The sequence below is a fragment of the Eptesicus fuscus genome, chromosome 11 (genome assembly GCF_027574615.1).
Source record: "Eptesicus fuscus isolate TK198812 chromosome 11, DD_ASM_mEF_20220401, whole genome shotgun sequence".
Taxonomy (NCBI): Eukaryota; Metazoa; Chordata; class Mammalia; order Chiroptera; family Vespertilionidae; genus Eptesicus; species Eptesicus fuscus.
In genome coordinates, this window is record NC_072483.1 from 60324262 (window position 1) to 60611383 (window position 287122).

Consider the following 287122-nt stretch of genomic DNA (forward strand, 5'->3'; position numbering starts at 1 on the left):
GATATTTTGTGGAAGAGCTACACTCAAGGGGCCAAAGAGCCGCATGTGGCTTGCGAGCTGCGGTTTGCCAACCACTGGTCTATCCCATGTATTGCCTATCCCAGTGGTCGGCAAACCGCAGCTCGCAAGCCATATGCGGCTCTTTGGCCCCTTGAGTGTGGCTCTTCCAAAAATACCATGGCCTGGGCAAGTCTATTTTGAAGAAGTGGTGTTAGAAGAAGTTTAAGTTTAAAAAATTTGGCTCTCAAAAGAAATTTCAATTGTTGTACTGTTGATATTTGGCTCTGTTGACTAATGAGTTTGCCGACCACTGGCCTATCCCATACAGAATTCCCACCCAAACATTGTTGAAAAGGAAACATGGGGTTGACGGAGTGTGCAAAGCAGAAGTTAGAAGAGAGACACGAGGGCAGTGACGGATGGGGATAGGTCAAGTCCAGGTAACTTGATGTCTTCCTGTGGCACAACCCAGGGCAGCATGTCCTCCCTGGGAAAGGAGTGGCTTCAACAAGACTCAAAGGAGAAGGGGGCCCCACAGTGCCCAAGCGCAGGCACAGAGCTTCCCAGAGAGTGTCAGAAGTGGCTGTGGCGACAAGGTCCTACTCAGCAGATTAATCGCTGTGTGGGACACAGTGGGCATCAGATGCATCAGTTTTGTAACTTAGAATGTCCAAATACTTGTGTAGGGTTATGCATACAGCTGGCACAGTGGCAGATAAAATGACAGTCACCAACGCAGCCCCATCCTCAGGAGCAGGAATTCTCAGCTCAGGTATCTGCGAATCCTCCGAAGTTCCTTATAAAATGTATGAATGGGCTTGAGGAGCTCGCAGAGCTTTCATCAGGCTTTGAAGGAAGTAGCTGACTCAAAAACATTTATTGAAAGTTAAGGAACACTGCTGTGGCGGCCAGGAGACTGTGGGGTGAGCAGATGGCCACGGTCATCACAATGATTGCACATAGCCAACGCATCATTGCAAATGACTTTCCCAGGCTTCATCCCTCCAAACCACAGATGCTCTTTGCATACATTATCTCATGCATCTTCCTAACAAGTGTTTATGATTAGCCCTGTCCCAGAGGAGTCAATAACAGCCCCAATGCCATGACATTGGCAACTGATAGAGCTGGGATTCACGTCCATGCCTGCCTCCCTCCAGAGCAATTTGCTGAAGTCCTCTTCAGATGACTTCTCACCAGTCTGGCCACTGCTGAGGCACCCCAGCCTGCCCTGTGTACTTCATTTAGAGACGAAAATGGACCACAGTCAGAGAAGAGTGGCTACAACAGTGTTAGAACTCTCAGCCTTATCCCGGCAGAGACCAGCCTATGCCCTTCCAGAGTCTCCCTCCTCACAACTTCAGCCAGCACCACTCCCTGCAGCCCATTCTGCCAGCTGGTCGGTCCTCTGCCCACCTGGCTCCAGGGCGGGGTGCTGCTGCCACCCTGCCCTGTCCAGCTCAGGCTCCAGCTCCTCCTGTGGCCACATCACCACCTTTACCCACCTCTGGACACTGGGTCCCCAACATGGGCCTGCTTCAGAGTGCCTTGGTACTAGATTCTTTTCACCACCTTTACCCACCTCTGCCCGTGCCCAAGACACCTGCCTGGCCTTTGCTCCTGTCTGCTGGCTCACTTCCAGGAGGCCTGCACCGTCTGCCTTCTGGCCTGGATTCCCACCTGGGTCCAGAGCCCTGCTATTACCTGCTCCCTCTCCGGCGCCGACTCCACCAGACCACCCCGCCCTCTGGACAGGGCATGCTTCTTCCAGATGGAATTCCTCCCAGAGCCTCCGCTGGCTCTGCTGGTTCCAACAGCACCTGCAGCTCTGTCTCAGTACACAATGTCCTAAGGGCTATGAAGTGAGCTCCTCTCACAAAATGCATCATGCTAGCAATCAAGAAACGAATGCCAAAGCCATGGAGTGCATCGTTTTTTAAAGTTTATTCTAAAAGCCTTTTATGATATCCCCATGTGGTTATGACTTCTCCATCCTGCAGAGGAGAGACTAGGGCATCCTTGCTATCCAGGGACTGCCCAGCAGGTCCAGAGTGCCTCATGAACATTAATGAAGGTATGTAAATGAGCACCACTCTTACTGAGGTGCCCGATAGGAATACAATTAATAACGACTGGAAAGAATCTATTTATTTGAAATTGTTCTAGCAAAATGCTGTATTCAACTTTCATTTGACTGCATTTTCTTGAAATTGGTCATTTTCCATGGCTTCTCTCTGGAGGGAAGTTAGGAATATTTTCCAGTATTTAATAAGGAATCATCCCCTTCTTAAGAACATCCTGGGTTTTGAAATCTGGTGCCTCGCCTCAGTTGAGCAGATGGGATTTTCCATTAGATCATCTTGGAGGAAATGTGGACTCTGTGTGTCTGTAATCAGCCCTGAAATCCTGCCTCCTGATTACACTGCTATGCGGTTCATTCGTTAGCAAACTCATTTACAGCACGTACGATGTTCCGGACACGTTTCTAACACTCCAGATATTAGCTTATGTGAGGGATGTTTGCCCAAGACACCCGAGGTGCAGAAATCTACCCGGGTCAGAGTCAACTCTGGGAAGCTGGGGGTCCATATGCAATTTAAAATTTCCTCGAAGTAAAAAAAAAAAAAAATTAAATGCTATGCTAACTCCAGCTAAAATAAGATGTGTACAATAACGTGGTAACTAGAAGGTAATAGAGGAGGATTGAGAACAAGAGAAAGGAGTACAGACACCGAGAGTGGTCACTGAGAAACGCAGCTCCAGAAAGCACTGCAGATGGGTCAAGAGAAGGACTCCCTAAGATGACCCTGGTGGGTGCTTCTGAGTGAGACCATGGAGGTGGCCCGGAGGAGAGGGCCATTGTGCCAAGCGCTCATGGCAACAAACAGGCTGCTTACAGACCATGTCCTGTACACCCAAGAATCTTCTCCAAACGTATCGAAAAGGCTTCCTGGAGGTGTCTTTTAAATGCAGGATTTCCTGAGGCTGATAGAGTTTGTGGAGAAAGAATGAACCATGATATGGATGATTTAACCATCACACACACTTATGCACACACACACACACACACACACACACACACACACACACACACCAAAAAAATACAATACAATGGTAAACTAATCAAGAATTGAAAATAGTTTTCCCCACCGTAGTGCAAAGGGTCTGCTACCTAGTAGACATTACTGAGAGCTGAGCCAGCAAGGTACCTCCAGCAAATGCTGGAAAGGGACCCCCAGCCTGTTTCTTGGGGCTCCTCTCCATAAAGCTCAGGCAGGGGGGCAAAGCACTTATTCGGTAGCTGAGTGGAAGGAACATAAAGAATCATAATACCAGTCTGGCCCAGGCTCTGAGCCAGATGGGTTGTCTCACTCATCTTCTTGCCTTCCCCATGGAGACAGGACAGTGAGCATTAGTGTCCTGTGGCTGCTGTAACAAAGTACCACAAATCAGGTGGATCAAAACAACAGTGATTGTGTTCTCTCCCAGTTCTGGAGGCCAGAAGCCCAAAATCAAGGTGTGGCAGGGCCATGCTATCACTAGAGGCTCTAAGGAGGGCCTGCCTGTGTCTTCCCGGCTTCTGGAGGCTGGAGGCAGCCTGTGGCTTGTAGCTGAATCCCTCCAGTCTCTACCTCGGTCTCCCTATTGCCTTCTCTCTCTGTGTCCCCTCCTCTTTTATAAGGACACTAGTCATTGGATTTAGGGCCCATCCTAATTCAATATAATCTCTTCTCAAGATCCTCAACTAGTTACACTGAAAAGACTCAACTTCCAGATCAGGCCACACTCACAGATATGGGGTTTGGGGTATGGAAATATTTGGGAGGGTCACTGTTCAGTGACTGGTAAGGGACCCAGCTGGCAAGAAGCAGAGCACAGAGCTGTGGTGTGAGTGGGAATGTGTGTTCTAGAGAGAGAGAGATGGACAGCTGAGATTTCTGATGATACCACAGAGCAAAGCTGAGCACCCGAAATGGCGTGGGTTCCCACCTCCTAGAACCAGTGTGCTCGAGTGACCCTGTCTCTCCATAGAACACAGGGCGCCATCTGCAGTGTGACCTCCAGCAGGGAGCCGCCCACCCGGCAGGGTCTGTGACACTGACACCAGCAACAGTGACCACAGAACAGAAAGGTGTGGCTCTAACAACACACACACTGCCTTTCATCCCGGAGTAAGCAAGAACACCTCCCGTGTGATGAACAAAGACGTGCGGGCAAGGGCCTCACCTGGCCCTCACAAGGCGGCCCTAATTGATGAGGACCGATCATAAATCCTCATTTAACATGAATCGTTGATCAGTGTTTGGGGAATATGTCAGCTGTCACCAGCGCCCGGGGCTCCACTCCGCTGCCTCTAGTGAGTTGAGCCTGATGCTTGGAGAAGAGGCCCACCAACCAGCCTCTGGAAAAATTACAGAAACCTGGGAAGAGACGCCTGAGATCTCCAGACCACTGATCCAAGACCAGAGGAATTACAGCAGGAAATGTGACGAGAGCAGGACAGGTACCTCAGAGCCATTTAGAAGGAGAGGGAAGGGGGAGAGATGAGAAATTCGGAAAGTTAATTAACCTGCCAAGCTTATAACCCTTCACCTACATTTAGGGCTGAGAAGAGAATGCTAGAGAAACAAAGAAGAGCCATTTCTGGGGTGCAAACAGCACGAAGAAGCCATCCCTCCAATCCTAACACCGACATGAGTATGCAAGGCCAGAGACATCAGAGCGGAAAGCCACCCTACTCCTCAGCCCAGACTGCCGTTAGACGTTGGTGCTCCTGATCAGCTCCCCTCTTGCACCCCCACCCAAAGCCAAGTTCCCTCCTGACTTCACTCAACATCAGCCGAGGTCTTCACTTCTTCTGCAACCAGCAGGAGGTCACCGAGTGTGTTGGTGCGGATCTTCGCATGGTGCGGGGTTAGAGACGACCGGGCTGAGTGGTGTCCAACAGATCTTAGGGTTCTTTTAAAGTGGTGCAGCTTCTTCTGCAAAGACGCCCAAGCGTGAAAGAGCAAAGAGCCCAGAAAGTGGTTTCAAAGGACTGGAGTCAGCTCCGGTCCTATGAGATGAATGCTTCAGTGGCAAAGCCATGGTGACGGCACGGATTGAACTCTGGTGTTGCTGGTGTGCTTGCATCTTCGTAGAGCTTGTTAGTTCCCCACCACTGATGCCCCGTGCATCTTGTTCCTAACCATTTCTTATGCTCATGCTGCAGGACCCGCTTTCTGGGCCTAAACCTCCCCCTTCCCCGCCACCATGCACAGACCAGTGACCCACAGGCACACACGCCTAGCTCCTTCCACTCGCCAAACATAGTCGTTCCCTCTGGCTCCTCGCACCTGGAAACCTGCTCTTCACCTATAGGTCCTGGCGGGGATATTGCCCCGCTACCTGTCCAGCCCGAAGGAGGGAGAGTGTCACCTCCCCTCAGGTCTCAGGCTGACCCCCAACCTCTACATCATTCCACTTGTCTTCTAATTTCTTAAATCATCCACTCCTTTTCTCCCAGCTGCTCCATCCTCACTGACATCCTCCCCTTCCTCTCTTGTGCAGACTTTCACTGTAAGCTCCTGCCTGCTCTCCCACCACCCACTTTCCATCAAATCCCTCCTCCACATGGTACCTTCACATGACTCACTGGTCTTCTCCAGTCCTATCTCCAGACTGTGTCTCAGAAATGCAAAACCACCACAGATCCCACCCACCCTGCAGCCTGGGGGCTCCACACCTGTTCATCTGCTGATTGCCCACCTGCACTGCTCACCACCTGCCTGACCAACTTCTATTCATCCTTCAAAACCCTCTCAGGCATCTTACCTATAAAGCCTTCTCTAAAGGCTCCCACCCCATAAGATCAGCTCATTTATGCCCCCCTTGACCCTACCTGCCCCTCTCAGCCACTGGGCACCTCCCAGGCCCACGGGGCATCCTTATTTGTAATTCCCTTTGTATGCCTCCATCCATCCTACACCAGGCCGGGGCTCCTTGGGAGACACCTGTCCACACAGCCTGCCAGTCTGTTCGGCACAGAGTTATGGGGTCAAAATCCTCCACCTCTCCTCAGGGACACATCATGTTAAGAGCATGCACCTTCAAGAGGATGTGATGAGAAGGGCACTTTAGCTCCGTGGGGTCCCCCCACACCCTACAGCCCAGCCTCACCATAAGAACAACAGCAGAAACCCCAAATTGAAGGACATGCTTCAAAACCTCTGACAGGACTCCTGGAAGCCCCTCCAAAGGCAAACGTGAACAGCGAAACAAGAGCTCCCACAGTCAATCTGAGCCCATCTCATGGCTAAGGTTAGATTTCTGCACTGCCGGGGGTCCTGTGGTGAGGACTCGCTGACCGGTGTTGGAGATGAAGTACAGTCACCACCTGTGTCCCCCTCCTGCCCACCTGCCCAGGCACAATGTCTGATTTTAATAGAGAGCCTCCGAAAGTTGCTCACCCCCCCCCCCCCTAAAACTACCCAGCACTCCTCTCTGCCCTTGGAAAGGAACCCTGAGTGCTCACCTGGTCTACAACACCCTGCAAGCTGGCCCTGCCCATCTCCAACTGTCTTTTGCTCTTCCCTGTTCTCACAGACCCTTTACCCCAAAACTCTACCTCTGTTGCTTACCCATCCCCCACCCCCACACACCGGCTCCTTCTGCCCCATCAAGTCCCTCTCACGGTCCCTCCTCAGAGCCACTGCCTGGCCACCAGGGGTAGCAGGTGCCCTCAGTGTGGATTCTGTCGCAGCCCTGACCACAATCACTTGCAATTTTTCACTCTGACCGCCTCCTGACCTGTGAGCCTGTGGGAGTGGGATCACACATGCGCCGTGCACAGCAGTAGGTCCGGGCTCAGGACCACGCACTGGACAGATGAAAGTGGCACAGGCGGAGTAACAATCAGGGAAGAACTGGGCAGACTGGTGCCTGAGAGACAGGATCTGAAGCAGAACTTTCAGAAAGTGCTAGACGTCCCTGGAAACTGCAGATAAAGGCCCCACGTCATCGGGCCGCAGGATTAAATGAGATAGTGTGTCTGAAGGGCCAAGCGCGGTGTCTGGCACGGAGCAGATGCTCATTATCCCCTGGTGTTTCATAGATATGGTTAAGCCAACAATGCAGGCTGTTTAAACCCATTCCCAAACCAACTCACGGCTGTCACTCCTCCATACGTGCAAAAACATGGCCCGTTTTATCTCGGCCATAAGTCATACAGAACAGCCCGTTTACAAAAATGTTAACTTTTTACCTTTCCCACGTATCCTGAGTTCCAAAAAGATTATAAGAATGTGCTTTGAAGCAAAATTCCCTTTGGGGGCGGTAAAGCATAAAAGGTGAATTTTAAAACTCCTCTCAGAGGTAAAGGACCCCTAATTCAGTGCGTTTGCCTGTATAAGCTGTGATCAAGAGAAAACTCCAAAAACAAGAAGAATTTGAACAGAAAACTACAGGGAGAAAATCAGTCAATGGCACTCAGCCCTCAGTTCAGTCTTTGCTTATAAATTTCCCCTGCCCACTCTTTAAAAAGAAAAAAACCCTTTTCTTAGTGACAATTGCGACACTTAGCAAACAAAGAAATAAAATAATGGGAAAAGCGTAATTTATTGTGGTCAAGACCAATGTCTGTCAATGAAAACAATACACAAAAAGGGGAAGAGAGACAAAACCCTCGAGACAATGGGGTGCAGGGAGGGCTTGAATGGGGACGCAGCCTGTCCAGTAAAGCAAGTGGAGTCACACAGCTATTTGCCCCCAAAAGGAGCACATAACAGTGGTGAGAACGTGGCCCACTGGAGAGCAGTGTCACGGCTGATGTTGGGGTGCTGGGGAGTCCTTGATGGATCGTTGCCATGTCAAGGGCCATTGTGCACAGAATAAAGGGACATCTGGTGGACTCCCTCTGCCTCCCGGTAACACGCCCACAGGCTCCTGTCCACAGAGGCCCTCTGAGGCAGCTGGTCCACCGCCCTGGCTGGCCACTTTCTCTGTAAGGCCTGAGCTGTGTTCCCTGAGCGGAGTCAGGGTGCAGACTGCGGGAACAGAAGAAATATTGGGGTCCTTGCTCCTAACCCTTCAGGCTGCTGGTGAACACTGGGAGCTCCTCACTGAAGCCTGGGACACACCAGGCTGCCTGACCTCTGACCTCAGAGGTTCAAAGACTCGTTCCCCCCGCCCAGCGACGCTGGCTAGGAAAGTACCTAAGATAATGCTATCTCCAGACAACCCACCCCAGATCTCAGCAAAACAGCCTCTCTGTGTTGGCCTCTGAGTCACCAGAAAATGCACCCCGGCTAGGCTGAGGTCCATCAGGGGTGGGGGAACCCAGCAGGCTGGACTCAGGGGTGGGCAGGCAGGTCACTGCTAGGCATGGGCTGCAGCCACTCCCCTGGGTGGTTAGGGCAGGTTGTAAGTCAGGCAGGCTCAGCAGAGCAGGCCACAGCTCCAGCCAAAAGCACCCAACTTCTGCTAGGCTGAGTGTTGTGGGGTGAATGGTGGCTCCCCCAAAAGGTGTGTCCACAACCTGGAACCTGGGAATGGGACCTGATTTGGAAAGTCCTTGGGAGATAATCAAGTTAGATCACACTGAATTATCTGGGTGGGCCCTAAGTCCAATGACAAGTGTCCTTGCAAGAGGGAAGGCACAGGGGAAGGAGGCAAAGGCCGTGTGGAGACAGAGGAGAGACTGGAGTGATGTGGCCACAAGCCAAGAGACACCTGGAGCCACCAGATGCCAGAGGAAGTGAGGAACAGGATCTCCCCTAGGACCTCAGGAGGGAGCACAGCCCTGCTGAGACCTGGGTTTCCGACTTCTGGCCTCCAGAAGTGTGAGAGAACACGTTTCTGTTGTTTTAAGCTGCCCCATTTGTGGAATTTATTGTGGCCTTCCCCAGGAAATAACACACTCAGTTTCTTTAAGTCAAACCAGACTCAAAAAAGGTATCAATTGCTGGGAGTTGGTGCACTTGGCACCCAGCCCCTCCACAGCAGCCGCCGGGGACCCTCTCCTAGAGCTGAGCGAGCTTGTGCACAGGCCAGGGAAGGACACACTGGCCTCTACAGAGATCAGAGTGAGACAGAGGCAGAGGCAGGTGAGATATCCAAATGCCATCTCCCCGCCCCACCCACCCAAGTCTGTCAGCATCCACAGGTCGGAAAGGGAAAGAGGGTAAGGAGGGGGACCCAGGAGGAGGACCTCAGGATCTGATCTTATCTGGAAATAGGTCTTTCCAGCTGTAATTAGTTAAATTAAGATGCGGTCATATCAGGTTATGGTGGGGACAGACACACAGGGAGAGGCCCCACAACCACGGAGACAGAGATTGAGGTTATGCAGGCTCCCCCTCCTGAACCTGGCATCGGGGATGCGACCAGCTCCAACCTTGTGCAGCCCTGCCCCCACCCCACACAGGGATGGGGAAGATCCGCCATGCACGTGGACAGGTGCACGCCTGCCTGAAGGAGGTGCAGCTGTGGGGGTGTGGAAGCCACACCAGGAAGGAGCAGAGGCCACGGCAGTTCTGAACGTCCCTGCCACCCCTCCCAGCATCGTGATATGGTCCTTGGGCAGCTCCCCCAGGTCCCTTGGCACCCCCAGGTCCCACTGAACCCCCCAGCTGTCATAGAAATGGGGAAGCCCAATGGAGATGAAGACAGTGTGTCCAGGGACAGACTTGTGCACAGCAGATGGGAAAGAACATAAAAACCAGTGAGGAAAGTTCACACCAAGTGGTCCAATCTTCTTGCAAATGTGACACCCCATGGAGGGCCATCCTAAGATCCAAGGCGTTGGTGAATCCCAGGGTCAGGTTCCAACCAGTCTACACAGGAGGAGTTTGCCACCCATTCGCTGGAGTGCCCACCCGACCTCAGAGCAGGAGCTGGTGGCCGAGGGCTGGCTTGGCTGGCAGCTGAACTGACCTCCGGGGCTATGGCCCCTGCTGGGCATAGCTCCCGCCCAGCTCACCAGGCAGTGACCTGCAGGGACAGGCTTGCTCCTGGGAAACATGGGGACAGGGAGACACTTACCGGCCTCTCTCCTGGGCCTCTGCTGGGTTGATTAACCAGCTAGATGGCTTCTTTTCTGTGACTTCAGACTGAACATCAGGGAGAAAACCCACAGCAGGGCATTTGGGGATTCCATTATACCTGGTCACAAGATGGGGCCAGCTTCACACCAGGTTCTCCTGAGTCCTGTTATATCAGTCAGTCATGTGACACATATTCATCAGAGGCCGACGTGAGCCAGGCACAGCTTTCCATGGGGGATCCACAGTGTGCGGAGGACGCCTTGTGAGGGGACGGCACTGAGGACACAGACACGAGGTCACAGGCATGAGGTCACATGGAGGTGAGGAGGCGCGGCAGGGGCGGGGCATCCAGGCCGGCCTTCAACGCTCTGTCAGCCACACTGAGGGTCTCAAACACTTGTTAAGCTGTAGGAAACCTTTCTTTGACCCCAAAAAGCCAACATCAAATTGCAATAAATAAAGCTGAGCCAAGGACGGGTCTCTGGTTGAGTTGGGAAAAGGGAGGGTCCGCTCAGTGGCCTGTCCTTGTACCCCAGCCCATCCCTCCCCCTGCCCTTGAGGCCCATTGTGAAACATGGGAGATCCATGGGCCCCTGAGGGAAATCAGTCTGCTGGCCGGGACCCTGGGCCCAAGGACATCAGGACACTTGCCTCTGATGGGCCGTCATGCCTCCATGGCCCGCCCTGAGATCAGCTGCCCACGGAGAGCCCAGCCAAGCTGAGTTGGAGGCTGGCGGTGCCCAGGACCTGCCACCTTGCAGCTTCCGCCTTTGGGAGCCGGCCAGGTTCCCTAAATGACCCCTAGGGGCTGCCCCCCATTTCCGCCCACTCTGAGGTGCTTTCCTTTTGAAAGGGAGGCGCTGGGAACCTGGCACCTCGAAGGCGCTCTCCTGGAAACCGATGACGGAGACAAATGGCCCTCTTGTCTCAAAGGCTCAGCCGTCCCCAGCGGCGAGCACCCAGGCCATGGCACATTAGTGGGGTCCTGAGAAAAGGGGGCTGCTGGGGCCCCCCTCCACCAGGCCTTTATTCACCCGTCCACGCTCTGTCCTCTGAGGAGACGGATCCAGTCAAATGCCAACGAGGTGGTTTCTGAGCGGTGGACAGGGTTCCCTCGGGACTCAAGAGAAGTCTTTGATTCAGTGTGTGCTGGGGCTGAGCGTGGGGTGGAATGCTGCAATGAGGGGTGCCAGCTAGGGGGCCCCAGGAACTCACAGTTCCCCCCTAGACCTGCCGTCTCCAGGGAGAGGCCCACCCGCGCCAAGGCTCCTCCACCTGCTCCTCTAATCCTCGCGCTGGCTTCGCTGCTTCCTTCCCGCTCTCCTCCCTCCGAGTTTTATTATGGCCGCCAGCTCCCTTCCTGACGGCTCTCAGTACTCACTCCAGAATGCCGAGGAATTGGATTAAAAAGCTGGAAATTATTAAAGGGAAATCAGCGTCAGGAAGCCTGTCTGCGATCGGTTCCCTGATTATTAACAAATGGTCAGGATGCTGTTGACAGCCCCAGTCACAGACTCAGCAACACAGAGGGAAGGTGTCTGTCCCGCTGCCAGCACAGTGGACGCCTGTACTGGGCCCCGCCCGCCTGGACAGCCTCGTCCCCACCTGAAGGACACAGGTGTCCCTTCTTGCTGTGCTCCCCCCTCACTCACTGCCCCTCATCTGGACCCCTAGCTCTTCGAGCCACACCCCTGATCCTGACCACTGGGACTCTGCGTGGCACAGCTCTGGGCCCGCCTCACATCCGGTGTGAGTGGCCCCTGGTGTGGCACCTCTTGGTTCCCTGATTATGCACTGGCCTCCCTCAACGCCCCAACCCCTCCACCTGGGCTCCTTAAGCATAGGAATACCTACCTGTGCGTGGCACACAGCGGGCTTGTCTTGGACCGCTGCCCCACCCAACGTTTCTAGTGAGGAACTCCTCATCACTATGTTCCCCCACCCCAGGCTGCCTTCCCTGGGGCCCTAGGACCTCCCTGCAGACAAGGGGTGATGGCTGTCTTAGCTTTGCACCCTGGGAGCTGCACCGACCTCTGACGCCGATCCTGGAATGTCCCCGTGACATCCTGGGAGGCATCACAAGCTTCGGAGTCCCACTCCGGACATCAGCACCATAAATCCACCATGCCCCTCCCACCTCCTGAACACAAGAAGGCCAGTCACTGGAATAGGGCAGGACACTGTTAGCGCAGGAACCTGTCCGAGGCCAAAACCATCCAGAGACATTCAGAGTAAAGCTGGAGAGCACGCCCAGCTTCTATTTCCAGCAGGCGCACCTGCCGCTGGTCGGAAAGGCTCAACCTGAGAGACGAGAAGCTGACCAGCTCCCCTTGTCCGCACGCCTCCTCCTTCCCCAAACATCTCCCATCTCCCAGGAAGGTTTCTGGGTCCTGAATGCCCCATTCCTCCCCAGAACCTGCTCCCATCTGCACCAATCAGAGGGACAGCGGGCTGTGAAGTGAAGTGGTGAATCCCTAAAATGGAGAACAGGGCCCATGCTCAGGTGCCAGGAAGGTCCTCGTGGGTCAGGAACCTCTGTGGGTCAGGGCTCATCTGTGGAGGTTTGGAATAACTGAGTCTCAGAGCTAGTTGCTGACCACTTTACGTATAAAATTCCTCCACACTACCCTCTTAGGTGCCTCTGTTGTGGGACCTCATCACCACTGATTCACATTAGGTGCTGTGACCTCTGGCTCCTTGCCAGAGACCTCTGGTCTGGAAGCACATAGAATCTGTCCGGCCCATGTCCCACATGTACCACTGCCAGTCAGTCCTCATTCCCTGACCAACGCTGCCCGTCAGCGTGTCCCCACTCCTCTCCAAGTCCAGCCTGGGACCCCGGGCCACACTGCTAACGTGATCTGACCAGGGCACAGCTCCAAGGAACCAGAACCTTCCCTAGCCTTGATGTGATGGGCTATTTCCGCCTCAGAGCCCCAGGCGTCCGTGCAAACACCAGTGTCCTGACTCACTTTGTATTCACAGCCGCTGACTGTCGCAGGTCATTTCCAGATGATCTGTTGCTTAACCAATCCCTTCCCAACTGTCATTCACCATTGGGCTTCTCTGTACCTTAGTGCAAGACTTTAAAATAACCACTGTCATCTGTCTATAAAGATATTTGAGCTGAAACCGGTTTGGCTCAGTGGATAGAGCATCGGCCTGCGGACTCAAGGGTCCCGGGTTCGATTCCGGTCAAGGGCAGGTACCTTGGTTGCGGGTGCATCCCCAGTGGGGGGTGTGCAAGAGGCAGCTGATCGATGTTTCTCTCTCATCGATGTTTCTAACTCTCTATCCTTCTCTCTTCCTCTCTGTAAAAAATCAATAAAATATATTTTTAAAAAACAAAACAAAACAAAAAAAAACGTGATATACTTTAAAAAAAAAATATTTGAGTGTCTTATAATAAACAGACATAGGAGAAACAACACACAGTACAGGCAAAATGGAGAAGCTGCAAGTTTATCGAAGGAAGGCAGAGCTCATTCCTCCAGGCCCCTGAGATATGGTGGTGGTTCTGTTTGAACAAGCTTTGCACAGAGCTTCCTGGAAGACAATGCAAAAAGGGAAACATGATGGATTTCCCCTGACGGGTGAAAGGAAGCACACCGGGCCTTGAGTCAAGACCAACGTTTTCCCGGCAGCAATTCAAACAGGAATGTGTGTCGGTGTTTTCTCATGTAAGTGCCATAAGATAGCACAATAGGAAACACTGGCCACAGCGGAGCTCTTCAGGTTGTCATGACCAGGCATGGAGAGAAGCCGTCTGGCACTCACTCTGGGAGGCAGAGGCAGCCACGTCTCAACCACATAGAATCTGTCCGGCCCACGTCCACATGTACCACTGCCAGTCAGTCCTCATTCCCTGACCAACGCTGCCCGTCAGCGTGTCCCCACTCCTCTCCAAGTCCAGCCTTGGACCCAGGGCCACACTGCTAACATGATCTGACCAGGGCACACCTTCGGTTCGGCACACGATCCAGCCCATGGGGTCTTTTTGGATCCGAAGTTGGTTCTGGCAAAGTACTTGTCACACACAGCCATGGAACGTTTAACTCACGGGTCACCCAACTTTGCACCCAGGGACTGATGCCAGGGTGGAGCAGAGGGGAATAAGGCGGGTTCAGAAGGCATCAGCCTGCATGACTTGGAGCAGAAGGCGTGGGCTCTGCGTCCAGATAGAGCAGTCTCACACTGACCAGCATGTCTGCAGTCAAGAATAAAGCAGGCCCAGGTGGGAACCAGGGAGAAGGAGGGGCCACGGGGGGCCAGGAACAGAGGCCACGGCACAGGCGACCCCTCCACCCTCAGCGCCGCGCAGTGGCTGAGCGCACGACAGGCTGAGCTCCCAGCAGCCTGGGCACTCGGCTGAGGCCTCAGGGCCCCGACCCAAGGCTGCCCTCGGATCTTCTTAGATCCTTGAAGGTTATCCTTTTTAATTCTTTCTTTCTAACTTTCACTCGGCCTCAATAAGGGTGAGGCGAGAGGCCCTTCGCCCAAGGCCTCTCTTGTCCAGGTGGCCCCTGGACAGCCCTCCCACCCCCCACCGCCCAGGATAAAGCTCCCAGTAGCTTCAGGGGTGACTCCCTGGAGATGAACGGCCCTTCTAGACAAATGATGGCCCCGCTAGGACAGGGGTGCCTCCCCCACCCTGAGCCCTTTGGACTCTAAGCAGGAACCTGCTTTCTGCCGAGGAGCTCAGGGACAGCAGGCGCCCCTGCGAGCCCCCTGGCGTGCTGCTGGCAGCTCCCACCAGTCCCTGTCCTCCAGTCTTCTCCATGTCTGAGCACCTACTGGGTGCTGGGTATCAGAGTCCCCTGAGGCTGCACACGTGGCGGGAAGAGCACGGGTTCTGATCTGGGCTCCCATCGCACGTGCCCCCTTTCCCACCTGTGCCCTGTGCCCACCCCCAGCCCCTCTACACTCCGCTCACGTTTGCAGGATGGGGTGTTGTGCTTCCCCCTCACGGCCGCTGTGTGGTGAGGTCCCACTGGGACTGTCCTGCCACAATCCTATCATGCCTTCGATGCCGGAGGTGGCAGCTAGCGTTTCAGTTATGAATATAAATCGGGCTGCTCCCAGAGGAGGAACACCCCACTCACTAATCTCTTCCACATGTGGGTTATGGGGGTCACAATTCAGCCCAGAGCACACCCCTATGAATGAGGGCCTCAGAGGTCATCCTCTCCCTCCGTGCCCTCTGCTTGGCAATGGTCCCCGCAGTACTGCGGGGCAACCGGACACACCCCCTGTCCTCCCAGCCTCCAGCCTCTCACTGTCACCCACCTGTCACCCTGCCCCACCCATGCTGCTCTTTGTTCAAATATCCTTGCTGTCATCCTGTGACTTGCAGGGGGAAAAAAGAGTTGTAGCTCTTCACCACCTGCCTCCCTTCCCCTCCCCCCCACCACACACACACCTCTCTGCCCAGCCCACCAGGGCCCCTGAACTGACAGCTGAACAAACCTTCAGGCTGGGCTGGGCTGCTGTCTCCCTCCCACGGGCCCGGTGCTCCACTCACCCCTTCACCTGGGAAACCAAACTGCTCAGCCTCCATCAAGCTGCCCCCGACGCCCACCCGTGGGAGGCTTCCTGGGTTGACGTGTGCCCATCCGAGCGCTGTGTGCAGACCTTATCAATCTCACAGAGCCCGGGGAAGGCTGCTTGCATGCTTGTCACCCACCAACTCCAGCTGATAGAGTCCGGGCCCTCCTCATCTTTGAATTCACAGTGCCTGGCACACAGCAGACACCCCAGGAACTGGATACATGCATGAATGATCCATTCAGTGAACGAACTTCCAGCCCGGGGTCTCTTCTGCTTAGAGGAAATGGTCTTACAGAGATCTCATATTGCACTAACTTGCAGGCTCTGAAAAATAAATAACTTTCTCAGAATTCTAAGAAATCTGATATCGAAGTGCTTAACAGGAGGCCGGCGTGGGCATGTGCCTGACCAGGCAGAAAAACTCACGGAGCTCTGGGGCCTGTAGCACCCGGGGGTCTGTGCACCCTGCAAAGCCCTGGACACCCCTGAGGAAGCCAGCACCCTCACTCTTCCCGGCCCGCCCCAGCAGCAATTTAGGAAAATGCCGAACATTTCACTCCACGTCTGTTTTGCAAGCAGAGATAATGAAATGTGAAGGGCCTGCAGCTCCTGTGAATAAACAGTGAGGAAGTTGTGCTCTGTCCACTGGGCAGAGCAGGTAGGAAAGATGGCCAGCAACAGAGCTCACCCCGAGTTTCCAGGCCTGCCCTTGGCCTTGGGTCACAGCTGGAAAGCGGAGGCATTTTTTGGTTCCGCCTCAGTAACAGGAAAGACTTCTGAATAATAGCGCTTTGCTTGTTGGCATGGGTTCTGTTCCTTGGCTTATAGAAATGGCTGCTCGGTGCTTTTAAGTCTCCCATCTTCTCCTTCAGAAAGTGGGACAAAACCCAAAGCCTCAGATCTCGCAGCGTTCTCACTTCTGCCTGCCAAACCCCGATCAGTATGCTGGTCCACGTGCCTTCACCTTTTCTCTGGGTTCAATGCAACCTTACACAAAGCTCCCCCTCTGACCGAGGCTGGAGCCTCGGAAACAGAGCAGGTGGCGGGCCGGCCTGCGGGGCCAGTCTCATTTCTGGCATAGGTCACGCCCAGCCCGGATCTCAGCTTCCCACGGGGATTTACCGAGCCCGGACTTGAGAAGATGCTGACCCAGGACTACCAGCATCATCCTTTCCCCAGTCGGTAGCGACACCCTCATTCATTCATTCATCCAATAAATCCTTATGGAGCCTCCACCATATGCCAGGCACGGAGGACACTACAGAAGCCTGAGCTTCCTCCACCCTGGCCACCACCTTCTCCTTCCAACATCCCCACCCTCCCAGGCTGCTGGTCACCAGATGGTCATAGATCCTCTGAACTTGATGACTTGTTTCTTCTCCCTCTTTCTCTACCTCCACTTTCCTCCCTTCCCCAAACATGTGTTGCCTCCAATATAATGTACCACCACCCCCGGTCCCTGTGACCTGAGAATGTTTTCTTATAGCAAAAGGGACTTTGCAAATGGGATTAAGACAGAGAAATTGAAGGAGGGAGATCGGAGCACAGAAGAGAGAATGCGATGTCTGGGAGGGAGGCAGAGGTCGGAGTGATGTGCTTTGAAGATGGAGGAAGGGGCCACAAGCCAAGGAATGTGGGCACCTCTAGATGCTGAAAAGGCTGGGAAACAGGTGATCTAAAGCTTCCACAAAGAACCAGCTCTGCCCCCCTGGACTTCAGCCAGGGAAACTGAGTTTGACCTCCAGAACTTTAAAAGAAAAATGTGTTTTAATCCATTAAGTTTGTAGGGACTTGTTACAGGGGCCATGGAAAACTGTACGTGCCTCTTCCCACTCGAGGGGAAGAAGCACGTACAGTTTGGCGCTGTAGTATCCAGGCCTGGAGGGAACATCCCAGACCATCTAATATTTCTCGGGATTTGCGATGGTCACCAATTCACTAACTGGGCAAATATATGGAGCCTGTCTGAGTCAGGCGTGGTGCTCCTATTAGGAACAGAGAGGACACAAACAGCTCGGGTGCCTCCCTGCCAGAGGCTGCGTGCACACATCCAGCGACAGGGAGCTCACTCTCTTCCGAGGATGCCCCCTCTATCCTGGGACAGCTCTTGCTGTTAGACAGTTCTTTCTTTGAATAACTCAGGGTGCCTTGGAAATTACTTCTTCCAAATAGTTCTCAGAAAGTGAGCTGCCCAGAGATGAACGAGATAACCAGGTCTTTTTCTGCATCTTCGTCCCCCATTCTACACATTTGTGAATGTAGCCTGCAGCTGAATAAGTCACCTTTAAGTCCATTACATCACCTTCCAGGATCCTGGTCTCTTATCTGCATCATTCAGACACCTTTTCCTTGTACCTATGCCATGGGTATTTTTGACATCAAGTCAATTTTGCTTATGAAATTCCATTTTTTGCATGTCACCTCATATCCCCCTGACTATGTCATCCAGCACACTCATAGACTTCCCAGCTTTATGTCAGCAGAAGAGTCTTTCTTCCATTGTTTCGTGGAAGTAAAAACCTCAACCACATCTCTATGCAGATCCCTCTGAGCGCACGTCTCCTTATGCCCAAGCCTGCCCAGCTACGGGCCCCTGGACACACATTCGAACATCTGGCAATCCAGCGCCTGCCACCACCCTCATCATCTGTGTTCTCGAGGCAGCGCCAGCTCATTGCCAAGCAAGAAGTGGTTAACACATCCCCTCACCCTGGTCTTCCTGCAGACCCAGACCTCAGGCCTCTGCTGTGTGCATTCCATGAGCTTTACGGTACCAGGCAAAACCCTCCCAGAGGGATTCCACGGACGAGGCAAGGAGGCAAAGAGCATGCTAATCAGGACGCCGGCCCGCAGCAAAGATCAGAGAAGCCTCCCTTATCAGTCTGGGAACTGCAGCTGCCGCCTAACACCCACACTAATCCAGCGACAGAGAACAGATCTCGGTAATGAGGGCACGCCATGGATTAGAGACAAAGAGCAGGGTAACTGGGGAGCTAAGTTTGGGGGGGATTGAAAGAGGGCACTCAAAATGGAAGAGGGGGTGGCTTGTACTCACAAGCCCTCTGAGCATCCTTCCCAACCCCCCAGTGAGGCTCGCTCTCGAGCTTTGTGCTGTGCAGCACTTTGCTCACACCCCGGCCCCAGCACAGGAATAAAGAGATGAACACAAACTTCGTGTGAAAAATAGGGGAAGTTCCCCGTCATCCCCACCACAATCCTCCCACTGCTCAGAAATAACCATCAATAATAATTTGTGGTTTATTTTTCCAGCCTTTTGCTGAGCTGGACGCACATAAAGCTATTGACACATGGGAGTGCATTAGAAACCTATATTTGGGGTTTTTTTCTTTGCACACGTGCATCTCCCAGAGGATGCGCTGTTTTGCAGTTTGGTTTATCCCGTCAACAGCAGGGCTTGGGTTTCCTGTTGCCTCTGATGTAAACTAACTTCACTCTTTTTCATGGCAGCTGGGCACTTCGCTGTGGAGACACACATGTTTGTGCCACTGTCCCTTTCCTGGTGAATGTCGCGGTTGTTTCCACCTATTTATCATACTAACGGTGCGTCCCTGAATCTTTGTTAACCAGCCTCTTCTGTCATCGCTTGTGGAGGCTGGTCTCCACTCCTTTCCCTGATTCAAATCCCAACCTTCACCCATGAGCAGCTCAGGGACCTGCGTGCCATTCCCTGAACAGGGCTGAGGCTCCCCCGCCTTGACGTGGCCCCAGTGGCCCCATAGGATACGCTCTGCATGGCCCTTCAGTCACTCACCAGACCTCCCCCTCCCTCTACCGAAGCCTTCCTGCATCTTCCCGGGCGGAGTGTGCAGCTCACTGCCTTGAGAGCCCTCCTCATGTTGTCACCCTCATTCTGCATCCCAGCCCCTGGCATGTGCCAGAATATAGTGCAAATCCAATAAACAGTTGTTGACTGGGTGCAAGAACAAAAGGCATTCATGCAAAATGTGGCAAATGCAGGTGCCTCTTGTGGTTCACGCCCACCCACAGGTAGCACCCGACTCACTGCAATAGACCTCGAGGCCGACGTGTTTGCGTTTCCTGAGTCATTATCGGCCACCCCTGGATGCCAAGCATCCATCTGTCTATATGCCATCCAGGTGAAGCTCTCGGTGGTGAGGGAGGAAGAAAAGAGACTGCCCTGTGCCAGGCACCAGGCAGAGCCTTCAGGGCATTAGCTCACGCATCCTCCATCAGGAATTACCTGAGGTCCTGAACTGCCATGTGTGCCTGCACTGGGTTGAATAGCATCCCTCAAAGTTTGAGTCCACCTAGAACCTGTGAATGTGACCTTATCTGGAAATAGTCTTTGCCAATGTGATCAAGTTAAGTTTAGGTCATACTGCATTAGGGTGGGTCCTAAGCCCAATATGGTCAATGTTATGGATTGAATGATTGTGTCCCCCCAAATTCACATATTGAAACCGTAATACCAATGAGATAATGTTTGGAGGTAGGGCCTTTGGGAGGTAAATAGGTCATAAGGATGGAGCCCTCATGAATTTTATTAGTGCCCTTGTAAGAAGAGCTAGAGAGAGAGCTACGGAGCCCTTTCTGCCCCGTGAGGATAAAATGAGAAGTAGGCAGTCTGCAACTTGACCGCAGAGGGACCTGATCTCAGACTTCCAGCCTCCAGACAGTGAGAAATAAATTCCTTCTGTGTGAAAGCACCCAGCCTACTGTGCTCTGTTATAGCAGCTCATGCTAGGACAGCCGGTGTCCTTACAAGAAGAGAAGAGACACACGCATGGGAGAGGCCATGTATCCAGAGGCAGAGGTTGGAGTGCAGCCTCAGGTCAAGGACACCAGGGTTGCCAGATACCCCCTAAAGAGGCCAGGAAGGATCCCTTACTGGTCACAGAGGGCACGTGGCTTGTGACACTGTAGCAGACAATTAGAAGGGCATGAGCAGAGCAGGAACGATGGACCAGGTGCAGAAGGTCACCAGGGAGGGAAGCCCCAGGTGCCTAGCAAGGGGCAAAACTACAGGCCCTTGCACAACCACTCCCTTAAGTATTCACCCCTGCAGATACCATCTAGGCCTCAGCTGTGTTTCAGCTCCAGGCCCAGAAAAGCAGCAAAACCAGGTGGCTGACTGGGGACCATCTGTGATGACTAATGACCCTCACCCCTGGGGCTGACCAATCAGTGGAGACCATGACCCTGAGGAGACACACAGGAAAGCTGATGAATATTCTGTTGAGACCCTCCCCTGAGGCCTCAGGTAAAAGCCCTCAGCCTGGAGGACCCAGCTCCTCTAGTGCGCCCCAGTGCTTTTCCCCACCCCCTTCTTTTCTGGGGCTCTCTCTTTCTCTCTCCTCCCCTCTTTCTTCTCTCAAGGCATATGTACCCCCCTCTCCCGTCTTCCTCTCCCTCTTTCTCCCCCTCCCTCCCTCCCCTAAGCTCCAAGGGCTCTTCTTTTGCTGTAACTTGTTTCCTGAGCCCATTTCTTCTACGGCTCACTTCTTCCACCTCTGTGACTTTCTAAATAAACTTTCTCTTCAAGTTTGAGTCTTGGCTCTGAATTCTCTCAGCCAGAACGCAGGGACTGGGCTGCTGCACCAAGGCTAACACCTGGCGCCTTGCTCCTCTGCTAACAGCACCTGGATTCCAGACGCCCAGCCTCCAGAGCTGTGAGATCCTTCATTTTGTTCGAAGTCACCCAGTGTGGAGCACTTGATCATAGCCGTCTTAGGACAAGAAATCGCCCTCCTTCCTTCCTTCCCTCCTTAGGAAGTGAAGTAAGTGAGCCCAGTTACACACAATCCTCCTCTCCCGAGGCCGACAGTGCACACCTCGGAGAGGCCATGGGACCAGAGCCAGCTCCGAGCCCAGGGCCCAGCGCACGGTGAGCACCGGCTCCCTGGATCAGAGGCTGTCTCTTTCCTTCCGCAGGCTCTCTCCCCACCGAACAGGCTGGCTTTTATTTGTTGTGCAGGTCACTCTCGCTTGGACACAGGGATGTTTGCAGGTGACGGCAGACCTTACTGTGCTCAGCCCCACCCTGGGCCCACCCAGGCCTCCACCAGCCGGGAGGGGGAGGGGGAGCGGAAAGAGCAACAAAGGCTGCTGAGCAGGGTGCATGGGAGAGGGGCCCTCATCACGGTCCCAGCAGAGTTCACTTACAAACCACAAGTTCAGGGATAAAATGATTAAGGATTTCAAGGTGCAGGCCCTTCTGAGCACAGGCCCTGTGATGACGGCCACACCCAGGAGGCCAGTCCTGATCAGAACAACCCAAGGCCACTGGGAAAACGAACATAAGCATTTATTGAGTCTGCTGTGCACCAGGCTCCGCAACTTAAAAACCTCGCATCCCGTTTCCACAGGCCCTGGAATAGGCAAATGGTGTGATGATTTTTTTTTTTAATTTAAATTCTTTATTGTTGATGATGATTTTTTTCCCCAGGTGAGGAAAGAAACGGACACTCGCAGGGACGAAGGAAGGGGAGCCCATGTCTGACTCCGAGGTGCTCTTGCTGGGCAATCCTGGCAGAGTCTTTCTTCAACGTTGGACTCTCCCCCCCACCAGCCAGCCCACTCAGCAGACAGAGAAGAAAGTGGCCTATTTCCAGAGAAGGTTTGGGGCAATTTACACAAAGATGCAATAAATCCAAAAACTACTGAAGCATGAACAAAAACACAAGAGTCAAAGAGTAAGGTGGGGAGGCAAATATTTTTACCAGAAACACTCCGCTGAGATAAACGGCCTCCACACAACTCGCTCCAAGCGTTCTGGCAGCTGCAACAGAGGACGGGATAATTGCACAGCCCCGGTTCTCAAATAAGAGAGAGAAAACATTCTCCGTAAGACGGAGAGCTGCGGAGAGAACGTGCTGCCTGCGTCTTCGTGGGGTACGCACAGCACAGCGTGACGGACTTTTAGAATTTGGGGATCACAGTTTTACAAAACACAGGTGCTCGGAAGCTGGCCATTTCGTGAAATGACGCTTCACCAGGTACATGAAAACCACGGGTGTCCCGTGCAGGTGGTCGTGGGGTAGAGGAAAGGACACTCAGTGGGGCTCAATTTCAACCAGCCCAGGTGCTCACACCTGAAGCCCTGGGAACCTAGGTGAGCTTTGGGAAGGGAGTCGCCACTGCCCCCGACCCCTCATGTTCCGGGGTGTTCCCCAGGGTCAGTAGAAAGGACACCCAGACGCAGGAGCCTGCTAACTGAGGCGGTGTGCTGAGGGACGCCGCCCTGTGGACTGTAAGGGCCCCTCCTCCCCTCTGCTCTGGAAGGCACACCTGCGCACATTACCTCCCTACACGAAAATCTCTAAGTAAAACAAATGGTTTTAACAACGTAATCAAAATAATCTTCTCTTCTTCAAAAGGATGATGTTTTTGTTTTAGTTGAGATAAGAGTAAGTTGCTAACAGCATTGCTTTTTTTTTTGCCATGCAAAACATGACCTTGGCAAAGGCCTACCTTGGCGAGACTCCTGGAGAAAAACAACCCGGCAGATGGTGCGCTGGACTCAGCTCCAGGCTGGAGAGGTGGACCAGTGGCCGCAGTCAGGCTGGGAGACCTGGTGGGTGTCAAGTGGCCGCTGCCTGGCTTGAAGAGCTCCCGAGGCCGGCGGGGCGGAGCTTGAGACACCTGATGAGGCAGCACCTGCAGCCAGGCCAGCGGCTCCTCCCAGCCCACAGGGACCAGCTGCACCTGCAGGGCAGCCCGCCCTCCTCATCTGTAGACGCTGGTGATAATGGTGAGAAGGACTCAATGAACAAACCCTAGTAGCCAGCCCAGGGCTGGAAACAAGTCCTCCAGGCATCACTTCCCTCCTCCACCCCCTGCTCACCCACATACTCACACCCCACAATACAGACAGAGTGCTGGGTCCCTTGGGTGAAGACAATGTGGCAATAAAAAGCTGTTCGGGGGACAGTCCAGAGTCACCTGACTCCTTCACAGGAACCTCTGTGCTCCCTGCAGGACGGAGCCACTGTCCTCCCGGGCCTTCATAACCTTTGCTCAAGCAGGGACCATGACTATGGGGCTTGCCGGTTTTCCTCAAGTCCCACTGTTCTGTGGGTGCTGGTAAAGACAGCACAGAGGGGCTCACCTACTGGAGCTGCAAAGGGTGCCAGTGAGCAAGGGCTGGTGAGGCTTCCCAGGAGGGCAAGGCTGCCCTGGGCCAGACCAGCATGGACAGGCAGCTCAGGTTCAATGTCCAGAGCATCCTTCCAGGGAGGATGGCAGCACTAGAAGCTGCCCCTTGGGAGAGCAGAGTCCAGCTGGTGCCCCCTGCTCCGCAGCACAGATGGAAGGGCAGCCTGGAGCTTCAGGCACAGCTGTTCTGTGGCATGGGGGGTGGGAGCAGCTGTGGTCACGAGGCCAGTCTCCTAAGCCAGGAGCTGGGAGCAGAGCGATCAGAGAGCAGGGAGTGAGCAAGCAGAAGCCGGCCAGCCATCTTATGTCACACTGAGGTCAGGTAGGAGATGCAGGGTGATTGACAGGGAGGCTTCAGGCCACCCTAGGACCCTGGGTGTGAGCCACAGCGAGGCCCAGCACTAGCCCTCCCTTAAGGGGAAGTGGAGGCCGCAATTCCGGTGTGTTTTCAATCTGTGTGACTGATCCCTGAGCCTGGGGACCTCAGGGGATGCCAACGAGATCTGGGTGTTTCCAGGAGTCACACAAAGCTTAGCTCAGACGTCCCCTTGCTGCTCAGCCCCTGGCAGGAAGGCGGCTTCAGAAAGGTGGCAGGTGAGCAGTCCCTTGGCATCTGTGCACAAGGCCATTCATAAACCAACCATTATTCCCAAACTATTCTTCTGGAGGCTACAAAAGGAGACAAACTTTAGTAAATAAAGATCAATCACTTCTTTGCATGCCATGAGTAGACTGCTCACTGCATCTCCTTCGGGTGCTTCGGCGCAAAAGTCCTGGGAACCCTGCGCCAGTGTAGTTGCTGGGGATAATGGAGGTAGGTGACATACAGCCCTGCCCTCAGGGAGCATGCGGTCTAATCCAGAAGGGGGACCACGGCAAGTGCTCACCATGGTCAGATACACGATTAAGGAGCAATGAACTTTAACCCCATAATTTCCAAGACCTGACTCTAAATGCTCAGCAGGCAATGTCTGCATTGTCTGGTCCCCAGCCCCCAACCCCCATTTGACCCAACAGGAGAGCCCCAATTTCCAGCTTCTTTAGTGCTGGTCCCCTAGAGTCAAGGTGGCAAGTGAGTGTCCCCCTTGGAGCCAACCCCAGCTGACTGAGAGTGGCTTCTGTGAACACTGCGTTAAAAGGACTTTGAGCCACGCCAGCCAGACTCAGTGTAGGAGAACCAGGATGATGAGTCATGCCTGCCCCTGATATCCAAGGGTGCCCCCAACACGCATCCCTGATATTTCTGTTCAACTGGTATTGTCCCCCCAGCCTGACCCAACTTCTTAAGAGCTCCTCTAACTCAATGTCACAGTGCCCGTCCATCATCACTTCCCAGTGCAGCCTCCGCCCCTCCTGACTCACCCACCGTCTGAGCGTGCAGTAGGAGGCATGCCTGGCCCCGGGGCACAGCCCGCCTGAGATTGTTAGCAAAATAAATTTGGACCTAATTAGTTCACTCAAACCATCCACCAAGGAGCAAGCTCGAAGGTTGGGACTGATTAATAATTGTTACTGAAGCCAGAGGTAATTAGTTATATAATTTTGGGCACTTGACCTGTAATTCCACTGAGCTTACATCACAAGACCAGAGCATGAGCATGGCTTGCTTTCAAAGGGCTAAAGGAATAACTAAACTTTCATGTTCTCTGCACTTGCATTTGAGCCAAGTCCAGGGCCAAAGGCTCATAATCAACTTGACATTGTTTTAATAAAACGGTTGTGGAGCCAAAACACATGAGGATTTCTTTATTGACACACCCCGATGCCCACTCCAGGATAGAAAGCCCCCACTCTGGGTGGTACACCGTGCCCTGCTGGTCCCCTGACCTCCTCCCAGTGAGTCACTGGCAGCAGCTGTCCCTGTCCCTCTCTGTGCAAAGCATGGCTTCCTCCTCGTCTCTACTGTCACGACGGACACACCATGAGCTTTGTCTGCCATGGGCTTTTGCAGCTGCTGGTAGCTTTCGTCATGGTGACCTGAGAAAGCCTCGTGACCCGTATTCCTAATTCTACCCCTTTAAGACCACAGGGGGTCAGTAGGCTCCACTTGTGTACCTTTGGGCATGTTTTGTTTGTAAGAATGTGAAATCTGGGCCTGGGCACTAATTTCTAAGCTAAGTGTACATATACAGTGTAAGGTTAACCCTCAAATTCCTGAACAGCCCTGCAGGCATCACTCTCCCCTTTCCTAAAGGAAGCCTCATGGTGCTTGGGGTGCACTTGGTGCATCATGGTGGGGGAGCAGCTCTCCTGTTCTTTTGTGATATTGCGCATATTAGTACTAAGAGTATATGAAGTCAGTCTTTGTCTCCATCAGACACGCACAAACTCCCTCTTTTTAATCCATCCCAGATCACGTTGAAAGGAAAGCCCATTCTGCTGTGCCCTGAGGAATCAGGCCTCAGGCCCGAGCAGACCCGCACTCCAGCACCAGCAGCACCCAGGCGTGTTACATGCGAGGTCCCAGGAGCACAGTCTGGAAGGTGGCCGGAAGCCTGAGAGGTGACAAGCCCTCCTCACCTGTGGGAATCCGATGAGTTAGGGCCATCATCATGGGTACTGGGCACAAAGGAGCCAAGAGCGCCTTCTCCCATATCTCCCAACTCCAGCCCATGGCCTGGAGCGTAGGTCTTTCCCACCTGCCTCAGGGCTCGTCTCTCATTTGGTGATGTCTCACCTGAAAACTTACAGGAGTTTTATTTTGAAAATCTAGGCCTACACAAGTAAACGGAGACAATGTTGATTTAGTTATTTATCTTTTTATTTATTTCCCATGTCAAATCCAAAGTTGGTTTTGGATATACAATAGCTTGATTTTTTTTTTTTAAATACAGGACACAGGGTGAGGGGTCCATTGACCCACAGACGGCACCTGGGGCCAACATAGGATCATGTTACAGGTGAACCGTGCCCACTCCTTCCACATGCATATGCAGAGGTGCTCACCCCCAGCACCTCAGGATGGAACCATATTTGGAGATAGAGTCTTTGAAGAGGTGATTCAGTTAAAATAAAGCCATTTGAGTGGAATCCAACCTGACCAGGGTCCTTATGAGAGGGGAATGTGTACAGGCATAGGGACACCAGGTGGGCATGGCACAGTGTGAGGACACAGTGGGAAATCAAGGAGAGCAGCCTCAGCAGAGCCAGCCCTGCCAACACCGTGATTGGACTTCCAGCCTCCAGAGCTGTGAGGAGATGAATGTTTATTGTTTAAGGCCCTAGCCTGTAGTACTGTTCTATGGTGGCCCGAGCAGGGTAACCAAGGAATTCTGAAGGAACATGGGATAAAGTGGGGAGGAAAGAAATGATAATCAAAGCGATGGAGAAGGACAGAGGAGAGCTACAAAGCATAAGGCAGCCTGCAGGGAAGCACCGTGTCGAGTAGACGCACCCAGGGAGGCAGCATTCAGTGTGGCCATTCACCAGCGAAAAGCCACAGGACAAAGTGGACTGTGTGGCTGGACAGAGCCGATGCGAGGCAGCTCACACAGCAAGAGGAAAGAGCCTTTGGGGGGCTGGGGTAAGGGAAAAGTAAGAGGGGCAGCCGTGTGAAAAAGACTGTGCATCAGGGAAGAGTTTTAGATGTCGTTTTGTTTTGTTTTGTTTTTGATAGAGTGTCTATTGAAGAGTTTAGAGAGAAGCCCAAGGCAGTGTCTGTGGACGAGGGGATGCAGCGCACAGCTGAAAGGTGGGGCATCCTGCAAGGTCCAGCAGAAAACGCACGCTCAGTGGGGATGGTGGAGGCCACATGCAGGGAACTAACAGGGGTGCTGAGACTCGGAGGACAAAGTCATTAACATCCAGACCTGAACAGAAGAGAGAAAGAACAGTGATGCCCAGGACAGGCAACAATGGGAACCGTGGAAGGGAAGGTGCCCAACAGGAATTGTGCCTGAGGGGCCACGTGCTGCTGAGAATGTGTCATTGCAGGAGGGATGGAAAGTCAGGTCTGATGCCTCTATCCTCCCAGGGATCCAACAAGAAGGCAGCGACAGGGACAGGCCTAGGGGTCATGCCCAGGGGCACAGAGCAGAGGGAATCACGAATTTGGAGGATGTTCTGGGTGAATTGCATCTTCTCCAAAAAGGTATGTTGAGGCCCTAGTCCTAGAACCTCAGAATGTGACCTTTGAGCAGGATGGTTGCAGTATTGAGTGCAGGTGAGGTCGTGCTGGAGCGGAGTGAGCCCTGTCCATGTGACAGGAGTCCTTATAAGACAGCTGTGTGAAGCCAGACATGGGGAGAGCGCCGTGTCAAGGAGGACAGGGAAGCAGCTGCCGGCCAGAATGCCTGGGTTTGAGTCCAAGGACTGAAGCCTAGAGAAAAGCATGGGACCGATTCTCCCCGGAGCTTCCAGGGAGAGTGTGGCCCTGCAGGCTCCTTGATTTCAGACCTTCAGCCTCAGAACTTTGAGATGATAAACGTCTGTGGATGTGCAGTACCAGTGTGTGCTGCTCTGTTGTGGCCGCCTAGGAAACCAATCCAGGGTCCACGGACTAACCCCACATCTAGAAAGAAGAGCAACCAAGACCCCGAGTGGCTGCAGGGTCAGGAGCCAGAGGAGAGGAGTAAGGCTTCCAGGGTGTGTGGTGTGGATGCTGGGAAGAAAATGAAGGTTGTGACCTCCTTCCACCCGATTTCTCCAGGTGTGACAGGCAAGGACCTCTGCCTCGAGTCAGCGGTAGGAGCTGGAGGAGGAGTTTCCGGAGCCAGAGGAGAGCCGGGCACATCGGCAGGAAAGGGAGAGGAAGGGTTCTGAAGCAGAACGTGGTTGCCAAGTGCCTGGAGACCCGCCGAGATGGAAAGCCGTGTGCTTGGTGGCCCCAGTCTATGTGGTCCTATGGCTTCTCCAGCAGCAAGCAGCCTGGTGTGGGACGGGATGGGGCTGTTTGTCAGGTCCCGGGCTGGGGAGAGTCCGTGTGGATGCTGTGAGCAGTGCTGCCCATTGGACCCTCTGCAGTGAAGAACCTACCCCGTCCTGTGGGAAAGCCACCAGCTCCTCGTGGCTGCTGAACACTTCAGATGAGGTGCCACTGACAAGCTGAATTTTATTTTTATTTTTTTTCCATTTAAATTCAAGTAACCGCAGGTGCTTTTGGCTACCCTATTGATCTACCTTGCAGTGCAGATGATGAGGGATGGCGAGGCCAGAGGGAACCAAGGTGCACCCGGAGAGCTGGCCATGAGGTCGGAGACCAAGCTGGAGGCTCACCCGGGCAAAGAAGCGGTCAAAATCACTAGACTCTCTCTCCACTCCACTCCACTTCTCCCGGGGGAAATTGGCCCCTGGCCAGAGATGGATGGGCAGCGCCTGGATGTACTTCTAGGTACAAGTTGTGCAAAGTTGTGACCCCTGGCAGTTCCCTAACATTTGACAGAGGTCACCGTGCCCTTCGAGTACCTTGTGCTCCTGTCGTGTGCACGCAGCCTGCTGGAATCTTTAAAGCGTCCCAGACGTGCTGAAGAGAAGCACGAGAGAAGTTGCAGGCGTGGCGTCTTCATGGCGCGTTATCTCATCATCAGGCCCTGATCCCAACGTTTTAAAGAAATGCCTCCAGGGGCAGACGATGCCTGTTGATTAATTAAATTCTATAACCAGCCATTTGCCGTCTCCTGGGCCTTATTAAGCCACAGATATTCCATAAAGGAGCCCCTGAAGGAGTTGCCGTGTCTGGAGACAGATCTTTAACCACCCTCGCTTCGTCTGCTAAATTTCTTGCTGGTTTTCTTGATGACAAATGCATTTTTGGAAACTTGGTTTCCCTCCATGCCCGTGCTCACCCCCCGCTCCCCCACCCCCAATACATTCTTCAGATCTTTAGATGGGGTAGCTATTCCCTCCATGCATATGACAGAAAATGAAGCTGGAAGTAGTAGTCTCCAGGCTGACAGAGGCCCAGCCCCGACCTCTGAACTCTCCATTCAACCCTCGGCCACTATGCAATGTTGCCCCCTAAACACCGCTGACCCAGAGCAAAGTAAAATCATCTAAACGCCCCCTTCTTCTCCAAGGTCTGGAAAATGTTCGCCATGGTGAATGTTTAGATCAAGAGGAAAAAGGAATTGTCTCAAAAAGAGGCACACAGAAGAACTATAAGTGTAGAAGGAAAATGGTGTGGGAAAGATACCCACCTGAAAGGACTGGTGGGTGGTGGTGTGAGACAGCAGGCAGCTCGGCCAGGGCCCAAGCATCAGGGCTCACACACAAGGGTCTGCTTCCCAGACAGCGGGGACCAGGCATCACCAAGCTCCAGTTATAAGGAGGAGACCGGCTGTGGCTCTTCGAATGCTCAAGCTCACAGGCTTAATGAAAACCTACCTTACACAGCATGTCTCCTGGACTGAGAAGAGCTAATGCTCACCCTACATCCAGGCCGGCCGAGGTCTCTGCTGGTGGCAGCTCCCCATCTCCAGTCTCCATCCCAGGCAGATGTGGCACGGGAGAGAAGGGTCTTTGTGGTCTGTGCATTTTTCATACCTAATTCCTAGTGCTCTCAGGGTTTTTCCATCTATTCACACCTAATTGGTGAAAGAGTCATTCAGGGAACTCTTATTAAATACTGTCATCTCTGAAAGGAGTGCTTATATTAATGTAATAGTTTGGATGTGTCATTTGGGGTTTTGAAAAACAACTTTTTTTTGTTTTTCAAAATCTGTGAAGTTACCTCTTGAAGTTTGGGTGTTATGTTAGTAAAATGAGTGTCCCCAGGCAACATTTTCGGAGGGAACAGGCCTGTCAGGGAACACGGGTGACCGAAACAGCAATATTTCTCTCTAGCCAAACAGCCCGTGGGGTTTCTCTTACTATAGCAACACCCAACGCCCGCCTCTGGCTCCCGCTGGTAAAAATCAATTCTCGCGCCCACGTGGAGGGCAAGGCTGATTAATGGAGTCATCGGAGACCGAGTGTTTGGTCGCACAGCCAAAGTCTTTCAAGAGTTGCAGAGCTAGACAAAAGTAAGTACCTCTAGGTTGTGAGTTTTGTTCTCCGTAGGAAAAGGAAACCTTTCCAAATAATGTTTCATGTTGACCTCTTCTGAGAGTGAATGCCAGGTGCTGAGGTGGAGGTGGGGGCAGGGAGGTCAGTCCGAGGTTGGTTGGAAGCCTCCCCATCACCCCCCTGGAGCCACGTCCCTGTCATGAGGCTGCCGGGACGAGGGCAGGCACGGAGGGCAGGCATGGCATTGACAGCCAGCGTTGGCGTGCTGACTGGGGTTCCTTACAGGTCTGTCCAGGGCTTGGCCCCCAGCAGCTGCTGCTCCCCGCAGACGCACTGCAGGTAATTACAGAGGAGTCTGCTCCCCGGGCTGTCGCTGGTGAGTCCTGGCTCGATTTCTGTTGTTTTGTTTTCATTAAGGAACCCACAGATAGTTGCTCTCCAAACCCGCCTGCCCTGAGGGTCCATGTGGTGAGTCCTGGCCGCATTTATGAGTTTCATGTAAGCACATAAATCAATCAGCTGGGGCTGAGTGAGTGAAGTCTCCATGTTCCCTCTAGGGAGTGGATCTCGTTCATTCCCTCCGTCACTGAGCAAGTATGTATGGCTCCTCCTGTGTTCTGGGCACTGTGTGAGGATCCGAACACCCTGGGACAGAAGGATGGTCTCCTGTTAATGGTTCCACTACCCTACTCCTTTCAGGTGAAATACACAGTCGTGGTTGGAGAACACACAAGTGAAGCAAACCCAAACCCATTCTCATGGTAGGTGCTCCCAGGTGGACGTGGCTCCTAATCTTTGCGGTCCCTTCTCTGCCACCCCTGAGATTACAACACAAGCAGGGGAGCGTCGAGGGGCTGGGTGCTCAGGGACAGTGTGGATAGCTGCCCCAATGGAGCTTGCTCAGTAAATTCTGATTAAGGTGCCAAGAAGAATTCCACCTCTTCCAGGAAGCCCTCTGGGCCCTTAAGACAAGCTGGAGCCCCAAACCTTTGCCTCGGTGATGGTCCACAAATCCATTGGCCTTAGGGAATGCTGCCTGGTCATTCCTTACTCAGGCCCTGGCTCAGACAGAGGGTTACGTGAATTGACTCATCATAGGTGGGGCCAAATATTTGTTTTTTTGTCTTCCCCACCGTTACCAAGTTTTAGAAATATGTAAATTCCTCAAATATTATGCATGCAACCACAGGGTGGGGTTTTAGAAATTAACCTCAGAGGGCTATAGACATGGAAAGGACATTTGCATTTGCAATGTTAAGAATGAACAACCCCCGTAAATCCGTATAAGAAGAGTGATGACATGGAAGGAATTTTTTTAAGAGAACAAGAAGACTGCAGAGCAATGGGCGGCATCCAAGTGAGTTACATCTGCCAAGCTCGCCATCAGGGAAACTGAACTAATCCATCGCTTCATCTGATAACCATCCTCAGAGCCCCTCCTGCGTGCGGGGTCCTCTGTGGATGCAGGGCTTTGCTGGCTTTGTCCAAGCCTGCTGTCACACATCCTCTCAATTGTCCCTTCACTATAAGGTCAAACATTGGAGCAAGATTGGAAAAGAAGGCAGACAGGTGACGGGGAGGGGAGCCAGCGTGGACAGGCAGGTGTTGTCCCTGTCCGGCTGTGTGGGCGGGATTGTCACAGAACTGTCACGATGAACGCTGACCACATACTTTGAGATGGATACTAGTAGGCAGTCCGTGTTCTAGGGGAGAGAATCCGGGCTAAGAGGCCTAGTCCAGAGGGTGAATTCGAATCTAGGTGTGTCTGATTCCTCGGCCCCGTGCCATCTCTGAACCTGAGTGTGCTGGAAAAAGAAAGCAGTGAGCACGTGGCAGGCAGAGGAAGCCAGCTTTGGGGGACGGGCAGTTCCTGCTCCCTGAGCCAGACTGTGAGCTTGGGAGACACCCCAGGGAAATTCAGAATGAAGGTCTGACTCACTGAGACCCTGGCTTCACAGATCTGAGTTGGCAGGATCAGTGAGCCGGGTCCAGGGGTAGCATATAGCACACCCTGCAGCCGGGACATTCAGAGAGACAGGACCCAAGGTGATGTGGCACACACTTCGTCTGGCCCAAAGCCAGACCCGACCCTAGTGGTCTTTATCTCCCCAGCCTCCTCCGCCAATTTCTTGGAGCTGAATTAAAATCAAAGTGCGTCCACCTGTCGGCATGTTCCCCAACTGAGGGAAGTGTCACCAGAAAGAGCCTGGACACCCCCAATCGCTCATCAAGTCGAGGAGCCTCGGCCAGGCCTGCCAAGCACCGCCCCAGGCCCTGGAGCCACAGAGGTGTGGAGGCGGCTCTCCTGGAACAGGATTGAATAAGATGCCAACCACAGAGAGACATAAAAGCAAACACTCTGTTTGCTGAGCACTCAAGTCTATGGGCGTTTTCTAGATCAAGTCACCAAAAGTAGGCCCCGCACGTAAGCGGATGGCCATTACAGAGATGACCCTGGGTTAGAGCGAAGCCGTGCTTTGTAATTAGACATGCAGCAGAAGCTTGGCCTCCTCTCCATAAAAGAGCCGCGAGACATAACACGGCCTCCAATTGGCCTCCCCTAAAAACCATATCCACTTTCAGGCACTCACACCGAAAACAAGCCCCATGTTGTGGGATTCCCAGCCTTCGAAGGGCACTGTCTCCTCACAGCAGTGGCCCAGCCTGAGAGTCCACTTTCTCTCTCTGCATGCGGCGATCAATATTTTTACGTAGTTTCGGGAAAAAGAAAGAATTGTCCATTTCACAACGGTAAATTAATCTTAGGAGAGCGTATCTAGCTAACAGAAAGGAAGGAGGAGAAATGAACCTCGAAGTCAACATTGGTGTCCTTTGCTAGGTTTTGAAGCCACCTCTGCATCTGCTCTTCCCTTTGGGTGGGACCCCACAGGCCTGATTTTCTGTTTTCAGATAATACTCCTGGCCTGCAATCTTGTTTGGCCTTTGTGTAACCTGTGGGTTTGGTAAATTCTGTAAAATAAACCTATATTCCATCAGGTGTTTCTGTTCTTGAAACCAAAGACTCGAGGTCTTATGCTCAAATCCACAGCTCTAAAAAGAGAGAAGAAATGATAAAATTCTTTTGTACATTGGGTTTGGATTTCTGGCAGGGCTAGGCTTGCTCTGGACAGCTGACTGCCTGTCTGAGCATGCCCACTGGCTCCCTGATATCGGCTGCCCAGACTGATTTCTTTCTGGGGGCATGTCCAGGGGGGTGGCCTCAGGGCTAAGTGGTCTTAGATTCAAATTCAGGCCTCATCCCCTTATTTTCCACGTGCCAGCCCTTTTATGCATGAGACAGAAGTGATAAAAACACCGCCCTCCGGAGCCCAGGGCAGGATTAAAGAGACGGTATTTGTGAGAGGCGCAGCACAGCCCTGAGCACCTGGGCTGGTGTTTCCCCCTCTCACTCGCTGCCGGGGGCTCAGACCTCAGGTCACAGTCGGGCTCTGCTTGCGGACCTGGTGGCCACCCAAACCATGGTCTTCAGAGGCTGTGTGTGGCAATCACAGCTGGAGCTGCCAACATGCCCACAGCTCAGGCCCCACTGCAAGGACCTCCTGCTTTCACACACCAAGAACACAGGAGCTTTCTCGCGCTCTGTTTTTCATTGGGTGGCCTGCTTTACAAGTTACAAGTCAAAGCACATGGAGATATTTCTTCTTCCTTCGCACACAGAAAAGAAAATCCTCATACTATTCAGTATGTTTGTTTTCAGGTCTCTAAGCGGAAAAGCTTTTGACATCATGGGAAGACCACGTCCAAGGGCACCTCCTGCCAGATGAGCATCTGTGGGCTCCAGTCCCCGATCTGGTACCATTTCTGAATGCACCTACGTTCCTTCTAAAGGCAGCATAAAGTAGTGTGTGAGCTTGGGCTTAGAGGTAAAAGCTCTGGCTCTTGTTCATTTATTTATTCGACAGCTCCGTGCAGAGCCAGGCACCGTGCTGGGCACCGGGGTGCAGAGACATGTTGGTCCCTGGTTCAGGGCTCACGTCTATTTGGGGGACAGGAGGTGAAGGGAGTCAGGGCACAGCACTACGAAAGCCCAGAGGGACAAATAACATCTGCTGACTGTCCCCACCCTACCAGGAGTGCATCCACGTATCCGGCATTTTGCTGTACAGCTTGTACCCTCTCTGGGATATAATTCTCCAAACAAGTCCGTGCGGCAGATACCAGCAGTATTCCCACAGTGTAGTCGTGGGAACCAAAGCGCTGAGATCTTATATAACTTTCCCCAAATCACCCTGAGATCGATGGAGAGTAAAAGCCAGACTAGAACCCAAACCATAAGGTTTTTGGTACTTTGTTTGCGTGCTTCTTCTCACCTACGACCTCCGAGTTGCCAACCACACCCCCTTCTCGGTTGTCTGCTATTTAAAACCCCTGAGGCACAGTGAAAGCAGGTGGGAGGTAAAAATGATTTTTATATGCGAAGTATTGTGAGTAACCCCCTGAGTTTTCTCTACAAGGAAGTACTCGGTGAGCTGAGCAAGGTTTGGATGCATTTTAACAACCCCGAAACTTAATTTGAAGATGAGATAAGGTCAGTCAGTTATGAAACATAATTTATTCACCTGCTTTTCGGATTCCTCTGTGCAGCCAAGCTTAACCCCATGGCAGTCACAGGAAGCCTGCCCAGCCTGGCTCCCACCCACAGGGTGGTCTAGACGGGTTTGTGCCACCTTTGGCCTCTCTCTTCCATTCGCCTTGGGGATGCTCAGACTTAAAAGGCCACCAAAAAAAAAAAAAAAATGCTTCTGTGGGCACGTCAGTCCACATTCAAACCCGAGGGATAATCAGAATCACCTGAGAAGTTTTTAGAAGTATGGGTCATGGAGTCCACCCTAGAGCTCCAAAACCAAGACATGCACAGGTGGACCCCAGGAATGTGTGTATCAACCTCCCCCTTCATACCATTCCCCCTCTCCCCACCCCCCCACCACCGAATGCCTCCTCATGGCCAGGCTTGGAAACCCTGCCCTGTTCAGTGTTAGTCCTGCAGGCTGAACCAGCTCAGCAGGCCAGAAATTCATGTTCTAGAAAAAAAGGGCTCCGCAGACAGCAAAGCTAAAGGGCATCTCTGCCCAGCACGCTGGGGCCTCAGATGCACTCTATGCCGTGAAGCTCCCAGGAGGTGAGGCAGCTGGTCTCACACCTGTGACTCAGAGGCCCTTTCTCAGGAGCACACTGGGGCAATGGCTGGATGGGCCCCAGAGACATGGAGAGATGCTGCCAGGATACAGAGGGCAGGCTTCCCTCCATCCTCCATCCTCCATCCTAGTGCAGGTATTTGGGTGCCTGCAGCTCAGAGCTTAACTCGGCCAAAATCCATCTCCCCGGCACTCTTGGGCCAACCTCAGCCAAGACACTGCCCTCGTTATGTCTTTTCTTCCCCAGAAAGCAAGTGCTGCACCCGCAGCCCCAGAGTTGAACACCTCACAACCCCACAGAACTCTGTAACCTTCAAGCAGCCAGCTGGGGCTCCTAGGTTTGGTCATCCCGAGGGTGAGGATGAGGCCGTTCAGCTCATGGTTTGTTTTACCCAACACAGACTCAAACCATTGACAAATGTGCAGGGTCTGCACAGTGAGTTGAGCAGAAAGCCCAAAATGATGACTTAAGTCAGCCCCGGGGCAGGCGAGCAGTGACCACACCTAATTACTCACTGACCACTGGGGCCTGCCCTGTGGATTCCTTCTCCCTGAGTCACCCACCCTCCCGGGTGTGTCTCCTTCCCCAGCGTGTGGCCAGCGGGCAGCCTGGAGAGCAGGGGCCTTCTGTCTGCGCCGCTGCTTTCTGTCCCCATCAAGCAGGACATGAGCCCTGAGTGCTGATGAAGAGGCATTGTGGGCCACAGGATTCTACATGGGCAGCATGGGAGATAACGTGGACCTTTACGCACGCCGGTGACAAGTACTGGAATCTATTAAAAAGAAAAAATACCAAGCGTAAAGCAGTGGGAGTGATGGGTGGGAGTCGAGAACGTCCCTATGAGACTGTCAAGTTCAAGGAAAGGGCTGAGTCCAGCCAGGAACAAGGAGCCCACCAGTGGTTATGTAGAGAGAAAGCAGTGCGGGGCCTCGGTAAGAGGTGCTGACATGCCATCGGGGACAATGCGGGGGCCCAGGGACCAGCACCAGGGAGGGAGCAGCCACCTCCATGGCCTGTGGGACTCGGAAGAGGGTGGCTGACCTGAGGCCAGAGACCAAGGCTACCTGGTAGGACAGGCTCTATGGCCAGGCACCACCAGTGGGAAGAAGGATCTTAGACCCCATAGCCCAGCCCTACTTCACAGTCAGGGCCACCCTCCCCCTCCAGATAGAAAACTAAGCGTGACCTGTGGGGAAATGGAAGCAGAGGCTCATGGGTGCTGGGCTCCCTCTGCCACCCCTGGCAGGGACTGGCTTGAGTTTGCATGGAGTAGACGATGAAAGACTCCTGCGTGTGGAGGGAGGAGAGAATGAGATGGAAGCACAGGGTCATGGCCGGCTGGGTGAGACTGGAGAGCCCAGCATTCACATGCGGTCTCTCCTGTTACCGAGCAGAATGAGCCCATCCACCCGGCGCTGCAGAGCCAAATACCTGACACCGAGAGCCGCAGCGGAGAAACCTTGTCCGTTTTATTGTGAAAGCCACCAACTAGGAGAGTGGAAGCTGATGCGCCAAAGCCCGAGCTCCGATGGCGCGTAGGGGACGGATTCTGTGGGCAAAGGCACCAGGCTCCAGGGTGAGGGGTCCAGGGGGTGCTGGGAGCTGATCGTGGGAGGTGAGGAGGTGATGAGTCATTTCTTCAGGTCTGAGGACACTCTGAGGTCTGCTCCCGGGTCCCTCTGTCTGGTTTTGTGGGAAAGTAACCAGAGGGTCGTTCCACCTGAGGGCTCAGGAGCTGGAACGGAACTCAGGTGAAGAGGTGATCCTTAGCCTGCGGAGGGCCTGACCTGGGACCTTAGTCAGGTCTGGTGCTGTCTTCTGCTGCCTCCGTGGTTGCTGGGTATCCCGGGAAAGGCTAGGTCTCTGAGGGGTAGAGAGAGTTATGATTTCTAGAGCTAGAATTTAAAGCTAAATTTAATCAAAGTCTTAAGGTCCCTCAGTTTCTCTCTACCACCTCTGTGAACCGCTGCACACACCGCCAGGTCAGCCCCCAGCGGGCGCCATGGAGCAGAACAAGGAGAGGTGGTCAGAACTGCCCAGTCCTTTTGGGAACACAGGTCCAGCAGAACCTTCTACGGCCTGTGAGAGCGGAGTGCCGATGCCCCACTGTCTCCCTGTCCATCCCCACGTGCTTGCCCTCAAGCCTCATAGCTGCCCTCAGGGTAGAGGTCACCATTATGACTTTGGATTCCCACCTAGAATTAAGCTCCCATCACACAATGATTAATGACCTCATTATTCATTAATAGACACCTCTCAGGTGCCTCCACGTTTCCTTAAAGCGTTCACTTATGAGAGATGGCAATCCAGAAGCTGTCCAGAGGTGTCACCCACACCCTGTCCCCTGGGCCTGCCCTCAGGCCAGATAGACACCTTCTTTGTAAGCCTCCCCTGACCCCTCCTGCCTCTCTGCTCTGGACATTTCCAGTAAAAGCCAGAGAGATGCTTCTCGCCATGCTGCCCGGTAACAATTTCCCTACGTCTCACTGTCCATCTCCCCTCTAGGCTGGGAGCCATCTCTGACGTTTTAGAGAGACAAGTGCAGTGCCTAGCACACAGTGGGTGCTCAATACAGCTTGTCCACTCCGTGACCGAATGAACAAAGGCCTGGATGGGTGAATAAATGAGCGGGTACGCGTGCGGAAAAAACACAGAGAAAGACCTTCATCGGCTGCACAGCTGGGCAACTGACGATTTTTCATCGACACTTCAGGCCCCACAGAAAATTCAAATGCTCTTTACTGCACCGCACAAAACATAGTCTGCACTCTTCACACCGGCCCTCCTATTGGCCACAGCTCTGCAAAAGGAATGAAAAGCTCAGCCTCGAACGCTTGCCTGTGAAAGGCTAACAGGAAGCACATCCAGCGGGTGCAGCGCAGCCCCGGGCCCTTTCACACAGGCCCGGCCACCACCACCACGCTCGCGGCTCGCCCCGTGACATGTTGCCGTGCCAACATACATTCGGAGTCATCCAAGCAGATTTAATGCCATCGCCACCATGACGCGCTCTGGCTGAAAGGGAAGATTCCGACCTACCTAGGGAATTATTTTAATCAGTTTAGTTCCAGAAATCACTATGGAAATTCAGATTTTTCCCATTCTGCTGCTTCTGAGCATTACATTGTGACAAATGGTTGATGAAGCCGCCGCTTCCCCCACCCCCAACCCTGAGAAATGACATGATTGGCAGCCGTTCTGAATCCCACATGGAAAGGTCTAAGGTTATAAGCATATGAAAAGCCAACAAAAAGGAAGCTTTTGAAAATAAGAAAAACACCAAAATTACCCATCACTCTCCACATACCATACAGATAACCAGGCCTCTTTCATGAGGACAAGTGCTCCCTCCACGGCCAAGTATCTCAGTCCCTGGGAAGCAGGACCTGAGCATCTAGATGGAGATCATGTATGCAGTGACCCACAGCAACACACAGGTGAGTATAACCCATTGGTGGACTTCAGACAAGCCTGAACACACGAGGTGTGATGTATGCTGATGCTACACCCTCCCACACGGCGTGTCAGTTAAGCACTGGGCAGGATGGAGTGAAACATGCAAAAGCTTGGGAAGTTCTCAGGGACTTCAGTGTGGCCCGCCTGCCGCGGGTTTCTAAGCACTCACTCATCCCTTTATCCGTTCATTCAACAGTATTTATTGGCATACACGCTCCCCTTGACCTCTGCAGCCGCCTTTCCATGGAGGTGGGGAAGTCATTGTGAGGGTGAGCAAACTGAAGTTCACAGCGAAACACTGCCCACGTCGTGGAGCTATTGAGAAGCAGAATTGAAGCGGTCACCCGGGCGTCTGGTACAGCCCAGCCATGAACCATGATACTCTTGCTGGGGACTTTTAAAGGGAAGATGGTAATCATTAAATCGAAAGTTCAAACCACACTTAAAGTTTCACTAACGCTTAATCTGCACGTACCTTTTTCATGAGCACGTCTTTTATGTAAACTGTTGATGAACCAAACAAATTCTTGTCATTGAAATGTTCAGGCATAACGGAAATATTGGCGTAGCTCTCATTCATATACCCATGAGGAGGTGAGGGGAAAAAACTGTGAGACTGAGGCTCTAGGGACCCCGGGATATACCCGTAGCCCTGAGATTGTCGAAGTTCCTGCACAGAGCACATCCCAGAGGTGATGAATACCATCCAGAATTCTGTCTAAATGGTTGGCTTTATCCTAGAACTGGGTCTCCCAACCTCAACTCTGGTGACCTTTGGGGCTAAGGAAGGCTTTGTTGTGGGCCCGTCCTGTGCAGCGTGTCCAGCAGTAGCCCTGGCCTCTCCTCACTAGATGCCAACAGCACCCCACCCTGAGTGGAGACAACCACAAATGTCCCCAGACATTCCCAGGTGTCCCCTGGGGGACAGTCGCCCCCGTTGAGAACCACTGTCTGAGGCCGATGTTTCTTACTCTTCTAGTCGCTTCCCACAGGCAGATGGCCGTCACTTTATTTCTCTGAAATGCACTGTTTTTTGCAAAGCAAATGCATTCTGTGCTGAGAGACTGCGGACGGACGGGTGCAGCCTGAGTAGGCAGTGGTGTGCCCCAGGCACCCTGATGGGCGGCCTACAGGGACTGTGAGATTTGATCATCACTGTGACCATAGGAAGCAGGTACTAGCACATCTGGCTTCATAAACAAGGAAACTGAGGTTTCACAAAGTTCCCCAGGACTTTCATAGTGACGACTCTTTGGACCACACACTCAGCTGCCCACACTTTGGCAGCGGCCCCGGATTCTAGGAGATGGACCTCAACATTGTGACCCAGTCACTGGCTAGGACCGTCCTGGACGTAACCATGGACATCATGTCCTGAACACGTGTATTAGTCACATGGAGGGTAATGAATCCGCATGTGTCTGTGTGAGAGTGCAGAAGTGTGTTAGGTAAGTAGACTCTGCTGGCACTGTGTGAAGTTGGGCCTTCATCAGCCACCCAGAAGGAGAAAGCAAAACAGCCCTGCTAATGCAAACTGACTGCAATGAGTCCATTTCCTCTCATGCCTTACCCAACCCAGTAACTGCATGTCAGAGGTTGCTGGAATGAAGACCTGGGATCCTAGCGGGCCCTGCATGTGCGTGTGCCATCCAGGTTGTGGAGGAGCCTCCTCGGGAGTCCAGGGCTGGGGGCAGGGTGGGAAGTATTCCATAAATCTGGATAGGGCCTTTCTAGCTCTTAACCATCGCCTCGGAGAACTGAAATCTCAGCACCTGTGTCCACCCAGAGACATCGCTGAGCTAGGAGCAAAGCCCATACCTCCAGGAGGGAGCTGTGGGGATCTCCGTGCACCCAGCAGCCACCCCCTCACCCCATTCAGTGCGCATTCCCAGTTCCTGGTCCCAGGCCACCTCTATGTGGGCAGAGAGCTGCTCTCTGTGCAAATCAGTCCCGTCACCCTGGACGTAATGAGGGAGCATTAGCAAGCCAGGCCTTCTCGGAGCTCCTGCCCAGATGGACCTGCGGCCGATGTCTGCCACTGCTGTGGCCTGTGTCTAGTTGGTGAGGGCTCAGCCAAATCGGCCGTTCTGTGAGTGCTCTTTCTAACTAGCAATGTAGGTTGGTTTGGTAACTCACTCATTGCATGTCCTCAAGAACAAGGTCATTGATGGGCTAGTCTTTAAATGAAGAGATTTTCCTGAACAGAGGAAGAAAAATAAGGCTTTAAGTCACAGAACCCTAGCAAGGAAGATTCAAGGGCCATGATGTGTATCCCTGGGGACCCGTGAGTCCTGGGCCCTGAACCCTTCGGGCCAAGAGCAGTCGGGAACTTTCTGGTACCAACTTTGTCTGGACAGCCATGCCTCCCAGCCACCTCCCCTCCTTCAAACATTTTATGTGAAATTTAAATAAACTTTAAAAAAAAACCTCAATGCATTCAAATGTTTTTTTTCTATATACCATTTGATCCAAGTCGGCATCATTTGGTGTTTTGCCTTTATGGTAGTACTCTTTTTTAAAAACATATTCAGTATATGTTGACCTGTATATGCTGTGTGTATTTGTATGTTATCATACATGCCACCTAAATGCCAAACATGCTTTTAAAACTGAGACTCAGATGCCTTTTTAGGAAAAACAAAACGATCTTTATTTTTAAAACAATAACTTACAGGTTGAGCAAACTCTCTGACCTACGCCGTTTGCTTTATGCACCGCGTTGCAGCCTGGGACAGTTTTGCTTTTTTTTGTTTGTTTGTTTTTCAATATAAGTTTACAGATACTATTCACGTCAGAAACTGCATTACAGGGCAGTTCTCGTCGCACACCCCATGCCAGTACAAAGCGCCACCCAGATAGAAAACTGTCGTAAATAAAACATTTCCGCCGAGGCTGGCATAGATGTATATATTTATATACTTATATATAATCTCACAACAGCTAACAGTCAACGTCATCCTTAGTCAAAACCGAAGTCAAGCTAATCGTAAAACTACAACACGATTACATGTCAGCGTTATACTTCCCATACAGCATTTAAAATATTTAGACTTTCTGATACATTTATAAGGTATGCCAAGAGTGAGAAAATAAAAGTCTTAGCATTTAAATACAAATCACCATAGAAAACCTTCAGGAAACGCAGAGTCCTATTGTACACAAGTGCAGGCAGGGCCCTCCGTCCACCAGCTTTGACAAGTGGCATCGGCTGGTGGCACAGCCCTGTGTGACACACTATCAGGGTCACAGCCACGCGACGGCCACGCAGGCATGAGAGAGACGGGGAGGAAGCACAGTGGCACGCCTCCGCCTCCGCACACTGCTCCGGTCTCAAGCCCCCGGGCAGCCTGGAGCCCTGCTGAAAGCAAGCACACGCGTCCGGAGACTGGGCCTCACTTGGTGTTTTGCTCCAAAGCGGAGTACTCTGCTTCCGACACCCGGGAGGCGTCGATGAGCTTGGTGAGGCCCGTTTTGGCCGAGTACTTGAAGATGAAGGCCTTCATCAGCTCGTACCTGTAGTTGCGGTTGATGAAGCTGTAGAGCACGGGGTTGACACAGCAGTGCACCAGGGACAGGCACTGCGTGACGTGCAGGGCCGAGAAGAGGAAGTTCTCCAGCTGGCAGGTGAAGGGGATGTAGTGCAGGATGGAGACGACGTCCAGGAGCACCACGACGTGGTAGGGCAGCCAGCACACCAGGAAGACCACCACGTAGGAGAAGATGATCTTCCGGCTGCTGTGCGTCTCCTGGTCGCCGGAGGCCGAGAGGGCTCGGGCCAGCAAGAAGTAGAAGACGGCGATGATGCAGAAAGGAATGACAAAGCCCAAGACCACAGACATCAGCTCCATGCTGATCAGCCACTCCTTGACGCTGTGCTCGGGGTAGAAGGACCGGCAGTAGGTCTCGTTGTTGGATGCGGACGTGACAGTCTTCAGGTAGTAGGTGTCGGGCAGGGACACGCAGAAGGCCAGCAGCCACACCAGGACGCAGACGACACGGCGAACCACCTTCTTCCTGTGGCTCGAGGTGTTGGTGAAGTAGGTGATGGACAGGTAGCGGTCCACGCTCATGCAGGTGAGGAAGAAGATGCTGCCAAAGAGGTTGATGGAGAAGATGAGGTGAGAGACCTTACAGGTGAGCTCACCCATGGGCCACTGGTTATGCTGCACAAGGCTGACCACCCAGACCGGGATGGTGACCACCACCCACAGGTCGGCGATGGCCAGGTTTAAGATGTAGCAGTGCGTGTCGTAGCCGGTGGTCTTGGCCTGGATGTTCACCCAGACCACCACGGAGTTGGCGATCATGCCGATCACAAAGATGAAGATGTAGATGAAGGACAGCGTGTAGAGCAGAACGCTCTTGTTGGCCATGTTGGGGCATGTCATGGTGTCGACCACGATGCAGTCGCTACTGTTGCACGGCCAGCTGATGTCAGAGAAGTTCCCTGGTTCCGAGTAGTCAAACAGATGCAAATCCATGGTGTCGAGGGCAGCGATCAAGTGGCCTGCACAAAAACATCAAACCAAAAAGATGGATGAGAAAAATCGCTTTGTTAGGAAACATTCAAGTTTCAGTCAAAATGCTTTTTCAGCACCCCAAACACTCAACTGTTTCACTTCAGTTCTGTAGAATTTTTGCAAAGAAAACAACCATAGCAGAACCCCGCAAAACAAAATCAAACACACCCAGAATCTAAAGCCACATGGTGCTCAAAGACACAGTGCTTGCTTTCTCTATCTTTCCATGGCTGTGTTTGCAAGACATCGCCAGCCTGGCTATGCCCAGGGTGTGAAATCAGCACAATCCAGGGGCCAGAGAACTGTCAGGCAGCTGATGCGGATGGCCGGCTAGCTCTCAGTGGACAGTGAGGCGTTTCCCCTACACCCCCCAAAAATGGCAGAATTGATCTGTTCCTTACCAGTGTCCTGCGCTGGTATCTCAATGAAATTGATTCAGATTCTCTTCCAAATTTGCATTAAAACTGGGACTAGTGCTTTTTAACCCCTCTGCAAAATCAGCACATAAACCCAGGTCTTCTGCCGCCCCCATTGCAGACGCGTAGACCACTGGAAACGCGGTCAGCATGCAGAGCACCCTGCAGCTTGACCGAGCTCCAGGCCCACAGACTCTGGTTTTGCTGTGTGATTCCCAACCCAGGGCGCCCAAGCAGCTGCCTCAAGCGCTGGGCCAGCGCCTGGCTTCCCATCTTTTATCTGCCCAATTGCTTCAAGAACAATGTGTGCCAAGACCCGAAGCACAAAAATCACGGCCGGCTGCCTTCCTGGAGAAGCCGACAAGTTTCTCAACTGTCTTTCCCGCTGACCTGACGTGAGGCCAACTCTGAATTGTCCCCATTTAGCAGCCACGGAGATCCAGCCCAAGATACCACTGTGCTTGGCAATGATTTCTCCACGAATTCACCAGCTATGGGAGCCGCCAGGGCCTGTCTTCTACCGCTGCCCTGTCCACCCCAGGGCCCTGAAATCCTCCCATGGCACGGCTCTGGGTCCGAGTGACTCTGAGAGGAGACGTAAAATGAAAATAAGCACAGGCCCTGGTGAGGGTTGGGTGCTGGTGCTTCCTTCTCACCTGTCCCAGGTAATAACTGACCAAGTCAAGTTTATTTGCCAAGTTAATGTCAAGTGGACTCCAGGTCACACATGAGAACTCTCCAGGGAGGGAGGTCAATGGTCCGTCCGTGGGTCAGTGCCCAGGTGGCCACGCTAACGGTGTGAAGAGATAGCTGGGAAAAGCTCCCCCTGAGAGCAGATGGGATTCTGGCTCCTCACTAGTTAATATTAACTTGAGACAAGTTAACCTGTTTTCCCGCTACTTCTCAGGACACCAGTGCCTCAGAACCAAAGACCCTAATGCAGAATCTAACACATAGCACTTGCTCACTGAAACTTCACCCCGCCCTCCCCCTCCCTTTAGTGAAAAGCATACCCTTGCTTAATTCTTGCTGCATATTTGAAGCTGACTCTTCCAGGCAGTCGGTTCACCTTCGGGATAAATGGACAGAGTCCCCAAGAAATGACTTCCTGCTGCCTCCCCGGACCAGCTGGCTTCTCAGCCTCAAAACCCAGGGCAGGCAACCTACCCTTGAATCCCAGTCACCAGAGGCTGCCTGAAGGCTTCTGGGGGTTCTCCCCTATTGGGCTGTAAGAGGCAAATTGGTTCCCCTCCAGGTGACCTACCCAGGCCTCAGTGTCCCACTGCTGATGAAGAAGCTCAGATAGAGGACAAGCCACAGCCCTGCAGCTAGACAGAGGTGGGTCGGGTCCTGGGACCGGAAAGCCACTCGGCTGGTGCCTGGCTGGGGAAAGCCACTCCGCCCGCATTGGCACAGCCTACAAGGCCTCGGCCACAGCCATAAATCCTGGGGTTTGGGCCGATCACAGGGGCCTTTGTTAGCCTGAGCGGATGCCAAGTTCCCCCATGTCTTTCTTCGCCCAAGGAGACACCCAGCTCGCTCAGGCATGGACAGACAGACCTACTCAGGGGCAGGGGTACAAAATCAAGGGACACCTGCCTCTTGTGTGTGGTCCCCAGGAAATTAGCAGGCAAATGTGTCCTTCTGGGCCCCTCGTCCCCTGCACCACTCGCTGCTGCCAGCCTTCACATCCCCAGAGCCTTGCCTGGTGGGGCAGGGTTTCCTGCCTCTGCCGGCTGGGCAGTGAAAGGCTGATGCAGTGACCATGGTCACTCATGACCAGGCACACCTCCCCGTAGCCGTCCTCTCCCGGGTGGCACAGTGAGGATCGTCCAGCAGTGGGTGGACTGTGAAGGTCAGCTGCCCTGCTGATCATTGATCACTGATGACTGATTATTGATCACCAATCAGCCCAGGAGGTGAAGCCAGAGGCCCACGTGCCTTCTTCTGGGAACCACCGTGCCCCCACCTCCGCTGCAGAAGGCTCTGGTGATCAGAGTAGGAAGCGAAACACAGAGAAAGGAGGTGGGAAACAGCTCAGCCATCGAATCCCGCACAGATTCAAATGGGAAACCAGGAGGGGAAATGCCACCCAATCGCTTAGCCTTTTGCCATCTCGGTATTTTTCATGCATTAAGTTTGGGGAACCAGCGGTGTTTCCAGAGAAAAGACTATGATTTGGTCCCGTTATGTGGTGTGCACTCTGCAGCAAAAGCCCGGCTGCTGAGCGTGTGTCTGAGAGGCCTGGGGTGGGCAGAGCAGGCTCATTTCATGCCATTACACTGACGGTGTGGACCCCACCAGAGAACAGAATCTGCCTAAACCATCGGCTTAAGTTTTAACAAGGGAGGCTCTCAGAGCCTAATATGAACAAAGGCATGAAACGCAGATGATGAACTGTCTACCCAGATGCCTGTTTTAGGCCTGGCCAATAAGTGCCCAGCAAAGTCTGAGGGTGGAGGAAGGGAGAGAATCTACAGAACCCCCTGTGGCCACATGAGCTCCCTGACCACCTGCACGGGCATCCCCTCCAGCCATAGCAGGGGGGCCCTTGTCCAGGACACAGAGCTGAGAGTGCACACGTGTGAGCTCCTCTGCACTGGCCGGTGCAGCTGGTCTGCTTTGCTAGGAGGCAGTGGCGGGGCTGGTAACCACCAGGACATGGAGGTGACGCCCTCACCAGCCTCGAAATAAACCAGCCATTCTTGGGGCTGAAGTTTAGGAGCAACTTCATGGTATTAGTCAAAGCTACCCATTGCCTGCCACCCTGTGGCTCTGAGCCCTCACCAGAGAGGGGCCAGGGCATGAGCCCCACTGCAGACACTTAGGTTGTCAGGCGTCTGCATAAAGAGTTCCTGAAAGGGGGAAGAAAATGGGCATAGAATACAAGATGTTTCCAGTTCCATGACTTCACAGTGCACACATTCCTCCTCTCGAAAGATTCGCATGTTCCCAAGTGTACACGCAAAAATGTTTATTGACGTGCAGATTACATGCTAGTAAAATCTGAAGACAAAAATGCCAATCAATAGAGAAATGGTTCAATAAATCCGGCGTATCCACTGTGGAATATAATTTAGCTGTGAAAACAAAGAGGAGACCGACTCTTATGAATGTGGAAAGTTATTATACTGTTCAGATCTGCACACATACACAGAGCATGATCTCTTTCGTGTAAAAAGGGGCAAACATTATGTGTATTTTTATATTTAAATGTCTGTGCTTAAAGGCACAAGAACAATCACATTATGTATAAAACTTTGGGCCAGGAGGGTGGGGCAAGAGGACAAAGCGGGAATTGCACTTTTGACACTATAAACCTCTGTATTATTTGAAATCTGACATTAAGAATTATGTAAATTTTAATTAAAAATTATGCATTGGAAGTTACAAAACAGTCACGAGGATATAAAGTACAGCACAGGGAATATAGTCAATAATATTGTAATAACTGTGGATGGTGCCAGGTGGTTACTAGACTTATCGGGGGGATCACTTCATATGTTATATAAATGTCTAACCACCATGCTGTACACCTGGAACTCATATAATATTGGATGTCAACTGTAATTGAAAAATAAAATAATTATGTAAATTTTAATAGAGGCAGGAATGCTTCAGAAAACAATAAAGGTTCACATTGCACGTTTCTGGACCACAGACACCCAAGTGAGAACAGAAAGCAGTAAGGTCGCCGTCCCTTCGCTCTTTCCTGACACTTCCTATGTTTATCTCACGAGTCTCCTAGAGTCCATGGAGTCCCCTGCACTTGGACGTATGGCGCGTCTGCCCCGAGGGACAGTGGCTCGTCCTGGGCCTGCAGAGGGCCAGCGTCTGCCGCCCTCCCTGTCTGGGGTCTGCAAGGGCCTTGTCTACTACTGACGTCCCACATGGTGGAAGGGCTCCTCTCTGTCCCACAGGGACGTCCCTGGGGACGTGCCTCTCACTTCTCAGGCTCATTATTCTCCCACCAAGTATCCTTGGCAACCAGTGAGCAGCAGCCAGTGGCCTGAGGTATTCAGCTGCATCCAAATGCTTTGCCTAAGCTCACCCGGGGGGCTGGGGGCAAGCCAGAATCAGAGGCCTCCAAGCTTAGCATCCCCACGGGGTGGCGATTTGTCCTGCAGTAAACTGTCCCTTCTCTGGCCAACAGTCACTCCCTCCAGGATGGACTGCCAAGTGTTCAGGTGTCTGGCTAGTGTTCACCTAAATCACCTTCAATATGTTTGCAATTTCCCATCATAGACCAAAAGACCCTTCCCGACTAACCCCTCAGCCCCTCCCATCCCAAATAACATGCCCCCTGCTTCTCCGGCCTTCTCCCACCCAGGCCGGCATCTCCATGCTGCGTCCTGGCCTGGTTTATATTTCTCCTGCCATGACATCATTCATCCTCAGACACACCTGCAAAGTTGCCTGGCCCAAAGTAGATGTTCAATGAATCAATAGTCAATGAATCAGTAGTTCATCAAGCCCCACTGAGACCAGAGATCTGAGGCCATCACTGGAGATGGGCATCCAGAAGCGATTGTTCTGAAATCCCCACTGAGCGGAGATACCATCTCCCCTTTTCATGCCCCCAAATGTCTGTGGAGCCTGCTCTGTGGGGGCTGTACTCTGGGGTACAGTGAGCCAGCATGGTCACCGCCCTGCCCCCAAGAGCTCACCAGCTCACCGAGGGGGTCAGGAAGCAGAGGTGGGGGCCGCCCTGGGGCAGGAGGTGAGGGATTTCCACTCACGTGGCCTGTGGGGCCTTCAAGGAGAAAGGAGAGGGTCAGCGAACCTGGCTGAATAGCTGGAGGCAAGAATCTGGACTTGGTGGGGGGGAGGGGTCAGGCTAGGCCTGTCCCTGCAGAAGACACAACCGTTTTGAGCAAGCGAGTGGCTTTGGTGCAGAGAAGGCTCCTGAGGATGGAGGTGACACAAATTGAGTAGGCTTGTGGAGGCAGGGTGCAGAGCAGGCTGGAGGCAGGACACCTCGGGGAGGAAGGCACTCCCAGTCTCCAGTGGGGCAAGTAAGATAAGGCAGGCCAGGCAGAGCCTCCGGCACCTCTCAGTCACAAGGGGCCCCTGGCCCTCTGGCCCTTTCAGGACCTCTGCCTATGGGGACCTTCTTTAACAGCTTTCTGCGGTTTGGGACTGTGTCCTCCCAAACTGAAGTTTGGGGAGCAACTCAGTGCTGTCCCCAGACGAGATCACCTGGAGACTGAGGCAGGGCAGGAGAAGGGGCCAGCTACCTCTCTCCCAACTCCTCCAGGGACTTTATCCGGGGGAGCCATGCTCGGGCCTGCTGTAAAAGCCCACCCCTCTAAACGGGGCTAGATGAGGAGGATCCACTGGAGTATTGGGGGATAAAATGAACCCCACATCCAGAAACCCGATCTGGCCTGTTGTGCTCAGCTGCCCAACAGGGAAGTGGAGTTGCACCGAGCAGGGCAGATCCAGTGGTCCCACGTCACAAAGGCTGCCGCCTGGGTTGGCCGAGTGTAACCAGAGCCCTAATTCCCACCCAGCTTAGGACTAGGTCTGGGCAGTAGGAGGTCAGCCAGGCTGAGCCACTCACGGCGCCCAGCACACACAATGGGGCTCCCAGGAGAATGCTACACAATCTTAGACTCTTCTATTCAAACCGAGAAAGATCCCCACAAAAGGTCCCCACGCTGCCTGCTGCCCCTTAGCCAATAGCAGGCCAAGGCCACCTGAGAGTCACAGCCTCTCCACCCTTTGGGCACTTGGAAAACACAGGGCAGCTTCCAAACCTACTCCTGGCTCAGCAAAATTTTGGCTACAAAATTATGCAATTCCCCCATCACTTTAATAACGAAGCAATAATGGGCTTCCCCCCTTCCCACACACACACACACACATACTCCCAATTCTAAATTAGTAGATTCTTACATAAAAAAGCATTAATACCCCTGCAGAGAGCATTCGGGTAGTCCAGATTAGAGAGCCATCCCTGTTTCTTTTTTCTTCCTTTTTTTTTTTTTTGCTTGTCATTATTTTAATAGTGAATGTGTGTCCTGGAGCTATAATTTTCTGGAGTTTAAGTACAGTTTCTAAATTGTACCTGCCCACTTGGAAGGCATTCTAGTACCATTTTTGTTCCCAAGAGTAAAATTAAGTTTCTCAGTGGCCTAGTTTAGAAGTGCAAATACTTTTCAGCTCCCAATCCCGCTCATGTTCTGCAAAATCACCGGGGAAAATCTCGTCCTGACATCTTTAAGGTTGTTTTTCTTCCCATCGGTTCCTCTCAGGGTTTAGAGTGACTCTCAGCCTCAGGTTTGAGAAACTGCCACCAACTTCCCTGGTGTGGCCTGGAAAACAGGAACCTCCATAACTACAATAATCACACAAAAAGCCACTGTTCCTGCGTAAATAGTTTTTTTTGTTTGGTGTTTTTTTTTTTCTCTCCCTTCAATTCAGAAAGTCTATACTTGGCCTGTTCTGGGCCTGACTAGAAACCATAATACCTTCTCCATTCTCTCAGGACTTGCTGTTAACAGGGCATGACCTCACCTCCAGAGTCCCAACACCCTTTAAAGCACAGGCATGCTGCCTCGGCTATACTTTCCAGAACTTTCTTTAAACGGTGATTGTGATGCGCTGCCCTTTAAAAGAAATCACACGGGCAGCAGCAAAATAGGCACTTTCCAATTTTCTTTTGCCTTTCCACCTGCATTTTTTTTTCTCAGATTTTCTTTTGCTTTTCCACTCCCCACCCCTCCCACCCCCAGGAGGTTGTGGCCCCAAGCTTAGCAGTTGTGTGTACACTGGGGTGTTTATGGCAGAGACAGGGGAAAAAGAGTAAATTGTTTCCAAGCGAGAGCTCCCGTGTGCAACTCTGCCTCAGAGAAGGCTGTGCATCGGGGAACTCGTGCTGGTGGAAGGAAGGCAGAAGGCGGCGCTTTATCCATTTAAAATCTACAGACAGTTCAGCACAGACACCAGCAGCCTCCACTTTCTTTTCTAAGCAAGCCTGTTTGATCTGGCATTTTCCTGGCATAAATAAAGGCACACAAAGGCAGCATCTGCGTTTAAAAAGAGGAGGGAACGTTATCACATTGAGACTTTGCAGGGTGACGTTTCAGGGGGTGTCCCTGCCCCAAATGCCTTCAAAAGGCTGTACACCCTTTGGGGGGTGACTTCCACTTCTGGAAAATGTAATTATTCTGTTGTGAGCCAATGAATCACCAGAAAGAAGAAGGAAAGGAAAGAAAGGAAGAGAAGGAAAGGAAAGGACAAGGGAGACAGTCAGTCTGACTTTTACAACTTCTCATTCCGCCTGGAAATTACAAGTCATAGTTAACCACCCGTCTGTGCCCTCACTCCAAAGTTCTTACTCTCAGATACCCCCTCAATAGTTGAGCAGACTAACAAAACTGAGCAAAGTATTTAAGTATACTTTTACCTGAAGAGTATACTTAAATGACAAAATCCTAGACTTGTGACTCTTTTCCCCAACTGAAGCTGGGAGAACAAGAAATGTTCAGACTAGATGAGCGAGGATGCCGTTAGGAGGCCAGAGGCAGAGCCGTGTTTCACATTCAGCCGCAGAGCTCCCTGGCTCCCGGGACCCGGGGATCCCCCACGGCACCGAATGCAGATGCACTCGGGACCATCCGAGACTCTCAGCAGTTTTCTGCTCCGCTTAAGGATGCCTCTGCATAAAGTGCACATCTTTCTGGAGTTGCGCATGGACTGCCGATTCTGTGTAGCAGTTGATATACCAGAAGGGAAGCAGGGTGCCAGGCTGACCCTTGCGCCAACTTTGAGAAGCAGAATGAACAGTCTGCAATCTCCCCAAGTCCCCAGCGTACTGGAGCTCAAGTCCCCACAGCAGCAAATAAACACCAGATTCCCAAACCCCACCAACGCACGAAAGTTCCTTCCACAAGTGACCTAAGAAAACTGCCTTTTTTACTCTCCGCAGGGAGAGGTGCCCCCCGCCCTCCCCGCGGTAGCAGGCACACTGAGCGGCAAGCAGCCGGGCTCTCAGAAGGCAGACCTGCAGGATCGCAAGCACCCATCACAGCCCCGAGGAAGAAGCTTCTGACAAACCACTCAGCTTAAGAGCAGAAACCCTGCCCGCCGCCTCCCCTCCTTCCCACCAGGGCTGAAGAGGGAGCAGTTTCCTTACCTCTGCTGTCTCTCACTTAGGGCTGGCTTTCCTGGCTCCTATCCTGGCTCCTACGCTCCCTGCCTGCCTTCGGGGCTGAGCAGTTTGGAGGAACTGTGAGCTCCAGGGCTGCAGACTCGCATTATATACACTGCAGGAAGGCGCCTCTAGATGGCAGCTTTGTAACCCACATCTTCCTCCCTCCCTCCCCCGTGCCACCGCCACCCCCACCCCCCATCACAAATGCAGACACACATGCATGCACGCACGCACACACACACCCCTCTTTGTAAACCCGGGTCTGCTGCTTCCAGCAAAGCTCCTCCACACCAGCGCACTCTTGGAAAACCCCCACCTTCCTTCATTTGCAAAGTGTAATGAAGCCACCAGGTCCAGACCCCATGGGGGGAAATGTGTCAGCAGAAAAAAAAAGAACCGCAATTCAGAAACCGTAGTGCTTTGTGAAATTATCAAATATTTATCTGGTCTCAGGTATATCTTTAGCATTCCCATTAACACCGGGAGCTCTCTGTGAATGCCTCTCAGCTCTGGGGAAGACTTTGTTCCCAGACAAATGCTCTGAACTTCTGAACCTGGGTGTTGACTTATTCAGCCTGGGTTTTCTTTGTTAATTCCTTCAAAACAGAAGTCACAGTTTTTGTAGGAGCAATCAATTGGTATCATATATAGCCCCAAAAGCGAGGGGAAAGAACCTCTAGAATAGATTTCAATCGATTTTTTTTTATTTTTTTTATTTATCTTTTTTTTTTTTTAATTACTTTAGGCCTCAATGCCTTGAAAACCTAAGCAAAATGGTATTCTGAAGCTCCTACACAGTACCAGGCATACATTAAGGGCAGAAAAAAATGTCTTTTTGATGATGTCTTTTCCTGAGTTAAGTTTAACCAACACTTTATTACTATTATTATTATTATTAAAATCTACTTCTTATCTAGAAGTGTGTGGCTAAAGTTCTGTCCGTGGGGGAATTAAACCTAAAAATGGGTTCCACAGAGCACTCACCTCTCATGCCCTATTTAGAAAAAGAACCACAAAGCAACGACCTCAACTTTCACTTTTAAAACCATGCATGTGCAAGTGTTTGCTTTTTTTGGGTTTCTGCTTGGAATGGGGTTCTCTGAGAGCAGCCGCGCCACGTGTGTCACTTGCCTATTTCCACTTTTCCCCACCGGAGCTAAAACTTTAGATTCTTTTTATACTTTTACTAAAAATCCGAGCAGACAGCCAGCGTCGGGGCTCGGGGGGTGGGAGGAAAACCGAGGAGGTCAAACTCCCCTGCGGCTGGAGGCCTCCGTGTGGAGAAAGCTCTTAGCAAAAGCAATATTTTGTTTAGAGAAACCTTCAGAGAGCTGAAGGCACACCTGCTCTCCGGAGGCTCTCGGAGGGGGTCCTCCCAGGAGCCTCCCTGCCGGATCCAGCGGCACCAGAGGGTCCCCCTCCACGCTCCCAGGGAAAGCTGCTGTCCACACACGTGGCGCGGCTGCCTCCGCACACCCCGCATGCAGGGGAGGCGGTAAGAATGCTCGTTCGTCACTTTTTTGGTCCTGTTTTCCTCGCGGGGACCCTGCCTGGGTACCCACACCCCCACGCCGTCAAGCAGAGGGCTCCTCTGTGACACTGACCACAGGCTTGCCTGTCTATGTCGGTGAACTTGGCAATCTGTTCCTGGACTGAAATACAGGATGGGTTTGAATCTGCTCGAATCAAGGGTGCTCTCTTGAAAAGGAACCAAGCCTTGAGAGAAACCTGCGACAGGATGCGGTTGCTAACCGTGGAGGAAGGAAAATGCAAAGTAGCTGTAAAAAAAGAACCCAGTTCAGTCCCTACTCTGCGGGGCGGCGGGGCGGCGGGGCGGCGGGGCGGCGGGGCGGTGGGGCCCAGGCAGCAGCTGGACTTGGATCTGGGACTCGCAACAGAGGGAGGAGCCACTGCGCGCCAGGCGCCCTGGGAGGGGGCCCGCACCCTCTCGCGTCTGCGTTGCCTGAGTGTCCCTACCCCCACCCGTCCCGGAACCGGGTCCCCGGGGCAAATGTGAGGGTAAGTAAGCGGTGCTTTCTAAGGGAACAAGATTGCATCACCCCAGAACCTGAAATGCCTCCTGGACAGTTGGGAAGTCTCCCCCCCCCCCCCGCCCCCTGCTTTTGGAAGGCTCACATTTGTAAGGGAGGGTCGCACTTAGCTTAGGAGGAGTGAGTTTGGTTACCCTAATAGGAAACTCTGAGGAGGCAGGAGGGCGGCTGACCCGGCTGACTCAGAAGTCGGTTTCCTTGCCAGTTGCTAGCGCTGCACTTGGTGTGAGAGGTGTGAGAGAGGGGAGGGGTTCCAGCCTGGCTCCCAGGCCATCCTGGCTCTGTAATCTGCACCTGGGATTTGAGGCTCCAGGAGCAGGCGCGCCCCACCCCACTCCCATCAGATTTGCGTGCAGGTGTGGCAGCCTGACTCAGCCTCCTGCCCCAAACCTGCCTCACTTTAACAGCTCTGGGACCCTGGAGGGCCAGGCGGGGGCGGGGGCGCCTAGAGAGCAGTTAGGAGTCAGCGTGGATACTGGTGACTGCAGATGTGACCCAGACACTCAGCTGCAGGCTGGCTTGGGGACTGAAGATGGACTTTGCCCAGGAACAACCTCAGAATATCACACAAGTCTGGCGGACCCCTGGAGCCCCGCCCCTGGCAAGAAGTGTCCGAATTAGAGGCTGGGCCTAGTGGGAGTCCTCTCAGCTAGGACCCCACCTCCCTCTGAATGACAGCCACCACGCGGCTGCTTCCGGGGAGGGACCCAGGAGTAGACACAGATTCCCAAGAGCTTGGGCTCTGTCCAGACAGGGATGCCTTGGAACCCCAACTTCCACACCATGTCTCCAAAGCAATTTAGCCTTTTTAAATATTAGGTCCTTTTTTAAATATATAAATATATATAATAGAACCTTCTATTCTTGCCAGGTGCTTCTCAGAATTAAATAAAAGGGTTCCCCTTAGAGGCATCTGGCAGGTCCCGGCAAAGCCCTGCCCCTGGCCCCAGCCAAATCCCAGTGACACAGAGCATTTTTTTTCAGGATTACAAAAGATACATAACTCAGGGCTTGTGACCTTTGATGGACACTGATAAAGCTTGAAAGGTTTCATCATCAAAGCTAAATGTGAGCGTTAACTCGGCCGGTCTCTCCGCTAAGTGTTTTGCCTACGTTCTTTCATGGAATCTTCACAGCAACGGTAGAAGGCGCACTAGTCTTCCCCACATCACATTTGTAACTGAGGAAATAAGGCCCCGAGGGAGTGGGCAACCTGCCCAAGGGTAATGCTGGTGGAGAGGAGGAAGGCACACCCGGGTGTGCCCGACTTGGCAGCATATGCTGTTATACAAAGAGATAGCAAGTCATGTAACGGCACCTGTGTGCCACCAATAAGATCTAACAGATGTGGACATTTTGCCTGAAGAAATAAAAATAGTACAGAGATGGTGTAGATGCCCCCGTGTATCCCACTCTATCCCATTTCTCTCCCCTCAGAGGTAACTGTAAGTTGGTGGATAGCCTTTCTCAGATCTACATAGGCAGACATTTTTAAGAGAGACATGCTCTTAAAAGAAAAGCCAGTGTAACAACATATCAGGCTGTCTTAGGATGGGTTCCCTAAAAGCACACCCTTGGATGAGAATTCAGGGGCAACAGATTCATGAAGGCATTGCTCCCAGAAGAAACGTGCAATGAATGGGGGAAAGACAGCCAGTGGTACAATTCTGGCTAACCCTCTGCTGCAGCCTGACCCTTCTTGACTTTCTGAAGCCTAAACACACCCTGAATCTGCCCCAACTCTAGGCACGGGAGCTGGATCCTTCAACCACTGCACCAGGGCTGCTGGACAGGTGGGGAAGGGGCATGTAAACCCCAGATACTTCCTGTTGCCAACCAGAGTGGGTGGAGGTGCTCCTAATCCCAGGCCAGTCTCTCGAACTCATTCCTGTCACAAGTCTGGGCAGTAAACCCACATTAAATGTGGGGGAGGGACACAGAAATATGAGGGGTCAGGGGATCTGAAAACAGCAAGACACTGATTAGGCATCCATGGCATCCTATCTAATAAAAGGGCAATATGCAAATTAACCATCACTCCGTCACAAAGATGACGGCACCCATAGCCACAAGATGGCGGCGCCCAGTCCTCTCAGCCCCGCTGGAGTCCCCCAGTCCCGGGGGGGGGGGGGGGCGGGGGGGGCGGCCACTGAGAGCAGGCAGTGTGAGCAGCCTGGTGGAATGCTTGCTTCGTCACCCAGCAATGAGGCAAGCATTCCGCGCCCGGTCGCGGATGGGCCGCTGGGATGCGGAGAACCTCTGGGCAGCGGGCACGGAGCAGCCAGGCCCTGAAGAGAGCTACTGGTGCACAGATTCGTGTGCAGGGCTACTAGTCTATTATAATAGTTTTGGTCCAAATAAGATAATGCATACTCTCTTAGTAATATTCAGAGCAACTTGTTTCTACCTCAGGACCTTTGCACCTAACACTTCCTCTTCCTGGAATACTTTTCCCAATGATTGTTATATGGCTACTCCTTCTCTTATTCTGATGTATGATTTAATGTAATTTCTTTAGAAAGACCTTATTTCACCGCTCTAGCCAAAGTATCCCCCATCCCAGTTACACCCTTGTTATCCGATATTCTTCATAGCACTGATCACCATCCAAAGTCACCCATTGATTGTTCGTCTTCTCCCCACTCAAGTATAAGTCCTCGAGGGCAAGAATGTTGTTAATTTGCTCAATGCCGTGCCCTATTGTGACACACGGTGTTTGGCACATAGTGGATTCTCATCAATGTTAACTGAATGAATAAACTCAGACGAACCTCATGTTTGAATCCGGTGTTTGCCCTCTTCATATTTCTCTCACCTTCTGCCTCATAGAACTGGGGGGTGGAAGGGACTTAGGAAAGGGCCAATGTTAAATGTTTTAGGAAAATGGAAAACCGTACGCCTTAAAAGTGGGCAAAGGGCTTGAATAGGTATTTCATACAAAGGGCTATCCAGATGGTCAATAAACATGAAAAGTGGACGACTTCCTTAGTCATTGGAAAAATAAAATTAGAATCACAATGCCCTACCGCTGGACACCCACCAGAAAGGCTAAAGTGAAAATCCCTGCCTATGTGGATGTGAGAAAGGCCATCCACCAACTTGAAGACAATGGTTACTAGAACCTCTGAGGAGAGAGATAGAAATGGGATACAGTGGGATACACGGGGGCATCTACACCATCTCTGTACTATTTTTATGTCTTCAGGCAAAATGTCCACATCTGTTAGATCTTATTGGTGGCACACAGGTAGACTTTACATGACTTGCTCTTCTCTATGTTTGAAATTTTTCATTTTAGCCTTTACACTTAAGAAGAGGAAAATAAACTTGAATAGAGAGTTCTGGGTGAAGCGTTGCTTTCTCTACTTTCACTCCATTGTCAAGTTTGACACAGAAAAGGATGTTTTCTGATCTCTGAGCGGGTCCAGGAAACCTCTCCCACAAGAGCGTATCAAAGCATGGAAGCCTAATGGGATACCAAGGACATTGGGTCAAACCGCAGCCTCATTTTTCTGAAACTTTGACAACGTTCTATGGTATTGTCGTTTCACACTCCTCCAGCTTCAATTTATAGATTTTAGCTTCAAAACCTAACACCGATTCAGTTGAAAAAGATCTAAACCTGAAGACAAAGAAGAAACATTTGAGTATATCTTATACAATTATTTCAGTGGATATGGATTTCAAGATTACAAATTTTATATATGCCAATAGTTAGACATTTTAATTTCCACCTAAGCTCGTAAAGACCTCTAAAAAAGCCTAAAAATGTGAGTTCAAATTAGACACCCTTTCTTCCTTCTCTCCTTCCTTCCTTCCTTTTTTCCTGTTCAGAAAGAAAAAGGAAGAAATGGGGCAGACCAAGATCTCACTTTCAAAATCATACACTTTTCTTAAAAATCATTAACAACATATTTCCAGAGTTTCTACTTAAAGTTATATTCGCTTCTACAGAAAGCCTGTCCCAAAGAAGCGAGCCAATGATGCTCTTGCCTCATTTTTCCTTTAAAGTTAGGATGTTCTTATTGGTAATTGCCAGAAATCCAACTTGAACTAGTTCAAGCAAAAAGGAGAGGTTTATTGGCTCAACTAGCCCAACCGAGGCAAAGAGGGCACGGAGCTGGCCTCAGGGTTGGCAGGAACCAGGGACTCTGACGGCATCAGGACTTTCTCTTGGTTTCCATCTCCACCTCTCTTCCTGGATGTGTTCTCTCTGGCTGGAATCAGGATGGAAGACAGCTCCTTGGACTCATCACCAAGGTTGATGAATAGAGACTTCTCTTTCCTAGCACCAGTTTGAAAAGTCCCATTTCTGACATAGATCAGGAGTGACTCCTTAGGTCAACCACTGTGGCCAACAAGGCAGGGGAAGTTAGGCGTGACCAGCTCCTGCTCCACTGTGAACACTTGGGACAGGTTTGGAGAGAGACCTAGGCCTACGGAGGTGCACTCATGCCCATGCTTGGTAGAGTGAAAGGCTTCTGAATTGCCAGGGAGGTCATAAGGATGTGTCGTTTACAAGAGGCAGAAGAGGCGGGGGAGAAGCAAAGCAGAAGGACCCAGTTCATGTATGTGAAGAACTGTCAGGTGAGAGACGTAGATAAGTATGCCCAGAAAAAGAACCAGTGGTGGAAGCTGCCTCCATGTGCGGAGGAACCGTCTCAGACTGTACTTAGCTCCCTTGCCACAGATGTCTCATAGCCTGGAAACCACTTGATGGAATGTGAGGATCTGGGATTCAATAGGACCTTTAGATCCCTTCCAAACTTCCAAACTTGACATTCACATTCTGTAATCCTCATGTATGCATTGCCTCTCAGCCACTAATTCACACTTTTTGCCTGTTCTGTAAAAATGGACATGAGCCCTTTAAATACGTTTACTTTACCAATTAGCATTTGTCAGTGGAGGGGATCAGAGAGACATGGCAGGAGAAACTTCCCAGTCCCCTCAGCTCATGGTACCCAGCAGCAGCCAACCACTTACCCCAGCACCCCTGGGTGGGATTTTTGTACAAAACCTTGGTGCCCTCTGAGAGACATTTCCCCATGAACAGCTTTCCCTGGTACCCTAAGGACCGAGTTCTGGTAAGACCTGAGTGTGTCACCATGGCAACATCTCTGCCACGGAAAGCCCCGGCTGTGTCCTCCTTGGTGAAGTCTGTGTCTCAGCCCTGGGGTCTTGGCTGCTCCTTGTGTCTGCCAATCCTGTCTTCTTTAGATTCTCTTTACTTCTTACTCACCATCCCTCCTTCTCCAACCCTCTGTTACAGTTAATAATCCTTTACATGAAGCCTTCCCTGTTCAAGTTATTGTGCGGTTTCTCTCTCTGGTCTGGACCCTGACCAATACCCCCACCTTGTTCCTCATGAAACTTCTGCTCCCTCCCGTTCAGAACCCACCACTCCCTCATGGGGGCAGAGGCCTTGTGCGATTTTTAACAGTGGAGAATTATAACCCATCCCACATTCTTGGACATTGTTTCTGTAAATGTTGACTCTGACTAATATGTAGCTTATAGATAAACAGCATCCTATATAATAAAAGCCTAATATGCTAAGTGCCCAGTCAGTCAGTTTGGCCATTCTACTAATCAAAGCATAATACACTAGTGCTATGCTAAGGCCACTCAACCACTTGCTATGACGTGCACTGACCACCAGGGGGCAGACATTCCAATCTGTAGGTTAGCTTGCTGCTGGAGTCTGGCCAATTGGGACTGAGCAAGAAGGGCTGGACACGCCCTGGAGCCCTCCCGTGGTCCCTCTCCAGCTGGCCAACCTCCCGCGTCCCTCCCTCGTACCAATCGTGCGTGCACCGGTGGGGTCCCTTGGCCTGGCCTGCACCCTCTCACAGTCCGGGACCCCTTGGGGAATATCAGAGAGCTGGTTTCAGCCCAATTCTGCAGTTCAGGGCGAGAGACCCCACTGGTGCACAAAATTGTGTACTGGGCCTCTAGTGTTCATATAAGAATCTTAGGCACAAACCTCCCCTGTGCCGGGCTGGCCACAGAAGGACTCTCGACCACATCCAAAGAACAAGGACTTGCCAGCTTGTCACTAGATGCTTCTCTATCTGAGCTTTAACTAAACCTGGGATTCTGGGCCAAACTGCAGCTCATTTTCCAGCCCAGCCAGTCTCCTTGACCATGGCTCTCAGGAATCTGTTTTCTCGATGTTCTGGCTTTCTTTATTGGCCGCTCTATGCCTGGGTCTTTTCTGCCTCCTTTAAAGGACTGTAAACATAAAGATGCCCTGTCACCAGTGCTGTCTTTAGGTGGGAGACGTATGGGTGCTGAGACCTATGGTTCTCTACTTCAGGCCCACACTCTGCCCTCCTCCACCTGTCCTCTGCCCCGAGGCGGACCCAGTGGGCGGGTCCATGGGCTCCTGGGCACTCTGGCTTCTGTGGGATTCGGCAGCAGACAGAAGGAGGGAAATATTACCCTGCTGTTCAATCTCATCCAGGCAACTGGTGACACCAGAGCCACTGGCACCAGGCAACTCTGTCTTCTCCATGATGTGGGGCTGACTCAGTTCAGGTGGTCCCCTTTAAGAAAACAATACAACATTATAAAGAGAAAACATCTGTGCCACTCGAAACCCCCAAGCATGTGCCAAAGAGGAACTTGAAATCAGAACAGGAAGAGAAAGGTATTTACCTGGTGTGTCACTTCCTCGATGTTTCAAACAATTGTCTGTCACCCTCTCTGCCAGGTTCCCCACACGCATGCCTTGTACATGTGCCCTTTGTGGACAAGCTCCCTTCTACTCTATTTTTCCAAATAAAATTACCCCCTCCCACGCACCCCCCAAAGAAGATGTTTGGGGTCACTGCAGCCTTTCACAGTCGGCAGGATGCACACGATGGAATGGGGAGGACAGGACCCGGAGGAAACGGCGAAACCTCCCAGGTGGTTTTCCAAGGAGCTATGTTCCCTTGGCCTGATTTTACTAATTTCTCTCCTCTGCTCACCCTGCAAATTAGAAACACGTTGAATGAACTACATACAGATCAAGGACAGGTAGGTGGAAACAGATCCACCCTCTCTCCCCAGCATTTGTCCCCTCCTGTCGCCCTCGCCCACCTTCAGGACACATTCACAAATCCCTGTCCAAAGCCGCCCACTAGGAAGGTCTCCCTTCCTTCTCCCACCGCTTTCCACATGTTTCCATTGTGAAATAGCATCACCATTTTGCTTTGGAGAGTCCCCTGGGCTGCCCAGCGGAGATGTACATCCTGTGAGTCAGGGTATGGGACCGGAAACAGCAGAAAGTCCCACCAGGGGAAGAAACCGAGGTTAGGGGATCGAAGGGAAAGTTTGATCATGAGGAGCAAAGGCCAGAGTCCAGATACTGGCCCCCGAGTCCCAAGGCAGGTGGGACAGAAGCTGGGCCTCGGAGCCCCAGCCGGGGCTCTGCCGGGACAGGTCCAGGCTGGCAGGTCCTGGTGGCAAGAACCGGAGCACCAAGGGCACGGGATCCAGGCAGACCGAGGGCTGGGAGGGCTGGGCTAAAATGTAAATCAAGGCAGTCACAGGAACAGTGAGAGAAACATTATTTCAAACAGCCCAAGACGCTTCTGTTGTTTGCAAATACTCCATTTGCCACTTCGAAGCCGTCCTTCTGAGGATTAACTGGTGGGGGCGGAGAACAGGAGACAGTTCCCACACAACCTGTTTGGACGGTGAGGTCCATTAGTACGTGGATCCCCAGGCACCTGGATCCCGTTCTCCCACAGTGACGGTGGCCTCTGGGAGATGGGTGGCAGGAGGGCCCCCGCATGTCAGGGCCTCAGAGGTCCACAGGAAGTGCTTCCTGCGTTCCTCCCATTCCTCCCAGGGGCCGGGTGCACACTTTCCTTCGTGGGCCACACGGCTGGTCTTGGCGACAGACACTTTCAGCTCAGAGTCGCCGCTGGGGCCCCTGGGTGTCCGAGCAAGGACTTCCCTGGCTGGCAGGAGGGGCGCTGGGCTGCGGAGCATGAGGGCTCAGCCTCCTGGGGCCTGGGAAGGAGCCTGAGTGCTGGGAGGGCGAAGGAGAAGTGGGAGCGGGTCACACAGCCCCTCCTCGGGGTCCCCGGGCCCCTGCGGGACTGGCCCTCAGGCGGATGTGAGACGCTGAGGTGGGCAGTGCCCTGTGGATGGAGGCCGGAGGACAGGTGCATCTACGGTGCAGAGGTGGGCAGCGAACCAAGGTGGAGACTCCCACGGGGGAAAGACACCGTCTCTGAGATGAGAACTTGACACAAGGTGAAGGCTTAGCCATGAGACACCCGGAGCAGGGCCCAGGCTTGCAGCCACGGCCGTCAGTGCAGCGGCCCAGGGAGCAGCCAGGTGCGGATGGACGTGACAAGCCGAGTGGTTTTATTGACAAGAAAGGAAATGACAGCAGCAACAAGTAAATACCTACGGAGTGTCTGCTCTTTGCCGACGCTGCGTTTATCTCTTTGAACCCTAGTGACAGCCCTGCAGGGAGGATCACGGACATTACTTTACCTGTCACAGCGGAGGGAGCTGAGGCTCCCAGAGGACCCTGACTGCCACAGCCTGGCCCAGCTGCTGGGTGTCCCTCCGTCTCTGGCCTGGTTAGGGACTGGTCACTTGTTTTAGGAGCAGCCGCCTTGCCTGGAGCCAGTCTGGGCGCACCTCGCCTGAAACAAAGCAAAGCCCCAAACGGCAGAACTTGTCCCAAGAGGCGATGCCATCAGTCAGCACGCGCTGACTGCCCGGTGACAGGAGGAATGTTGACACGCCCGTCCTGACTGCACGGCTGGAAGCCGAGACCTTGTCTTTAACCCGATGCTGTGGGTCAGCACGCTGGCCCGGCAGACGTGTGGGCAGCGGGGTGCCTGCCTGACCCCAGCATCTCCTGCCGGGACCTCATCTGGCAAAGCAGGGCTCGGCGTTCCAGGCCCACGGGACCCTGGTGTGGGCACGGGAAAGGCATGACTGACCTCTCCCCTGCAGCCCCATGGAGTGCACACACCGGCCAGGACAGCCACCCCTCTCGTGAGCACAGGCACGGGACAGGACGGGCACCGAGGAGGAACCACACCGCTGAGCTTCGGCTGCCTGCTGGAGAGCTGGCGCCTTGATTGTCCACTTTCAAGGTACACTTGTCAGAAGGCCAGCGGGCGTCCCTGGTGGCCAGTCCTTGCCAGCCATCACACCACGCACGGTCACGTCGGGAACATGGAGAGGCAGAAACTTCCTCGGCTGCATGGAAAGAAGTGATGATGTGCAATCACTATGAACCCGTCCGTGCTCTGGAAATGAGTGGGATGGTTCATGGATCACCAGCACTTGTCTTCTACCAAACACAGGACATGACGACCAACCTCTGGCAGCAGCGACGACCCGCCCTGCTTCTTATGCTCACGCTCAGAAATCAGCCACGGAGGAGGATGCCCCATGATGGACATCTTCACCCCACCATTAGTTACAAATGAAATCACTCAAACCTCCCGCAACGTGCCTCCCGAGTCATCCAGACCCACCTGTTGGTCAAAACACCTGGTGGGGAGGAGCCTTCGGGAGGAAGGGACCCTGCAGCTGTGTGTGGGGACCCCGAGGAGGAAAGCCTGCTGTCACTGAGGAAGCACAGGGTCCCTGCAGTCACCCTCCTGGCAGAGGCCACGCGGACAGATGGCACGCTCCAAAGGTGACTGAGCACGGACTCCTAAGGGGTATGGGCTGGCATGCAGATACCACCAAGGACTGTGAAGCATTCTGGGACCAGCAGAGGCGAAAGCACCCCTTCCTGCACCCCTCAGGACTGAAAGGTGGGGACCGGGGCAGGGAGAGTGGAGCTGGAGCCCGCAGAGCTGGAATTGGAGGAGAAGGCTGCTCTGTGGCAGGTGTGGGCTCAGACAAACCTCCCCCTGACAGGGAGAGAGCAGGGGCAGAAATACCACAACCCGAGAAAGCATTGCAGCTCATTTTTATTAGAAAAGAAAAGAGCTTATCTGGCGTTAGATGACGGAATCAGAGCTGCCAAGGGTTCTCGGTGACTCACCAAAGCAGCCTCAGATTTCCCCCCAAAGTTGAAGTGAAGGAATGAAGGTCCTTTGTTTCATTAAACAGCTCTAATTTTTTACCTAAGATGCTCCAGTTAAAGTTTTAAGAATAGCACGAGTGTGTGGGCCCTTATTGTTCATTGCCTTTAGGAAATATACTCCAAGAAAGTCGCCATCAATCCAGAATTGCAAACCCAGGGCAGTCCTTTGTTAAGAATGAATGCAAAATAAAAGCCTTTTATGACCTACAACCACAGGGTTCACCTGTTCATGTGGACAGTTCAGGTCTCTAGTAAATTTGCAGAGTTCTGCCACCATCACCAAAATCTAACCTCAGAACATTTTCATCACCCCAAGGCTGCATTTCATTTTTAAAATTATTTTCAATGACATTTCCCAAAGAGCATTTTGACAATAAAGTATTATGCATTTCTACAGTAAAAAATAAATCTTGAAACTGAATTTTAAAAAGCAACAAACCTTCCTTAAAGGAACTTCTTTAAAGGTTCTATTTCTGGAAGAAGTTTTTAAAATGAAGAAATAAAAAAGATTTGATATGCAAAAAAAAAAAAAAAAAAAAAGCATGAGCAATTAAATAACGAACTTGTGGCCAAATCTAAACCAGTTCTGATCATATATTTGTGGGGCTTGGTCTTTATGTTTTGTTTTGCAGATAATTGGGGACAAATTGTGTCTCTTTGGAGCATCTCTTAGGACTTAAACTTTAGTAACTGTGTCTACATTTTTATAGCATATGATTTGAATTATGTTAAAAAGGAAAAATAGGTATAATATTTTAAACAGTCATTATCTGTGTGAGATGCTCTGGACAACTTTTATTTTCTTAGTACTGTGCTATGCTTTCTGCATTTCTAGACTCATCATTGCTGAAGTCTGAAAGAATGAGAAGACATGTCCGCCGTCACTCAGGAGGGTGGCCAGGCTGGCAGCCTGAGCGCCCTCCCGAAGGTCAAGGGACAGCTCGTCCTTGCACTCCATAGCAAACCTCAGAGGACACTCGTGCTCCCTTAAATCTAACTCTCACTGTAACCCCCGAGAACTGACAACACGTGTTATCAAATCTGCAGAGAAACAGTAGCTGTGTATTACCATAACATGGAATAGCCCCACCCTTGCACAGAGAAAGACCGGGAAGACTGCACTGGCCGATGAAGCCCAGTGGCCTCAGTGGGTGACCGGAGAGGCCAGCCTGCCAGAATGAGCCAGAAAGAGGCCCGTTTCTCTTGTGGGCATGCCAGTCATCAATGTCACCATTTTATCTCCGACTCGGTAAGAAGCAATCTTCAGCCCGGCAATGGTGGCTCAGTGATTGAGCATCGCCCTATGAACCAGGAGGTCACGGCTCGATTCCGGTTGATTCCCAGTCAGGGCACATGCCGGGGTTTCAGGCTCGATCCCCATAGGAGGCATGCAGGTGGCAGCCAATCAATGATTCTCTCTCATCATTGATGTTTCTCTCTCTCTCTCTCTCTCCCTCTCCTCTCTGAAATCAATTTTAAAAAATATTTTTTTAAAAAAGAAGAAGAAGCAATCTTCATATCAGAAATCCAGCAAACTCAGCCAGGTATCTAGTTTCTCATGAGACCAAGAAAAATCCACACGTGGCACTAGAGCACTTGGTGCTTCACAATCCACAAGGCACCGTGGCGTGCTTTCCCCGATCACACATGGAATGAATCTCTGAAAAGGAAGCAAAACTCCTGTGGTCAAAATGCGGCTCCCTGCTTTGTAGCGAGGCTGAAAAAGACCTGAGAGCAGCTGTTTCGTAATAACTTCATTTCCTTTCTCACGTGCAGGCACTTGGGGGTTTTCAGTTCTCATCTCACCGTGAGCATTAAGTCTGTGAAGTTCAACAAGGATAGACTACACCATGCAAATAATTTAATAAACAAACACGACTCCTCTTTCTAGTAATATAAGAGTATTTGGCTTGGAAAACCCAATGAACTCCCCCCATAGCAGCTATAAAGGATTCCCAGGGGTCTTATCTTACACCCCCCCAAGAGAAGAAACCCGTATTACATGCCATGAAATCCCCCTGTTTTATAACCAAGTTGTAAAGCAGAGCATTAAAAAGCTGTTGTACTGAGACTGAGGTCCAACCAGAATTCCCCATCCCCTGCTCGCTGCTGAAGACAAACGTCTCGATGAGGGGAAGCGAGGGGCCACCAGGCCCAGCTGAACTTCCTGACCTTGGCTGGTTGGAACTGCACTCAAGAGAAAGTGATTGTGTCGGCCTGCCAGCTTCTCTTTCTGACGATTTGCCTGCACTCCTGCCTTCCTGGAATCCTGATATTTTGTCCATCCTCGCTGCCATATGGTGAACGAACTCCTGAAGGATTGATTATATGCCTGTGGCACCCTGGCTCCGTGATCAGAGGGGTAAGATGTGTAAAGTAGCCACTTGCCCTCTTTAAGCACAGCATTGAGGGCAGGATCCGGGGACCTGCAGGCGGGTGCACAAATGCTAAGGAAACATCAGGTGGGCGCGCTGAGTGTTGGTGTGACCTGAGGCGGTGAACACAGCAGGAAGCATGGACGTATTCTTAGGCAGGGTGGCAAGAGGAGGGGCCGTGGGTACCCAGCAGTGTGGGCCTGTCAGAGCTGTGAGTGATACCATCAGCCACAGATTCCCAATTCTTGGGGTGCCAGAGCCCCTGAAGGTCAGTGTGTCTATCTTCTGCCTTTCAGAAGCCTTAAAGTAGAAGCCCTCTCAACCTCACTTAAGCGTCCATAAAAGAAGAATGAGTAGAAAGAACAGGGTGTCCCATGAAACCCAGAGGAAGCAAAGACTGGCATCCTGAGGGACTGCGGTGAACAAGGAACGCCAGCCCCCTGAGATGCCAGGCTTCTCGGGGATCACGTCTCCCCCCCCACCCTCTGTTCCACCCTGCTCTGCTTTTCCACCACTCTCTGTAGCCACCTTTGTCATCTTCGGGGTGAACATCAGTGGCCCCGTTCCCGTCACTATTCTGGTCACTTTCAACCAATAAACATTCCCAGGCCAGTCGGTAATTAAAATGTTGGTGTAAGCCTAATGACTTAATCAGGATAGGCGATTTCACTTCAAAGCACTCCTCCTCGCCAGCCCATGCCTACTACAACCTGGGCACCCACTTGGAGGGAGGGGCGTCATCTCTGGTCCTGCACCAGGTAGACTTAGCCACCCAGGCCCTGGGGAGGGGTTGGAATGCACAGCACATCCATAACTCCCCTCTGCAGCCTCTCTTCTGTAGCCCCATGCGGGGGCTGAGACAGGAGTAATGAAACAGCTGTGTCTTCACCACCTTTGGCACAGCGGCCTCCGTGTCCACTTTGGACTGTGACATCCATTTGTTGGGGTCTCAGTTGGAACTGAAACAACATGCTTCTGCTTTCATACCCCGTTTAAACCATTCCCGAGTGTCCACAACACAGCAGCCCGGTCCCTGGCGCCTGCCACTGCTCCAGCTCTGCCCCCTGGGAGCCCCCAAGGGCATGAGACTCTTCCTCCCGCCGTCTGAGTAGCCTCCCTCTCCTATCCGCAAAGGCGGCTCCCACTCAGAGTTTTACACTCCAAATAGCACCTCCTCCAGGAAGACTCCCTGATTTCTTTCTAGATTGAGTAAAGCACTTATCAGACAGTTCTGTAATCATTTATTCTCTCTGTCTCCCACAATCGATGTGTACCCCTAGAGGGCAAGAACTATATTCTCTGTAACGGTGTTTCAGACCTGCATGTTGTAGGCTTTGGACAAATAGTCCCTAGTGGATAACTAAATGTCCCCCAAAGGGAACAGAAACCATGGCAGGGAGTACTAGAATCGTAGCATGCTCCGAGCATATACAAGACACCCCCACTCGCAGGGGGAAATTCCCCACTGGATTCTCCTGCAAGGAGGGGTGTCCCGGATCAATACTGCTTTCCTGTAAGGTTTACACTGTGGATAAGAAATGTCACAGACCTTTTCGCTTACATGCAAACTTAATTCCAACTGAAATGCAACTCTTCTTGCAATACCACAATGCTGCTCCGAACAAAATCCGTACCACTCCTCCCTAACCCGAAACACATGTAAACGGGATTACAAACTTCTTGCTGCCAATTTGCTCTGATGGCATAAAAGACCCAAAAGATGGTCCAAAGGCTCCGGAGCAATTATTGAACCACAGCTAGTGGGGAACTGTTCCAGCACTTCGAGGCGGTGTGCCTCTGCACAATCAGTGCCGGGATTTTGAAAAAGGGACCCTTGTCTTTGGCAAGGGCTGGAGCAAACCAGTGGCACGCAGGCCGACACCAGTGAGGGTGCACAGCCCCAGGGTGGCTCTAAGGCTGTTCTGGGGCTACATCCATCATGGCCTGTCTGGGCCTCCTTCGCCCCGAGCTAGGGTTGTCAGGTTCACAGGACAAAAATACAGGACATTCAGTTAAGTTTCAGATAAACCACAGGGAAATTTTTCATGTCCCATACAATATTTGAGTCATGCATGGCACATGCATGCATGGAGCATACTTATATACCAGAAGGTATTCGTTGTTCATTTGACATGGAAATTTCACTCGGCACCCTGTATTTCCTCTGGCAGCCCCACGCCGTGGTTTCCTGTCACCTCTGAGAGAAGGACGTCTATGGACCGAGCGGTGCACTAGGCCTGGTCTTAACCCACAGCCATTTCCCAGAGAAGAGACAGTGAGGACTGCCCCTCCCAACACCGCTCCCCCCCCACACACACACCCCCGCCCCGCTTCAATGCTCGGTTCCAGTGTTCCCCTTGATTTCTCAAAGCGGGGAGGGTGCAGGTCTTGCTGTTCTTCTAAGTTGGGGGAGAAAGTAACCCCATGGAAGGCCCTTGGCTTCCCCTAGGACCCTGGAAGGAGCCAGTCCCTGGCTTAAATGGATCCTTTTGACCACATGGTCATTATTTCCAATTGGGAAAATATGTCATTACTATGTTGCCGTTTCATTCCGGTCATTTGTGTCTGCTTTTCTGTCAGGGGGACATGGAAAGCTCTATTACTGTGCAGACACGCTCAGTCACAGCTCATCAAGGTGAGGATTACAGCCACACCGGCTGTTAGCAGGTGTGCCGGCCCCACTGTGAGCCCCATGCAAGGAAAGGGGAGTGGGGTCTGCTTGTGTTGCTTTTCACACTAGTAACAAAAAGGGCCTTTTCATCAGAACCTGTTAAGAGTTGTCTGGGGAATTATTTTTAAAAGAAGCATTTTTTATTTATTTATTTTTAGAATACCTGCTTTGAACATAAATATTTTCTTAATAGGTTTTTCCTAGCCTGACAATGGAAAGAGGTATAATTTGCAAGTGCTGATTTCCTAAAAGAGGCACATTCACTTGCTTGAAAGAGCATGAATGTGTGTCAGTGAAAGAAAGTAAATTTGATAAGGAAATTATACCTTTTGGGGAAAGTGCAGGGAGCAATGGAGGAGGAGGAGGAAACAGTTCGATCATTAAATTACTCTCCATTTCCCTCCCTATAGCTCTCCATGGAAAATAACTACCCCTGGCTCATAAATACTAGTAGCAAAGAGACAAAAACGTAAAAATTAAAAGCAGACCATATTTAAAAAAAAAAAAAAAAAAAGAACAAAACTCGAGGAGTCAAGCCATTCTGAAGGACTGGTGAGCTGGGCCTCGCTGCTTCCTGAGCAGCCACAGGGGCCCTGCCCTGGTGTGTTGACCTGGGATGGCCCAGCCGAAGTGGTTGGAAAACGTTTGGGTCATGGATCATTAAGACTCTGATACAAATTATGAGCCTGTTCCCAGAAAAGACTCACACCTTCACAGGCCATCTCAGGAGGTTCAGACCCTGCCCCCTACCCCCCAGACCTATTCATGGAGCCCAGGCTAAGACTCCTTGCTGGAAGCAAAACCAAAGTCTTTAAGGTGCCTGCTTCCTGGTGGCTGAGTGCACTTACAAATGAGGCCGGCTGCCGCGGGTTGGCCTTCCATCCTCCATTTTCCCAACCGTAGCCAGTAGTATGGGTATCCCACTTCTAGTGTTTCTAGAATCTGGTCATGCTCACCAGCTGACACCACGCTTTACCCCAGGGCCCTGGGGAGCGTTTGGAGCAGGATGGCTAAGCTTCTCTGAGGTCGAGAGACAGGCGGGGAGGAGGCCCGCTGCACCCCTTCCCGCTGACCCAGGAGAGGGCCCTGGTCTCTGAGTTTCTGTCTCCCCATCTGTACACAGGGAAAATGAACGGTACCACCGCGGGGCTGCAGTGAGACCCTCTGATGTTGTGTGTGTAAAAGCGCCTGACACGCAGCAGGCGTGCAGTGCAGAGCGCCATCTCTTCTAGGTCTCACTTCCCACGCCTCGTCACTGCTTTCTGGGATCGCCTGTCAAGCAACCTACTGGCACGAATTCCCTGTCTCAGGATCTACCTCGGGAACCCAGTCTGGGGACAGAGCACAAGGAGAACATTCGCTGAAATGGACGCTAGGCCACAATTCTTGAGTGGCAAAGGTAGAAGTGATAAAACAAGGCAGGCCGGCTCAGGTGCCGACTCAGGTGCCGCCCCAGGTGCTGGCAGCAGAAGACGAGCGGAAGGATAAATGTCCAAAAGGACACCAGACATTGGCTTGCAGACCAGCAGGCCAAATACAGGGACCGCATCACCTGGTGTGAGACCCCTTCACTGGAGTTGCCTCATGGCACCATCTACCTTGTGGAGCCCTACCTGTTGACACAGGTGCAGCCACCTGCTCAGCTTTGATGCAGCGCCTGGGGCCCTCGGCCTGGGAAGGTGCTGATTGGTGACAGTGAGAAAGACACTCGTCAACAGACCCTCAGAAGATGACTTTCCATGAGATCAAGGTAGTGTTTACCTTGACGTCTCCTTTCCATTCATATTTAGGACTTAAGCTCCTTTGGTCGGAAGAATGGAGTCCTAGCTGGCACAGTCCTTGTCCATAGATGGTATCTGGGCGTCTGGACAGAGCTTTGAAGGGTTTAGGAAGGGGCAGGGGGAGGAGGGAAGAAGAGCTCTCAACTTCAAAGAAGGGAGACAGTGACTGTGACGAGGCTCAGTAAGAGGCTGGATGTGATTTGGGAGTGCTGACAGGTGACTTCTGACCTCCGCCTGGGGCAGCAGCTGGCCCTGCCCACGGTTAACCCTCCTCAGGCAGCCGGGGCTGGGACACAGGTTCCTGCCTGGAGCGGATACATCAAATGGTGCAAGGAAGGCTTTTTTTCTCCCGGTCCTATTATCTTTAAAAATGTACCTACATGGGTAAAGAATGCACATGAGTGACTACAAAGGTTTCAGGTGCCACTATCTATGCCTAAGGGTGTTCAATTTACTCTCACACAAAGTGGACAAACTGGTCACTAACCCTTGTCTCCCCTTCCACAGGGGATCCCGCGCCCTTTACAGTTCTCCCTGAATCGCCGGATAGTTGTCCCGTCTTTTAAATGGAGTTCCCACGGCCCCTTTCTGCTGATGTGCCCACACCCACATCATCCTCAGGCCTGCGCCAGGGCTGGTTCCAGGAAGACTGGCCAGATTTCACTCGCTCTCCTCTCTTCTATGGGGAGGCTTGGGGACGGCATGGTACCTAGGAACCTGGTCAGCTCTGAGCTTCTCATTGACTTTTGTACTTTCCCTTGAAATCCTGATAGAAATATCTTCATGTTGCCAATAATCTGCGAAACTGACTGTGTGGTGGCTGCGTTAGGGCCGACAGAGCATGTTTCTGGCTGTCTCCTGACCCTGGATGTTGCTTCATTACAGAAAATAATTGGAAGATGGAATCCGTCCTCTTAGGAAATTCCCAAGAATAAGAAAACACATCCTAATAGCCTAAATCACTTCCTGTAGGAGATGGAGCATCTAATTATGTCCTTCGATTACTCATGGGAGTGAACATTTTTCCACCTATTTACTAATTGCATGTACTCCTGTGAAAATGTTTATTCATCATTCTGCCCAGTTATTCGCCGACTATGTGATGTGTTTCTTATCCATGTGTGTGGATGTCAATGGACTATGGATATGTTCTGTCATTTTTCGTGTCATCCATCCTTCCCCTAGTGTGAGCTGGGATTACTAGGCCTGCCAGGCTCTCGCCTTTCAGCTCCAAGGGATTCATCTTCCTGCTGTGTGTTGCTTAAGAGCAGCCTATGAAGGCCCGAAGCAAGTCAAACCCATCATTTCTCAATTGAGTTCAAATGTCCTTGTCCATAGAATAGAGAAATTTGGGAGATAAAGGCTCCTGAAACTGTCTGTATCACCATCTTCTCAGATGCCCATTTGGGAACTTTCTAAATAATATCAATACTCTTTTATAGCCTTGTTTATATTTACTAATTATATTTCCTTTTAGCAAAGAAAAAAACAAAAAACACATGCACACACCCATAATCCACCCATTTTTCAGGTGTGGGTTCAATTTAATATTCAGCATTGAGGATCAGTAATTATTCTATATACTAGTAGAAATCCTATACTGTGAAGATTATATTAGAAAAACAAATGCGCTGAGGCTTTTAAATAAAACTCGTGGCAATCTATATATGAAATTTGGTGTGAAAAATAATGTCACCTTGTTGAAAAATGATTAGGAATTGGAACTTCACGCATAATAATCTCCCTTTTGTCCAGCCTCGTGTTTTTCTTCAGTGAATAATATACTCCCATGTGAGCTGTATTTTATCTAGGATGTGTTTAGTACTTGTGAAAAGCAGAAGATTGAGAGGCCAAGGTGAAGATTTGAAGTCTGATCAAAGAGGAGTGAGTGGAGGACAGAACAGGCCTGCAGAGGGAATGGCCCCACACACAGTGAGCTGGGGCGGGAGGGCAGCTTTGTTCCCAAGGTTTTTCTGGAACTTTGGCCCTTCTGAGGTCTAGGTAACCTGGGATTCTGGGTATATCCTGGAGTCTTCTTAAGAAATCCAGCTGAAACCGGTTTGGCTCAGTGGATAAGAGCGTTGGCCTGCGAACTGAAGGATCCCAGGTTCAATTCCGCTCAAGGGCATGTAACTTGGTTGCGGGCACATCCCCTGTCGGGGGTGTGCAGGAGGCGGCTGATCAATGTTTCTCTCTCATCGATGTTTCTAGCTCTCTATCCCTCTCCCTTCCTCTCTGTAAAAAATTAATAAAATATATATATATTTTTAAAAAGAAATCCATCTTTTGGGTAAATTAGTTTGCAGGCAATTCTTTTCCTCTTACCTCGTGGTTTTAGTGGGAACGTGCTATATGACTTTCTTTCTTGTCACGTAAGGCACTAGAGTATGAAAGTCTCAGGGTAGGTCCTAGCCCTCTGACCTTGAGAACATTATATGACCTTTATTTACACAATGATAATTTTTTTAAAAAGCTTCCCTCATTGGTGTGAGGACTATATGGGCTATATATGAAAAGTTCTTATCTATACTAATAAAAGCCAAGGTGGCCTTCGTGCCCTCACACCCTCGCATGATGCCCTCATGTCATCACAAGATGGCCACCCCCACATCGTCACAAGATGGCCACCACAAGATGGCCTGCAGGGGAGGGCAGTTGGGGGTGACCAGGCATCAATCAGGCCAGCAGGGGAGCAGTTAGGGGGCGATCAGGCCAGCAGGCAGGTGAGCTGTTAGGAGCCAGCAATCCCGGATTGTGAGAGGGATGTCTGAGGGGTCCCAGATTAGAGAGGGTGCAGGCTGGGCTGAGGGACACCCCTTCTTCCAGGCCCCCCCCCCCCCATGCATGAATTTCATGCACTGGGCCTCTAGTAAAGTATAAAATGCTATATAAACCATTTGATATTATTTTGTCCTGAAAACAGCCCTGAGTGTTTTGTAAGGAAAATACTCCCCACCCAGCTATTTTCTGGACGAGGTCTCGGGCACAGAGGCGAGGCCCATCCCTGGTGGGGTCCAGAGAGCAATGTAGGCAGTGAGCATGGCTGAAGGAATCTGGGGCTTTCTTTCTGGAGAAAACACAAAGAAGAGTCAGTAAGTTATAGGTGGGGTGCCCGAGGCCCCCATCAGATCGCTATAAGCTGAGGTTGAGACCCAGGGCATTTCAAAAACATTCCAGTGGACAACCTGTCCAGGGGTTCCCACTGTGTGCATTTAGTGCATTTATTGACAAGGTTTGAGAGTGCCATCTTGTTCTTTGATTTCTATTTCCTCTATTTGGGGGGCTGAAGGCCAGGAGCAGACAAAGCATGGAGCTGCCACCTGCAGGAGGCCCGTCTCAACATGGGTCAGTGTGAAGGTTGGACACACCCTCAGATTTGTATGTTTCAAAGTAAAGACAGAAGGCCAGCCTTTCCTCCCTTTCCCACTCCAGCTAAGTTCATTGGCTAAAGTGAAAGGGGTCTTCTTCACTGTAGTAAAAGAATGGTTTTCGTTGAATTGGTGCTGTCAGTTCTAGTTTTCCGCTTGTGTGGAAAAACGTTATTTGGGCAAATTCTTTGAACTCATTTCATCAAACTAAATATTCCTAGAAATTCCACAAAATGAATTATTTCCTCTTTATAAACTGGAAGGAAGCCGGCGTCCTCACCACAGATCAGATGCTGTACTGAAAACACCATGCCTCTTAGGCTTGGAATGAAGCCAACACCAAGGGTTTAAAGCTGAAGCCCAGCTTTTGCTTGTGTATTTTAGGTTGTTGGTGCCCTTTTGCTCAGTTTGTTGCTGTGCGGTCACCACACTAACGTGTGTTAGGGACACGAGGCACGTGTGCATCGGCGGTGCGGGGGAGGCACAGGTAGAAAGTGAGGCTTTCTCCTTCCTTCCAGTGAGTCAGCTCAATAAGAGATTAGAACCTTCTCCAAAAGTGCAGCAATAACGTTCAATAACACATGTTCATTTGTCCGACTTGCCCATCAGTCAGCATTGCTTTCGGTCATTAATAACATAAGTGGTCAGTGCACTTCCCGGGGCCCAGGAAAAATACTCGAGGGGTCAGACCTTCTGATCACATGGGGCAAGAGCTGTTCGTTTATAGACCGACTAAATACATAAAGTAATCCAGAGGAAAATGCTACAGGTCTATCACTCTGTAATTATTTACTTTGGCGGATCGTGGTCTGCTTGAGCTGGGCCAGAAGAGCCTTCTACACCGGGCCACCAGGCAGGGACTGAGACTGGCCTTGGAGAATGAGATGCTGGAGCGCAATAGAGAACAAAGTCTGATTGAGTTTGCGGAGACAGTGTTAACCCCCAGGCTTCCAGGTTTAGAAGCCAATAAACATCCCTTTTCTCTAAGCCAATCTGAGGTGGTTTCTCTGCCATTTACAACCTAATAAAATAAACAACAGCCCCGCAGGAGGTAAGAGGAGGGAGAGATTGCCCTGGGGAGCTGCTAGGAGAGACTGTGGCAAAGGTGGGCTCTTCTGGTCTTTGAAGGTCACAGAAGAACGAGGGACGTGGACAGAGAGGTGTGCATCGGGAGAGGGAGCTCTCTTGGCTGCAAAACCAGAGGGACCGTGTATGACCCTGGTCTGTAATGTGTCCGTTAGTAAAAGCTCTCCGCTTGGTGAAGAAGAAACGGAACTATAATTTGGCTCTCTAGGAAGAAGACTTAGAGACTGAGCAAGAAAATGTGGCCCGTGCTGGTGCCTGTTTTGGTTAAGCTTTCACGGAGGAGATAAGAAACAGCCCAGGGCTGAGAACGCGTGGTATACATTTACTCCTAAGCAGGGCATCAAAACCCAACCAAGTGGGAACTTCTCTGAGCTGAGAGATGGTTGAAGGCTGTTATTGAAAGAATGCCTGGTGTGTTTACATTTCAGTGCAAGGTAGCCCTCTCTGAGCCTGGAGACTGAGAAAGCGATCAATAATGCCCCTTAACTTGCTACAGGTTCACACCAGGTCACCGTGTCACCAATAACTCCCTCATCGGGAGGATTTATGGTGCCCGCCACTGCCATTTGTTTTATGCCAAGAGCAATAAGCCTCCCTGCAGCCTTTGCTCTGCTGATGGTATCTTCACCCCACACTCCGTGATGCGGTCAGAAGACACTGCACGGCTAGGTCTACCTGCAAACCAGCTTCCCCTCCCCCGTTTGAGGTCAGAAACTCCGGGTGGTGCAGGCCACCCTGGAGGCCACTGAGAACTGTCCGCTTGTGTTCAGTTGCTTTTTCATACAGCAAAGCAAACGTAGTTCAAAATGGTCTCTGTGCCAGTATGAAAGCCTCATATTAATGGCTATTCGGAGGGTATTGCTTTGTTTTAACACAGAAGCACTTTTAGAGGCAGAGACCTCGGGGAGGAGCCCACTCGGATGCCCTTTTTCCTGGTTGACCGCAGACACTCAATCAACACCTGATAAAGGGACCGGCCAAATCTGCTCCCAGGACCCTCCAGGACAGCGGCGGCCCCTCCGCTGAGTGGAGACTGCACTCGGCCCTGTCATGTGTTGCATTGATGCCGGAATTATGTTCACTTTTGGATGACACTGAAGTGGACGCAAACCTGATTGAGGTGCTCGCTCTGAATTGGTGGGGAAGGGATGTAAAGAACAAGAGAAGCTGCAGGGTAAGTGGAATGCGTCAGGTTCCTTTAGGAAGCAAAGGTGCATCGGGAGTGGAAAAGGGGAGGGGCTCACTTGTGGGTGGGGAAGAGGACGCATGTGATGTGGGGCATTTTACAGCCCTTGCGGACACAACACACACACAGACACACAGACACACAGGCACACAATCATACACAGACACACGCAGATACACAGATACACAATCACATAGGCACACACAGATACATAAACAGACACACAATCACACAGAGGCACATACACAGGGACACACAGACACACACAGACACACACTAAGGGACACACAGGCACACTCGCAGGTGCATTCTCCAATTTTCTTCCATTGCAGAGCAGGCTCATTTTGCAGGAGCTTTTCGCATGCATGACCCAGTCAGTCTTGCAACAACCCACACAGGACATAGGTTGGGTACAGTTCTCCACTTTACAGAGTCTGGACTTTGAGACCTTTCTCCCCAATAATGTCCATCCATTATTTTCTTTATTAGCCAAAGTGGTTTCTTTAAACCACCTGATTTGATAGCCTGTGGCAGGAAGACTTCTAAGAAGGCCCCCAAGACTCCGACGCCTTGATGGGTGGGCCCGTATAAACCCCTCTCCTTGAGTGTGGACAGATGGACAGTGCCTGGGATGCGTCAGTGGCTCCTTTGATCAGGTTTCACTCTGTAAGGCTCCATCGTCATGCCCATAGAGAGAGGCACTCCAGCTGGTGTGACAGGGCCACGGGGCTGAGACCTCAGGGCAGCTGCCAGGCGTTGCAGGGAACTGAATGCTATCACCAACATGGATGAGCGTGCAAAGGACCCCGAGCCCCGCAAGGGGACCCAGAGCCCACCCAGCAAGGGGACCACAAACCCCGCAAGGGGACCCAGAGCCCAGCGAGGGGACCCCAAGCCCAGGAAGGGGATCCAGAGCCCAGCAAGGGGACCCAGAGCCCAGCAAGGGACCCAGAGCCCAGGAAGGGGACCCCGATCCCAGCAAGGGGACCCAGAGCCCAGCAAGGGGACCCAGAGCCCAGCAAGGGACCCAGAGCCCAGCAAGAGGACCCAGAGCCCAGCAAGGGGACCCCGATCCCAGCAAGGGGACCCAGAGCCCAGCAAGGGGACCCAGAGCCCAGCAAGGGACCCAGAGCCCACCCAGCAAGGGGACTCCGATCCCAGCAAGAGCCACAGCCCAGCCCACCTCAGCCTTGCGAGACCCTGAGCAGAGAGCCCAGGTAAGCCAGTCTCTGACCCTCTGGCTGAAATGCTAACTGGGTGGTGTTTGAAGGCACTGAGTTTGTGACAATTGGTTGCACACAATAGAAAATGAATACAGAGGACATCTTCTCTATGATTTTGATCCACTTCTCTTTTTTCTTCGTATCTAATCATTTGTTTTCAATCCTCCAGGTCAAATCTAGGCATTTCTTGAAATGTGTGCTCATGTCTAGTTTCCTTGTGCAGCAGTTTGGGGTCAAAATATCTAAACTTTCATCCTTAGGCTCCCTACAGAAGGCTGTCCTTCCTGAGACTCTGGGGGTGGAGCCACCATCCACATTCCTCTAAAAAGGCACCAGGATGAATGAGAGGAAACGCAAGAGCCTCAGAGGCCTGAATCCGGCTGGGACAACAGGAGGCTGGGGCAGGCCAGCAGGGGCCCTGTCTACTGCTGTTATCTCCATGTTGCCAATACAAATCGAGAGACCCACATTTCCCCAGCAGTCAGCAGGGCGTTGAATGTCTTCAGACTCTGAGAGAAGCCTGGTTTCCTCACAGTCAGGCCCAGCACACAGGCCCTGTCCCCAGGAGTCAGTCTAGGACAAGCATTGGCCAAATCAAATCCTTGAGGTTCATCTGTGGGAAAATGCAAGGATCTCTGATGAGGATAAAATTCTGTTTTCCACAGACAAGAAGTCAAGTGGGCTTGCCTCTATTTCTGCTTGTGTCAAGGCCTGGATGGATTGGCCAGGCTCCCCTTCCTTTGTGTGTGTGTGTGATTTGGAAGCTGTTATCACTATTCAGTAGTACAATGAGTGCAGAATTTGGGCAAAAGGCAAATGGGGAAAACAATGCTAGAGCTTAAAAAAGAAATAATTGCAAGTGTCTGATCTGGCTACGGAGTATGGCATGGCAAAATCAACGATTAGCACAATTTTAAAAGCATGAAGAGGCTATCAAGAGTGCTGATGTTACTAAGGGTGTTGCTAAGGGTACATTTCATTTCCTTTTTGTTAAATTTTCATTACATAGCATGACCTTTTTGTTTTTAAAGTGTTTATTTATAGCTTAAACAGTACATTAGACATGTACTGTATGTAAGAAAAGTCCAAACAGGGAATTATTTAGGGGTCTGTAATAGATTAATTCAATTTACATTGTTTCTAATGGGGATACTAGTAAATAATTTGGTTTCCAAACACATCGCTTCTCAAACAGCCTTCAGAACACATTAAGTTCCAGAACCGAGGTTCCACTTAGCTGCTGAAGTTGAACATATGCTCACCCTCTGACCCAGCAAGGGGCGTGCATGCATAGGAAAGTGCGTACGAGATCGATCGCAGCCACATTGCTCATGACAGCCCCAGCCTGGGAGCAGCCACCCCTCAGCTGCAGAAAGGACAAGTGAACGGTGGTCTCTGAAGACCAGGGAAGACTGCCCAGCAATGAGAACAAATGTCACCTACAAGCAACAGCACCGATGAGTCTCACGCCCGTGAGCTGGCCGCAGCTAATCCGAAAAGAATACACAGTGTAGTTCCTTTCCCATAGAGTACATAGAAGGTCTTCCTTCCTGGGGGAAAAATCATCTTTGGTGTCAGGCAGGCATGATTGCCTTGGGGAAGGAGACACAGGATGAGACTTGGAAGGCGCAGGAGAGCTTCTGGGATTCTGCTGCTCTTCTGCGTCTTGATCCATGTACTTATCCCACAGGTGTTTGCAATAGGACAGTGATGGGCAACCTTTTGAGCGTGGGGTGTCAAACTTCGCCAAAAAACTGAGCATAACTCGGGTAGTGTGTCACTTTGAGGAAAAAACTAACTCCAAGACTCTAGTCGCAAATGTTTCATCCTCAGGAGCAGCAAACGTTTCATCCTCGGCATGCAGCCGCGTGTCATCAGAAATGGCTACGCGTGTCAGTGCTGACACGCGTGTCATAGGTTCGCCATCACTGCAATAGGAGAACCTTCATTGAGCTGGATGCTTAAGAGTTGCACACTTTTCTGCACTTATATGTTAATTAAAAGTATTTTAAAAGTTGACACTCATTTTTTTATCTGCATTTTCTATACTAGGACAACTAAAACGTCTGAAACAATGTTTAATGCATAAAAATGATGAGTAAACAACTCCATGGGGATGCATGAGGCAGGCACATGCCCTCAATGACCTAATACTAAGGCTCTCCCAGCACCCACAGGCCGCACTGGCCATCTGAGCAGTAAGAAGCCGTGGGAAAGTCTGCCAATGACCACTGTCCCGTCATCTGCTATGAGGGCCTCGGGTATGCTAGCCCTGCTACAGGGCAACACCACTTCTCAGAGGTACTGCACTTCTAGGGAGAGAGTAAGCAGAGGAGGACACGCACAGAGAAAACTGACAGAGGAAGCCGTGTGCACGTGAAAATTCTTACTGACCTTCTGCCTGCTTTTTTAAAAATAAAGATTATATTTCTGTTATACCTGGCAGCGACCTATGGTAAATTAATAGATTCAGTAGATATTTTCTCTGCTGTTAAAGTGCATTTTACTGATATACTCAGGGCCATAAGCAATTCAAGTCTCTAAGTAAGTCTCATGAATGTATCACTTTTGTTTCATGAACAATGCAGCTGTTATCAGCATTCTGCCCCTTGAATCAAGGACTATTGTTTTATTATAAGCACTGTGAAAACAGCAAAAGGGGCGGGAAGTGGTACGACAAAACAACACAGAACAGAAATTGGACGGACACGTCAGTTATTCAGAAATATTATCAAAATATAGGAGACACTCATTCTCGGTGGGTTGAAGACTGAATTGATCAATGGCTGGTGGAAGCTGTGTTCATTCTGAAAGACAGCAGGTGTTAAAACAATGAGAAGTGACCTTCTTTGCACCTGGCTTACAAAAGCTGCCTCTGTGTTTGTGGAAAAAGGCAGGATAATAATAATCATCGAAAACATCCTGCCTCTGGCCAGTTCCTTTTTATTTTTTTTCTCACACTGGGCAGTTTTATTTATAGATAATAAGGCCGCTTCTAAGAAACACACACACACACACACACACACACACACACACAACACACGCTCATTTCCCAGTGGAAGTGATGTTTATTTGACGTAAAATAGCTTTGGGGTTTGTATCATCTGTTTTCTTTGGAATTCCATCCAGAATGTGATGTACAGCTTGCTCATATCCCTTTTAATTCAGTTGACTAGCATTTTCTCAATGAACTCTGTCAAATATTTCCCGGCCCAAGTCCCCTTTGCTGCTATTGTGATGGACTGGAGGGAAGCCAAGCTGGACAGCCATACTCCGCCAGGCAGGCAGCTATCAGCTGTTGGAGCCCTTGTTGCTAAGCCGGTATCTGTGTTGTGAGCGCCCAGCTGCACATCCTGCGAGGAGCAGATCTTGGACACCTGGGGTATCTCCCAAGATTTCTCTGAACCCCCAAACGAGGAACCCTGCTAACTGAGATGTGAATTTTGAGCAGACCCCTAGGCAACCTGAGCAGCTTAGGGGACCAGCTGCCACACAATAGCATGTGGGCTTTAATCTGTGCCAAGAGCTCTGCATACATTATTCATCCAGTCCTTGTGTCAATCCGTCGAGGTGAGTGGAACTATCACAAACTGTAACCTGTCCTGGACATTGAGGGGTTGGTTAGAAAGACTGTGACTGTTATGTCTTTGAACACCAAAGATCTACCGTTGTTCACTTTAACCTTTTGCACTCAGATGTCGAGATTAAAATTACTCTTTGAATGTATCAATAATTTGAAATATAAAAAAATCCAAATAAATAAGTTTGTATGAAAAGAAACTCCAGTTTTTTATTCTACTGCCGCGCTTTGTAAAACCTGGGTATTTAAAAAATTAAATCCCGAGTAGAATAAAGGAATCGAGAAAAAAGCAAGCGAGTGCAAAGGGTTAATAATGCTGAGTTAATAAAACCCAGGCTTTATTTATTTCCAGTTACGTGTGGAAATGTAAGCAGCAGTATCTCACCCATCTGCTTTTGTACAGACATTCACCAGACCTAAAAGGCGGGGTGCTACAGCAGAGAGCTTCACATCTGGCATTTTAAAGTACACCTCTTATGTAGAGTGGTAGTTTTATCCTTAGAAGCCCAGAAAAATGCTTCTCACGTGTGAGTTCAGAGGAGAGGGCCTTCAAATTCTATTTGAACTGCACACCTTTTCCCTTTGATAGAGCCTGCCTTCGCTATCCACGGTGCCCCAGGCCTACCGGAGGATGGAGGAGGAACTGGATCAAAGTCCGTGCCACGTCCTTTTCAGCGTGCCTTGAAGTCCCACGAAACCTCAATGGGATCACGGCAGTCACTTCTCAGAGTCCAGAACTCACGCTCGTCAATGACCTTACCACAACCTCGTTACAGGCTAGGTAAACTCATCTTTGGAAGACTCCGCTCCTTACTGCGTTCCGGGAGGAATACGAGAAAACCATCAACAGCGCTCAAGCACTGAGTTTCCAGTAAAACAGTTCAGAAACTAAATCTCCCGAATACTACATACACAGGGTCATACCCTCCAGGGTTCTAGTAGATGGCAACTTAAAAACCAGCCAAGGAGCCACCCGACACTTTGAATGACAAGCAGGTGTTCTCATTGTGTAGAGATGGACTTAGGTGCAGACATGTCACTGGAGCGGCTTCTAGTCACACTGTTAGGAAATGCACTGGTTGTCTGACAGTTCCAATCATCTGAAAGTCCATCCCTCCTAATAAAGTATCCAGTTGTTTCCCAATGAACGATGGGCTTATAATTTGCCTGATTATGATGTAAACTAGTGCAGGGCGGCACCCAGCATCCTAAGACAGCTCCAAAAGATGGAAAGACCGTCAAGATTGATGATGTCACTAAGCCACTGAAATAATCAGTTGTGAAACAGCCTCACCTCTATTCTTGCTGTTACGAGAGATTATAAAACTTCCTTTTGTCTAAGCCCTTGGACACTGGGTGGTCTATTCCTTGCATTTGAAAACATGTTGATGTATCCATGAGTATTATATTTCCTGGGGGGTTTTGTACTCTACACTTGTTTGCTTGTTTTGTACTCTAACCTTTCATCTCACTTCTTAGACTCGTGTCTTCTTGTCATCAGAATTATGGGTGAGAATTCTCGGTATTTTGTCTACTTGGTTTCTTTCCCCAGGAGGGATATTCCGGAAGGGGGTGGGGTGGGGGTGAGATGAATGTCATTCTGTAATGCAGTGCCATTTCTGAAGGCGATGGCATGAAGTTGTACTGAATTTTTTCGTTAGGTCGCTCCTTTATTTTCCGCTGGATTTTACTTTTCTAGCCATTGCATTACTAACTGTGGGAGAGGGGCTCTGTCATCCCGATTCCGTCATTTCTACGTGGATGTTCTCACCACGCTCGTTTGGCTGCATGTGTTCTGAATGTATTCCTGTACGAATTGCAGAGTGTAAAATTTGCAAATAAACCTCTAGCTACTAAAACAGAAGAAGAGCAAAGAAAGCATTCGGAGCGACTTGCTAATAACGAACACCCACGTAGCTTTTCACATTTACAGCGCACCTGCGCCTTCATTTTCATTAAGCCCCTTTTCGTTCAGAAGGGCAGCGTCCGCATTTGTCCCGTATCCCCAACCAAGTCTGCTCTTGGCTCAGAGCAGATGCCCAGTAACGATCTGAACGAATGAATGTTACTCTACGGGTGGAAAGACTGAGGCAGCAATCATTCGAGGCCTTGTCCAGGGCTACATATCTTAAAGTAGATGAAAACGGGATGACGAGCGAGTGGATGGGACCGCGGCAGGCTTGGATAAATCTCGCTGGGCGGGTCCTTCCGCCGGTCGGCTCCTCCCTCGGGCTCCTGCGAGGCTTCCACAGCTAATCCGCTGGCTCCAGCTGGGACTGCCTCAGCGTCCTTCGGCGCGGTTGCCACGGAAACAGCAGAGGGCGGCGCAGGCGCATAGCGCGCAGGGGGGGGCGGAAGCGCCAGGCCTAAGAGGAATGGCACTGCGCAGGCGTAGCTTCTCCGTTGCTAGGTTCTGCCTCTTGTCCAGACCGGTGGTCACAGTATAAAGTTCCAGTGGCTCTGGGTCGCAGCGGGATCCATCCAATTCCCCTCTCTGTGGTTGAGCATCCCTGGCTGTCACCTTTCCTTGCCCGAAGTGCGAGGAGATTCCCAGGTCCCGGCCCCTCTCTCCGGAAGGACCACCCCCTGAGCGCCTCGGGTCCACACCCCTTCAGCCAGGCCGGCCTTTAGGAGGGCGCCTGAAGAGTTTCCCAGCGGGCGAGGGAAAGAGGGAAAGGAGCCAGCCATGTCGAGCGCGTAAGTAATGGGCTGCTGGGCCGTAGCCATGGGGTGGGGGGGGGGCTTCTCCAAACCAGAAGGTGGCTTGCTCTGCTTCTTTGCTTTTTTCTTCTCCCACCCTTCCCGCCTTCTCTTTACATTTTAGCAAATAAAGGTTCTCCTCGGGCTAGAGCAGTGGTCGGCAAACGCATGAGTCAACAGAGCCAAATATCAACAGTACAACGATTGAAATTTCTTTTGAGAGCCAAATTTTTTAAACGTAAACTATATAGGTAGGTACATTGTTATTAACTTAATTAGGGTACTCCTAAGCTGGCCTTTGCTAAAAAAAACTCAAGGGGCCAAAGAGCCGCATGTGGCTCGCGAGCCGCAGTTTGCCGACCACTGGGCTAGAGTATCAGCTTCTTGTGGACAAGGAATTTCATACACTTAGATCTTCCTCCTCCCCTCGCACTACCTCTTCCTGGCCCCCTGGTGTGCCCCCTAGATCCTGCTGGTGTATTTTGTAGGAAGCAGAACCTTCAGAACCTCAGTACATTGCCTGCTTTTTTATAGTATTTCAAAGTAATGCGTGGCTGCTTTGTGGAAACACCCAGGTCCCGATATTAAGTCAGGAAAGATTGTTCCCCTTGACTTTTCACAAGGACACCAGTCAGGGAGCCCTGAAGCGCACCAGCCTCCGGGGTCGCACCGCATCAGCACTTGCTCAGCGGCGACTTCCTTGGTCTTCGTAGTAGTGACCACTTCAAACGTGTATTAGAGTGCTGACTCTGGGTGCTGTTCTAAATGCTTGAAATAGAATAATTTCCGATCTTCACAACGCCCTGTAATGTAGGAGCTGCTACTATTATGTCCATTTTACAGATGAGGAAACTTAGGCCCATAGAGCCTAAGCATTCATATACAGAAAGTAGACCGTGCCAACCCAGGCACGGTAGCCCCAGCCTGTGCTGCCACTAACCCTTTTTCCAGGCATGGACATAAGAGCAGAGAGATTGAGGGTGGGAGAGATCAGGAGTTCAGTTTCGGGCATGTTGAGTTTGAGATGCCAATTGGGCATCAGATGGAGATCAAATCGGCAGTTGAATGTTTAAGTCTTGAGTTCAGGAGAGAGGTCTCTGTGTGAAATATAAACTGATAGCTGTTGGTGTATGGGTGGTCTTTAACGAGGCATGGAGTGTAGACAGAAGAGAAAAAGGGTCCAAGGACTAAGCTTGGTTCCTGTGATGGTAAGAGGTTTGGGGACAAAAGGAGAAATGAACAAAGGGGTTAAAATCGTGCTCAGGGAGGAAGAAGCGGAATCATGGTGCCTGGAAGCCAGGTGAGGGGGAAAATGCTTCTCAGAGGAGGTAGTAACAGACTATTAAATGCAGCTGAGGCAAGTCAGAGGAGAACTGGGAAATGACCATTTATGTGGCAGTGCAGAGTCCAATGGTGACCTTGACCTTCAGTGGAGCGATGGACCAGAAAGACTCCCTAGAGTGAGTGCAGGAGAGAATAAGGGAGAAACTGTAGACCGTAAGCACAGGGAAGTTTTTAAGGACTTTTGCTGTAAGTTGGGTGGCGGGGAAATCGGACCTGGGGACGGACCTTTTGTAAAAGATATTTTTTAAAGATAGGAAACAATAGCCTGTTTGTTTGTTGGAGGGAATGGCCCAGTGGTCAAGGAAACAGGATGCTATGGGAGGAGGAGGGCGAAGAAGGTGACGTCCTGTTGGAGGGGGCACAGGACCAGTCCAGGCCTTGGCTTCAGAGAGAGGAGCGTTTATCACGGGGAAAGGGCAGCTCAGTGGGTGGGTGCCCTGGAGGGGGCCTGGAAAGACGGTGTAGACACTGAGGGGCAGTGGGCAGTACCTTCTGATGAAATGAGGTTCAAAGCTGGGGAGTGTTGGGGGAGGGAGGGAGAATGGTCTGGAAGGGGCAGTAAGGAGCAAGGAAGGCCTTGACCCAGTTCCTCACGGATGGGGAAAAGGGAGCCTCCCCGGGAGGGCCACTGTGTCCTTAGGGGACAGCCAGGCCTCGCTTCCAACAAGAAGGCTCAGGGAATATTCCAGAAAGAGAATTAACAACTAGATAACAGTGGGAGAATTGAAGGCTTGTCATGTGTAATATAACTTGGTGAGAAGCCCCATGTTGCAGTATTTAGGTTTTCTATCCAAGTGCATGGTATGCCTGAATATTCATGCCTCCTCCGCCCCGCACCCCTACTTCCAGTTTAGGAACACTGCCAGGCTATGGATATTACAATCTGGTCTTTTTCAACTGTCATATTCAGTCTCCTCCACCCGCAGTCCTCCTGACTTCAGTGTCTGTAACGTTTCTAGGTCATATGCTCAAGCCTGAAACCAATCATGTACTTAAACAATTCTAAGTAGTCTCCTGGATAAAATAATTCCTTCTCTTTACAAGGCGCATTTAAGATTTCCAGAGCACTCCCACATCTGTTCTCCCATCCCGCAGTAATCCTTCGGGGGGGGGGTCCGGGGCAGGCGTCCGTATCCAGCTCGAGGAAGTCAAGGCAAAGGAGGTTAAGTGACCTGCCTGAGAGCAACTACTCAGGAAGCAGGTTCTGATTTTAAACGTGGAGCGCCTTTAAAAACCACTTTGCCATATCCAAGAGAAATGAAAACACATGTCCACGCAAAAACTGCACGGGAATGCTCAGGGCAGCGTCGGTCACAGTAGCCAGGAGGCAGAACGGCCCACATGCCCAGCGGCTGAGGAACGGATACACAAAATGTGTCGTGTCCGTGCAATGGAACGTTAGTCAGCAATAAAAAGGAATGAAGCACTGAGACAGGCTACAGCATGGATGAACTCTAAAAACACTGCTAGGTCAGGCCGCCAGTCACAAAGGACCACCGATCATCTGATTCCACTTACGTGTAATGTTCCAGAATAGACCAGTAGAGCCAGAAATTAGATGAGTGGTTGTTAGGGGCTGGGGGAGATGGGAATGATGGCAGACAGGGAGTGGCTGCAAACGGGTATAGGGTTTCTGTCTGGAGTGATGAAAATGTTCTGAAATGAGGTAAACGTGATGGTTGCACGACTCTGGGGATATACTAAAAACCACTGATTTGTACACTTCAAAAGGGTGAATTTATGGTATGTGAATTATCCTATATAATAAAAGCCTAATATGCTAAGTGTCTGGTCATCTGTTCAACCAATCAAAGCATAATATGCTACTGATATGCTAAGGCTACTCAACTGCTCGCTATGACGTGCACTGACCACCAGGGGCAGATGCTCTGACCGGTAGGTTAGCTTGCTGCTGGGGTCCGGCCAATCAGGCCCTGGAACCCTCCTGCGGCCCCTCCTTCCCCCCCCCCCAGTTTGCCCCACCCCCGATGAGCCCCCATTGGGGGTGGGGCCGGCCAGACCCCACCTGTGCATGAATCCATGTACGGGGCCTCTAGTAGCTCAATAATGCTCTTATTAAAAAGTCATCTCTCTGCATCCCTTATCCAATGTGCTCTTCAGGGGCACTGCCTGGAGATCCTGCACCTCCTGGCAGCGAGGTGGAGTGAGGCTCAAGCTGGTCTGGGGCTGTGGGGGAGGTGGGGGCTCCACAGGCTGGCCTGGCTGAGGCCCAGTGTCCAGGCCCCTGGCAGACCAGCGAATGGAGGGATTGTGGCCACTGGACACATGTGGGAAGCACTGAAGCCAAAGTCAGTCTCCAGGGTAAGGGGTCGGCGTGCTCAATTAACTACTTAATATTTCCCCATCAACCAGCAACCTTTGTCTGGTCTCTCCAACAAGGGTCAGTGGACAGACAGTGGGTGAGGAAGAAGGGGCTGCAGCCCAAATAGCAGGACTTGAGGGCTCAAGCCACCAGGACGGTCTTTGACCTAAAGTTCCAGGAAGGGGTCGGCTGGAGGGGTTTCTGCTTCTCTGACCCTGGGTGAATTTGGACAAGGCCCTGGCTTGGTCTGCTCTGAAGCAGCGTCTAGGCGCTCTTAAATTCTAGGAGTGTTCCATTCTGTTCCTTTGGCTGTGGTTCCCCTGGTGGAAGCCTCTTCTACCCAAGATCCCTTGCTGTCGATGGGTTTGGGGCTTTGTGGGGTTCAGGTCACCCCACCTGAAGGATACTATGCAGGCAGTATCCTTAGTATTGCACAACCTTAATGCTTACCAGTGTTGTTAAATGCTTTGAAGTCTGATAAGATGCCTTTTATCTTTTATCACCAACTCCACCCACCCCCCCCAAGTAGAAATTATGATAAAATTATTTATAGAGTCTGCAGTGTATGATTACCCAATTCTTGGTCATATGAAATCTGTGTGTCAGGCTCAGGAGTCTGCTTTCTTTTTATTTGGTCTCTCGGGCAGGAGCAGACATTGCCTTTTGCCTGCTCTGCACTCTGTGTAGCTAGCATTCTGGACGTTTCTTCAGCTTTGCTGTGGGTTTTAGCCACATCTTGCTACTTTGCTGTACTAATTGACTTCTTATATTTTGCTACTGATTTCCTTAGATTTTGCCATTTACAAGCAGTCATTTACAAGCAGTTTTTAAAATCTTTTCTATGAATCCCTTCCCTATATGCCTGTCCTTTTTGACTTCTGTTTTTCTGGGTGTGTTTCTCGCGTTTCTCGGCCGAAATCATTTTTGGTCTCTGGATTTCAGCATGTTGACGCGGTCATCGTCATCTAGTCTCTGGGGTGTGTAGGTAATGCTCTTAATCGGGCGCGCGTCGTAAATTAAAATTTATTGGGCATCTGTAGGTATCTGTGGAAATCACCTCCGGTTTTTACTGCTCCGTCGCTGCGTTTAGTTCAGCCCTGTGTTTAACGCTCCTGAGTTCCTGCGATGACCCCCTCCTTGGTCGCAGGGAATGGTTCTTTTGATCTGGCGCCATGTTCTGTTTGTTAAGTGGAATTTCAGATCCACGTTTAAACAGCATTAGCCTGTAATTTCCTTCTATAATGAACTGACAGGTTTAGGCTCTAAACCCTATTTAGTCCACGGAACATTTGTGAACATTTGTTGAGCCCGTTGGAATGCGCAGCCCGTGGCCTCGTCAGGTCGGTGAGCGCCTTGGGCCCGCTGCCCCCTCCCCAGTGCTGGAAGCCTGGGCTTCCTTGGACCCTGCACAATTTTATGTTCTCCAGACAGACATTTGATAAGCCTCTGTTTATTCTGATCCACAATGCATCCGGTCCCTGCTCATTCTGCCTCCGCCCTCCTCTGCTGTTTGCTTGTCTTTTTGAGGCATGACAAGCAGAATTGCCAAGATGTCCCCGACGTTTTGAACAGGCAGGTGACATTGCTGTTGTTGTCACTGTTCTTTGTGGGCTTGTTTCCGGTAAACAGCACTGGTTTCTGGTCGCGCATTACGGGTGGAGTGAAACGTCCTGGGAGAAGGAGATTCTAACTTTCTGACAAGTTTGCAAAGCAGTGCTCTTCCCTGCCATGCTTTTAAAACATTTCTAAGTTTGGAGAAATCAGGCACTTGAACCCTGTGGCGATAGTGCCAGGGGCAATATTCAGTATCCAGGCTCCCCGGGGCAGGGGCAGGGGAGGAACTGTGGGGTGTTTGGGGCCATAAATCTGAGTTTTTGTGGTGTCTGTCCCATCTAGGCAGAAATCACGGCTGTGCATTAGTGGTGGCAGTGGCTCACTCAGTTCTGGTAGATGCCGAGGTGGGTCACTTTGGATAGTGGTCTGAGCTTACATCACAGGGACCTGTGGTCCAACATTGGCCCCATCACTCAGGAGTAAGCTGTCTCCTTCCCCCAAACATGGCGGGCGTGACAGGAGTCCTCTTGGTGGCATGTCGCCAGGATGACCTGTGGGACAGAAGGTGGCGTGTGGTCCGAGCTCAGTCAGTGGTGCTCACAACTCCTTACTCACAGGAAAGTGCAGAGCACGTGTGAGGAAGGGCAGTCAGGGGGCCAGAGCGGAGCAGGTGGAGGGGATGCCTCGCAATGACCTTGGGAGGGTAGAGGAGGCGCCCCAGTGTAAAAAGGTAGATTGAAGGAGCATGTTTATCACCACCTCCTCTCAAATCACCTCCAAAATGCAATAAAAGATTTAAAAGGCTATAAACGCAGGAGGGCCAAGGGGACACTGGAGCATTTGACAAGGGGTGTCAGGAAAATGGAGGAGGAGGGAAAGGAGGCCGGATGAGAAAGGAGAGGCAGGCAGAGACCGACAGGGGCCAGCAACCGGGGAGATAGCAAGCCAGGTCTGGGCAGAGCCCTGGGAAGAGGGGAGGAGGCCGGTCCTTCTCAGCGGGGCAGGGCGGGCGGGGACTGGCTGCAGATCTGTATCAGGGACTTCAACCAGAGCAGCGCTGGGCTGCCCATCAGGCAGAGGAGGCGTGTGCAGGCGCCTGGGGACGCCAGCCATAGGAGAGGCCAGACTGAGCGAGAGGCGGAGTGAGAACTCTCAGCCCCCTTGACCCACTTGCTTTGCGGGCAGATAGACACCTGGACAGACACCAACATTCTTGGGTCCTCCTCTTCCCCAGGAAGTGGCCAGGATCCTGCCCAGCCGTTCACCCCCAGGTGAAGCCCACCGGTTGATAAGCCCCTTCCCAGGCATACTGAACTTCAGTTCTGATTCTTAGATATTATAAAAGAGCCCAAATCACCCAAAATGTCTTATAAAACATTTCTGCCATGAATGGCAAAGTCCCAACGGGAAGAGAATGACACAATCAGCAGCACAGGGGACTAATGAAGGGACCGGTGACAGAGGTGTGAGCTGAGTCCAGGGAAGCCAACCAAGGATGGTGTGGTGCCTTGGGGTTGGCAACGCCAGCGCCCTCGCCATCCTGAGCCTTTGGAGGCTCCCAACTGTGTTGTCTCAACCAGCTGGAAGCTGGGGCCAGGGGGCTGCTAAGGCAGTCCTTAGAGGTCAGCCTCCAAGCCGTAGTCTGCACTGCGCTTGTCACTCTCCATTATGTTTGCAAGCTTCCTGGTCGGTGCTTACAGCTGTAAGTCACTCGGTTTTCACTGCTGTGTGATCATCTGTTGGGGAATAGACTGCAGCTTGTGTGCCCGTCTCCTGTTGATGGACACTTGGGTTATCTCCAGGTCTTTGCTATTATAAAGAAATGTTATTGCGGTCATTCTTGATGCAGATTTACAAGAGTTTCTCTGCAGTGTAATTGTTCCTCCATAGTGTATGCACGTGTTCAATTTTCCAAGAGGATCCTGAGTTACTTTCCAAAGTGGTTGGTCCAATTTATACACCACCAGCTCTATATATGGACAAATCCGTTAACTAGCTTCAACACTGGCTTTATGGGTATAGCATATCGATAAAAGGCTTCTTATACTATTGATTTGATGCTAATAATAGAAGTGGTCATATCTAAAAATCACACGTACGTCCAGAAATTCTCTAAAGAGCCTTGCGACTACATGCAGTGTTCTGAGCTCACACTTGACGGTATTACCTTTTGTTATTCCAGATGTATGCCTGACAAAGTCATTGTTGCTTATTGCATTATCTGGACTCTCTGTCTTTTCTCAGAATGTACAATGAGATGTGGCATCAGACCCAAGAAGCCCTCAATTCTTTGCTTGATAAAGAGTCTCAGAAGATGGTAGAGCCACACAGAAATCAAGTTTTCATCTTCCAAATGTTAGCCACCTTCTACATAAAATATGTTCAGATCTTTAGAAACCTGGAGAATGTCTATGACCAGATCGTTCATCCGCAGAAACGAATACTGATCCGGAAAATACTGGACGGAGTGATGGGTCGCATCCTAGAGTTGAAGAACGAAATGGTTGAACTGGAATTAACCGAGTTTCACTATTTTGATGACATCTTACAGGATCTAAAGTTGGCTCCCGTAAGTACTCGGCTCTCTTTTCTTATTAGTTTCTTTCGATTTTAAATACGATGTGCAGTCCTGTGACCAATATTCTCCAGGCTGTCTAGACAAATTTGCTCATTGTTTGTGGTGTTGGAGGTTGAAGCACAGCCCTTCAGTTCCACCACACTGCCGTGGGCATGGCCTGGGTTTCCTTCGTTTGGGGCACAATCTTTGGGTCACTGAGGTTATTGTCGTCTTGTCATCATAGTGTCTGTCCAGGCCTGTTGGAATGGAGCAGGCTGACGCCTTCCCAGATATCCTGTAGTGCAAACCCTCCCAGTTTCCATCAGCAGTGTCTCTACTCTGTTTCCCAAGGAAATCTCTCTCTGGCTTCTTTTCCATCATCTTCTGGATGAGCAGCCTTGGTTGCTGGTTCCCTATTCCCAGGTGGATGCATCTCCTCCATTGTTTGGGTCATTGGTGAATCAGAGGATGTGTGATAGTAGATCTTCAAGCCTCAGGCATCAAATAAGGGCTCCTTCTCCCTCTCTGAGGCCCTGGAGGTCTCCCACCCATCACCTGTGGCCACAATGCCTTCCTGTGAGCATTCTGCCCCTGCGACTACCCTCTGACCTTTGCTGCCAGACGCCAGGGTCTCTTCTGACACTCTGTCTGGCTGGGTCTTCCAAGGGCCGGTGGCCCCACACTTCAGCTTCATGGCCCCATGAGCTCAGGCTTCATTGTGAAAGGAACGATTTCCCTAAAGTAAAGATAAAAGGAGAAAATGTTGCATTTTCTACATGGGGTTTAATGTTTCTTTCTTTTGAAAACATTTGGGCTTCGTTAAAGGTTATGTTTCTTTCTGGGATAGACTTTCCTAACATTAGTAGTGCATTTTATCAGAGTGGCCTAAAGACTGAAGAAAATAACTGAAATGAATGAAAATGTTGAAGATCATTTGAAAACCTTCATGTTTATGGCATTTATTGATAAGAGCTTGAATTAAAGCCTTTTTAGGTCATGCACTTTACTCACCCATGTGAAAATATCAAGAACAACTTAGGATAAACATGAAATAGTCATTCAATCATATCCAATGATTGAATTTATCAATTTAATTTTAAGTATATTAAATAAATATTCCTAAATTTAAAGAATAAGAAATTTATGTAATTTATATGGCAGGTTTGTCCAGTTCATTCCCTACTTTTCTTACTACTTCCATCAGTACTCTGCTGCAGCTGGTTTACCTTCTTGAAGGCCATGGCATTAAGAGGGATGCTAGAACCATTGATTATTGAAAGGGATGATGGAGCCACTGAGCATTGAGACAGATGATAGAGCCACTGGGCATTGATAGAGATGATGGAGCCACTGAGCAGTGAGAGGGATGATGAAGTCACTGAGCAGGTAGAGGGATGGATGACGGAGCCACTGAACATTGAGAGAGATAATAGAGCCACTGGGCATTGAGAGAGATGATGGAGCCACTGAGCAGTGAGAGGGATGATGGAGCCACTGAGCATTGAGAGAGATGAAGAATAAGTGACATCCTCCTGGAAGCCTTCATAGCAGGAAACTATCAACAATGTTTTCTGCCAGTCCTGGAAGATGTGGACTGAGCCATGTGACGATACTGAGATCCAACTGATTAGAGCTTGCATCTAACAACAGTTGCATGGACTTCATAAACAGTGCCCTAATCAGGGAGACACACTAACCTCTGGAAATTTCTGTGGGGACTAGTCCTGTATTTCAGGGTGGAAGCCCAGACCAACCAGCATCCTCAGTATTTGGGCTTCAGTGGCTCTGTCACTTGCATAGCCTGCAGGTTCTCTGTGTTTGGGGGGCCAGCACCCAACTATTTGATGGAACCTGTAAAACCAGGAGACTTCCCTAATAGGTCTCCAAGTGCAGAAAAACATGTAGGAGGGGAAAGAGGAGAGAGAGAGAGAGAGAGAGAGAGAGAACACAACACTTGAGAAAAGTACAACACTTGAACATGCTTGCTAATAAATAAAATCTCGATAAAAATCACAACATAAAATAAAAATGTAATCATTCTCCCCTGACTTTTCTTTGTCCCTGGACCACACTCACCCACTGGACCCTAGAAACGCATGTTTAATGCATCCCACTACTCCATTAGCCTAAAGGTTTGGTTTTCAAAAACTTTTGCCACCTCCCAGAAGTTCAGGGGATCCCATTCCACTAAATCCTCAAAAAGACACCTTTTTATGCTATAATATTTATTTAGGGGAAGGCCTGTTCAAAATTTCTGGTTGGGGCAGAGAGTGTGAGTTCACATCAGAATAAGGAAAAGGACAGTTAACCCTGAAATAAGAACCTTAGCTTTCCCCAGCCAACTGGTCTACCAGAAGGCAGCCAGGAGTGTCCAAGAGTATCCAGACAGTGTTTCTCAATGGGGTTGGTCAAGGACCCACCTAAGCCTTTAATAATCCTGTACACTCCTAATTATTGAACTCAGACTGCTAAATACTCATTGACCTCTACTAATTTGAAATATTAGGTAATGTGCATAGTGAAGAATAGAAGTTTATATTTCTTGTATAAAAAACAAGTTTCCTAATAATGCAAATTAATTTTGTAAGTGATTTTTGTAATGGAATAATTTGGATAAAAATAAAACAAGTTATTACAAAAAAAATTGTGACCATTATATCCAAAATTTGATGATGCTAGTGATAAATTACTAGGTTTAACTCAAAGATCTCTACAGCTCAAGATTTTGCTATCCTAATTTGCATTATTAGTCTAGGTAGACTGAGATGATATTATATTTCTTTAAATAAATTCATTAGTTAATGGAAGCCTAACTGATATGAATTACTGAAATCTTACTGTAATGATTAAAACAAGGGATATGGGTACAATTTTTCCTTTTGACTTTATTTGTGTCTCCTTAGCAGTAATGAACTCTCCTTACCGGCCTCATCGTCTCTGAAAGGAGGATGGGAAGTCAAGCCTGTCACGTTTTTACTGTATATTTTACATGGATTTGAGACCTGGAATTGTGACAAAAATGCTCTTTTGCTTATTTTTTCTCTTTCTCTAGCAACAATTAGATATTCCCATACCCAAGTATTTTTTGAAGGAGAAGTTGGAAGTAATAAAAGGAAGAGAGAAAATCCTTGCTCAAATATTAGCCGACACTGGATTAGACATACAGGACATGGTTCGTATATCATTTTAACACACATTATTCTGTAATCTACAAAATGTGCTTTTTATGCTCCTAATTGAGAAGCAATTAGATTATTTTTAGTGTGAGGAGAGCAGTACCTTCCTCCCCTTGTTATTCAGTATAGAAGTTTTTGGTGATTCATAACCATTATTTGTCAAGAACTTAGAAATGGAGACCAAAACATAATACGCTGTTGGTTAAATCAGCACCTCTAAGATTATGTAGATTAGCAACTCGGTTTAATTTTTTCATCTCAAATTCACCTCGCCTAAGTCAGAAGCTGAATGGTGCTCATATAAAATAATGGAGGGCTGAGATAACTTACTCAAAAGCTGGTTGACCTTTACAACTTCAAGTTCAAAGCAAACCAGACACTCTTGGCAGCTATGCCGCCCCTGCCAGTCAGACCAGGGTGCCCAGATTGGCTCACATGTGCGTCCCCCTACACACAGGCCCCATTCGGCACTGCCAGCCTGACTCCAGGTTCATGCTGAGTGGTGATGGAGTGGGATCGCGTGCTCTGGGTTCACCAGCCTTGTACTGTCTCTCGTTTTGAGTAGGCGAGCTTGCTTCCTGGGCAGAGGGGGCTCCCTCTCCTCCCTCTGTCCCAGCCTATCCAAATGATACTCATTCCCTCAGGAATTCTTTCCTGACGCCCCTAATTGGAGAATGACTCTCTTTCCTGCGCCTGTCCCCTAAGTGACTGACCCTCTTCCACATTGGACATTCCTGGAACTGGGTCCCAGGGCTGACTGGGTCATCTAGCCATCCTCAACCCTGGAGCCCTGAGTCCGGCCTTCAGTCTGCACGAAGCCCTTCATTTAGTCACCCCCCATTCCACCCCACCCTGAGCCCAGAGTACTGGCAAGCGAGCAGAATTAAGGTTGCACAGGGGAGCAGAGAAGGGAGATTACATCGCACATGCTACAGGAAAACCCTAAAAATTCCTCTTTGCTGTTTCTCTCCCCCCTTCCCCCCAGTTCCTCTTCCTCTGTGTGGGTCAGCAGCAAGGAGGCTCTTCCCTCCCTCAGCATCCAGCCCTGTCACTGCTAGGCTCTGGGTCACAGGTGCTCACTCTCAGCAAGACTCCTGGCTCCTGCCCAGCTGGTGTGGCTCAGTGGTTGAGCGTCACCTATGGACCAGGAGGTCACAGTTCAGCTCCCAGTCAAGGCACATGCCCAGGTTGCAGGCTCGATCCCCAGTGTGGGGTGTGTAGGAGGCAGTTGATCAATGATTCTCTCTCATCATTGATGTTTCTATCTCTCTCTCTCTCTCTCTCCCTCTCCCTTCCTCTCTGAAGTCAACAAGAATATATTAAAAAATAAAAAAGGCTCCTGGCTTCTGGCACCAGCCCTGGGCATCTGACTGATGTCCCCATGCCCTTCGGGGTCTCACTGGACCCCCACTCTCATCTTAAGCTGTTTATTTCTGGAAAATATATGCAATATATACCCCAAGAGGAATTCTGATAAATGACAATGATTGTCCACTCCTACATTTGTCATGCTTAACATTTACTCTCGGAGCCTCTAACTTTGTCACATCGACTACTTCATCCCTTAGAAGTAGCCAGTGAGGACTGTAATTATCTTCAGAACAACAGACAATACGTAATCTAAAGGAAAGAAATACAATAAGAGCTAACGTTTGCTGGGCACCTGCTATCTGCTTAAGTGCTTTTACACACATCTTCTGACTTAAAGCCTGAATAACATTCATCCCACTCTAACACGCACTCTTTCATTATTGAAAATGTGTGCTCTCTGCAAATGTGAAGGACGAGAGCTCAACGAACACAGAACTCTAGGGGATTGTTAGGTGAATTTGCTTCCTCTAAGGAACCAAGCCCGCACTGAGGAGTGCTGACTGCTCTCGAGGAAGGAGGGGCCTCTCCTTCAAATGGGCTCCACCCCTTACTAACCAGGGACTGTGTACAAACTACTTTACTTCTTGGAGCCCCAGTCTTCTTAACCCTTAAGTGGCCCCTGCAACACCTGCCTTGGAGGTTGCTTTGGGGATTTGATGAGGATGTGTATGGAAAGTGTCTGGCATCTATAGGTTCTCAGTAAATATCCCTTTGCTCTCCTTCCTGTTCATACACATGTGCACACACATGCACATAAACACCATTACACAAAGAAGTGATGGCCCCGGGTGATGAATTGGAGCAGCCACAGTTGGGACCTCAGTGCCTTGCGCTGTGTCCTGATATCATGGCCATTGCTACCCTGAGGCCTGGGCAAGGACTCAGCCTGTGCTTGGGTGTTTTTTATTTCAGTGGCCTCTCCCATCAGCCCCTTCCATGTATGAGGCTCTGCCCACGCCAGACCACGTGCACAGCCTCCTCTTCCCTCCCAGGAAAACTGAAGGCTGAGGGCCTGAGCCCATACTGAATACTGCAGGCCTCTGGGTGCCTCTGCAGCCTTGCTCTTACCCCTCTTTCCTCCAAAACATCACATTCCCTCATCTGACTTTGCCTCCAAAGACAGCATTGTACTGCGCAAGCCCGTCATGTCTGAATGTTTTGAAATGCAAACTTGTAGATACTGGAGGACATTTCATATGTAAAGTTAACACTCCTCCAGTAATTCTAGCATTAGTTATATTCACCAGATCATTCTATAATGGATTTTAAAGTCAGCGTTTTACTTCACGTGTATTTTGTGTTTTAAATTCTCAGAGATGTGTTTGTTTTTTGTTTATATTATGTTTTTTAAAATACGTTTTTATTTATTTGAGAGAGAGAGAGAAATAGAAACATTTATGAGAGAGACATCAATTGGCTGCCTCCTGAGCACCCCCCCTATGGAGATCAAGCCTGCAACCTGGGCATGTGTCCCGACAGGAATCAAACCTGTGACCTCTTGGTGCACAGGACATTGGTCAACCCCTAAGCCACACCAGCCGAGCTAGAGATGTGTTTTTAATTCATGTTTATACTATTAAGTTAATGAACATTGATAGCCATTTCAAGTTTCATTAAATCAATTTTATTGGCATTCTTAGTATAATTTGCTGCCAACCTAAAATGTGGAGCTAATTAGTATTTTGTTTGGAATGGTAGAGGAAAGCTGAAGGGATACTTCCATGTGTGACCACGGCACGAGTATGGCATATTATCAAAATATACATAAGTCATGGGGAAGATGATTAGTAGTGAGTGGATGTCATGCTCTTTATCAGCAGTTTGGCAACTCTGCAGGGTTGGGCTGGCAGTAAGCCTGTGATGTTTCTGGGACCAGTTGTTGTAGTTAACATGTTTAAATATTGATTGATCTCAAATTTTTTTGCAGAAATCCTCTGTAAAGGCTATTTCCCTAGAACAGGCTGTGAAATTAATTCAGATTGCGGAGAGGGCACGGCAAGGTCGCCTGAGAGCACTGTTCATGAAGCAGATCTTCCTTCAAGAATTCAGAGCAAGGCAAGCCAGGCTCCTCGGCGAGAGAGTGGCAGACGTGGCGGCAGCGGCACTGCGGATCCAGAAGGTGCGACGGGATGGGGAGGGCTCTCAGCCCTAGGGATCCGGTGTCTGACATGCCAGGGATGCGTACCAGGGTGCGGTCAGCTCCGAAACTCAGAATTCCAAAATCTTACCTTTAGTACAGCCAGACGAAATTCCAGAAAGATTGATTTTCGTACCCTGGGGAAACCATTAACCAAGCGTGGTCCTGTTTTTTAAATTTTATTATAAATAGGTCTAGGCATTTTCTTCACATGTTTTTGAAATCATTGATAATGGTTGGAAAGAATGTTGCTGAAAACTCAGTGAGGATATAAACCCTTGATGAATTTTTAAAATCCATTGACACTTGGACATATAGTGCCGGAGGCGTTGGTGCCCTGCAGCGCGCCGTTCACACAGAGTCCCAGCGACCCGCGCCGTGAGAGGTGCCCTTTTAGAAAGCGGGCCTTGAGGTTTGCTCCCCTCAGTCAGATTTATGCCCGTCGTTTTTCAAATACAGACCACGTTGCTTATAGGAAAATGCAAAACGTGGCATGTGACAAGTTAGAAGTAGGCTGGAGAGAAAGGAAGTACAAGGGCGTGAGCTGGAGCAGGGCGGTCGGACGCTTGCCCCTTATTGTGTTTGAATGGCAGCGAGGGGCAGGGGAGGGGCAGATAAGAGACTATCTCCTGTCTGGTTTCTATGCAGATATAGAAGTTTTCAATAAGCATTTGAGTTCACAGTTGAGTTGTGCAATGCAACGCTACTGTTACGTTTCCCCACGTGACTGCAGAGATTTTCTTCTGAAACTATGAATTAACACCCTTAGATCTAGTCCCATGCTCCTGCAATCTAGAAGTTTCTCTGGAAGAAACCCAGATAGGGGAATCTCCCAAAGGACAATTATAGGCCATTTCTTCCCACCCCCCAACTTTATTGAGATGTATTTGATATAGAATATTGTGCGCGTTTTAAGATATATGTCATCATTGGATACACGAATATATTGTAAAACAGTGACCACAGTAAGGTTAATCCACACAGCCTTTACCTCACCCAATTGCCATTTTTCCTTATAGTGAGAACATTTAAGAGCAGCCCTTTTAGCAGTTTTTAAAGGTACAACACAGTGTCATTAACTCTAGTCCCCATGCTGTATATTAGATCCCCTGAACTTTCCACTCATCTTATACCTGGAAGTTAGTACCTTTGCCCACCTTCACCCATACCCCCCATCCCAGCCCCGGGCAACTACAAATCTGCTCTCTGTTTCCATGGGTTCAGTATTTTTAGAACCTATGCGTAAGCGAGATCATACAGTATTTGCTTTTCTCTGTCTGACTTATCTCACTCAACATAATGCCCTCAAGTTCATCCATGTTGTCTCAAATAGCACGTTTTCTTTCTTTTTATGGCTGAATAATATTTCATTATATTATAAACCACACTAGAGGCCCAGTGCATGAAATTCGTGCATGGCGGAGGGGCGGGGGGAGGGGGGTCCCTCAGCCCAGCCTGCACCCTCTCCAATCTGGGATCCCTCTCACAATCCGGGACTGCTGGCTCCCAACCGCTCGCCTGCCTGCCTGCCTGATTGCCCCTAACCACTTCTGCCGGCCAGCCTGATCACCCCCTAACCACTCCCCTGCTAGACTGGTCACCCCCAACTGCCCCCAACTTGCCTACCCGGTCACCCCCAACTGCCCTCCCCTGCTGGCCCAGTCGCCCCCAACTGCCCTTCCCTGCCAGCCCGTTCGCCCCCAACTGCCCTTCCCTGCCAGCCTGGTCGCCCCTAACTGCCCTCCCCTGCTGGCCTGATCGCCCACAACTGCTCTCCCCTGCTGGCCAACCTTGTGTGCACAGCCTGTCCTTTGGCACGTGCATTTATATGGTAGAAACAGTAGGGTAATGCTCCCATTTATATTTTTATATACAAAACAAGTAACCATTTCTTTGTTTTTAGGTTTGGCGAGGTTTCCATCAAAATAAGAAAACCAAAAGAGAGAGAGAAGAGGAGTTGATGTTCCTGGGCATGGTAAGTTTGCTTACACACGCACGCAACATGTGTCCACTTTTCTGAAAGACAGTAGCACCTGTATGGTTTGAGTGTTCCTTAGCCAGTCTTCCTTGAGGGGAGAGAGGAAAGGAAAATAAACAACCAGAGACTGACAAAGGTGGAATCACCTGTACTTGATAGACGCCTGCCTAGGGGGAGGGGAGCAGGGGTGTGTCCCCACACCCGGCTCTGTTAAAATCTTTGGACTCCCCGGAAGTGGACGCAGGTGCTGAGCTGCTCACCATATGCTGTTCTGGCTGATGTCAGCAGTGCACTCGTCTTTATTAGTATTTGTGGTGACCAGGTTGCACTGATATGCTGCCTTTGGGGGATAATGACTGAAGCAGACTTGAAAGGGTGTATTAGTTACCTACTGCTGTGTCACAAATTACCACCAACTGAGCAGCTTTCATACACAGGCGTGTTCTCTCGGTTGCCATGGGTCAGGAGTCTGTGCTTGGCTGGATGCCTTGCCCAGCGTCTCCCAGGCTGCAGTCAGGTGTTGGCCGGGTTGGGATCCCCTCTGAGGCTCAACAGGGGAAGGATCTGCTTCCCAGTGTGTGTGGTTGTTGGCAGGACTCAGCCCCTGTGGGCTGTGGGATGGAAGCCTCCCTTTTCCAGCGCATTGTTCGCCGGACACAGCCCCGGCTCAGTGCCATGGGGCCCCTCCATGTGAGAACCTGTTCTCCAAAGCCAGCAAGGGAGAGATGCTACATCTCCTGCAAACATAACAGACGTGGCACACCTCACCTTTGCCCCATTCAGTGGGTTAGAAGCAGGTCAAAGGTCACCCACACGCAGGCAGAGGGGAGGGCAGGAGGGTGTGAGCACCAGGAGGTGGGGATCATTGGACTGTCTTAGAGCCTCTGTCCATGCTGGGGCGTTTCCTCCTTGGTCGGCATCCCCAACAAAGGCCTCTGAGGAGGGCAAGGTGTGTCTGTGTTTCAGGTTATAATTGTTGGCAGGAATGTGAGGCGGTGCTCACCCGCATACCCGATGTGTTAGGTCCACTCGGCCTTTCTGAACGACAGTTAGCTGGCTGTGCCAGACCATTGACATATTTACATCCTTCACCCCCAGTTCTATTTCTGTCTTAAGGAAATCATCAGAAATGGAGATTTATGTGCATAGAAGTTTCCTAGTGTTCTTTTTAATAATGAGAGTTGGAACTGAACAATTCTGGTGTTCAGAGCAGGGATGTAGTTAAATGAATTGCAGTGGACCTACATTCATGTAGCACCATGCCACCATCGGAAGCATGTTTACAACTAATTTTTGGTGACCCAATGCTCAAAGTGAAAATACAGGATTTAGAATTATACACAACAATACGATTTCATCTAAATATATACGCACATCCACACACATGCAGAGAAAGAAAATATACCAAGTTCAGATAATACTCATTTTTGGGGGGTTTGTTTTTCATTAATCCTCACCCCAGGATAGTTTTTCCATTGATTTTTAGAGAGAGTGTAAGGAAGGGGGAGAGACAGAGAGAAACATTGATGTGAGGTAGACACATCGGTTGGTTGCCTCCCACACGCACGCACCGGGACCGGGCCAAGGATCAAGCCTGCAACCGAGGTGTGTGCCCTTGACAGGAATCCAACTGGCGACTCTTGGGTTCACACGGGCTGAAGCTCTAACCACTGAGCAACTGGCTGGGGCTGCTCATTTTTTAATGTGGGGACTTTGGAAGATTTTTTAGTCCATAATTGTCTGTATTTTCCAAAGCGTTTGAATTTTGCTTCATTAACTGGAAAAAAAGTACACATTTAAAAATAAAAGTAAATGGCCATGGAATATTATCAACTTTTTTTCCTAAGCTCTCCAAATTGTGTGGTGTATGTGGGTAGGTAGATAGGGAATGAGCCGACATTCCTCTACACCATCCTTAACAGACACACAGATATGAGACGTCATAATAAAAACAATAGATACTTCCAATTTCTACTTTAAAAATTAAACTCACAGTCGAAGATTTAATCTCAGATAATCTAAGCTGAACATGAAATTTTGTGTTAGCAGCAGTTTTAATTCAACAATTTCCATTTAATTTAACCCAGCCTGCATTTGCTGACCATCTACTGTGTTCATGCACCAGAAACTTAGGGAATGGTCAAACAGTATTTTTTCCATCTTGAAGCCTAAATATCTTATATTGATCCCACATAAAGATAGAATTACGTGTCTCTTATTATGATTTTTCTGTTTTACTTTGTCATTTGTATCTGCTTAGCTCAAATAAAAATGCCTATTAATTTTTCAGCAGTGCAGAGTTTGGACAATATAAAGAGAGTAACTCATCTGTTTTCTATTAAAGGTGACTTCTCTCTCTCTCTCTCTCTATCTCTCTCTCTCTCTCTCTCTCTGTGTGTGTGTGTGTGTGTGTGTGTGTATGCTCATTGAAATTTTACACCATTGTGAAATATATGGATTCAATTTATTAAGAATAGTATCTTCTGCTCACTAGCTGATAACCATAAAAATCCATTACCCCAAATTGAAGAAATGTTTCCAATTGAGTGTATTTTCCACTCTATCACTAATTAAGATATTGTCTGCTTGTTTTAAAATTTCATTTTTCCCTTATTTCATTTTGTTATATTACGCCAGTGCGGAAACCAGTGACTTATCTGATCAAAACTGTATTTGCGTCTGTCAGGGAAGCTGGCCTGTTTCCAGGGGTGACTATTTAGTAACTGAAACCAGAATTAGAGCAAGAAACACCACTCTGCCATCCTCCCACTCCCGGCCAAATGCTTTTCTTACCGCTGTCATATAATTTTTTTTATATTGCCATTTTAAATATTTATATTCTAAAATCTACAAAGGAAAATAAATAGCACTCTAAAAACTCATGTGCAGTTATTTTAATTGGCAGAGGCAATGGGGTGGATCAGGTAGAGGGAAACTTAATGAATGTCATACATTTCATTCTGTGGATCCCTTTGAAATAATTGGCCCTACAGTCATGACCATCATATATTCTGTGTTAGCCTGAAGCGATCAGTGTTTGCATTATAATGAACACTGGGGGGGGGGGGGAGGCGCGGAGTAAAGAGAAAGAACTGTCACTTGAAATGCATCCATGGGACCCTCAAAGCACCGTCAAGGCCTGCTCACTTTCAGATCCTAACGCAAAACAAGCTGGATGCTAGGTTGTTTTTAGGTCAATGAATTAGACTTATTTCTTATGAAAAAATCACCCCAAGTAGGTGCTGGGGCACCCCGGCGCGCTCCCTCCAAGGCTTCCTTTGGAAAGGCAGGTGCAACACCCAGTGCTTCCCCAGCCCTCAGCACCCGTGGGCTCATCTTTGGAAAGGGCTGTCAAAGCTGAAATGAGCCAGGAATCAAAATGAAACGCTTTCATGGTTGCACGTTAATATCAACCAGAAGCCATGGCGTCCAGCCTGGCCATGTGCATTATGTATTACTAGAGGTCCAGTGCACAGATTCGTGCACCAGTGGGGTCCCTCAGCCTGGCCTATGGACATCCCCTGAGGTGTCCTGGATTGTGAGAGGACGCAGGCCAGGCCGAGGGACCCCACCAGTGCACGATCGGGGCCAGGGAGGGACCACTGGGGTCCGATCTGCCAGACCCCAGCAGCAAGCTAACTCACCGGTCAGAGCATCTGCCCCCTGGTGGTCAGTGTGCATCATAGTGACTAGTCAAATGGTCGAATGAACAGTCAGACACTTAGCCTATTAGGCTTTTATTATATAGGATAGTTGGTTCCAAATGACATTTGATGGTTTCTAGAAAGAAATTTATTCTTGATGAACGGGTATGCCATGATCTATGGGATTTTGTTTTGCTTTGTTTTAGATTTTTTTTTTTTATGTCTTAAATGCAAAAGAGCCATTCCCTAAATGTCCTGGCGGGGAGCCAGCATCTTAGAAATGAGTGTCCGTCTCCACCACAGGTGTTGAAGGGTTTGCTCCACCGTGTTGACAAGGAAGCAGGCATCAGGTGGCCAGCTGGGGGCTTTGAGTGACACCCCTGCCCTCCCTGTGAGCCTCTGTCCCGTCTCCTGGAAGAGCAGGACAGAAGAGCTGGTGGGGCTTCAGGGGGGATGGCAATGACACCCTTCCAGGCGTGGCGGCTGCTGTTGGTCATCGCGGAACATCAGTGTGTCGTCATGGTAACGGAATGGTGTCTACAGTGCAAAGTACCAAGAAGTGTGAGAACTTTTCCGTGTTACAGAACACGAAACACTTCAAAACAAGTCGTTGCATCAAATACGCAGGCCACTGGCTTCAAAATAGGAAATACCTCGGCCTTTGTGATTCAGGCATTTGCAGTGGAGCTGGAGGGGCGCAGGCCCAAGTCTAGGGCACAGCTGCACATCTGGCTGCCAGGGAGGTGCCCAGGGTCCCTAAGGCAGCAGGTGCCGCCACACACACACACACACACACACACACACACACACACCCTCCGTGCCCTGTGTGTGCTGCCCGGGAACGGTCCGCAGACCAGGCTGGCGGTGATCCCGGTGCAGGTGTGCGGGTCTCCAACAGGCGGAGCCAGGCGATCAGAGGGTCAGGGGGACCCTGAGTCATCTTGGGAACTCAAAAGCCCACCTCAGGAGGTTTTAAAAAAGGAAAAGCCACTGTTTTGTTTTCTCTGTTAAATGGGATTTTACAATCTAGTGACGTGGAAACCTTTAGTCTGACGTTAAGTTGTTTTTATTATTATTCCTCTGCTCTCCTCTTGCCCGGGTCTCAGGTCATCAGCAATTCAGTGATGAAGGTATTCTCTCCCTCTTGCCTCCTGATCCCAGGATTCCTACAGGCACATCCTCAAGCAGGATGTTTGCCCTAATCCAGTGGTCGGCAAACTGTGGCTCTGTTGACTAATGAGTTTGCCGACCACTGCGTAAGGCATTACCCTTACCCAGAAGTTTTGACTTCAGGTTAAAGACATTAGTACATTATTAAAATGTTTTTTTAAGTGTTTTTCCCTAAGGCAGTAGTCGGCAAATTTATTAGTCAACAGAGCGGCAAACCGTGGCTCGCGAGCCATATGTGGCTCAAGAGCCGCAGTTTGTTGACCGCTGCCCTGATCCATCTCCACTTAGGCCCAGCAGAGTCCTTTCAAGGAGCATGCAGAGTGGTTGAGGCCGAGAACTCCGGAGCCGGCCCGCCTGGGCTCACATTCTGGCCCCACCACTGACCAGCCGTGTGGACTTGGGTGGTGACCTGGCTTCTCGGTGCCGAGACTTCCGCATATACAAATGGGAAATGGTCCTGGCACCTGCTCATAGGTGTGTGCTGTGTACTAAAGACACTGCCCTCTGGAAAGCATTCAAAACAGTCCTGCATGTTGTACACAGTGAGCACTGGGTAAGTGCAGGCTGATGTTTTTCTTCCAGGGGCTTAGAATCATGGGTTTAGATGCTCATATCACTCATGGTTCAAAAGGCTTATTTAAAAATTGCCATTTTGCCCTGGCCGGTGTGGTTTAGTTGGTTGGGTGTTGTCCCATGCACTGAAGGGTTGCTGGTTCAATTCCAGGTCATAACACATGCCCAGGTTTCCGGCTTGATCTCCAGTAGGGTGCATGCAGGAAGCAGCCGATCAGTGTTTCACTCTCACATCTATGTTTCTCCCTCTCCCTCTTCCTTCCCCTCTCTCTCTAAAAGTCAATTTTTAAAAAATAAAAACTAAATCTATTTTTTAATTGCTGTTTTTACCTATTGCAGTTAACCAAGATCAGAAAGGTTAATGCCACAATGTTGGCAAGGTCTGGAAACACAGGCTCCATCAAACTGTCGGGGAGAGAGGGACATGTCAACCTCTTTACGAGGCAGATCAGCAATAGCTACTGAAATTACAAATGCACGTTTTTTAAAAGGTCTGATTTATAGTATCCATAAAAAATATTTTCAAACAAAATGTTTTAATCTGTAAGAAACCTGTCAGTGGAGAAGCACAGCAAAGCATAGAGGCTAAGAACAGAGATTCTAGAAATAGATGCCTTGAGTCAAAGCCCCAGTCTACCACTTCCTTGCTGTGTGACCCTGGGTAAGTTCCTTGACTTCTCTGTGCTTCAGTTTCTTCAGGTTTAAAATGAAAATAATAATGGTACCTACACAAAAGGCTATTAAAATAAAGAAAATAGTTAATATTGGTCAGCCACTTAAAACAGTGCTTTGCAACCTGAAAGTGCCATTAAAGTGTTTATCGAAAACATTTTTAAAGAAAGCAGGACACAAGAAACAGATTAAGCTTCCTCCACTAACCAATTATAAGCTCAATCAAGCTCTGTTCTAGCACAGCTCCTAATTACGCATATTTTAAAACTACTAAGACAGTTTTAGAAATCTAAATGGACTAGAAAAATTTTAACCTTTAATAGTTTGGCACCCACTCAGATTGGGGCATCTTCACTTAAAGACATAACATAACCGGACTTGGCGCAGAGGGCAAAGGAAACCACGGGCCCTGGGTCTCCCTGCAGTCCTGTCTCCACGCCTGCTGGCTTCGTTGTCATGAGGAGGCGCGTTGGTATAAACACAGGTCTATAAATAGACACATTGCTCTAAAATGGGATGATAAAACAAAATGGCTTATTTCCGTAAACTAAGGAAACGGAGCAGCAACCGCAGCGCCATTCCCTCCACAGCATGAGGCAGTCCTCCCACCGGCAAAGTCAGACGGGGGCGGGGCGCCCCATGGCCCGAGGAGCTGGGCCCGAGAGCTTCCCAACGAGCAGCGCTGCCCGCTTGCCCGCTGTTCCCAGGAGGCGGCGGGCGGGTTCATCTCTGGGTTGGCCACAGCGTGAGACCCCACCAGACGGTCATTTGCTTCACGAGATGCCCCCTTCCCCTCACTGCTCTGGCTTCGCCTTCAGGGACAACAGAGCACCATGAAGAAGCGAACCCCAACGCCGTGGGCCTCTCCAGAAGGTTGCCCTCATCCAGTCATCTATTTGCAAGTGCATTTGCGACTGATACATTGAACAGATTTTCATTCGGACAAATGTCCATTTTCTCTTACTAATTTGAACACGGATTTTTTAAGACAAAGCCCATGAAACATTAGCTAAGCATTTCAAGTTAATGGACCATGGAGTCCTATTTCCCCACAAACCCAGGGAGCGTCCCCCGATGTCCTGTTTTTACAGCAGCATCAATTATTAATATGCATGTTTCTGCTGACGGAGGACCTCGCCATCAACGTAGGTTGCGTTATCCGGTTCCAGGTCATTAACTGTGGAAAGCTTGTAAATATAATGGTTTATTCACATGGGAAGCCTTCATTAAGACGCGTAATTCTACCGCTAATGTATTTCAATACATCGTATGTTATCTTGCTTCCTATTTCCCCTTAATATTCGTAATTTATTTTTAAATGAGTTGCTGTTGATGCAACGATGAGTTCTCGAATTTGAATTCCGTATGACCGGGGTTGCTGAGGAGGAAAAGATGTTTTAGCCTCAAGGAAAAGCTGCTCATTAACGTGGGACCCAAAGAGACGGCAACCTTTACATTCAGAAGCAACTAGAGAAAGAGGCGCCCACAACCCCAAGTGTATGTTTGTCGGAGGACGTCTATAGGGAGAAACACACCTGGACACACAGGTGAGCAGCACTGCGTGGTGTAGCAGGAGGAACTCCTCGCGAAGGAGTCGGAAACCCCATGGCTTCTTCATTAACGCAGAATGACTCGGAAACTCACTTAATTCTGAACCTCCGTGTCCTCGTCTGTCCAATGGGATGGCCAAGTCCCCATTTCCACCCCAGAGGTGGATGTGACCATGAGTAAAGGACTCCGGTGAACGAACGCGGGGACAGAGTGCAGTCCCATGGGAGCTGGGAGATTTCCCTGTTCCGCTCAGAGGTCATGGAGCGGGAGGAAGTCCACCAAGCTGTACATGGAGAGCTATTGACAGGACACGCATCAGAGTCACGACTCATTTCTTCATTTTTAAGGGATAAACCGGGAAAAGGCCCAGTTTAAACTCCAGTTTGTATATGTACGTCTGTGAAAGAAATTTGCCATAAATCACCATAAGAAGGATGATATGGGGGGAGGGGGAAGCCATTCGTGTGATTCGTTGATTGAGAATCGTAACATTAATGCAAGACTTCAATTTTACACATTCATCACAGACGGAGGAAGTTGGGTCCTTGGTAGCAGGGATCCATGTTAACATAGTCACGAAGACAATGGGTTCTACAACAGTCCTTGGAGAGACGAGAGAAAAATCTGTAGAAGAATTATAAGATGTAGGTACTAGGAATGGGAAATGTTACCTGGGAGGTGTAAGAATTGGCTACTTCTTTATATGATTAAGTAAAGGGAATTCCTATCTCTTTAAATTGACATAAAATGTATCATATAAAGTCCTGCCTTTGAGCACCTGTACAGTGAGGCAATTTAGCTTGTTTTTAAGATTGTTGTTCAAAATGACTCAATAATTTTCATTCTAGTTTCAGATTTAAATTAGTTTTAGCAGTTTTTTCCTGTCATAACAGTCACACATTCTTATTATACTAAACGTAGACAATTGGCTTATTTCCTTAGACTTCCTGATGCATGTTTTTATAAACTCTTATATGTGTGATTTTCTTTTCATCTTTCTAACTTGATTTTGTGTCATTAAGTGGACGCTGAATTCCAACAACATCTGGATTGTGGTTTCAAGTTGAGAAATCACTCCCAGGGGTTCATAGGTATTTCTTGGAGGTTGTGAAGTGTGTGTGTGTGTGTGTGTGTGTGTGTGTGTGTGTACTTGTTACACTTAACTATTCCATTCAATTGGAATTTATTTTAGTATATGACATGAATTGAGTCTTTAAGATGACCATTTCCCCCCAGTAATTGATTTAAATTTATAGTTTTATCCATGGAAACAAGACCTTCAATTTTGTCATATGCTAGTTTCACAGCTTTCAAAATGGACTTTAATATTTTTCTCTTATCCTGGAAATTTCTCTACAAGGGAGCTTCCTAGCTTCCCTGGGTTCCATGCACTCAATGTTGGTGCTGCCGGTGCAATGACAGCAATCACACTGACCCCCACACTGACCCCACAGTGAACCTGCACCAAGCACTCCCACCCATGCCAGACTCCAGACAGGGCTTTCCAGAGAGGGTCCCATTCAGTCGTCACAGCCTAATGCTGCCCCATCCTAAAGAGGGCGAGATGGAGCCTTCAGAGCATTGGGGCCTTGTATGAAATCACACAGGTAGCAAGTGGCACAGCCCAGACTTAAATCCTGACATTCTGCCCCAAAATCCCAGAGCATGGCTTTGGATCACATAAACGAGGCCTTATTCCCTGCCTCTGTCATGTGCCAGCTGTGTGCATTTGGGAACGCTAACTCGACTTTCTGGTTCCATGTCCTCGTGTGATAATAGGACCTGCCCGGCAGGACTGTGGCAAGGACTACGAGATTGTTTCTGTAGAGGGAGCAAGCACAGGAGAAGCTCAGGAAGTGGTCCCGCTCTGCTGCTTTGATCCCTTTTATAAATTTCTCCTCCTTGTCTTCCTCCTCCTCCTCCTCCTCCTCCCTGTTCCTCATCATTTTAGGCTTTGCAGGACATATAGTCTCCATTACAACCTTTCAACTGGGACAATCTAAACAACAAAATAATAAAATGATATTGGTATTATAACCCAAAGTATAAGTGAAATATCCACGAGTCCATATTGATATAAATAAATTATTGAATCGTTTAATAAATGTAGGAAAAGAGACCAATCTATTATGCAGAAAATTTTCAAATAATTTCAGGTTCTCCACCCTCAAGGAAGTGGAATGTAACTCCCACTCCTTAAGCAGGGCTATGCACAGTGACTTCCTACCAGAGGACAGTATGGAGGGGTCGGGGGAGGGGGCAGTGGTCTTAGAACAGGAAACCTGGAAGATACCACGTAAGCCAGGTGATGGAGGTGAGCAGGTTGATAGTCGGCCCTCTTGATACGACATGATAAAAATGGCACTTTACCTCTGTGGTCTTCCTCTCAGTGACCCAGGACCCCAGTCTAATCATTACCGGATAGAGCTGCGTGTCAGTGTAATTGGTTTCCTCTATAAATCTGTTTATTTTCTTTTTATTCATTTGAAAACATTATTCGGAAAGACATCCCTAGGCTTTGCCAGACCGACAGAAGTCTCTGAGGCTCAGACATTGTTAAGAGCCAGTGATGGGTATGATGGATGATTAGAATTGCTAATTCCTGTGCCCCATTCCAGCTCATCTCATTGTGACCCACAGCCATGTTCCCTTCCGCTTCAGTGCCTTGTCTTATGCTGTTCTCTTTTCCAGGAAGAGAGGTTCCTTTTATGCTCTGACTCAACGGAAATCTTTTGAGCTTAGCTTTGCCCTGGATTCTGCAGGCTCTTTGACCGTCCCATACCCTATAGCCTCTTTGGGAAGGAAAGCTCACAGAAGGTGGGCAAGTGGGTAGGACACAGATGACTGATGAATGGTGGGAGAACCTTCAGGAACAACAGGGTTCTTGTCTTGGATGTACCCGGTGCTGCACTGGTAACGCTTAACCGAGGCTCTCTGGGAGAAATGTATGCATATATCATTTCATTGATATAAGGTTGTGTACATACAATTTACTACTAATAATAAAATGTATGCTCCTCTTGGTTGCAAATTTCACCTGGCCATTGATGCTCACAGAACACTTTCCTTGATTGTCACTGAGCTCTTCTGTCTGTTGTCTGGATGATAAGGGGTTGCATCTGATAAGTGAGTGTAGTTCTGATATGGACATAGATTGTAATCTTCCTGTGCCTTAATAAGATGAAAGTGAGACAACCAAAGGACGCTGCAGCTGCACTCAGCCATCATTTTTAAAAGTTGGACACTCCTTTGCTGAATCAGATTACAGTTTTGGGGGCTGGAAGACTATTTCCTCAACTTCTTGTGCTAGTCACAATGTAGCTGATACAGACACGGCACATTTTTATCTTTATCTGCGTTGTTATTTTCCTAGCACTTAAGTCTAGACAATTCAATCAGAACAATATCCGAAGCCCTGACTTACAGCATTTGCTAATTTCTGTAGCCAGCTTCAGGCTCCTACCTGAGTGAACACAGTTGGGAAGGTACACACAGTCACCCACCTCCATATGGCACTTTCAACATAGAGAAACGATGAACATGCATAATGTCAAGCGCATAGATGATAGTAAAATCCAGTGAAAACAGCTAAGAAGTGATGAGATTTTTAGTATTGATGACTTTCATTTTTAATATAACTGATTTAATTATAAGTTTATAAAATGTAGTGTTCAAAAATGGCGATTTAACAGCTAGTTTGCAAAATTCCTGAAAATGCATCAATTAGATCTCATGACCCCTTATGGGCTGGCTCCAGCTCACCCCTGAATTGGCCCTTCATTTGCTAAGTGACCTGAGCTGAATCTCTGAACTCCTTGGGGCTCAGGATCTCTACCTGTAAATGATAACCATGTCCCAGCTCTCCAAGGTGTGATTCCTGGCACCAGGAGCTCCATGCATGCTTTCCTTTTCCAAGTCCCTTTTAGCTCTTTCCACCCAAACCCACTACATATCACTTCCATAGGTTATTGGCCATTGTTCTAGCCTATGTCATGCATCACTCTTATTCCGCCAACTGTATTTCTCTAGGGATTTTAAAGAATAGGCGTTAAGTCTCAACCAGTAATGGGCAACCTTTGGAGCTTGGTGTCAAACTTCACCAAAAAACTGAGCATAACTCGGGTAGTGTGTCACTTTGAGGAAAAAACTAACTCCAAGACTCTAGTCACAAATGTTTCATCCTCAGGAGCAGCAAATGTTTCATCCTTGGCATGCGGCCGCGTGTAATCAGAAATGGCTACGCATGTCAGTGCTGACACGCGTGTCATAGGTTCGCCATCACTGGGACTCTCAACATTGTTCTATATTTTCTCTGACCACACCCTTCAGGATGCTGGACCAGGGCTGAGCACTTGGTTGGTGCTCAGTAGCCAGGCATTTGTTGACTTGCTGATCTGCAGACTTTGGGGAAGAACATTCTGACAATAAGATATAACATCACAGTGAATGTTTGGGTCAGCAGATAATTTCCTTTTTTGGGGGTCTCTAACAATGGAACAGAGTTTTCAGGGCTGATGTTGGATTTTCTTGAAATCACAGCACTCACACTCTCTTCAGTTTTTGGCTTGCTCCAAATACTTTCTTATTCTACAGTCTTTGTTCTCCCACTAACCAAGAAGATTCAGAAAAAGTTTACTTTCTGTAGTTTGGGTGATTTTTTTTTTTTAAGGTTTACTGAATGTGCATTTTTTTCAAGCTAACTTACATCTCCCATTGGATTCTGTTTAATGGTGTGGAGTGAGCACCATCTTTCCTCCCCGGGGCAGTGAATCACATTGACAAATGTTCCCGCCAAATCTGATTCTTGTGTTCTGCATGTATTTCTATGGGCCTTTGGTAAGACACCATTGAAGGTATTGGGATAATTCCCCAGTGTCTAATATTTTCCACCAGCTTTGTAACCTTTAGGATCTCAAACCTTTCTGCTTGCGTTTTCAGAATCCACCTCCTCTGTTTAATGAAGTCAGCACTACAATAATCCAGGCTGAAAAGGTGACCCGCCAGCGGGATGAGCTGCAGATAAAGCATGAAGAGGACTACAAGAAAGCCATGGACACCATCAAGGACCACCTGCAATTAATAGAAGGTGCAGACATCAAGGAGAACCTCCGAGACCAGATCCGGCACTGGATCATCGAATGCAGGTGAGCGCGAGTGGCGTACAGACCACGCCTGACTGTCTCTTCCATAGCAGTTGAGGGTCTTGTATGTTTTCAGCACAGGAGCATATTGATGTAGATTCACGAGGGTTTTCGGGTTCATTGTAGAAAAGTGAAATGTCAAGGCTACGAATTCAGGAACTAATATTTTATAATGCAATTGCCGCTGTCTTTGTCTTTAAGCAGTTTCTCTAATGCTTCCCTGACCCTGTGGACTTGAACATCGTGCGCCCCACCCCCATCCCTTCTCCAGGCAGTGTGGAGCCTTGCTTGCTTTGGGAGAAATAGCTGAGTGACCTGTGTGGTTAACTTCTCTGTGGGTCAGTTTCCTCGTCTGGAACAGGAGGACAAGACTCGTACCACATCATGAGGTTGTTAGGAAATGCAGAGCACTTAGACCTCTCCATGTAGATCATTGTTATTCTATTATATTGTGACCTCCTGCTTTTTCACACATCTGGCCTGAGAACGGAATGGTACATACAAGCCAGGTATTTTCAGTGAATGGTGTGGGCTACGGTTTCACAGTCTTTCATTCTTACCCAATTACATAATTGTGTCCGGAGGAAATAATCTTAGGATGACTTGGATCATGGAAATTTAGGGAGAAAGGCATTGTTTCAAATGAATTGTCGTCCAATTAAATTTTGTGGGATTATCATTAAAACCCTCATTTTTATAGTTAATGAGGAACTTCTGCCATCAGGAACTCTCCTCCCTTCTCTCGGGACTTCAGAGAATAGGCGTCCACAGAAATGTTTTCTGTCAATGACATGATGCTTTACTTTTATATAGACATTTTTTAAATTTATCTTTCTTGTTGAAAATATTACAGATGTCCTCCTTTTCCCCCCCATTGACTCTCCTCCTTCCCACTTCCTTCCCCCCCCCAGGCCTTCATCCCACTATTATCTGTGTCCATGGGTTATTCATTTATGCATATAAGGTCTTTGGTTGATCTCTTCCCTCCCCCTCCCCATTCCCTCTGAGGATCCTCAGTCTATTGCACACTTCCATGACTCTAGATCTATTTTGTTTGTCAGTTTATTTGTTCATTGGATTCCACATACACATGAGATCACGTGACACTTGTCTTTCTCTGAGTGACTTATTTCACTTAGCATGATACTCTCCATCCCTTCAGGCTGTCTCTAAGGGTAAAAGATCCTTCTCTCTCTCTCTCTCTCTTTTTTATAGTAGTGTAATATTCCATTGTGTAAATGTACCACAGTTGTTTTTTTATCCACTCTTATACTGATGGGCACTTGGGCTGTTTCCAGAACTTAGCTATTGTAAATAACGCTGCTATAGACATAGGGGTTCATATATATTCTTTCTGATTGGTTGCTTCAGGCTTCTTAGGATATATTCTTAGAAGTTGGATCACTGGATCAAATGGCAGTTTCATTTTTAATTTTTTAAGGAAACTTCACACTGTTTTCCATAATGGCTGTAGCAGTCTGCAACCAGCAGTATAGTAGGGTTCCTTTTATTCACATCCTCACCAGCACTTGTTTGTTGATTTATTGATGGTATCCATTCTGGCAGGTGTGAGGTGGTATCTCATTGTCATTTTAATTTGCCACTCTCTGATGATTTGAGCATTTTTTTCATATGTCTCTTGGCCTTTTGTATGTCCTCTTTGGAGAAGTGTCTATGTCTTCTGCCCATTTTTTGATTAGGTTGTTTGTCTTCCTTTTGTTGAGTTGTATGAGTACTTCATATATTTTGGATGTTAACCCTTTATCAGATGTAGCACAACCAGCATCATACTCAATGGGCAAAAACTAAAACCATTTCTCCTAAAAACAGGAACAAGACAGGGTTGCCCGCTTTTACCACTTTTATCCAACATAGTACTGAAAGTTCTAGCCACAGTGACCAGACAAGAAGAAAAAATAAAAGGCATCCAAATCGGAAAGGAGGATGTAAAACTGTCATTATTCACAGATGACATGATATTGTATACACAAAACCCTAAAGACTCCACCAAAAAAACTATTAGATTTAATAAATGAAATTTTGGCAATGTAGAAGGATTCAAAATTAACACCTAGAAATCGCTGGCATTTTTATACACCAATAATGAACTCTCAGAAAGAGAAACTAAACAATTCCATTTACCATAGCAACAACAAAAACTAATATACTGGAGAGAAACCAAGATGGCGGCATAGGTTAAACACCTAACCTGCAGCCGGGCACAACAATTTCAAAAATACAACTAGAGGTCAGAACGGACATCGTCCAGAACCACAGGAAAGTTGGTGGACTGAAATGCCCACAGCTGGGGGGAAGGAGAAGGCCACGGGGACAGTCGGGGAAGCCGTGGAAGCCTGAGGTATGGAGAAACGGGCGGAGACACGAGCACACGCGCCTGCGGGGAGGATGGAACCGGAGAGGAGGGGGCGGCTGATGACCTGGCCGGAGTTCACTGGCAGGAAGGAGATGGAGGCTCCGGAGTGTGCTGAGCACCGGCTCCGATTGCACTGAACCCCATTCCGGGCGAAACCCTGGGAAACTCACTCACTTTCGCAGCTCCGCCGCCCCCCGCAGGCCGCCCGGCCCGGGACGCTGGGGACGCCACCGCAGCGGCGGCGCCCGGAACCCGGCGGCCTCCCAGCACCCGTCCCCGCCGCGCAGCCCCCGCGCGCGCTGGTGCCACGGGCTGCGCGCCCCGCACACCGGACGGAGGCCCGGGCGCCCTCTCCGTGCACCTCCCGGCGGCGCTAGACTTCAGTAGAGTTGACTGAATTCAAGGGATTAAGAAGTATAAATTGGGGGGACGCGGCGATGGCGGTGCCTGGAGCTCGGCGGCCGCCCAGCGCCCGTCCCAGCCGCGCAGCCCCCGCGCGCCTGGTGCCGCGGGCCGCGCGCCCCGCACACCCGACGGAGGCCCGGGCGCCCTCTCCGTGCACCTCCCGGCGGCGCTAGACTTCAGTAGAGTTGACTGAATTCAAGGGATTAAGAAGTATAAATTGGGGGGACGCCGCGGCGGCGACGTCCGGAACGCGGCGATGGCGGTGCCTGGAGCTCGGCGGCCGCCCAGCACCCGTCCCAGCCGCGCAGGCCCTCGTGCGCCTGGTTCCGCGGGACGCGCGCACCGCGCACCAGACAGAGGCCCGGGCGCCCTTTCCGTGCACCTCCCGGCGGCGCTAGACTTCAGTAGAGTTGACTGAAATGAAGGGATTAAGAAGTACAAATTGAGAAGTTTGAAAAAGATAGCGGCGGAGGTTAAAGGCTGTTCTGTTGCCTCGCACCCAGCGAAAACGGAGGGGATGAGGTGTGGAGGTGCGTGGGTCTGGCTGGTGGCGGGGGAAAGGGGCTTTTGTTCCAAACCTAGGGGAGATTAGCTCTCCATCACCCTGAAATCCATCTTCTGGCGAACCACGGGAGACCCAGATGCCTGCGGGGAGAGGCGGGACTCTTGCGGAGGTGCGCCCAGCAATCAGTGTTTGCTGCGCTGGAGTGCGGAACGAGGGGACTTAGATATGTGGAAGGCAGAAGGACCAGACTCACAGCCATCGAGGCTCGCCGCACCATGGCCTGTTGGCGCCCTGAGACCCCGCCCTGCCCTGGGACCCGCCCCGCACGTTTTGAAGACCTGCCCCGCAAGTCTTGCAGGCACACCTGCGCCCCAAGCAACGGCTTATGCATGTGGGTGGCCTGCCCTCTGGCAGCGGACCAGATGATCTGCTGTTCTAGTCGGACTGCTCCAGGGCCACTCAGACAGGAGGAAGAAACTACAGTTTTTGCTGTAATCCTTGCTGAGTGCCTAAGGCAGTAGCTGATCTACATCCCATTGGAGACCCAGAAACGAGGGCATCTAGTGGTCTGTGGGAGATGACACCAGATTTCAACCACGTGCATAAGGGACACATTCAACGGGAATATTCAGTGAGCGCCAAAGCTTTGCTGCACCAAGACCTGGCCCATAAACGTGTCTCCTGCACAGCAACTCTTCCTTTATAGACAAAGAGAGCCCCCCCCAGTGACACCAACAACAATCAAGACTTAACTATACAAAGGAGGACCAAGATGGAGGCATAGGGCGGAAGCCTGATTGTTGCCTACCACAACAACTTTGAGACTACGACAAGAGAGCAGAGCAGACACCATCCAAGACCACCATAGGGCTGGCTGAGTAGATGCTCTACAACTAGAATAAAAGAGGGGTATGTGGGATGATGCTGATGCCGGTGACCCAAAGACCACACTTTAAGAACTACGGCTCAGGCGACACAAAAGAACTATGGCTCAGGCGATACAACAGCGGCCTGGAACGTGCTCGGCGCAGTTCCCCCGGCGGTCTCCGGCTGAGGGGACGGCTCCACTGGCAGCCAAGCACGGACAGACGAGCCCCTATGAGACATGGGGTGGGAGACTCCGCGCTTGCTGACCTCTGAGTCCGTCAAGAATCTCAACGCCCCGGAAGCGGCCAGGTGCGCATGCTCGGCGACCGGCCACCGATGCAGACCCAAGGGCCGACGCAGCGACGCCAGACTGGCCCACCTCCATGCACCGGGTGCACCGGAGCTTCGCCGAGCCGCCGCCCGACGAGTTCTGCAGCAGCCATACTGGAGCTCTGGAAGGATGGCCAGGGGAATTGCTGAGGGGGGATTGACCGGCAGGAATTGGGATCGGGAAGACGGGGCCCCGCTGAGACCCGGGTGCGGGCGGGGTTGCGCGCCTCTGGGCTCGGGTGTGGTCACACGCCTCTGGGTATAAGTGAGGCCTCACGTCCCTGGGTCTAGGTGAGGCCACATGCCCCTGGGTCCAGGTGAGGCCGGACTCCGGGTCCGGGTGAGGCCAAGTGCCCCTGGACCCAGATGACGCTGGATCCCATGCCCGGGCGAGGCCAAGCGCCCCTGGGTCTGGGAGAGCCCACACACCCCTGGGTCCAGGCGAGACCATGTGTCCCTGGATCCGGGTGAGGCCGCGTGCACCTAGGCCCGGGTGAGCCCAAGTGGCCCTGGGTCTGGGAGAGGCTAAGCGTCCCTGGGTCCGGGTGAGACCATGTGTCCCTGGATCCGGGTGAGGCCTCGTGCACCTAGGCCCGGGTGAGGCCACGTGCCCCTGGGTCTGGGAGCGGCCAAGCGTCCCTGGGTCCGGGCGAGACCATGCGTCCCTGGATCCGGATGAGGCCTCGTGCACCTAGGCCCGGGTGAGCCCAAGTGGCCCTGGGTCTGGGAGAGGCCAAGCGTCCCTGGGTCCGGGTGAGACCATGTGTCCCTGGATCCGGGTGAGGCCTTGTGCACCTAGGCCCGGGTGAGCCCAAGTGGCCCTGGGTCTGGGAGAGGCCAAGCGTCCCTGGGTCCGGGTGAGACCATGTGTCCCTGGATCCGGATGAGGCCTCGTGCACCTAGGCCCGGGTGAGCCCAAGTGCCCCTGGGTCTGGGAGAGCCCACACACCCCTGGGTCCAGGCGAGACCATGTGTCCCTGGATCCGGGTGAGGCCGCGTGCACCTAGGCCCGGGTGAGCCCAAGTGGCCCTGGGTCTGGGAGAGGCTAAGCGTCCCTGGGTCCGGGTGAGACCATGTGTCCCTGGATCCGGGTGAGGCCTCGTGCACCTAGGCCCGGGTGAGGCCACGTGCCCCTGGGTCTGGGAGCGGCCAAGCGTCCCTGGGTCCGGGCGAGACCATGCGTCCCTGGATCCGGATGAGGCCTCGTGCACCTAGGCCCGGGTGAGCCCAAGTGGCCCTGGGTCTGGGAGAGGCCAAGCGTCCCTGGGTCCGGGTGAGACCATGTGTCCCTGGATCCGGGTGAGGCCTTGTGCACCTAGGCCCGGGTGAGCCCAAGTGGCCCTGGGTCTGGGAGAGGCCAAGCGTCCCTGGGTCCGGGTGAGACCATGCGTCCCTGGATCCGGATGAGGCCTCGTGCACCTAGGCCTGGGTGAGCCCAAGTGGCCCTGGGTCTGGGAGAGGCCAAGCGTCCCTGGGTCCGGGTGAGACCATGTGTCCCTGGATCCGGGTGAGGCCTCGTGCACCTAGGCCCGGGTGAGCCCAAGTGGCCCTGGGTCTGGGAGAGGCCAAGCGTCCCTGGGTCCGGGTGAGACCATGTGTCCCAGGATCCGGGTGAGGCCTTGTGCACCTAGGCCCGGGTGAGCCCAAGTGGCCCTGGGTCTGGGAGAGGCCAAGCGTCCCTGGGTCCGGGTGAGACCATGCGTCCCTGGATCCGGATGAGGCCTCGTGCACCTAGGCCCGGGTGAGCCCAAGTGGCCCTGGGTCTGGGAGTGGCCAAGCGTCCCTGGGTCCGGGTGAGACCATGCGTCCCAGGATCTGGGTGAGGCCTCGTGCACCTAGACCCGGGTGAGCCCAAGTGGCCCTGGGTCGGGGAGAGGCCAAGCGTCCCTGGGTCCGGGTGAGACCATGTGTCCCTGGATCCGGGTGAGGCCTCGTGCACCTAGGCCCGGGTGAGCCCAAGTGGCCCTGGGTCTGGGAGAGGCCAAGCGTCCCTGGGTACGGGTGAAGCCAGATCCTGGGTCCGGGTGAGGCCGTGCGCCCCTGGATCCATCCGGGTGAGGCTGGGTCCCAGGCCCGGGTGAGACCACGCGCCCCTTGGGTATGGGTGAGGCCACGTGCCCCTTAGTCCGGGTGATGCCGTGCCCCTGGGTTTGGTCGAGACCAAACCAGAGGGAGTCGGACCTCCATTACCACCATTTGTCCACCATCCAGAGCTGAGGGGTCAGTGCTGACATGTACACATAAGGAACTACTGGACATCGAAATTGGGTCTCAAAAGAACTGTTGGTCCAGGGGGAAGCTCGCTACAGATTGATTCATTTGCCTGTCAGCATAAATATTATTGCTCGTCTCACATTCAGTTCTTATTAGTATATATCTAGTGACATATGATCTCGTTCATCTAGAGGAAATGATGAACAACATAGACTGAGGAACAAGAACAAAACCAGAAGCAAGGAGGCATCGATCGGACTATCGGGCCTCAGAGGGAGGATAGGGGAGGGTAGGGGGAGGGTGGGGGGGAGGGGGAGAGTTCAACCAAAGGACCTGTATGCATGCATATAAGCCTATCCAACGGTTAAGTTCAACAGGGGATTGGGGCATGCGTGGGGAGAGGGGTGGGATGGGAATGGGGGGATGAGGACAAATATGTGACACCTTAATCAATAAAGAAATTAAAAAAAAAAAAAAGTAAAAAAAAAAAAAAAAAAAAACTAATATACTTAAGAATAAACTTAACCAAGGAGGTAAAAAGACTTGTACTCGGAAAACTATAGAATGTTGGGAAAAAAGAGATAAAAGAAGATGTAAACAAGTGGAAGAATATACCATGTTCATGGATTGGTAGAATTAGCATAATTAAAACGTCCATACTACCCAAAGCAATCTATAGATTCAATGCAATTCCTATTAAAATACCAATGGCATATTTCACAGATCTAGAACAAACACTCCAGAATTTGTATGGAACCCAAAAAGAGCCTGGACAGCCTGCAGCAATCTTGAGAAAGAAGAACAAAGTTGGAGGAATCACAATACCAGATAACAAGCTATCAAAACAGCTGGTATTGGCACAAGAACAGCCATTTAGATCAATGGAACAGAACAGAGAACCAGAAATCAACCCAATCCATTATGATCAATTAATCTTTGATAAAGGAGGCAAGAACATACAATGGAGTAAGGACAGTTTCCCAGGTGTTGGGGTAATTGGACAGGTACATGTGAAAAAATGAAACTAGACCACCAACTTACACCATACACAAGAATAAACTAAAAATTAATGAAAGATTTAAATGTAAATCATGAAAACCCTTGAAGAAAACATAGGCAGCAAAATATCAAACATCTCATGTAGCAAAATTTTTACTGATACAACACCTAGGACAAAAGAAGCAAAGGAAAAAAATAAATAAATGGGACTGCATCAAAATAAAAAGTTTCTGCACAGCAAAAGAAACCCACATCAAAATGAAAATGGAACCCACTGTATGGGAGAACATATTTACCAATGATATATAGACATTTTAAAATTAAATTTATTGTTAGTTGACAAAACAAAGTAGAAAGCACTATGTACAATTATAACCCCAAATAAGCTAAAATACATAATATATACATATATACACACCTTCATATATATATTCATACACACATTTAACTTATTAATCATATGTTTGTATGTGCATGGAAATTTTCTGGAAGGATACACTAGAAACTCTTAGCGTGGCTACCTCTGGAAACTAGAGCGGTAATGTTGGCCTTTATTTTATATTCTCATGTGCTTTTGAAGTCTTTTTCAATAAGCACTATTTTTATAATAAAAAGCCTAGTTAAAAATATATTAGAAGAAAGACAAGCAATGAGTTGGGCATAATCCAACATAAACATTTAAATTTTAAAACACTAATGTTTCAAAAGTGATGAATGCAGTTACCTGCATGTTACGGTTGGAAATCATCTTTTGATTAAAGACTAGGGAGGCATGAGTTGCTTCCCCACCTGAGGTCTGGGAGGGTCATGGGAGACTTCTGCAGGCCCTGGTGTCACCCGGAGCCGCCCTCCCGACAGTGCAGCGGCTCTGGGCTCCCTTTGAAGATCCAGCCCTGGCTGGCCAGCCCCTTGAGAATGTTCATCCTGGGGTCACTGACCTGACAGTCTGAGGCCACGTCAGAGCAGCTCCCAGGGCTTTGCTGCGTGTAATTCACAAAGATGTAGAGGTTCCTCTTTTGGAGGAATGTAAGGTCGAGGGTGCATTTATCTTCTTAATTGGATTACATTGATCTGATTGACTTTGATAAAATCCTTTTCCTTGCTCTTTTAAATCAAAGACACATAAAAAGCAAATATTGTCTTTTGAAACATGAAACACGATCAACCCTCAGGCTAAATTCCAATAGGCCACACGATGGACACTTAGGGAATTACTAGAAGTTACAATTCGTATACACTCCCACAATTTTAAATACTTATTCTTAGCTCATCTATTTAATACTTACAGTTGCCAAAAAGGGTTAAACCCAGATTTTTTTAAGTCAATTTTTAAATTATTTTAAAGGAACTCTTTTTTTCCAAAGTTAAAAGTAATACATGCTCATTGAGAAAATTCATAAGACAGAGGAGTTTAAAGAAGAACATTAAAAGCATATATAATCTTTGTATACAAAGGTTGCTACTGTAAAATTTTGGGTAAATTTCCTTCCAGTCTTTCCCCCTTGCATATATATTTTAATTGCAGTTTGATAGATTCTTTTTCTAATTTTTAAAAATTTTTAATTGGTTTTTCCCATGTCCTTAAAATATTTTTCAAAAGAGGTTTTTAATGATTGCTTAACAGCCTAGTGCATGGATGCCCTAGTTAATGAATTATTATCTTTTTAATCTTTTGTCAATTGAAAAGAGAAGATACTATCTCAGTAATCTCTTCCCTGTCATTTCTCTGCTTCTTCTTGTGGTGCCTTTTTAAGTGATCTCTAAAATATAATTTTATATATATATATGTATATATATAATATATTACTGATACCAAAGCTTTATTGACATATCATTGCAAGAATGACTTTCCAGTTGTCATTTGCCTTTTATTTTTAAACTGGCCAATAGGAAAGCTAGAGAGAGAAAGACACAGAAGAGGAGAAATAAACAGTCCTTAAGAGCCCGCTGCCCAGTGTCTACGACGCACTGCGGCCGGGCTGGCCCTGCGCCCTGGGCGTCCCTGCTCGGAGCCTCAGCGACTGTACCTGCTGCCAGGTTGTTGTGGGATTGAATGAGATGCTGCAAATAAAAACTCGGGCCCCACAAGCTTCCTGTTGAGGTTATGAACTTTATAGGTGTTTTTCCTGTTTTAGATGAGATTTTCTGCAAATACTATTTTCTATTATTATCGGTTATATATTTTTATACAATTTGCACCATTACCTAGCCGAACTCTCCAGTGGGTTTGAATGGTTTTCCAGTGGAGGCTCTGGGACTTGGATGTAGTCCTGGGAGAGCATGGCTGATACTTTCTCCCGTGCCAGCAGTCACACTCTTAGGTCTCCTTCCCGCCCGTGGAGCAGGCTCTCAGCTGCAGTCACCTCCAGGGTGCTTCACACTAGTGCTCCAGGGGCCTTTGAGCTCACTGTCCTGTCTACAGGCTTACCCATTTGAAATAACTGTTTTTGTCAAATACTGCAATCTTGGAAACATGGTTTCGGTTGGAGAGCACTTCAGTTCATCAAGCAAACGCCAGCTTCCTCTCCTTAACCTTCTGTCCCTCCTCATCCTCCCACAGTCGGACTCAAATGTGGGGTTTATCACCTGTAACTCACCCCTGGCCTCTCTTGTCATTAAAACCATTCTGGTGATTGGATATATTAGGTGTGTGTTAATTTAAAATGACAATAACATTTATTGGGTACTTATTGTGTACCAGGAATTCTACGTGCTTAACACATTAACTAATTTAACCCTTGTATTAATTTGCTATTGTCACTGTTATGAATTACCACAAACTTAGTGGCTTAAACCAATAAAATTCATTTTCTCCCAGTTCTGGAAGTCGGAAGTCTGAAATCAAATCGAGGTGTCAGCAGGACCGCTTTCCCCCTAGGAGCGCTAGAGGAATGCCTATTCCTCATCTCTTCCAGCTCCAAGAGGCTGCCAGCATTTCTTGGCTTGTGGCCACATCACTCTAGTCTCTGCCTCTGGGGTCACATTGCCTTCTCCTCTCCTGTGTGTCTCTATCTCACCCTGTACCACTCTTAGGAGGACACCTATGATACCATTTAGGACCCACCAGATAACCCAGAATAACCTCCCTGTCTCATGACCCTTAATTTAATCACCTGCAAAGACCCTTTCTCCATATAGTAGAATAACATTGACAGGCTCCAGGGATTAGGACCCAATATTTTGGAGGCTGATATTCAGCCTAATTCTCCCCTCAACAACTCTGTGAGATAAGCACTGTTCTCCCCTTCATGCCGTTGAGCCATAATGAAGAACCACACCACAGAGCTTGTATTACACTCTAGACCAGCGCTGCCCCGGTTGGACTGTCTGGGGTGGTGGAAATGGTCTAGAGTCACACTTTCCAGTGTAGTAGCCACGAGCCACATGTGGCTGTTGAACACTGAAAAGGCGGTTAAGGACACTGAAGATCTGACTTTTTAATTTCAATTTATTTAAATTTAAGTGTGGACAGGCACAGGCCATCATGGATACCATATTGGACAGCACAGTCATGGGACACTTGGTTTTGAGAAACATCTGCTACAGTTGCTATTGCTCTTGGCTTCGGTCCTGTTATACACCGTCATCTCAGTTTCAAAATCCATCAGTAAGTTTCATTTTAAAGTGTCATCACAGACAACAGAATGGTGGTTACGAGAGTGGGAGGGGGTGAGGGGGAGGACGAAGAGAGTAAAAGGGGTCGAATACGTGGTGATGGAAGGAGACTAGCGTTCGGGTGCAGAGCACACAAGGCAATATACAGATGCTGTATTAGAGAATGTTATTAACCAATGTTACCTCAATAAAGTAATACTGATTTAAAAATAGATGGACAGCCAAACCAGTTTGGCTCAGTGGATAGAGCAGTCGGCCTGCGGACTGAAAGGTCCCAGGTTCAATTCCGGTCAAGGGCATGTACATTGGTTGCGGGCACATCCCCGGTAGCGGGTGTGCAGGAGGCAGCTGGTCAATGTTTCTCTCTCATTGATGTTTCTAGCTCTCTGTCCCTCTCTCTTCCTCTCTGTAAAAAATCAATAAAAATATTTTTTTAAAAATAGATGGACAGATAGATAAAACGTAAAGAAATAACATTAAAAAGGAAGTAATAAAGTGTCATCAAGAAGTGACTTCCTCCCACCACCCCTTAGGTGACAAAGGAGAACCCGCAGCCCAGGGAGCTGCCCGCCCTCAGCCAGGCCGTGGGACTGCGGGCTCTTGTCTCTGAAGAGGTTCCAGGCTCCTCCTTGGTTCCCTCACAGGGAGCAGAGCCACCCGAGTGGCCATCAGCTCTGAAAACCAGGGCTGGCCCTAGACCGCCGGGTCTGCTGTGGAGCGTTGCCGCTCTCCCAGCTGCATCTGCTACTTCACTTGTTGGACCCAGGCCTGACGTCCCGCTCACCCTTCAGTCCAGAGAGAGTGACTCCCCAGATAGGGCGATAGCTTCGGGATTGGCCCCGTGCCAGTCCTTCTTCAGCAGGTCCCTTTCCATCCATGTGATCTTAAGGAATCTGAAAGTGATGGAAATTAGGTAGCCTTATTCCACTTTTAAAGCCAGCACACCATCAGAAGTGATGGTTTAGAGGAACGGCTCTGGGGTCCTCAGCAGGTGAGCCTGGCTGGGAATTGAAATGCCACTGCCTTTTAATCTCATGATGTAATGGTATCTATTCTGTTATCCGTGATTTTAAAAATACATTCTCTCTCTCTCTCTCTCTCTCTCTCTCGCTCTCGCTCTCGCTCTCTCTCTCTCTCTCTCACACACACACACACACACACACACACACACACACGTCTTAGAGCCAGGCTGCCTGAGTTCAAATTCCAGCTCTAGCATTTGCTGTGTGACCTTGAACCAGTTCCTTAACCCACCTGTGCCTCCATCTCCTCATCTTGAAGTGAGGGTGTTAGTATTACTGGCTCCCACCTCAAGGTAGGGTGATGGAGATTAATACTTCTAAAGCCTTTGACAATGTGCAGCACATGCTGCATCTTCAGTAAGGATGTTCCACGTGTAGGAAGGCGTTCCTTCTCAGGCACACAATTTGCAGTTCATCCCGGGTCTGCAGCCCTCCTAGTCGCTGTTCACAACTGTGTCTTTTCAGAACGCTGCGTTGTTGCCGATCTCTGGGAGGAGGCTGGGGTGAGAAAGGGCGGTGAGGAGTGGGGTGAGTGAGGGATAAAGCTGAGGGGATAATAACATAGCAGGCAAACAAAATATAGACAGCCAGGAATGTGCTTCAAGTCCCCAGGGCAGGGGGGTGACATGTCTAAGATCACCCGCAAATGGACATTCTTTCTGGAAGAGGTCTTGGAATGCTTTGTGTTTTTTCCATTTTCAAAATCAAGATATAATATAAATGCAGTTACCCTTTGCATACAGTTCTGCAAGTCAAGGTTTGTCATTTTAAGGCAGGTGGGCCTGGGGTCCTATAGACTCCTGTCTCACCCCGCCCACCAGGTTGTGCCAATTTGGGCCAATTCCTGGAGGGACTGCAGAACTGATGGCAGTTGGGGAGAGGAGTGCTCCCGACCCAGCAGGCGCTGGGCAAGGGCAGGAATGGGCTGGAGTGAGTGGTGTGTTTAGAGTGAGGGAGAATGTCAGGTTTCCTGTTTTTCTGGAGAAGTGTGTGTCTCCTGCACACGTGAGAGTGCATGTCTCCTGTACATGTGGGAGGCTGTCTCCTGCATACATGGGAGGCTGTCTCCTGCACACATGGAAGTGCATGTCTCCTGCACACATGGGAGGCTGTCTCCTGCATACATGGAAGTGCATGTCTCCTGCACACATGGGAGGCTGTCTCCTGCACACATGGGAGGCTGTCTCCTGCACACATGGAAGTGCATGTCTCCTGCACACGTGGGAGACTGTCTCCTCCACACGTGGGAGGCTGTCTCCTGCATACACAGGAGTGCATATCTCCTATACATGTAGGAGTGCATGTCTCCTGTACATGTGGGAGGCTGTCTCCCATACATGTGGGAGGCTACGTGGGTCTCTGCTAGACTACGGTTCACTCCTGAGGACACTGGCGTCCATTACTGTTCACTCCTGAGGACACTGACAAAAAATTCTCTTTTGATGCCGCGGGTCTCTCCACGGCTCGTACACGAGGGATTGTGCCGGGTGCCTCCCACGGTTGTCCTTATGGGACTCCAAGGCTTAGAAAGGTTGAATAAGGTTTTTTGGGGCTCAAGGCTCATGAGAGACGCGGCTCAATTCTAAAAGCCACGATGCCCCCAAAGCACATTCGTTCTGAGCGCTCCAGCCGCAGAAGCCCTGTCCGTGGACCCCGACTCTGCCGCCACCGGGCGGAGTGCGCTTTGTCATTTTGTGGGAAGAATGGCAGTGGCCAGGCCACGGGGCTCATTAGCTACAACCTATAAACCCGGGGCTCCCCTTGTTTCTGACCCCTTCTCTTTCTCCTGCTTCCAAGCACCTCCACACGGAGCTGGGGTCGGTTCTGCGCTGATTGAAGGAAGGGAGAGGGGCATGCTGGGATTTGAGCAGCTGCTTGCCCAATTATTTTATAGACGACAAAGTGGGCTTAGGGAAGTCAGGGAACTTGGCTAAAAACTTGGGTAGTTACCGGCAGAATAAAGTCCCTTGGGTGAGGGAAGACTTCCTGAATCATGGGCTTTGTGTGAAACTGGAATTGGGTCTCGAGGGCGGCTCCGAGCTGTTCCTCTGAGGACTTGTAAGACATCAGAAGAAACCACCAGAATGTTGACAATGGATGCCTTTGGGTAGGGGGACCATTGCTTTGTTCGTTTCTCCCTTTACATTCCAAGTTCTCCACGTGGAGTGTGAGTGACTTTCAGGATGAAAATAGAAGCCGCAGAGGAGGGTGGGAGAGGGCTGGGCGCACAGGGAGGTGTGTGAGGGGCTCATTATTTCCCATTCCTCCTGCATATGTTTTCAGTAAATCTCAGAGGCATCTGGTCCTTCGGTGGAGATGTGAACAGGCGCAGGGTACTCAGATGAGAAGGCGAAGAACATTTTTCTGCCAGTCGCTTTGGTGGAAAACGAATGGGGGCCCTAAGGAAAGGAGGGATGGGAACTGAAGGTCCCGGCATTCCCACCGAGACCTCGGGACGGGTGCATCCCCATGACATCGCCTATCTGGATGTCAGTTATCGCCGTAAATCAGATGAAGAACGCGCAGCAGCTATACCGGCAGGTTCTTGTGGTTTCTCCAGGCGCCGGCTTGCTAGAGACACGCCCAGGGCTCGTGTGAAAATGCAGCGGACACACTCGCTTTCTGCGGCCCACGGTCTGTTCCAGGTGACACTGCTGGCCACTGCCATCCCTGCAGCGTGCCTCTCTTCTCCCCTCTGGATGGCAAGCCTTCGGGGGGCAGGGCTGTCATGCCTTCGCCCCGTCTTCCCTGACCCTGCACAGGGCCAGGGGCGTCAGCAGATGCAGAAGATCCTGACAATGCTGTCCTGAATGTTGAGCCAGACTGTGGTGCTTGTACACTGGGGCGCAAATCAGAATCAGCCGAAAGCTTGTTCAACACCGAGTTCTGGGCCCAGCCCCGGAGTTCGTTGTCCACGGGCCTCGGGTGGGACCTGAGAGGCGGCATTTTTAAACTCGCCTCCCACGCCCTTTATTAGTTTGCCCTTCTGTGTGTGTGATAAGAGCACTTTACATGGAATCTATCCTTTCAGCTAATCTGTTCACTCGCACTACACTGTTACTGACTATGGGCTCCATGCTGGGTAGCGGGTCTCCAGGGCTCCCTCATCTGTCGGACTGACACTTGTACCCTTTGACTGGCACTTCCTCTTTCCCCTCCCCTGCTCGCCCCTGTCAACAACCATTCTCCTCTCTGCTCCTATGAGTCTGAGTATTTTAGGTTCTTCATGTAAGTGAACCATACAGTGTTTGTCCTGTGCCTGGCTTAGTTCACTTAATGTCCTCCAGGTTTATCCATGTGGGAGCAAATTGCAACATTTTCTCCTTTTTTTAAAAAAAAAATATTTTTTAAATTGATTTCAGGGAGAAAGGGATAGAAACATCAATGATGAGAGAGAATCATTGAATGGCTGCCTCCTACACATCCCCTACTGGTGATTGAGCCTGCAACCTAGTCATGTGCCCTGACTGGGAATCGAACCATGACCTCTTGGTTCATAGGTTGATGATCAACCACTGAGCCACTCCAGCCGGGCAGATTTTCTCCTTTTCGATGGTTGAATAACAATTCATTGTATGTATATACCACGTTTTCCTTACCCATATATCCGCCAATGGATATTTAGGGTTTTTCCATCTCTTGGCTGCTGCAGTGAACATGGGGGTGTGTGTGAAAGAAAGAAAGAACCCACTCTTTTTTGTTTCTCCTTTCCCCACACACTACTGTCACACTCACACATCAAGCAATTCCCGTGACACCGCCCTATAAAAGCCAACAAGTTGAGGGCTCAGTCCCACAAAACTGCCCCCCAACTTCAGATGCCAGACACCAATTCCCGGATGTCACCCATGCTACTGATTGATTGGCTATAAATCAGGGTTTCTACAAAAATCCCCTTGGGTTTGATAATTTGCTAAATGGCTCACAGAACTCAGGGAGCCATACTCACTGGTTTACTATAAAAGGAAGTAATAAAGGAGGAAGATGAACAGCTGGATGGAAGAGATGTGTAGGGCGAGGCATGTGAGAAGGGGCGGAGCTTCCATGCCCTGTCCTACATCTCCACCCTCCCAGCACCTGGACAACAAACTCACCAACCCAAAAGCTCTCTAAACCCGCACTTTTGGGATTTTATGGAGGTTTCCTCATGTAATAATGATAGATCCCTAACTCAATTTCCATCCCCTCTCGCCTCTCTGGAGAGTAAAGGGTGAGGTTGAAATGTCCTAGCTTCTAATCACTGCTCGGTCTTCCTGGTGACCAGTCCCCACCAAACATTGCCTCATTAGAGCAAAAGACACTTTGGACACCCGGAAATGCCAGGGGATTTAGGAGCCCTGTGTCAGGAACCAGGGTCAGAGTCCAAATATTCGCTCCTTGTGTTCTTATCACTTAGGAAATGACCAGGGTTCCAGGAGCTCTGTGCCAGGAACCGGAGGAGAGACTATTATATGGTTTTTCTGTTATTTTACAGTCTGCATTCAACTCTTCAAGATCTGATTTTATTTCCTGTAGGTAGGTACCCAGAAGTAGGGCTGCTGGGTCATATAGTAGTTCTGTGATTAATTTTTTGAGGGGCCTCCATGCTGTTTTCCATAGTGGCTGCACCAATGCACATTCCCACCAATAGTACACATGATCTCTTCTCCATACCCTCACCAACACCGATCTTCCGTCTCTCCGATGGTGGCCATCCTAACAGTGTGAGGTGACATCTCACTGTGGCTTTGATTTGCATTTCCCTGATGATCAGTGAGGCTGAATACCTTTTCTTGTACCTGTTGTCCAATTGTATGTCTTCTTTGGACAAATGTCTGTTCAGGTTGCTTTGCCCATTTTTAAAAAGCATGTTGTTACTTCGTTTTTGCTATCAAGTTGTGGGAGTTCCTTATATATTTTGGATGCTAACCCTTTATTGTATGTAATGGCTTGCAAATATTTTCTCCCACACTGTAGATTGCCTTTTTATTTTGCTGTTTCCTTTGCTACTGAGAAGCTTTTGAGTTTGATGAAGTCCCACTGGTCCACGTTTGCTTTTGTCGCTTGTGTTATTTGGAGTAGAGTTTGAGTTTCTAATGAGCTTCGGGGAGATGCTGATGACCCTGGTCCTGGGACTGTACTTTGAGTGGCCTTGGGCTGAAGGTACTGCCACCCTATACACACCTTCCAGGGAGCAGGCAAGTGTAGGGAGTCCCCCCCTGAGGAGGGCAGAACACCACGGAAAAGATTAAAGCCATGCTCTCCTAGGATGTGAGAGCCCAAATCGGCCAACTCTGCTGAAGTCACTGGAACTGGGAGAGTCAGGTGACCTTGGAGCCGTCACCTCCAAGGTACTGAATACGTCTTGACAGAGGGCACTCTTCTTGGTATGTTGGATGCTCTTAATCCCTGTGTCACATGGTGACCTATGTCAACATGCTGCTTCAGACAGAAATTGTGCCTTTGTGTTTCATAACTGTGTGTTTGTCACTTGACTGAATGAGGATCTTCAGAATTACCGTTATCTGTAAGTCACTCTGTTGCTGTTTATAAAAGACTAGAGGCCAATGCTTGAATTAATGCACGGGTGGGGTCTAGCCGGCCTGCCCTGATCAGGGCCAATGGGGCCGGGCCGGCCAGGGGGAGGAGCCCCGGGCAGTTGGCGGGCTGGCCCTGCCCCTGGTCGAACTCCGGTCGAACTCCGGGTCATGGGGACCATTTGCATACTACCCTTTTATTATATAGGATTGTTTATTTTTTTAAGTAGCTCATGAGACATGAGTTTAAAACATACATATCTGAACATTTTGCTAGTGTGCCCTTTTCCTCCTCTTTCCTAAGCTTCCTGGATTCTTGAGTTAGAGAGGGGAATGACTGCTCCCTTAAACTGGGAAGGTTGGTGGGTGAGCAATGCCTGGGGTTTCGAACTGAGTCTGTGCAGAGAGATGAATGGCAGCCTATTTAATGGGAAAACCTTTCCGTTCCTTCCTAAAGGGATGCTCTTGCCTGGGTGTTAATTTTTCTCTACACATAGGTATTTAAGACAGAGGTGAAATTACAGCGGCTGTCTCATTTTCTCAACAGAAGGGTAACCCAAATCGCAAAAGTGAACTGTGTAATCAGTAATATATTGTCCGTTCTAATAAGATAAGAGTGGGCGGGGGTTGGGCAGGGAGGTTCCTGTAGGATTCGAGCCGGCGCAAAGATAACACCTTCAGATCCAGAAGGAGGCTTCTGTCGTGAGTGATAACTGCTTGTGATGCCCGCTAATACGTAGAAACATCAAGGAATAAATCAGATTGTGCAATGGGCCACTAAGAAACTGCCATGCTCTGCACACTCCTTCTTCCTCCTCTCCTTTGAGGGATGGAGGACCGTGGTAACCAAGTCCATGTGCAGCCAATTGCCTTTATTGAGTGTCAGTGAATTTATAGGCAGCGAGTGACACTTCTGGGGGCTTCTGTGCAGTGGCACAAGCTGCTCTCTTTAGAACGCAGGAGGAATTTATGAGCCTGCTGACATGAATAGAGGTGACGGGATGGCTTGGGGGGTACCGGCCGGAAACCCCTCCATCCATATATTTTTCATACTTGATGAAACACAGATAAATCTCTGTCCTGCGTGTCTGAAACCGTAGTTCCCGCCGAAGCTCAGTGTCGGGCCCCAGGGGGGAAATGTATCACATTAGTGGTGCTGCTTTCTAAATCACCGCCAACTCTGGAGCCGGTCATTCTCACGTTTGTGCAAAAATTTTTGACAATATGCATAAATTTTTAATAGGCCCCCACTTTACCAAATGTTCTCCACCTCGGATTTGCTCCCTGCAAGTTCCAGGGCACGGGTGTTTTTCTCCTCAGGCTGCCTCAGTAAAAGAACAGACAGGCAGATGGCTGTGTTGAATGCATTTTTATAAGAAAGTAACATGAATCATTGAGTGGATTCTGTGAGAAATTAACATCCCTCTTCCCCCACCAGCCTCTGTCACATGCAAATCCTCGAGTTTCCAGAGCTGAAGGGAGCTTTGGAAATTGGCTAATAGGCACACAATACTTACTGTCTAATAACTGAGTGAATCAGCCTTGTTGCACTGCACCACGTGGCGGAGAGGGAAGCCGGCCAGGTTCCCACTGCAGCGGAGCCGTTGGCTCAAATCACGTCGCTAATTAGTGGCAGGAGCCCCAGGTTTCTTCATTTCCAGGAAAATACTATTTTCATTACACGTCTAGCCTCCCTAGTGCTTCTATCTCACATTTAAAGCCTTATTTTAGGGTTTTATTGCTGGAACCCAGTGGTATATGTTTTCCATGGCCATGAGCTTGTCCGTGCCCTGGAGTCCCGGGTAAAGTGCTGGGCGGTGTAGCCGAGCCTGCAGGTTCTTGAGCTGCTCAGAGCTTGGCTCTGCTTGGACACGGCTCTCAGACTTGCTCAGGTCTTGCCTCCTCATCTGCTTTCCTTCTCTGTCCCCAGGGTAATCTCATTGAGGCCCAAGGCCTTCAATTCCATCATACTGTTGACTCCCCAAGGCAAATCTCCCGTCCAGATCACTCTCTTAAATTCTAGATGTGGAGACCCAGCTGTCCAGTTAGTGTCCCCACTAAGGTGTACAGGGACAGCACAGCCTCCATGTGTCCAGAACTATGCTGGCATCTCACCCTCCAATGGCTCCACACACAGCCTTTCCCTCCCCAGAGTACGTGAACCCACCCTCCCAATCTCAGCCCAACACCCAGTCCTTCAGAAAATAGCATTGGCTCTACTTTCAAAATGTGCCCAAACCCACCCACTTTGCAGACCCCCGTCTTCACTGACAGCTGGGTCAGATTCAGCCTTGCCCACCCTGGCCTGGACCCCAGTATCCTCCTAACTCATCGCCCTGCTCCGACCCTATTCTCAAAATCTGTTTCAGTGTGATGGCCGAATATTCACCATCTATTGCTGAGTAACAATATGACCACCAAGTTAGTGGCTTCACACAACGCCCACTGATGACCGCACAGTTCCCGTGGGCACCACTGAGCTGGGTCCTCTGCTCAGGGTCCCTCCCACCAGCTGTACCAGGTGTCGCCTGGGGCTGGGGTCTCCTCTGCTTCCATACCCACGCAGCTCATAGCAGTGTTCAGACTAGGGCCTCAGCTCCCTGCTGGCTGTTGGCCGGAGGGCACCCCAGCCCCTTACCAGGTGGGCTCTCACTATAGCAGCTGGCTTCATCAATGCCAGCAGGAGGGTGGGGGAGCAGGTGGAAGTTACCACCGTATAGAACACACTCAGGGAAGGGCAGCCCTTTGTCCTGCTGTGTTCTCCTTCACTCCAGCATGGAGAGTCCGGGCTCTCTGTCCTGTGGCCACAGACAGCTGGGCTCCCAGATGCTCCGATCAGCTCAGGGACATCTCCCAGCTCAGGGCAGGAACTGGGACCCCGCCCCAGATGCCCCATCCATGGGAACCCCGGCTCTGGGGAGACCGGCCTCCATGGCTCTGCTCCCGGGACTGTCCCTCTCAGGGAGCTGGGAGAAGCGAGGCTGGAGACTGCTTGCTCTCTGGCTCCGTTGTCATGTACTCCATCAGACAGTGCTTGGAGACTGCCAGTGGAACAAAATCAGACCTCAAGTAACTATTCCCAGAAACATAAATAGCTCAATGGTAGGAAAATGCAATATTTTATACATCAATAAAATCAGTATGACCGTTTTGGTTCATGCAGAAAAACCATTTGATAAAATCAAATACCCACTTCTTATTTAAAAAACTTAAAACCAGAAAGACAAGGGTTGATTCTTAGCATAATAAACTACAACAGTACCCACCACATAGTAGACACTCACTAAATGTATTTCAAATGAGAAAATGGATGAATGAACGAGGCATTTATTTTTTAAAACAAAAGAGAGCTGCATACTTAATGAGTAAATACTAGATTCCTTCCCATGAAAGAAAAGAACAATATGAATGGGCTTTGCCCCTAGTAACAGTTAGTGCCATAATATAAATTATTGTTAAAATGTTGACATGTTAGCAAATAAGAGGAATAAATATTTTTAAGTGTTCAAAAATGTTTTTTAAATCAATGATAGAATTGCTATGCAAGAGAAACATATGAACCCGTACAGAGCCTATAAATGTTAACAGGAAGAAGTGACGAACCTCTTCAATAACTGGCAGGCCCTGCCGTGTTTCTGGTTAAAGGGGAAGATGACACGTCTGCTCTGGGTGATTTATAGAGAGAACACAGTTTCAATTAAAATCCCAACAGGATTAGTTATTGAACTTGAAAACATACTTATTAAAGTCATTGGGATTAAAAGAAAATAAGGAAGGACAAATGGCACTGTATTTTCAAGTATATTATAAAGAAAAATGAGGCGAGTGCATGATACTAATGTACAGGCAGTGCCATTTAGTTTTGAAACCTGTTCAGCAGTGTCTAACATTTTCTAGATAATAAAGTCCGTATTCAGTGTTCATATTCAAATGTTTCTAAATACTTTTTAGGGAATAGATGTAATGGATAACTTAAAGTCTATCTTTGGAAATTATACTTTTTATTAAAAATTAAATATTGTTCCAAAAGGCGGAATTCTTGCTTTAAAAAGATGTGATCCCCTGAGCTGTGCTGGCACTTGCCTGTGGGTGACTAAATGCAGACTGAGCTCAGGATACTGATACATCCACAGTCTTACCAGGCACCATACCGAGTTCTCAAACCTTGTGTTCCTGGGTGGCTTTCAGGGCCTTGCTTCTCCTTTCCTGTCTCGTTCTGTAGATTCAGGTGAAGCCAGAGCCTTCACACGCACCCTCAGGTTACCTCCCTGCAGCCACGTGGCAGGGCCCAGGTTCTACACCGCTGGTCCCAGCGGCAGGCTCCGGCGCCCAGTGAAGAGCCTGCATTGGCCTCGCCTGATGCAGGGCATGAAGGCAGATAGAAGCCGGGTGGGGGGATGACATGCCAGCACACGCTGCAGGCTACCTTTGTAAGTCAGCAAAACGATGGAAGTTCAGAGATAATCAAATGGCTTGGGAATTAAGATTCAAAGAATAATCGAGGGAAAGCCATGATTGAAATCGTGTATAGGCACAGAGGCAGCAGCATAGTTAACGGTAATTCTGCAGAGGATTTTGTGCATCTATGAAAGCACTTTCCAAGCTGCAAAGAGACACAGCAGCCACCATCTAAACGCAGCTGACCATCCCCCTCTGCTGCACCCCGAGTGGGCCTGCCGCAGCGAGACCTTGGGCTGTGGTGTAAGAGGAACCTAGTCTATTTGGTCAAAAACTTATTTTATGCAGATAGTGAGGGAAGACCTCTCTGATGCGATGGCATTTGAGCAAGTGAAGGACACACTGGCTGCAGCATTTTACCTCTGAGACTGAGCCTCTCTCTGAGGAGGGAGTGCCCAGGGGTCCAGGTGGATGGAGGAGCAGCGGGAGCCAGGTGAGCAGAGAGGAAGTGGGGGGTGAGCCGGGCGCAGGGGAATACCATGTGGAGGTCTTGGTAAGGGGGGAGCCATACAATGCAACCCGGGACGCCTTTAGGAACAGAGGGGGTGCTGTTATGAATGGCGCATAAACTGGGCCGTGGGTTAACAACTACATGGCATTGGTTTCATTCTGAATTGGTGAGAAATGGAGTGATGTGACTCACGTGTAAAAGGACCCCTCTGGCCGGATGTGGAGGGAGACGGAAGGCGGGCAGCTCGGAGACTGCTAACCACACAGGCACAAGCCCGAGGCAGTGGAGGAGGGCAGGCTGTGAGAAGGGGGTGGGTTCTGGATGGATTTGGAAGCTGGAGCCACAGGGCTGCTGACGTTGAACACAGGAAAGTATGAGAGAAAGAGAGGACTCGGGTGATTCCGGTTCTGCCGTCGGAGCACCCGGAAAAGGGGTCTCCACTTTCTGAAATGGGGACAGTGGGGGAAGAGGAGGTTTGTGTGAAAGTGGGAATAGGCCTGAGCTGGGACATGGCAGTTTGAGGTCCTTCGTGCCCTTCTGGAGGCACATGTTGGGCAGGCGGCTGGGTGTCCACGTCTGCAGTTCAGAGGAGAGGCGGATGCAGGGTTCTCCTTAGGGAAAGGTGAAGGTTGCATTTAAAGCCATGAACCCAGAGAGCATAAAGGGGAGCAGAGAGGAGAACAACCGGGGGCCGAGTCCTGGCCCCCGGCACCTGCAGGGGGGAGATGAAGTTCCAAGGAGAAGGCCCCATGGTGGCCATGGGAACAGGAGAACAGAGGGGCCCGATCAGCAAATGGGTTCAGGGGGAGGGAAGCCCAGGACTCGGTGCTGCTCACAGGTTCCGCAGTGTGGACTTCAATCTGAGGCAGAGGAGCAGGTGCCTGAGAGACGGGGTGCTGAGAGGCAGAGGAGGTGGGGGGAGGGGCGCCGAGCCCAGAGGTCCCGGAAAGAGAAGCTCTCACAGAAGAGGACTCGGCCATCCGTATGACCTTCCTCAGTATGACCGCCCCTGAGCTAATTGCCTTAGCTGTGACCTTGTCTTCAAATAACTCACATTCTGAGGTCCTGGAGGCTGCGACTTCTAATTTGAATTTGGGGGCAGATTTCTGCCCTAACAGCTTGTGAGAACTGCTTCCATGGAGATGAATGTGAGGAACTCTTGAAGAGCTGAGGGTGAATGAGAGCAGAGAGGTACATGAGGAGCTGCAGGAGAGGGAAAAGCTCACGGGAGGGAGTTTTCTAGAGGAGAGAGACCTGAGCATCTTAGATGCAGGGCAGCATCCCTCTAGGAGGGGCTGCTGAGGAGAGAGAGGCCCTGAGGAGTGAGGGAGAAAGCAGAGCCACGTGAGAGTGAGGGAGAAGGCCCGAGTCATGGGGGCAGGGCCCCTCCACCAGTGAAAATGGGAGAGCTGGTCAGGCCTGGGACAGCCCAGGTGTCCCTGTAAGATGGCAGCTTGCCTCCCCCTGGATTATATCCAGGCATCTGGTGGCAGAGCCTGGGATGTGGGGAGGGGTGGGGGGGTCCCTTCAGACAGAGAGCCCATCCTTCTACAGTTTCTGTTGCTGGGAGAAGTCCACGTTCACACAATGTGTCAGCCCTGGCACACTGCAGGTGGTCTGGGCAGGGGCTGGGACGGGCACCTCGGCGTCCGTCACTGCGGGTGGCGAAGGTGCACCTGTCAGTGTCCCTGTGGAAGAGAAAGGACAGCCTCTGCCCCTTAGTGACCTTGGGACTCGGGGGAGCAAACACTAGTGCAGGAATGACATGCCTGGGGTGGAGGGGGGCAGATGGATGGGAGTCCACCAGAAACCCGGCACTGTCTCTACTTTGGATTTTTCCTGACAAAACATAATTTGAAGTCCTCAGTTACTTTCCTGAAAGTCCCCCCATGGGCTGTCACCTGCAGGGATGCTGTCAGCCCCCAGCAGCCAGTGCGAGAAACACCGTGGGAGCCAAAATAACGTTTCCATTCGCTCACGTCTGAGTGTACGCGTCTCTCCCCGGAGGTTTCACACCTTCTCAGTGCGCTGCGCCCCGAGCACTGAAACACTCGTCAGCTGCAGCTGCCTTATGATGAGGAGCAGTGATGGATCAATTGTGTCTTAGTCCTGAGCACCCAGACTGCCGAGGGGGAAGGCAGCGCCCCCATCCTAACCAGAGCCCCCATCTCAGCCAGACCACACACTGAAAACGTGGGGTGACACCCAGCAGCCAAGAAAATGCAAAAACTGTTTTAGCATCCTCTAAGTGACCACGTCACTGGGTCAGAGTCCCAGCCAGGGTGCCCTCAGCATGTCACCAAGCAGGGTGCCGCTGCTGTGGGAGCGGAGGTCCCCTTGCCACAGACTGGAGGGACAGACTGGAGTGGCATGAGCACAAGAAAGCATGTGTGTGTGTGTGTGTGTGTGTGTGCGCGTGTGCGTGTGTGTGTGTGTGTGTGTGTGTGTGTTCCCGTGTGCCTGAGAACAAGATGAAGAGCTATCAGTTTATACTGTTATTTTCTCGATATGAATTTTAAAATTTATCTTTTAAATGTGTGCCCTGCAACAGTTTTTACATTCTTTCAAGATAAGACTAATTCCATTTCAGATTATTAATTGTTTAAACTATTGTAACTAAGAAGAACCAGATGTCTTTACTTACCTATTAAAGTAAATATGTTTAGCCCTGACCGGTTTGGCTCAGTGGATAGAACATCGGCCTGAGGACTGAAGGGGCCCGGGTTTGATTCCGGTCAAGGGCATGTACCTTGGTTGCGGGCACATCCCCAGTGGGGGGTGTACAGGAGGCGGCTGATTGATGTTTCTCTCTCATCGATGTTTCTAACTCTATCCCTCTCCCTTCTCTCTGTAAAAAATCAATAAAATATATTTTAAAAAATAATAATAAAGTAAATATGTTTAATACTACTTTTGAAAAAAGTACTATGAAAAATGTATGTTATTAAGTCTCACTGTGACAATTGGTGTGGGACAAAGTTGAGAATTCTACTGTGAAAAATGGAACATGTAAATTCTATTAGTTTTTAGTTTATATAAACTGCTACGTCTGCTATGAGTCCGCACAACCGTTTGAGCTTTAAATGTGGAAATAAAATCATACAGTGGAGTTGCTTGTAAAATCGGTATCAAAGGAATCAGGGGACTGGGTATGAAGAGAGAGAACGCTCTAATTTGTAGGTTCAGTGCATTCAGAGTTTTTATCCAAGAACTGGCTGGGCCAAGTGATTTACAGATCGAGACAAAACATGGTCAGGCAAGTTAAGGAGGTTTGAGCTATGAATCTTGTGGATAAGTAGCATCTGCGGTCAAACATATGCATCAGCCACACATGTGGTGTGGAATGTGAGCTGCATGGGGGCAAGGTCAGCATCTTTTAATGTTCAATCATTGTCTCCCTCGTTGCAACTAGAATCGAGTTTGGTACTAACCAGGTATTTATTGATTGTCTTCACAAATAAATGGATTTATGGAAAAAATGGGTGGGTGGATTAATGGGTGGAGGATGAATGGATGGGTGGGTGGATGGATGGATGGATGGATGGATGGATGGATGGATGGATGGATGGATAAATGGATGGATAAATGAATGGATGGGTAGGAAAGTGGATGGATGGATGGATGCATGGATGGATGGATGGATGGATGGATGCATGGATGCTTGGATGCTTGGATGGTGGATGAGTGTGAAGACACCAAAGTAGCTGTGATGATGGTAGTTCAATAGACAGAATGTCACACACACTGTGTGATCACCCACCATCCTCAGTGTTAGTGCATTTGTCCAGAGACTGCCCCCCCACACCCACACACACACACTACATTGTGTTCAGTTCCTTTCAAAGCAGTGCAGAGGAACTGAGTCACATTCCCACAAAATGAGCCCAATAGGAAAGATTCAAGAGACCTGAGCCGTGTCAACCAGACAATGACATAACTGTCTTAAAATGTTTGACTAGCAATTATGTGGAAGAGAAAGAATCAAGTTCTGTGTGTCCCCAGAAGGTCAAACAAGGAGTCAGGTTGCAGTTGGCCCAGTGTCAGAAAGGACTTCATAACAGCTGAGGTCTGGAAATGGAGGGGCTGCCTGTGGGGGAGGGAGCCGACCGCCATGGGGGCATCTGAGCGGTGGCTCAGGGAGATGTTCTGGAGCGGCGGTTCTCAAAGTGTGTGACTTCTGAGCTCTCCAAGAACTTTTCGGGATCTCAAAGTCAAACTCTTTCCATATGATTCATTTGCAGTGGTTCCTGACATTCGCACCAAAACACAGTGGTGGGGGGAGCAGCAGAGAGCAAGGCAGAGACCCCCAATTGTTGTCACCCTGGTCCTCCTCCTTACCCACCGGCCTTGGAAACTGTTTCATTTGGAAACAGTACCTGGGTTGCAGGTTCATTTCCCAGCCCCAGTGGGGGCGCGTGCAACCAATCAATGTGTCTTTCTAACGACCCCTGAGGGCGCAGTAGGAGATAACTACATTATTAAGACTTGACCCTTGAATACACAGCTTTTTAATATTCTGTGAGACAGAGTCAGGAGTGCCCAGAAATGCCTTCCGCTGCACACCAAGTGTGACCACCGTCACAAGCTGAACTAGCCCCTTTTAACAGACGTCACTTTTATTTAAAAAACAACTGATGAACTCTGGTGATTCAGAGTTGGATTTGGGGCAGAAATTTTCTCAAAAATGAACCAAATGAGCCTAAAGGAAAACAACCAAGGGTATTTGTTGCCAACAGTCAAATTTGAGCTCTCTAGAGAAAATTGAAAAATTCGGAACCCTGTGGTATCTCCATGAGTTCGAGAGCTTCCAATTACTTAGTGTTTTTGTTAGAAGGTTGTTAACGAATGTGATTTTGATGTGAGGAAACGTACCGACATTGGGAAGATCCGCATAATGCAGTGCACCCAATGACCAATACCTGGTGTTACAAAATCGTGCATGGGCAAAAGACATATCCAGCACTGAAGATGGGCGGATGGAGTTTCACATGATGGAGAAAGCAAGTTCACTGGTGTGGTTTCAGATTCCACATCACAGCCAGCCTTTAGGAAGCTACCACTTGTTGAGTCGTGTAGAATCAAAGCAGAGTATTCTGTTACCTAAAAGGCTATTAAAATCGTCCTCTCTTGCTCTGGCCAGTGGTGCTCAGTGGTTAGAGTGTTGGCCCAAGCACTGAAGGGTCTTGGGTTCAATTCCAGTCAAGGGAACGTACCTGGGTTGCAGGTTCATTTCCCAGCCCCACTGGGGGCGCGTGCAACCAATCAATGTGTCTCTCTCACATCAATATTTTCTCTCCCTCCCTTCCACTCTATCTAAAAATCAATGGGAAAAAATATCCTCAGGTGAGAATTAACACACAAGAAATTGCTCTCTCTTCTCCAATTGTTCATATACATGAGACCAGTTTCTCTTACTAAGCTTCAACCAAACCCACGTATGGCAACAGAGTCAACATAGGAGCATCCAGCTAACTTCCATTAAGCCCAACCTTAAAGTGACTTCAAAGATACAAATCAGTAACATTCTTCTCACTAAACTTTTTTATTGGGGAAATATGTTATTCATTAAAAAGGACATTTATGTTAACATATAACAGGTTTATTATTATAATTTTTAAATTAATTAAAAATACATGTGTGCATGCATATGAGCCTAACCAGTCGTCACGGACAACAGGGGGGTGGGGGCATGCATGGGGAGGGGTTTGGGATGGGAATGGGGGGATGAGGACAAAAATGTGATACCTTAATCAATAAATAAATTTAAAAAAATAAATAAAATAACCACAGTACAAATGTATCTAAAAATTAAAAATAATTAAATAAATAAAATATTAAATCTAAAAAAAATACATATTTTAGAAATGTCTCGATTTTACTATAAAATTCCATAAGTATCAATAGCAATAACACATTTTCAGAAAGCTCTTTGGGATACTGAAAAGCTGTCTGAGTGTAAAAGGGCCCTGGCTAGTATCTCTCAGTGGTTAGAGCATTGGCCTGTGCACAGAAGGGGTGCAGGTTTGATTCCCAATCAAGGGCATGTACCCGGGTTGCGGGTTTGCTCCCACCTCTGATCCGATCACATGCAGGAGGCAACCGATCGATGAGTCTCACGTTGATTTTTCTCTCTCTTTACCCCTCTCCCTCCCTCCCACTCTCTCTGAAAAGCAATGGAAAAAATATCCTCTGGTGAGGATTAAGAATGTAAAGGGTTCCTAGGACCAAAAGTCTGAGAACCACTGCTGTAGAGTCATTTAAAACATGGTTGTCTCCTTGGACCCTTGGGTTCTACATTGATGGAACTAACTTGGTTCTATATGCTGAGTAAACATAACATTTGTGTCAGAGTCAGTTCCTTTAGAAATATTAACTGCACATTCCTTCTGAAATTCCACCACATTAAATTACAGAGCCTGCTTTTCAAAATGTAGGAAATTATATGGTTACAGCAAAAGTAAATTACTACTTGGCACCCATAAAATATAGACCCTTAGACTTACTAAAACCTAAAGCATGCGTGTGTATTTCATGCACTATTACTACATTTGTAACTGTAACACCTCCATCCTTCTGTTTAGTTTCAAACTCCTGTGTTTATCCTAAACTTTAAACAGGAAGAAATGATTTGTGCTTCTGTCTTGATTCTTAACTCAAGCACAGAGTATCTCAATAATTTAAAGGAGAAAAAAAGAAAACGAAGCGTCCCGTCTGCCTGAGAGAGAGTAACAGCTCCTGCAGGAGGGAAGCCGCTCCTGTGGGTGGGTCCCAGACCCTCCTGCTCCTGCGAAACCTCAGGTCTGGCCCAGGACGGTCAGGGTGGCCCCATCCAAATAACTAGCACTTATTTAAATGAGCATCAGCAGAGCCAGCTAAGGGGGAATATAACAGAGAGGACTGCGATCCTTTCTATTAAATTTGCCTTTTCTTCCTCCTCAGGAACGTAACTGGCACCTTCCCTGAATACCCTAAAGCAGAAGAAGGAGGTTCCGCTATCATTTTTTCAAACAAGACCCCACAACAGGTACAAATATGCTTGAGAAATAAAATGTAAATGTACCGTGATTGTATTTCCTTAAAGTTTGGAGTTGATAGGTTTGTCATTATTAGGTCTTGGTTATTTTTTTTACTATTTTTTTTTTTAATTTATTTCAGAGAGGAAGGGAAAGGGGGAGAGAGAAAAACATCAATGATGAAAGAGAATCATGGATCAACTGCCTCCTGTATGCCCCCTACTGGAAATTGAGCCTGAAACCTCGGAATGTGCATGACCAAGAATTGAACCATGACCTCCTGGTTCATGGGCTGATGCTCACCCACTGGGCCACATCAGCTGGGCAGATCTTGGTTATTTTTCAACTTTGTTGCTCATCAGTTGTCACAATAATACTTAATGACATACATTTTTCATAGTACTTTTTGCAAAAGTAATCCTATCTAATAAAGAGGAAATATGCTAATTGACCCTCACACCATCGCAAAGATGGCGGTGCCCACAGCCAATAAGGAGGGAATATGCTAATTGACTACCCCACCCTCAAATATGGCAGCACCCACAGCCAATAAGGAAGGAATATGCTAATTGACTGCCATGCCCTCAAAGATGGTGGCTCCCACAGCCACAAGATGGTGGCGCTCAGTCCCCTCAGCCCCGCCGGGGTGGCAGGCGTGTGGCAAGGCCAGGCCTGCCCCCAGGTGGGCCCAGCCGCTCCGTGTGCCTGCCTCCAGAGTCCCCCAGTCCCCTCAGCCCCCCAGCAGCCCAGGGCCAGCCTGAGGCTCAGGTAACCAGGGCCGGCCGAGACTTGCACTGGTGGCAGTGGCAGCAGCAGAGGTGTGATGGAGCGTCATCTTCCCCTGATCACCAGCTTGCCTCCTGCCCCTGAGGGCTCCTGGACTGTGAGAGGGGGCAGGCTGGGCTGAGGGTCCCCCCCCCCCTCCAGTGCATGAATTTTCATGCACCGGGCCTCTAGTATTAAATATATTTAATAGAAAAGTGAAGATATTTAGTTCATACCCAGTCTCCTGATTCTTTTCATGCCCCCTTTACAAGCAACTTCACTGCAAAGATGAAACATGTAAATTACTAGGTCTGCTATGAGTTCATCAATGCATGTACTTTCAAATTTACTTCAGAATGAATTTATCTTTCTCCCCTCTGGCCTTTGAACGTGATGCAACAACATGTGGTGCTCAAATTAGTAAATTCTGAGCGGCTTGATTTCTGGAGCCCTTTATGGTCATGTCCCTGTTCACCTCAGTCTCGTCTCCTGCTCCCTCATCACCACAGTCACTACCATACCCACTCACCTTCCTCCTCACCCTCAGGCTGCTGCACCTGAAATGTCCTTGTACATGTCAGGCCCCACCCTCCACGGTGCCTGTCCACCCACCTTCCTCTGCTCAGGTCCTTCTCACCCATCAAGTTTCCACTGTTTGCTACATCGACGTTCTTCCAGAGAAATGCTATTTGGTCATCTCCCTGGCATCTGATTAAACTGACATGGAAAGCTAGTTTTAGAAATGTCTTAATAAACTAGAGATAGGGAAAATGTTCTTACTCTCAGAGCACCATAGAAACCAAGAAAAGACTTGCATGATTCTCATCAGTGAAGCTTTAGAGGCATTGCCCTCAAAAGTGAAACTCAGGGGGAAAATGGTTGCTGTAAGAAGTATTAGTTAATATTTTCCTGTAAGTTCTTACTACCTAATGTAATAAGATAAGAAAAAGAAAAAGAGTTATAACTATTTTAGAGTGATAATTTTATCATTGTTTTTAGATTATCTGACCATCTTCCTAGAAAACACAATAAACTTAAAAATTGTATTGACATATTATACAAAATGATATTTATAAAAATTACACTAAAGAAATTGAAAGAAGACTTGAACCTATAGACTGGTGGATTATTTCCCTGGAAAGACTCAATAAAGTACAAGTACACGTTATCCTTCCATTGTTCTATACAGTCAATGCAATTCCAATCAAATCAAAACAATTTTACTGACAAAATTATTCTCCAGTTTACATGAAAGAATAAACACGTGGAAAGTTTTTGCAAAGGGGCTATAACCACACGGAACATGCCCCACTTGATATAAATCAAATTATAAAGTAATTAAAATATCACAGTAATGGGAAAAGAATAGACTGATAACATGTGTTGATAAATATCTCTCATATATAAAGAATTCTTAGAAACTAATAAGAAAAATGTGAGCACCTCAGTAGAAAAGACGACAAAGAATACAACCAGAAATTTAATAGAAGAAATTTTACAAGTCACTAACAAAGAAATTTAAATATGAAAATGTTACTGTATCTTTTTTCACATATAGGATTGGTAAAAATTTGAAATCATGATAATAACTAGAGTTTCTAAGCATGTGGGGGGGAAAAAAACACTCCCATACATTGCTGCTGGATACATAAATGAGCATAACATTTTTAAAGGTAAATGGACTAAGTAAATATCAAAAATTTTAATCTATATATCCTTTGACCCATAAATACTATTGAAGGAATTGATACTAAGGAAATAATAAGACAAGCTTCCATGGATCAACAAATGTTTTCCATAAAGGGACAAAAGTAGTAAATATCTGAGTCTGTGGAACCTACATTCTCTACCACAACTACTCAACTTTGCCATTATAGTATGAAAGCAAAAACAGACAGTATGTGAATGGGTGAACATGGCTGTGCTCCAATAAAACTTTATTTATAAACATGTGCATCAGGCCAGATTTGGCCCAGGCACTGTAATTCACTGATCCCTGCCACAGGCATTGAAAAAGCTGTTCATGTTTGCCTTGTTTATAGCATTGACAAAGCAGGAAACAGGCTACTGGTCTTTAGTAGGGACTGTGCAGCTGTGGAGGGCTCCGGCCATCTTGGCTGTCCCCTCTGCGCCCCTGTGGGAACTCTCAGAATCAAGCACACAGGTCTCCCCCACTTCCCTGTCAAAGCCAACACAGCTTCCAGTGCCTTCCCTCCACCTCCCGAGGACTCCCATATTTCTCCTCTGAACTCCGAGGACACTTAATACCCACCCCCTTGTTTGGCAGGTCACCAAGCCCTACCTGAGTGACTGTGGTTTAGACTGGTGTTATTTCACTCGTTATGTTTAGGTCTTGTCCCTCCAGCTAAATCATCAGGCACAAGTCCTGTCTTGAAAGTCCATGGCAAGCAGCCAAACACATTGCATATTAGTTTAGAAAGGTAACAATTATAGGATTAAGAATGTCGGTGGAATGTCTAAATTGTACAGGAGGAACATCTAAAAGTAGAGTTAACATCTAGTCAAACTAAAAACAAGAGGGAACTGAGAATGCCTGGTTAATAATTAAAATAACGCAAAGGGGCCACAGAGCAGACGATTGAGGAGTCGGGCTGGCGTGGTGAAGTCACAGTTCCCCTCATGCTAGGTCTGCATCCTGAGGCCAGCTAGTCCCCCTGCATCTCTGTTTTCTCATCTGCACATGGACACCCAGGCAGTGCCTACCACCTGGGTCTGATGCACTGACTAGAGGGGATGATACTTGTACTGAAAACAGAACTGGGCATGCGGAAAGCTTTCGGGAAGCTTTAGCCGATGTTACAAATGTTAGTTGTAGTAGGATGAAGAGGTAGACCAAGCCTAATCATTCTAATGATGCATGTAGTCAAGTTTATAATTGTAAAAAATAAAAATAGTACAAATACTTTTTAATGAAAAGAGCATAATCACATTGATACTAAGCCCCCAAAAGATTGAGTACAAATCGAACCACAGATCAGTCTTCCTTATGAGTATCAGTGCAAAAATTTCAACTGAAATATTCGCAAACTAAAACCCAGCAGCACTTTAAATAAGCAACACACCGCAATCAAGCAAGCACGGTTATTCCAGAATGCAAGAATAGCTCAATCTCAGGATGTATATGAATACACTGTGTCATATAAAGAGAGCCAAACATGGAAACCATAAGCTCATCACGGTGGATGCTGAAAGGTCATTTGGCAAATTCAACATCCATTCCTGATATCCTATATAATAAAGATGTAATATGCAAATGGTCATTACGCCATGAAGTGTAACGACCAACCAAGTCACAGATCAGCAGGAGGGTGGGGCAGCAAGCTATAAGCAGGTGGCAGAGAGCTACAGGAGGGTGCAGGGCAGCAAGCTATGAGGGGGGGTGGGGGTAGGGGGCGGTGGGAGTTACAGGAGGACAGAGCAGCAGGTGGAGAGCTACTGGAGGGCAGCAGTGAGCTACTGGCGAGCTACTGGTGCACGGATTCATGCACAGGGCTACTAGTTAAAAAATAAAAACAATGGGAATATACAGATACTTCTTTAACATGACAAAATATTTCCATCTTAGTTCAAAAGCCTATGTCATGCTTAGTGAAATTCACTAGAAACATTTTCACTAATGTCAGGAAAAATACAAGGGTGGCCTTTGTCATCATTCTCCCATCTGACCTATTGATTACTGTCAGACAAAAAAAAAAAAAAAAAACGAACATAGAGATGTAGAGATTGGAATGGAAGAGGCAAAATGATCACCCTTTGAACATATGTTCTATACTTACAAAAGCACAGAGAATAAACTGAAAAACTAACATATATGAGAAATCAGATGAGGGAGTTATAAACTTTATGTACAGAAAGGAGTAGCTTTTGTGGGTACAAACAGCAGCTAGATAGGAAATATAATAAAAGGACCCATTTACAACAGCAACAACACAAACATAAAATACCCAGGAGTAAACTTAAATATGTGTATATGTGAAGAAGAATTTAAAATATTCTGAGGGATGCAAACAAAAAGATGGGAAAGCCCTAGCTGGTTTGGCACAGTGGATAGAGCATAGGCCTTAGAACTGAAGGGTCCCAGGTTCGATTCCGGTCAAAGGCACATGCTCAGGTTGCGGACTCGATCCCCAGTAGGGGGCGTGCAGGAGGCAGCTGATCAATGATTCTCTCATCATTGATGTTTTCTCTCTCTTTCTCCCTCTTCCTTCCTCTCTGAAATCAATAAAAATATATTAGAAAAATAATTTAAAAAAAAAAAAAAGGATGGGAAAGCATACCGTGTCCTTAGGTAGAAATACTCAACATCATAAATACTTCAGCTCTCCCCAGCATCATCTATAAATGTCATTGACCCAATAAAAATGCCAAGAGCATTATGTTGGAGCATGGGTGGGAGGGGGCACAGGGAGGGTGACCAACCCAATTCTAAACTTCAGGTAGAAAGTAAATAACCAAGAACAACCAGTAAAATTCAGAAAATAAAGTGTAACAGGGAGTAATGAGCCCTGCTGGGTATGAAAGCATGTCATTAGAGAGGACCATTGTTATAAGCAAATGACTAGAAAGACACATCAGAGGAAAAGAATGGAAACTCAAGAAATATACCCAAGTACATATGGAAAGAGAGTTATATAATAAATGTGGCACCTCACCTTTCTTGTATAAGAAAAAAAGACTATCCTATATAATAAAAAGCTAATATGCAAATTGTCCCCTCTACCAGATTTTGACCAGGAGTTCAACCAGGGGGTGGGGCCGGCCGGCCAACCTCCCAAGTCCCCTCCCCCCGGCTGGCCCAGCCCTATCGGCCCCAATCCGGGGCAGGCCAGCCTGACCCCACCCATGCACAAATTTGTGCACCAGACCTCTAGTTTAATATATGGTATTAGAATAACCAGGTTGTCATCTGAAAAAGAAGAAATTTAAATCATTATCTCTTTATCCCAGAATGGTTTCAAATGGATCAAAGATTTAAATGTCAAACAAAACAAAAACACAAAGGACTTGAAGAAGCCAAGGAAGAAATATGTCATAACCTCATGGTGAGAAAGACCTTTCTACTGCTGTTGCACAACCCCAGGGTTATAGAAGAAAAAATGATAAATTCAACTACACACAAAAAATAGTTTTAACCTGCATGGCAGAACCAACCCCAAGTCAAGTCAAATGGCAGAGGACTCACTGGGAGGATTATTTGTAATAAGTATCATAGAGAGAGATCATTTTTCTAATATATAAAGAGCTCCCATGGCTCTATAAGAACATCAATAACCCAACATAAAAAACAGCTAAGAGATATGAACAGACAGTTCTCAGAACAGAAAACCTAAATGGATTTGAAACGTAATAATAAAAGGTGTTCAGCATATGAAAAGATGATCACCCTCACTCATATAAGAGAAATGCAAATTAAAGCTACACTGCAGACAAAATTGATCAATTGAACCTCATCAAAATTCAAAACTTTTGCACTTCAAAAGACATTAAGAAAATGCAAAGACAAGAGCAGACTGGGAGAAGATATTTGAAAACATACACCTGATAAAGGACTTGTATCCAGAATATACAAAGAACTCTTACACATCTCAATGATGAGAAGATAAATAAGGCAATGGAAAACTTGGCAAAAGACTTGAATAGACAATTCACTGCTAATAAACACATAAAAAGATGCTCAACATCACTAGTCATTAGGAAAATGTAATTCAAACCACAAAGAGATACCATTTCATACCCACTAGGATGGCCATTATCAAAAAGATTCTTGCCTCCTGGAATAATTGCCACTGTCAGCAAATGATGAGGATGTGGAGAAAAGGGAGCCCTCATACATTACTGGTGGGGATGTAAAATGTTGCAGTCACTTTGGAAAACCAGTTTGTCACTTTCTTAATAGTTAAGCATAAATTTACCAAATGACCCAGCAGTTCCACACTTAGGACTCTATCCAAAAGAAATGAAAACATATGTGTACACAAAAAAAAAAATTATACATGAACTAGAGGCCCGGTGCACGAATTTGTGCATGGGTGAGGTCCCTCGGCCTGGCCAGCAATCAAGGCCTATCGGGGGTTCAGCCGGCCGGGGGAGGGGCCACGGGAGGTTGGCCAGCTGGCTCCCCGCATCAGAGATGATGGGGGGGCTGGTTGGCCGGGTGAGGGGTCACAGGAGGTTAGCTGGCCTCGGGAGGTGGGCTGTGGGAGCGCACTGACCACCATGGGACAGCTCTTGCATTGAGTATCTGCCCCCTGGTGGTCAGTGCACGTCATAGTGACTGGTCAACCTGTTGTTCCAGTCATTTGGTCGTAACAGTCACTTAGGCTTTTACATATATAGATATTCATAGCAGCATTACTCACAATAGCCAAAAATTTGAAACAACTTAAATGTCCATCACCTGGTAAATGGAGAGGTGAAATGTGGTCAATCCATGCAATAGAGTATTACTCAGACATAAATAAAGGAACAAACATCTGGCATACACTACAACATGGGTGACCTCAAAGACATGCTAAGTGAAGGAAGCCAGACACTGAAGACTACATGTTCTATGATTTCATTTATATGAAATGTCCAGAAACATTAAATCTTTAGAGGCAGAAACTAGACTAGTCCTGGCCCGGGAAGGAGGCGAGGGGAGAGAAAAGGGATTAGCAATGAATGGACACCAGGGAATGTTATTGGGATCTTGGAAACATTCTAAAATTGATTTATGGAGATGGTTGCACAGCAAATATATGCTTATAATACATGTATGTGTGTGTACATATGTGTGCACTTTGGAGGATTTTGCTATAGTTGAAAAGCATGAGCAAAATAAATTCAGTGTTGGTTTAAAAGATGGACCACCACAATCACATACCATTTTTCATGGATATGATTGGCAAACAATGTTAGTGTGCTTTCTGTACATGGGTGTGTGCACACACACATGCTTGCATGTATCTATTTGCAATGGCTCTGGAAACATTTCTAAGGTATGAGTTGGCTTTCGAAAGTGGATCTTGTTGGCTGGCTCACAGCACGGGAGGAAATGTTTCACTACCTGCTCTTTTGTTATTTTTGAATTCTGAGCCATGCAAATGTATTATCTATTCAAAAACTAAATGAACAAACAACACAATTGATAAGGCTTTAAAAGATATGCTGAATTGTATGCTCCACAAATAATAATTTCATCCTTTTTTCAACTGCTCACATTTTTATGTATTTTTAAAAGTCTTTGCATTTCTAAAACTTTCTAAACGTCCAAGAACCAAAAACTGTCCATGCCCCACAGTGCTTCAGACTACAACACTCATGGGCAGCCATGATTTGGTTCTATGAGTTGAGGTGAACTTGATCCCCAAGGAAAAACATTGCTATTTTGACAAGGGACTTTTAATCCTATCCAAAGACACCCTTTTTATTACCAAAAAATACACACAACACATACGTCACCTCTCACCTTCCCAGTGGCCTTCTCAGGGCCTCACCCCACCGCAGTCTCCTAGAATGTAAGCTCACATGACTATAGTTTTGTTTAGGGTTTTTTTTTAAGACCAGATGGTGCCAGAATGGCTGTTCTGTTCATTATAAAGCTGCTTTTCATACTTTTAAAGGTGTGAATTAAACTTGCAAGAGCAACATAGGTAATAAACATCAAAAATATAATACTAGAGTGGCCAGTGTGGCTCAGTGGTTGAGTGTCCACCTATGAACGAGGAGATCAGTGTTCAGTTCCCAGTCAGGGCACAAGCCTGGGTTGTGGACTTGATCCCCAGTAGGGGACGTGCAGGAGGCAGCAATCAGTGATTCTCTCTCATCATTGATGTTTCTATCTCTCTCTCCCTCTCTCTCTTCCTCTCCCTTTCTCTCTGAAATCAATAAAAATGTATTTTAAATATGTATATCTATATATATAAAAGCCTAAGCAACCGTTACGACCGAACAACCGGAATGACCGGTCGACCAGTTGCTATGATGTGCACTGACCACCAGGGGGCAGGCGCTCAATGCAGGGCTGCCCCCTGGTGGTCAGTGCACTCCCACAGTGGGAGTGCTGCTCAGCCGAGCGAGTGGCAGCAGCAGGCGCAGCGAGGCCAGGATGAGCGGCAGCAGAACTGCGCCCAGCCCTGGCTGGAGCTCCTCCTCGGCCGCCTGCCACTTCTGCACTGCTACATCCCTCAAGGGGATGTTGGACCCAGCAGTCCGACATCCCCTAAGGGGGCCCAGATTGAGAGAGGGCTCAGGCCAGGCTGAGGGACCCCCACCCATGCACAAATCTGTGCACTGGGCCTCTAGCATATATATATATATATATATTACTAGAGAATAAATAAGCATTTGGATAGATACTAATAAGACATAATCAGGTAGCCTTGCTCTCAGAAAGATGAGTTAGCACAGCACGTTAGAGGGGAGGTGTCAGCCCTTTGGAACTGCCCACCATGCTCTGCACAAGGGGGTGTTTGTCATTCCTTTCCGTTTCTTTACGCTTAGACTACACATGCATGTATCCTGAAGCTGCAGAGCATTATTCTTTACTTAACTATATGCATGTCATACTATACAATGAGTTTACACATATGCTTTCTCATCTCACCTCCTCTCTCCTACATGATGAAGTGCATCCTGGTGAGCACCGGTTTAATCCCAGCTCCGCCACTCACTAGCTGTGTGTCCTTGACCAGGTTACTGAACTCTGTGCCTTAGTTCCTTCATCAGTAAAGTGGGTGATAATAGCTCTACCCAGGGCTGAGTCTAGGAGTAAAGGAGTTAGTCGGTGGAGCTCGCAGAACCGGGCCTGGCATATCGCCAGTGCTATGGACGGACGTGTTAACTTCCTTTTAGAGCTGAGGAAACTGAGTCTCAGATCAGGTATGTCGCACATCTCAGTCCCATGGCCAGTGATGAGCAGAGCCTAAGGGTCACACAGGATGTGTGTCCTCTCATCCTCACCCTCCTAGCTCCCAGAATCCATAGCTCTCCGTCCCTGCAAGTGAGAGCTCCTCAGACATCTGTTGTATTGAACTGAATTATATGGCATTTTAGAAGCCTTTACTGATTCTTCGACGATGCTGGTCCTGTATGAACCAGGTACTGCTTAACAAATGTTTTAATTGTGGAGGAGTAAACGGGTTTGGTCGCTGTAGGAAATATAAATTAAACCACAGCTGGAAGAAACCAGCTCTGAGAAGAGACGCATGATCCTTTAGGGAACGTGACGTTGTTGCAAGAGCAGCTGTCACCATCGGAGTCCAGGCAGGAAACAGGGCATCCCCAACTGGGATTTGGGGAAGAGGTGTGGCCAGGCCTGGCACTGAGGCCCTGGCTCGGGTGTGGAGGAAGCCTCGATCCCCTCGTGTCGTGTCGTGGAGCCACTGGGAGTTGAGCAGCTCTGCCTTAGGGAGGAGCTGGGCTCAGAATGCCCCACCTCTCTCTCCATCTGCCCTCAGAGGCCGGACTGCTGCCTCCCACTGACGAACCCGCCCAGAGGCAGGCAAGTGCCCTGTGATATCCCAGGAGGAGCCACCCTGCAGGCCCAGAGAAGGCAGAGACCCGAGACTGACCAGCAAACACTTCCATCCAGACAGGAAAAACAGTCCTCCTCTTGGTAGGGCTCCATTAAAATGCTATCGTTGTTTTGTTTCTTACCAGGTTATCGAAGATATTATTGCAAACCAAGAAGAGGAGGAAAAAAAAAGAAAGGAGAAGAAAAAGGAAAAAAAGCAAGTCAAAAAAGTTAAGGAAAAGAAAGTACCGAAGGAAAAAAGTAAGGTAAGGAATCTGGAATTTTACAGAGTTGAGTTGTTTGCTCTTTTGCTTTGAGTCAACGGGATCATCTCAGATCTGCTGAGATGGCAGTCGTTCCTTTCCTAGGAAACCGTGCTGTCAGCCAGCGGTTTTCCCATCTTGTTTGTGCTGATCGACAGTCGGTTGCCATCCTTTCTGTGCTGAGGTGGGCCCCTTGGGCGTCCCCTTCTGGAACCCGGCACTCAGTCCCCAGCTGCCCAGAATGTTCTGACCTCCGGGTCTAAGGGAGCTGATCCACGTGAGGTTACCATCCCCCACCCCCAGGGCAGCTGCATCCAAGGACAGTCATGTTAGAGTACGAAGCCCAGCCCCCTCACCTCACTGGGACAACTCTGAAGGGTTCTCCCAGCTCCTGGGCTTTCTGTGGGATCAGCTGAGAGCTCCTTGTCACTGCATAACAGCCAGATTCTCCCTGTGCCCCGATTTGTGGCTCCCTTCCCTGCCTCTCCTCAGGGGTGCTGTTCCCAGTAAACCCTCTCAGCTATTACCAGTAAACCCTCTTAGTATCTCCAGGGAACCCAACTCGTGAAACCACCTATTGCCCTGCTAATCTGCCTGCACCCCAAAAGTTATAAACTGTTCCCTCATCTCCCTCCCCAAAAATGACAGCTCACACAATAACGCTGATTTAATAACCCTCCTCTCGCTTGGAAAGAGAGTTTTAAGCAGTCCCCAAGAGTAAGAACAATTCGGAAGAGTTTCAATGTTATTCTGAGCATCTCTTCTCTCAGCATGCTTGAGGGCATCTGCCATTTGCAGATTGGAAATTCACTGTTAGTGAAGCTTGTTTCATAAAAATCTGAAAGTACCAGCTACGCAATCTGGTCTGTGTTGAGTGATGGTGTTTTATTAACTAGCTATTCGAGAGTCACCTAAGGCCTGGCCAGTGTGGCTCAGTGATTGAGCATCAACCAATGCACCAAGAGGTTGCCGGTACAATTCCCAGTCAGGGTACATGCCTGGGTTGCAGGCTCAATCCCAAGAATGGGGCTTGCAGGAGGCAGCTGTTTGATGATGTTCCTCTCTCATCGATGTTTCCATCTCTTTTTCCCTCTCCCTTCCTCTTTCTCTAAAATCAATAAAAACTTTTTTTAAAGAGTCACTTAACGATAAACAGTTTGGAACAAAAAGCAAAGTTTGAGTACACCAGTATTTATGATGTGGTTGCAAATGATGGGCGACACCCTGCAGAATCACTTAGAAATGAATTTAGTCCTAAAAAGTACAGGTCTCCAAAGTGACCATGTGATTATTGAAAGAATAAATGGTCATTGCTAATAAAAATTGGTATATTTAAATTATGCGGGTATGCTTCTTAGAGATCAGATTATCTTTCTCATTGACTTTTAAAAGTCAACCCTCAAGTGTCCGGAAGCATTCCTGAGACCAGCCAGTCAAACCCATGTGTGAGAGTTGGTACTTTGACCTGTAGAAAAATGACATCTGTTCCTCATTCTGGTGGAAGGGTAAGGCCTGGAGAGAGGAAATAGTTCTGTGGAACGTGCACAGACACTGACTCACGCGGCCTGTGTCCGGGGCAGAGCTGTGACTGTGCTCTGGTATCTCATAACTTAGTGACTTAGCAGCCGCCAGCCACATATAAAAAATCAGAAAACTAGGAAAGACCTCCTATTTTTAAAAAGCTGATAGGATTATCCGAATATTTCCACTAACCTCTATAAACAGAAAATACTCTTCAAAATATCACACAGGTAGAAGATTGAAAGCTTTGTATGTTCCTGAGATGTTACAAATGAGCGTAGGTAGCAGAGTGGCTATTGAGAGGGACCTGGAGGACAAGTATTGGAGGCAGGATGAGGGGTTCCAGGCGATCTCCAAGCCAGAGAACCAGAGGACAGCTTCAGAGAGGGATGTGCGGCATGTGGGGCCTGCCACGGTGCAGCGGGTGATGGGCTGGGGGGCTGGCGGAGCCTTGTGCCTCCAGAGAGGAGTCAGCTCTGGGCAGTGACTTGAGCAGCTGGGAGTTCAGTGAGTTGTAATCTAAGATCTGTGCTGCACGGCCATGTTGTGGGGTGGACTGTGGGGGAGGAAGTGACCGAGGCAGGGAGGCCAAGAGAGCACGTAAGACGTGAATAGCCAGTAATCTGTACAGAGAAACAGATGCCAGGATTCCGAACATCCTGCTGATCCAGGGGAAAGTCACGTCTGCCTGAGGGAATCCAGGGCGGCTTCACAGAGGAGGGGACATTTGCCTCAGATCTAACGGGAATTTTCCACTCCTGCTCTCCCTCCTCCTCTTCCCCCTCCTCTCCTTCTTCCTCTCCCTCTCCTCCTCCTCCCCCCGCCATAAAGGCGATATTCACACCTATAGGGGCTCCCAGAGGCTAAATAGGACAATCTGAGTATCCAAAACAAAAATGGCAATAATGGCCAGCAACACATTGACTAAAAAATGTCAAAGACCCATGAGTCCTCCATGACACTGGAAGAGAGAGATATGAATAGTACCTCAGAGAACACTAATTGCAGTTACTTTAAATTTCCCAGGTGGCCATACATTAGCTCTTTCCTCCAAGGACAAGCTTTATCCAACACTGGTCTTCTTGCTGCTCTCGCAGGTTTTTCTCAAATGACTGGATGTGGGGTAGCCGGGAGCGGCAGTGGCCAGCCCTGGGCACTGGGGGGGGTGGGGGCAGGGGAGGGAGGTACTTTCATAGTGAGCTCCGGTCTCCTGTGGGTCCTGGAAGGTGGGGCAGCTGCTCCCTGGACTCTGAGCCCCTGGTGTTTCTGGGTTCAAGTTCTCCCCCAGGTGCTGCGAGGCAGGTGGTCTCCCGCTGCAGCAGCCCCACGATTTGTGAGCTGTGGTTCCAGGCAGGCCCTCCATGAATGAGCCCCCAGCACCCCAACCTCCTCCTCGTAGCTCCTCACTCTATGAGCTCCGTCTCCCCTCCTGCCCTGGGTGCATGGTGTCCAGAAAGGAGGGACACGCCCATGCCCTCCGGAAGCCGCCCAGGGGAAGGTGCTCATCGTCTCGTGGCCACGCTGCCTCTCAGCTGTGGAGGGAATACCCGGGGGCCCAGGAAAACTCCTCATGGACATGACGTCCACCACATTATTCCCCTGCCCTCTGTGGGGTGACAACAGCCATGGGAGTGTCTGCAGGCACCTGGCACTCGAACGGTATAAACATTATTGCTCAGAAACATCAGATGAGGGTTTGCGAGCCGGGCTGTCACAGCGGGAATAGCGGGGCGCTGCGGGGCAGAGGGGACTTCTCCAGGGGTGAGGGCTCAGCCTCACCTGCAGGCGGTGCAGGGGCCCAGGACCGCATGGTCAGCAGGTGCTCGGGCTCTCTGTCCTAGAGCCCAGGTGAGGCTTGGATGGCTTCTTGGCTGAGGAAGGGGCCAGGCGAGCAGCAGGGAGGGGCAGCCAGGTGCTCATACAGGTGCAGAGCTGGCGCTGGGCAGAGCAGAGCACAGATGGAGGCAGCCCCAAAGCAGGGTCACACACATGGTGAAGGGAGGGGACAGGACCAAACTCAGGGCATGGGGACTGCGGGGAGGTGACTGGTGTGGACAGCGGCATCAGGGTGCCTCGTGAGCCAGCAGCGGAGCTACATCTCCAGAACCACCCGCCCCGTGTCCGGCTGGCCCGCAGGTGCTGCCCAGGGAGGAGTCTGTGTGGGGACCGTGGGGGCAGGAGTCACGGTGGATGCGCCTTTTCTGTCCGGTCTCGGCAGATGCACTGTGCCTGCGAGTCACAGACATATCGTTCTGCTTTAACAGGAGGAAAACGAGCCGTGGAAAATGTCACCCAGTGTTTTTCTTCGAGCGATGGAGGAAGGAAATAACACATACAAAGGTCAGTTTGGGAGAGTAAGAGCAACACTGAGGTGTCACTCTGTCCGCCCAGCAGGCCCCTGACCCCGGCACCCAGCTCCCTGTCAGGAGAGGCTGTGAGCATGCAGCTCAGAACCAAGACCTGCCCCTCTCTACTTTTAGATTCCTTTGAGTGCCTTCAAGGCAGATAGTGGGTAGGAGAGAAGGCAGATAGTGGGTAGGAGAGAAGGCAGATAGTGGGTAGGAAAGAAGACATATAGTGGGTAGGAGAGAAGGCAGATAGTGGGTAGGAAAGAAGACATATAGGGGGTAGGAGAGAAGGCAGATAGTGGGTAGGAGAGAAGGCAGATAGAGGGTAGGAAAGAAGGCAGATAGTGGATAGGAAAGAAGGCATATAGGGGGTAGGAGAGAAGGCATATAGTGGGTAGGAAAGAAGGCAGATAGTGGGTAGGAAAGAAGGCAGATAGTGGGTAGGAAAGAAGGCATATAGGGGGTAGGAAAGAAGGCATATAGGGGGTAGGAGAGAAGGCAGATAGTGGGTAGGAAAGAAGGCAGATAGTGGGTAGGAAAGAAGGCAGATAGTGGGTAGGAAAGAAGGCATATAGGGGGTAGGAAAGAAGGCATATAGTGGGTAGGAGAGAAGGCAGATAGTGGGTAGGAAAGAAGGCATATAGTGGGTAGGAGAGAAGGCATATAGTGGGTAGGAAAGAAGGCATATAGGGGGTAGGAAAGAAGGCATATAGGGGGTAGGAAAGAAGGCAGATAGTGGGTAGGAAAGAAGGCATATAGTGGGTAGGAAAGAAGGCAGATAGTGGGTAGGAAAGAAGGCAGATAGTGGGTAGGAAAGAAGGCATATAGGGGGTAGGAAAGAAGTCATATAGGGGGTAGGAGAGAAGGCAGATAGTGGGTAGGAAAGAAGGCAGATAGTGGGTAGGAGAGAAGGCATATAGTGGGTAGGAAAGAAGGCATATAGGGGGTAGGAGAGAAGGCATATAGTGGGTAGGAAAGAAGGCAGAGAGTAGGTAGGAAAGAAGGCAGATAGGGGGTAGGAGAGAAGGCATATAGTGGGTAGGAGAGAAGGCAGATAGTGGGTAGGAAAGAAGGCAGATAGGGGGTAAGAAAGAAGGCATATAGGGGGTAGGAAAGAAGGCATATAGGGGGTAGGAAAGAGAAGGCATATAGTGGGTAGGAAAGAAGTCAGATAGGGGGTAGGAGAGAAGGCAGATAGTGGGTAGGAAAGAAGGCAGAGAGTGGGTAGGAAAGAAGGCATATAGGGGGTAGGAGAGAAGGCAGATAGGGGGTAGGAAAGAAGGCATATAGGGGGTAGGAAAGAAGGCAGATAGTGGGTAGGAAAGAAGGCAGATAGTGGGTAGGAAAGAAGGCAGATAGTGGGTAGGAAAGAAGGCATATAGGGGGTAAGAAAGAAGGCAGATAGTGGGTAGGAAAGAAGGCAGATAGTGGGTAGGAAAGAAGGCAGATAGTGGCTAAGAAAATAGGATGAGAACATAATCAAAACCTCCATTCTGTGTTTGGACCCCTAACACTTCACATCCTCTGGCTGTAATGAAAGGGCAGGAAGCTGTGGCCTGGATGGTTTGATAAGCCGATACTATACGTACAGCAAAAGATTTTAGCCCTATGAGACCTGTGCCGAATACAACACCGTTCTTTGTCCCCTATTCTCATAATTACCCCAGCCACATCCAGCGGGAGCTGCAAGTATGTGGATCGGCCTTTCAGATGTTTCCACGAAGATTTACAAGAGCAATTGTCCAATGCCTTTGGGTCCACTCCACCCTCAGGATAAACCCCAGCACAGAATGACTGGCCACGGGGACTGTGGTCGTTGGTGCTAGGTGGTGGTAGTTGGGAATTCCTCAGAAATGCAACAAGGGCGTGAAGTGCAGTTTTCCCCAGCGGCAGCCACGTGTGCGCCTCCTTCTGACTGGTCCTGTCTGGACAGCACCCATGCTGGTAGTTACATAACATATTATTAAACCAACTCATGGCTTTACCCCAATAAATGGAGCCTCATCCTCAGCCACAAGCCCAGAGTCCTTACAGGTCTGATAAACCAGTTATCCAAAGGAAGAGTGTCGTGTACCTCTAAAATTTTTTCACAAAGCTCTAGAGTGCGGGTCTTGCTCTGGGTGAAAGGCTGGCCTGCGGGAGAAGCCCAGAGGAGAGGACAGTGTTGGCAGGATTGGGTGCCGCTCTAACTGGGGAGGAAGGCAGAGGGAGGGTAAATGTTTACTTGTTAGGGGCCCAAGACATGCCACGCTTAGCGTTTCCCACGCTGACTTCAGTTCTTCACAACAGGTGAGCATCACTGCCCCGTCGGCAGGTGCTGATAGACCCGCCGTCATTCAGGTTTGAGAGTTCATCCACTCTTTAACCCACAACAGAGCGGAGCAGTCACTATCAAAAACATCCATTCAACACCATTGGCTGTCTCCCATGTGCCCGGCACCGTGCCAACCTGGAGATTCAGAGTGGTACATGCCAGCAACACGCCTACTGGATGGTGGCGGTAGATGGGGTGGGGACATGCCCTACATTGGGTAGCTTGTGTAAGTTAAACCCTCACTTGTTTCATATTCTCTCGGACCTTTGAGCTCATTTTTCCTGCCTCCCAACAGATTAGGTAACTGACCAGTTCATCCTCTTCAGAAGCCCTCACTCCCAGGGAGGGCCTGGTCACCTCATCCTCGGGCCTGCCTTTGCCTCTCCTGACTGCCACCCCCTCATCCTCTCATTACTCCCTCGTTGAGGTGGTGCCCTGTACATCTAGGTATTGTCCTGTACGCACACGGGCAACAGTTCCCCAGCGTTTGGAAGGCCTGGCTCTCTTCTCCTCTGAAAACGAGGGAGAAAGAGAAAAAGTGGGAGAGAGCAATCCTCCTCTACCATCATAAGAAGTCAGGAGCTCGTGGCTAAAATTGGTAAATCCATAGGTAGCTTGTTATTAGACACCGGGAGAAGACCCGAGAAACAGCTAAAGCTCATGTGAAAATGCATCACTTCACACCCTGCTCCACTGGGCTGCTCTACCTTTCCGCCCACGAGCCAATCACACTTCCACCTCAGGGCCCTCGTCCCTTCTGTTCCCCTTGCCTGGAATGCTTGTCCCTGCAGGTCTTCCCCGCCTGACCCTGTGCCCACCCTGACCCATCTGACTCGGATGTGTGTGTTCACTGTCTTCCTACAGTGGGAAGCCAGGGCCTTGGGAACAGGGCCTGCTGCTCTGGGCCGCTCCGAGGGCAGTGCCTGGCTGGTAATGAGGTTCCATAAAGTCATGAATTTAACAATTTGTGAATAAAGTATTTATAAATTGCATAACATATGAATAAGTCAGATTTATGAATAGATCTGAATCTATTCGGTGCATTTTCTAATGAATGAATGAACGTGGGAATGAATGCCATCCGGGAATGTCCTGGAGGCGGACAGGCAGTTTTTCATTATGATCTGTTAATGCTCTTGGACTTCGTTTAAGACGATGTGCATGCATTGTTTTGATAAAAGGAAAAATTAATTTGGGGAAAATCTTACGTTTCTTAAAGAAGCCAAGTCTTTTAACCAAGGAAGAGCTCAGGGGAAGCTCTTGAGACTGTCCATGCCTTTTGTGTAATATCTGTTTCCATTACGTCTAAAAAAAAAAAAAAAAGACAAAAACAAAAACCAAAGCAGGCCCAGTGGTCCTTCCGGAGCAGGACACGCTGTCGCTCCCGGGGCGGGTGGTGTGGCATTTCGTGTGTTATCTGCCAGGTCTTTGGTAACTTAAAGAAATGAAATGTCCTGTCTTAGACGTCTTTTCTTAAAAATCAAAGGTTTTCCTTTTCAGAGCAACCATTAGCATTTTAATCGCTGAGATGAAGCCCCTCCCTCGTCACCCCCTAACGTGTGAAAGTGCCCGGCCCGCTTTTCAGCCTCAGATAAAGGCTCATTCTCTGCTGGAGGGGGGAGCAGGGCAGGGGTTGCCCTTGGAGGGCCGTGAATGGCTGCCTGCATTTACAAATGTCCGTGACATTCTTGAAGGGATTGAGAAGTGCCCTGTGCAGAAGTGTCATGAGAAAGGCAAAGTCTCAGTGGAAAATAAGGCCCATGTGAAAGGTGTGGAGGTGCGGTCGGCGGGCTGCATTGGTGTGATACAGTTACAGCTCCGGGAACTGACCACGGGGCCGGGGGGGTGGAGGTGGGGGCGCGGCTGCTGTTACATCAGTAACCACATCATGGTTTCCTTTCTGTGCAAGTCTGTGTGCCTTTCTGCTTTTTTTTATTTTTTAATGTTTTTTTCCACCTGGCACCCTACATAGCTATTGCAATATTATTGACTATATTCCCAATGCTGTACTTTACCTCCCCATGACTTTTTGTCACTACCAATTTATGCTTCTTTCTCCCTTCACCTCTTTCAGCCAGTCCCCAACCCCCTCTCCATCCCCCTGCCCCACAACCAGCAGTCTGTTTTCTGTGACTATGAGTCTGTTTCTATTTTGTTTGTTCATTTATGTTGTTCTTTAGATTCCACATGTAAGTGAAATCCTATGGTATTTGTCTTTCTCTGATTGACTTATGTCACTTAGCACAATACCTCTGTGTCCATCCATGCTGTCTTGTCGCAAATAGTAAGATTTCGTTCTTTTTTATGGCCGAGTAATAGTCCATTGTGTATAGGTACCACTGCTTTTTTATCCATTTGTCTATTGATGGGCACTTGGGTTGCTTTCATAGCGTGGCTATTGTAAATAATGCTGCGATGAACATAGGGGTGCATATATTCTTTTGAATTAGTGTTTTGGATTTCTTTGGATATATACCCAGAAGTGTAATCACTGAGTCATAAGGCAGATGCATTTTTAACTTCTTTTTGGGGGACCCTCTCTACTGTTTTCCATAGCAACTGCGCCTGCCTGCATCCCCACCAACAGTGCACAAGGGTTCCCTCCTCCCCGCATCCTCGCCAGCACGTGCTGTTTCTTGATGTGTTCTTTTCATTATTAAATGCATTGCTTCCCGATTTGGGTAAAACTAGTATCTAAGTGAAAAGCAAAGTTAGTAAGTAACAAAGCAGTTTTGCTTTATTGAAACGTTTATAAATCACTATTGGAGATTTAGTCATCATATAAGTTAGAAAAGAGTTGTTATAAGTAGATAGTACAATCTCATAAGTTATTGTTATTAGTTAATCATATATTTGCTGTTAATAAATAGGACACATTTAAACCTTTTATAGTATTTTCAAGGGGGGGCAGCTTACAACTTTAAACACATAAGAAGAAGCATGCTATTACTCCTCCATCTCACATGTTCCTCATTTAAGCTTATGTACATTTCAGCACACCAGCTGAGCTTTCGGTGCACACACCCAGCACGCTAACCACAAATGCACCTTCCGGAGGGCTGGGGCAAAGATTACATTCATTTATTCATGACTGCAGGCGTTTTTCACACCAATGGGGTGATATAGACATCTTACGCCAGGTGTTTTCCTCATGCTCTGACTCTGGAAACGGGGGAGGCCTCTCTGGCCTCTCCCACTCGTGGGAATGGTTATTTCAAGTAATAAAAATTCGGCCCCGCTTTCAGCCCCTTCCTGTATGCCCACTCCTGCCACACGGGCCCATGTCAGCCTTTGAGGTCTTCTGCCCTTGCCAGACCTGGATCCAGACTGGCTGTGCCCGGCCAGCGTTCCTGCTGAGTCACCGGTCCCCGCGGTGAGGTGGGCCCGCCTGACCTGCGTGTAGAAATTAAACGTGTGTTTTCTATTGCTGGAGCTGCTTATCTGTCTTCGTGTTGAAAGAAATGTTCATTTTCCTTTTCTTTGTCCTTCTGGAGCATAGACATGTGGAAGAATAAAGACGAGTCGTTGAATTTCCCCCAGGACTACGATCCAGAAATTATCAAAGAGGAGAAACGGAAGGAGCTGGAGTCGGAGATCCGGGTTCAGGTAGAGCCACAGTGCTGGTGTGCTGCCACCACGCCACTCCCGGCAGCGCGGTGCCGAGTGCCGGGTTCTCCTCATGACCGACCCGGAACCGAGGACACACGAGGCCTGGCAAAGTCACCTGAAAGAGGTGTGTTTTGTATTCTCCTAGGTTGATGAGCTGATGAGACAGGAACTAAAAAACATCAAACTAGCTGTGAACAGAGAAAAGGAACTTCCGGTCAAAACAGGAAAGAAGAAAGGAGGTAAAAATGTGAGTAGTGAATGAGTGTGGGGAGGCACGAGGCCGAGGGCAGATTCCATCCGTGACAAGGAGCCCCTTTCCCAGGCTCCAGTGGCGTGGCCAGGATGCTGCCCGGCCCACCTGGCTGTCCCCTCTGCTTCCCAGGGGAACATGCCTTCCCTCCCTGAATCTGCCTTGTTTCACCGCTTAGCCCTCGGGTTGTGGGGATAAAGTCAACCCCTCACCATTGTGGATTCTGATCGCCCAGGCCCCAGCCATCGGAGGGGAACTAGAGGAGCCAGGGCACGTGCCTCACATGCCCACCCAGCTCTCCCTGTAGGTAGGTCTGTGAGGGTGGGGGCCAGTGGCAATGAGCAGCTGCTTGGGGTGGGGGCAGATCAGATGAACTGCAATTTAAATTGCCACGGATCCTTCTCACAGTGGTTTGGAGTAGCCAGTTGGATCCCAATAATTAAAGTTCCCTTCCTAGGGCCCTGTGAGATCATAGAAAATATATATATTGGTCTCTGCCTGCTTGTGTCAAAGAACTTCCGAAACCCTTGTAAATTTCTGAGTGATAGGAGCACTTGGGACATCTTGTTCTGATGGGCAGCTCTGGGCAGACTCCTGGATGGTTCGGGATGGGAGGTGGTCCCCAGGAGGAGCATCCATGACGAGGAGCCTGGAACTCTCAGCCCACCTCCATTCTCTAGAGGAGGGAGACTGGCCGGAAAGGGGGAGGATCATTGACCGCACCGACGTGAAGAGGCCTCCATAAAAACCCCAGTGCGGGGTTCGGAGAGTTCAGGATGGTGAACAAATCACATGCCAGGGGCATGACGCACCCCAACTTTATGGGGTGACACACCCCAACTTAACCGGGATTCTGCACTCAGGACTCTCCCAGACCTCGCCCCATGTATCTCTCCACCTGGCTATTGGTCTGTATCCTTTACAATGCCCTTTAATAGACATGTGTCCCTGAATTTTGTGAGCCATTCCAACAAATTAATGGAACCCGAGCAGGGCATCGTGGGAAGCTCAGCTTTACAGCCGGTTGGTCTGCAGCATTCTCACCAAGCAACCTCGTAAGAAGTTATTATAGTTCCATGTTGATTTTCTGGCAAGGGGGACATCTACAGGGTCCATTTCCCTGGACAATTCTATTTCTTATTGTAAATTAATCGATTTACATTTATCAGCTGGCAACCCCTTGATGACATCACTGGCCCTGCCTCTCGGGGCCATCTCTCTCTCTCTCTCTCTCTCTCTCTCGTTCCTCTCTTGTTGTAGCACAAAACCTTTTAGGTCATCAGAGTTCTGGAGAAGCCATGGTTATACCTTATTGTACATAAATTATACTGCAATAAAAATAATGAGTGAATGAATGAGGAAATAGGGAGAGAAAGAGTAGAGCGTTAAGTAAGGGCCCGTGGTTAGTCCTGTGTGGCACGGATCATGGGTCGCCTGAGGAGGCCTGAGATAGAAGGGGAAGCAGGAAAGGAGGAGAGAGGCCGGGCTGGAACACTGTGCCTGTGCTGAGGCACCGTAACCTGCTCCTGGGGGCGGGGTGTTCTCCTCGGAATGGAGAGGCGTCGGGCCTGTTATAAAGATCATGTTCTCGGCGCCTCCCCCGCTGTCCCGAGTCTCTGAAGGCAGAGCCCTTTGGGAACCAGAGGTGGACAGTTGCCCGGCCCTGTGGGCTCCTGGTTTGAGACCGGATGCTAACAGAGAGGTGACTGGCTACCAAAGACACGCGTGGCTTGCTCGCCTGCGTGCACGGCCCTCTCACGTGTCAGAGCCCAGAGAAACAGAATCACAATGCCCAGGGCCTGATGGGAATTCGGCCCCATGCGGATTCATGGTGCTGACCTCCCTTTCTGTCCCCCAGGGACGGGTCCACTGGACAGCGTGGGGCTTCGGGGCCAGTTCCTACATTCATGGCGCCAGCCTTCTATCTGCTCCGTGTTTCCCTACCACAGCACTTCTCCCTGGGCCTCCGGCCGCCGCCAGAAACCAGCTCCCTTAGCTGATTTCTAGAGTTAATCTGCTGCCTTGTTTTTCCTAACCTGTTGGATATTTCCATTGTCTTCCAGAAAAATAAGGGGAAGAGAGGGAGAAGGGGGAAGGATAAAGACCTGACGGCTGACAGGTAAGGAGGGCCCTGTTTTGTTGTAAAGCACGTGGCGGGGGGGAGGGGTGGGGGGGGAGGATACCCACAGGGGGATGGGGCACACCTGAGGTCTCAGCCTCCATCTGGCAAAGGGGCCCCTGCTGGCTCCCCACACCCTACGGGTGTCACGGGCACAGTGGGACCTCCGCACCCTGTACAAGGAGCAGCACCTACTGGGGGATGCACAGGAAGATGGGCTCGGAGGGCACATGTGGGCCGTTGCCTCTGAGCTCACGTGACCTTTTTTATGTTTTAAAATTCATGGGGTCCTTAGAAATTGTTTGAACAATAGCATCCTGATCCAACTTTGGAGGAAATATGGAGACACTCTAAGAAATGTCTGTTTCATCAAGTTAATGGAAACCTTACTCCAGTATTTTTATAATAGTTTAAGGCAGTTTTGAAGTTGAAAATGTATTCTATAACAAAAGTCTATTTCACTGGCAATATTCAAATATAGGTTTGTGTTCTTAATATAGAGTTTCGATTATTTTAGAGAATCTTTGATTTCATGTTAATATTTTGTGCATGGTATATGCTTATATTAAATAAGGCATTCAAGCTAAACTGCTACAGTTGATATTTCCTTAACATAGGTCAGATACTGTTATCCCAAAGTCCATCACAATCAAAACGTCCTTCGTTCTCAGCTGAGGGCACACTGTTTTAAATATATTTGGTGGAATAAAATTCCAGTCAATCAAAGGCTGGGGTCATTGGATTAACATTCATTCCATTGGTCTGTGGCTTGAACCTGATATTCTGAAGTCTTTAACTTGGATCCACGCTAACCTGGGTCCTAGAGCAGCCATGGAGCTGTTTACATATCGTCACATTTACAGCTCCTCTGTCTAAAGAAAAAGGAAGGCCCCTGGGAAAGAAAAGGGAAAAGACAAAACACCTCCGAGGATTATGCCAAACAATATTTGAACTTGACCTATCTGAATTCCTGCCAGTCAGGCCCCAGTTAATTTCATTGGGGAGTCTCATTCATCAAGGGGCATAGTACCTCCATGTTTTCCCTCAATTAGTATAAATTACCCGTGTGCTGGCTGTGTGCCCAAGGACCTCTTAGGGAAGTGGTTTTGACATCTGTAAACACTATGGAAAAGTATGATATCCTCCTGAAAGATCATCACGCTCAGAACTTTAGACTGGAATCGTTTCCCCTGTAAGTCTTTTGTTCTTTATACATATTTCCTGTAAACTATTATGCTATTGGCTTCAAAGGAAACATCAATTTCGTGGAGGATTAATGATCTACCACGGCTTGCCGATGCTAATTGAATATATGATAATGGTCCATTGTGTTACTATTTTGGGGTAATTTCTAATTCACATTAGTGCCATCATGAAGACCGATGGAAGGACAGACAGCAGGAGTTAAGCAAGTCCCAGATACCATTCGTATTCCTGGGAAACATCTGCTATATACATGGATGTGTGAATGCATTGTTTTTAAAAAGTCTAATTTATCCCAAAATTGTAGAAATGCCTCAGAAACCCATTTATTTGCACATATACAGACGTCCTTTGAAATAGATCTGGTTAAAGTTCTCTGCAGATGTGATGATTAGTGGAAGTACTGCTGCCTCTGCGCATGTGCCCGTGAAACCGACAGTCTGCTCCCTTCCCAGAACCATCGAGTCTCTGTACAAGGAACTGGTGGAAGAAGGGCTCCTGGTCCAGACCCTGAAAGTCAACCTCTCCGACTACATCGGTAAAGCGCACGGCGCGGAACGCACGCATGCGGCCCCCGGGTCACCCCTTGGGTGTTGAGTCCCCGGGAGCTGAAAGTATGTTCCATTTGTGTTTTTGTCCAACTCCCGACCTGGCCCACTGTGGCTCGCGGTGTTTGTTGGATTTGAATTGATTTGAATTCACTCCGCTGTGAACTAATGGGTCCAGCTCTCGCCCCTGACGTGGCAGAGGCAGGTTTTCAAACCCAGTGGCGAGGTTCCCCGGGGCATTCTTTCTGGTAGAAGCTGAATCGAGGACGTGAGGACACGGAGACGTGTTCATGCGTTCATGGCTAAACGAGTGCTGAGGGGACGGCACCTGGTGCTCCCACACTCAGTCCTCCCGGGAGGACCCTTCCAGAAGGGCCGCCACAGGCGGAGTCGGGAGGAAGGTAGGGGGACATTTGCCCTCACCAATTCAACTACTGTTTTTTCCTTAATTTTTAAAAAAACGTGATGACCTGAAAACAAAGGAAAAACTTAAAGACGCTACACAATCCCACCCCCTGATGCGGACGTCACTTTCAGTGTCAGGTGTCCACAGCAGACGAGGAAATTCTCCTACATAACCGCCGACGGATGGTCACGCTCAGAAAACTTAGCATTGCGCCGGCCGGTGAGGCTGGGTGGTTAGAGAATCGGCCCGAGCACTGAAGGGTCTGGCTTTGATGCCGTTCAAGGGCTTGTACCTCAGTTGCAGGTCCGGTCCCCAGCCCTGGTTGGGGGGCGTGTGGGAGGCAACCAATAAATGTGTCTCTCTTACATCGATGTTTCTCTCTCTGTCTCTCCCTTCCTACCTTTCACTCTCGAAAATCAATGGAAAAAATACCTTCAGGTGAGGAGTAACAAAAAAAAATTAACATGAATATGATAATATGATACTGTCAGTTACTATCTAGTTACTAATCCATTTCACCAGCAGTCCCATATCCTGTAGACTTGTCTGTCTTTTTCAGTCCAAACTCCAGTCCAGGATCAGGGACGGGCTGGTGCTCCCTTTTCAGTCTCCTTTCACTCCTTCAACCCAGGCCAATTTCCAGCATTTTCCAGTCTTTCACTGAATTACCTTTTTAAACAGTCGGAACTGTTTCGCAGGCTGCCCTTCGACTGAATTGGTTTGATGTTTTCTTAGGACTTAATTCACGTGAGACACATGTAACAGGAAAGCTGCCCAGGTGACGCTGTGACCTTCTCGGCAGTTCACATCGGGGTCACACACGGGACACTTTGTCCCTCCCCGGTGATGAGTGTAATCACTGGCCAATGAGCTGTTCCCCAGGTGTCCCCCTGTAAAGCTTCATGTTCCACTCGTTCACTAACGGATAACGGGGGGGGGGGGTGGCTACGTTGAGGCTGTGGAGAGTCTGCTCCTCCCCGTCTTTAAGGTGTCTGCCTCCACTGCGGAGTTCTGCTGCACCGGCTGTTGCCGTGGTGGCTGCCAGGTGGCGGTGATCTGTGTCTAGCACCCCTTCTACGTTTATTGGGTTCTGTTCTTCTAGGACAGCGGTCGGCAAACTCACTAGTCAACAGAGCCAAATACCAACAGGACAACGATTGAAGTTTCTTTTGAGAGCCAAATTTTTTAAACTTAAACTTCTTCTAACGCCACTTCTTCAAAATAGACTCGCCCAGGCCGTGGTATTTTGTGGAAGAGCCACACTCAAGAGGCCAAAGAGCCGCATGTGGCTCGCGAGCCGCAGTTTGCCGACCATGGTTCTAGGAAGAAACCTCCCTGTAAAGTTGTGGTATCCGTGTAGACACATGGATTCTCTCTTTTTTAAATAGTGTTAGAATTCAATTCCGTCTTATTCATATGTTTCCAATGGCCCAATTGGGTCTGTGGGAGCAAGAAGGCTGATGTTGCCCTTTGATTAAAAAAAAAAAAAAAAAAAAAAGATCGCCGAAACTGGTTTGGCTCAGTGGATAGAGCGTCGGCCTGCAGACTCAAGGGTCCCAGGTTCAATTCCGGTCAAGGGCATGTACCTTGGTTGCAGCTGATCGATGTTTCTAACTCTCTGTCCCTCTCTCTTCCTCTCTGTAAAAAAATCAATAAAATATATTAAATTAAAAAAAAAAAAAAGATCACTTTAATCCCCTTGAAAGAAAGTCACATTGCCTTCCTGAGGCCGTGGAGGAGCATCCATAGTTCCTAATAGTGTAAGAATTTTACCAGGGTATATTGGAATATATGTTAGGTTTCTGTTTATGTTATGTGTTTCTTGTTCAAGTACTAAAAGGTTTTTTGCCAGACTCCCTTGATTTTGTTAATTCTGTGCCTATGAAAAAAATGACATTTATAAAATATATTTTAATTGATTTCAGAGAGGGAGGGAGAAAGAGATAGAAACATCAATGATGAGAGAGAATCATCGATTGGCTACCTCCTGCATGCCCCCTACTGGGGATCAAGCCCGCAACCTGAGCATGTGCCCTTGACTGGAATTGAACCTGGGACCCTTCAGTCTGCAGGCCGACACTCTATCCACTGAGCCAAACCAGCTAGGGCAAAAACTGATATTTTTAACAGAACTCTGGACTTGAGGTTGGGATTGTGAGTCCTCTCCTCCTTGCCTGCTTCCTCCTTCACATCACATCTGTTTTGTTCTCCATTGAATTTCTAGTGTTTGGTACAGTACCTGGCACATGGTAGAGTCTCAGAAAAATAGTGGACCTGTTTCTCATCTTATTAATTTCTTACCTATTGGACTTTCTCAGTGATCTCTGTCCACTTCCAGACAGCATCCTTCAGATGCCCAAGGTCAGAGTGAAGAGGGTCAGCCACTGAGGAGTAGCCTCCAATGAAAATGACCCAGTCTGACCAAGTTCTTCAAATTGCCACCAGGGATGTCTCCCTGTGGTCTTTTCCACATTTTCCTTATTTTTTTTTCCCCAGTTAAGACCCTTAGCTTGAAAGATGGCAGAGGATCTTCCCTAATCCCCTCATAAAAATACACATGGCAACTGGATCACAAAAATAAAAACCTGTGGGCAACATTTACACTAAAACTAAATGCCAAGATTTCCCCTCAGATCTCAAAGTACAAGCCATCGGGGACAGGGAACAGAAGGACTCCAAATTAACGGCAAGCACTCACTGGAATGCACAGCAGGAGTGGGGAGGGCTTTGCCCACCTCAATAGCAGATGAGTGCAAAGGGGTAAAATAGGAGAGTACGTAGCAGCTAGAGCAAGCATGTCAAACTCACGGCCCACGGGCCGCATGCCTCATTTATTTGGCACATGTTAGCCTTTGAGTTTGACATGCTTGGGCTAGAGCAATCCAACCTCTATTCACTCAGTACCTGGTATGTTTGTTAGAATGTCTTTAAAAGTGACCTACCACAACTCCCTTCCAAGATGGCCTTATACTGATAAGAAACTCTTGGTACTAGAATTACAATTGAACAGGACCAGGCCAATAGAGATAAAAGAGAAGGCCCAGAAAAATTGGGGAAGGGACACAGGACAAGGACATCTGAAAAAGCAAGCTACCATACTTCTAACATAAATGAAAACAGCAGAAAGGGAGGCTCTGTGAAACATTAAAAGCTACCCTGAACTCTCTTTTAATCATATATTTAAGCAACGGGAAATGTTCACAATAAAAGCTTATGCAACCTTTCTATAAAAAAGAAAGAACAGAAACAAATTTATATCACAAAAAGACAGATCGATAAAGTAGACATATCTGGCACCTACTCTTTCAAACCAAGTGAATGTAGAAATTAAGAAAATTATAGATGATATGTAAGAATGTATAAAATAGAAGTAGAAAAACTCAGAAATTAGTTGACAAAACTCGAGGAATATTAATGATAAAGGGAAAGTTTGTTTTAGAAAAACACTAAATTATAATGGATAAAGTCAACAAATAATGCTTTAAGAGAAATAAAGTGTGAAAGACAAAAATTTTTTTGAAAATTGGAAGTGAAGAGCAAGATTAACCTTTTGCACTCAGATGTCAAGTGCAAATTACTCTTTGAATGTATCAATAATTTGAAATATAAAAAAATCCAAATAGCCAAAACCGGTTTGGCTCAGTGGATAGAGCGTCAGCCTGCGGACTGAAAGGTCCCAGGTTCGATTCCGGTCAAGGGCATGTACCTTGGTTGTGGGCACATCCCCAGTAGGGGGTGTGCAGGAGGCAGCTGATCCATGTTTCTCTCTCATTGATGTTTCTAGCTTTCTATCCCTCTCCCTTCCTCTCTGTAAAAAATCAATAAAATATATTTTTTTAAAAAAAATCCAAATAAATAAGTTTGTATGAAAAGAAACTCCAGTTTTTTATTCTACTGCCGTGCTTTGTAAAATCGGGGGTATTTTAGAAATTAAATCCCGAGTAGAATAAAGGAATCGAGAAAAAAGCAAGTGAGTGCAAAGGGTTAAAAGGGTTCAAAAGAAAGTAACAAATACTAAAGATAGGCAAAGAAGATCCAACATACGGATAATAACGTCCTGAAAAAGAAAGCTAGAATGAACAGAACAAATGCCAAGAGTTATTATTCATGAAAAGCTTCCTAAAACAGAAATGCAAACCACATGGGGGTTAGGACTTCAACCTAGGAAGGTTAAGGGGACACAATTTAACCCATCCTAGAGTCCCTGTTTCTCCTCCTTCCGTGGCACTAGGTCTCCTTGCCCTTTTCATGCCCTCTACTTCAAGTCCACACCTCCATTTCCTTCTCCTCCCCATGGAGGAGCTGGCATCTAAGTCCTGGCTGAGCAGGTGACATAGGCATGTGGCTCCCATGCTGGGTGACTGCCAACGTGGTCATATACTTTCAGAATGCATCTCATCACTTGGCAGATGGCCCCGAGTCGTCGTGTCCTCCACTCTGTCAGAACCCACAGCCGCTAATTCAGCCTAAGTGAATTATCTGTCTAAATGAAATCTGTTTATGCTAGAAAACATGGTGCATTGGATATTAGTGTGGATTTACTTAAGCAGGGACATGGGGGTCACTTTCACGTCACCTCTCATGTCATGTTTACAGTAACGAGGGCTGGACTTAACGACACTGCAGGCTCTCTCCCAATCCCTGTGGCGGCTAATTTAACCACTGTTCTGTTTATTACCTGCTCATTAAAAGGCTCGGGGTCAGAAGCAGAAACTTCCGTTATCGCTCATCTCCCCACCGGCACACCCGTCCTTGTGTCTTTACCAAGGACTTTATTTTTTCATGTGGAGGCTTTGCGAGGCTGCCCTCCACAACAAAATAGCAAGCGTCATCTGGTGTTTGACTCCATTCTCTTAGCAATGGAAAATGCTTTAAAGGTTTTGATATTTTCAATATTTCATATGCACACAAGCACATTTTTTCAGTATTTTTCTATACACACATAAATGTATACTTGTCGTACATATATAATATTGAAAGCTAGGCGAGATCTGAACTTGGTACAGAAAGACTCAGAAGAAATGATCATGTAGTGTTTTTACTTCAGATTCCGCTACAAATCAAGACTCTATGAGCATGTCAGGGTCCGTCCTCCACAAATGAGACCGCCAAGCTCATTTTCGTGGTGACCTTCTCTAGATTAGTTGGAAAATAACACTTCAGATTTATGACTCGTCACAATTAAGCCCTTTGATGCCTTCTAATTAAACCTGTAAAGATTTATTTCGATCTTATTCCTTTGGCAATCCTTTAAACATGTAAATGAATATTACCCTCAAAAAGAGATGTTTCTATTTATCCTCAATTAGACTCGTGTCCTTCCTTTCAAATGAGTGTGTTTCAGAGTCAGATTTGCACCGCTCCAGTACGCATTTCACCTGGCGATCTGTGTGTGCAGACGTCAGGATCTCCTGGAGTATAAATTAAACAAAACCTGTATCTTTTAGTCTCCTGTGTACATCCCTCATTTTAGAACATCATTCCTCTTCACAAGCCCAATATTCAGAGGTTACTTTTTTTTTAATATGAAGAGGTTAGTGTCACAGTCAACACATAGCTCAGTTACTACCCCAGTGTGCTTTTGCGGCTAGACAGTTCTTCGAGCCTTTCTCTGAGAAAACATGTCCTTCAGACTGACCCTCCATCATGGATTGTATTTGCTCAGAAACGTTCAATTTGCATCAAGTGCTAAAATCCCCAGGTCAAACCAGCAGTTCCCGCTCATTTGTCCTCTGTTTCTTTCCCCAGGTGAGTACAGCTACCTGGGGGCCACTCTTCGCCGGTTCTCCATAGAGCCCATGCCTTCCCTCCTGGATGTCAGACAGCTCATCGCACTGTATGGGATCCTGCCACTAGGTAAAGACCCCACAAGCCTGTTGGGACTGTACGAGAGGCCGACGCTCCACCTGCTGGCTTTGACCATGTCTCCCGTTGTCACCACCGTGCACTGAGGCTTAACTCTTCCTCCTGAGTTCTGAGTGAGGATAGTTCCATCGCGATGGTGTATCCCGGGGCACCCTGAAAGGCACTCCCGGGAAGGTCTTGTGGGCGATCATCTGGGGAGATAACAGCCAAAGCAGGCACCTGCAATTAAAGTGCCTCGGATTAGGCAAAGGGCCCAGGTTCCGCTTGCCTTACACACAGGCTTCTGTGAGTAGGTCCCTAAGAGAGTCGGTCACGGTGTGTTGCGTGAATCCAAGGGACGAGGCTCTGCCAGGTGTCACTGCTGAGTGGGACCCAGTCACGGCTGTTCAGACACAGGGACCTGAGTTCTACGGTGTGTGCGGAGGTGTCGGAAAGGCAGGGCTCTCTGTGACAGAAAGATATAATGCTGCTGCTGCTGTTCACTGCTGTTTTTGTTTTTTTACTTTAATATGTGTATGGCCTGAGTTGACGGGGGGTAGGGGCAGGGACCCAGCTAGGCTGTTCTCCCACCACCACTCTGAAATAGAGATCATTTCTTGATTATTTAATTTGTTTTATTTTTTAAACGAGAGGCCCAGTGCACAGATTTGTGCACCAGTGGGGTCCCTCGGCCTGGCCTGCAGCTCTCCGACATCCCCCCAGGGGTCCCGAATTAGGATTGAGAAAGGGTGCAGGCCAGGCTGAAGGACCCCACCATTGCACAGTTGGGGCTGGGGAGGGACCACGGGAGGGCTCCAGGGAGTGTCCAGCCCATCTCACCCAGTCCCGATTGGCCAGACCCCAGCAGCAAGCTAACCTACCAGTCAGATCGTCTGCCCCCTGGTAATCAGTGCGTGTCATAGCTACTGGTCAAATGGTTGAACGGTTGCTTAGGCTTTTATATATATATATTTTTTTAATTGATTTCTGAGAGGAAGAGAGCGGGCAAGAGAGTGAGAAACATCAATGATGAGAGAGAATCATGATTTGGCTGACTCCTACACACCCCCTACCAGGGATCGATCCTGCAACCCGACATGTGCCCTGACTGGAATTGAACGGTGATACTCTAGGTCGACACTCAACCACTGAACCACATCGGCCAGGCAATTTGCTTTAAAATGAGATGAGAGTGGTTTGAGCACTTAGAATATTGTTCTACTTTGACTTACGTGAGAACTTAAACCTATTGGCAAGAAATAGTGCATTCCTCTTTTAACTGAATGTCAGAAGTAGTAAATGGAATTTGGGGTTGACGCAGATAAAATATATATAACATAAACAAGTAGACAATACCTGGGATCAACACAGTAAGGACATAATATCTGTGGGTCCTTGTAAGTGAAATAAATACGTTAGTCCTCAGACGTCATCACAGTGTCAGGAAGGCACTGGAGCTGAGAGACCAGGAGTTGGCAGACTTTTACGGAAACTCCTAACAAAGGGGACGAGGGTGTATTTGCATCCTCAGCTCCTGGTGCAGGTGACGGGCGTTGTCAGTGAGGAACTGACACCCCGTCAGGCTGCTGACCTCGCTGGGCCCAAGGCTGGCCGACGTCTTTCTCATGATGGGCGTGTGTTTGTGTGTGTGCATGTGTATGCAGTGCACAACTAAGGCCAGAGAGAAATGTGTTCACGTCTGCCTTCCCAGCGCTCCATCTAAATTCCAGCATCTAAAATAATGTCAAGACACAAAAAGGAATGTGTTTGTTGGCCTGGACCCCTCAGGTCACCACTGCCAGGACTGACCAACCCGGCCACTGGGCAGAGGGCACTGAGGACCCAGGTGGATGCCACTGTCCACGCCTGGCCTCCAGCACCGGCTCTGGTGGCCTCCGGACAGGGCTCCCGGGACCAGGTCTGAGCTTTCAGCCTCCCACTCAGGACGCACCTGCCCCGCATCCACCCTCCCTCCTGGAAATGTCACCTTCCCGGAGCAGGAGGGGAAGAGGAAGGGAGGAGGGCGCCCTCGGAGCAGGAGCAGCCGGCACAGCCTGCGGAAGTTTCAGGGAATTGAGTCGCTTCCCGGCAGGAGCGTCAGGTGGCCGTGGCGGTGGACCGCTTTTCCAGTCCGGCCGCCAGGAGCTCAGCGTCAGGAAGCAGCAGAGCTGGCTCAGCGCGTGGAACGCTGGCCCCGTGTCTCCAATCCTCCGAAAACCGAAAAGCCTGGGAATTCGTTCTGTCTCTGTATAATTCTCCGTATTTTTTTTAAATTGTCACTGAAAGGTGAGATGGGCAGGAGGAGCCATAGACACTGTGGCAGGTGTGTCCCTGCCCCGCTCCCGGCCGGTCAGCGGTTCCGAGGTCAGCGAGGCCCCGGGTGCAGAGGCCTTCCCAGACCCCCCTCCTTCCCTCTCTGAGCGACCTTGGTGCCCACCCCTTCCTCCTGGAAAGTCCATGTCCTGGAGTAAGTGCGCACCTCCTCCTAGGTCTCCCACACCCTGCCCCCTCCCTCCCTCAGCACTCTTCCGCCACCCCTCCCAGGACCCCTCCCGCCTCACCTCAGCCAGCACCCTGGGCTAACCTGCAACCCCGGCCACCTTCCAGGGCCCCGGCAGCTGGCATCCGTCTCCCTCCCCACGTCCTCACTGCCCTGCACGGCACCAGTCAGAATTATCCGCTGCTCCCCCAGTACCCGCCTGACTCCCACGCCAGGCCTGCGTCCCCCTCACTCAGACTCTTCCCACCCGTCCCCTTCACTACGCGTTCCAGTTCTACCTGTGCTTCAGAGGCCAGCTCAGACGCCACCTCCTCCTGGAAGCCCGCCTGAGCCACCCCATCCAGCCACCCAGCCACCCCCAAGTTAAATGTTGTTTCTTCTCTGAACTTTCTGTGGCTCTCGGGGGTCTCAGCACCCTTTGCCTTCCATTCTAGTCATGTCCACTCAGCTTTAATATGTTTTTTACAGCAATTTCTGACTCTTTTCACATTGGAACCCCACAGGCTTCCAGCTGGGACCAGGGCCCAAGCAGCCCTCCATGCCCAGCTGCTGAGAAGACCCCACGAATGGGCGCGCTCTCCGGTGGTGGAAAGCAGGGTCTCCACCCCTCACAGATAAAGCAGGCCTGCTTAATGTCATTTTAAAGAGAGCTTCTCAAAGCGACACCCTAGTTTCTGTGGAGGATGTTAGGTAACCACAAAAACTGTCTCCAGAGAGAAACCAAGATGGCGGCATAGGTTAAACACCTAACCTGCAGCCGGGCACAACAATTTCAAAAATACAACTAGAGGTCAGAACGGACATCGTCCAGAACCACAGGAGAGCTGGCGGACTGAAATGCCCACAGCTGGGGGGAAGGAGAAGGCCACGGGGACAGTCGGGGAAGCCGTAAAAGCCTGAGGTATGGAGAAACGGGCAGAGACACGAGCACACGCGCCTGCGGGGAGGATGGAACCGGAGAGGAGGGGGCGGCTGATGACCTGGCCGGAGTTCACTGGCAGGAAGGAGATAAAGGCTCCGGAGTGCGCTGAGCACCGGCTCCGATTGCACTGAACCCCATTCCGGGCGAAACCCTGGGAAACTCACTCACTTTCGCAACTCCGCCGCCCCCGCAGGCCGCCCGGCCCGGGACGCTGGGGACGCCACCACAGCGGCGGCGCCCGGAGCCCGGCGGCCTCCCAGCACCCGTCCCCGCCGTGCAGCCCCCGCGCGCCTGGTGCCGTGGGCCGCGCGCCCCGCACACCGGACGGAGGCCCGGGCGCCCTCTCCGTGCACCTCCCGGCGGCGCTAGACTTCAGTAGAGTTGACTGAATTCAAGGGATTAAGAAGTATAAATTGGGGGGACGCCGCGGCGGCGACGTCCGGAACACGGCGATGGCGGTGCCTGGAGCTCGGCGGCCGCCCAGCGCCCGTCCCAGCCGCGCGGCCCTCACGCGCCTGGTTTCGCGGGACGCGCGCACCGCGCACCGGACGGAGGCCCGGGCGCCCTTTCCGTGCACCTCCCGGCGGCGCTAGACTTCAGTAAAGTTGACTGAAATGAAGGGATTAAGAAGTACAAATTGAGAAGTTTGAAAAAGATGGCGGCGGAGGTTAAAGGCTGTTCTGTTGCCTCGCACCCAGCGAAATCGGAGGGGATGAGGTGTGGAGGTGCGTGGGTCTGGCTGGTGGCGGGGGAAAGGGGCTTTTGTTCCAAACCTAAGGGAGATTAGCTCTCCATCACCCTGAAACCCATCTTCTGGCGAACCCCGGGAGACCCAGATGCCTGCGGGGAGAGGCGGGACTCTTGCAGAGGTGCGCCCAGCAATCAGTGTTTGCTGCGCTGGAGTGCGGAACGAGGGGACTTAGATACGTGGAAGGCAGAAGGACCAGACTCACAGCCATCGAGGCTCGCCGCACCATGGCCTGTTGGCGCCCTGAGACCCCGCCCCGCCCTGGGACCCGCCCCGCACGTCTTGAGGACCTGCCCCGCAAGTCTTGCAGGCACACCTGCGCCCCAAGCAACGGCTTATGCATGTGGGTGGACTGCCCTCTGGCAGCGGACCAGATGATCTGCTGTTCTAGTCGGACTGCTCCAGGGCCACTCAGACAGGAGGAAGAAACTACAGTTTTTGCTGTAATCCTTGCTGAGTGCCTAAGGCAGTAGCTGATCTACACCCCATTGGAGACCCAGAAACGAGGGCATCTAGTGGTCTGTGGGAGATGACACCAGATTTCAACCACGTGCATAAGGGACACATTCAACGGGAATATTCAGTGAGCGCCAAAGCTTTGCTGCACCAAGACCCGGCCCATAAACGTGTCTCCTGCACAGCAACTCTTCCTTTATAGACAAAGAGAGCCCCCCCAGTGACACCAACAACAATCAAGACTTAACTATACAAAGGAGGACCAAGATGGAGGCATAGGGCGGAAGCCTGATTGTTGCCTACCACAACAACTTTGAGACCACGACAAGAGAGCAGAGCAGACACCATCCAAGACCACCATAGGGCTGGCTGAGTAGATGCTCTACAACTAGAATAAAAGAGGGGGATGTGGGATGATGCTGATGCCGGTGACCCAAAGACCACACTTTAAGAACTACAGCTCAGGCGACACAAAAGAACTATGGCTCAGGCGATACAACAGCGGCCTGGAACGTGCTCGGCGCAGTTCCCCCGGCGGTCTCCGGCTGAGGGGACGGCTCCACTGGCAGCCAAGCACGGACAGACGAGCCCCTATGAGACATGGGGTGGGAGACTCCGCGCTTGCTGACCTCTGAGTCCGTCAAGAATCTCAACGCCCCGGAAGCGGCCAGGTGCGCATGCTCGGCGACCGGCCACCGATGCAGACCCAAGGGCCGACACAGCAACGCCAGACTGGCCCACCGCCATGCACCGGGTGCACCGGAGCTTCGCCGTGCCGCCACCTGACGAGTTCTGCAGCAGCCATACTGGAGCTCCGGAAGGATGGCCAGGGGAATTGCTGAGGGGGGATTGACCGGCAGGAATTGGGATAGGGAAGACGGGGCCCCGCTGAGACCCGGGTGCGGGCGGGGTTGCGCGCCTCTGGGCTCGGGTGTGGTCACACGCCTCTGGGTATAAGTGAGGCCTCACGTCCCTGGGTCTAGGTGAGGCCACATGCCCCTGGGTCCAGGTGAGGCCGGACTCCGGGTCCGGGTGAGGCCAAGTGCCCCTGGACCCGGATGACGCTGGATCCCGTGCCCGGGCGAGGCCAAGCGCCCCTGGGTCTGGGAGAGCCCACACACCCCTGGGTCCAGGCGAGACCATGTGTCCCTGGATCCGGGTGAGGCCGCGTGCACCTAGGCCCGGGTGAGCCCAAGTGGCCCTGGGTCTGGGAGAGGCCAAGCGTCCCTGGGTCCGGGTGAGACCATGTGTCCCTGGATCCGGGTGAGGCCTCGGGCACCTAGGCCCGGGTGAGGCCACGTGCCCCTGGGTCTGGGAGAGGCCAAGCGTCCCTGGGTCCGGGCGAGACCATGCATCCCTGGATCCTCTTGAGGCCTCGTGCACCTAGGCCCGGGTGAGCCCAAGTGGCCCTGGGTCTGGGAGAGGCCAAGCGTCCCTGGGTCCGGGTGATACCATGTGTCCCTGGATCCGGATGAGGCCTCGTGCATCTAGGTCCGGGTGAGCCCAAGTGGCCCTGGGTCTGGGAGAGGCCAAGCGTCCCTGGGTCCGGGAGAGACCATGCGTCCCTGGATCCGGATGAGGCCTCGTGCACCTAGGCCCGGGTGAGCCCAAGTGGCCCTGGGTCTGGGAGAGGCCAAGCGTCCCTGGGTCCGGGTGAGACCATGTGTCCCAGGATCTGGGTGAGGCCTCGTGCACCTAGGCCCGGGTGAGCCCAAGTGGCCCTGGGTCGGGGAGAGGCCAAGCGTCCCTGGGTCCGGGTGAGACCATGTGTCCCTGGATCCGGGTGAGGCCTCGTGCACCTAGGCCCGGGTGAGCCCAAGTGGCCCTGGGTCTGGGAGAGGCCAAGCATCCCTGGGTCCGGGTGAGACCATGTGTCCCAGGATCCGGGTGAGGCCTCGTGCACCTAGGCCCGGGTGAGCCCAAGTGGCCCTGGGTCTGGGAGAGGCCAAGCATCCCTGGGTCAGGGTGAGACCATGTGTCCCTGGATCCGGGTGAGGCCTCGTGCACCTAGGCCCGGGTGAGCCCAAGTGGCCCTGGGTCGGGGAGAGGCCAAGCGTCCCTGGGTCCGGGTGAGACCATGTGTCCCTGGATCCGGGTGAGGCCTCGTGCACCTAGGCCCGGGTGAGCCCAAGTGGCCCTGGGTCTGGGAGAGGCCAAGCGTCCCTGGGTCCGGGTGAGACCATGTGTCCCAGGATCTGGGTGAAGCCTCGTGCACCTAGGCCCGGGTGAGCCCAAGTGGCCCTGGGTCGGGGAGAGGCCAAGCGTCCCTGGGTCCGGGTGAGACCATGTGTCCCTGGATCCGGGTGAGGCCTCGTGCACCTAGGCCCGGGTGAGCCCAAGTGGCCCTGGGTCTGGGAGAGGCCAAGCATCCCTGGGTCCGGGTGAGACCATGTGTCCCTGGATCCGGGTGAGGCCTCGTGCACCTAGGCCCGGGTGAGCCCAAGTGGCCCTGGGTCGGGGAGAGGCCAAGCGTCCCTGGGTCCGGGTGAGACCATGTGTCCCTGGATCCGGGTGAGGCCTCGTGCACCTAGGCCCGGGTGAGCCCAAGTGGCCCTGGGTCGGGGAGAGACCAAGCGTCCCTGGGTCCGGGTGAGACCATGTGTCCCTGGATCCGGGTGAGGCCTCGTGCACCTAGGCCCGGGTGAGCCCAAGTGGCCCTGGGTCTGGGAGAGGCCAAGCGTCCCTGGGTCCGGGTGAGACCATGTGTCCCAGGATCTGGGTGAAGCCTCGTGCACCTAGGCCCGGGTGAGCCCAAGTGGCCCTGGGTCGGGGAGAGGCCAAGCGTCCCTGGGTCCGGGTGAGACCATGTGTCCCTGGATCCGGGTGAGGCCTAGTGCACCTAGGCCCGGGTGAGCCCACGTGGCCCTGGGTCTGGGAGAGGCCAAGCATCCCTGGGTCCGGGTGAGACCATGTGTCCCAGGATCCGGGTGAGGCCTCGTGCACCTAGGCCCGGGTGAGCCCAAGTGGCCCTGGGTCTGGGAGAGGCCAAGCGTCCCTGGGTCCGGGTGAGACCATGCGTCCCTGGATCCGGATGAGGCCTCGTGCACCTAGGCCCGGGTGAGCCCAAGTGGCCCTGGGTCTGGGAGTGGCCAAACGTTCCTGGGTCTGGGTGAGACCATGTGTCCCTGGATCCAGGTGAGGCCTTGTGCAACTAAGCCCGGGTGAGGCCACGTGCCCCTGGGTCTGGGAGAGGCCAAGCGTCCCTGGGTACGGGTGAAGCCAGATCCTGGGTCCGGGTGAGGCCGTGCGCCCCTGGATCCATCCGGGTGAGGCTGGGTCCCAGGCCCGGGTGAGACCACGCGCCCCTTGGGTATGGGTGTGGCCACGTGCCCCTTAGTCCAGGTGAAGCCGTGCCCCTGGGTTCGGCCGAGACCAAACCAGAGGGAGTCGGACCTCCATTACCACCATTTGTCCACCATCCAGAGCTGAGGGGTCAGTGCTGACATGTACACATAAGGAACTACTGGACATCGAAATTGGTTCTCAAAAGAACTGTTGGTCCAGGGGGAAGCTCGCTACAGATTGATTCATTTGCCTGTCAGCATAAATATTATTGCTCGTCTCACATTCAGTTCTTATTAGTATATATCTAGTGACATTTGATCTCATTCATCTAGAGGAAAGGATGAACAACATAGACTGAGGAACAAGAACAGAACCAGAATCAAGGAGGCATCGATCGGACTATCGGGCCTCAGAGGGAGGATAGGGGAGGGTAGGGGGAGGGTGGGGGGAGGGGGAGAGTTCAACCAAAGGACCTGTATGCATGCATATAAGCCTATCCAACGGTTAAGTTCAACAGGGGATTGGGGCATGCGTGGGGAGAGGGGTGGGATGGGAATGGGGGGATGAGGACAAATATGTGACACCTTAATCAATAAAGAAATTAAAAAAAAAAAAAAAAAAAAAACTGTCTCCAAGGAGCTGGTACATTCACAATACCTTCTCAATTACACAAAAAAATAAGAAAAAAGAAACAGCACAACAATAATTATAATACTGATACATTTATAGCTGCTCAGAAAGTGCCCAGTGGTTGAGCCAAAGCAAACCAGAGTGACAGCTGTCGGCACCACAGCCCTCCCCGGAGGGACGCAGATCCGCTCACTGTGGAGGTCATTCCTCGGTGCCCGGGCCCTCCCCGGCACTCAGGACGGGGGAGATACTCAAGTCTGAGTGCTGTCTGGGCTCACAGGAGAGGGAGGTGTGATGAGAGCTAGAGGCAGGGATGGACCTCTGAGTGACAGCACAGTAATTTGGCAGGTGGGAAACCAGGCAGAAGAAAGAAGTCCGGCTCCGGCCACGGCATCCTTGGTTCCCCCTTGGTCTCCTCAGAATCGCTAACGGACACTCGTCAGCCCTCCCTCCATCCCCCACCCCCCACCCATCCCCACATCCTCTTCCCAAGCTTTCCAAGGACGCCATACTGCTGCTGACAAGCAGAGGAACCCCATCCCCTCCGACCCCCCATCCCCTGAAAAAAATGCCAGATGCAAGTCATTGCAGCAGAATGTTCTTTAAAATTATGAGTTTGGGGGGACGTAGGCTGAGGGATGGAGGAGAAACCACGTGTCGAATACCCAAGGAGTATTCTACAAATCCAAGTGTCTCGGACGCAGCGGAGGCGGAAATGCTGTGGGCGCAGTCATCGCAGTCCCAAAACCGGGATCGTGTGTGTGTGTGTGTGTGTGTGTGGGGCCGTGGCCTCGAGGAAGCCTGGTCTGAGAGCCTCCGGCTTCCCGGCGGGATTTAGAGCTTGGGCCTCTGCCTCCTGCAGGTTCCGCGGAGGTGCACCAGAACGCGCCTTTGGTGAAGTCGCTGCTGCTGGCCGGGCCGTCGGGGGTCGGGAAGAAAATGCTGGTCCACGCCATCTGCAGCGAGACGGGCGCCAACCTCTTCAACTTGTCGGCGGAGAACATTGCCGGGAAGTACCCGGGCAAAAATGGCCTGCAGATGATGATACACGTGGTCCTCAAGGTACTCACGACGCTGCTCATTTCTCGGGCTCCCACTCTCCCTGTGGTTCGTCCCCTTAAACCGACTAGCACGGGCCCTGGCAGGTCGTTTCCTCAGGTGGACGTGAACATCCCTCTCCAGCGTCCCTGCTGCATCCTCTCGCACGTTTCTTAGTTATTGCACCTGGCTGGGCATCCAACCATTAGCAACAGCGGCTTCCTTTGCATAAACACTCCACTGCGCCCCCGGTCGCCTCCTCGTGCCACAGGAACCCTCTCTGAAATGCTCGCACCCCTGGCTGGAAATTAAGTCCACGGTTTCTTTTTTCAGCCCACCTCCCTCCAGTAACGGCATCTACATTTGCACTTGGGGTCCTTTCTCACACGCATGAGTTGCCAAGTCCAGTACCTTCTGCACGTCGGCTCCTCACACGGGTAGTAAGGGGAGCCCGCAGGAAGCCAAGCCGACCACAATAGTGTCCATGCTCAGTTACATCGTAGGCCAGTGGGTAGGGAAGCCCGCCTGAGCCACCCCCACCCAGCCACCCAGCACCCACTAGAACAGCGGTCACCAACCGGTGGTGCACGGACCACTGGTGGTCCGTGAGGTCTGAAAGGTTGGCGACCGCTGCACTAGAAGGTCCGTGCACCGCCCAGTTCTGCGATCTTAGATAAGCTCTGCACCGCCCTGAGCCTCCATTTCATCATCCCTCAATGAATGAGCCACACCATCATCTACAGACAAACTGAAAGCGATGATTCACTGATACAGTTTGTCTGTAGATGATGGTGATGGGTAGGTAGATAGAGAGATGATTGTTAGATAGAGTGATAGGTGATAGATGATTTGGTAGATAGGTAGATCTATAAATTGATAAACAACATATATAAGACAAGGATTACCAAGTTTTAAAGCCCTTTGATACAGAATACGTATATATAATATTGAAACTTCACAGAATTTCATTTTTATTTGGTTGAATAGCTCAAGTTTAACTTTATGCTGTTCAATGCCTTTTTAGTGGCTAGAATAAGGCAGCTTTACTATATCAATGCAGATGCGTAGCATTGCACTTGGGGCTAGATGTTGGCTGTGCATCGGTGTTCGAGGGGCCCTGAGGCAGTGGTTATCATCAACAGTGGCTCACAGGAACAGTTCCTTCTCCCCGGCAGCCCAGTGGCCACAGTAAGGCAGTGAGGGCAGTGGGGTTTCCTCCCTCGGCCACATGGACCCAACCCTGTGGCGAGGTAGTAGGACGTTCCCCGCTCTCCTCCCCTCCCGTGCTGGTCCAGAAGGCATCCATGGAGAGAGATTTGAAGAGCTAGGAGGCAGGAGAAGGGGAAAGTGGGTAGGGAATAAAGAAAGATCACTGAGTTATTTAACAGAGCGCCTCGAACAAGGTAGGTGTTCCACATCTTTGTATTGTTATGTGAGGGGGTTCATCCTTATCCCCGTTTTACAGAGAGAGAAACGGGGGTTCTGAGAGGTGACGCACCTTGTCCAAGGCGACCAAGGTCAAGTGGCCAAGCTGGGGTTCAAACCTATGTCCTTCTTTATCTCCTGCACTATTTTTTATTAAGGTACAATTTACATGCAGTAAAATGCACAGATCTTAAGTATGCGTTTTAAGTATGAGCTTTGAAAAATACACGCAGCTGTGTAACCATCATCTTCATGTGCTCTCTGGCCCCTTGTATGACTTGTTTTTTAAAATGTTCAAGTAATTTGCCAGTTTTCAGGGACTGTTGGTCTTGTGATTTGTTAGAGTTCTTTATATAGTCTGGATACAAGTTCTTTGTTGGACGTAACATATTGCAAATTTTCTCTGTGATTTGCTTTTTCGCTTTCTCATTTTTCTTGTTGTTATTTGTCCTGTCGGCTCTGAAAGAGGGTGTTAAAGCTCCAACTAGGATTGTGGGATTCTCTGTCTCTCCCTGTAGCTGTCGGGTTTTGCCCCGTGGATGTTGCAGCCCCGTCATGAGAGGCACCACATTCAGAACTGTTCCGTCTTCCTGATCGGTTATTTCATCCTTAGGAGCTGTCCCCTTTGTCTCTAGTCAGACTCCTTGTCCTGAAGCCTACCTGGTCTGATCCGAACAGAGCCTCCTCAGCTTCCTTGACCCCCTTTCATTTTCAATGTCATTATAGTGAAAGTGCATTTCTGATGGGTATGGTTGAGTCTTGCTTTCTTATTCTAACAATATATACCATTAAATAGCATGTTTGCAGCATTTACATTAAATGCAGTTATTCATCCGGTTGGGTTAGGTCTACCATTTTGCTGTTTGTTCTCCATTTATCCTATTTCCCTTTTTTTCTCTCTTCTTTTTCTTTTTCCTGCCTTCTTTTGGGTAACACAGTACTTTTTAGTATTTTATTTGAATTTCTCTGTTGTCTTTTAAGCAACGCCACTTTCTTATTTTTTAATTTTATTTTTCAATTACAGTTTGCATTCAACATTATTTTGTGTTAGTTTCAGGTATACAGCACAGTAGTTAAACAATCATATACTTTAGCAATACCTCTTTCTTATTTTTTAGTGATTGTTCTACAGATTATTTTAGCCATTTTTAATTTAGCACCATCTACAAAGGGTGAATATTGTACTATTTTACATAAAATGTCAAATCCTACAACAATATAATCCTATATGTTTTTACCATATGTTTTATATCTAGAAATGTTATAAACACTACCATAGGGTGTTACTATTTTTGCATAAGTCATTTGTCTTTTAAAGAATTCAAGAGGGAAAAATTAGTATTTTACTCTTAGTCACATATTTCCCAGTACTCTCTATTCCTTTCTGTTGATGACATCTTTCCATTTGTTGTAATTTTCTTTGTAGCTGCAAAACTTCCTTTCATATTTATTTTAGTGCAGGTCTTCTGGAAAGTTAGTTTTCATTTTATTTTTCAAAATATCTTTATATTGCCTCCATTGTTTGAAGGGTAGTTTTGCTAGATATAGAATTCTGGGCTGACATATGTTTTCCTCCGCCCTTTAAAGATGTTATTCCATGGTCTGAGGCACAGAGCATTTAAGTCGTTTTCCTAGGTTACAGTGTTGCCACATGAGCCCACAGTCTGCATCCAGAGCCTCCAGGTTTAACAAGTGCCTCATCCAGCCTCTCACTGAAGTGGGATTAAGCCTGTCTCCTCACACCCACTAGATGGCTCATGCGCCCGGTGTGGTTCTAGGACAGAGCCCATGGCATGATCATGATGTCCTAATGCTCAGGAAATTGTTCCTGCTGCTGAGAGTTTTTTTTTCCCCTTGCTATCCAATAAGCTATGCTGGCATTTCTTAGAATCGTTGCAAACTGACATTGTGCAGACCACAAAATGCTATGTGTCAAATTTTCAAAATGTGGAATGGCACACGTACCCACCGAGGCCACTCCATGTCAGAGTGCCTGGCCCACACCTCATTAAGCTTCACCTCTGCTGTGTGTATAACTGATTAATGAAAGACCCAGAGGCCAGGTGTAGGAGTCATTCAATTACAAACCATGTGCCGTGAGGACACTGCCTCCCGGCATGAGTGACAGACCAGCTATCTGCACTGCGCAGAGGTATTTGCTTTTAATTAAGCGAAAGAAAGCTGGTAAATCTCTGGCAGGTGCTGTGCGTGCATTCCTGTGTCCCATGAGCCATGGCCCGGGGGCTGAGGCTTGAGGGCAGCCGGTATGGATCTGTGGCATCTGCTGGAGAAGGTGAAATAACAGAAGGCCTGGCGACTCATCATGTCTTCTGGCAAAGAGCTCCTGTGACTGAATTAATCTCTGCAGAGGAGAGATGGCAGCAGTGAGGACGCCGTTCATAAGGTCACTTCGGGCCGGCGGCCTTGCTTCGCGCCAGCACCCTGCACACGTGAAAACACACTGGGAAGACAAGTCTCTGATTAGTTTCACAACCACAGATTCAAATCCATTTTGTTTTCAGTATTTCTGGAGGGTCCCTTTATTTCACACACAATAGCTTTAATGGATTAACAAGCTGGGTTCCTTTAAGAAATGTGGTTACTGTTATTTAAAATTCTCTCTTCTGCTGCTAAAGCCATCTGTGGAAAAGAATATACATCTCTTTAGTGGGAAAATATTAGAAATATTGTCATCTCACCAGTTGAGAAATGTGATGAATAATATTTAATAAGTATTTCATGTACAAAAGGCAAGGCCATCACTCAACCAGCCTCGGCCTCCTTGGGTTTTCACAGCAGTAAATCGAGCAGGAAGGACTGACCTTGACCTCTGGCCAGGAGTCCAGCACACACTAAGGAGTTTTCACACACTCGCTTTTCATGGGACCAAACCCTGGATGGGGCAGGGATTAATGTTTCTATTTGCAAACAAGAAAACTAGCTCAGAGTGCTTAATTTGACCAAAAACTACGGTGCAAAGGAACGTAGGGGCTGGCATCTGGATTGAAGCCCAGGTCTGTTCCCACCGCCAATCCCTGGGCCTCAGCTGCCTCCAGGCACTGAAGGCTCCCTGAGCCCTGCCCTGGGCGCTGTGTCCCGGCGGCAGTCCTGGGTTAAAGTGTCAGCCGTGGGCATTTTAGCGTGAGAGGGGAAGGAACTGGACGCCATGCGTCCTGTTGGCGCGCTCCACCAGGACCCCACTTCTTCCTGAGCCCCCTCGCCATCACTCCTCCCCTGCCCTCTAGGCCGCTCCCCACGATGGCCGGGGCAGACCAGTGGAGCCCAGGGAAAGAGGCTGGGGCAGGGACTTCTGATCCTGCGTTTCGGACCCGGGAGGTGTTCTCTCTGCCCCGTGGTTCCTGTGTCCTCCTCGGGAGGATGGGCTAAGGAGGCCCCCAAGCCGGTGTCGGATCCAGGCCACGAGGCCTGGGAGTCTGGACGAAGGGAGGCTGGGGTGCTGCTCCTGCCTCGGTGCCACCCCGCCCCCACCCCCCAGGCTCCTCGCTGGGCTCTCGGCCAGCAGCCAGGGCAGCGCGCCAAGGGGTCTCGCCCAGATGTGCTGGTGTCAACCCTGGGCCAGGAGTCGGGCATGGAGACTCCTACTCCAGGCTAATAACCCAAACAAAGGCCGTGTTGCTATTCGTGGATGAAGTTTTAAACACACACACACACAGATGTGTAATAAATGTAATAAATGTGTGAGCCCTGCCTTTACAAGGTGAAATTCAACAAGGGTAAAGCAGAGACCTACACCTGACCCAGAAGCCAGAGCTGCCCACGTGAGAGAAGGAGCGAGGAGCAGGGCGGGGGCGGGGGCGGGGGGGGGAGAGCAGGGTTGCCCGCCGTGGTGCAGCATCAGGTGTGAAAATACAGGGGGGAGGGCTGGCGACGCAGGTCCTGAGTGGGTCGGCGGCCACCAAGCCTGGTCACCTTGCACTGTGTCGTGCAGTTTCAGTTGAGGCAGGGAGCACACGTAGGCATCAAACCTCGGGGTGTTTTACATAGACATGATCTCTTAGGGCGGTTTTAGGTTCACAGCAGAGTCGAGCAGCGGTACAGGGTGGGCTCGCAGGTGGTGGGTGCCTGGGGCGCGGTCTCTCGGGCAGGCCTGGGAGAGCGCTCTGTGGGCTGTAAGTCACCGTCGGCACTGGGTGCGTTCACTCCTGCTGTGTGCCGGGGTCAAGGGAGTGAGCCTGGGTCCGGGGTCGATGCCACAGGCATTAAAGAATTTTTAACCAATTTGGAAACACTCGAGGCAGGGGCGGCATCATGGCCTCCCTTTGTCCAGACTCACGGGTCACGTGGCCTGGACCCGACACTGGCGTGGTGGCCTCCTTAACTGAGTAAGCGGGTGCCGGGAGGCGTTGAGTATGGCCTGCACACAGGCGTGACCCCTGTGCTTCTCCACGTCGGCACCAGTGTGGGGAGGGGGCCGGGAAGGAGAGGGGTTCAGAGGAAAACCGATGCTCTGTGAGCCTGGTGCTGGTCACACGCCTCCCCCTCGAATGCCGCCCGGGTGTCAGCAATAGCACTAGCCTGTTCCTGTTACTAGTCTAGTTCCCCGCGTCACCTGCATCCCCAGCCCCCTCCTCTCCTCGGCCTCGGTTTACCTTCTTTCCATACAGGGTCAGCCCAGCCGAGCTGCTGGCTCTTCGTCATTTGCAGTTTATCCCAGCTGACACCCAGTCAGGACTTAAGGGAACTCCCACAGTCTCATAGAAGGTAATGCAGGAAAGAGAAATTTAAAACATCGTTTTAAAATCATGTGAATTCAGAATGCCCCACATATTAGTATTTAAAAAGAATCCCAGTGACTACAGTCCAAGAAAGTGAGCCCCCTCCCCTGCTCCCCGCACAGTAGCACCTCCCTGTGCCCCGCCGCTCCCGTGCAGAGACAGGAAGCTCCACACTCTGCAGGCAGCGACCATGTCTGCCTGGTCCCAGACATCCCTGCCTCCCACCATGGAGCCTGCCCCTCACAGATGCTCAGCAGATATGTGTGGGATGGTGGGTGGGTGGGTAGATGGGTGGGTGGGTGGATGGGTAGATGGGTGGATGGGTGAATGGATGGGTGGATGGGTGAGTGTATGGGTAGATGGGTGGGTGGGTGGGTGGGATGGTGGGTGGGTGGGTAGATGGGTAGGTGGGTGGGTAGATGGGTGGGTGAGTTGATTGGTAGATGGGTGGGTGGGTGGGTGGGTGGGTGGATGGGTGAATGGATGGGTAGATGGGTGGATGGGTAGATGGGTAGATGGGTGGATGGGTGAGTGTATGGGTAGATGGGTGGGTGGGTGGATGGTCTGTCCTTTTCAGTTTGGTAAACTGATACACAACCTCTTCTTCCAAAGAGTAGCCAGCTTCTTCCTAGGTTCTCCATGGCAAGCAAAATTAGGACCCTTTCAGAAAGAACCTCCAAAGCGTCCAAGGGTCGTTTGGGCAGATCCTATTAACTGAACACAAACAGGCTTTCATTGCTGAGCCATTGCATCCTGGGACCTCATTCTGATGCCCAGCATTGGGTAGTGTTGCTTTGGAGAACACAAAAGGTCAAACCCATAAAACTGACACGGATGGGGAAGTCTTTAGTTCTTTAATTGAACTTCCCAGAATTGGGAAGGGCCCATGTGGGTGGGAACTGGTGTTTATCCCAGAATGGACACAAAACTGAAACCTGCGGTGTATTTGGTAGGACTGAAGAGCCCTCTAGTGGCAGTGGAAGTACACGATCCCACGTAACTTCAGAAAAGTTCAATTATGCATTAATTACATTTAATTGTCCATGACCTCAAACTATCTGTGGGTAATTTCAATGAAGCCTTGTCATTGCTAAATGAAAATTAAAAGAGCAAAGAAAGCCATTTGTCATTTAATAAATAGGTAAAGAGTTTTTTGTTGTTAATACTCATTGAGGAGAAAAGTGGAAAAACAGACCCACATTCTTAGGGCTGGAGAGTAAACAGAACCTCAGGCGGCAGGTTGGCGACATGTGTGGGAGCGTGAAGAATGCATGAGCCCTCGGACCCAGCAGCACCGTCATGCTAAGGACAAGACCGCTTGTGCCCAAAGCGCTCTTCTCTAAGCACTGTTTGATTTATTTTTTAAATTCCTTTTATTATTGTTGACAGTATTGTAGATGTCTTTCTCCTCCCTCCTCTCCCCGCTCCACCAGCACTGTGTGATTTCATAAGAAGGGGAAACCATCCAAATGTTCAAAAACACAGGGTTAGATCAGTACATTATGGGGCCGCGTGGTGAAGTGATGCTGGACAAATACATTTTGCATTAAGTGAACAAGAATACAAAGCAGCGTAGACAGGACCACTTCACCTTTGCAATCCAATGTCGGAAGGGTCTGTAAGGATGGGAAACGCGGGATGACCGGTTCTCCGTGGAGCGGGTGGGGGGTGGGTGACGGCAGTCTGAAAGTGCACGCTGAAGTTTTGACTAATGAATACCGCTTTTGCAATCACAGTAAGCAAGGACCGGGTTCTGGCAGATGTGTTTGAGAGCTCAGCCCCTCTGCCTGCTGCTTCTGCAGGCATCCCCTGTCCCTTGCCCGAGTCAGCAGCCTTCTGTCCCTCCCACATCCGTCCTTGGACAAGGAAGATGAGCCCTTCTCCCTCCAAGGTCACCTTCCTGGGCGAGGTTTCCTCCTGGGGGCCCATGTTACATGCCTCTCCTCTCTGCCCAGCACCGAGCACGTCACAGGCATCCTGCAGCCAGCTCCCCACTGAGGAAGGTCAGGGAAACCAGGGCCTCCAGTGAGGAAGGACACGGCAGTGGTGCTTTCAGAGCTCTGCTGCCGGGACAAAAGGTGGCGAGAGGACACAGGTTGAGGGTCACCGGGTTCTATGGAGCAGACATCTGCCTACCACGGGACGTGCTGTGGGTCAGGGCGCTGGCCGGATGGGGTGCCAGGCAGACCCGGTCTCCCTCCGGGCTCCACCGCGTCTCCAGTGCTGGTGGGCACATGGCTTATCCCTCTCTCTGCCTCAGTGGCCTCATCTGTGAGGGGGACAAGGCGTGGACATGCTTGGCATGGCATGTGGCATGTGGTGAGTGAGGGGTGTCCTGGACACGGAGGCATTTGGCAAAGGGTCGTTCCCTGTATTGTTATCGTCAAAGAACTCGCTGGGGAAATGCTTTCTGTTTCATTTGATGATAATCGAACGTTTCCAAACCACGTCACCTGCGCCGCCCTCCACACAGCGCGGTGTGCTCCGGAGCAGAGCGGGTGCGGCTGGCGCACCGGAAGCGTGGCGTCGCCCACGGGCTCGGGGAGAACAGGCAGTTCAGGGAGCAATCGGTCACTTTCACGTTCAACGGAATGCTGTGGCCGGGATTTCAACCCCGCTGTGAGTCAGCCGCTAGAAATAAGACCCAGGGCTTCGAGATTAGCCCGAGTTACTAAGGCTCCTGCGTCGCCAGTCCATCCATGTGGCTCACTGTGTGAAAAGCAGAAAGAGGGCAGTCTCACTGAAATCCTTGTACTCACATCTGCCGTTCCCATTAGGAAAAGCTGGGCTGAGAGACGAGGACCTCACAGATAAAAACGGTGGAAAACCCAGCGCTCGCCAAGTGGACGTAGGAGAGGAGCGAGCACGAGTTAGCCCGAAACAGGAGACGACTGTTTATGTGCAAATTGCTTTTCCATGGGTTTCAGATCTAAAACTGATACTTTTCAGAGGGACTGAAAAGAATAAGATGTTGCCTCTGTCATAATAAAGTACCTTTTTTTCTGTGAAGCTTGAAGCCTTTCCCTCACGTACCTCATTTTCTTCTTTTCCTTGGAGGCTGTGATTAGGGAAGATCTTAACAAACTCAGACTAGCTTCCAGGGAACAAGGGTCCCTTCGGGCTGCCCTTGGGGCACTGACTGGGACCCTGACCAGCGGGCAGGCCACCCTGGTAAGGAGCCGAGAGAATGGACAAATGATGGAGCTGAAGGAGGTTAGGGACGGGGCAGGCTTTGGGATTGTTGGATGTGGGGAGGCGAGGCAAGCTGGGTACTCAGGTGTGTGGCTCCAGTACATGAGGGGCCCGTGGTGTGGCCGCCATCAGCACAGACCCGGCCGCCATCTGCAGGCCCTGCCTCCAGCTTCCGTCCCTTTCTAGCCCTGTGACCTTGGACAGGTCACTTGACATCTGAGCCTCAGCTTCCCCATCTGTAAACAGGGTTGGTAATACTGGTACCTGTTTCACCTGGTAGCAGGGAGGGTGAAGGAGTTATTGCAGGAGGACATGCGGGGTCCATGCTGGCCCTGACCATGCGTGTGAGGCCATGTGCCACGTGTGTGGCCCAGGCCTGGCACACGGCTGCCCCAGAGCTGCCGCTGTTTGCACAACATGTGCCACGGCCTTGGGACTGGATTAAAACGTACAATTTGGAATTTTTAAACTCTCTGGCTCCGGTTCTAAAAAATAACACCTAGCAAAGAGTGGTTGGCTGGTACTGTTTCCTCTCAAACGTCCTGTGTGGGGGCCTGTGAACTCGGCCAGCCCAGTGCCGGATGGGCACCGGGACCCAGTGAAACCCACCTGGTGTTTGAAAGCTCACGGTCCGCTCCCCTTGGTCCGCGGCGCCGGGGAGACAGACCCGCCAGTGTTCCCGGCGCTTTTTCCATCGTTGATTAAACACCTGCCTTGGTCTAACATATCACACCCGCTGCCTCAGTGATGCTTAAGGAAATATAAAAGTAGGAGTGCGTAACACCACTCACTGGGGCTGCAGGCGGCTTTTGTCTGTCGCCGTTCAGCACAAAGCACAAATGGTTGCAAAAATACCCAGACGTTGCTCTCACGGGGGCACTTAGAAGCGATGGCTGGGTGTGTGGCGGTTATTCACCAGCCCACAAAGCCCCAGCCCGTCCGGAGGGCACCTTTCCGGCGAAACCTCAGCCACAGCGATGCAGCCAAACGGGACGAGCCAATGGCATCGCGGGGCCCTGGCGCTGAAACGGCTTTTCCCACCCTGAGCAGCCCTGAATGGGCCTGGGCCCGCCGGGCAGGCTGGAATTAACACGCAAGGCTCGGTTTCCCGTTTGTTGGCGGCAGAGAACTATTTATTGGCTTATTTCAAGCCAGACGGAGAGAGGCCTGGGGACCCTGGGCCGAAGTGTGCCCTGCCCGTAAGGTGGGACGGGACCCTCGCGATATCGCCATCCTGCAGTGAAGGAGGGTACGGTCGCGCGGGCAGTGGCGTCCGCGAGACCCCGACACTCCCGAGAGCCCACATAGGGAGCCCTCCCGTCCTGCTGTCCCCGGAGATCACGCGTGCACCCAAGACGGAACAGCATTTCCAACCGAGGCTTTTCCTTCTCCTGGCAGGTGGCCCGGCAGCTCCAGCCGTCCGTGGTGTGGATCGGAGACACGGAGAAAACCTTCTACAAGAGAGTACCCAACGCCGAGAAGGCGGTGAGGGCGCCTCCGGCGAGGCGTAGTCTGCGCTCTGCTTTTCTCCGAGGGGGCCCCTGGCCGTGCTCCCTCTCCTTCTCAAGAAGGTCTTGCTTTTTCAAGGGAGGAAGGAAACGGGGTGGGGAGGCGCAGCCCTCTCCCGGGGCCCTAAGTACTTGTCCGGGTCTGAAAGGACGCAGTGGGCTGATTTTATGAGGCATCATTTAGAAGCAAATGAAGGGCTGTGTGGAAGGAGGGAGAGGGGAGCTAAAGCCCCATCACCTGCGTCAGAGGTAGGGAGCGATTTAGGGAACTCTGCTCCATTAGAGCAAATAGCACACACAGGGGTTATTATTAGGACTTCCTATTGTTCATAATAATAAAGAGCAGAGGGCCTGAGACTTATGAACAAAGACCATCAATGGAACTGTGAGAGCAGTGCCCGGGGCCTCCGGGGAGCCCTCTTTCAATTGCTTCCTTCCTTCTTTTCTCTCCTTTCAATGGCCCCCACCCCCGCACTTCCCCCCACAGATCACCGCAGATTTCCCACACGTTAAAAAAAAAATGTGCAGATATACATGATTGTTATTCCACATCAATTTGCTCCAAAGCAAATAGTGGTTAACTGCGAATTCCTGATTAAATTTGTGAGGATTTTAATCACTTTGGATCCTTATGTATTATGCATCCCTGTTAGCAGGTAGGGATGATTTGGATGAAGAATGAAAGCTCAATCTTTCCTTCCCCACAGGGGCCTTGATTGGCCTGTCATTTTAGAAACTCTTAAGAGGACTCGGTTATTATTTAGCCTGCGAACCTAGTAGTTAGCTCCCTCTGCTGGCGAAGTTGTACATGTGAAAAAAAATCCACATAGAGGCGAACTGGAAGGCTGGGGTTACTAGGAACCAGACTGTCAATCTGAAGAGGAATGCCGGGTGGTGGTTAGCCCACACTGCCACACACCTGATGCCATCGGAAGCTTTGTCGCACTTGTGGGCAAGGGCTACTCGATGTCCCACTGGACAGCAGCCTGGGGATCAGGAAGATGGTGGGCATTGGGGACTCCGGGAGCAAGGGCTCCTGGCCTGCTCTGTGTTCACCTTAGCTGGCTGTGTGTCCTTAAGCAGGTAACTTAACCTCTGCATTGGAAGAGGCTATCGTGGCGGGAATTCACTGCACTGACAGCCATGGATCATGCCCTGGGGGGAACCCTAGACCGCCGGATGAGCACAGCAGAAGGGTTCCCTGAGCCCCATCATCACAAGGCCAGCCGGGGCCCAGCCCCAGCACCTCCCCCCGCCCAGGACCTGCCCATCTGAGAGCAGGGCTGAGGGGTTCCTGTCGCCTTCCTGGGACTCAGGACCAGGGCTGGGCCTGCTCTGATTTCTGCCCTCAGCCAAGTCCCTGGGCCCAGGGCAGCCATGAGCATGGCCAGCCACGTTCTGAAGGTGACCACCGAATGCCGAGCTGCATCCACAGAGGAGAGCAACCACGAGGCATCCCTCGGCTCCACGCGGTATCACTCGGCGACCTCAAGAATCCACCTGTCCCGGCCTCTGCCCCACAGGCTCCCCTGATCCCAAAGGCACTGAGGCCCAGAGAAGAATTCCACCTGCAAAGAAACCAGAGGTGGCCGTGCTTCCCCACCCCACCCCCAGCCACAGCACAAACAGCACCCGGCAGCTGCCCCTGGATTGGAGGGATTCCCGAATCACACTTGGAAAAAATCTCACCGGCAGTGACTGACCACCCTGGATGCCTCGACCGCAGTGAAGGTCACTCAGTGGTCAAATGCATGAGGCTCTCCGAGCCCTAGGCAGGGAGGCAAGGGGGAGAGCCAGGCAGCCTGCGGCTCCGGAGCTCCAGGCCTGGGGACCCGCCAGGACACCGGGACTGCTGAGGCGGTCGCAGAGGCCCCGGGCACAGCGTCTGTGTCAGGGAAGGGGCCCTTCTGTCTTGCAGACGAGGACGAAGGCTCTAAGGGGCACACAGCTGGCTGGGGTCACCCTGGGACCCAGACACAGACTTTCTGTTTGGATGCAGAGGCCACGCCTTTCTCCCCACCTGGACCGCACCTGAGCACCAGCACCTGGTTTTCCGTCTGTCCTCCCGCCACCCCTCATCCCCGGGGCCACTAGACCACATCCTGAAAACCGCCATGGGGCCCTCTGTCTTAGAGCCCGAGGTGCGGGGCTCCAGAATCCCCACATCCCCAACGACACCCCTGTCCTCCACACCCGGGAGAAGCCCTCGCACACCTAGACTCTCAGGATGGCTCCCCGTACACCGCACCCCTGCCCAGCGGGCCTGCACAGGGCCCTGCCCTCCTCCTCCTGCTAGGAGCAGAGCCGTCCTCCACCCTCTGCGGCTCCCGCGCCGCCGGTCAGCCGTGTGTTTGAGGCAAAGGCGGTGAGGAATGAGGCACTGTCTGGGCTGCGTTTTCTGCACCATTACCCTTCCTTCCTTCATCTCGCAGCAGCCTTCCCGGCATCGCCGTGGGGCCTCCGAGAGGGACTGGCTGGCCTTGGAGCTGGCTGTGCCATGGTTTTGAGGAGCTGACTGCAGAAAAGCACTCTGCCATTGCTGCGGGGATGCTGGGCGCTCCTTGGGAATTGCCCACAGTACCAGGTTTGCAGGCTGCAGGCTGCAGGCTAGCGGCAGGGGCACGGCGGTGGAGTTCGCACTGGGCTGTTGGGCTGGGATGTTGGCTAGTGTGATGGATGAGCATGAGGACCTCGTGCATAACGGATGCGGCTCTGAACCGGAACAGGGGTGGCCCGAGTGCAGGGGAGCGCTGACTGAATGGACTCACCTTTCACTCCGCCCTCCCAATGGGACTGCATCTCACCACCAGCAGGATTGTCACTCTGGACCCGGCCCAGGATCGACATTTGTTATCTAAACAGGCTGATTAAGTTCAGATGTCCCTGCCATCTCAGGACTGGTAGCAGCAGCATCTTCTGCCCTAGAACGGGCAGAACTGCCCCATCATCACCATGGCAACTAGGCTGCTAGAAAGGGGCTCAGACCGTGCAAGTGGGTCTCTATACCCACAGAGTGGCAGTCTCCGCCCTCGTCAGGACCCTGGGATCAGTTCTCCCACCAGTCTCTGGGAAGCTCCTATGTGGCCCGTCTCAGATATGACACCCAAAGCTTAAGCAACAAAAGAAAAATGAAATAGTATCTCATCAAAACTAAAAAAAAAAAAAAAAAAAGTTTGCTGTAAAGCACATCATTGAGAAAGTGCAAAGACAGCTTACAGAATGGGAGAAAATATCTACAAAATCATATACGGCTAAGTGACTTGTACATGGAGTACATAAAGAACCCTTACAACTTAGGCAAGTAACTTAAGGAAAAAGTGGGGAAGCGATCTGAGTACACATTTTCCCCGAGAAGATATGCAAATGGCCCATACGCACATGAAAAGATGCTGAACTTCATTAGCCATCAGAGAGATACTAACCAAAACCACAGTGACACCCCCCCCCCTCATCTCCACAAAGGTCGCCAGGGCTAAGTGAGAGAGCCCGCACCGAGCACTAAGAGAAGCACCTGCGGTCGGCACTCCGTGGAGGCTACACACTGGTATTATTAGCATCATTACCCTGGAGACTTACAGCTGACTGGCAGAATGGGTGCGTGCAGGGGAGATGTTAGGGAGAACTGCGTCCCTGTGCTGTCCTTGGGGCGCCCCACGTGTCTGCAGCCTCCATCGGACTTCCCCCAACGGCCCCTCCACCCGGGTCCTGCTCTTCCTGCCCAGGCTCTCCCTGCACCTGGGCAACCAGACAGAGAACTTGGCCTTCTCCCTGGCCAAGCAGGAAGGAAGAAGGTGAACAACCACGCAGCCGCTGCGTGGCCGACAGCCTCACAAAGGGAGTGGACACCTGTGCCCAGAGCCCAATCCAGCCGCCCACCCAGGACGCCCCCCTCTTCCCTGGAAGGACCCCTCCCTCCCCTCTCTGCCCTGCTCCCCTGCCCCAGGATGCACTGTCGCTGTGCAGAGCAGCTTGACCACCTGGGCCTGACGCCCAGCTCTGCGGGGCCGGACTCCGAGAGAGACTGGGCCGCCCCGCGGGCCTGCCATGGAGCAGGGTTCTAGAGCCCAGCAGTGTCCGGTCCCAAAGGCCCCACAAATCGAGCACAGCTCTCCCCCCCCCCCCCCCAGCCGCCCCCCTATACCAGCTCTGTCACCCCACCTGCCCTTCACTTTTCCTCCTGAAAGTGGCATTTATCAAACTCCCTTCCCTGAGTGCCCGGCCTTTCCTGTGGGCAGGGCTCTCTCTGCCGGGTGTGTGTGCAGGCACACAGGGCCAGACACCCGGTGTGGTCTCTGCCGGGGGTCCACAGGCCGCTGCAGGGAAGCTGTGCGTGGTCTTTAGCTCAACATTCACACTGTAATTCGCTCCATTGCCCCTGAACCAACTGAGAGCAAAACTGGTCAGGACTGAGCCTGGGTGTCCCTGCGCAGACTGCTCACCCCGCGTCCTCCTCCCAGCTTCCCCTGGCCCCTGGGCCTGGCCAGGTTCACGTAGAGCTGTGGTTCCGTGGCGACCTGGCCAAAGCTGACCCCTGGGGTGGAGGTCGTCCTCCCTGGGCCGGGTCTTGCTTCTCTCCCAGGTTAGCGCTGAGATGCCACTAAAATCGCAGGTTCACACTGTCTCCAAACTGCCTCAGAGGCAGCAGCTTCACCCTCACGTAACCGGACGCTTTCAGACGTGAGATCCAGGACCTGGTCCCTCCTGTCCCTGCGGCCAGCAGAGGAAAGCTCGGGGTCCCCTTCGGAACAGCTCAGGGGAACGCGGAGCCCCGCAGGCAGACTGTCAATCCCAGCCAGCTCCCCTGCGCTGGGAAACCCACCGCTGTTTCCCGTTCTCAGGGCCGAGGTGCTAGAGTGCTCCACAGGTGCTTCCTTCCTGCCCCATTCCAAATCCGAATTCCAGAGGCTGAGGACAGGAAGCGCCTGCCGCCAGGGCACCCAGACCAGGGAGCAGGCCCCTGCAGCCCAGGCCAGGCTAGGGAGGCGGTGCTCAGAGAGCTCACCCTACCTAGGCTGCAGGGGCTTCTGCTTAACCCTCTTCTCTGCACGTGGCTCATGGTCTCCCCTCTCTTTCCCCCAGAACGAACCCAAACGCCTGAAAAAACAGCTTCCCAAAATCCTGAAGCTCCTGAAACCCAACGACAGGATTCTGATCGTGGGGACCACACGCCGCCCTTTCGATGCCGAAATTCAGTCTTTCTGCAGAGTCTACCAAAAAATCATCCTGGTGCCGAGACCAGACTATGCGTCCAGATACGGCAAGTACCCCGGCCGTGCCCCTGCGCAGTGACTGAGGCTGGGCTGTCAGGTGCTGGGAGGGCGGCCCCCGCACCCCGTCATCGCCAGGCGATGTCCCTAGAGTGGCGTGCGCACCGATGTCAGCCGAGCTCGGTGCCACGAATGTACACCGCTGGGTCACAGGAGCAGAACGTGCATCTCTGCTCTGTTGTTAACACACTTCTTTTTACCCGAGAGCTAAGGACACGAGGCAGGGTTACTATTTTGGGCCCTGAACGTGACAAAGCCCTCGTGGGTGCAAATGTTTCTTGTGAAGGGTAGGGTGGGGTCACTCGTCTCGTGTTGTGCCCACGGTGACGGTGCCTTTCTCGTATAAAAGCATTTCTTTTCACCAGGTCACTCTTGTTATTTTTTCAGTCTTGAAGAGTGAGTCTGGGATCATGTTGACTCACTTAAACACTAACTACAACAGAAGCTTACTTTTTCAATTTTTTTATTCTTGAAAAGATAGGTTCAGATTCCACTTCTTTTGAAACGTTTTTGATGGGAACAATAGGAGGAAGAGACCCTGAGGGCAGTGGGGCGAGACTGGAAAGAGCCAGGACGGGGGCTCAGACAGGGGACAGCTGGGTGACCTTGACACCTCAGTTGACTTCTGAGACACCGTGTTCTCCTCTGCAGAGCAGGAGAACGGTTACGTCTCAGGGCAGTTGTGGCCCTGGCCAGAGGAGGTAGGCAGAATGTCTAGCACCGAATCCACCCCCAGAAGAGCATGGACTTGGTGATGGAGAGGGAGGAAGGCAAGCTGTGGGGTTGAGGAGGGGGCTCTCTGCAGCTGTAAGTAACCTCCCCAGGGGCGGAAAACAACACAATCCACTCTCGTGGTTCTGAGGGCCCACCAGGCTCAGCTGGGGCGTTCTCCCTGAGCTGCTCAGCGCTTTGCTGTCAGATGTCAGGTGGGCTCTGCTCATCGGGAGACTGCACAGGCTGCACCTCTGAGGTGTCAGTCCTGTGACAGAGTTGACGCTGGCCATCGCTGGCTCAGCTGTCAACTCGACAGCTGTCACCTGGACAGCCTCTACCTATCCTCTGCGTGTGGCTTTGCACAGCACAGCCTCTGGTCCCAGGGGGAGGCATCCTAAGAGCAATATTTTGAGAGGTTCAAGCAGATGTGGAAGGATTCCTGTGGCCCGGTATCGGAAGTCACACAGAGTCACTTTACCGCCTTGGACTGGTCAAGAGCCGCTCACAGGGCCAGCCCACATTCAAGGGCATTAGGTACACAGGTGTGAATACCACACGTGTGGCTCATTGAGGGGTCACCTTCACCTCCCACAGTGGTGGTTGTGGTGGTGGATTTGGTGTTGAGATGGTGATGGGGTGGCAGTGTGGCTCTAATGGAGATGATGGGGGTCACAGTGGCAGTAGAGGTAGAGGAGACGGTGGTTGGTCTTGAACTCCTGGTCAGCTAAAAGCACAACTCTCTCCTCTCCATCTATTATAAACTCCTAGCTTAGCCACCCCATTGGCAATGTGCGCTCATTTCTGTCTTGAGAAGTTATGGTCCTGGCTTCATAAGTCCATGTTATACAAAAAGTACAGGAGGGCTCAGGTCCCAGTTCTTTCTCCATCCATCTAGTGACTTCTTCATCTTCTAGGACCTCCACTCAGTCCTTTGCTGCATCCAACCAGCATCAAAGGAAAGGGAAAAAGACACTATGGACGGTCTCAAAGGAGATTTTAAGGACCGGACCCAGAAGGCCAACTGTTCTTCTGCCCATAGTACATTGGCCAGAATGAGTCTCATGCCCCACCAAGGCTCAAGGGGGAGGGGTGTGTAGTCCAGCCAAGGAAGGAGTCAGTACAGAAATAGGTGAGCATAGCAGTGTCAGCCCACTGACTCAGTGTGGAGGACCCCACACTCCTGGCCTTATCGGAGCTTTCCCACTCATTCCTCACTGCCCTTGGCCAGGTGTCCTTTCTTGTGCCTTCTTCTTTTCCTTCTCCTACTCCTCCTCGTTCCTCCTCCTCCTCCTCCTCCTCCTCCTCTTCCTCTTCCTCTGCCTCTTCCTCCTCCTCCTCCTCCTCATCCTCCTCCTCTTCCTCTCTTCTTCCTCCTCCTCCTTCTCCTCCTCCTCCTCTCCTCCTCCTCCCCCTCCTCCTCTTCTTCCTCTTCTTCTTCTTCTTCTTCTTCTTCTTCTTCTTCTTCTTCTTCTTCTTCTTCTTCTCTCTCTCTCTCTCTCTCTCTCTCTCTCTCTATATATATATATATATATATATATCTCACTCTTATGTTATCTTAGTGGAATAAAATAGAGTATTATCCTTCACTTTGGATCGAACAGTTTCTATTGTTTGACAAAACCATGGACTCTTTAAAAGTGAAGCTATTGCTGTACAACAAAGACAATTGTGTTATTTTAATAAAATGCCAGTCACCTCTAAGGACTAGATCTGCAGATTCCCACCTGAGTCTCCTCAAGGCAGCGTCCCGCGCCTGTGGGCAGGCGGCCATCCTGCACACGGCAGTTGTCGTGGGCCCAGAGCTCTGTCCACTACAGCACACACTTCTCACGTATTTCCTTCTTGGGGGTGATTTGTTCCGGCCGCCATTGTTTGGGCATCATAAAAGCTGCCCAACATTTCCTCCAGTGGCCGCGGAGTATTCCTAGCCACCGTGGCTGGGACATCCATCTCACAGAAAGACTGTTCCTGTCTTTGCAGTGATCAAAAGTGGTCTCTTCCAGCCCATAAAGCACAGACTGCAAATCCATAATGGGAGCCTTTGCTCAGCCATCCATCTCCCGGCCCCAGAGCCGAAGGGGTAAGGAGCAGTCACAGTCCCACCTGTCCCATCCTTGAGGCAGCATCAAGGAGTGACGAGGCCGAGAACAGAAGGGTGGGTCAGCCCAAGGAAATGCAGTCCTTAAGGTTTACCAGGTCTAATTCTATATCTACCTTCTTGCCCAAATCAAGCTATTTCCTTCCAAATGTTTCTGCAAAGAAAACCCGCCCCAAGGTTGATTAATGCCTGTCTGGGCCCCAGAAGTCCCTTTGGGCTTCCTTCTCTCCACTTTCCTAATGCTGCTCCTCTTGCCTCTCTTCCCTGGGTCTATTTTGCTGATAACCCAATTCATCACAGGCCCCCATCCTGGACCCGGTGTCTGCTCGGGTGAGTCCTGCCCACATCTTCTCATTTTCCTGGAATTCTAGGCTGCAAAGCCAGAAGCTCATCCATAGTATATTACTTATCCCGCATGCTTCTGCAAAATCCCAAATAAACACGAACTTTAAGTTACTGTGTCATGGAGCACTAGCCAGGGTGGAATCAGTTTGGATGCAGAAGCAGAGCAGGAGACCCAAAGTCCCACTCCTTGCTCCCTTCCAGTCCAGGGAGGGGAGGGTGTCCATTAGCGTGAGAACTGAGGTGCCTTTTGCATCTGGGAGAGGAAAGTAAATAATACATCGCTCTGTCAGGAGGGCCCTTCTGCTGCCTTCAGCCCTCCCACCCTCAATTCCCTGGCCCCAGTCCTCACAGCCACACCCATTGTTGGCCCTGGACCTGTCCTGCTCTTGTGTTCTCCGTGAGCTAAAGACTCAGCAGCCTGCTGGTGGCTGTGCCCTCCAGGCTGCGACTCTTCTCGGCCCCCTCACAGCCCCACAGCAGCTAGTTAAGGTCAAGAATAGCCGGGGGCTTTGTCAAAGCAGCCGAGGCTGTTCTTTTAAAGGCTGATGTGTCCAGTTCATCTAACACGTCAAGCCTGGTTGCCTTTCTCTGGCTCTGGGATCTAAGTATAGAGGTGGCTCTGGGCTAGTGGGCAGGTCCCACATAACCATGATGCATCCCCAGAGCCCTTTACTGCGCCTCCATTAAACACTGGTGAGCTTTGAAGTAACCAATCTTGAGGAATCTTGACCAAAGTTCTACACGAGTACCAAGAGTCATACACTTAGATGGTCAGTGTTGTATTTACATGTACACGCCAGACCAGAGTACGTGTAGGTCTTTGCTCCACAGTTCATGAATCTTTACTTGTAGACATTTCTTATGTTGGAAGGGGGATGGCAGGGTCTGTGGTAGCTTAATGGTTGGCAGGGGCAGGGCGGAGTATTTGCTGTTGGTGCCCTTGGCCAGTCCACTCTGTGCTGCAGGTAGGCATTTGGCCCATGGGTGCCCACAGCTGAAGTTGTTCCGGGTTCCCAGCCTGGGGTATCCACCGGTCCCAGCTTTAGGGACTACCCCTGAGACTCGCCCATAAAACGCATTCCCTTCTCGGCGTCCAGTCACCACTCCAAGCTGCTGCACTTTTTCAGATGCCATGAATTTGGGCAGGAGGTGGGCCAGATCCCTGGGACAATGCTGTCTGTCTGTGGTGGTTTATTTTGACCACGGGCTGTGGCTTCTGGTGTCTCACCCTCCAGCAGTCATATTCTGATAAGGGCACTTCCCATCTCTGCAATCTGTCCTTTCTTCAGTAGCTTTGAAATAGCCTTCAGTGTATTTTGCGTGATTTCCTATAATTGACGTCGTCGTGAGCAGTAGGGAACTTTGGCACAGACCGGAATGACTAATAATTATTATTATTACTAAAACAACACTGGCGCAGCTACAGAAAACAACGTGCCCGCCCTGCACGAGAACGGCGGTCCCCCAGGTGCTCAGCAGACATTCTGATTTCTCACGCAGCCTTTCCCCTCCCATGTTCCAGGGAACCCTGAGGCGGGCTCAGGCTCAAACACACCCACCAAGGCAGTAGACCCAGGGAGTGAGATGCTGCTGTAGGGGCCAATTTGAGGTCCTTGGAGCCCTGGCTGGACTCCTTGCCCTAACTCTCCACCCTTGAAGCCTAACCTTCCACACTTTGGAGACACCAGCAGGCCCGTGGCAGAGTGTCCCTTCCCAGCACCTCCGCTCACCACAGGGCCAAGGTCCCCTCCACCAAGGAGGACAGTGGCGGTGAATTGTTGGAGTAACTCAAGGCCCCAAAGCCGGGCTCCGATGAGGTCACAGTGACCTTGCCTGTCATTTCATGCCTTGGTGGTAGTTAGAACTTTGCGTTTCGTTGAGCTTTTTTGAATCCATGTGGTTGGATGACGTGGTCACTTCATAGACCCAACAGTGCTCAGAGCAGGTGGCAATGGCTGCCTTTTTAAAAAGTTTTAACTATTTCTCCAGGAAGGTTGAAATGCGTTAGAGACATCTGAGCAGATCTTCCTGGCTCTGAGACAGGTGGCCTCGCCGACGGCCTCCCGTCTGCCTGCGGGTGCACCAGTTACCGTGAACCTCATGCACTCCCTGTCTTTCCAGAACGGTGTGGTTCTCTAAGTGCAGCGTTATCTCCAATGGAGCGTGGCGTCCATTCTGTCTCTCACGTTAAGTAAACCTCAAGAGTCACTTCAAAATTCATGTTCACAACAACACCCTGTGTCCTGAGATCTCTCGGTTGCCCCGGGTCCCACTCACCCAGAGAACAGCAGGGCACCCGTCTGGTAGGTCAGCCAAGCTGCGTGTGTCCACAGTTGTTGGGAGCAGAGAATAAGGGTCAAGTTGCTCGATTTAATACAAGGTGTCTCACACCCACAGGGACCTGAGCCCACCCAGGCATTGCCGCTTTGTGCAGAGACCCTGATTAATCCTGCCTTCTCTGTTCTCTGTCTTTCCCACCGTCTCTGAAACAACAGTTTTGTGGCAGCAGATCATTCAGCGCCACGGAGGAGTCATTACGAATGCCTTGAACATAAGTTGCCTGGCGAAGGTCACCGATGGCTTCACCCAGGGACACATCGTCCGGGTGGTGAGAGGGGTGCTCACTGACCGGAGACTCCGGCAGCAGCCGCACAAGCCGCTCATCGCCATGGAGTTCATTGCGGCTCTCAGCAGCATGGACCCCATATACCAAGAGGAAGAAGACAGCTTTAAGGTAAAGGGAGCCCGAACGGTCTCAGCAGCAAACCCGCCCTGAATTTCAGGAATTTGAACTCTGCCATATGCAATGAAATGTGTGGACCACAAAATCCTTCCATCCTTAGCAGTAAGACATGTATCTTCCAAATTTTAAGAACATCATGGTCCGTGATCTTATAAATTAGCAGCCAGATTACAGAATTGAGTAGCAGCATCAATACTATTGGATTCATACACAAACACACACGCATGCATGCACACATGCACCTGCACACACACATGCCCTGTCTTGTTTACTCACTGGTTTTTTACTTCATATTTCAGACAGTGGAACAAGTCTTGCATAGAGAAGACCATTCCCTATATTACAAACCAATGCTGTTTTTGTCCCATACTTGCCATAGTCCACTTGAATTTTCAGGCACCAGCAAATAGGAAATCACACCTATTAGGAGAACACACCAAAATTTAGTTTTCTAATGTTTGAAGACATTCTGAGATGTTCAGACTTTCCTAGATCTGGCGGAAACTTGGAGATACAACTCTTCCGAATCTGTCTTCTATAGGAGGGAAAAGAGTTACAGAGGCTCTGTCCCTCCTTGTCCAAGCACATTAGCAGTCTGCCCCCCGAAGCCCAGGCAGCAGGCACTCCTCAAAGTCCTTTTAATCCACAGGAATGCAATGTGTCCTCTTTCTGGACCAGCACATAGTTCTTGCCTGACTGGGAAGACAGGGAGGAAAATGATATCCATGCAGTGTTGCCCACCCCAATATCAGCCATGCAACCATTAGAGAGAGGATCTGAATTCTCCTTCACCTAGGCCTCTGGAAGCCTGCTTGAGATTAGGAAAAGTCCCTCTACACCAGTGGTTCTCAACCTTTCTAATGCTGCGACCCTTTAATACAGTCTCTCATTACAATTACAATTGTAATGTAAATTACAAGTGGCCGGTCACTTCTGTCCTGAGAAACCTGACCTGTGCTCTGACCACGTGTCAGACTGAGGTCTCACGGAGCCTCCAAACACGTTGTCCCTGCTCCGTGGACGTGATGGAGGACATATTGAATGATAACAGTGTAATAATCAGAATACTGTTAGCTCAAACATATTGACTACTTATGTGCCGGACACCGTATTAACTCATTTAGCCCCCTATTTTACAAATGAAGAAACTGAGTTATGGAGATATGTGGGAGGCGGAATAATGGCCCCCTCAGATACATCTATATCCTAGTCCCTGAAACATGTGAATATGTGAGTTTACATGCATAAGGGAGATTCAGGGAGCAGGTCAAATTAAGGTTGCTAAGTAGTGGACCCTAAAATGGGAAGGCTATCCTGGCTTATCCCTGGGAGTCCACTGTGATCATCAGAAGTACGAGGAAGGGATCAGAAGAAAGAACCAGAGCGAGAGCAACAGGAGAAAGACTTGGGTACCCAATGTCACCAGCTTGAGGACGGAGGGGGGCCCACAAGCCAAGAAAGCGGGTGGTCTCTGAAAACTGCAGAGGGTGCGGGAGCTGCCCTCCCCTGGATCCTTCAGGAGGGAGCACAGCCTGCAGACCCCTTGATGTCAGCCCAGGGAGCCCCATTTTAGGCGTCTGACCTGCAGAAATAGAAGATAATGTTCTGTTTTAAACCACGAAGTTTGTGGTCCTTTGCTACAGAAGAAAAAAAAAAAATAAGCAAGAGTCAAAGGAACTTTTGTTCCAGGTCACACAGCTAGAAAGGAGGAGACTGAAATTCAAACCTTATTCCAAAAGTAAAAGCCAATTCCATTACCCATATTCTCTACTGTGTCTCAATAAATCATCACCTAAGTACTTGGCCACCTCACCTTACATGTTAGCCAAAGCTCAAAGAAGGATGAGAAGATCCCCAAGCGCCAGAAACCAAGATAAGTCTCAAATGCAGGAACAGTCATAAGCCTGGTGTGCAGCAAAGAGAGAAACGAGGCACAGAACACAAAATGAGATTGAGTCGTGGAAGAAGTAGTGGCAGCCCTGCTGCTTCTGTGACTAGCTCTCTGATCTCCCCACATCACCCAGGAGGACCCACTTCCAGACCCATCAGCATCATTCTAAATTCTGCATCTGGGTGAGAGGCCTGGGTAGGAGCAACTGCAATACTGCTAGGGAGGGAGGAGTAACGAGAGAGGAAGAGACCCTCCTACTCAAACTGCATCTAAAAATCAAGATTCCAAACATTTTAGGAAATCTAATTATAAGTATCATCTGAAAAACAGTTGAAATTTATATAATGCAGATGTTCAAGAAAATAAATGAAGGCATAACTTTCCATTAGAGGTATACACAAAGTTTTAAAACAAAGATGGAGAAATAGAATAAGAGATCGTTATGAAAACAATTGCAAAAAGAAAGTGTATAAATTAAAAATATAGTCACTAACATAAATGGAGGAAATGAAAGAGAGATGAACTCTAGAGTAGACATGGTCAAAAAGCAAATTAGTGAACTGGGGGGTGGTCCTGGGTCTACCCAGAAGGCAGCACTGAGAAACAGGAAGCTAACACCTATGAAATATAATCAAGAACCTTTAAAGATATTACTCCCAACTAAGAGAAGATTTTTGAAGAAAGGAAGAGAAGAAATAACTTGAGGAACAATAATTTTGAAGAAATACTTGCTGAGAATTTTTCTGAATTAAAGGCATGACTTTCAGATTAAAAATATACTCCAAGGGACCAGCAGAACATATAAAAATAAATCTACTCCTACATCCATTATTGGAAACCTGAGAACAAGACCACAGACCAGTCTTAAAAGATACCAGATTACCTACAAAGAAACAACATTTAGGAAATCAGACAGCTCTCTGACCACAATAGATGCCAGAAAACACTGAGGTCATTTCTGCAAAGTGCTGAGGAAAAATAACTGTCAACCTAAAATTATATCCAGCTAAGCTCGAATCCAAGAGACAGGAGAAAATAACATCTCAAGACAAACAGAGACTGAGATAGTTTCCCACTCACAGCCACTTCAGAGAGCAGTTTGAACATAGTAACTAAAATTAAAGATGCTCATGACCTACAACCCCAGGAATCCTATTTCTATGTATATGCTCTAGAGAAGTTTTCTCATGTGTATAAGGAGATATGTAAAAGTTGTGAATTTCAACATCATTCATCCTAATAAAAGAGTAATATGCAAATTAACCATCACTCCTCTATACCCACAAGCCACACCCATCAGCCAATCAGGAGCGAGTATGCAAATTAACCCAACCAAGATGGCTGTGGCCACGGAGAGAGCAGGAGGGAGGCTTGGGTTTCCCCAGCGATGGAGGAAGCCAAGCTTTCCGCACACCCTGGCCAGGCCCAGGCCTCGGCTTAAGGCTACAAAGTTTCAATTATAGAAGATAAATAAATTCCAACAGAAATGGCAGCAGCCACAGAGAAGAGAGCAGGAGGCTTGGGTTTCCCCGGCGATGGAGGAAGCCAAGCTTTCCACACACCCTGGCCAGCCCAGGCCTCTGCTTAAGGCTACAAAGTTTCAATTATAGAAGATACATAAATCCCAACAGAAATGGCTGCTGCCACGGAGGGAGCAGAAGGCTTGGCTCCGCTCCAGACTACAAAGTTTCAATTGTAGAAGATAAATAAATCCCAGATACCAGGGTCTCTGCTTGGGTCGCCGGGGAGTGTGGCCAGCCTGCAAACCACCACAGGCCCCTCACCCAGGCCACCCAATGCCCCAAGGGAACCCCCACCCTGATCCGGGACATCCTTCAGGGCAAACCAGCTGGACCCCACCCATGCACCAGGCCTCTATCCTATCTAATAAAAGAGTAATATGCAGATTAACAATCACTCCAACACACAAGATGGCTGCCCCCATGTGGTCAAAGATCCTGCCCCCATGTGGATACAAGAAGGCCACCACAAGATGGCCAGCAGGGGAGCGCAGTTGGGAGGGACCAGGCCTGCAAGGGAGGGTAGTTGTGGGAGATCAGGCCAGCAGGGGAGGGCAGTTGGGAGGGGCCAGGCCTGCAAGGGAGGGCAGTTGGGGGCGATCAAGCCTGCAGGGGAGATCAGTTAGGGGTGACCAGGCCAGCAGAGGAGGGAAGTTGGAGGCAAACAGGCTGGCAGGGGAGCAGTTAGACATCAATCGGGCTGGCAGGGGAGTGGTTAGGGGGTGATCAGGCTGGCAGGCAGAAGCGGTTAGGGGCAATCAGGAAGGCAGGCAGGCAAGTAGTTGGGAGCCAGCAGTCCTGGATTGTGAGAGGGATGTCTGACTGCCCGTTTAGGCCTGATCCCACTGGAGTCCCAGATTGGAGAGGGTGCAGGCTGGGCTGAGGGACACCCCTCCCCCCGTGCACAAATTTCATGCACCGGGCTTCTAGTATTAATAAAAAATTGGAAATGACCTATATGTCAGCAACTAGAGCATTGATAAATAATGTATTACTACTACAGCCCAGCCGGCATGGCTCAGTGGTTGAGCATCAACCTATGAACCAGAAGGTCATGGTTCTATTGCTGGTCAGGGCACATGCCCAGGTTTCAGGCTCGATCCCCAGGGTGGGACTTGCAGGAGGCAACCGATCAATGATTCTCTCTCATCATTGATCTCTCTCTCTCTCTCTCTCCCCGAAATCAATAAAAATATATTTTAAAAAAGAAAGAAATATTACTACTACAAAGTTTATAAACCAAAATGTTTCTCAGGTTTCAAATAAAATGTGAAGGCTGAGGAAAATGCCATCACAGGCCCAAGTGCACTTACTTAACTGCTTTGTTGATATTTTTGGCTTCAATGTTTCTGCCACGTTTTCAGTGGTCTCCCTTAGAGTGTTCGTCTGATCTCCCATGGTGCACACACGGCCACCAGTCCAGCTTCTAGCAGCTTCTGTGCACCAGAGGGGCCATTCACATTAGCAAGAAAACCCACACCCTCGGGATAGAGTAAGACCCCTGGGAGACAGGTGGCTTCACCGGGAAGCGCTGTTGGTTAGATTCAGCCTGTAGTTCTCTGAAACTGTTAACTCCTTGAGTAGAAGTCCCAAATTGTATAGAAATACCAGGGACAAAGAATTTGTATTAAATATGCATGAAATGCCCAAAGTTTAATGGCAGCCTGCCCCTTCCATCTTAGCAAGATCTTCTCTATTTTTAAGAGTATTCCAGTGAATTCGTGTCATTTTTGACATTTTCCTAAATATTTGTTTTGTTTCAGAACTGGTATGCCAAAACGCCTATGGGTAAAAAGCGTGCCTTGGCACTGATGGGAGGGAACACAGGAAATGCAAAGGATAAAGGACAAAAGAAGGGGAAAAAGGAGAAAAAGAAGAAAAAGTAATGCCTTTTCTGAGGAGCCATCCTTGAGTCTCTCTCGGGGATGACAGTGGCCCCGACTCTGCAGTCTGACGAAGACCCACGCTGATGCCGCAAGCTCCTCAGCCTCTGACTCGCTCGGCTAGACCTTTGCTGGGCTGTACACCAGGCCAGCTGTCCGTGGCAACTGTTTCTAGAGCTTGTAATTGTTCCTTAGCCCATGTAAAGTTTGTACATAACCAAAACTCACCTTCACACTCCATGACGTTTTCAAGTTGGATACTTCATCTCATCAGTACGAGTTGCCAAATTTAAAATTTGATAGTTAGGAAATACTCTAACTTGACAACTAGTAAGTAACTAGAATCTATTATGAGAACACTAGCTTTTTATTAATCAATATATAATGTATATTCTCTTGCACATATTTTAATAAATTAATTCTTTGCTCTATTAATAGACTTTTTATAATGGAATAAAATTCTATTGTCCTTTAACTGACTCAGTAATTTGGTTGCTTGAGCTAAAAACAACCCCAAAAAAAAACAAAACTCTAAATTTAGCTTTGTCGATCTTCTGACTTTGAAGATGGGGAAACTAAGGCCCAGGATCATACAGAAATAGAATAAGAAGAGATAATTATTAAAAAAATCATAAAAAGAAAGCTTAGAAGTTAAAAATATAGTAATTTATATAAAATGAAAAAAATAAAAGCAGTATGAACTCTAACTAGACATGGTCAAAGAGCAAATTAGTGAACTGGAAGACGGTCCTGGGGGAATTAGCCCAGAAGACAGCACAGAAAAATAAAAAGATAAAATCTATAAACTACAGTTAAGAACCTTTAAAGACATTGACACCCAACTAACAGAATTCCTAGAAGAAAAGAATATCAGAGAAACAATAATTTGAAGAAGAACTTGCTGAGAATTTTCCTGAAGTAAAAACATGAGTTCTAAGACGTTTAGAACATTGGGACTGAAATAATTGCCCTTTAATTCCCTGTCTGCTACTCTTGCAAAGCACCAGAACAGTGGCAGGCCATTGCTAGATGAAAACCATGACATAAAAATAGGATACATGTGGAGAAGAGAAAACCTAAATGAATAAGTAAAAAAAAAAAGCTGAATAAGAAACCAAATAAAGAATAGAAAAACAAGGATTCAAAGAGAAATTTGAATTTTATATGAATATGAAAGGAGTGGAAGATAGTCACCCATTTCTCAATTGTAGTGAGAACACAGGAAGGAGACTCACATCGAGGGGGGATGAATTTAATTTGAGATTTATGACTACCCTAGCTGACAGTTTTTAGTTCTACCACAGAATGTGGTACAGTCCCCTCCTCTGTAGACCACAGTAGATGTCACGGTTTTCCTGGATTCCCAGGAGGTTGGGATTCAGTGCTCAGAACCACCACTGGTTCCAGGTATCTCCTGGCCACCAGCACATGCCCCTCGGCTGTGTCTGTGCAGGAGACCAATGCCATGTAGGACAGAGGGAGACAGCCGCAGGCCCCCATGCTCTGACACATCTGAGCGTACCAGGACGCCGTCCCGAGTCTGTCCTGTGGAACAGGCTCTGCTTTCCCAGTGCCCTGCCATGGACTTGCCTTCTCATACCAGAGGACCCCCAATTTCAGGACGGTGGGCCTGACCTCCCCTTGCCCACTTCATACTGTATCTGGCCAAGGCCCAGAGTGCCTAAGAGATAGACAGACTTTCCACCCTTACCTCAGAGAGCAGTTTGGTCTCTCCTGGGCAGTTGCACCAAGACCCTTCCCATAATACATCATGGGAATCAGACCCAGGGTTATGACCCAAGAAGAGAACTTCAAGACTCTAGGATTTGATATTCTTTGCAAAATAATAGGATCTGGATAATAAAAATTGAGTATTATAAGGAAATGGACATTATTAAAATGTTAAAAAGTAGACCATTGAACTTGGTCTCAGTTTAATAACAAGTATACTTTATCAGAACTCATACAAATCTGCTAGAGCTTAATAAGCAGTCATTAATGACAAAATTTTAACCAAGCCCTGGGCTCTGGGGCCAGCCCCACCCAATAGGATTCCTGCAGTGGGGAAGTGGTCTGGATCTGTGCTGTCCCCTGGGGCTAGCCAACAGTCACGTGTGGCTATTCAGCACTTGCATTGTGGCTGCTGCAACTGGATTTATTTTTTTAAGTTAATGATAATTTGCATTTAAATCGCTACGTATGGCTAGTGTGACTGGTGTATTCAAACAGTGTAGCTTTAGAGTAACTTGAGTCTTAAACATTGAAAAGATGGCCCACATAGGGCCCCGGCATGCTTCCTCTCTCAGGGAACACTCATACTGAGCGGTGATCTGTCTTCTCCCAGCTGTGACCCCGTGCCCTTTCTATTGCTAAGTTTTCTCTCCAGGTCCACGGGGCTCGCATCGGCCAGCCCCGCCCTCTGGTTTCCAAAGACCCATGATGTTGCCTTCCTCCTCAGCAGGCTTTGCCCCCTCCTCCCCCTGCCAACAGATGCCCCCTACTCTGTGCTGAGCAGAACCCCTTGTATGTCAGTACAAACTCCACAAGATTCCGACAGGCCATAACCCAGCACCTAGACATGTACCCCACGGCCTCCTACGTTGTGAGGGTGGCAGGGATGTGTAGATATGTGGACATATACAGTCGCAGAGACATATATTCCACTTTTCATACATAAATGTAACCTGTTCCACCCCCTTGCTCTTTTCACTCAATAATATATCTTGGGGGTTGTTTTGTATCAGCGCACATCGATTGGCCTCGATTTATCTGAGCTGCACAACCCCCCTCTATGGAAAGCGCATAACCGATTCGGCCAGACCCCTCCTGGCAGACATTTAGGTTGTGCCCACCCTCTGGCTCTCCTGCCAATGCCACAATGAATTCCTTTCGGCATCCTTTTTTGTGGGCATGTACAGGGAGCGGGGTCTGCAGGATCAATTCCTAGAAGCAGCGTTACTGGGTCACATTACCTGTGGGTTTTTAATTTTGGCAGCTCTGGCCAGAGTGCCCTCCGAAGAGGTGCTCATCACGGCCTCACACAGGAGGACAGGTGCCCCTTCCCTCTCCGCCCACGGGGCAGGGTCCCTCGGAGGGTGATGTAACAATGGCTACAGCTCCGTGGCACTGACACGGAGATGGGAGAAGCAGCTCTGATGTGAGAGGAGAGAAGGGAGGAGCTGGCGTGGCGTGGGGGAGGGGGTGGGGAGGAAGGGACTGGAACCAAGAAGGGGAGACGCACTCTTCCTGGAGTTCTGCCCGAGTCCGAGCTATTCTTGAGCCCTCGTGTGACAATTAGCTCCTCTCGAGCACGTTCTTAAGTGAAGAGGACAGTAATTAATGTCATTAACCCTCGTTAATGGAGCATTCGGTGGAATGAAACCTGATGAGAGTGGAATTAGAACTGGGGGTGGGGTCTGCACTCCCCGCCCGGGGACCAGCTGGCTCCAGGTCCCAGACCCTTCGTGGCAACATGCTCCTGAAGAGATGTCCCGAGACCCTCGGGCTTGAACACCCCCACCCAGATCTGGCAACGGCAGATCACCCGAAGCTGAGGAATCTACATTGGAGACTCTTCCCGATCATACGCCCAGCTTACCACCGAGGCAGACCCTGTGGGAGGTGTCCCTGGCTCTGTCACAGGACTGACACTGGGGACCCAAACCACCGAGGGGCGTGGCCTCTGCTGTCCTGAAGGAGGTGCCGTCACAGCTGTCATGCCCCTACGTCCTCACCCACAGGGCAGGGCATCGGCTCGGTGATGAAAGTGAAGATTCTGATTGGAGAGCGGCGCGGGCTAGTGCTAACAAAAGCCGAGGAAGCAGTGACAGACGAGCTGGCAGCCACCTAAAGGGTGAGATTCAGAAAACTAAAGGGACATGGCCCAAACCTGTGTCTCCAAGCACCGGAACCTGCCCCCTGAGCATCAGGCATCCGACGCCCGGCCTGTCGGTGGACCCCACAGGTGCAGTGCAGGGCGACAGACGGTCTCCTCCAAGGAGCCCCCGTGCCCGCCCAGGGGCAAGCAAGCTCTTTCTTTTGGCCTCAGGGCTGAGCCTCTTAGAAATGAAGTCTAGTGTTTAAGCAAGGCCAGTCTCACCACCACTCTCACCCTGGTCGGCTCTGCACACACCATGTTTTCTGCGCTCATGCATTCAGCCTCTGCCTCCCTGGCTGCTGTGAGGAGGACACCCAGCCAGGACCCGGGCCCTCAGCACAGTGCCTGGCCCCAGCCCTCGGCAGCCCTGCCCGGGGCCGGTGCTGTAAGGGTGGTCTCCTTTGTCATGAAAGGCCCTCGCAGTGCTGCGATGAACGAGGGCCCGGGAGGGGAGCTCCTGCCTCCTCAGGGCCTGGGCAAAGGGTCCCTTGAGAAGCAGGTGAGGCCCTGCACAAGCTGGGGCCTCTCTGTGGGGTCCCCCCACCACTCTCCATCTCCAACCCTTTCACTGGGCTCTGTTTCCCTGTAGGGACCTGGAGCCCCTAGCTGGCCTTGCTGCACCCTGTCCTCAGGCCTCACCCCAGGCTGACTGGGAAGGGAGACCAGCCAAGGAGCTGGAAAGAGAGCCCTAGAGTCCTGGAAGCCTTGTGACTTTGGACCAGTGCAGTCACACACGTGAACACACCTGCATACACACATGTGCACATGTACACATGTATGTATATGTGCATGTACATGCTGCACATGCATATGTACACATGCACAATGCAAACACATGCATAACATACACAACACATATACACATGTGTATACACACACATTGCAATGCATGCACACTACACGCTACATGTAAATGGGGACACACAGGTATACACACATCCTACTCATATGAACACACACACACACCCTACACAAACACATATGTAACAAACTTACACAAGTTCACATGCATACACACACTCTACACATGCTGCACACATGCCTCCCACAGCCCCATTTCCTCGATAGAGCTGACAGCATATGCCGTGGCCCAGCGTCCCTGAGCCTCAGGCCCACCAGGGGCCAGGGGACCAGAGCAGCAAACAGGGAGGATGCTCAGCAGGTGCTTCTGGGCCCCAGAGCGCGGGGTGGGGGGGCGGTGTTTACTGTCTACACCTAGCGAGTGTGCGCTGAAAACATCCGCTTCCTGCTCCTTGGGGAGTCGGGGGGGGGGGGGGGGGGGCGGGGACCCAGCTGCAGCAGGAAAGGCTGACGCAGACCCCGCTGCCCCAGCTGCATGGGGGTGGGAGCCAGGAAGGCCGATGCCGCCGCCCTGGAGAGCAGCCGAAGCGCCTCTCCACCAGAAGCCAAAACCACTGTCCCCACTTACACTCAGGGCCCAGAGAGGTCAGGGGCCGGCTCAGAGTCACACAGCTGCTCTGACACCACAGGACATGCACAAGATTTAGAGCAGGTGTCCTCAAACTACAGCCCGAGGGCCACATGCGGGTGTTTTTGCCGTTTTGTTTCTTTACTTCAAAATAAGATATGTGCAGTGTGCATAGGAATTTGTTCATAGTTCTTTTTAAACTATAGTCCGGCCCTCCAATGGTCTGAGGGACAGTGAACTGGCCCCCTGTTTAAAATGTTTGAGGACCCCTGATTTGGAGGAAGGAGCAAGGAGTCTGCGTACCTGGTGATCCGGGGCTGGTCCTGTGGTCCCCGGGGAGCCGTGTGTATGTCCTCGTAAAAGATGGGGTGAACTCCATAAAGATCCTCCAAGTTCCAAGTTCCTGTGGCCCCGAGGACAGAAGCTTCCCAGAGATGACAGATCCGAACATCCTTACCCCCAACGGTGACCATGACCAAGGTCATCCTTTGTGATACGGGAGCCGCGGCCAGGCTCAGCACACCTCCCAAACAGCTGGGCTCCAGCACATCCTGGAGGAGGCTCCCAGGAACACCGGGCGAAGTCCTTCACACGCCACCAAACGTGCAGCCCGCACACAGCAATGGAGCCAGCGTGCCAGAGCTTCCTCCTGCAAGAGGCAAGACCTGGTGCCTCTGGGGACGGTAAGCAGCAGGGCTCAGAGCTGGGGTGCCCGGCCTTATTTCACATCCCAGAGTTACAGCCCTGACGCTGGAGCCCTGTCTGGTCAGAGGTCACCTCATCTTGGAGGGCAGGGGCCACATGTGTCCATGACCCGCTGACTGGTCAGAGCCCCTGGGGACCCCACAGAGGGGCTGCCTCCGGCCTCCAGGAGGCACAGGCTCTTCGCTCCAGCCTCGCCTCTTGCTGGCGCCGCATAAAACATTTTCTAAAACTATGACAAGCCAGTGCAAATTCAAAGAAAGGAAATCGCCATCTGCAAATGGAGGCTGGGCCATGATAGCGCCACGTGTGAAAGGCTGCTGGCGAGACAATGGCTTTAGATATTCCTCGGATTTAAAAGATGTAGCAAAGCAAATTCTATAGCATCTCCGTCTGCTGCCAATTTTAACGTTAATTTTTGTACTAAAACTTTAATCTCTACACGTCCTCAGAGAGCTTATCTGGAATCCTAGGGTGAGTTTTAAAAAAAGTGGGTAACATGGTAAACAATGAAAAATGTGACTTTTAAGGAATCGAGCGATGATGAAAAATGTAGGAAGCAAGCACGTTTTACCCAGCTCAACAAAGGTCCAGAAAAGGACATGATCGCCCTAACATATCCGGAGACCAGACACTCGGAGGAGAAACAGGAGGAGAGGCCACGCTGTTTAATCACTGGACACCCCACCTCAGCCCCGTCGGCAGCCACTGTCCCCTGCAGGCCTGGCTGGGCATTGTGTCACACTCCAGGCCTACGAATGGGTGTCCACGTGTGAGCTTACATCATAGAAGAGATCCAGGGAGCTCAAGGGGGTCCCTAATAACCCCCCCACATTCCTGCCCAGCTGCCTACCCCACAGTCTGGCTGGTGCCAATTTCACATCCTCTGGTGGTCCTGATTCTGAGCCCAGGTCTGCTTAACCGCAACCACCTCCTCCTGCCACAGCAGCCCTCACGCCTGCAGGACCCCCTGCAGTGGGAAGGCCACGTGAAGACATGGGACCAGAAGGATGTGATGATGGAGGGCCAGCCGGGAGGTGAGGGCGCCAGGCAGGGCCCCAGCCCCAACTCCCACTCTGAGGCCTGCGATAGGGACAAAGCTGTGGGCCTAGACTCCAGGCAGTCCCTACACCCACCGTGATTTCGCAGAACCACCCCTTGTAACACGTGTCCGCTGGGTGTGAAGCAGCAGGGACACCTCCAGTGCCATCCACCAGGGGCATGTGGCGCGTTACCCGGGGCTCAGAGGGTGGGGACACCTCACTGTGTGGTGGGCGCTCCAGCAGGACCGACCTAGCAGAAGCTGATACCAAACTGGAACCTGAAGCTCCCTGGCTCGCAGCGGGGCTGTGCTCAGCGGCCCTGACCTCAGGGGGCCCGGGCTCCCCCTGCTCACGGAGCACGCGCGAGAGCGGGGTGCCTGCCTCCACAGCCAAAGCAGGATGGCATCCCACCTCTTGAAAGACAGATTTTACTCCAAGTGGAAATTAATTGATTCTGCCTCAGCAACTTTCCCAATTTGCGAGAATTCTACCACTGACAGACCAGCTGATGGGGAGTGTTACCTTTATTATCAGACAGTTAGCCACAGACTTCAAAGGCTTCTCGAAGGCAAATTTAATTACATCCTCCCCAACAAGACATCCCAAACACCCTCACTTAGCTTTTGTGTGTGTATTTATACTAAGCACAATGCCCACGTCCTGCGACATTAGTATTTCTCTTCACATCGTCGAAAATATGAGTACTTTGCAACTGGTTGGAGCAAATTATAATGAACCCAGCCAGGGCCCTTTGTTCCGGGGTCCTTCAAAGGGGGTGCCTGCCTGGCCCTCTGAAAGCCGTGGGACGACTGGGGTTCATTTGAGAACACTCTACCCCAAGTTGGTCTTGCAAATTATTTCTGCCCTATGCAGAGAGCCTTTTTATTTTCCTCACGCATCAAGTGACTTTAATCTTGCATAATGCATACTCACGCGCACGCGGGGCCGGATTACCGTGGCGCTAGGATGAAATGATGCTCACGATAACGAGCGATGGAAAGTGGGATGACCGAGGTTTTGTGTCTGTCCCTGGGGCCCGGTGGTGCCATGTCCACCCCCCCGGGAAAGAACCGTCCTTCGGGACTGCCAGGGCCCAGCCTGCACCTGCGGAAACCGGGCTGTGCCGCCCTCCAAACGCCCCGCCTGGGTTGGGCTGCCTTTGGCCTCGGTGACGCCCATTCCTGCCTTTTCTCCTGGCCGGGGAAAGGGAAGCATGGCAAGTATTTCAGAGGTCAACCAAGGCTAAGGTGATGACCAGGCCACACAGGGTGTCTGCTGCTACCGTGTGGGTCTGGCTTCCACAGGCCAACGCCAAGGCGCACCTCCCCCGCCCCGTTCCCCCCAGACCCTGGGCTCTGTGAGGAAGGGAGATCCAGCCTCTCTCCCACCGGTCACTGATCAAACTGGGGATCGGCGCCGCCGTATGGGCAGCCCCAGAGAGCTCACCACGCCTGCGGAGATCGGCACCCACGCTTCTCACTAGTGGCCAAGGACATCAATGCACAGACGCGCCAGTCCCGGGCTCCCGGCCTCCATCCCTGAGGAGCATGGGGACGCCTCTCGTTCCTCAAGGAGCACATTGGGAGAGAGTGTGACAAAGAGGTGGACGGGCCAGGCCCCTGCCCCGGGGGTCCCGTTGAAAGGGCCGCCAGAACAACGCTGGGATCACAGTGCCCTCAAGTGGCCATTTGAGAGCACTGCTCTTCGTCAATTTCCCGATCAGGAGCATGGAAGGTTCTTCCCAGTGCTCTAAGGACAAAGATGGCGGTGTGTCCTTTTATGAGTAAGTATATTTATTATTAGAAATAAGCTACTCACCTTCTCTAATACGTAAATGAGGTACAGATGTTTACAGAATGTCTGTATTTAGCCTGTGTGGGGTGCACCCACGTCTCACCTGTCCCAGCCTTCACGCCTGTTCTGCATGTACGCCCAGGGATGTCTCCTCCTGGGACCGTGGGACATCTGGGAGGTGGGAAGGTTCAGGCAGAAGAGGGAGGGGAGGGTGACCAAGAATGATACGGGACTCGTTGAACAAGCAATTCCTTTAGACCCAGTTTGTACAAGGCACAGGTGTCTCTCAACCTCATGATGGCGTGTGTGTGAGCCATGAGAACCGATGGACTTGGCCCAGGGAAAGGCCACAGGGAGAGGCTGTGGAAAGGAAGGTTTCAGCCAACTGCTCAGCTGCTGCTGTCCGAGCCCCGCCCTCGCCTGTCTGATCGGGAACACCTGTCCTGCCGCGTGTTTCATGTGGTCATGCACCAGTGACATCTTCCATCGGATGGCTGTCACCGGCCAGGGGCTGCCCGGGAGGCGCATGACCTTGGTTTAAAAGACGGATCCCCCTGTGGCTTCTGCTGGCTGTTCCCTTTGCGACTGGAGGGCACATTCTTTCCTGAAGGAAGATCCAGCTGAGCGCCACAGCGGCCTCGGGGTTCTTGACCTCACAGCAGTATTAGCATCAGCTGACCAGCTGGGCCACGGCCCATTACGCCACAGCAAATACCCTTTCACGCTTCGCTTCGTTCCCCTGTATCTGCTAGATGCCCGAAAGTGGCCCATCTGGGTCAAAGTTCATGCACACAGAAAGTGGAGTGGGGGGTGAAAGTCATTCACTATCGGGCCGTGGCCTCCAGAGGGGAGGTTGTCATGAACACCCGCAGCAGAGGATGCCTGTCAATCATTTCTGCCATCACAGAAGCTGGCTGAGGCAGGTGGCTGCACACGGGGACGGTGGAGCTCCTTAGAGACATTCTCTGGATCACCGAAGTCTCAGATGCCCTCATTCCCAATGCTGCCGACGGTTCTACCGTCTCCTGGGCCTCTTTTCAATGGACACAGCAGGCCAGCCATGATGCTCGTTTTGCTGTGTGTCTAAAAGGCCCCAGATCTGCAGACATGAGAGGGAAGGAGGAGGGACAAGGAAGCCCTTGTCAGGACAAGATTGACATAAATGCCAAATGCTTCCATCGAATTCTCGTTCCTGGTGGAATGAACCTGTCTGAGAAGCAGCTCCCTGGAAAGTTGCAGAAGGGAGCTGGCACGTGTGCACGCCTCAACCCTGCTCCTGACGGTCACAGAGGACAGCCCTGTCCCGTCGGGCCCATCATGCTGTGGGATCCTGAGCTGGATTGCTGGCAAACATCCAAGTTTAATGGAAATGAGGCAATGGGTGGAGAGAGGGGGACTGGGGTTTTCATCAGGATCATGAAGTTTTAGTGAAGCGAGGCAAATCGGCACTGAAGACTGTAACGAACACTTACATGTGTCAAGAGGGTGGATCTCATGTTACGTGTTCTTGCAACAATAAAATATTTTTTAATTCTCACCAAGCATATCTTTTCCACTGACTTTTAGAGAGAATAAAAGGGAGGGGGTTGGGAGGGAGAGAGAGAGACATAAATGTGAGAAAGACACATCAATTGGTTGCCTCCTGCATGCACCCCACCCTTGACCCTTGACCTTTGGGTGCTTGGGCCAACGCTCTAACCACTTAGCATCATGGCCCAGGGCTAAAATACAGTTTTTAAAATGAGGTGATGGGAAGAGAACATTTCGACTACAAGAGCTAGAAAGTCACCATCTTGAGAATTCACTGTGAGGCTTAAAAATACAATCTACAAATGGCATTTTTAAGGGGGGTCCCTCAAACAATTGGAGAGTGCTATACAGGGCAGCTAGCTCAAGAGGCAGAGACCTGCAGTGACTGGCCCCTGCCTGTACCCCCTACCATCCCTAGGATGGAACTGCACACCCAGGATACAGAGGAGATGCTTGATGGCAGCTCCATTGGGGCTCTTCTGCTAGAAGCTGAAGAGGCAAACCCTAGCCCGGAGAATCCAGGAATAGACAAATCCATCTAACGCCATCCTTCTGAGGCCTGACCCCCAAGGGACTGTATAGCACATGCATCATTGGAAGAAGACAACACCCAACTCGGAGGACAAACACTGCTGACAGCCAAGGGAAGACGGATGCAAGCACGCTCCCCTACCCTCCTAAAGACACCCCACTTTATTCCAGGCTGTGGGTTGTGATGGTGGAAAGAGCAGCAATGGGAAAGGGTTATGCAGGAGGAGAGGGCGTAAGCTGCTTTGACCCCTGTGACAATTTACATGCAGTAATATTAGCGAATGAAGACTTCAAACACAAATTTTTAAAGATATATTTTTATTGGTTTCAGAGAGAAAGGGAGAGGGAGAGAGAGAAACATCAATGATGAGAGAGAATCATCGATCGGCTGCCTCCTGCATGTCCCACACTGGGGATTGAGCCTGCAACCTGGGCATGTGCCCTGACCTCTTGGTTCATAGGTTGACACTCAACCACTGAGCCACGCTGGCTGAGCCAAACGCCAGATGTTTTAAGAGGCGTAATGCTAACCAGACAGGCTTAATATTCAAATGATTTGGAGGAAATGAAAGAGAGTAGAAAACTTGACATCTGCCCCTTCTCCTCTCCTTGTCAGAACTAGGGATCTGACATGCCTTCCCCGAAGCTAAATAAATCTGCGATGCCCGTGATTCTCTTTCTGTCTTGGCCAATTATGTTACAATATGACTGCTATGCTCACCTTACCAAACCATCTCACTGCCATCTCCAGGCGCATGTGTGTGCACGTATGCACACACACGCACGTGCACACACACACGCACACACACATGCATCTCAGCTGACAGATATAATTTGGAAACGTTACATCCTAATGACTCCCACTGACTGTGGGAGGAAGAGCTGGGCCCCTTGAATAGCATGCACTTTTCAAAGCCTTCCTCCTGGTTGCCGTGGTGAAGCCTCTGGAATGGAGAGTGTCTTGGTGATGAGGGGAAGCCAAACCAGGAGAATGGAGGAGAAATGCGTATATTGGGGCCAATAAATCCTCTTGAAGGTTGGTTTCTTAGAGACAAGTTGAGGACACCACCATGCTTTCGCCCAGGTGTCCTGCTGGCATTATTAGGTCAATAAACTCTGCTCAGATTCTATGAGCCAAATGGCCTCTCCCGGCACATCACCCCAGAGCCCAGGGTGGGTTTCCGTGAAGGGGAGGGGTGCCGGCAGCTGAAACCGATGCAGTGGGTGTTACGTGGCCACCTCCAGAATGCCCCCGGGCAGCGGGAGGTCAATGAAATGTCCTCAGACCCTGCCTGCCCCTGCAGACCTCCTCTCTGCCTACGGTCCCTGGAACTTGGGAGAGGACAGAGCTCACAAGGCGGGGAGATGGGCCACTGTACACAGATGCCTTTTAGCAGGGAAGAGTTCACAGGGGACCACAGCAGAGTGGGGAGTGTTTATGCAGCCAGGAAACAGACCACCAGGGAGGGGAGGGGAGGCAGAAGGAGGGGTGGAGCGTCGGGGTGGCCTGAAGGAAAAAGAATGAAGGATCCAGATGGGTCTGGAAGCACCTGCATGGGCACCGGTGCACTTGAGGGCTCCTGGCAGAACCTGGCGTTTGCAGGATGGTCACCTGCAGCTCTGGGCACCTGCAGGGGTCGCGCTGCTGCCTCCTGAGCATGGCCTCCTTGTTGGGTATGCCCTTAAACCTCCTGAGGATCCTGCTGACATGCACACTCTTCATTGATCAGTCAGGATTGGGCCCGAGATTCCACATTTCTGACAAGCTCTCAGACAATGCTGTGCAGCTGGACCCGAAAATGCTATCAGAAATACAGTAGCTCGGGCTCCAGCCCAGACCTACCAAATCGGAGTCTGCAGCTCATTTCACCCCCAGGCAACTCTCGTGCACAGAAAATTTCACAAGTTCTGTTCTAGGCACCACTGATGCTCTGGCGATCAGCGAGAGGGCGAAGGCATTGCAACTGTCCACAGCTGGACCCTCTTCATTGCTGAGCAGCATCCCATGGCATGGACATACCACAATTTGTTCACCACTTCCCTGTTGAAGGACGTTTGGGTTCTTTTCAGTCTGGGGTTGTTACAAGTGAGCTGCTGGGAATGTTCGCATACAGGTTTCTGTGGACGTATTTTCATTTTTCTGGGATAAATGCCAGAGTAAACTGGCTGGGTCCACGGATGTTGCACATTTACTGTTATAAGAAACTAGTGGCCCGGTGCATGGATTCATGCACATTGAAAGGGAATCTGGTGTGGGTGAACCAGATTCAGGGCCAACAGGGCCCCAGCAGCAACCTAACCTACTGGCTGGAGCATCTGCCCCCTAGTGGTCATTGCACATCACAACTACCAGTTGAACAGTCCGATGGTCGAATGGTCGCTTAGGCTTTTATATAGAGAGACTAGAAGCCCGGTGCACGAAATTCGTGCATGGAGAGGGGGTGTCCCTCAGCCCAGCCTGCACCCTCTCCAATCTGGGACCCCTCGAGGGATGTCCGATAGCCCGTTTAAATGGGCCGTCAGACATCCCTCTCACAATCCAGGACTGCTGGCTCCCAACTGCTCACTTGCCTGCCTTCCTGATTGCCCCTAACCGCTTCTGCCTGCCAGCCTGATCACCCCCTAACCACTCCCCTGCCAGCCTGATTGATGCCTAACTGTTCCCCTGCCAGCCTGTTTGCCCCTAACTGCCCTCTCCTTCAGGCCTGGTCACCCCTAACTGCCCTCCCCTGCAGGCCTGGTCACCCCTAACTGCCCTCCCCTGCAGGCCTGCTCCCCGCCAACTGCTCTCCCCTGCAGCCTGGGTCCCGCCCAACTGCCCTTCCCTGCAGGCCCAGTCACCCCCAACTTCCCTCCTCTGCTGGCCTGGTCACCCCTAACTGCCCTCCCCTGTGGGCTTGATTGCCCCCAACTGCCCTCCCTTGCAGGCCTGGTCCCTTCCAACTGCCCTCCCCTGCTGGCCATCTTGTGGTGGCCATCTTATGTCCACATGGGGGCAGGATCTTTGACCACCTGGGGGCAGCCATCTTGTGTGTTGGAGTGATGGTTAATCTGCATATTACTCTTTTATTAGATAGGATAGAGGCCTGGTGCATGGATGGGGGCCAGCTGGTTTGCCCTGAAGGGTGTCCCAGATCAGGGTGGGGGTTCCCTTGGGGCGTGGGGTGGCCTGGGCAAAGGGCCTGTGGTGGTTTGCAGGCTGGCCACGCCCCCTGGTGACCCAAGCAGAGGCCCTGGTATCTGGGATTTATGTATCTTCTACAATTGAAACTTTGTAGCCTTGAGCGGAGCCAAGCCTCCTGCTCACTCTGTGGATGCAGCCATTTCTGTTGGAATTTATTTACCTTTTATAATTGAAACTTTGTAGCATTGAGTAGAGGCCTAGGCCGGCAAGGGCAGGCCGAAAGCTTGGCTTCCTCCATTGCCGGAGACACCCAAGCCTCCCTCCTGCTCTCTCTGTGGCCACAGCCATCTTGGTTGGGTTTATTTGCATATTTGCTCCTGATTGGCTGGTGGGCGTGGCTAGTGGGTGTAGTGGGGGTATGGTCAATTTGCATATTACTCTTTTATTAGATAGGATTGCCAAACTGTTTTCCAGAATGGCAGCATTATCTTACATTCTCAGCAGCAATGGGTTTCTCTGCATCCTCATCAGCATTTGGTGTTGTCAGTATTTCTTATTTTAACCAGTCTGATGAGCGTGCAGTGGTTTCTCAATGCCACTTGTATTTGCATTTTTCTGATGGTTCATGGTGTTGAACATCTTTTTATGTGGTTGTTCACCATCTGTGTCTCCTCTTTGGTGAAAAAACTGTTTCTATCTTTTGCCCACTTTCCCTTTTTTTTTTTTTTAAACTAAATTTAATTCACTGAAAAATTCAGTGCTGCTTCCAGAGAAAGTCAGTCTGTATCCCTGCCAGGGAGAGGAGAATCCACCAACATCTGTGAAATGATCTACAGAAATAGCCACAAAAATCAGCTAAACTTATTGAACAATGATTGCCAATGCAGCATCCAAACACTGAAGCCAAAAGCCTCCACTGTTTGCCAGATTTCTGAAGGCTCTGGAAGAATACTATTATTTGTCTGTATTGCTCTTCAGCAGGTTAATATCTGTATGTCTTTGGAGGGGTGGGTGTGTTCACTTCATGGCTGAGTGTCCTAGAGGCTCCATTAGGATGGTGTCCTAGTCCTAATGCCCAGTGCTGACTCCAATGCCTAGTGCTGCGAGCCACACGGTGCTTCTATTTGGGTAGAAATGGACACTAAGGAACTGCTGGCTTACAGTTTCCGACCGCAGTCATTTCTGCTCTGCAAGACACCTGGGTGTTTGAGAAAGTGTACAGAGTGAGTTGCTTTGTTCTAGAGAAGTCCCATCTCTGGGAAGAGGCACTTGTGTGGCTCCTCTGAGAAGGGGGGAGGGGTCCACAGGGAAGGGAAGGCACAGGTGGCTCCTTACGTGTGCACACCGTATCCCCAGCAGCAGCATTCATAGTGGCCCAGAGGGGAAGCAATCCAATTGATGAACAAAGTGTGCTGCACTCATACAGTGGAATATATTCAGCCTTAAAAAGGAAGGAAATTCTGACACCTGCTACCACATGCATGAACCTTGAGGACATGATGCTGAATGAAATGAGCCAGACACGAAAGGACAGAGACTGTATGATCCCACGTACATGAGGTCCCTAAAGTAGGCAGAGTGAGAGACAGAAAGTATAAGGGTGGGGGACAGGGAGTTAGTGTTTGATGGGGACAGAGTGACAGTTTGGGAAGATGAAAGAGTTCTGGAGATGACTATGGGTGATAGTTGCACAACAAAGTCAATGTATTTGCTGAGCTGAACACTTAAAGATGGTTTAAATGGCACATTATATGTTACATACTAGCTTTCCCGTTGCAGGAAAAATCCTGCAATAGGATTTCCTGCTGCACTCTACCCCGCCTCCGTTCCTCCCTTGTCCCCCGCCTCACCTTCTCCTCCAGCCCGCCCGCATTTCCGTTCGCCCCCGGCCCGCCTCCGCTCCGCCATTGTCGCCCGCCCCGCCTTCTCCTCCAGCCCGCTCGCGTTTCCGTTCGCCCCCGGCCCGCCTCCGCTCCGCCCTTGTTGCCCGCCCCGCCTTCTCCTCCAGCCCGCTCGCGTTTCCGTTCGCCCCCGGCCCCGCCTCCGCTCCTCCCTTGTCACCTGCCCCGCCTTCTCCTCCAGCCCGCCCGCGTTTCCGTGCGCCCCCAGCCCTGACTTTGCTCCTCCCTTCTCCTCCCCTCCCCCGCTTTCGACGCTGTCTTGATATGCAAATTAGCCGCCATCTTTGTTGGGGTAATTTGCATACTCGTCCTGATTTGTTGGTGGGCGTGGCCTGGCTGGTGGGCGTGGCTTAGGTGTAGCGAAGGTGCGGTCAATTTGCATATTTGTCTATTATTAGATTAGATATTTCTCTCATTTTTAATGGGTCCTTTACTTTCAGACACGCTTTGACCTGGTCCTGCAGGTCTCTGCTCAGAAGCAGCCCTGCCTTCACCCCCAAACCTTCAGGAAAGAGCAAATCTGGCAACTGGTTCTTATGACCTTGTGAGTAGACTGTTCTCCTGTTTGCCAGCAGCTCAATTGGGTACCCCCAGCAACGCTACTGGCCACGGGAGCAGCACTGCTCTCGTATCAATCACAAGAAAGTACCAGGTTCCTCCCATTTTATGGATGAGACAACTGAGTCACCTGAATTATTGCAATAACCTCATGTCTCCCAGGTTCTCTCTTCATCCCTTGCAGCCCACCCTGAGCTCAGCAACTAAGCCAGGTGAGTCACCTCTCTGCTTCAGACCCTCCGTACCTTCCCATCTCCCCCAGCAGGAAAGCCAAGGTCCTTACGATGACCAGTGAGCCCTCCACAACCTAGCCCCACTCGCTCCCTGGCTCACAGCACTCAGTGGTAGCATGGCTATTCCCCAGGCACACCTAGCGTGCTCTCTGTTCAGGGGCCTTTGCACCTGCTGTTCCGTTAGCCGAGGATGCTCCTCCCTGATATCTGCATGGCCCTCTCCTGCCCTTCTCTCGGTGTTTGCTCACCTTGCCTTTGACCTTCTGTGTCAAAAGCATTGTCTAAGTTTATGACCAGTTGTCTGGTTGCCTTGTCAATCACATGATAAAGCCTCAGGAGCAGGGATTGAGTGGTATTACCGTCTTCACTCTCCACCTTCTTATAGTGCTGGGAACAGAGAAGGCATTCAGCAGATTGTTAAATGTGATAACTCTGTTTTGCCCTGACCTCCACCCTTGGGTGGTCCCAAACTCCGGGGTAGTGGACGACCACTCAGGCATGGTGGCCCAGGTCCCTGCAACTCCAGGTCATCTGGCAAGGTACCAGGAGAGTGACCCCCCTTTTCCTCCCAGGCACACCGCCCTCCCCCAACAAAGGCAGTGGGTGGCTGGTAGAGGGAGGCATTGGCCCATGACCCTCTAGGCCCGTCAGTCTGAGGGAGGCTAGGACCGCAGAACCACGAATTCTCAAACACATGCTGCTCTTACATGTCTGTGTGAATCCAGCGCCCCCTCCTGTCTGTGTTCCCTCTTCTGATTCCTCCCAACTCTCCCTGGGCAGTCTGGACCACCCTGGAGGTGCCCTGCTCGTCTCACTTCTAAGATGACTTTGTCTGAGGACAGGAAATGCTTGGTGCTGTGAGCTTCAGATTCACTCTACACACAGAGGCCTCGGCAGCCTTCCGCACTGTGCTCCGCAGGCCCCTGCCTGCTCCGTGCTAGCTGTCCCTGCAGGCTGACAACAAGCCCCATCCAAAAGGTCAGCCTCCCAAGGAGGCATGAAGCAGTCAGGAGGGCGGATGAGGAGCGCAGTGGGAAGAGGAGCCACCTGGGAACCTCTGTGCCCTGGGGACCCTCAGGGGAAGCCACAGAGAATTCCGATTGCTGATTTGTGGATCCTTCCCTTCCGCCCTCCTCCCCTCTCACCACCAACGGAGAGGGAGCTTCAAGCCAGAATACATTTGAATGGCAAAATAATTTATGCTTAATTAGGGTGCTGGATTTAAAATTAGACGTTTAAATGCATAATCACATAGACGTTGAATCCCATTGTTTTGCCATCATTAGTCACCCTTTATAGATGTCTGTGACCCCGGAGCCTTCTCTTTTGTCCCAGGCTCCCCCTTCCTTGCCTTCCTATAAATTATGCCAAATTAATCTTTCTAAAACACCACCCTGGTCATTTCACATGCTTCCTCTAAAAAATTGGACAGTTGCTCATCAACATCCAATTCCTGGCATGTGGGACCCTGCATGCTAGCCCATGCCCCCTTCCCGGGGCACCTACTGGCCTGGTGGTACCTCCTGACCTGCTGGTCCCTCCACATCCTTTTGCTCACTCTCTTCCCTCTGTCTGAGGGGGAACCTTTCTATCGACCCAAGTTCTGCCCATTCCTTAGGACTCCATTCGAAAGCCACCGCCCATGAATTCTCTAGTTATCATAACGGTCATCTCCCCACCCCCTCCACCACTTCCTGTCCCGGCTGATCAAGTTCTGATTGTGCATCCTTATCTCGTTTGCCCTGCAACCAGAAACCTTGATCTACTAGCCCTTGCAGCCTACACTAGGGGCTCCCTACCACGATCCTGTGGATTTAGGGCAGTGGTTGGCAAACTCATTAGTCAACAGAGCCAAATATCAACAGTACGACGATTGAAATTTCTTTTGAGAGCCAAATTTTTTAAACTTAAACTTCTTCTAACGCCACTTCTTCAAAATAGACTCGCCCAGGCCGTGGTATTTTGTGGAAGAGCCACACTCAAGGGGCCAAAGAGCCGCATGTGGCTCGAGAGCCGCAGTTTGCTGACCACGGATTTAGGATAACCAAAAGATAGGCCATGTCTCTCCTTAACCCTTCGTGAATGATCCAAGAATAGCAGACAGGTGATGGGCTCGAAGCAGGCAGCTTCCTCTAGTCTAGGTGGGTGATCCGAGCTCTCAGGCTCTCACCGCCACACACCAGTTTTCTCTTTGCTCCTAATCAGCTCCCTGTCCATGAACCACACAGGTATTTCTCATTTTCACTCCCACGTTCAAGCTCTCCACCCAGTCTCTCTCTCCCTCCCTCAGCAAAGGGCTTGGATGTTATTTCATCCAATCAAAAGACTGCAGTGGACCTCCTCCACCACCACGCTGGGCCTGGGACAAGCTGCCCTCCGTCCTGAGGGCACCTGGCCCTTCTCCTCCCTCCAGCACCAGGCAGGGTCCTGCTCTCCGGCCCTTCTGCTCCAGGTCGATTCCCCTCTCTGTAGTGCTTTCAATATTTCTCTCTGTAGCTGTTTACCTCCTAGAATAGGCATGTGCTCAACTCTGCGGCCCAGATATCCCGTTAAACTCGAGTTCTGGGTGTGTCTGTGAGGGAGTTTCCAGGTGAGATTAGCATTTGACCAGAAGCCCATTGCCCGCCCCCCCCCCCCCCCCACGCACACACACACACACACATTGTGTGTGGCCTCATCCAACCCGCTGAGAACCTGAATGGGGTGGGAAGGCCGAGGAGAGGGAACTCGCTCTCTCTGCCTGGCTGGTAAAGCTGGGACATCGGCTTTCTTTCCTCTCTGACTGAAACACCATCGCTTCTCCTGGTTCTCAGACCTTTGGACTCAGACGGAAACTACACCACCAGCTCTCCGGGGCCTCCACGTGTGCACAGCCGATCGTGGGACCTCAGCCTCCACAGTCACGTGAGCCGACCCCATATAATCACTCTAGAGAGCTAGGGAGCTGATTCATGTGTCCGATGGCACCTGGCTAGGGCGGCCTCAAGCTTCCATCTCACAAAATAGCGGGCGTTGCCTGCGGGCCTTCCCTGCTGGGCGGCAGAGGACTCCCCCTGGGCAGGGTTAGGAGGCCCCGTTAGCATCTTGCCTCTCTTGTCTTTTGCTGACCAACCCCCTGCTCATTGACTCTTTCTTGAACATATAGATTCATTCAGTCATTTTAGAGCTGAGTCTTGCTGACCTGAAAACCATTCTCTTCTTTTTCACTTCTTTCTATAAACTGTATGTGAACTCTATCTATTATGTGTTCTCCATGCTCATTATAGAAAAAATATCATGCAGGTAAACGAACAGAATAAAATAAAATCCTTCCTGCATTTTTTTTTTTTTTTTACAAATATTGGATCACAACATGCAGTTTTAAAACCAGATTTTCACTAAACCATAAACCGAAAACAAATTTCCGGGCCGTTAAAAGTCTGTCATCACAGATGTGTACGGCTGTGCGGAACCCCTGAATCAACGTCCCATCATTTATTAGGCCAATTCCCTCTGCTGGATATTTGGGCTGTTTCCAGTTTGCGGGGGGTTCTGCAAGGGGCCCCTGCCAAAGAAGCACCCCTCTGCAGACTGGGCTTGCGAGCCTCCAGATGAGGGATTTCAGCTTCAACAATGTTAAGACCCCAGTCCACTGCGATCCACTTCTCAGCCACCTTCTCGGACTCCCACACCCACTCCACACTTCTGACCAGGGTTGCTTTGTACCTTCCCAGGAAGTCCCGTCTTTTACATGCTCCTCAACGTTTTCTAAACTACTCTCACATGTGCATTCTTCCTGAAAAAAATAGCTTTCTCACCCTGTTTAAATTAACTATTAGGAAAAACAGGAATCGTTGTCGCCTACTCCTTCCCATAGCAGAGATTTGAAGAGTATGAAGGAGGCACGGCCTTGCTGGAAGCTGGTTGATGTGGCTGGCTCAGAGTTCTGCAAGGGGAATCCCACCCCCTGGGAGCTTCTCTGACCAATGCCTGTGAGTCTCCCACCTCACTCTGCCGCACGCTTTTTTCTCCACTTATTTCAGGTGCGTGTGTCATCCAGCAGCCATCCTACAATTGTTGGATATGTAGGTTCAGATTCTCACTATAATAAATTATGGTGCCAGGAGCAAAAAAAGTAGCTTTTTCAGCATGATTACAAAAGTAATTATTTTATTGTAGAACACTGAGAAAATGCAGATTTTTAAAAATACTCACTTAGAGATAACCACTGCTACTGTTTGGAATCTATCCTTCCAACCTTTCTCTAATTATAATTATGTACATACTTTACCAAAAATCAAATCAGGCTACACTCTCTACCTCCAGAAATGTTATACCCACCGGGAATGTATGTTCAATGCTCCTTCCCCTGGAGTCATCAAACTCAAAAACACGCATTTAAACATTTTAAAGCTTTGTCAAGGACTGTCTTATTTTACTTTGCATTTCTTTGGGTTTCAGTGAAGTTTAACATTACTTGGAGAGACCTATTAGCATGTTAGCTTATTTTTGTGTGTGAAATTGCTGTAAATGTCATTGGCCCCTTTTGTCACTGGGGACTTAGATTGTGCTTATTGAATATTAAGAAGCCCTTTACATAGGAAGGTGTGATCCTCTGTTGTATTTTTCTTTTTAAAAAAAACACATTTTTATTGATTTCAGAGAGGAAGGGAGAGGGATAGAGAGATAGAAATACTAATGTTGACAATCATTGATTGGCTGCCTCCTGCAGTAGGGAGGATCAAGCCTGCAACCCAGAGATGTGCCCTTGGCTGGAATCGAACCTGGGATCCTTTAGTCCACAGGTCGACACTCTATCCACTGAGCCAAACCAGCGAGGGCTATTTTTCACAAGTAATGTTTGTTTTTAGGGCTTTTGATATTTAAAAGTGTAAGATTGCTTGTTTGGGCAAACCTGTCTTCTTCTAGAATCTGTCTTTCTTTTGATACTTAGGGAGCCCTCTTTACCACAAGGTAATAACATATGCATCCCTGTTCTTCTTTAGTGGTTATGTGATTTCATCTTCATTATTGAAATTTTTAATCATCTGGCACTTCCTTTGGTGCATAGTATGACAGATGTAACTTTGTATGTTCCCAGTTATCCCAGCTCCACTTATAGAACATCCTTTCATTCCTCGTGAATTAAATGCTGCTATTTTATAACCTAAACCTATTTCTTGTTTCTGTTTCTGAACTTTCTATTCTCTTCTGCTGATCTTCTATCATTTCTTTTGCCACCATCGCCCTTGAGAATTATTGTGGCTCTGTTGTGTATTTTGCCATTGACAAGGCAGATTTTCTCTCTTCTTTTATTGAATTTCCTGAAAGTTGGTATGACTTTATTTCCCAGGATTCTCTCCTATACACCTTATCGAGTTCTCTAACTTTGCTGGGATATAGGGAAACTATTAATTTTGCTCATTTAGGAGGGCAGTAGGCTAGCTTTCGGAACATTTTTGTAAGTTCTAACTAATATCTTTCCATTGATTCACTCAGATTCCATACAAGTATCATCTGCGGATAATGGTTGATCATTATGATTTTTTAAAGCTATTTATTGTTCTTATTTCTTGTCCTGACTTTGTACTGGCTAAAACTTCTCAAAATGTGTAGAATACTCTTAGAGGTCCCCTTGACCTTGTGCTTCCATAGGCACGACCTTGTACGGTGTGCTGCGCCCAGCCTCACTCTAATCTCCTCTCTTTCTCCTTGGAAGACCTTACTGGGCCTTCTGGGAAGGGCATGCATAGTTTAGCCCCTTCTGGATTCTTCTGGGGTCTGCCTGTCTAAGGAAAGGGTCGTCCTGGGAGGGGTCAGTCCTGGTGGGCATGGTCGAGAAGGAGGCTCAGGGCTGCCAATGATGTGTGTGGTGCCTGATTCAGGGGTTGACGGCAAGCTCCTCTGGCTTCCGATCTGAAGACACCTTCTTCGGTGGCCTTGTCAGTGATGAAGCTGACACTCTGAGCCCCTCTGTCTGACGCCTCCTCTCAATTGATTCCAAAATGAAACAGAGCAGAAGTGATCATAGTTAGCTGGACTGCATTGTCCTTGACCATAGTAAACACCTTTGTCTCAGCATTAAATCTGAGGTTGGTTGTTGCCTTTAGAAAGACAGTCTCTATCATATAAGAGAGCATCCTTTAGAGAAGTTCCCAGCTATGCCCGTGGGCACTGTGCAGCTCACCGACTTCCACACCAGTCTGACCACGTGGGCGGCAAACCACGCGACATTAAAAATTCCACAAAATACTCGTGCTTCTCGATGGGGATCTGTGCTATCAGTCCTCTACCTAAACACATTTGTGAACATAACCTGACATAGTCACAATCCATATGTCACTGAGACTACGTGAACTACGGGACCCTCGGAGGATTACTGAAAAATTAAAGCAGAACGATGAAGTGACCTCTATCTGACCCAGAGAAAGCCGGGATCTGCCTGCCATTGATTGCTTAAATGTATTCCGCACCTTTCAAGGGCAGTTGCAGAAGGAGAAAGTCAAATATAAGATTTCTAAGAAGTGAAGGGAGAAATATTGGTGCCGAGTTGCTTCCCCCTCAAGGATGGAGGTGGGGTGGGCAGTGGGGGAGGAGGGGGGGTCCCATGAGCTAATCAAACAAGAAAAGATAAAGAAATAGAGATTAGACGATTTCACACTGGAATAAAGAAATTCATGTTGCCTTAAATATAATTTGTGTTAGTTACATTTCAATTCCTAATTTATACATAGCAGGGTTGATACAGAATTGCATTATAACAAAATTAGCCGGAATAATTAGCATAGCGTATGTGCCTCTGATTAAACACCCAGCAGATCGCTTGGTAATTAAGATCAGCGAGCGCCGCCGTTTCAGGCTTTGTCATCTTATTATCTGCCTCACAAGTGCTTCCTCTTCGCCTCCCTTCTGATTTGAAGTTGGGGAGCAATCTCTAACCATCCTCGCTTTATTTCTTTAAATTACCTTGCCCCAACTCCGACCCTTTTCTGGTGGCCACTGCTCTCCCTCTTTGTAGTTACACCAATGTGCTGGTGTCAAATGTCTCTCTCACGTAAGGCATCCGATGCTGCAAAGCATTTGTGCTTGGCAACTCAGGTTCAAAACTTTCTCTCAACACCCATCATTCTTTGGCCGAAGAGAGAACCAGGGGCCAACCACACTCACCGCCTAACGCCTGAACTGAAGACTGAGCCAGCGGGTTCACATCTTGTTTCCAGGCCAAGCCGGCAGCCAGCGGTTCCAGGAATGTGGCCATCTGGGTTGTTTTCCATCCCGGCGACACTGGATGGCAGTCCCTCAGGGGCCCGGCTGCCTGCTCACTGATGACCTCAGGCTGTGGCCATCACTCCTCCACTCGGAGCCCCTGGGGCTGGCTGCTGGCCCTGCACCATCAGGGAGACAATCATGGAAGGCAGGAGTCCAGTAACCAAAGTGTGGAAAACTCGGGGGATTAACTCACATTCTCAGCACAGGCTGAGCCAGTTCTGCGGCCTCGCTCTAGACTGAAGCCAGGACATGTCCATGATTTTAATGGCAGCTAGCCCTGGCCTCCTATCAATGTCTGTTCTTTTAAGGACACAGTGTAATCTGCAATGCCCTATCCGCCAGGAATACCTGCAGCTGCACTCACAATAAGTACCTGGACAGTGCTCTCGGGATAAAAACAAGAAGTCCTGTGGCTGGCAGCCCAGAACCAGGACAAAGGTTCAGAAATGTCATCGAGGAGCCACCTCTCCCCCTCTTTCTGTCCCACTCCCCTCAGGTAGTGATCCTTCATCTCAAGCGTGTCACCTCATCACTGCGATAGGGCTGCCCAGCTCCACGCACCATGCCAATGCACAAGGGAAGAAGGAAGGGGAAGGGGGTTGCCAGCCACTACTTCCCTTTCCATCAGGAAAGCAGAAAATTCCCCACAGGCACCAGAGCAGGCCACGCCCACTCTCACTGGCCAGAACTGGGTTGCAAAGGAGACCAGGACTGATACTACTGACTTACATCAATATGATTCATCACAGGGGCCGGGCAGGTTGTCACAGCAAGGAAGGCCCAGGCTCTGTGAGGTAGGCGGAAGGAGAACAGACATTGATAGGAGCCCAGGGCTAGCTCCTCAAATGCAAGTGCCAGACATGTTGCAAAAAGTGTCTATGTTTAGACCAGAACCTGCACCGAGGCACCTGGGAGCTGGGAGGAGGAGGGGAGTATTAGAGAAAGAGAGAGGCTTATTTTAAGGAATCAGCTCGTGTAACTGTGGAGACTGACAAGTCCAAAATGTGTGGAGTGGCCAGCAGGCTAGAGACCCAGGGAAAGTTGCAGTGCAAGTCCAAAGGGCCTCTTGCTTGGGAGACATCAGTCCTTATCCTATTCAGGCCTTCAACTGATTGAATGAGGCCACCCACATTGTGGAGTGTAATCTGCTTTACTCAAAGTCCACCAACTTAAGCATTAATTCCATCCCAAAGAAACATCTTGCAGAAACATCCAGGATAATGTTTGACCAAATATTTGGGCACTGCGGCCCACCCAGGTTGACACAAAATTAACCATCACAAGGGGAGATGAGAGAACATGAGAAAAGGAAGAGGTGGTAGGATAGGGGTGCATGGTGGAGGAGGCTCTATAAAAGCCACATGAGGAATAGAAACGTTTTTAAAGACACAAATTTGCAACTAGCAGATAAATAAGTCCTGGGGAGCTAATGCACAATGTAGTGACCATAGACAACAATATCCTATATAATAAAAGCCTAATATGCTAAGTGTCCAGTTGTCCATTCAACCAATCCAAGCATAATATGCTAATGATATGCTAAGGCCGCTCAACCACTCGCTATGATGTGCACTGACCACCAGGGCGCAGACGCTCCAACTGGTAGGTTAGCTTGCTGCTGGGGTCCAGCCAATGGGGACTAAGTAAGATGGGCCAGACCAGACATGCCCTGGAGCCCTCCTGTAGTCCCTCCCCAGCTGCCCAACCTCCTGCGCCCCCCCCCCCACCCTGATCGTGCACTGGTGGGGGGCTGAGGGACCCACTCCCCGAGTGCACAAATTTCGTGCACCGGGCCTCTTAGTTGTATTATAAACACCAATCTTGCTGAGAGACTGGATCCTAAGTATTCCCACCAAAAAAAAGAAACGATAACCATGTGAGGTGGCAGAGGAGCTAGCTAGCACTACATGGTGATCATATTGCAACATGTAAATGTATCAAATTAACATTACTGCACAGCTTCAACTCACACAATGTTATATAGCAAATATATTTCAATTCAAAAAAGAATCCAAAAGTGTATTAATTTCTTGAAAGCTATATGATGCAGCCTGGGCCCCTCAGGTCACCACAAAATACAGGAGTGCTGGGGCAGCTGGGCTCTGTGCCCCGGTTAATGTGGGGGTCTAGGACCACCAGACACAGAGGTCGTGCGAAAAAAGTCCCCACTCCCCCCGGAATGCACAGAAATCAACACGAGGGGCGTTGTACTCCCACAGTGGTGGAATCGGGTACTTTAAGCCAAGTTACCAGCCCTGAGGGGTGTGGAGACATCCGCCAACATGTAGGTTACTCTTTCTTGTTCATTTATGTGGTGCTTTTGTCTTCTTGACACTAGCCAGTCGGTCTCTGAATTTGGAAACCAAAGATCCCCCTCCATTCTCTCCAGTTCAAAACGTGTCCAGCCGAAACCAGTTTGGCTCAGTGGATAGAGCGTCGGCCTGCGGACTCAAGGGTCCCAGGTTCGATTCCGGTCAAGGGCATGTACCTTGGTTGCGGGCACATCCCCAGTAGGGGTTGTGCAAGAGGCAGCTGATCGATATTTCTCTCTCATCGGTGTTTCTAACTCTCTATCCCTCTCTCTTCCTCTCTGTAAGATATCAATAAAATATATATTTTTTTTAAAAAGTGTCCAGTTTATAGTCAGGCCGACTCTCCTTTCAGATGCAGCGAGGGAGCCGTCAGGTGGGCATTCTGCAGTGCCCCTTCCACAGAAGGAGGCTCCAAGCCCAGTCTTTAGAGTTTCAGGTAGAGTCTCTCTCTTGATCAAAGAAGACGGGGTTCAACAGCGCCGGTGAGAACTTCTGTCTCAAATATGTCCCCTCTTCTTCCCCACCCCCTCACCAACACGTCTACTGCCCATCTCTAGAATAATCTCTCCTGGGGCCTCAGGGAGATGAATTCTGCCTCCTGGTGAAGGAGGGGGAGGGAGGGCTGTAACACGAGCCTGCTTCTTCTATTTATAGCATCCCCACACCACAGCTGCTCACTCTGGACTCAGCTGAGGAGAAAAGAAGTTTGGTCAACACGCAGGCGACGTTGCAATGTCCAGCTCCGACTGCCTCCCGGACCACCCGCTCAGCTCAGACTTAGTGAGGAGGCTGAAGGCCGCGCTGGACGCCAGGGATGAGGAGACGGTGCGCGCCGTGATCTGCACCCAGGTCAGGCACGTGGACGCCGTGATAGAACTGGCCAACGACGACTGGATGAAAGACCCCTCGGCCCAGCTGCCCCCCGGGGTGCTCCTAGGTAACCAGTCTCCTGTGCTTGAAACTAGACCCCTCACGTGTGCGTGTGACGCAGGTGGGCCATTCCTGGAGCTGGGAGGGAGGACGGTTGAAAAAGCAAATGATAGTTCTTGACTGTGGGATTCTTACATCCCTACACGCACACGTGCTGCGTAGACTGTGGATATCCACGTGTGACCTAGGCAACCGTTAGAGCCCCACGCAACACGTTTAAAAAGAGAAAGGTGAACCCAAGGCACCACCATCCTAACAGAGTACCTGTCTTCATTGCTGGTCCATTTGCAAGTCAATGGCCCCTGCTTGGAACCAGGTCGGAGGTGTAATTTTGTGTTCTGCTCCGTAGAGTTACTAGACCTAAAGAATTTTCCATGGTGCTTCAGAGTCGTCTTAATTCAATCACCTATTGAGGTGACTCATCACAAAATACTTAAACCAAATGCCTACGAGAGGGGAATCTCTGTGTACATTGTTGCTACTATCAATAATGCTGTAATTAGCACCTTTATTAGCATTCCTGGGGCTTTTTTCTTATTTGGGTTGTATTATATATTAGAACGCTGGTAAATTCCTGAGAGCCGTATTACTGCAACAAGGATATAAAAGTTCCCAAAAAGTGTTCTGAAAGGATCTCTGTTCCCTCTGACCACGCGTGCCTGTGTCTCGCCACACCCTGGGCATTGCGGCTGATGCACGCTGGTATTTAACCTTCGGTTTAATGCGTGCACCCTGGTCGCTCTCCGTGCCTGCTCGCCGCCCTTCCTCTGCTGTTCAGGACAGTCTTGTCCACGGGGTTTTGTTTTCCTTTGTAGACCTCTTCACACGTGGCTTGTCTGTTCAGATCCTTGGGCAATAGCTCCCAGTTCTTTGTATCCTTTTTGTCATTTTTGAAAGACTTCTTCACGTAACATATACGTAAAATCACTTTGTCCGGCTTGCTGAAAATATTTTCCCTGACCTGAGAGTTACTTTTAGTTGTATTGTGCTGTTTTCCAGCTGGTCCGATGTGCCCTCTGCTCACCTAGGCCAGAACATACCCTGTCCGTCCAGACCCGCACACAGGGCCACCTCCCCCGGAAGGCCACGCCTGCTGCCCCAGCCGGCAGACTCACCTCCTCCTTCACCGGAGCTTAATGCTCTCCGTCTCTATCCGTGACAGGAGCACACAGCCTTGCTGGCTAATTTTTATAACCCACCGAATATTTCACACCCAAGTTCAGCCTCCGCAAGGGCGAGATCCTTGCCGAACCTTTCTGTTGGTATCCAGCCCCCTGCACGGAGTCTTTGTCCTGAGAGGGAGCTCAGACTCTGGGTGTCCCGCCTGGCACGGGCGGGCCAGCTCCTTTTGATCATTCGGCTGAGTGGGCACAGACTGACTTCCCATAGGCGCTTCTGGGCCTGGTCTTTCTGCAAGGAACTATCTAATTCTCCTTTCTGCTGATGCCAAGCCTCCACTGTTTAATATCAGTGACAGTTGCGTTATTTGTCCTTGCCTCTCTTCTGTGCCTATCAGCGCAGCAACCACTGAGAACAGGCGGAGGGAGCAGGGGCGGCTGGGGGAGGGGTGGCGAGACCCTTCTTGCCCCCAAATGCATCCACGGTACAATTTGGTAACCGGTGTAATCAAACTACTTAAGGAACAACTGATTACTAATTGCTATTATTAAAGATGTCAGCATTCCATGATTTTGCTGCTAATACAGTATATACAAGTCAAGATGCTACTTGAATTCTTGATGGAAATGGAAAACCAGGGGCATTATGTTGTGTTTGGGGCAATGGTATTGAGCATCTGGAGGCAAGTTAAAGAAATGCTAATTGGATTTTTATTAAGAGATCTCACCCAGCAGCGTGGGTGGGTGGGGCATGAGCGTGTGTGAACACGTGACAGGCACATGTACGTACGCCAAGACCAGGTCATTTTTGGAATTCCATTTCTCATTCAACCTTCGCCCCAGAGGCTGGACGCTAAGCAGCCCTGACATTAGAGCCAAGGCCATTGCTCCTGGCCTATTCGTGGGGAGGACCTTCACCCGGGGAAGACCAACAGTTAGATGTCAGCACATGAGCACAGCTCCTGCCTTAGAGGACTCCTTGGCACCAATGACAAGAGCATGCGCACTGTGAATGGCTGAGACATGAGTCATAATGGGAATGGCAAGAGAATAGCAGTGAAGTGACCTGGTTCTTGCCTTGATTCTACCACTACCTGTATGGTCTTGAACCTCTCTCTGAACCTAATTTTCTCATTGAAACAAATGGGCCAGCCCTGGCCAGTAGCTCAGTAGTTAGAGCATCTGTCTGCACATCAAAGGGTTGAGGGTTCAATTCCCGGTCAAGGGCACATACTTGGGTTGCAGGTTCCATCCCCAGCCCGGGGTTGGGTGTGTGCGGGAGGCAACCAACCAATGTATCTATCCCATCCATGTTTTTCTCTCTCTTGCCCCCCTCCCATTCTCCCTTCCACTCGTTCTAAAAATCAATGGAGGCCTAGCAGGTTTGGTTCAGTGGTTAGGGCATTGGCCTGCACACTGAAGGGTCATAGGTCTGATTCCAGTCAAGGGCATATACTTCAGTTGCAGGCTCGATCCCCAGGCCCGGTCGGGGCACGTGCAGGAGGCAAGCAATCAATGTGTCTCTCTCACATGGATGTTTCTCTCTGTCTCTCCCCCTCCCTTCCACTCTCTCAAAAAATCAATGGGAAAAAATATCCTCAGGTGAGGATTAATAACAACAACAAAAACTCAATGGAAAAAATATCCTCAGGTGAGGATTAACAAAAAAGAAAAATAAGTGGGCCATCTCTCGGGGTCTTTACAAATCGGACTAGCTAGGGTTCCAGGTCCAATAACTTGTGTTAGTGGAGGAGTGAACAAACACCTGCTGCTTTCACAGGTGTGTGCATCCTAACAGGCCTGTGTGGGCTGGCCCTGACTTCAAGGGGAGGCCAGTTGGGCAGGGAAGGAGCTGCCTAGAAGGCTGGGGGAGACTGCTTTATGAGCTCCAATGCTCCAGATCAGTGGTCGGCAAACTGCGGCTCGAGAGCCGTGATTTGCCACTCTGTTGACTAATGAGTTTGCCGACCACTGCTCCAGATAAGCAACAGTGTGGCCCAGGGCCAGCCCTGTCCTCGTTGTTAGGCAGAATAAGTCCCCAAAGCAGAGCATGTGAGAATTGGAACGAGCCCTAAGTGGAGGCAGAGTAAGGAATCACTGTGCAGGGAGGACTTGTAGTCAACGTGCGTTTCCCAAGGGGCTAAATGAGGCTCGGAGAGGTTGCGTTACACCCTGTGTCCCACTGCCGACAGGAGGTAGATCCCAGGGCTCTTCGTGGTGTCCCGTGATGCCTATAGTGCATCCTATGGCTGCGTTTTACAAATGGGACATTGAGGCTCACATCTGTTCCCTGACTGGTCAATAGCATGTTAACCAGGTGTGTTCCTGACTTGTAGTCAAGGGCTCTTGATGCCCACCCCCCAGAGACGTGTTGCAGGAGGATCCATGAAGAAATGTCCCCCATGAAGCTGTGTACAACCCTTTGGTTTTACATTATACATGCACACATGCACATGCACATATATGTGTGTGGGCACATACATGCACACGTGTGTATATCCATGCTGGCACACACACAAAATATCAATAACATGAGTACCTGACTTTAAATAAGAGTGCCAAGAAAAACATGAGTGTGAGTGGGGTGCTCAGATGCAGAATAAAAGCAGAAATGGGGAGCGGGAGGCCACTGACGACAGGGAAAGATAGAAAGGAAAGCTCTCAGCCATCTCGCCTGCACACCCTGAGCAAGGAACGTGGGGGCAGGGAGACCCTGCTCCAAGCAAAATGAAATTAAACCTTTCTAAGTACTTATAAATCAGCACCTAATGACAGTATCCCGCCACCAGCCAGAGCATTGCTCTTATTACTTTGATTCACAAGCCAGGAAAAGATCTGGAATTATGCACAAATTATTGTCCCATCTTCTTAATTAACACTGATTGCAAAATTCTTGCTAAAGTCCTTGCTAACAGACTCAATTATGCGCTGCCTGAATTGATTCACCCAGATCAAGTGGAATTTATTAGAAATACACTCTCCTACAATAACATCAGATTATCTTTGAATATAGTTAAATTATTTAGGAATAAAATGATTCCAGTAGCAGCCCTTGCTTTACATATAGAAAAATATCTCCCGCCACCTAGAATGAAGATACTGCTTTTCTTTCTACCAAACACCCTGGGCTCTTTTTTTCCCAGAAGCAGGCTGAATCGCTGTCTCGAGATGAGATGCCTGCCTTAGAGCTAATGGTCCAGCTTCAAAGCAGATGAGCAGGAAGAAAAATCCTGCAGGGTTAAGTCTCTGCTCTCTCAAATCTGCACCCTCGCTGCCTGTGGAACACAGTGACACTGCAATTAGACCAAATCAGGATATTTTCAGAATCAAAACTGAGAAACAAGCTAATAAAGAAATAATGTATATGCTGATGACATACTTCTGTTAGCATCACTGCCAAGCTCAGTGGAGAGGTTTGAAAGGACAAAAGGAATGAGGGTTCAGTGGAGAGTCTGCCTCCCTTCCAGGGTGGCGGGGACTCCTGCCGCCATGTGCTCTGCTTGAGATAAACATTCCGGGTGAACTGGGAATGGCAAACACACTTCCTACAGCCTGATTCTACCTCCCAATCCCATCACCTGTCGTCTTCTAATACCCCATCCAGCCACTGAATACTGGACAGGGACCGGTATTCACCATACCCTAGCACACAGTAGGTCTATAATAAATATTAATAGGCCAAACAGCATATGGAGGACACTAAAAATCTCCTGGGTTGACCCTTCAAATATGAGCGGGATTTTAACAGTCTGCAATCGAAAGAAAGAGGCTCCCGTTAAAGGCAGCAGAGTGAACAGATGTGGGGCATGCCACCTTGCACAAGGAAGTGGGCATGCCTGGGAATGGGGGGTGCAAGTCAGAGGAGAGGAAAAGCCAGGCAAGTAAGTGGGAACTGTATTGTGTGAGGCTACAAATTCTAGACATAGGTGGCTACTCTTGTTGGAGAATCAATGAGGAGCCATTCAGCAATAAAATGAAATCGTCTAATTTGGAGGGGGGAAAAACTTTCACATACATGGGAAGGATAGAGGTGGAGAGACTGGTGTCAGGAGACACGGCTAGCTGTCCTCACTAATTGTCTCTACGGCAATGCAGTGGCACCACCTCCCTTGAACCTAGGGCTGGCTTTGTTCTCATCAACAATGGGCTTAGCAGCAGACTGAAGATGACAGAAGAAAGAGTCAGAGAATCTGAAAACAGATCAACAGAAAGTATATAATCTGAAGGACAGAAAGTAAGATGGTTAAAAATAAAATGAACGGGACTGTGGGCAATAGAGCAGGTCTGGCATACTCAACTGGAGTTTGAGAAAGAAAATGGAGCAGAAAAAATAATTAGAGAAATAATTACCAAACATTTCCCAAGTTGAATGAAAGATATAAATGTACAGATTCCAGAAGTTCAGCACACTGGAAGCAGAGGCGACAGGAGAGAAAGGAGTCAAACACGTGCCTGGGTACCTGGCTGCTCTGCTGACTGTGATCTTCCTGTCACTCTCACATCTTACCTGCTTCCTCATCATCACACCCATCCCTCTCCGGAGCAGTGATTCATCCCTCGTGCTGGCTAATGATTGCCGTGTGTCTCCCCTCCTTAAGGCGAGGATTTCTGACTTATCTACCCAGGCTTCTATGCATGAACAATGCCCTGTACATGTAAACTCAAGAGAGAATATTCCCCCTCTGTATAAAAATTTACCCTTCCACGTGCAAACTACATGAGCCTCAGTATCAACAAACTCTTCCAAAACTTGCTTTTTTAAACAATCTTTTACCATTTCTTAGGGAAAGATCTCTTGTTATTTTAACTTGCATTTTAAATTAGTAAAATTATAAGCTGTGCATACGTTTAATAGTCATTTATACTTATTATAATATGTGTTTCCTACTTTGTAATGCAAGTTCAAGATTTTCCTATTTTGCCAACAGAAAGATAAGTAGAATGGTCTCGGAATCCACCAGATGACACTGGCCTCACTCAGCTCCATGCAGAGCTGCCAAGCAGCTGGGAGACCCCGCCAGGAGCCCACCCTCCTTCGCAGCAGGATTAGGAAACGTCTCGTTTCTAGAAGGGACGAAAAGAGTGGTAGGTCATAGCCATCAGGCCAACCCAACTTGAAGAGATATTTTGCTCTCTGTGTGAGACTCATAAAAAACAATCAGTCTGAACATGCAATTTGTCTCAAGAGGTAGGAGCTGCAATTTCATCATGTAATTAAATCCCCATGACAGTTGCAAAGAAACTCCGTGGCCGTTGTCAGGGAAAGCGTCAATGATGTGCTTTCCAGCCCGTCCCCCGCGCCGGGAAGTGTCCTCCCAGGGCTGTGTACCGTGGCGTGTGCCGAGACTCAGCCGCTCCGTCTCGCACTGGGCCGCAGGGACCTGCGGGCACAGGGCACCTTTGTTTCTGAGCTTCCAATGCACCCTCCTGGGCCTCCCTGAAAAGGCAGCACTTGACCTTCGGAGAGGATGGCATCCATAATGAGATGTGGCTTTGTTGTTTTGCAGGAAAATACGTTCGAGAGGTGTTTTTCCTCCCCGTGTTGTCTTCTTGCACACGATGGAAATGAGATTTCTTAATAATATGAAATCAGTGCAGACAATTTAGGTCATTATTAATAGAGGCGCTTGATCTGAGGAAGTAAATGTTTTAATGCTGAGTTCAATGAGCTGTGCTGTGCTAACGTTGTGGTTCAGAAGGAGGTGGAGGTACCTGAACATTTTTAATATCTCTGTGTATGGGGCAAACTCAGCCCTACCTGTCCAGCTCACTATTTTTTATTATTATTTAAAAAGCTGGAGGGAGCCCAGCCGGCGTGGTTCAGTGTTGGAGCATCAACCTATGAACCAGGAGGTCACGGTTAGATTCCCAGTTAGAGCATATGCCTGGGTTGGGGCTCAATCCCCAGGGTAGAGCATGCAGGAGGCAGCCGATGAATGATTCTCTCTCATTATTGATGTTTCTATCTCTCTCTTCCTCTCCCTTCCTCTCTGAAATCAATGAAAAAAAAAAGAAAGAAAAAAAAAGCCCTAGCTGATTTGGCTCAGTGGATAGAGCATCGGCCTACGGACTGAAGGATCCCGGGTTCGATTCCAGTCAAGGGCACATGCCCGGGGTTGCAGGCTTGATCCCCAGTAGGGGGTGTGCAGGAAGCAGCTGATCAATGATTCTCATCACTGATGTTCCTATCTCTCTCTCCTTCTCCCTTCCTCTCTGAAATCAATAAAAATATATTTTTAAAAAAGCTGGAGGGAGCAGGAATGAAGGAGGAGTGGCCATTAGAAATTAAATCAGGAGAGTGAGAACCGAAGTGTACAAGTACATGCCCTGTAAGAGCTGGGGCCCCAGTGCCGGGTGCTAGAGCTGTGAGAATCCGTGGGTCCGAAGGGATTTAGCACGTGGCCTTCTATAGAAACAGTTCGTGTAGGAAGCACACAGATGGCCAGCACAGCAACATACATTGGCCTATTGGAGAAGATGCACAGAATCTCCCAGTGTCCACAGGGACGGCCTCCTGCCCTCGCTTGTCCATCTATTGGACACCTGGCCCCAGAAGGAAGCGTGCGTTTGGCCGATGGCCTAGGAAAGAGCCCGCACAATCGCCTGTCCCCAAGAACACAAGGAAACGGGAGCGGCCTGCAGCCTGGGTCTCAGGGTGTGAACCCGTGGGAAGTTTTCTTCGTGGAGAAACAGCTTGAGCCCGCCCCGTCTTTCGGGCTCAGCTGGATTATTCCACAGAGCCGGGCAGAGCTCATCCCAAACACCTCCGAGGAAAAGAAAACCACCCGCCAATTCACTGGCAGGATGCAAAGACCTGGATGTTGCGTGAGGATAATCATTACCCCTGGAACACAACCATTTGCAGATCTCATATCATCTCAAGGTGGATTTTACTCTCTTCATCCCATTAGATCCAATGCAAAAACTCCCTCTCCTTAGCTACCTACACGACAAGCCTCGGTATGGAGAACCAGTTTTTACGTCTTACAGCAAAATATTATGCTTATTATTTAAGTCCCAAAAATATTCTTTATGGTATTATATACCAACCCCCTGGACTACCTGGCTAGCTGTCAGAGGTTTAGTTTGTTCCCTGGGCCGCCAGATGAAAGCTGGCTGTCCTCACCCGCTGGGATTTCTGTCTTCTCTGTTCACTCCACCCTCTGCAACAAAAGGCCCAGCAGTTACATTTCTTTTGTACTCCGACGTGGCCCAGCTAAACAAATGAGGTTCTTTCATCCTCCATCCAATTGGCACCATTTGAGAGTGTATCTAAAGAACTAAAAGTATTCAACGTACTGATTTAGAGAAAATCATATTCACCAGAATCCCTCTCTTTCAAGAAGGGCGCCGTATTTGTTCGGAAGCATTTCCGTGACCAGCTCCCGGGAGTAGCAGCGACACGGGCAGGGCCTGAGGAGGCACGAGCTACCCTGAAAGGGCCAGGGGGGAGGTTTCCATGGTTGCACCAAAGAGAAAGCAGAGACGGAGGGGGTGATACGCTGTGCACACCATGGTAGACCTTCACATCTTCAGTAGAGTTGCCAGACTCACTCAGGGATGCTGTCAGTGGGCCAGCTTGAAAGCAAACAAACCAACCAAGAAAAATTAAAGGAGCTAATTGTATGCCCGGCGTGGGGGCGAGCAGATGCGGGTCCAGGGACACATGAGGAAGCAAGCCCGGGGCTCTCGGGATTCCAGGCAGGGCTCTAGGCCTTGCAAAGCCAGGGGTCCCGCTGAGTGAGGGAACTTAAAACGACACCAGCAACTGTGCAGGCATGCTTTGAACGTTTCAAAATAAAGTCAAATAATTTGCTGAGCTGATGCCACCTAAATTTGGGGACGAACATCAACACATCCACAGCACAGCTCACCTCTGAGCTTAAAAACAAGGAAAAGAATCCTCCTGTGCCAGAAGCAGGGGAGCCCCCAGCAGCGAGTGGCAGCTTCAGCCACTCGATTCACAAGGACAACAGGATCCCAAGGGCCTGGGGGTTTAGTGTTGGTTTGGGGCTTTGATGCAAACAGCCCGTGGCTCTGGCCTGTTGAGCACTTTAGGGATCCTGACTGTGTCATGCTCCACGTCACCCCCCAGTGGGAGACCCACCCTTCCATGTCTTCACTCAGATCATCCATAAGCATGCTGTGCAGGCTCGGGCTGAAATCAGACTCCGCCCTTCCCTGTGCGCCGTGGTCCTCAGCCGTGCTGCGTGCCAGAAGCATCTGGGGAGTTTCTATCAGTCCTGCTGCTCAGGCTGCTCCCTCCAGCCCGTCACACCAACCCATCACACTAACCCGTCACACCAACCCGTCACACCAACCCGTCACACTAACCTGTCACACTAACCCATCACACTAACCCGTCACACCAACCCGTCACACCGGAATCGCTCAGGTTGGGATCTGGGTGATTCCACTTTACAGTCAAGGTGTGAACCAGCACTCCGCAGGTGCCATGGGTGTTGCTTCTCCAGGGTGAGTTTTTTAGCGAGCGTTTCCTGAAGAAAGACCCATATTTTTTCCATCTTCTCTAAAAGGTTTTCGTGACAATTTCCATTGCAGGTTGAAATGTGCATGGCTATGCCTACCTCCCTGCATACCTATGAAGTGATCTCATCACAAAAGAAAACTCTCTGAATCCATCCTGACTTGTTCCTAGTGGCCCCCAGAGCTCCCAGTGCCCCACTCCCATTTCTAAATGCCCCCAACCCATCTTTTTCCTACTCCATTTAGGGACCTTGCCCAGGACTGATGTCAATTTAAACTTAGAGAATTCGAGTTCTCTTCCTATTTGAAACGTAAAACTCTGGTCTTCTGACCCTTTTTCTATTTTATCAAAGATTTCAACACTTGCTCAGCAACCTCATACACAAATTTGTTCTTGGAAGAAGTTGAGTGTATTTGGACTGAAGTAGGCAGAGAAGATGGCACTTAAGTTGTATCTTGAAGGCTAGGCACTGGCTTTGACTAAGCATAGAAGGATGAGGATGAGAAAAATGAGATTAAAATGGCTTGACCCCAGCAAGGTATGGATGGGCAGGACTGGTGTGCAGCAGGCAAGGAGAGCAGCCAAGAGGGCTGGGTCAGGGGACAGTGTTATCCACCCATAACTAAAGGACCTCGCTCAGCTGGTGGAAAGGAAGACTGAAGAACTCCTGTGTTTGGGGGTCCTCTGGTCACTGTTTTTTCCTGTGTGATCCTTGAGGGCAGGATTATTGTATTTTAGTTTATTTTTTGTCTCAGAACCCTAGCAACACAACTTAGCACATAATAGTCCATAAATGCTTATTGAACAAATGGATGAATGAATGGATTGGTTTTCTGAACAAATGGATGGATGAATGGATTGGCTTTCAGGTATTTGTGGAGGGTGTTTTTGTTGTTGTGTGGTTTTTAGTTTGTTTTATTTTTTTATGTTTTGTGTTTTAATGTATAGTCACACATATAGCTATGCTTGTTCTTAACTTTTAAAAAAGGACACCTCTGGCTTGCTCCCGAAGTAATCCACACGTCCTTCTTGTGAGACCAACGCTGTCTACCATGAGCCATTCTAAAAGCTTCCACAAAGAACCGCGTGTTTTGGGACTACTACTCCCTACCCACTGAAATCGAGCTTGGACATTTAGGGTGCTGTTGACAAACACCGTGCTTGGAAAGCTAAATTTAGCGTAGCACGAAGGTGGAGTGGCTCCTATCCCTGGACTCACCCCAGTGTCCCAGCCCTTCTAAAAATAACCCGTGACAAAGGGCATCAGGCACAAAAGACTTCTCCGGTTCGAAGTGAAGTACAAGCTCACATTGGACCAGGTACAGCTGTGTATGGATAAGTCCTTCAGAAATGGATCTAATTACAGTCTGAGGAAAAGACCATGGAAAAATGGTGATGCTTAGAGAAATGAAATACCGAAAAATTAGCATTGCTACTGAAATGAATAGAGCAAGTGCAGGATGAGTAGACTTCGTGAGTAGACTAAGTGAAGGGAGAGTAGACTTCACCGTGGGGGACAGTGACTAGGGAAGTGGCCCCCAGTGTTTCTGCTCATTGTTTTCTGTACCCACCTGCCTCTTACATGCAGTGAAGGCTGTGCGTGCCTTGCACACATGGTCTGCATGCTCTTTACCACTGCATGTCCACAGCACGCAGCAGCGTGTTAGGCACACAGTGGACCCTTGTAAAGTTCCCTGCTGTTCCCATCGACACTGATGCTGTCTTCACTGCTGCTGATGGAGACAAGGAGATAAACTTCTGTTTACACCTCACACGGGCTGGGGTGGGGGGTGGGGGAGGTACTGTCACAGCTGCTCAGAGCAGCCAGTAGGGGGCAGGGGCTGTGGGAGGCAGATGCGTTCCTGCCGGCCACACCACCTCCCAGCTGAGGGAGTCCTGCAGCAGCCTGGGCCTCCTCTCCTTCACCTGGTCCAGACGGGGTGCACATATTCCCCCAAGGGCTGGGTGGCAATTCAATCAAGAAGGCCAACTGCTTGAATGCTCGATAAATGTTTATTTTTTGTCCTATGCCTCCCCACCCTGAACACTTGCATGCTCAAATGTTGCAATTTCAACTAGACATTAAGGCTACCCACGACCTGAATCTGCCCCTCCTTCCTTTTCCCTCCTTAATCTCCCCAGCCCTAAGATCTGTGTCTTCCTATGGCGCACCTGTCTGACAGGAAACTAGGGAGCGCGGACAGGGAAGGGACGTGAGCTGTCAGCGGGGAAAGGGCAGCCAGGAGAGCTGGTACTGCCGCAGCCTTGGCGCAGGCTAGAAGCGGGGTGGGCTGCTGGCAGAACCGGGACCCAGGTGGGAGTCACAGGAAGCTGATTCAGGTTTTCTGATCCCAAGAACCATCTCAGAACCCTGTTCTCTTAAGGGCTAGATGCTCAGCACCATTTCCTAGGACCTGGACAAGGAAGCTGGCCCTAATCTAGGGCTGAGCTAAATGCCCACCACGGCCCCTTCCCGTCGGTCCACGGGAAGACCTGGGCATCGGGGCAGGTGAATGGAGCTGCTGGGGGAGGAGGGTGTGGGCTGAGAACTCCGCAGGCCCTGGAGAATGGAGCACCCCCTTCCTGGCCCCTCAGTAAGTAGGTTTCCTGCCGCAGAGAAATGAGTCGAGTCCAGAACCGGGGGCTGGCCCCGCAGGAATGTAGGTCATTGTCATCAAGGACGATACCCGTCCTCCCGGCTCCAAATCAGACACAGTCTTCGCTGAGAAAGCAGTCCAAACCCGTGCCGGCCATGTCCCCTGGGCCTCAGGCCACCATCATCCCCCACCAGGACACAGGCCCCCACCCCATCCCACGGAGCATGCAACACCCTCCAGGCTGGGCGTGGGGGCGCGGGGCGGCCGGAACTCTGCAGGAAGGTAATTAGGAGTGGCCTTTCAAAACTGCGCAGCATGGGTCCCAGGAAGGAGGTGGCCTGTGAAAGGGTCTCCTCCGCAGCTCATTACAGACACGGTATCGATTCTTCCATCGTTGTCAGAAGGCATCCCTGCCATGTGAAATCCTGGCCCTTGAAGTGTATTCGCCAGGGACTGCTGCCTCCATTTCCACGAGCACTCCTGGCCGCTAACAACCTTCCACGGGCCTTTTGAAAGCCCAAAGTTTTCAGAGAAGTAAAATGTGTGGCACCGCTCCATTCATCCTGCCAGAGAAAGCAATCTATACACACGCACACACGCACACACAAAACCCTAAAAAGCGCAAAGAAACAAACCGGAATTGTGCCGAGCGTGGCCGACCACATCAAAGCGCGCTTCTGAAACGCGCCACTTCCAAGGGGGCTAAACTTTTCCGAGTCCTTTTCTTGAGCAACGTGGGTGCTGTGGGTCAGTTTGTTTTGTCTGCTGCCTTCTCCTCTTAATGATGCAGGGTACATTAGGGGCTGGAGGAGAGAGAGCTGGATTCCAGAAAAACCCACAGCTCACTTGCCTCCTTTAAGCTACCCTCATTCAGAACCTGGAAAATGTGAATTCCTCACTTAAATTGTCCCACAATGACTGGCCCGCGTGGCTCAGTGGTTGAGTGTCAACCTATGAACCAGGTCAGGGCACATGCCCAGGTTGCCCGCTCAATCCCCAGTAGGGGGCGTGCAGGAGGCAGCCGGTGGAGGATTTTTCTCTCATCATTGATGTTTCTATCTCCCTCTCCCTTCCTTTATGAAATCAATAAAAAATATATTTTTTAAATTGTCCCGCTGCCCACCCTGTTTGGTCATCTTTTAAGTCCTCCAGCGGCACCCAGTCACCCCCATTGTTCCTCTGCCCTATTTCTGTGTGTGTGTGTGTGTGTGTGTGTGTGCTCTCCTCCACCCCTGTTCCTACACTTCTGTTTTCCCTTGGTATCTCTCTGCCCCTCTCCGGGTTTGTCTTTTCCCCTCAGTCTCCCTACCCACCCCCAACCCCCTCTCCCTCATCTGTGTGTCTGCCTGGATCTCATGGCTTTCTCTGTCCCAGCCCCCTGCGTCTCTGTATAACCCCCACACGCCCTCCTGGTACCTAATTTCAAAAGATGGTTTCACCCTCTTTCAGCCTAATGGACACCGCCTCCACCGGTGCTCCCCACTCACCTAACCCCCCCACCCTCCTCCAGGTCTCTGGACCCTGGAGTACACGCGTGAGCTCACCACGCCCCTGTGCATCGCCGCAGCCCGAGGCCATGAGGCCTGCGTGAGCCACCTGCTGGGTCGCGGCGCCGACCCCAATGCCAGCCCGGGAGGCCGTGGGCCCCTGCACGAGGCCTGCCTGGGGGGCCACACGGCCTGCGCCCAGCTGCTGCTGCAGCACCGCGCCGACCCCGACCTGCTCAGCGCCGAAGGCCTGGCTCCCCTGCACCTCTGCCGCACGGCCGCCTCGCTGGGGTAAGTGACGCGGCACCCACCACCCACCACCCACCACCCACCACCCACCGGACCCGCCTGGGCTACTGCTCCCGTCGCGGGCCACGCCCCTCCACCAACGCCCCGCCCCCAGGACCCAGAGGCCCCGCCCCGCCCCCGGACCTTGGAGCCGTCTGGGCCTGGACAGGGACCCCTGACACCTCCCGCGCCCGGTCCCCACCCAAGCCCCGAACCCAGCCTTGGCCTGCACGGCCCCTCGCTGACCATCAGAACCCATAGCGGCCACACCGCCCGCTCCACCCCAGGCCCCACCCCGGACCCGGACTCCCAGACTCCCGGACCCCGACCCCGCCCCCACTCCCCGGCCCCTGGACCCGCTCGGCCCTGCCCCCGCGCGGGTGTAATTAGCCTTGATTGCGAGCGCGAGGGGGGAGGCGCCACACCGAGGTAATGAGCGGGGTGATCACGGCCCTCAGACGCAGTGCTGGAGAATGCTAAAAGGCCACTGGCGGGGTTGGGAGCTGAAAAATTAGAGTTTTTAATGATAATTTTATGCAGAATAATTGTCACAGTGTGACATAAATGGCTAGCTCCTCGGGCGGGACTTCGCGGTTCCTCTAGGAAACCGAGCTGGGCCTGGCATTTTTCGGGGAGCAGCGGTCCCAGCCCACCGCCCACCCAGGTGTTGGGGTTCGGGAGGTTCTACAGCCGCCGCGTCCAGCCCCGCGTTTGTCCTTGCAGAGTCTGTGCCCACGGGGTCCAGCAGGCCCGGGAGAAGCTGTGAGAGGCCATGTCATTGCACAGGATTTATGTTCGGTTTCTCGGCTTGCAGTGCGTCATCTTGACATTTCTTTTAGTCAAAATGTTCCAGCCCCTGCCCTGGGGGTTGTCATTTCTTGGCCTTCTGTCTCTGTGGTGAGGATTAAATAAAACCACCATATGAAGTGCAGGCAGCCACTACTACTGGGCTCTGGGTCACAAGGCGGGGCCCCACCTGCTAATGTCACCTGCGTTCAGAGCGGGGACTCAGCAAGGCAGCAGGCCACCAGGGGCCCTGAGAGGGACTGAAGGAAGCAGTGTTCTTCCAATGTATTTTTTAGGAACTGCTTTATGGAGGTGTAACTGCATACAATAAGCTGCCCGTGTTTAAAGTGTGCAATTCGATAAATTTAGACAGACATCTGCGTGTTCGTGAAACCATCCCTATTATCAAGAATGACCACACCCATCACGGTCAAAAGGTTCCCTTGCCCCATTGTTATGTCCCCACCCTCCTCCCCCATTATCCCGCTGATCTGCTTTTTGTCACCAGAGGTCAGTCTGAATTTGCTGGAATTCTATATAAGTAGAATGTACTCTTTTTTTGTCTGGCTTCATTCACTCATCATAGTTGCTTTGAGATTCATCATATTGTTGTGTGGGTCCATAACTCACTCCTCGTCGTTGCTGAGTGGTATTCCATGGTGTGTTTCTCCATTCGTGTGTTGAAAGGCACTGAATTGTTTCCAGCTTTCAGGCTGTTACAAATAAAGCTGCTATGACCATCTGTGTGCCAGGCTTTGTATGGGCATTTGCTTTCATTTTTCCTGGGGAGGTACCTAGGCTTAGAATGGCGGGGTCATGTGATGTGATGGAAAGATAACCTTTTATAAACCTGCCAAACTAGTTTCCAAAGTGGCCGTGCCATCGTGCAGGCCCACCACCAGCAATGTCTGAGGCCTAATTGCTGCACACCCTCATAGGACTTGGTAGGGTTGCTCTTTAACTGCAGACATGCCCTAGGTGTGTGGTTGTGACTGGCATTTCCCTGATGACAGTGGATGCTGGGCATCTTTGCATGTGCTTATTTGCCACCCATATGTCTTCTTTGGGGACCACGTGCCTTTTCAAATCTTATGCCCATTTTATTTATTTGTTTGTTTGTTTGTTTGTTTATTTTTACTCTTACCCAAGGATATTTTTTTCCATTGATTTTTTAGAGAGAGTGAAAGGGAGGGAAGGTGGGGGAGAAAGAGAGACAGAGAGAGGCACTGATGTGAGAGAGACACATCGATGGATTGCCTCCTGCAGGCGCCTCCACTGGGGTTGAGATCAAACCTGCAACCCAGGTATGTGCCCTTGACCAGGAGTCAAACCCATGACCCTTTCATGCTCGGGCTGGTGTTCTAACCACTGAGCACACTGGCCAGGGCTCTTGTACCCATTTTAAAAAGTGAGTTGTTTTATTCTTAAATGTTGAGATTTCTTTACATTCCCTGGATGCAAGTCCCCTGTCAGGCATGCAATTTATAAATATGGCCTGTCCATCTCTGGATTCTATTTTCTTCTCTTAAAAGTATCTTTCAAAGAACAGAAGTTTTTAATGTTGGTGGGATCCAGCTGATCAATTTTTTTCTTTTAGGATTTGTGTAGGGCTATCTTATCTAGAAAAACCTTTGCACGGCCACAAAGATTTCCTTCTATGTTTTCCTCAGTAAATTTAATAATTTTATGTTTTACATTTAAGTCTATGAGCCAATTTGAGTTAATTTCTGAATATGGTGTGAGGTAAAGATTGATGGATTGAAGCTTTTTTTTTTTCTTGCATGTGGATATCCAATTGTTCCAGCACCATTTGTCAAAAAGCCTTTCCTTTCTCCACTAAATTGACTTTGCACCTTTGTTGAAAATCAACTGACTACGTATGTGTGGGTTTATTTCTGGACTCTTGTCAAGTACACACAAGACAGGGCAAGGTCTGACCGATTCAACAGATAAAGTCCCGAGGTTTGATCCAGACCATTTATCTCTTACATACACAGTGAAAAGAAGAATAGGCAAAGGTGCCAATTCCTCACGGTCCTTGTCCCACACACCACAAAGGACCACACCTAAACAAAAGGGACCAGTTGGTGATAATATGAGTCGTAGTGACCCCGTTGCTAAGCAGCCAAATCTAGACTTCAGCTGAGCGGTTTTATAGTCTGCAGCTGTATTCTGAGGGGGGCAAGGCAGGAAGTCTCAAACCTCATGAGAACCCAAAAGGCGATGAGAAACTGTCTCCTGAACGCCTCCCAGGAGGCACAGGGAGGCGAGTGGCCCTCGGCCCCTGAGCAGCTCCTTGCCAGCTTCCCGCCCAGGAGGATCATGGGTGTTCTGCCGGAACACAGATCAGCAGTGGTTCAAGCCTTTGTTTGTGTGGCCCGTGAGGATACATGCCAGCTCACCAGGGCTCCATGGCAGCGCCATTCCTCCCAGGTCTGTTCTATTTCACCGACGTACTTGTCTGTTGTGACACCGGTACCCCATGGTGTTGACTATTGGCTCGGTAAGGAGTCTTGATGTCAGTTCAGTTCATGGCACTGAACCAATGTTCAGCTCTTAATTTTGACAAATGTACCATATTCTAAGAGGTTAACTTTAGGGGAAGCTGGGTGAAGGGTATTTGGGAACTGTTCGTATTAGCTTTGGAACTCTTCTGTAAATCTAAAATAATTTAAAAATAAAAAGAGTTTTAAAAATCAAGTTGGCTTCACGCCTAGAGCTCCAACCTCCCACTTAAATCGTATTGGGAAAATATGGCTTTTTATTAAGAAATGAGAATGCAACACAGACTCAGAGCATTCGTAGTGTGAATCCTGACATTGTCCCTAAAGCAGGTCAATACATTTAGGCATCGTAAGGGCTGAGGTCTACGTAGACCATGACAGCTACTCGGCTCATATACTATGCAACAGAGGCTAATTTCCTAGCTTCAGCTGGATTTTCAAAAATCACACAGGTCCGGGACATTGTTTAATAAGGACTTTTGAAGTGTCTTTGTATTAAAACGGGGCTCTGTGAAATCTCTTTTGTCTTCCTCCTCCTCCCCCTCTTTCTTCTTTTTCTTCTCATTTTCTCTTCTGTGTCTGTGGTCTCTCTCTGTGAATCTATCCATTTAATTTGACAGCCTTGGCTCATTTAAATCCTGGTTATTGGGGGAAAGTTTAAGGTAAGTGATGAACACACCAGAAGTTCAGGCAGAACTATGCACAGCCGAATCCTTCCATCTCACTGATTAGAATGAAAATGCTGCCAGATTCCATGGGCCACGCCTCCAGCGATACAGCCAATACTTTGAAGAACAAAAAGTTAATAGATGTCAGAAAGGGCTTGAGGTTTTGACCAGCGCGTTTCAGCTTTAAGAGTCCCACCAAAGTCAGAGTCCGGGGAGGTCTGGCTTCACGTAGTATAAACATTATCACCTTGACAAGAAAGAGCTACTTTCTCTAGAATCTTTTTATACAAGGTAGACTGTAGGTCATCCTTAATTTTTTTTTTACCTTTCAGTAGAGAGGGGGTCATTGACCTACATACAGAGCCATTTCATTCTCTTACTCTTGATGACAATGGTCTCCACACCTCGGGCCTGGCTCTGCTCCGGCCCCTTTCAGCCGGCAATTCACCATGGGTGCAGGACTTTCAAACCTTTGAGTCTCTGAGTTCCTGGGACTTAAAAAAAAAATTGTCTGTGCTTCCTTCCAACCAGCAAGCTTCTGAATTCAGAATTCAACACACAAAAAGGGAGATTGGAGCTTTAATCTAGGAGCCTTTTGAAGAGATTTTCCCAGAAAGAAAAAAGTTCCAGTAAAGTTACTCCTCACCTTAGTAGCCGGCATGCCGGCCTCGCCCTATTTATTACCTGGTTCCTCTCCTTGACCCTAGTTCACATTCGGAGATGATTAAAATGAGGAAAGAATTAGCAGAGCGCCGGTTCTTGTTCTCGCCTAACGCTGTCTTGATTTAAGCCGAAGTGAGGAGAGCTTGCTTCCTACATGAACAGATGAGTATGAAGCATACTTTTTTTTTTTGCCCCAGCTGTGTCAATTCAACTGAATGAAAAATAATACATAAGCCGCTATTGGACCTGTGAAAGCAGCTATCCTGGGGGAGAAGGGGGAGTCATTGAAGAAAATCATGGGGCAATTCTTTTCTAGTTCAGACCTGGCAGGCTGAGATCTGGGCAGAGAGAAAGGAAGTACTGCTTTTCCTTTGCAAGAAAGTCAAGGAAGGAGCAGGTCCAGGGGAAGGAACTACTTAGAGTCCCCACCGCAGCCGCAACCCCAGCATCTCCCTGATAGCAGGGAGTTTACCTGTCTGAGGTGCCAGGCTCACAGGACTTGATAAATAACCCACAAAGCAGTGCACACAGATAAATAAGTAAATAAATAAAAAATAAAATAACATAAGAGAAAAAGCAGTTCACTCTTCCGCTTTCCCAGGGGCGTGGTTGAATTATTATTCAAGTAGAGGGGAGAAAACATGGCCTGGTGCAGTGGGAGCTTGAGGCATCGAATGGAATCCTAAAGAGCGAGGTGCAGAGAGGAGCTGTCCGTTAGATGCTTTGATATTTGTACTTCACACATTTCTGAGCACCTGCAAGCGTCTTACTTGCTACGCTCCTCCCAGCAGGCCAATAAGGCGTGGTTATGCCCAGTCTACAGATTAGAAAACTGAGGTTCATGGAGGGCCCCTTTTTTGCCAGTAAGGTGGCACACCATGACAACAGTCAGAGCCAGGCTCAAAGCCCAGTGTCGTTGGAGAGATCGGTGCTGAAAGATGGCCTCTCCTTTGTGAACCTAATTTTTCCCGAAAGCTGTGTATAGTCAGGAAGTAGCTCTGCCCAGCCCTAATCACCACCTTCCAAACACTGCCTATCACTGTCTTTGCCCCTTCTCCGCCCCTTCTTAGCATCTCAGGCAGATAGCTCAGCTTTCTGGTCACTTGCCACGTCCCATTTGAATTCCTACCACTCAGGTCAGGCATTAAAAGAAATATTCCAGGCCAAATCAAACCTTCACCCTCTGGGCAAAAGCCTGACCAGACAGGTCAGGAAACAGACAAATGGCCAATAAGCAAATGAGAAGGTGCTCAACATCCTTAGTCATGAGAGAAATGCAAATTAAAACCACAAAGAAGTAGTCACTATTTCACATCTGTTAGCACGACCAAAGTCAGAAAGAATGACAACGCTAGAGCCCTCCCACCTTGTTGCTGGGACTATACAATATCATCACTTTGGCAGATTCTTTTAAAGTTAAATGTACACCTACCAGCAATTTCACTTCTAGAGATTTACCCAAGGGAAACATATGTCCATAAACTTATTCAAAAATGTTCTTCCACAGTAGCTTTATTCAAAATAGCAAAAAAAAAAATGGAAATACCCAAATGTCCACCAATATCAATAGGAGAATGAATGTTAAAATTGTGGTATATCCACGCCCTAGCCGGTTTGGCTCAGTGGATAGAGTGTCGGCCTGCGAACTGAAAGGTCCCAGGTTCGATTCCTGGTCAAGGGCTCATGCCTGGGTTGCGGGCTTGATTCCCAGTGGGGGACTTGCAGGAGGCAGCCGATCTATGATTCTCTCTCATCGTGGATGTTTCTATCTCTCTCTCCGTCTTCCTTCCTTTCTGAAATCAATAAAAATGTATTTAAATTGTGGCATAGCCATACAATTAAGTATACTCAGTAATAAAAAATACTGGGTTACTCGTGTATGCAACCATATGGCTGAATGTCAGACATCTGGCCTCTTTCACTATGTTAAGTGAATCTAGGATGTAGCCTTATTTTCAATAGTTCTGTGTCACTATTGTAAACTGCTCTCTCCGTAGATCTTTCACTATGTTAAGTGAAAGAGGCCAGATAAAAAGAGTAGAAAGTTCTAGAAAAGACAAAACTGAACTAAACCACTGTGAGAGAAATCAGAAGCTGGTAGCCTGTGGGGTGGTGACTGACTGGTAGCAAACACAAGGAACTTCTTGGAGCAATGGAAATACGGTTCCTCTTGGTTGGTCTGTAGGTTGCAGAGGTGCATTCCTTTGTAGAAATTCACACAACTGTACTCTTAAGACCTATGCATGATCACATCAAAGGACTTGTGTGCATGCATATGAGCCTATCCAACGGTTAAGTTCAACAGGGGGTTGGGGCATCCGTGGGGAGGGGTGTGGTATGGGAATGGGGGGATTAGGACAAATATGTAACACCTTAATCAATAAAGAAATTTTTTTAAAAAAAGACCTATGCATGTATGTGTATGCAAATTATCCCTCCCTTAAAAAATACGTAAATACAAACACATAAAACGTTTCTCTGGTCCAATTCGAATCTCACCCCCCACTATGCCCCAACCCCTATCACTTTTCCTGATTCTTCTCCCCGCTGGCCCTGATGTTGCCAGTTTTCCTCTTGATCCACTGGATTGGGACCAGGGGAGGAAAGGTCGCCCATTTCTGTTTCTAGAAGCTTCCAGAAAGTCACATGCTACTTCATGGGCAAGTAAGGCAAACAGTGGAGCTGACTTCTCAACGTATTCCCTAAATCATTTCTCAGTTCACCAAAATGCAGGGTTCCACTTACAATCTGGGGAGAATTTGCCCAAAATATCACCAGCCACAACCATGTGATACTTCAGAAAGAAAAAAAAAAAATTTACATGGCAGCCACTGCCCCAGGGCAACGGTCAGGATAGAAACACCAGCAAGTTTCTCTGTCAACCTCCCCTCTTCACGTAAGGATTAGTTCGCTCACAGCAGCCATTTCGGTTGTAAACATGAATGCTTGATCGTCTCAGAGCTTAGCTTCCGGGGAAAGGGGAGTGGTTAAAGGGAAAGAGAAGAAAATACAGAAAGAAAGGAGTGGGTGACAGGTCCCCAAAGGAGAGGCTCGGCAGAAGGTCCAGAGAAATCAAGCAGAACTGCTGCTCCATCAAAGTCTGGGCGGTGGCTTCCAGCCTTCATGAGGCGCCAGCTGGCGACGGCACAGGAGGGAGCCTTCTTGCCACGGCTTCGTTAGAAAACAGGCTGTCTTCCTCCCACGTCTCTCCCCCGTGGCCCCTGCTCCCACAGGCTGGCACTTGCCCAGCATCCAGGCAGACGCTCTGCCCGCATCCACGACCCAGCCTTGGGGCTCCAGCCGCCCTGCCACGGGACAGTGTCTCCAGCCCGCCTGCCTCCAGGTCAACTCCGAGGGGGCAGTAGCAGCCGTGATGATTGAGCAAGAGTTGTTCCTAACACCCGTCAGTCTCACTGGGCACGTGGTCTACGAGTGGGAGGGGTTCAGACAGCAGTGACATGAGGACAGTGCAGGGCAGTCCGCTGGTCCAAGGACTCCAGCAACTTGGTGGAGCTGCTGCTCAGGAGACAGATGCCTGAGACCTCATAAGAGCTGTGGGCGCTGTCTGCTTCCCTCGCACAAATGAAGCGACTTCTTTGAATCTAGGATGTAGCCTTATTTTCAATAGTTCTGTGTCACTGTTGTAAACTGCTCTCTCCGTAGATCTTGGTGGTTGTTGGACCATGTTGTTGTCCAGTGGTAGCTGGGTTTCACCCCAGGAAGATTGCTGGCTGGAGGGTCACCGTCACCTCTCTACCCTTGAGGTCACTGATCAAACCTCAAAAACTGAATCCTCCCTGCAAACTGGGGAGAATGAAGTCTGTCGGGCAGGGTTGCCAGCAGGACTGGGCAAGAAGTGGTGAGTGTTGCCTGCCCCACAGCACCAGGTCCAGGGTCTTCACTGTCCTGTCAGCGCGTCTGTGCAGAAATCTGTGGAGGACTCAGAGAAGAAACACTTCTCCCTGCCTTGAAAGGCTGTTGTATGGAGCACAGATTATGTTCTAGAATGAATGAATGAATGAATGAATGAATGGACGTTTAGAGATGACATGGAAAATGCCTAGCACAGTGACTGGCTCATAGAAGATGCTTCACCAATAACATCAGTGGGAAGTGTCAGCAGGTGGCAAACAAAGCCATCAAGACCTCTGCTTTGCCATGTCCTGGCTATTTGACCTCATTTAAGTCCCTGGTCTGTCTCCATTTCCCCACCTGTAGATTCTACCTACAAAGCAGATTTGTTGCAAGAACTAAAGATAACATTAACAATTAAAAAATAATAAGGTCAAGTAGCAGGGAAGCAGTGAGCTCCCAGCTCAGGACCAGCATCTGAGGAGTACCACTTTTGAGGGCTTTGTGTGAACAGAGTGATGGACGAAGGGAAGACGGATGAAGGAGAGGCTGTCTCGTGGGATGCAGGGAGGCCTGGCAGGTGGTGGGGAAGGGTCGGGGATGAGGGGAACAGTAGGAGAGCCCAGGTCAGGGCATTCACATGGACCTTCCGCACCTGGTAGGTGACAGGGAAGCTGGTGCTTCAGGAAGATGCTGGGAGGTGGATGGGAGCCGTGTGTGGGGTGTGAGCTCAGAGTCCTACTTCCCCCTTCAGAAATAAGTTAAAATGACATTAATTCAACAGCCCTTGATGGGCTCATCCCTATTAACTCCTGCCTTTGGCTCAAGCCACTTCTTCTGTGTACTGTCAACCTCGTGTCCCTGAAATAGCCTGTCACCTCGGTCATTGTCAAAGATGAGGATGAGGAATTGTTCTGACGTCCTCAGATGGAAATCTACCCTTGGCTTCTGACCGAGACTGTCCTACAGTGGCTCCAGGCTGCCCTGGCTTGCCCGTCCATCAGGGTAGCAGGAAATCTAACAAAATGTCCCCTAGGAGGACAGGGCTCGGGCGCAGCTGGGGCACCCGCAGCCCTGCATGGGCCTGGGTAGTGTTTCCCTGCTGGGCCACTTCTTCTCCCACTGCAGACACTGACACATACAAGGTCAGGCCCAGGAGTTCTAAGACGGCTATTGTCTCCCTGCTTAACATTGAGTACCTCCCACCCACCCCTGCCCTCTCCTCTAGGCTCGCCTTCTCATGGGCACTGCCGTACATCCTTTCCGAAATCGCTGCTTATGCCTGGGCAGATCAATGGAAAATTTGAGAGCATTCCGGGCCCCTGGAAAGCTAAGCTAACATTCTCGGAATCCATGTGCTGTTGCTATGGCTGGTGGGGGACAGTTTTGTTATTAATAACCTCTGTCGTGCCTCTTTCAAACTGTAACTCTGATTCCTTTTGGAAAATTTGAAAATACAGGCAGGCAAAAAGGCAATAAAAGCACCCATCAGCCAGAGGTAAACACACGCTGGCCTGTATATTTCTAGGCTTGCTTTCTATGCGTATACATATCTGGTGTGGTTTTTAATAGGACTGTTCGGTGCTGTTTTGTACCCTGATCTTTTCACATAACTATTGCAAATAGCTTTCCGTGTCATTAAACAGGCTCCCACACCTTCGCCTTTAATGACTGCCCAGTGTGTGCCAGCAGAGGTGTGCCCCAGTCAATTGGTTGTGTTGTTTTTTCTCATGCCTGTGGTCTGCAACTCACATCATTAACTGCTGCAAGAAAGTGCCAAGGTTTCGCCAATTAGAAGCTCTTCATTAAAAATGGAACAGACATCCGCAGCCCTCCAGGGGGTGGGCCACTGTCCTTGCTCTTCTGAAAGGTATCCCCGTTGCAAACTGCAAGCTGGTCCATCAGCCAGACAGGCTGTGGGTGTGGAATAGAGGACCACTTGTATTTCCCTATGGATGTCTCTGGAGAGGCGGGGCTGCTTTAAAAAAAAAAAAAAAAAAGCAGAAGCAAATGTTTTGTAATTGTTTTCGAGCGCGCACGGGCTCAGTGGCAAGAATGAGACGGAACCCTTGATTTGTAACCGCCTGCTGCACTGTTTGAAATGCCTCCCATAGAGGCAAGGAGGAAGCCAGTCTGAAGTACTCTGATGCTGAAATTTGCATCCTCTGTTAGCTGGTTATTGTCCCAAAGGACAATTCACATCAAATTGTACTTGTTTATAAAGATCTTCCACCCAACACAGACCACTTCTCAAGATACTGCTGATATGGAAGCTAAAGATATGCAAAGAGAGAATGAAGACCACGGAGCGTCCCTGGGTAGAAATATAAGCAGATTTAACGGCAGCCGCTTGCAGCCTGGAAACAACTCCACGGACGATCTTGTTCAGAGCTCAGGGAGGCGAGTAACAGGAAAACCAGCAGTAACTGGCTACTCATTAAGGAAATGCATATTTGTTGGAGCTTTTCGGGAAAACCGAGAGCGGGCTGCCCAGCGCTGGGCACCAAGAAGCAGAGGTAAATAGCCCCCCATTGATACACTCAAGGAGCTAATGATCTAAGAACATTTGAAACATGGTACCATAGGCGCTGCGCCCAGGCACTTATGTGCAGGGCATCTGACCACACAGAGTGGTGACCCTCTGCTGGTGGCACTAGGGTGACAGGAGCCCAGGAGGCAGAGGACGTAGAGCTAGAAATGTGTCCGCCTTTTCGGGAGGCAGGTGTCCCAGGGAGGAGCAGCCCGCACAAAGGCATGGGGCACGAACTGCCAGGCTGCGTCTGAGAACCACACCTGATCAGACAGAGTTGAAGCGACGGATGGAGCCTCAGGAAATGAGACCGGTGAGGCCCCCAGGAGCTGGTCTCTCGGCGTCCCGTGTCCTGGGGACAGGGACCAGGCTCTCTCCAGCAGGCACGTGTCATCTGATTCCCACAGGAAAGGCTCTTTCCAGCTAGTATGGAGCTTGTGAGATTGGAGCAGAGGACAAATTAGGAGACTGTCATTACCACTCAGGCAAGAAATGATTTGGGTGTCCACAAACAGTGACCATGGAAAGGAAGGAAGAAGCAGTGATTATAGGTGATGGAGTCAGCAGGGCTGGTGGCCAACTGAAGGGTGGGGGGAGGTAGGACAGAAAAAAAGGCAACGGACAAGACCCCCAGGAAGCAGAAGAGGACTGCACCTGGGGCAAGGTGACGGAGAGGGACTCCCCTCCCTGGAGTGTGGAGAAGGTGAGAACAATCGCTGCAGGAGGTCACGCGGGAGGAGAGGAGCCACTGCACCGCTGGAGGTTGGCGGTGACGGCTGCAGTGCTGCTGTGGGGCAGGATGAGGAGCTGGCCTTCGGCACTGGACACTGTGAACCGAAGGCCCCCGAGGCCGACCTGAGACCGGAGGCCAGTCCACGAGTGGTGTTTTCCCAGCAGCACTCAGCGGCCAAAGGGGATGAGAGGGTGGATGACACGTGGGTTCCAGGCTGGATTTGGCTGTCTGCCATGGGGATAGCCATGTCCCCTGTTCAAGGGAACCTAAGAAGACAGTGTCTGGAGTGCTGCCCAGGGAAGGAACGAAGGCAGGAAGGGCTGAGAGAACGAGAGGTCACGGACTCATGTCTCAATAGAGCAGAGATGAGAAGGGCACCACCAGGCGTGGGTGACAACAGGGACCAGAGGCTGTGGTCTGCAGGCGGCGTGCTGAGGCATCAGCCTCCAGAGGGGAAGCAAACACATTGATGGTGATGCCCAGGAGCTGACCCGGGAGCAGGTCACTGAAGTGGGGCTGGTGTTTTGGCAGTGCCCACAAAGGACAAGGGCCAGCAGGATGGAGGAGGGGCTGCGTGGCTGTCCTCCCACATTCTGGCTGGGGAGGACTGTTTCCCACCAGTGTCTGGGGCCCCCAGGCCCAGCAGCCTGGTCAGCAGCCTGCGCCTGAGCTTAGGTTGAGGGGTTTAGAGTTCTCCCAGGCGTGGATGGCCCCGAGGAAGCTGCTGTCTTGGGAGAGGCCTTAGTGCCTGGAGGAGGGGGCAGTCTTGGGTTCCAGTTGGTGGACCTGGAGGCAGCAGAAGGTGCCCACCTCTGGGGGAGACCCCTGTGTCCCAAGGGAGGCCAGTGGGGAATCGGGTACAGCTAAAATCCAGTCTGTTCAGCAGAGTCTGGTTGAAACAAAGGCCATCCCACAGTTAGGCATGGCTGTGTGTTCACTATGCATCCAGCCCTGGGGACACCCCTATGCCAGTCTTCGTCAGGGCTGGAAGGAGTCCTCCGATGGGAGCAAGGCTCACCCTGTCCACGTGTCACCAAAGCTGAGCAGGTTTCAGAAGAGGTTCTGAGAAAGAACCTGACGGTCTAAGGGACGCTCCTCCTGCCACGTGTGACCAAGAGCCCAGGTAATTAGTACCTCAGCCCTGTCATCTGAACCACATCTCCTCCCAAAGTAGCACCAGGCAGTTACGAATTACTCCTAAGTCTTACACTCTGCCTATAGACTCGGGAAGTCTCCTAGCCATGTCCACCATTCAGTAACCCGTGGGCCTGGTGTTCTCCGTGTTTTTCCATATCTTTTTTATATACATTTATTTGATTTCAGAGAGAAAGAGATACAAACATCAATGATGAGAGAGAATCATTGATCGGCTGCCTCTTGCACGCCCCCTATTGGGAATGAGCCCACAATCCGGGCATGTGCCCCAACCTGGAATAGAACTGTGATCTCCTGGTTCATAAGTCCAGGCTCAACCGCTGAGCCACGCCAGCCGGGTTTTCTTTCTTTTTTTTCTTCTTTTTTTTTGGGGGGGGGGGGGTGGGATGGGGGTGGGGGGGGGGGGGGTGTTTTGTTCGTTTTTTTCCCTAGCTCAGTTTATACTCCCGCAGCCTGGGCACAGATCTGAACTTATGACCTTTCTCTGGGGCTATCCTTCCTCTTCACGGAGCCCACTGTCCCCCTGGGGTGTCCGAAGCCCCCTAAACAGCAGCCAGGGAGTGGCGGGTCCGGTGGCAAGGTGTGGGGGTCGGGTGTCCGGCCCTGCCCACCCGCTGACCACTCTCGGCCTCCCCGCAGGTGCGCACAGGCGCTGCTGGAGCACGGCGCCTCGGTACGTCGCGCGGGCGGCGCTGGCCTGGACACGCCGCTGCACGTGGCGGCGCAGCGCGGCCTGGACGAGCACGCGCGCCTCTACCTGGGCCGCGGGGCGCGCGTGGACGCGAGGAACGGCCGCGGCGAGACGGCTCTGAGCGCAGCGTGCGGCGCGGCGCTGCGGCCCGAGGAGCAGGAGCGCTGCCTGCGCCTGTGCGCGCTGCTGCTGCGGCGCGGGGCGGCGGCGGACGCGCGCGACGAGGACGAGCGCAGCCCGCTGCACAAGGCCTGCGGCCACGCGCGCCCCGGCCTGGCGCTCCTCCTGCTGCAGCACGGCGCCGACGCGGCCGCGCTCGACTACGGAGGCGCCTCGCCACTGGCCCGCGTGCTGCAGGCGGCCGCCTGCGCGCCCCCGGCCGCGCCCCAGCGCACCGTGCAGGCGCTGCTCAACCACGGCTCCCCCACCCTGTGGCCCGACGCCTTCCCCAAGGTAAGAGGTGGCCGGGCACCTCCCACCCCAAGCCTTGCATGCAGCGCTTCTCAAACTTCCAGGGACCCAGAAACCCCCTGGGGACTTGGGAAGCAGCAGATTCTGACTCCGTGGGTTTGGGTGGGAGAGTCTCCGCTTCTAACAGTTCCCAGGTAAGGCCCAGGCTGCTGGTCTTGGGACCATACTTTGAGGAGCCAGAGCCCGGAAACTTCCAGTCACGAGAAAAGAAAGAGGTTGGGGTGTGAACAAGCATGCCTGCGTGTGTCCTTTCAAAGTAGTCACCTGGGGACTCCACACACTTATTTCCATGACGCTGTCATGGCAGCTCATCTTCTGTTGTCATTTTCAGAACAATGAATATCGATTTCTTATGGCATCTGGCATTTGATCTGAAATGAAATCCGCAAGCTTGTTAATGAGATTAATTACACGTTTGCAGATTCCCTCATTTTTGTCCTCACGCGTTCCTGTGAGATACCAGGCAGGTGTTTCTTCTTCTCCCTGGGTTTCAGCCAGGTGAGGGGACTTACCCAGAGTCAGGCCTGTGGAGACCTCACCCCCGTTTTGCAGGCTTGCCTCTGAGCAGTTTGTCACCTTCCCCATGTGTCAGATCTAGCTTGAAATAATAAAGAGGAAGAATAGTGAGTTCTCACCAGAGAAAATACTCAAAAGACGGGAAATATTCCCAAAAGAAAAGTTCCCAAAATATTGGTTGGAGTAAGAGATTGTCTTTCCCAAAAGACTTCACTGAAGGGAATTCATTCCATTAGATGTAAAAGTGGGTGTGCTTAATTTAAAAAAGGTTCCCTCTTCCCCACGCTCACCAATCAGAGGCAAGAGACATGCCTGACAGGTTTTGAATGGGTGAAAGGCTGTCATCCAAAAGGAACAGTGTTCTGGATGGTCTGAAATAGTGCCATTCACACTTTTCTCTCAAATGCTAACTTTGCATTATAGATGCATGCAGAGTCAAGTTTGTGTCTGTAAAAACACAGGTGAAGAGTGGGAAATCCGTCCAAACAGCTTCCTGAGCGTTTCCTTGACAAACATTATGACAAGTGTCTTGTACTAACCCTCATATCGTCTTAGAGCAGTTCTCACGTGGCACTCTACTAATACAGTGGCTCCAGGGTGATGGGTATATTCCTAATTTGCATTTTAACATGTCCCAATATTAGCAGGCTTAGTCCATCAACCCGTAACATGGAAACAAGACCCACCCACCGCCCCTCCAGGGCACACGGTGTTTGCCTTAAACCAAGATGCACACGTCAACTATCATCATAGGAAATTGTATAAAGAATGAAAAAGAAACAGGCTTTACGTGATGGGCCACCAGTGAAAAATAGCTGAGGCAAATTATTTTTGTTGTTGTTAATCCTCGCCCGAGGATATTTTGCCATTGATTTTTAGGGAGAGTAGAAGAGAGAGGGAAAGACAGAAACATTGATCGGTTGCCTTCTACATGAGCCTCGAGCAGGGCCCGGGCCAGGGTGGAGCCTGCAACCAAGGTATGTGCCCTTGACAGGAATGGAACCCGGGACCCTTTGATCCACAGGCCGATGCTTTATCCACTGAACCAAACTGGCTAGGGCTGAGACACATGATTTTAGAGAAAAAAAAAATCAGTGTATTTCAGCAGTGACTACAAATAATCCTTTGTTGGCCTTGCAGTCATTCTATTTGAGTGATTCTTTACCCGGGTTTCCAAGTCTCAGGTGCAGCCTCATGGGCACCTTCCCTGAGGATAGGACCTCTAACACCTGAACTCTGTCTCCAGGGCTGTGGGAATTACCCCGCCTTGACCTTGACATGCAGGGCAAGGCACAGTGCCTCTCCCTCTGGGTCTCCAGGGGCCCTATCCTGGGTCAGCCACACAGGAACAGAGCGTGGTCAGTGGAGGTATAAATCGGGTTTAGGTTTGGGGAGGGGGGTCCTATAGTGGGGGGTCAAAAGGCCATGAGAAGTGTTCAGCTCCTAGCAGTGACAATGACTCTCCCAGCAATTGTAGAAGGAATTAGAGCTTCCTTGAGAAATGTGAATACTTTGAGGCTTTCACCAAAAAGCATTGCCCACCATTGCTCTCCTTGCACATGCACAGAGCTGACCGCTGCACACCTCAATGGTGAGTGAATGAAGGGGATTCCAGCAACTCCCAGGGCGCGCCACTTGCTGTTAAGTCCTTGGAAATGGAAATGGGGATCTGAGTTCTTTGTGCTGAGGTCGACCGCACCTTTAGGGGGCGCCCATGGCACTCCTGGCTGGGAGCAGGGAGCGGCCCAAACGCATGTACCCTACTTGGCGTCCTCTGAGCCAAGTTACAGGTGCCTGTGATGTTCTAGCCTGGGCCCAGGACAACCGGGGCACACACTGGAAATCTGGCTGCAGCATCTTCCTCCACCCGGGCCACCTGCATGTTCCTCCAGGGAAGGAGTCTAATCACCACACGAGACATCAAAGGGACGGACCAGCTCTGCTCAGCAGCCCTGTGGAGCACGCAGCAAACACACTGAACCAGGCCACAAAGACACGCTGCGGGCGAGACTCCACACCGTGGCGAGGGGTACACAGAGGCGCCGGCAGTGTCACCGAGCACGCGGTCCGTGGGCAGCAGCTGGGCTTGAAATAGATGTAAAGAGGCACCCACGGAGCTCAGAATTACGGAGGCAAAAGGTTTCACAGCGAGCTTATGACATAAATCGCATTCCCTCATGCCCAGACAAAGGCACCATGGCCGCAGCAGGCCGACTCCAAGCATCCAGCGCGCCGAGGACAGTGCTCTGCGGTGAAAATCAAAGCGGTGTCACCGCGTGGGAAGCAAGCCTGTTGACAATGCCAGGCCTTTCTGCCTGGCTGACCTCTAGTTAACACCAGTCGGGGATGGGGGCACAAGGGCAGGTGGCAGGCAGTGGCCAGGTTTGAATTCTGGAAGTTGTCAGCACAGGTAGGTGGGGCTGGGCCTGGGGGAGAGCAGACAGGAGGGCAGAGAAACACACAAACGTGGATCCAAACTTGCTTTGCCGCTGCACTAGCTGAGCTTGTGGGGTGGAGGCTTGCTCTGGAATATAAAGGGCTTTGCTCACGGTTCTCTCTCCTGCCTCTCACCTGGAGGCCGGATTCATGAGACAAGAACGAAGCCCCATGTCATCTTCTCACAACGAACTTCTACTGTCCTCATCCCAAGTGTTTGAAGAGCAGATTTCGGGCGGGACCCCAGAGCAGAAAGCTGGCGCTCCCTCGGGTGTGGGAGGGTAAGTCAGCCCCGCTCTGGGCTGGGACAGGACCTCCCCAAGTCCCAGAGCTGGGAGGTAGCAGCACCGGGACAGAAGCCCGTGGCCTGGGACCGCTCTTTCCTGCCTCCTCCATGGGGGTCATTTGTCCCTCGATATATAAAGGGACCCCCCCCCTCCTCAGAGCACTTTTCGTTGCAGTCAGCTCTCATGCTTCACGCACTCTGGCTCCTCACCGCTGTTCCTTATTTTGTGCTGTTTTGTGCCTTGTTACCTACAGGGCAGAGGCCAGCAGCGCCCAGCGGAAATGCACGCGCTGGAGGCCGTAGATGTTCACACGCATGCTTGCCCACGAGTGGGGGAGGCGCAGGGACACCACCAGCGGTGCACTGTTCCCCCCAAACCACCTAGGCCATGTTCCCCGGGGCATCCCCGAAGCATTTAGGCATTCAACACACATTCCTAAGGCATTGCGAAGCCCAGAGCTGGAGTGAGTGTGTGGAACCGGCCCTCATGACACTGTCCCTCAGGAGGGTAGGACAACCACGCACACCCGTGTGATGCTGCTGTGGTGAGAACAGGTACAGAGCAAAGACCCTCCACGCCTTGAAAGTCCCAACTAGGGGGCTTGACCTAGATTGGGGGTGGGGGGGCGGGCTACACAGGCTCCCCCATGCACGTGCTGAGTGAGCCCAGACCTGGAGGCTGAAGCCTTCCTATGTGAGGAGGGGCGGAAAGGCCATTCCAGGCAGAACGGAGCCCTCCAGGCAGATGTCCTGGGGCAGGGGGAGCGCGGCCACACGTGGGTCAGAGAGGACCCAGTCGCTGGGGAGGAAACAGCAGGAGGGAGCCCGTTGAGGCCGGTGCTAGGCAGGCCCTTGTTAAGGGTTTGAGCCGTTGTCTGGAGAACAATGGGAATCAATGACATGCTAAGCAGAGAGGGAACACAATCAAATGAGCTCTCTGCTCGGGTGCAGAGAACATGCTGGGGTAGGGGCTGGTGGAAGCCACAGGCTGGTGGCCATCCAGGTGGGGACTGCAGAGAGAGGGGCAATGGAGGCTGCGGGCGAGAATGACAGGTTCTAGACACATCTGCAAAGCTCTGGTCTTGCCTCTCCCCTCGGGGGCATTGCCCCTGCTGCAGATCCAGACGTCAAGTTTTCGTGTTTCCTTTTTGCGCAATTACAGAATTAGGTAAGGTGACTTCACACTGCTCCCCTGACACAGACTTGTAGGGGGCAAATCCTGGGGGAGCAGTAGTCAAAACCCAGGACTCCATTTCCTGTCTCCACGGGGCCGCCTGCACCCTGTCCCCGGGGGCGGGGACGGGCGGCAGGGGAGAAGGGAGGAGCAGGCATCAATGGCGCGCCTCTGTTTTTCTTGCTCATTTCATGTCTCCGTCTACATCTAGAGCAACGTGCCTGTGTGATTTTTCCCCTTAATTTTCTTTCTGCCGCCTCATTAGCCGGAGAGGGTGCGCGCGGACCCTAACGACATCAGCGCGTCAGAGGGATGCGGCGGCCGCCCCTCCGCAGGCGGCGCGGAGGCGGCGGAGGCGGTGAAATAATGAAGGCAGCCAGCTGCCTGGCACACGCGAGGGCACCGCGCGGAGGGCCCCAGCCCGGGAGAGGTGGAACCGCGGGGAGACAGGAAATGAATTCCCAGAGACAGGCAATCAGGCTTTGTCACAGTCTGTGACCCCCGGAGGGGCCGGGGGAGGGGCGCCTTGGCGGAGGGAGGGCGGCTCCGGAGGGGGCGGGGCGGGCAGGGCGTCCCGGTGCGGCGGGCAGCCACGGGGATGCATTGAACGTTTTGCAGGAAGAAGTGAGGGGGCCAATGCGGGCGGGGGCGGGGGGGGGGTCGCTGGACGCCAGGGGGGGCCCTGAGGGAGGCCCGAGGAAGCAGGCATGGCCCGGAGCTCCGTCTGTATGTAACCCGACTAGATCTGGGGGTCCAGTGCGAACCCTCATCTTAATGGCGGGGTTCTCCCAACCCAGAAGAGGACGGTGGGTGTCCGGGAGGGCCGCGCTCCAGGAACTGCTAGTGGCAGCTGTGTTAGCCACAAGTGTCAACGTGGCAAGAGCACATTGGGGTGGGGCGGGGGCGGGGGCAGGGACCCATAAACGTCAAAAAGGATGGAATTACCATGACTGGATTAATCAAATCATTTGGGGGTGTAAAAGTCACCCCAGTGTTCATGACAAAGGACTAATGTTAAAAGCTATCCATAAAGGAATGAAAACCAGGCTGGACCCAGATTTCTGTGCTGCAGTATTGTCCTAAGACAGTGGTCGGCAAACTCGTGAGTCAACAGAGCCAAATATCAACAGTACGACGATTGAAATTTCTTTTGAGAGCCAAATATTTTAAACTTAAACTTCTTCTAACGCCACTTCTTCAAAATAGACTCGCCCAGGCCGTGGTATTTTGTGGAAGAGCCACACTCAAGGGGCCAAAGAGCCGCATGTGGCTTGCGAGCCGCAGTTTGCCGACCACGGCCCTAAGACAATGAAATGTCATGTACAGATTTTTAAAGGAAAAGTGTGGACACGAGGATTCTGACCTCAGCCAGGATGGCTTTCCTTTGGATGGTGAAAGACACTTGTAGATATCAAGACATGAGATAAGGCTTCCTAATGCATTTTTTAAAAAATAAAAAGCGTACTTCTGCTTATTCAATTTATTCATTCCACAAATACTGTATTTATTGAGTGATAGGCGGTAGGAGTGGATAATGAGAAAGCAGCACCCCTGCCCTCACGGAGCTTACATTCTAAAGGGAAGACAGACCGTCAGCCGTGAACATAACCAATGGACCAATGACGTGACGCGGCCTCCAGAGAGAAGCAGCAGGCGGAGGCAGCCGCAGTGTTAGGTGTGGCACTGAGGGTGGGTGACCTTTGAGTCAAGACTTGAGCGAGGTGGGGCGTGGGCTCGGCAGATGTCTGGGCTTGGGACAGCCCAGCAGATGAGCAGCCTGTCCGTGGCCCTGCGGCTGGAGCGGGCCTGGCCTGTGTGCAGACAACACCCTTCATGATCTGACCCTGCTTTCCTCTCCGATCTCCGGTCTCGCTCCTCTCATGTCACAGTCCAGGCCCCAGCCAACAGGTGTGGGTCCTTCTCACCTGCCAAGTTTGGTAAATGTGTCCACCTAGAGCACTCCTGCCCCCAGAACGCTCCATACCTTTTGTCACTCCTGCTCTGTAGCCAGATCTTAGCTTAAATGTCCCTTTTTCGAGAAGTCTTTCCCTGAGCAACTCACCACCCCATTGCAAGCCCAGGTCTGAGTTGGGTGCCATTTCTAGCACCTCCAAAGGGCTGTGGCACTCACTGCATGTTGTTATTAGTGTTTGGACTGTATTGTTGGGACTGTAAAGTTCCATGAAGGCAGGGCTTGCCATTGTACACACAGGCCTCACACACTCCTAGCTTCTAGTTGGAGCTTGGTAAATATCAGTGGAATGAGTGGCTTAACGGACTGGTGGTAAGCATACAACCCAGTTAAAAGAGAGACGACTTAAATAATGGTAAGGCACATTGTAAAACTAATGAAAATACCAAAATTATTTCCAAAGGAGATATGCATAGGCGATATCTCCTGTCCAGATAGAGGGACCCACATACCAGGCTCCTGCCCCCTGCCTTGCTGGATTTGGCCAGTGCCGTCTCTCAACTGCAGGAGGGCGGGGAGGAAAGTGAGGTCGGAGGATGTATTCACTGGGCCTCCTGTCTGCTTCAGGCTGGCTGTGTGTTCCCCACCAAGGATCACTGCCCCAGGAGGACAGCCCACCCCATCTCCACCCTCTGGCTCAGGAATGGAAATAGTGCTGCTGCCAGCTCTCTCCACTTTAACATGCTCTCCCTGGTAGCTTCCCTGCACTCACACTGAGCCAAATAGCCCCTGTATCAGTGCATCTTCCTGAAATCATCCTGTATCAGACGTGCCTTCTATTTCCTGCTGGAACCCTCACTCATGCCTGTGCAATGCTAAATTTCTGTAAAGTGAAGATCGTTTCCCAGGAAAATATAGACTCACAAAATTGATTCAAGAAGAAATGAAAACAAAATATGCCAGGAACCAGGGAAGAAATAGAAAATATCAAATTATTACCTGCAATTAAATGACAGGCTTAGATAATATCAAGTGCAAGATCAATCACGCCTCCTTAATTCAATAATTATCTACTTTTTAAAATCTTTCAGGGTATTAAAAAAGATAGTTTTCTCAGATACTTTTATTAAGTTAACATATTAAAACAGGACAAAAATAGCTCAAAAAACTAGAACTGTTAACCAAATTTAGTTATTAAAAGAGATACAAAAATCTTAGTAAATTGAATCTTCCATTATAATTAGAAGAATAGCCAAATAAAGTCTTTTTTATGAAGGCAAAAGTGGGTCAATATTGGAAAATCTTTTTGTATCAACTTGCTTTTTTAAAAAAAGACAAAAAATAAAGTTAAATCCTGAAATTTGTAGTAACCTAGGAATGGAAAGATATTTCCTTAACTTAGAACAGAGTATAAACCTGAAACTAATATCCAAGATTATATTTATGATGAAACATTAGAAACAATCCTACTAAAATTAAGAATAAGATGATGATGCCTGCTATCAATATTGTTTAACATTGAACTTGTAGCTCTAGCCAATGTAATTAGACAAGAAAATTAAATAAGAAATATGAATAGTGAGGAGAAAATACCATTATTTGCAAAAAATGATCGTCTCCATGAAATATAACCTTCATAAATAAGGTGTATTTGCAAGTCAATGAAAAGACTGAACACACTATAGAAAAAATGAGCAGAAGACATAATGTAGCAATTCAGAAAAGAAGAAAGACAAATGGTCAACCAAAACAAGTGTAAACATTCTATCTTGTACCTATCAAATTTAAATAATGAATGAGATGATTTGGGCAGGGAGAAAGAGGCACTCTCATACTCAGTTCTTTAAGAAGTGTAACAATTTACACACCCACAATTTGACAATATGTTTTAAAAGCTTGAAAATGTACCTACCCTTTGACCCTGCACTTCTCCTTCCAGGAATTCATTGTCGGAAGCGGGTAGAATTATTACCTAAGAATGGTTTGGGACAGCAAGAGATAGAATTATGTTCAAGAATGTTCATTGTTTATCATTCCAATTTATGGTAGTTAATTTCACTGAATACATGATGATCATTCATAAAATATTTTATGGCCACTAAAATGATGCTCATTTATCATTTTTGTTCACAGTCAATTTTGAGTAGACAAAAATCAGGTTTCAAAATAATATGCAAAGTATTAGCCCATTTTTGTTACATATATTAATGTTTTGTCTAAATGCATAAAACATGAGTATACACAATATAGGGTTTATCACTGAACAAAAGACATACGAACTTTTTATTTTGTTTCTCTGTATTTTAAAGGAGTTTTAGATGTGAAGGAACCTGGACAGGCGGTAAGGGAGCGGCCATCCCGAGTGACTTAAATACTATACCTTTTCCTGTGGGACTCTGTGCTCAGGGAGCCCAGGGAGCATGGTGCAGCCGGGCTTAGCTGCTGGCTCCGACTGTTGTCTGCTGGAGGTATTTGCTGCCTGGCCTTAGAAAAATTGCTTGAACTCCGTTTTTCTCAATCTGAAAAAGTACAAAGAACAGTGGTATTACACTCGATAAATCTTCAAGCCTCAAAAACAGAGAACTGTGAGGTTTCTCTCCCCTCCCCAAGATCATCTTTGAATCTGATGGAGCTTCCAAGTCCAGCTACTCACTCACAGAAAGCAGTGGAGGAGCAGTGAGTCCCAGCACCCACAGGGACACACCGCAGAACCCCAACAGTGGGAGACGCCGGGACAGATGACCCGGTTTCTTCAACAAAGAAACAGAAAGTTCTAAAACTACGTATCAACTAACCTCACTTGTGTTTAGATTCTTATTCGAACAGATTATTTTTCATATAATGGCACTGAAGAGAAAGTTGTGAACTTAAACACTGACTATATGATACTAAGAAAGTCAGTCTTGTTAGTTTCTCAGGCGCTATAGTGATACTGTGTAGATATTTCTTCTAAAGGGTCCTTTAGGAGACCCAGTTAAATATGTGCAGGTGAAATGGCAGAATGCCTGGAATTTGCTTTAAGATAAGATGAGAGAGAGGGGCTGAGGGTGGATGGGGCAGGATTCGCCATGGGATGATGGTGGGTACATGGGGGTTTATCATACTATTGGGTCCAGTTTTGTGTCCATTCAAATTTCTTCGTAACAACAACCAAAAAAAAAAAAAAGTTTACGTTTTAAAAGCCAAGTGTTCCCACCTCCATGATAAAGCTGATGAATTTTCAATTTGCAAATAATAAAATAGGAGTCCTTTGACAGTGGGGACTTCGAAAATAAAAGGGAAGAGCCAAGTAGAGGAGAAACTCCACAGCAGAGCAATTCTCTTCGCCAGTGTCCCGACATATTAGAAAGTTGAGGTGAGACGTTGGGATTACTGTCCTCGGGCCACGCTGGCTCCCAGCAGCACCTCCTGCTGTTCCCTGAGCAGCTCTCCAGAGCCCTCCCCGGCCCCCCGCCCCCGCAGCATGCTCCTGAACCGGGATGCTGAGCGCTTTGCCCAGATTTGCACGATGGGATGGCCGGACAGGCCCCTTGCCCAGCGCTGCCTTCTGCTTACCTGTGAACTCACTCCTGCGGCCCTTCCACTGCCGCGTGGTGCCGTCACTGTGATCGCCCCTGTTCCCGGAGGGACAGGACAGCGGGGTCACACAGACAGTAGTGGGGTGCGAACACACCTCCATCTCCCTGCCCTTTCCGCACTTGGACCCCAAGCCCAGTCAACCTGAACGTGGTCTCCCCACTTCCGACAGGTGCTGCAGACCTGCGCGCCAGCCCCTGCGGTCATCGAGGTGCTTTTCAACGCCTACCCTCAGCTCCGCGTGTCAGAGTCCTGGAGGGAGGTGATTCCTGAGGAGGTGTTTCAGGTGAGGGAGCCGCCTGCCTCCCGTGTCCGTGCAGAATTGCCGTCTGTTTCTGTGCCGTGTCAGGCGTTCCGCACTCATCTCCAGGTGGGTATAAAGCCTCTGGAGAAGGAAGGAGGAGGAGACCTGGGGGTGCATTTGAGTACCGCTGCTTCCCTTTGGGCGCTCAGCATTCACACAGCCAGGAGCTCCTGTTATAGTCAGGGTGCTGTCGCTACAAGGAGCCGGAGCAGCCCCACGCTGACTAGAGGGACGGCAGGGCTCAAGGACCTGGTGTCCAGACCAGGGTGGGGGGCCAGCACCTGAGTCCACAGGTCTGGCTCCTGTGTGTCCGCTTCGGCTCACACTGACATGCCGCCTTCCTCTCCAGGCACACCGGCCTTTCTACCAGTCTCTCTTCGCCTTGGCCGGCAGCCCGCGCCGCCTGCTGCACCTCTGCCGCTGTGCCATTCGCAGGCGGTTTGGCAAACAGTGCTACCGCCTCGTGCCTCTGTTACCCTTGCCGGCGACCCTGCAAAGCTACCTCCTTTTGGAGCCAGAGGGTGTTTTGCGCTGAAAACCAGAGCATTTGGACTTGTTCTTGGTCTCCTCTTTGCTTCCGTGGTGGCTGGGCGGTGAGGAGAGCGCCCTGGGTGGGGACCTGCGGACCTGGTGGGACGTCCCTCTGGCGGATGCACAGACCTGCCTGAGCTTCAGGCCCACCTGGGAATGCAGTAAGAGCCCTTACTGCCTCTCAGGTTGCTTGTGTGGATGAACATCGTGAATCGCATAGTAGTTGTATCAGAGAGTGCCTAAGGTATACCTGTGGCTGCAAGGTTTGTCTCCTGCCTGAAAGGGGTCGGCAGCATGCACGCTGCCCCCAAGGCTTCCGACCCTCTGTCTCCTGGACAATGCCCCATCCTCCTGAAGCCCAGCCACCTGGAAAGACTGTCCCCGAAACATGGCAGATGTGCATATTGAGGGAGGACATCGGTTCCATGATAAAAGCCCCTTCCCAGGAGCCCACTGGTGCTTCCCAGCACAGGGTGGCCCAGGGCTCCCCAGAAGGACGCTGGAGGGGCTGTGAGCGAGTCTTCTGTCTGACATTCTCACCAAACCCAACTGATCCAGCTCTGCGGCGTGGTCCAGGAAGCCACAGGCCGATAGAGGTTTCGGTCAGCTCAGCCTAAGCATCTGTAACACGAGAGCTGTTCTGACAGTCTAGGACTGTATTCACTAGATTTTCTGAATTCTGGTGCTTTGACATCTGGGGCTCTGATGACTCTGGAGAGACTCTGCCCTCTCTCTACCCTCACCACCCCCTACCACCACCACCACCACCACCAGGGTTATCATTCCTAGAGATAATAAACAACTTGCCAGCCCAGCATGCTTTTCAATTGCAAACCAACCCAGAGTGCACACCCCAGCCCCTCCTTCACTGGGTGCTCATGCCCCAGGACACCAGCTGCCCCAGGACCAGGTACCAGAAAACCCTTCTGCCCCAGAGCCCACTGAAGTTATTCTGAGTAGCTAACCCTAACCCTAAGCCTAACCTGTCTATTCTGCCTCACCCGTTCCTTCTGTGGAAACCACAATAAAGGCTCTTGCCCACACCCCACTTCTGACCAACCCTGGTGCTTCCCGTGTGGCCCCCATGGCGAGGCCTGTTCCATCTCTGGGGAATGATGACAAATAAGCTATCTTTTCAATAGCAATCATCTCCTGATTGGTTGGCCTCACTTGACCTCAAGTTTGCTATTAGACACCATCCTATATAATAAAAGGCTAATATGCAAATCGATCAACTGCTATGATGCACACGGACCACCAGGGGGCAGGCGCTCAATGCAGGAGCTGCCCCCTGGTGGTCAGTGCACTCCCACAGGGGGAACACCGCTCAGCCAGAAGCTCATGGCTGGCTAGCACAGCAGCTGTGGTGGGAGCCTTTCCTGCTTCCACGGCAGTGCTAAGGATGTCCGACTGACAGCTTAGGCCCACTCCCCAGGCCTAAGCCATCAGTCAGACATCCCCTGAGGGCTCCTGTACTGTGAGAGGGTATAGGTTGGGCTGAGGAACCCTCCAAGTGCACGAATCTCGTGCACTGGGCCTCTAGTATTTTATAAGAGGGACTGCTGTGGCCCTCCTCTTCAGACAGCAGTGGCTCTGTTTTTGTCCAGTCTGAACCAATGCAAGGCATTCCTGAGCAACCTGAGACGGGGCAGGGTGCCCTGTCCCATTGTTGCAGTCTGGAAAGGGAGTTTATACCCACAAATACCACAGGATAAGGCAAAATGTTGTGTGCACTCTGAGTGAAGCCCACTTGGCAAGGGGGGGTGGGGAGTGAACAGGGGGCAGACACTGAGATGGGCATCGTGATGGGGGTAGTCTGGCTGAGCTTTGGCCAATGGTCGGATTTCAACACAGAGGGTCTGAAAGGGAGTGACAGGGCAGCAGAGCTCTCAGCTGACCACCCACATCTGCCCCTTGAGCCAAACAACTCACCTGCCCTAGAAAAGGCTACATAAACATGGCTGTCTTCAAGCTCCTCCCAAACAGACAGGAGTCACCACTGTATGGAAAGAAAAACTGGAACGAAGACAGAGGTGCGGGACAGTGCAAGGCAGAAGGAGGGACAGTGACATGCGTGTCCTCTGAAGGGGGGGTCCTCATGCTTTGGCCACTGAAAGGAGTGCAGATAGGAGAGTCTTGGTTCTTACCTATTGACAAGCTACGAGGACCATGGAGCAGGTGAGCAGATAGGGTCACAGTGGGACTCCAGGAAGGTGACTCTGTCCTGGAAAGGGATGCAGCGTCCTGGAGGGTGGGGAGGAGCCCGAGATGATACCCTAGAGATGGGATTCAGATCCAAGCTGCTCTGCTGAACAGGAAGAGTCACTTACCCGAAACCAGCTGCGATCCCCTGGAAAATGAATGTGGCTGGGGTCACGCCCCTCCCCCAGGGTGGCCCCACTGAGCCGGCCCAGAAAAGGAACTTGGTAAGTAGTTCCTTCTATTACTGTGATTGTTTTTACTATTATCAGAAGAAAATAGCCTAATATTGGGAGAAAGACTGTAAAAGCAGTGTCATTTATGAGGACAAATAAAAGGGCGAGACCGGTAAGAACAGCAGCCACAGCCCTGAGCAGCTCTGTCCTCACTGAACTTTGCAAATCTGAATCTGAGCGAACACACTCGCCATCCCTGCTTCAGCCACCCCGTCCCGTCTCTCCCACACACCTTAGGGAACGGTTTGCTTGTTTTTCTGAAATGCATTCAGTTTAAATATGTTTGGAGTCCTAGAACCAAAGTAGAACTCTTTGAAAAGATGTTAACGTTATATTTCTAAAAATCTGATGAATAAAGACCCATATTTAGTTTTTCAGAATTGAGTTGCTAGCAATTTACTTTATTAATAAAGAAAAAATTTTAACTCAAAAATGTGTTGTTTTGATGACTGTGTCTCACGGTGCTCTACGCTGCATGTATTAGGAGGTTCTAAAATGAAGGAGACTTGCATCATTCCATCCAGATGAGAAAGAGAAAAAGGAGGGAGTCGGGGGAGAAGGAGAGAAGAACAAGGCTAAGAGAAGGGAGTGAGGAAGGGAGGGGGAGGAGGAAAGGGAGGAGGGAGAGAAGGAAGATACTTGAGATAAACCTCCAAAAGACATTCCTCTTTGAAGCTACAATTACCCTGGCTGACTTCTTTCCCAGTGAACAAACTATACAGGGGGGTTTCTCTTATTAAAGGCTCTAACAATGTTTTCTATTCTTCACAGTTCATATTGGACATCATTACTTTTCTCTTTGAGTATCCTATATAATAAAAGGCTAATATGCAAATCGACCGTTCGGTGGACCGACTGGTCGCTATGATGCGCACTGATCACCAGGGGGCAGATGGTCAATGCAGGAACTGCCCCCTGGTGGTCAGTGTGCTCCCACAGGGGGAGCACGGCTCAGCCAGAAGTCTGGCTCATGACTGGCAAGCGCAGCAGCAGTGGCGGGAGCCTCTCATGCCTTCACAGCAGCGCTAAGGATGTTCCACATCCCCCGAGGGCTCCCAGACTGCAAGAGGGCACAGGCTGGGCTGAGGGACCCCCGCCCCCTGCAGTGCACAAATTTTGTGCGCCAGGCCTCCAGTATTACATAAAATCAAATTCATAAGACGTAAGTTGCTCTCTTTAATTTCAAGTTTAGCTTTTAATGATGCATTCACATAGTTCAAAATGCAGAAGGTAACAAAAGAGTAAATGTTTCTACTAAAAAAAAAGATAGCAGAGGAATATTTTCCTTCCAACTTTTTTTTTAATGTTAAGCCTCACCTGAGGATATGTGTTTATTGATTTTTAGAGCGAGAGAGAAAGGGAGGAGGGAGAGAGAGAGAAGCATGGATTGGTTGCCTTCTATACGTGCCCTGACCAGGGATTGAAACCACAACCTAGGTATGTTCCCTGACCTGGAAGAGAACCTGCAAACTTTTGGTGCACCGTACAATGTTCCAACCAACTGAGCCACCTGGCCAGGGCCCCTTCGACTTTTTTTGTTTTGTTTTGTTTTGTTTTGTTTTAGAGAGAGAATGAGGAAGGGAGAGGGATAGAGAGATAGAAACACCGATGAGATAGGAGCATTAATTGGCTACCACCAGCATGCCCCCTATTGGAGATTGAGCCCAAAACACAGTCATGTGTCCGACTGGGAATCACACCCGAGACCTTTTGGTTCATGGGTCACCACTCAGGAGCCACACCAGCTGGGCCCTTCCAACTTTTGTTGAATATCTTTGTACTACTTGTCATCCGACCACAGAGAATTCCCAAACACACAATTGAGGTTCTCCACCAACCGGGGACCAGAGGAAACGCCCCTAGCCCAGCAGGAAGGCCAGCAGGCACCCTCTGACGCAGCACCCTGGGACCTATCACGTTTAAAATTCTGAGCACAGCATTAGGCCTCTCTTTTCAGCGTATTTTGTGTCCAATGAATTTTAAGTTACATGATCATCATCAATTCAGCCTGTTGTGAGGAAAATCGAAACCTCTGACTCTTTAAGAAGCATTTGCTAATACCAGTAACTGTATGTAATCGTCACACTTCCAATTTCTGCAATCTCCTTCTGATGACACAGGTTGATGGGGCAGGCTGTTGAACTTTGGCAAAGAACACTTAACCCTCTCCCCAAATGGTGTAAAATATAGGCTTGGAGAATGAGCTGGTCGGCTCCCGTGACCTGCCCTGACGCCGGGCATCCGAGAGGAAGCTCCGTCACTGCCATTGCGGATGTCATTAGCTCGCCAAGTGCTTCTCATCTCTTAAGGGCTGCCCAAGGACCGAGTGATAAACCAGGAATATGGCATCTTTTATTCCATTATCTCAAGAATAAATTATTCCTTAGACAAATTTTTTCTGTGCACTTGGAATATTCAGAAGCCCCAACGTTTCAACTATGATCAGTACAGCATCTTATTTTTCGACTTAAGCATACTTTTCAAATTCCAGGATTTTTCTCGAAATTGTCACCATCTTTCTATTTCAAAGCAAATATTCATTTCATTAAATTGCTAAAAGAAGCCTGAGGTGGGCCTAGCCAGTTTGGCTCAGTGGATAGAACATCGGCCCGTGGACGTGAAGGATCCCAGGTTCGATTCCAGCCAAGGGCACATGCCTGGGTTGCTGGCTCGATCCCCAGTGGGGGGCGTGCAAGAGGCAGCCGATCAATGATTCTCACTCATCACTGATGTTTCTATCTTTTTATCCCTCTCCCTTCCTCTCTAAAATCAGTAAGAATATATATTTTTTAAAAATACTAAAAAAAAAAAAAAATGAAGAAGCCTGAGGTTACATTTCTGGAGCCCAAAAGAGGATTGCAGTATTGACACTTATTTTCCTGGAGTCCTGCAGGTGGCACCACAAGCAAACCCTTCCTTCACCAACCTGTTCACCCCAGAACTAAAAGAAAACAAGATTTCAGCTCACGTGATAAGGAGGAGGAGAGTATAGAGAAGCTACTGTATAGAACCATGACGTGTCATATAGAATTGTGCGGCTATCATAAAATTTGAGTAATGAAAATATTGATTATGGAATTGCCTATTTCCTTTGTATTAAGTATGAATGTTTTATAGGCAATGTGTTTATAAATAAATATAATTTTAAGTTGATTCTTTTATGATGCCATAATGACAGTCCAATCCTCATCTCTGTGTTAAATGAGTTCTTTAACAAAATTATACATATTCACCACGGCAATGCAACTAGCCGGGAAGTCTGCCTCCATCTAATCTTTCAGAACGGTACTTCTGCAGCCCTAACACTCTGCTTAATCACTCCAATAAAAAGAGTAGATTTCTTTGTAATGCAATTTGTAAGCAATAAACATGATTGAGAATGCAGTGTTTGCTGTCGAGGACGTTTAATGCAGGGTTTTAATTCGGTGTGTAATTATTCATCCAGTAGGCACTTCTCCGTTCGCATCTCTTCCCCCTGCCCTGGAGTGGGTAAGTTCGGAGAGCCTTGAGGAAACAGGGTTTCCGGTACTTTCTGCAAGCCAGAGTTTGATGCGGATGTTATGGAAAGAGAACTTTTTTTTTTTTAATCTGCTAAAGACAGGAGGTCACATTAACTCGTAATACAGACACATAAAAATGTGATTATGGGTTCTAAACAGAACGCAGTAGGCTCCTAGTTAACACAATGAGATTTCTAGGAAGTGATGCATAAATGCTTCAAAAATGACACATTTCTCACGTTTCATTCCAATTAAATTACTGAGGCAGCTAACAGCGATGAGCACAAAGTACGGGGGTAAAATGAGGGTTTTCTTCTAACTGTATCTCTGTGAAAGTATATTTTTATGAGAGGCAGTTAATATTAAGCTATTATTTTTCAACTGTGCTGGAAGGATGTCTTGAGCCTTTCTTGCGCAGCTCGCCCTAGAAGAATCTGTTCCTTTGTTTCTCGGGTTTGCTGATAGGTAGAATGGCTCCTCTGGGTACCACCCCACCAGGGTCTCTGGAGTGAAGGGGGTCAGCTCGCAAGGGGTTCCCTGCCATCAGTGCCCAGGGTCAGGCCCAATCGTTGCCCAGAGGCCTGCGGCTGCAGGACTCCAGAGCGCGGGGGGGGGGGGGGGGGGGGGTTGGGGGGGGGGCAGGAGGTGGAGAGATATGGGGCTGACACCCACCCGTGATCCGCGAACACGCGGAGTTCATCGTCCCTCCCGCCCTGCGGCGCCCTCCACCCCCCCGCCCCCCCCCCCCAACCCTCTGCGCTCTGCTCAGGTCTCCAAACCTGAGCGCCTCACGGCCTCAGCCTCCGGGTGGGTTCTCGGTCCAGCATTGGAGGGGGGGGGGGGGGGGGTCCAGGTGGGGTGGGGGGCCTGCTTGGGTCGGGCCTGGGGGCCGCGGGGGTCCACCCCACCCCACACCCAGCCTCGCTCTAGACCCATTGGGATTCAGGGCTGCTCCCCAGGGAGGGAGTCCGGAGGGGCGGGGGACCGTGGGTGGGGGCGGGGGACGGGGCGTCGGAAGACAAAAGGATGTGAAGCTTTAAATTCAAAAAGATGTTTTGAAAGCCTCGTCCTGGGGTTTGAAAGGCGCAGGGAGGACAGCGGCAGAGCGATCCCAATCAGAAATGCGATTTGAAGTCCTAATGAACTTGATTGCGTGAACATTTATAATCCCCCATGGCCCTAAATGAAATCAGATATAATCAGACGATACAGAGAAGGGAGTGTTTACAGCCGACGCCGGGCGGCTGCGGGACGAGGAGATGCGGCCCCGGTATTGATGTCGAAAATGATGGATAACGCGGGAATGGCAAATATACTATTTGTCTAATGGCTCGGCAATTAAATTCCCCTGTAAATGACCCATGCCTCATTTCATCCTAATCTATGGAATTTTGATTGAATTCGTCAGCTCTAATTGAAAAATACTGCACTTTAATGTCTGCATTGCAGTTTCAGGACGAGAGTGGTTTTAATGAGACAGTGCCCCCCTGACCCGGGAATATTTGAGACTTTTATTCGGAATTTAAAGCCAGAAGATTGCTCAACTAAGCGCTGCGATTTCCTCTCCGGTATTCACGTCCATCTATCTCCAGACCCGATTTAATAAACGCACCTGGGGATAAATGCGCCCCGGACGCTCACGCCTCCGTGGCACCCAGCGGCCGCCCCCTGCCCGGGAGAAGAGTGGGCGGGGGCTCCGGGCGGGGCGGGGACCCGGGGGCGGGGGCGGGGAAGGAGGGGGCGCACTCCGCGGAAGGGCCCGTCCCCTCCCCGCTGCCCCTCCCCAGGGTCCTCGCAGACCGTGGCCTCGGCCTCCGCCTCTCCGTCAAATCCAGGCGTACCACCCGGAGGAGGAGGCCTAGCTGCCTGCGACTGGTGGAGCCGGAGAGGGGTCGCCCCTGACTCTCTTTATATGCAAATGCCGAGGCGAAGCCATCCCTGATAAATTAGCTACTTGCTTAAGTATATTTACTAGATTGAAATGAGTTAAAGAGAAACATTTTAAGTCGTGCAAACGAGATAATTGGGCCACATTAAAACTGGAAATGTTTGCTGCTTCTGCCCCACCAAAAAAAGGGGGGGGGGCGGGCTGGAAGCTGAGTTGGGGTAAAAGCGCGCCCCCTACACCCGGGACGAGGAAACTAGGCCCCGGCTGCTCAGAGGCCGGAAGTCGGGGAGAGCGCGGGACCGGTCCCCGCGGGGACCTTGGCGCGGGGCCGCTCGGCCAAAGTCGGAGCAGATCCGCTCCGCGGCTCAGAGGGGCCGATCTCGACGGCGGCCCGCAGGCGGCGCCCTAGAGCTAACGTCCTGCCTTGAGAGCGGAAGGGAAGAGGGGGGGGGGGAAGGGCGGGTCAGCCCTGGGTCCTTTGCTGCAGCTGGTGTCCGGTCCCCTGGCTTCGTCCGCGCCCCCCTCCCCCGCCCCCTTTGCCCCCGCGGTGTTCCTAAGTCCGCCTCCGGTGCCTCGGTTTGGGATCCCTGGGAGACGGAGTTTGGAGTGAAGAGGCCAAAGTGCGCAGTTGCCTGCCCCCTCCCCCAAAGAGGAATGTGTTGGAGATTTGTTGGTGTAGCACCTAAGCAGGTCTTTTATTTAAATAAAATACTCTATAAAGTGACCTAGAAGTTGTTTCCCTGGAAGGCAGTGCCTTCCGCCCTTCTGATGCTCAGCTTGGTCAGGAGAGCGACGGCAGAGGACCGCCTCGGCGAGGTCTGGACCTGAGTCTGCGTTGTGCAAAGGGAAAGCCGCCGTGCCTCGCAGGGGCGGCGCTTCGGAACCTCTTCCCGGGAGGCTCCCGCGTCCTTAAAAGCTAGACCGCGTCCAGATCCGCGGGTGGCCCGCGGTTTGTTTTTAAAGGCTCGCGAGTCGAGTGAGCTGAGGCTGCCTCAAACCGATACCCTCCCTCGGAGCGCACAGGCTGGCGCCCCTGGCGGCCCCGCGTCCACCCAGCACCTCCAGGTCCAGCACGGCTGGCGGCGGGCGTGCTCGCTGCTGAGCGACCCTGCCCAGGACTCTGTGCCGGGAGCCCCGCTGGAGTGCTACGTGAGTTACTTCACTTCCTTGCCACAAGCCTTAACATAATATTAATTATTTGCGTTATAGGAACGTCGTCAGGCCGCTGGTGGGAGAGGGCCGGGATTCCCACCCGTTATGCAGACGGCATAGCAGAGGCCACGGTAAGCTCAGCGGTGCGCCCAGGCCCCTCAGACTCGGATGTCAGAGGGTTTCTTATCCATCCGCTTCCAGGCCCTGTTCAGGGTGAGTCAGAGTCAGGAGACCCTTAGTGGGTCTTAAAGAAAGCTAAGGTGAGTTTTCTATTACTAGGTCCAAAATCTGATGGTATTCACCTTGTGCAATCATGGAGATCTGGTGTTTTTACTTCGTTCTCTTGTGGCCTGGACGTTTCCAATTAAAAGAAATTGGGAATCTTTTCCTTGTGCGATTGTAGGCATAAAAAAGTTGGACTTCTCGGCCCTAGTAATTCCGCGATGAAGGGGAAGTCCGCAGGCGTCTACTCCCTGGAACCGCAGAGTCCCAACAGGCTCTACAGCAGATGCCATTAGTCACACGGCCAGTAGGCGGCGCTCTGCATCCCTGAGCGCTCTCCACACCCACGTGCTTTTCAAGCTAATACTTTTTTTTTTTTTTTTTACAAAGAGGAAGGGAGATAGAAAAATCGATGAGGGAGAAACATCGATCAGCTGACCAAGGTACATGCCCTTGACCAGAATCGAACCAAGGTACATGCCCTTGACCAGAATCAAACCTGGGACCCTTCAGACCACTGGCCTACGCTCTATCCACTGAGCCAAACCGGTTAGGGCCAGGCTAATACTTTTGACATCATAAAGCCTTAAATAAAACTGTTTCCCGCCATTCCCTCATTAATTTATGAAAATATACAATACTTATGTGAGTTCTGTTTACAGATATGAAATAACCTCATTAGAATAGTGAAATAAAAATGTGCAATGTAAAATCTGGCTTGTACAATAAATTATTTAGGTTATTGCATTTTAAAGTGTAAATGTCCAAATAAATAACACTGTGCTGAATGAACTCAATTTGAAGGGTTGGGGGGTTAGAACGAAGTTGCCTTTAAGACATCTCACATCTTGCCAAAACCGGTTTGGCTCAGTGGATAGAGCATCAGCCTGTGGACTCAAGGGTCCCAGGTTCGATTCCGGTCAAGGGCATGTACCTTGGTTGCAGGCACA

The 287122-nt window shown here is 50.3% G+C and overlaps 3 protein-coding genes and 1 long non-coding RNA gene across 5 annotated transcripts; 2 read left to right on the forward strand and 2 right to left on the reverse strand.

The window, feature by feature from the left end:
* Nucleotides 1-41885: 41885 nt before the first annotated feature.
* On the reverse strand, nt 41886-52455 carry ACKR3 (atypical chemokine receptor 3). Its single transcript, XM_008138431.3, has 2 exons — nt 52337-52455; nt 41886-43767 (listed from the first exon to the last, which is right to left on the reverse strand). The coding sequence occupies exon 2, from the start codon at nt 43739-43741 to the stop codon at nt 42653-42655; it is 1089 nt and encodes a 362-aa protein (XP_008136653.1). The 5' UTR covers nt 43742-43767; nt 52337-52455; the 3' UTR covers nt 41886-42652.
* Nucleotides 52456-84230: 31775 nt separating this feature from the next.
* Nucleotides 84231-211423, forward strand: IQCA1 (IQ motif containing with AAA domain 1). Of its 2 annotated transcripts, XM_054723463.1 has the most exons (19): nt 84231-84429; nt 92088-92222; nt 95263-95382; nt 98685-98876; nt 100798-100869; nt 113421-113626; nt 143319-143403; nt 153818-153937; nt 157720-157795; nt 163617-163723; nt 163872-163973; nt 166040-166095; nt 167754-167836; nt 174001-174108; nt 183500-183699; nt 194427-194513; nt 199616-199793; nt 205456-205694; nt 210878-211423. In XM_054723463.1, exons 2-19 carry the CDS (start codon nt 92124-92126, stop codon nt 210998-211000), a joined length of 2253 nt encoding a protein of 750 aa, XP_054579438.1. In that variant the 5' UTR covers nt 84231-84429; nt 92088-92123; the 3' UTR covers nt 211001-211423. The 2 variants fall into 2 exon arrangements, with proteins under 2 accessions (XP_054579438.1, XP_008136652.2); XM_008138430.3 differs by lacking the exon at nt 84231-84429 and having other exon boundaries at nt 91899-92222.
* Nucleotides 187291-190525, reverse strand: LOC129150772 (uncharacterized). Its single transcript, XR_008557527.1, has 3 exons — nt 190435-190525; nt 189711-189812; nt 187291-187561 (listed from the first exon to the last, which is right to left on the reverse strand). It is a non-coding gene; the product is annotated as an uncharacterized LOC129150772 (long non-coding RNA).
* A 26588-nt stretch (nt 211424-238011) lies between the features above and the next one.
* ASB18 (ankyrin repeat and SOCS box containing 18) lies at nt 238012-276979 on the forward strand. Its single transcript, XM_054722841.1, has 5 exons — nt 238012-238216; nt 251923-252190; nt 265718-266222; nt 276313-276426; nt 276794-276979. Exons 1-5 carry the CDS (start codon nt 238012-238014, stop codon nt 276977-276979), a joined length of 1278 nt encoding a protein of 425 aa, XP_054578816.1.
* Nucleotides 276980-287122: the final 10143 nt, after the last annotated feature.

Excerpts from the sequence above, each read along its gene's own strand:
- IQCA1 (XM_008138430.3), top strand. The coding sequence starts at position 91,899 with ATGTACAATGAGATGTGGCATCAGACCCAAGAAGCCCTCAATTCTTTG. Across the intron at positions 143,404-153,817 it reads CAAACAAGACCCCACAACAG|GTTATCGAAGATATTATTGC; the intron begins GTACAAATATGC and ends GTTTCTTACCAG. Across the intron at positions 163,724-163,871 it reads AGTCGGAGATCCGGGTTCAG|GTTGATGAGCTGATGAGACA; the intron begins GTAGAGCCACAG and ends GTATTCTCCTAG.
- ASB18 (XM_054722841.1), top strand. The coding sequence starts at position 238,012 with ATGTCCAGCTCCGACTGCCTCCCGGACCACCCGCTCAGCTCAGACTTA. Across the intron at positions 238,217-251,922 it reads GCCCCCCGGGGTGCTCCTAG|GTCTCTGGACCCTGGAGTAC; the intron begins GTAACCAGTCTC and ends ACCCTCCTCCAG. Across the intron at positions 276,427-276,793 it reads TTCCTGAGGAGGTGTTTCAG|GCACACCGGCCTTTCTACCA; the intron begins GTGAGGGAGCCG and ends CTTCCTCTCCAG.
- ACKR3 (XM_008138431.3), bottom strand. The coding sequence starts at position 43,741 with ATGGATTTGCATCTGTTTGACTACTCGGAACCAGGGAACTTCTCTGAC.